At 39.0% G+C, this 288,358-nt stretch overlaps 1 protein-coding gene and 1 long non-coding RNA gene across 8 annotated transcripts; one reads left to right on the top strand and one right to left on the bottom strand.

Moving 5' to 3' along the window:
* Positions 1-123,853: 123,853 nt before the first annotated feature.
* Positions 123,854-250,462, bottom strand: pum2 (pumilio RNA-binding family member 2). Of its 5 annotated transcripts, none has more exons than XM_079898963.1 (23): positions 250,265-250,462; positions 248,581-248,947; positions 189,125-189,193; positions 188,827-188,932; positions 177,652-177,839; positions 173,189-173,361; positions 170,570-170,861; positions 170,081-170,174; positions 169,554-169,658; positions 169,312-169,448; positions 165,341-165,449; positions 154,356-154,496; positions 153,898-154,197; positions 150,511-150,741; positions 149,885-150,152; positions 149,382-149,511; positions 142,188-142,322; positions 137,666-137,803; positions 136,775-136,900; positions 135,604-135,675; positions 132,839-132,960; positions 124,823-125,015; positions 123,854-124,735 (listed from the first exon to the last, which is right to left on the bottom strand). In XM_079898963.1, the coding sequence occupies exons 2-23, from the start codon at positions 248,932-248,934 to the stop codon at positions 124,604-124,606; spliced, it is 3,615 nt and encodes a 1,204-aa protein (XP_079755089.1). In that variant the 5' UTR covers positions 248,935-248,947; positions 250,265-250,462; the 3' UTR covers positions 123,854-124,603. The 5 variants fall into 5 exon arrangements, with proteins under 5 accessions (XP_079755089.1, XP_079755091.1, XP_079755090.1 ...); XM_079898965.1 differs by having other exon boundaries at positions 142,194-142,322; XM_079898964.1 differs by lacking the exon at positions 250,265-250,462 and adding an exon at positions 250,014-250,128.
* Positions 250,463-252,978: 2,516 nt separating this feature from the next.
* Positions 252,979-254,707, top strand: LOC307154208. 3 transcript variants are annotated; one of them, XR_013820302.1, is made up of 6 exons: positions 252,979-253,024; positions 253,438-253,465; positions 253,562-253,731; positions 254,033-254,354; positions 254,454-254,601; positions 254,684-254,707. It is a non-coding gene; the product is annotated as an uncharacterized lncRNA (long non-coding RNA). The 3 variants fall into 3 exon arrangements; XR_013820303.1 differs by lacking the exon at positions 252,979-253,024 and having other exon boundaries at positions 253,367-253,731; positions 254,033-254,220; positions 254,292-254,354; XR_013820304.1 differs by lacking the exon at positions 252,979-253,024 and having other exon boundaries at positions 253,367-253,731.
* Positions 254,708-288,358: the final 33,651 nt, after the last annotated feature.

The following is a 288,358-nucleotide window of genomic DNA, read 5'->3' as shown; positions in this document are numbered from 1 at the left end:
ATACTAGAATGTGGTGTATCAAGGTAAATCATACTACAATCCTGGTACATCATTCTAGAACATGGTATATCATGGTACATCATGCTAGAACATGGTAAATCATGGTAAACTATGCTAGAACAGGGTAAATCATGGTAAGCCATGATAAATCATAATAAACTATGGTAAATCATGTTAGAATGTGGTATATCATGGTAAATCATGCTATAACATGTTAAATCATGGTAAACTATGCTAGAACAGGGTAAATCATGGTAAACTATGATGAATCATGGTAAACTATGATAAATCATGATAAACTATGGTAATCCATGCTAGAATCACAGTAAACAATGGTAAATCATACTAGAATGTAGTATATCATGGTAAATTATGCTAGAATATGGCAAATCATGCTAGAATCATAGTAAATAATACTAGAATATGCTAAATTGTTGTGGGAGGAGCCTATTTTACTAAAATGGCTATAACTCAAGAAGTAAATGAGATATCTTCACCAAACTCAGTACACATGTGTATGGGTTCAATTTGAGGTCACAGTAAACAATTCTATGGAGATCGGACCATAGGTGGCGCTTTAACTGTTAAAAAGCTTTAAAACCATATATATCACATGGTAAATTGCCTGTATTGGCTGTAAATGGTCTTTTCCATCTATTATGTCAGTGGTTACATGCTTATTAAATAAATCTTAATAACTTTTGATACTTTTGTGCTTAAATGCCTTAAAGGCCTTAACTGCTTGAACCCCGATAAATGCTGCTTGCAGCTTTAATTAGGGGTTCAAGCACGAAGTGCTGAAACCCTATTGTAATTGTGCTGATTTTTATTATTAGGGGTTCAAGCACGAAGTGCTGAAACCCTATTGTAATTGTGCTGATTTTTATTATTAGGGGTTCAAGCATGAAATGCTGAAACCCTATTGTAATTGTAAGGATTCGTAAAACGCATCGTGCAGGCCAAACCGTAAGGCCTAGAGACGTGAAACCTGGCCAGATGGTAGGCCTCAGTTTGGGGACAACCTATCAGAGTATGACCCCGAATGGCCCATAGGTGGCGCTACAGCAACCAAAAGTTCAAAATTGCCCATAACTCTTAGACCGTTTGTCCCGGGATCAAGTGTCTTATATCGTTGGAATCCTTGGCTCAGGGCGGACAAAATGGCTATCTCCGATTTTGAGTTAGGCAGGGAAAATGTTCTGCTATGTCGAATTTTGTCCAAAACCTACTTTTGCGAACTAGTCCCTGGTTTTTGGCCCGATCGGAACCAAACCAGTCTAGGACAATTCTCTGGACTCTCTAGATCAATAATTATCGAAAAAAAGTTGAACTTTTGCGTTTGGGTGGCTGTAACAGGGTCATTTAGAAAAGGGGCGTGGCAAAATACACTCAAAAGCCTATAAATCCCAAAGGAAAACTCAGAACTTCACCAAAATTGATGAGCATATGTGTCAGCACATGGTGAGGAAGCATGCAGAGTTTCATGGAGATCGGACCATAGGTGGCGCTATAACTGGCAAAAAGCCTTCATTCTTATTAGGGGTTCAAGCATGAAATGCTGAAACCCTATTGTAATTGTAAGGATTCGTAAAACGCATCGTGCAGGCCAAACCGTAAGGCCTAGAGACGTGAAACCTGGCCAGATGGTAGGCCTCAGTTTGGGGACAACCTATCAGAGTATGACCCCGAATGGCCCATAGGTGGCGCTACAGCAACCAAAAGTTCAAAATTGCCCATAACTCTTAGACCGTTTGTCCCGGGATCAAGTGTCTTATATCGTTGGAATCCTTGGCTCAGGGCGGACAAAATGGCTATCTCCGATTTTGAGTTAGGCAGGGAAAATGTTCTGCTATGTCGAATTTTGTCCAAAACCTACTTTTGCGAACTAGTCCCTGGTTTTTGGCCCGATCGGAACCAAACCAGTCTAGGACAATTCTCTGGACTCTCTAGATCAATAATTATCGAAAAAAAGTTGAACTTTTGCGTTTGGGTGGCTGTGACAGGGTCATTTAGAAAAGGGGCGTGGCAAAATACACTCAAAAGCCTATAAATCCCAAAGGAAAACTCAGAACTTCACCAAAATTGATGAGCATATGTGTCAGCACATGGTGAGGAAGCATGCAGAGTTTCATGGAGATCGGACCATAGGTGGCGCTATAACTGGCAAAAAGCCTTCATTCTTATTAGGGGTTCAAGCATGAAATGCTGAAACCCTATTGTAATTGTAAGGATTCGTAAAACGCATCGTGCAGGCCAAACCGTAAGGCCTAGAGACGTGAAACCTGGCCAGATGGTAGGCCTCAGTTTGGGGACAACCTATCAGAGTATGACCCCGAATGGCCCATAGGTGGCGCTACAGCAACCAAAAGTTCAAAATTGCCCATAACTCTTAGACCGTTTGTCCCGGGATCAAGTGTCTTATATCGTTGGAATCCTTGGCTCAGGGCGGACAAAATGGCTATCTCCGATTTTGAGTTAGGCAGGGAAAATGTTCTGCTATGTCGAATTTTGTCCAAAACCTACTTTTGCGAACTAGTCCCTGGTTTTTGGCCCGATCGGAACCAAACCAGTCTAGGACAATTCTCTGGACTCTCTAGATCAATAATTATCGAAAAAAAGTTGAACTTTTGCGTTTGGGTGGCTGTAACAGGGTCATTTAGAAAAGGGGCGTGGCAAAATACACTCAAAAGCCTATAAATCCCAAAGGAAAACTCAGAACTTCACCAAAATTGATGAGCATATGTGTCAGCACATGGTGAGGAAGCATGCAGAGTTTCATGGAGATCGGACCATAGGTGGCGCTATAACTGGCAAAAAGCCTTCATTCTTATTAGGGGTTCAAGCATGAAATGCTGAAACCCTATTGTAATTGTAAGGATTCGTAAAACGCATCGTGCAGGCCAAACCGTAAGGCCTAGAGACGTGAAACCTGGCCAGATGGTAGGCCTCAGTTTGGGGACAACCTATCAGAGTATGACCCCGAATGGCCCATAGGTGGCGCTACAGCAACCAAAAGTTCAAAATTGCCCATAACTCTTAGACCGTTTGTCCCGGGATCAAGTGTCTTATATCGTTGGAATCCTTGGCTCAGGGCGGACAAAATGGCTATCTCCGATTTTGAGTTAGGCAGGGAAAATGTTCTGCTATGTCGAATTTTGTCCAAAACCTACTTTTGCGAACTAGTCCCTGGTTTTTGGCCCGATCGGAACCAAACCAGTCTAGGACAATTCTCTGGACTCTCTAGATCAATAATTATCGAAAAAAAGTTGAACTTTTGCGTTTGGGTGGCTGTAACAGGGTCATTTAGAAAAGGGGCGTGGCAAAATACACTCAAAAGCCTATAAATCCCAAAGGAAAACTCAGAACTTCACCAAAATTGATGAGCATATGTGTCAGCACATGGTGAGGAAGCATGCAGAGTTTCATGGAGATCGGACCATAGGTGGCGCTATAACTGGCAAAAAGCCTTCATTCTTATTAGGGGTTCAAGCATGAAATGCTGAAACCCTATTGTAATTGTAAGGATTCGTAAAACGCATCGTGCAGGCCAAACCGTAAGGCCTAGAGACGTGAAACCTGGCCAGATGGTAGGCCTCAGTTTGGGGACAACCTATCAGAGTATGACCCCGAATGGCCCATAGGTGGCGCTACAGCAACCAAAAGTTCAAAATTGCCCATAACTCTTAGACCGTTTGTCCCGGGATCAAGTGTCTTATATCGTTGGAATCCTTGGCTCAGGGCGGACAAAATGGCTATCTCCGATTTTGAGTTAGGCAGGGAAAATGTTCTGCTATGTCGAATTTTGTCCAAAACCTACTTTTGCGAACTAGTCCCTGGTTTTTGGCCCGATCGGAACCAAACCAGTCTAGGACAATTCTCTGGACTCTCTAGATCAATAATTATCGAAAAAAAGTTGAACTTTTGCGTTTGGGTGGCTGTGACAGGGTCATTTAGAAAAGGGGCGTGGCAAAATACACTCAAAAGCCTATAAATCCCAAAGGAAAACTCAGAACTTCACCAAAATTGATGAGCATATGTGTCAGCACATGGTGAGGAAGCATGCAGAGTTTCATGGAGATCGGACCATAGGTGGCGCTATAACTGGCAAAAAGCCTTCATTCTTATTAGGGGTTCAAGCATGAAATGCTGAAACCCTATTGTAATTGTAAGGATTCGTAAAACGCATCGTGCAGGCCAAACCGTAAGGCCTAGAGACGTGAAACCTGGCCAGATGGTAGGCCTCAGTTTGGGGACAACCTATCAGAGTATGACCCCGAATGGCCCATAGGTGGCGCTACAGCAACCAAAAGTTCAAAATTGCCCATAACTCTTAGACCGTTTGTCCCGGGATCAAGTGTCTTATATCGTTGGAATCCTTGGCTCAGGGCGGACAAAATGGCTATCTCCGATTTTGAGTTAGGCAGGGAAAATGTTCTGCTATGTCGAATTTTGTCCAAAACCTACTTTTGCGAACTAGTCCCTGGTTTTTGGCCCGATCGGAACCAAACCAGTCTAGGACAATTCTCTGGACTCTCTAGATCAATAATTATCGAAAAAAAGTTGAACTTTTGCGTTTGGGTGGCTGTGACAGGGTCATTTAGAAAAGGGGCGTGGCAAAATACACTCAAAAGCCTATAAATCCCAAAGGAAAACTCAGAACTTCACCAAAATTGATGAGCATATGTGTCAGCACATGGTGAGGAAGCATGCAGAGTTTCATGGAGATCGGACCATAGGTGGCGCTATAACTGGCAAAAAGCCTTCATTCTTATTAGGGGTTCAAGCATGAAATGCTGAAACCCTATTGTAATTGTAAGGATTCGTAAAACGCATCGTGCAGGCCAAACCGTAAGGCCTAGAGACGTGAAACCTGGCCAGATGGTAGGCCTCAGTTTGGGGACAACCTATCAGAGTATGACCCCGAATGGCCCATAGGTGGCGCTACAGCAACCAAAAGTTCAAAATTGCCCATAACTCTTAGACCGTTTGTCCCGGGATCAAGTGTCTTATATCGTTGGAATCCTTGGCTCAGGGCGGACAAAATGGCTATCTCCGATTTTGAGTTAGGCAGGGAAAATGTTCTGCTATGTCGAATTTTGTCCAAAACCTACTTTTGCGAACTAGTCCCTGGTTTTTGGCCCGATCGGAACCAAACCAGTCTAGGACAATTCTCTGGACTCTCTAGATCAATAATTATCGAAAAAAAGTTGAACTTTTGCGTTTGGGTGGCTGTAACAGGGTCATTTAGAAAAGGGGCGTGGCAAAATACACTCAAAAGCCTATAAATCCCAAAGGAAAACTCAGAACTTCACCAAAATTGATGAGCATATGTGTCAGCACATGGTGAGGAAGCATGCAGAGTTTCATGGAGATCGGACCATAGGTGGCGCTATAACTGGCAAAAAGCCTTCATTCTTATTAGGGGTTCAAGCATGAAATGCTGAAACCCTATTGTAATTGTAAGGATTCGTAAAACGCATCGTGCAGGCCAAACCGTAAGGCCTAGAGACGTGAAACCTGGCCAGATGGTAGGCCTCAGTTTGGGGACAACCTATCAGAGTATGACCCCGAATGGCCCATAGGTGGCGCTACAGCAACCAAAAGTTCAAAATTGCCCATAACTCTTAGACCGTTTGTCCCGGGATCAAGTGTCTTATATCGTTGGAATCCTTGGCTCAGGGCGGACAAAATGGCTATCTCCGATTTTGAGTTAGGCAGGGAAAATGTTCTGCTATGTCGAATTTTGTCCAAAACCTACTTTTGCGAACTAGTCCCTGGTTTTTGGCCCGATCGGAACCAAACCAGTCTAGGACAATTCTCTGGACTCTCTAGATCAATAATTATCGAAAAAAAGTTGAACTTTTGCGTTTGGGTGGCTGTGACAGGGTCATTTAGAAAAGGGGCGTGGCAAAATACACTCAAAAGCCTATAAATCCCAAAGGAAAACTCAGAACTTCACCAAAATTGATGAGCATATGTGTCAGCACATGGTGAGGAAGCATGCAGAGTTTCATGGAGATCGGACCATAGGTGGCGCTATAACTGGCAAAAAGCCTTCATTCTTATTAGGGGTTCAAGCATGAAATGCTGAAACCCTATTGTAATTGTAAGGATTCGTAAAACGCATCGTGCAGGCCAAACCGTAAGGCCTAGAGACGTGAAACCTGGCCAGATGGTAGGCCTCAGTTTGGGGACAACCTATCAGAGTATGACCCCGAATGGCCCATAGGTGGCGCTACAGCAACCAAAAGTTCAAAATTGCCCATAACTCTTAGACCGTTTGTCCCGGGATCAAGTGTCTTATATCGTTGGAATCCTTGGCTCAGGGCGGACAAAATGGCTATCTCCGATTTTGAGTTAGGCAGGGAAAATGTTCTGCTATGTCGAATTTTGTCCAAAACCTACTTTTGCGAACTAGTCCCTGGTTTTTGGCCCGATCGGAACCAAACCAGTCTAGGACAATTCTCTGGACTCTCTAGATCAATAATTATCGAAAAAAAGTTGAACTTTTGCGTTTGGGTGGCTGTAACAGGGTCATTTAGAAAAGGGGCGTGGCAAAATACACTCAAAAGCCTATAAATCCCAAAGGAAAACTCAGAACTTCACCAAAATTGATGAGCATATGTGTCAGCACATGGTGAGGAAGCATGCAGAGTTTCATGGAGATCGGACCATAGGTGGCGCTATAACTGGCAAAAAGCCTTCATTCTTATTAGGGGTTCAAGCATGAAATGCTGAAACCCTATTGTAATTGTAAGGATTCGTAAAACGCATCGTGCAGGCCAAACCGTAAGGCCTAGAGACGTGAAACCTGGCCAGATGGTAGGCCTCAGTTTGGGGACAACCTATCAGAGTATGACCCCGAATGGCCCATAGGTGGCGCTACAGCAACCAAAAGTTCAAAATTGCCCATAACTCTTAGACCGTTTGTCCCGGGATCAAGTGTCTTATATCGTTGGAATCCTTGGCTCAGGGCGGACAAAATGGCTATCTCCGATTTTGAGTTAGGCAGGGAAAATGTTCTGCTATGTCGAATTTTGTCCAAAACCTACTTTTGCGAACTAGTCCCTGGTTTTTGGCCCGATCGGAACCAAACCAGTCTAGGACAATTCTCTGGACTCTCTAGATCAATAATTATCGAAAAAAAGTTGAACTTTTGCGTTTGGGTGGCTGTAACAGGGTCATTTAGAAAAGGGGCGTGGCAAAATACACTCAAAAGCCTATAAATCCCAAAGGAAAACTCAGAACTTCACCAAAATTGATGAGCATATGTGTCAGCACATGGTGAGGAAGCATGCAGAGTTTCATGGAGATCGGACCATAGGTGGCGCTATAACTGGCAAAAAGCCTTCATTCTTATTAGGGGTTCAAGCATGAAATGCTGAAACCCTATTGTAATTGTAAGGATTCGTAAAACGCATCGTGCAGGCCAAACCGTAAGGCCTAGAGACGTGAAACCTGGCCAGATGGTAGGCCTCAGTTTGGGGACAACCTATCAGAGTATGACCCCGAATGGCCCATAGGTGGCGCTACAGCAACCAAAAGTTCAAAATTGCCCATAACTCTTAGACCGTTTGTCCCGGGATCAAGTGTCTTATATCGTTGGAATCCTTGGCTCAGGGCGGACAAAATGGCTATCTCCGATTTTGAGTTAGGCAGGGAAAATGTTCTGCTATGTCGAATTTTGTCCAAAACCTACTTTTGCGAACTAGTCCCTGGTTTTTGGCCCGATCGGAACCAAACCAGTCTAGGACAATTCTCTGGACTCTCTAGATCAATAATTATCGAAAAAAAGTTGAACTTTTGCGTTTGGGTGGCTGTGACAGGGTCATTTAGAAAAGGGGCGTGGCAAAATACACTCAAAAGCCTATAAATCCCAAAGGAAAACTCAGAACTTCACCAAAATTGATGAGCATATGTGTCAGCACATGGTGAGGAAGCATGCAGAGTTTCATGGAGATCGGACCATAGGTGGCGCTATAACTGGCAAAAAGCCTTCATTCTTATTAGGGGTTCAAGCATGAAATGCTGAAACCCTATTGTAATTGTAAGGATTCGTAAAACGCATCGTGCAGGCCAAACCGTAAGGCCTAGAGACGTGAAACCTGGCCAGATGGTAGGCCTCAGTTTGGGGACAACCTATCAGAGTATGACCCCGAATGGCCCATAGGTGGCGCTACAGCAACCAAAAGTTCAAAATTGCCCATAACTCTTAGACCGTTTGTCCCGGGATCAAGTGTCTTATATCGTTGGAATCCTTGGCTCAAGGCGGACAAAATGGATATCTCCGATTTGCTCGGCCTTCGCGCCAATTTCGAGTAAATTGCATTTTTTTGAAAAACCTATTTTTGCGAATTTCTCATAGGCTTTTGGCCCGATCAGAACCAAACCACTGCAAGAATATTCTCTGGAGTCTGACAATCAATAATCATCCAAACAATTCAAAATTTCAATTAACCGTCGATAAGGGGAACCAAAATATTTGATGGCACCAGGGCCACTTATACTAAAACGGTTATAAATTGTGAACGGAAAGAGATTTTTTTGCTAAACTTGGGATACATCTTCCTGAGCTCAATCTGAGATCACTTGAAAAAAATCGCAACAATTGGCCACTAGGTGGCACTATAAAACGGTTATAACTTGTGAACGGAAAGAGATATTTTCGCAAAACTTGGGACACATGTTCATGAGCTCATTCTGAGGTCACATGAAAAAAAATCATGACAATTGGCCACTTGGTGGCGCTATAAAATGGTTATAACTTGTTAGCGGAAAGAGATATTTTCACTAAACTTGGGACACATGTTCATAAGCTCAATCTGAGTTGACATGAAAAAAATCGTGACAATTGGCCACTTGGTGGCGTTATAAGTCAAGTCAAGTCAAGTCAAGTCATGTCAACTTTATTTATATAGCGCTTTTCACAATACAGATTGTATCAAAGCAGCTTCACAGTATTAAATAAAATAGTACATCAGTGTTTGTTTCTAGTGTAAAACGTCCACGTTTGTTAATGCTGATCAATAGTATTGTTGATTGATTAATTAATTAAATATCCCCAACTGAGCAAGCCAAAGGCAACAGTGGCAAGGAACCGAAAAACTCCATCAGGTGACCTAATGGAGAAAAAAAAACCTTGGGAGAACCCAGGCTCAGTCGGGGGCCAGTTCTCCTCTGGCGTTTATGAACTAGAGACCGGATTTGACTGTAAGATTAAAAATATTATATAAATGCCTGGCTGAAGAGATGCGTTTTTAATCTAGTTTTAAACTGGGAGAGCGAGTCTGAGTAACGAACAGTATCAGGAAGGCTATTCCAGAGTTTTGGAGCTAAATGTGAAAATGCTCTCCCTCCTTTGGTTGATCTGTATATCCTAGGTATGACCAAAAGCCTTGAATTTATTGATCTTAAAGAGCGCGATGGATTATAGGGCTATAGAAGATCCGTTAAATAAACTGGAGCTAAGCCGTTTAGGGCTTTATAAGTCAGTAGCAATACCTTGTAATTAATACGGAACTTTATAGGTAACCAATGTAGTGATGACAAAATCGGTGTTATATGGTCAAATTTTCTTGATCTAGTAAGAACTCTAGCGGCGGCATTTTGGACTAACTGTAGCTTGTTTATTGAGGATGCAGGACAACCAGCTAATAAAGCATTACAGTAATCTAGTCTCGAGGTCATGAACGCATGAACTAACTTTTCTGCATCAGAGACAGATAGCATATTACGTAGCTTAGCAATGTTTCTAAGGTGGAAAAAGGCTGTTTTTGTAACATATGAAATATGATTTTCAAAAGACAGGTTACAGTCGAGTATAACACCCAGGTCTTTTACTGTAGAGGATAAAGTAACAGGACATCCTACTATGTTAAAGTTGTATTGTGAGAGGTTTTGTGGGCGGTTTTTTGAACCGATGATTAGTACCTCTGTCTTGTCTGGATTTAATAAAAGAAAATTGCGCGTCATCCAATCTTTTATATCTTTAACACACTCTGTCAATTTGGATAATTTAGCGTTTACATCCGGCCGTGATGAAATATATATTTGAGTGTCATCAGCATAACAATGGAAACTAATTCCATGTTTCCTTATAATATTTCCAAGTGGCATCATATATATTGAGAATAATAGAGGGCCTAACACAGATCCCTGCGGCACTCCATAGTTTACTGGAGTTATGATCGATTTTTCTCCATTTAAATAGACAAAATGGTAGCGGTCAGATAAGTATGATCTGAACCAGCTTAATGCTTGTCCTTGAACACCAGTATAATTTTGTAGTCGATCTAAGCGTATTGTGTTATCTATAGTATCGAACGCAGCACTAAGATCAAGTAAAACTAGTATTGAGATACAGCCTTGTTCAGAAGCTAAGAGTAAATCAATTGTGATTTTAACGAGTGCAGTTTCAGTGCTATGGTGCGGCCTGAAACCAGACTGAATCTTTTCATAGATGTCATTTTCTTGTAAGAAAGAGCCTAGTTGGGCAGACACAACTTTTTCTAGTATTTTAGACATAAAAGGAAGATTTGAAATGGGTCTATAATTTGCTAGGTTATTTGGGTCTAATTGTGGTTTCTTAATGAGTGGTTTTATAACTGCCAGTTTAAATGTTCTTGGAACATGACCTAAAGATAAAGATGAGTTAATAATATTGAGGAGAGGCTCTTCACTATAGGTAACACTTCTTTCAGTAGTTTAGTTGGTATGGGATCTAATAAACATGTTGTTGTTTTAGAGGAAGTGATAAGTTTATTTAACTCTTTTTGTTCTATAGTTGTAAAGCACTGTAATTGTTCTTGCAGGGTGATAATCGAGGCTGAGTTATAAGGCGCGATTGAGTATTGAACGTTTACAATTGTGGTTCTGATGTTTTCTATTTTCTCAGTGAAAAAATTCATGAAATCATTACTACTAAACTGTAACGGAATATTTTGTTCAGGTGACGCTTGTTTATTTTTTAGTCTAGCCACGGTGTTAAATAAAAACCTAGAATTGTTTTGGTTATTTTCTATTAGTTTGCGGAGGAGCTCAGCCCTGGCTACTTTTAGGGCCTTTTTATAACGTGACGTACTGTCTTTCCAAGCGATTCTAAAAACCTCTAAATTAGTTTGTTTCCATTTACGCTCTAAATTACGGGTTTCTCTCTTTAGAACATGCGTAGTATTGTTGTACCATGGTGCTTTAATTTTCTCTCTGACCTTTTTTAGTCTAATAGGTGCAACAATATCCAATTTTCCAGAGAGAATGGTGCTAATAGTGCTAGTTAATTCCTCTAGTTCATCTGTTTGTTTTGGTTCACTGAGCAGCTGAGACAGATCAGATAAGCAATTTGAAAAATGATCTATGGTGGATGGAAGGATTGTTCTGCCTAATCGATAACGCGGTGCCGCATGACATATTACAGGGGTACGTAATATGCAAGTTACCATGTAATGGTCAGTTACATCATCACTTTGTGGAATGATATCTATATCGGTTGGATCGGTTCCATGTGATATAATTAAATCGAGTGTATGATTAAAACGATGAGTTGGTCTGGTAACGTTTTGCTTAACCCCAAAGGAGTTTAATAAATCTATAAACGCAGCCCCTAACGCATCATTTTGATTATCTACGTGTATGTTAAAATCTCCAACAATTAATGCTTTATCGACATTGACCAATAGGTCTGAGAGAAAATCTGCAAATTCTTTTAGGAAGTCAGCGTAAGGCCCTGGCGGTCTATATACGGTAGCTAAGGCTAAAGATAATAGGGATGTTTTTCTAGCATCTAAGAGCGTAACATTTAGTACAAGTACTTCAAACGAAATAAACTTATAACCCGTTTTCTGAGTAACACTTAGAAAATCTCTATAGATTGTTGCAATACCGCCACCACGACCAATCAGACGGGGCTCATGCTTATAGGAGTATCCAGATGGAGTAGACTCAATTAGACCGAAATAATCATTTGGTTTAAGCCAGGTTTCAGTAAGGCAAAGTACATCGATGCTATTATCTGTGACTATTTCATTTACAATAACTGCCTTAGGTGTGAGTGATCTAATGTTTAAAAGACCTAGCTTTAGAATTTTTTTTTTGTTTACTAATAGCAACATTTTCTGTTTTAATAACAATTAGATTTTTCCTAGATCCTGCAGTAGATTTATTATTTGATCGCACTAAACGAGGAATAGACACAATTTCTATGCGATGTTCTACACTAGTATTTATATCAGTTAATTTGGTGCAGCAGAGACTATGATTTGGACTTTTGGTTACTAGTCAAAAGGTATTTAACATTTTGGAGATGTTATCCGACAGAAGATCCGCTCCGAATCTGCTTGGGTGTAAGCCATCAGCACGGAAAAGCCTAGGACGCTCCCAAAACAGATTCCAATTATTTACAAAGAGCAGTTTCTGCTCATTGCACCATGACGTTAACCATTCATTTAGCGCGAATAATCTACTAAACTTGTCATGTCCTAGACGGTACGTGGGAAGCGGTCCTGACACAATGATCGTTATATCAGGCGATGTGCTGCGTACCGTATCGATCAGATTCCTGAAGTCTTTCTTCAGAACTTCCGTCTGGCGCAGCCTGATGTCGTTCACTCCCGCGTGCAGGACCACAGTTCCGACGCACACGTCACCGTTCAGAATTTTGGGTACGTGAGCAGCGATTTCAGAAACACGAGCACCAGGAAAGCAGTGACTGTGCACCTTACTTTTACCTAATGTAGCGTGGACGTGCTGAACGATGGAATCGCCGATGATCACAGCATCGCGTTCTGTTTCGCGAAGAGGGGAGAAGCGGTTTTGTGTGGATAACTCGAAAACCGGGAGGGTCGGAGAGGGTCTTGGTCTAGACCTGACTCGCGTCTTCCGCTGCGGAAATATCCAGGCTTCGTGGTGGCGTGTTGGAGCCAGAGTGAACGAGACCATGGCTGATCGTGACCTCGGCGCTCGGGACCGATGCTGAGTAACGCACGGAGTAGACGAGGTCGGAATCAGCGGGTTAGTAACGTTAATCTCTGATTTGTGTGCATCGGCGCGTGATGTTTCAAGAGCTAACCGCCATTCTATCAGTTCGGCTTGTCTCACTAAAAGGTCGTGGATCTGTTTCTCAACAGCTTCCAGTTCAGACTGCACCGCGTGCAGCTCAAATGTGTCCTCACCTGCACCAAAAGGTAGACTACTTACATCTGATATATTCGCCATTTTAACAGATGGACAGAAAGTTAGCAACGACGCTACCAGTGATGCTATCAATATTAATACTAATTTATGACTGAAGTCTTAGATATAATCCGTCTTTTTAGTGGTACGGGTGTAGAGTAGACGCACGATAGGCGAAAAATGTTTGTAAGTGAGTGTTGAGAAGACGCGTTCAGCCGTGATCCACGGACGTAACCTATAGGAGTATCCAGCGTTGGATCACTAATAGGCTTGAGACTGCTCAACAGTCCGGATAACAGTGAAAAAAATCATGAAAATAGCTATAAGCGCACCCAACCGTTAGTCTACTGAAAATTGGCACGCAGTGTCTTTGTCCAGGGTGCCATGATAGTCTATGAGAACATTGGTGTATCTCAAAAAACTCAGTATACATCACTGGCACAATACCTTGAAGGAGCCTTAGAAGTTTCAAGCCCGTGTTTTTTTCACAGGAGTGACCTCCTAAGAATCCTTGCCAAGTTAAACAATACCAAACATGCCAGGTTTCGCCTTATGGTTTTTGTAAGTGTCATTTAGAGCTTTAAAAAATTCTGGTTATCTTCAAAGCCGTTAGTCCGATCGAGACAACAACAAAAAAACAAAGGAAATTTGAAAACATAGGTAAATAGCTAAACAATAACGCCAAAATGTTAAAATTATGATAGGAACTGACAAAAAAATTAATTAAATCCAATCAATTTCACCCATGGATCATTTTGATGCTCTCACATGTTTGAAACGAACAATGATGGATTGTGATAAAATTTGTTTTGAATTGGGACTGGCGAATCCCCGTCCATACTGTCAATGACCATTCGCAAAGACCCGCCCACTTTAGTTACTGTCGAGACTGAGACAGTTGTTGGCCCAGAGAGGCCAGATCCAGTTCCGAGTCCAGTTCCGAGTCCAGTTCCGAGTCTTGTTCCGAGTCGGGGGGTCGGCTGCCCTGTCGAGCAGGAGCCAGAGCCAGTCTTCGAGCAAGAGCCAGAGCCAGGCCACCCAAAGGGTCTTCACCGCCATGGACGCCCAAGGGTCTGACAGCTCCGCCGTGGCCACGCCCACAGCCTGCTCTACCCTGGTTCCCCGAGCAGCTAGCTCCGCCCTGGAGGCTTCTTGTCCTGGGCAACCATGCCTTCATCTGCCTCCGGGGCGCCCACCCTCCCACCCCTTTGGAGGTTGTTACGGCGCGAGGACGCGCCTTCAGGGAGGGGGGGGAGTACTGTCACGTTTCCGTTCATGTTTGGACTGTGTTGTTATTGTCTTCAATTCACCTGTCTCACCTGTGCCCTGTTAATCACCTCATTTAGTTATCTCGTTTGTTTTGCCCCAGCTGTGTCTTATTTCCCTAAACTGTTTCCTTGTGTATTTAAGTCCTGTGTGTTCCTTCAGTCTTGGTCAGTTGTTGTATTGTCAAGGTAGTGTTGAGTGTTCGTGTAATCTGCGTTTGTGAATAAACCAGATGTATTGAAATCCTGTCTCCTCGTCTTCAACCTGCAAAACCCTGACAATATGCTGTGTATGATCATATCCTGTCCTATTCATGGTAGCCTACTCGCGGACATTGCGTCATCAATGTCATCAATTGCGTCATCAAGGGGCCCGCCTTGATAATCCTACTTAAGGGCCCGGTGTTGGCTCGTTACGCCACTGAATATAACTGTCTAAATTCCTTATCAAAATTACATATTTACAACAAATCTGACACATATATATGGGCTCACTTTGAGTACTACTAATAAAAGTGGTGGAGATCAGGCAAGACTATAAGAAGACTCAGGCAAAAGGTGCTATAACTTTAAAAAACGCTTTAAAACCATATATTTCCTATGGTAAACTGCCTGTATTGGCTGTAAATTGACTTTTTCATCTATGATGGCAGTTGTTAAATGCTTGCTAAATAAAACTTAATGTCTTTTGATGCTTGTGTGCTTAAAGGCCTTAACTGCTTGAACCCCGATAAATGCTGCTTGCAGCTTTAATTAGGGGTTCAAGCACGAAGTGCTGAAACCCTATTGTAATTGTACTGATTTTTATTATTAGGGGTTCAAGCATGAAATGCTGAAACCCTATTGTAATTGTAAGGATTTGTAAAACGCATCGTGCAGGACAAACCGTAAGGCCTAGAGACTTGAAACCTGGCCAGATGGTAGGCCTCAATTTGGGGACAACCTATCAGAGTATGACCCCGATTGGCCCATAGGTGGCGCTACAGCAACCAAAAGTTCAAAATCGCTCATAACTCTTAGACCGTTTGTCCCAGGATCAAGTGTCTTATATCGTTGGAATCCTTGGCTCAAGGCGGACAAAATGGCTATCTCCGATTTGGATGTAGGCAGGGGAAATTTTCTGCTATGTCGAATTTTGTCCAAAACCTACTTTTGCGAACTAGTCCCTGGTTTTTGGCCCGATCGGAACCAAACCAGTCTAGGACAATTCTCTGGACTCTCTAGATCAATAATTATCAAAAAAAAGTTGAACTTTGGCATGTGGGTGGCTGTAACAGGGTCATTTAGAAAAGGGGCGTGGCAAAATACACTCAAAAGCCTATAGATCCCAAAGGAAAACTCAGAACTTCACAAAAATTGATGAGCACATGTGTCAGAACATGGTGAGGAAGCATGCAGAGTTTCATGGAGATCGGACCATAGGTGGCGCTATAACTGTCAAAAAGCCTTCATTCTTATTAGGGGTTCAAGCATGAAATGCTGAAACCCTATTGTAATTGTAAGGATTTGTAAAACGCATCGTGCAGGACAAACCGTAAGGCCTAGAGACTTGAAACCTGGCCAGATGGTAGGCCTCAATTTGGGGACAACCTATCAGAGTATGACCCCGATTGGCCCATAGGTGGCGCTACAGCAACCAAAAGTTCAAAATCGCTCATAACTCTTAGACCGTTTGTCCCAGGATCAAGTGTCTTATATCGTTGGAATCCTTGGCTCAAGGCGGACAAAATGGCTATCTCCGATTTGGATGTAGGCAGGGGAAATTTTCTGCTATGTCGAATTTTGTCCAAAACCTACTTTTGCGAACTAGTCCCTGGTTTTTCGCCCGATCGGAACCAAACCAGTCTAGGACAATTCTCTGGACTCTCTAGATCAATAATTATCGAAAAAAAGTTGAACTTTGGCATGTGGGTGGCTGTAACAGGGTCATTTAGAAAAGGGGCGTGGCAAAATACACTCAAAAGCCTATAGATCCCAAAGGAAAACTCAGAACTTCACAAAAATTGATGAGCACATGTGTCAGAACATGGTGAGGAAGCATGCAGAGTTTCATGGAGATCGGACCATAGGTGGCGCTATAACTGTCAAAAAGCCTTCATTCTTATTAGGGGTTCAAGCATGAAATGCTGAAACCCTATTGTAATTGTAAGGATTTGTAAAACGCATCGTGCAGGACAAACCGTAAGGCCTAGAGACTTGAAACCTGGCCAGATGGTAGGCCTCAATTTGGGGACAACCTATCAGAGTATGACCCCGATTGGCCCATAGGTGGCGCTACAGCAACCAAAAGTTCAAAATCGCTCATAACTCTTAGACCGTTTGTCCCAGGATCAAGTGTCTTATATCGTTGGAATCCTTGGCTCAAGGCGGACAAAATGGCTATCTCCGATTTGGATGTAGGCAGGGAAAATTTTCTGCTATGTCGAATTTTGTCTAAAACCTACTTTTGCGAACTAGTCCCTGGTTTTTCGCCCGATCGGAACCAAACCAGTCTAGGACAATTCTCTGGACTCTCTAGATCAATAATTATCGAAAAAAAGTTGAACTTTGGCATGTGGGTGGCTGTAACAGGGTCATTTAGAAAAGGGGCGTGGCAAAATACACTCAAAAGCCTATAGATCCCAAAGGAAAACTCAGAACTTCACAAAAATTGATGAGCACATGTGTCAGAACATGGTGAGGAAGCATGCAGAGTTTCATGGAGATCGGACCATAGGTGGCGCTATAACTGTCAAAAAGCCTTCATTCTTATTAGGGGTTCAAGCATGAAATGCTGAAACCCTATTGTAATTGTAAGGATTTGTAAAACGCATCGTGCAGGACAAACCGTAAGGCCTAGAGACTTGAAACCTGGCCAGATGGTAGGCCTCAATTTGGGGACAACCTATCAGAGTATGACCCCGATTGGCCCATAGGTGGCGCTACAGCAACCAAAAGTTCAAAATCGCTCATAACTCTTAGACCGTTTGTCCCAGGATCAAGTGTCTTATATCGTTGGAATCCTTGGCTCAAGGCGGACAAAATGGCTATCTCCGATTTGGATGTAGGCAGGGAAAATTTTCTGCTATGTCGAATTTTGTCCAAAACCTACTTTTGCGAACTAGTCCCTGGTTTTTCGCCCGATCGGAACCAAACCAGTCTAGGACAATTCTCTGGACTCTCTAGATCAATAATTATCGAAAAAAAGTTGAACTTTGGCATGTGGGTGGCTGTAACAGGGTCATTTAGAAAAGGGGCGTGGCAAAATACACTCAAAAGCCTATAGATCCCAAAGGAAAACTCAGAACTTCACAAAAATTGATGAGCACATGTGTCAGAACATGGTGAGGAAGCATGCAGAGTTTCATGGAGATCGGACCATAGGTGGCGCTATAACTGTCAAAAAGCCTTCATTCTTATTAGGGGTTCAAGCATGAAATGCTGAAACCCTATTGTAATTGTAAGGATTTGTAAAACGCATCGTGCAGGACAAACCGTAAGGCCTAGAGACTTGAAACCTGGCCAGATGGTAGGCCTCAATTTGGGGACAACCTATCAGAGTATGACCCCGATTGGCCCATAGGTGGCGCTACAGCAACCAAAAGTTCAAAATCGCTCATAACTCTTAGACCGTTTGTCCCAGGATCAAGTGTCTTATATCGTTGGAATCCTTGGCTCAAGGCGGACAAAATGGCTATCTCCGATTTGGATGTAGGCAGGGAAAATTTTCTGCTATGTCGAATTTTGTCCAAAACCTACTTTTGCGAACTAGTCCCTGGTTTTTCGCCCGATCGGAACCAAACCAGTCTAGGACAATTCTCTGGACTCTCTAGATCAATAATTATCGAAAAAAAGTTGAACTTTGGCATGTGGGTGGCTGTAACAGGGTCATTTAGAAAAGGGGCGTGGCAAAATACACTCAAAAGCCTATAGATCCCAAAGGAAAACTCAGAACTTCACAAAAATTGATGAGCACATGTGTCAGAACATGGTGAGGAAGCATGCAGAGTTTCATGGAGATCGGACCATAGGTGGCGCTATAACTGTCAAAAAGCCTTCATTCTTATTAGGGGTTCAAGCATGAAATGCTGAAACCCTATTGTAATTGTAAGGATTTGTAAAACGCATCGTGCAGGACAAACCGTAAGGCCTAGAGACTTGAAACCTGGCCAGATGGTAGGCCTCAATTTGGGGACAACCTATCAGAGTATGACCCCGATTGGCCCATAGGTGGCGCTACAGCAACCAAAAGTTCAAAATCGCTCATAACTCTTAGACCGTTTGTCCCAGGATCAAGTGTCTTATATCGTTGGAATCCTTGGCTCAAGGCGGACAAAATGGCTATCTCCGATTTGGATGTAGGCAGGGAAAATTTTCTGCTATGTCGAATTTTGTCCAAAACCTACTTTTGCGAACTAGTCCCTGGTTTTTCGCCCGATCGGAACCAAACCAGTCTAGGACAATTCTCTGGACTCTCTAGATCAATAATTATCGAAAAAAAGTTGAACTTTGGCATGTGGGTGGCTGTAACAGGGTCATTTAGAAAAGGGGCGTGGCAAAATACACTCAAAAGCCTATAGATCCCAAAGGAAAACTCAGAACTTCACAAAAATTGATGAGCATATGTGTCAGAACATGGTGAGGAAGCATGCAGAGTTTCATGGAGATCGGACCATAGGTGGCGCTATAACTGTCAAAAAGCCTTCATTCTTATTAGGGGTTCAAGCATGAAATGCTGAAACCCTATTGTAATTGTAAGGATTTGTAAAACGCATCGTGCAGGACAAACCGTAAGGCCTAGAGACTTGAAACCTGGCCAGATGGTAGGCCTCAATTTGGGGACAACCTATCAGAGTATGACCCCGATTGGCCCATAGGTGGCGCTACAGCAACCAAAAGTTCAAAATCGCTCATAACTCTTAGACCGTTTGTCCCAGGATCAAGTGTCTTATATCGTTGGAATCCTTGGCTCGAGGCGGACAAAATGGCTATCTCCGATTTGGATGTAGGCAGGGAAAATTTTCTGCTATGTCGGATTTTGTCCAAAACCTACTTTTGCGAACTAGTCCCTGGTTTTTCGCCCGATCGGAACAGCAACCAAAAGTGAAAAAGTGTTTGTTATTGAAAAAACAACAACAACAACAACAACATTTGTCTTTGTGTGTGTGTGTGTGTGTGTGTGTGTGTGTGTGTGTGTGTGTGTGTGTGTGTGTGTGTGAGAGAGAGAGAGCATGCATTATTGAGTTAACATGGAAACACTGGATTGCTTTAGTGCAGAAAACTGGTGAAAATAATGAAATTTAAAGTGAAAGTGAGCCAATAAGTGGTCTTCTACTGCCCTCTGCTGGCCATTCTACGGATTAATGAAGTCTTTTCACATGTGCTCACATTAATACTTGGACACTAAAAAATCACTTATATAACAATAACTATTATAACAAAATCATATTTTGTCAGTGTTTATCACTTCATTTGCACGGACACTTCACATAATGGCTAGTAATGTGGTAAATCATGGTAAATCACGCCAGAAACATGGTAAATTATAGTAAATAATACTAAAATGTGGTGTATCAAGGTAAATCATGCTAGAATCCTGGTAAATCATTCTAGAACGTGGTATATAATAGTAAATCATGCTAGAACAGGGTAAATCATGATAAACCATGGTAAATCATGATAAACTATGGTTAATGCATGATAAACTATGGTAAATCATGCTAGAATGTGGTATATCATGGTAAATCATGCTAGAACATGGTAAATCAAGGTAAACTAAGATAAATTCATGGTAAACTATGCTAGAACAGGGCAAATCATGGTAAACCATGGTAAATCATGATAAACTATGGTAAATCATGCTAGAATGTGGTATATCATGGTAAATCATGCTAGAACATGGTAAATCAAGGTAAACTAAGATAAATTCATGGTAAACTATGCTAGAACAGGGTAAATCATGGTAAACCATGGTAAATCATGATAAACTATGGTAAATCATGCTAGAATGTGGTATATCATGGTAAATCATGCTAGAACATGGTAAATCAAGGTAAACTAAGATAAATTCATGGTAAACTATGCTAGAACAGGGTAAATCATGGTAAACCATGGTAAATCATGCTAGAATGTGTTATAACATGATAAATCATGCTAAAACATGGTATTTTCCATCTATGATGTCAGTGGTTACATGCTTGCTAAATAAAACTTAATAACTTTTGATGCTTTTGTGCTTAAAAACCTTAAACGCCTTAATAGCTTGAACCCCGATAAATGCTGCTTGCAGCTTTAATTATTATTATTATTATTATTATTATTCCGCCGTAAAACGCATCGTGCAGCCCAAACCGTAAGAGCTGGAACTTTGAAACTTTGACAGATGGTAGTACAAAAATCGAGGAAAGGTTCAGAGATTATGACCCCGATTGGCCCATAGGTGGCGCTATAACAACCAAAAGCGCGAAACTGCTCATAACTCCTAGACCGTATGTCGTAGACTCAAGTGTCTTATATCATTGGAAAGCTGGACGCCTGACGAACAAAACGTATATCTCCGATTTCATTTCCGCCATGATAGATTTTCCGCCATTTTGAATTTTGTCAAAAATCTACTTTTGCGAACTAGTCCCTGGTTTTTTGCCCGATTGGAACCAAACTAGTGCAGAAATGTTCTCTGGAGACTGAATATCAATAATTATCGAAAAAAAGTGGAAATTTCGATTCACGGTCGCTAAGGGGCGCCAAAACGTACGTTGTGGGAGGGGCCTATTTTACTAAAATGGCTATAACTCCCGATGTAAATGAGGTATCTTCACCAAACTTGGTACACATGTGTATGAGCTTACTCTGGGGTCACAGTAAAAAAATCGCGACGATTGGCCTCATGGTGGCGCTATAAAATGAAAAAAACATAAAACAGGCTATAACCACCTGACCGTTAGTCCGATTGACTTGAAAATTGGTATGCAGTGTCTTGGTCCAAGGTGCCATGTATGTGTATGAGGACATTGGCGTATCTCAAAAAACATGGCCGCCATCGGCCAACGAAGTTTGAGCACCTATTAGACAAGGTTAACGGAGGCCGATCGGAACGAAACTCAATGGGCATGTTCGGCTCATGGCCCTAAAGGTCTGTAAGAATTTTGAAAGAAATCGGCCACTAGTTGGCGCTAACGAGTTTTACGGCTCTGTAATCACGTAGTGTTACAAATATCCACACAATATGCATATCATTTGATAGATCTCCTCATCCTGAACAACTTTGCCTCAAGAACCATTGCTGTCAATCAAACTGTTCATTAATTATTCATTAATATGTTAAAAACCTACTTTTGCGAACTAGTCCTAGGTTTTTTGCCCGATCGGAACCAGACCAGTCTAGGACAATTCTCTGGACTCTCTAGATCAATAATTATCAAAAAAAAGTTGAACTTTTGCATTTGGATGGCTGTAATAGGGTAATTTATAAAATGGGCGTGTCAAAATACATTAAAAAGCCTATAAATCCTAAATAAAAACTCAGAACTTCACAAAAATTGGTCAGCATATGTGACATAACATCATTAACAAGCATGAAAAATTCTATGGAGATCGGACGATAGGTGGCGCTATAACTGTTAAAAAGCTTTAAAATCATATATTTCCTATGGTAAACTGCCTGTATTGGCTGTAAATGGTCTTTTCCATCTCTGATCATATAATTTTCATATCATAATGTTCAAAACTAGTGCAATACAATTCTCTGGACTCACTAGATCAATAATTGTCAGAAAAAGTTGAACTACTTCATTTGGATAGCTATAATAGGTTCACTTCAAAATCTGGCCTTTACCAAGTGTCCCCGAAAGCCTATATCTCTTTAATCAATGCTCAGACCTTCTTAAAAACAAGTCAGAACGTGTGAAATATCACCCTGAACAAGCATGAACATTTTCAGACAGATCGGACAAAATTTGCCTCTATAACAGTTAAAAAGGTGAAAATGATATGATTTAATGGCATGTTAAGCCAATAAGTGGTATTTTACTGCCCCCTGCTGTTTAAAATAGTCATTTTCTCATATTGGTATTGGTATCAGCCATGGTAAATCATGATAAATGATGGTGTGTGTGTGTGTGTGTGTGTGTGTGTGTGTGTGTGTGTGTGGTACAAATATAACAAAGGTTTTATTTTCCAACATGAAAACAAACATAACAGAGTGCTAGTGCACAAACAATAACCGACAATGATAATGGATGAGAGGGGAACTTAAATACACAGATCAAGACAAGGACAACAGGTGACGGTTATGATGATGAGGAGCAGGTGATGATGAGGAGGGTGATGAGGAGCAGGTGCAGGTGATGACGACAGATGGTGAATGTGATGAAGACAGAAGGTGAATGTGATGAAGGTGAATGTGACACCAATATCACTGAAACATTTGTGTGTGTGTGTGTGTGTGTGTGTGTGTGTGTGTGTGTGTGTGTGTGTGTGTGTGTAGCATTATTGTGTGTAGCATATGTAGCAAGTATGCATTATTGAGTTAACATGGAAACACTGGTTTGCTTTAGTGCAGAAAACTGGTCAAAATCATGAGGTTTAAAGTGAAAGTGAGCCAATAAGTGGTCTTCTACTGCCCTCTGCTGGCCCTTCTACTTATTAATTAAATTTTTCCACATGTGCTTGCATTTATACTTGAATACACACTAAAAATCACTTATATAGCAATAACTATTATAACACAATCATATTTTGTCAGTGTTAATCACTTTATTTGCACTGACACTTCAAATAATTGCTAGTAATGTGATAAATCAGGCTAGAAACATGGTAAATCAAAGTAAATAATACTAGATTGTCGTTTATCTCCTGGTAAATAATACTAGAACGTGGTATATCATGGTAAATCATGGTTAACTATGCTGTGTGTGTATGTGTGTGTGTGTGTGTGTGTGTGTGTGTGTGTGTGTGTGTGTAAGCATGCATTGAGTTAACATGGAAAAACTGGTTTGCTTTAGTGCAGAAAACTGGTTTAAAGTGAAAGTGAGCCAATAAGTGGTCTTCTAGTGCCCTCTGCTGGCCATTCTACTTAATAATGAAATATTTTACATGTGCTTTTGCATTCATACTTGGACACACACTAAAAATCACGTATATAACTAACTATTATAACACAATAATATTTTGTCAGTGTTCATCACCTCATTTGCACTGACACTTCACATAATTGCTAGTAATGTGGTTAATCATGCTAGAAACATTGTAAATCATAGTAAATAATACTGAAATGAGGTGTATCAAGGTAAATCATGCTAGAATCCTAATAAATCATTCTGGAACATGGTATATGATAGTAAATCATGCTAGAATCATATTAAATAATTCTAGAATGTGGCAAATCGTCGTGGGAGGAGCCTATTTTACTCAAATGGCTATAACTCAAGAAGTAAATGAGATATCTTCACCAAACTCAGTACACATGTGTATGGGTTCAATTTGAGGTCACAGTAAACAATTTTATGGAGATCGGACCATAGGTGGCGCTATAACTGTTAAAAAGCTTTAAAACCATATATATCCCATGGCAAATTGCCTGTATTGGCTGTAAATGGTCTTTTCCATCTATTATGTCAGTGGTTACATGCTTGCTAAATAAATCTTAATAACTTTTGATGCTTTTGTGCTTAAATGCCTTAAAGGCCTTAACTGCTTGAACCCCGATAAATGCTGCTTGCAGCTTTAATTATTATTATTATTATTATTATTATTCCGCCGTAAAACGCATCGTGCAGCCCAAACCGTAAGAGCTGGAACTTTGAAACTTTGACAGATGGTAGTACAAAAATCGAGGAAAGGTTCAGAGATTATGACCCCGATTGGCCCATAGGTGGCGCTATAACAACCAAAAGCGCGAAACTGCTCATAACTCCTAGACCGTATGTCGTAGACTCAAGTGTCTTATATCATTGGAAAGCTGGACGCCTGACGAACAAAACGTATATCTCCGATTTCATTTCCGCCATGATAGATTTTCCGCCATTTTGAATTTTGTCAAAAATCTACTTTTGCGAACTAGTCCCTGGTTTTTTGCCCGATTGGAACCAAACTAGTGCAGAAATGTTCTCTGGAGACTGAATATCAATAATTATCGAAAAAAAGTGGAAATTTCGATTCACGGTCGCTAAGGGGCGCCAAAACGTACGTTGTGGGAGGGGCCTATTTTACTAAAATGGCTATAACTCCCGATGTAAATGAGGTATCTTCACCAAACTTGGTACACATGTGTATGAGCTTACTCTGGGGTCACAGTAAAAAAATCGCGACGATTGGCCTCATGGTGGCGCTATAAAATGAAAAAAACATAAAACAGGCTATAACCACCTGACCGTTAGTCCGATTGACTTGAAAATTGGTATGCAGTGTCTTGGTCCAAGGTGCCATGTATGTGTATGAGGACATTGGCGTATCTCAAAAAACATGGCCGCCATCGGCCAACGAAGTTTGAGCACCTATTAGACAAGGTTAACGGAGGCCGATCGGAACGAAACTCAATGGGCATGTTCGGCTCATGGCCCTAAAGGTCTGTAAGAATTTTGAAAGAAATCGGCCACTAGTTGGCGCTAACGAGTTTTACGGCTCTGTAATCACGTAGTGTTACAAATATCCACACAATATGCATATCATTTGATAGATCTCCTCATCCTGAACAACTTTGCCTCAAGAACCATTGCTGTCAATCAAACTGTTCATTAATTATTCATTAATATGTTAAAAACCTACTTTTGCGAACTAGTCCTAGGTTTTTTGCCCGATCGGAACCAGACCAGTCTAGGACAATTCTCTGGACTCTCTAGATCAATAATTATCAAAAAAAAGTTGAACTTTTGCATTTGGATGGCTGTAATAGGGTAATTTATAAAATGGGCGTGTCAAAATACATTAAAAAGCCTATAAATCCTAAATAAAAACTCAGAACTTCACAAAAATTGGTCAGCATATGTGACATAACATCATTAACAAGCATGAAAAATTCTATGGAGATCGGACGATAGGTGGCGCTATAACTGTTAAAAAGCTTTAAAATCATATATTTCCTATGGTAAACTGCCTGTATTGGCTGTAAATGGTCTTTTCCATCTCTGATCATATAATTTTCATATCATAATGTTCAAAACTAGTGCAATACAATTCTCTGGACTCACTAGATCAATAATTGTCAGAAAAAGTTGAACTACTTCATTTGGATAGCTATAATAGGTTCACTTCAAAATCTGGCCTTTACCAAGTGTCCCCGAAAGCCTATATCTCTTTAATCAATGCTCAGACCTTCTTAAAAACAAGTCAGAACATGTGAAATATCACCCTGAACAAGCATGAAAATTTTCAGACAGATCGGACAAAATTTGCCTCTATAACAGTTAAAAAGGTGAAAATGATATGAATTAATGGCATGTTAAGCCAATAAGTGGTATTTTACTGCCCCCTGCTGTTTAAAATAGTCATTTTCTCATATTGGTATTGGTATCAGCCATGGTAAATCATGATAAATGATGGTGTGTGTGTGTGTGTGTGTGTGTGTGTGTGTGTGGTACAAATATAACAAAGGTTTTATTTTCCAACATGAAAACAAACATAACAGAGTGCTAGTGCACAAACAATAACCGACAATGATAATGGATGAGAGGGGAACTTAAATACACAGATCAAGACAAGGACAACAGGTGACGGTTATGATGATGAGGAGCAGGTGATGATGAGGAGGGTGATGAGGAGCAGGTGCAGGTGATGACGACAGATGGTGAATGTGATGAAGACAGAAGGTGAATGTGATGAAGGTGAATGTGACACCAATATCACTGAAACATTTGTGTGTGTGTGTGTGTGTGTGTGTGTGTGTGTGTGTGTGTGTGTGTGTGTAAGCATGCATTGAGTTAACATGGATAAACTGGTTTGCTTTAGTGCAGAAAACTGGTTTAAAGTGAAAGTGAGCCAATAAGTGGTCTTCTACTGCCCTCTGCTGGCCATTCTACTTATTAATGAAATATTTCAACATGTGCTTGCATTCATACTTGAATACACACTAAAAAAATCACTTATATAGCAATAACTATTATAACACAATCATATTTTGTCAGTGTTAATCACTTTATTTGCACTGACACTTCAAATAATTGCTAGTAATGTGATAAATCAGGCTAGAAACATGGTAAATCAAAGTAAATAATACTAGATTGTCGTTTATCTCCTGGTAAATAATACTAGAACGTGGTATATCATGGTAAACCATGGTTAACTATGCTGTGTGTGTATGTGTGTGTGTGTGTGTGTGTGTGTGTGTGTGTGTAAGCATGCATTGAGTTAACATGGAAAAACTGGTTTGCTTTAGTGCAGAAAACTGGTTTAAAGTGAAAGTGAGCCAATAAGTGGTCTTCTAGTGCCCTCTGCTGGCCATTCTACTTAATAATGAAATATTTTACATGTGCTTTTGCATTCATACTTGGACACACACTAAAAATCACGTATATAACTAACTATTATAACACAATAATATTTTGTCAGTGTTCATCACCTCATTTGCACTGACACTTCACATAATTGCTAGTAATGTGGTTAATCATGCTAGAAACATTGTAAATCATAGTAAATAATACTGAAATGAGGTGTATCAAGGTAAATCATGCTAGAATCCTAATAAATCATTCTGGAACATGGTATATGATAGTAAATCATGCTAGAATCATATTAAATAATTCTAGAATGTGGCAAATCGTTGTGGGAGGAGCCTATTTTACTCAAATGGCTATAACTCAAGAAGTAAATGAGATATCTTCACCAAACTCAGTACACATGTGTATGGGTTCAATTTGAGGTCACAGTAAACAATTTTATGGAGATCGGACCATAGGTGGCGCTATAACTGTTAAAAAGCTTTAAAACCATATACACTCACCTAAAGGATTATTAGGAACACCATACTAATACTGTGTTTGACCCCCTTTCACCTTCAGAACTGCCTTAATTCTACGTGGCATTGATTCAACAAGGTGCTGAAAGCATTCTTTAGAAATGTTGGCCCATATTGATAGGATAGCATCTTGCAGTTGATGGAGATTTGTGGGATGCACATCCAGGGCACGAAGCTCCCGTTCCACCACATCCCAAAGATGCTCTATTGGGTTGAGATCTGGTGACTGTGGGGGCCATTTTAGTACAGTGAACTCATTGTCATGTTCAAGAAACCAATTTGAAATGATTCGAGCTTTGTGACATGGTGCATTATCCTGCTGGAAGTAGCCATCAGAGGATGGGTACATGGTGGTCATAAAGGGATGGACATGGTCAGAAACAATGCTCAGGTAGGCCGTGGCATTTAAACGATGCCCAATTGGCACTAAGGGGCCTAAAGTGTGCCAAGAAAACATCCCCCACACCATTACACCACCATCACCAGCCTGCACAGTGGTAACAAGGCATGATGGATCCATGTTCTCATTCTGTTTACGCCAAATTCTGACTCTACCATCTGAATAGCCCCTTTCACACAAAGATTCCGGAAAATACACGGATAAAGTGACCCGGGATTTGACCCGGGTTCGTTTGATTTTGGTTCATTCACACTGCCAGTGATTTTCCGGAATCAGAGAGCGCGTTCACACACAACCCGTGTATGTCCCGGAAAGACACGTGACATCGATGTGACTTGTAATGTCTCAGCAGCGTCTTCAGTTTGCTTATGAGCTGTGATTTCTCTCTCTCGCTTGTGCATTTTTTTCTCTGATTCGATCATAAACTTGCGCATTACGTACCGTTTCACAGCTGGCGAACGATCCCGGCTTCAACGTCATCACTACGACACGGCATTATTACGGCTTTTGTTCACACAGCGCGCGTTCCGGGACTGAACACGGCAATGCTTCTAGGTCCCCAACCCGGCATCGATGCCGGCATCAATCCCGGGTCGTGTTTGCGTTCACACAGAAGGCGTTCCGGCAATTTGCCGGCAATTTGCCGGGTTCAATGCGCTGTGTGAAAGGGGCTAATGTCTCAACAGAAATCGAGACTCATCAGACCAGGCAACATTTTTCCAGTCTTCAACTGTCCAATTTTGGTGAGCTCGTGCAAATTGTAGCCTCTTTTTCCTATTTGTAGTGGAGATGAGTGGTACCCGGTGGGGTCTTCTGCTGTTGTAGCCCATCCGCCTCAAGGTTGTGCGTGTTGTGGCTTCACAAATGCTTTGCTGCATACCTCGGTTGTAACGAGTGGTTATTTCAGTCAAAGTTGCTCTTCTATCAGCTTGAATCAGTCGGCCCATTCTCCTCTGACCTCTAGCATCAACAAGGCATTTTCGCCCACAGGACTGCCGCATACTGGATGTTTTTCCCTTTTCACACCATTCTTTGTAAACCCTAGAAATGGTTGTGCGTGAAAATCCCAGTAACTGAGCAGATTGTGAAATACTCAGACCGGCCCGTCTGGCACCAACAACCATGCCACGCTCAAAATTGCTTAAATCACCTTTCTTTCCCATTCTGACATTCAGTTTGGAGTTCAGGAGATTGTCTTGACCAGGACCACACCCCTAAATGCATTGAAGCAACTGCCATGTGATTGGTTGATTAGATAATTGCATTAATGAGAAATTGAACAGGTGTTCCTAATAATCCTTTAGGTGAGTGTATATCCCATGGCAAATTGCCTGTATTGGCTGTAAATGGTCTTTTCCATCTATTATGTCAGTGGTTACATGCTTGCTAAATAAATCTTAATAACTTTTGATGCTTTTGTGCTTAAAAACCTTAAACGCCTTAACTGCTTGAACCCCGATAAATGCTGCTTGCAGCTTTAATTATTATTATTCTTCTGCCGTAAAACGCATCGTGCAGCCCAAACCGTAAGGGCTAGAGCATTGAAACTTTGCCAGATGGTAGTACAAAAATCGAGGAGAGGTTCAGAGATTATGACCCCGATTGGCCCATAGGTGGCGCTATAGCGACCAAAAGCGCGAAACTGCTGATAACTCCTAGACCGTATGTCGCAGACTCAAGTGTCTTATATCATTGGAAAGCTGGACGCCTGACGAACAAAACGTATATCTCCGATTTTATTTCCGTCATGATAGATTTTCCGCCATTTTGAATTTTGTCAAAAATCTACTTTTGCGAACTAGTCCGTGGTTTTTCGTCCGATCGGAACCAAACCAGTGCAGAAATGTTCTCTGGAGTCTGAAGATCAATAATTATCGAAAAAAAGTTGAAATTTCGATTCATGGTCGCTAGGGGGCGCAAAATAAACGTTGTGGGAGGAGCCTATTTAACTAAAATGGTTATAACTCAAGAAGTAATTCAGTAAACTTCACCAAACTTGGTACACATGTGTAGGAGGTCAATCTGAGGTCACAGTAAAAAAATCGCGGCGATCGGCCACATGGTGGCGCTATAACATGAAAAAAACATAAAACAGGCTATAACCACCTGACCGTTAGTCCGATTGACTTGAAAATTGGTATGCAGTGTCTTGGTCCAAGGTGCCATGTATGTCTATGAGGACATTGGTGTATCTCAAAAAACATGGCCGCCATTGGCCAATAAAGTTGAGCACCTATTAGACAAGGTTAACGGAGGCCGATTGGAACGAAACTCGATGGGCATGTTCGACTCATGGCCCTGGAGGTCTGTAAGAATTTTTAAAGAAATCGGCCACTAGTTGGCGCTAACGAGTTTTATGGCTCTGTAATCACGTGGTGTTACACATATCATCACAAAATGCATATCATTTGATAGATCTGCTCATGCTGAACAACTTTGCCTCTAGAACCACTAATGTCAATCAAACCATTCAGTAAATATTCGTAATTATGTTAAAAACCTACTTTTGCGAACTAGTCCTAGGTTTTTCGCCCGATCGGAACCAGACCATTCTAGGACAATTCTCTGGACTCTCTTGATCAATAATTATCAAAAAAAGTTGAACTTTTGCATTTGGATGGCTGTAATAGGATCATTTATAAAATGGGCGTGGCAAAATACATTAAAAAGCCTATAAATCCTAAATAAAAACCCAGAACTTCACAAAAATTGGTGAACTTATGTGACATAACATCATTAACAAGCATGCAAAATTTCATGGAGATCGGACCATAGTTGGCGCTATAACTGTTAAAAGGCTTTAAAACTATATATTTCCTATGGTAAACTGCCTGTATTGGCTGTAAATGGTCTTTTCCATCTCTGATCATATAATTTTCATATCATAATGTTAAAAACTAGTGCAATACAATTCTCTGGACTCACTAGAACAATAATTGTCAGAAAAAGTTGAACTACTTCATTTGGATTGCTATAATAGGTTCACTTCAAAATGTGGCCTTTACCAATTGTCCCTGAAAGCCTATATCTCTTTAAATAATGTTCAAACCTTCTTAAAAACAAGTCAGAACATGTGAAATATCACTCTGAACATGCATGAAAATTTTCAGACAGATCTGACAAAATTTGCCTCTATAACAGTTAAAAAGGTGAAAATGATATGAATATAATGGCATATTAAGCCAATAAGTGGTTTTTTACTGCCCCCTGCTGTTTAAAATAGTCATGTTGTCATATTGTTCTATAATTCATATTTAGACTTTATAAAATCACTATTTTAACATTTACAATTACATTTAGTCAAAATCCATCTGTTAAAGTATTAGTATTGACAGTTTGATCACATTATATATTTCAAATGTCTGTGTCTACAACATAATGTGTGTGTGTAGTCTTAGGTTTCTGAATAAATTCTGAATCATCTGATTAATAGCTTACAAAGACTTTGTGAAATGTTTATAGACCATTGAAATATATTTTCATAATGACATATCCCAATAGCATTGAAAAAACAACAACATTTGTCTTTGTGTGTGTGTGTGTGTGTGTGTGTGTGTGTGTGTGTGTGTGTGTAAACATGCATTATGGAGTTAAAATGGAAAAACTGGTTTGCTTTAGTACAGAAAAATTGTGAAAATCATGAAGTTTAAAGTGAAAGTGAGCCAATAAGTGGTCTTCTACTGCCCTCTGCTGGCCATTCTACGTATTAATGAAGTCTACTCACATATGCTTTGGCATTCATTATACACTAAAAATCACTTATATAACAATAAGACACTAAAAAATAACTTATATAACAATTACTATTTTAGCACAATCATATTTTGTCAGAGTTTATCACTCATAAATCATATTTTGTCAGAGTATACAATCACAGTAAACAATGGTAAATCCTACTAGAATGTAGTATATCATGGTAAATCATGCTAGAATATGGCAAATCAGGCTAGAATCATAGTAAATAATACTAGAATGTGGTAAATTGTTGTGGGAGGAGCCTATTTTACTAAAATGGCTATAACTCAAGAAGTAAATGAGATATTTTCACCAAACTCAGTACACATGTGTATGGTTTCAATTTGAGGTCACAGTAAACATTTTTATGGAGATCGGACCATAGGTGGCGCTATAACTGTTAAAAAGCTTTAAAACCATATATATCCCATGGTAAACTGCCTGTATTGGCTGTAAATGGTCTTCTCCATCTATTATGTCCGTGCTTACATGCTTGCTAAATAAATCTTAATAACTTTTGATGCTTTTGTGCTTAAATGCCTAAAAGGTTTTAACTGCTTGAACCCCGATAAATGCTGCTTGCAGCTTTAATTATTAGGGGTTCAAGCACGAAGTGCTGAAACCCTATTGTAATTGTACTGATTTTTATTAGGGGTTCAAGCACGAAGTGCTGAAACCCTATTGTAATTGTCCTGATTTTTATTATTATTCTTCTGCCGTAAAACGCATCGTGCAGCCCAAACCGTAAGAGCTGGAGCTTTGAAACTTTGGCATATGGTAGTACAAAAATCGAGGAGAGGTTATCAAATTATGACGCCGATTGGCCCATAGGTGGCGCTATAGCGACCAAAAGCGCAAAAGTGGTCATAACTCCTAGACCGTATGTCGTAGACACAAGTGTCTTATATCATTGGAAAGCTGGACGTCTGACGAACAAAACGTATATCTCCGATTTCATTTCCGTCATGATAGATTTTCCGCCATTTTGAATTTTGTCGAAAACCTACTTTTGCGAACTAGTCCCTGGTTTTTTGACCGATCGGAACCAAACCAGTGCAGAATTGTTCACTGGAGTCTGAAGATTAATAATTATCGAAAAAAAGTTGAAATTTCGATTCATGGTCGCTAGGGGGTGCAAAATTAACGTTGTGGGAGGAGCCTATTTTACTAAAACGGCTATAACTCAAGAAGTAATTAAGTAAATTTCACCAAACTTGGTAGACATGTGTAAGAGGTGAATATAGAGGTGACTATAAAACAAAAAAAACGTATAGACACCTGACCGTTTTTCCGAATGACTTGAAATTTGGTATGCAGTGTCTTGGCCCAAAGGGCCATGTGTGTCTAAAAGGATATTGGCGTATGTCAAAAAACATGGCCGCCATTGGCCAATGAGGTTTGAGCACCTATTAAACAAGGTTAACGAAGCCCGATCGGAACGAAACTCGGTGGGCATGTTCGGCTCAAGCCCCTGGAGGTCTGTAAGAATTTTGAAAGAAATCGCCACTAGTTGGCGCTAACGAGTTTTAAGGCTCTGTAATCCCGTGGTGTAACAAATTTTGTCAGAAAATGCATATCATTTGATAGGTCTCCTCATGGTGAACAACTTTGCCTCAAGAACCACTGCTGTCAATCAAACCGTTCATTAATTATTCGTGAATATGTTAAAAACCTACTTTTGCGAACTAGTCCTAGGTTTTTCGCCCGATCGGAACCAAACCAGTCTAGGACAATTCTCTGGACTCTCTAGATCAATAATTATCAAAAAAAAGTTGAACTTTTGCATTTTATGCATGGGTATAATTGGGTCAAATAGAAAATGGGCGGGGCAAAATGCACTCAAAAGCCTATAAATCCTAAACGAAAACTCGGAACTTCACATAAATTGGTGAGCATATGTGACATAACATCATTAACAAGCAAGCCAAATTTCATGGAGATCGGACAATGGGTGGCGCTATAACTGTCAAAAAGCTTTGAAAAACATATTTCCTATGGTAAATTGCCTGTATTGGCTGTACATGGACTTTTCCATCTATTATTTCAGTGGTTAAAAGCTTTCTAAATAAATCTTAATGTCTTAAATGCTTAAATGCCTTAAAGGCCTTAACTGCTTGAACCCCGATAAATGCTGCTTGCAGCTTTAATTTACTACCATTTCTAGTTGTTTATACTACTACATTTTACCCAACATCTCAGATTAAACTGACATCGCTAGCTTCTGTTATTAGTACTACTAGCACAAAACGCTAGTAATTCGCTAGCCTGTTAACGCGCCACCCGTGCGCTCAGCTATTTTTATTTATTTATTTTTCTCTCGCGCGTCCGCGCCTTTGAGTTCATAAAAGCTCAGGTGAGTAAGAATCAGTCAACAAACACGGTGAGTAATGTCTTGTCCTGTTATTGTCACCTGCACTTCATGTCACATGTTTAGCATAGCTTTCTCTGTCGACAATATAGGATTTATATGTGATAAATGTAAGGAGACAGTTAGGTTGACAGAGAAGATTTCAGAATTAGAAACACGCATCCAAACTTTAATTGAGGATAGTAAGAGTGCTAGAGCTTCAGATACTATTTTGGATGCGCCTAGCGTGAACACTTTACATGAGTCGGTTCTGGCTGAAGTAGTGCCTGAGCAGCCGGGCAAATGGGTGACAGTGAGGGATCGCTCTAGTCGCGGATCTAAAAACCACTCTTCCGTTCCGATTACCATAACAAATCGATTTGCCCCGCTCAGTGAAACACCCACTGAGAATGATTGTGCCCTAGTTATTGGCGATTCTATTACACGGAACGTGAAAATAGAGACACCAACCACCATAGTCACATGTTTGCCGGGAGCCAGAGCGCCTGACATCAAAGCAAATTTAAAAGTGCTGGCTAATGCTAATCGTAAATTCTCTAAGATCATTATTCATGTCGGCACTAATGATGTTCGACTCCGCCAGTCGGAGATCACCAAAATTAATATTAAAGAGGTGTGTGAACTTGCAAGTACGATGTCAAGGACTGTAATTTGCTCTGGCCCCCTTCCTGTTCGCAGGAGTGATGAGATAGTTAGTAGATTGTGTTCGCTTAACGGTTGGCTGTCTCGGTGGTGTCCGCAACATAATATAGAATTCATAGACAATTGGAAAAGTTTTTGGGGCAAACCTGACCTGTTGAAAAGAGGTATTCATCCCTCCTGGGATGGTGCTGCTCTTCTCTCTAGTAATATGGCTCATAGTCTTAGAGCTCAAACATGACAATCTGGGGCTCAGGTCAGGAAGCAGACAGACTGGCTTAACCGACCGTCTGCTAGCGGCCTCGCGTCACCAAGGTCAGATAAATCCCATCACATAGAGCCTCTTTCACCTAGCTATCATCATATAGAGACTGTGTCTGTTCCCCGAATTTGGAAATCCAAAAAACGTTTTAACCCATCTAAGGTTAAAAATTTAATTGATGTTCAACAAATAAAAAACAGCTATAATACAGATGACAGATGGCTAAAGCCAGATTAAAGACACATCTCTTTGACCTAGCATTCACATAATACATTATAGACTTCTATAATTTAATGTTAGGCTGCATAGATTAGGTCAGCCGGAACCGGGAACACTTCCCATAAATCCTGATGTACTCGTTACATCATGAGAAGAATGGCATCTACGCTAATTTTAGTGTCTGTGTTTATCCCGAGGTTTTCCTGCAGCCTGCCGGATCCGGGCCGTATCCAGATCTGACGAAGGACCTTCGCCTGGACCTGATGACAACGCAGTGCTGAAGTGCCAACTAGTCTCTCCCTATGGAGGATCCCTCTACCACTCTACAGATAAGGCGTTGTCGGGAAATTCGTTTCGCGTTCCTACCCCAAAGCAACAAAATAAAATAAAATTCTTTATCAAAATTTATAAGGAAAGACAAGTACTTTGTTTAGGCTTGGCTTGTAGGGAATTCCAAACCTGCGTATTTTCAAACGCACATAACTATAGAACCCACTCTAAATGCGCATGTGAACGCCATCAGCGTTTCTCACAGGTTCGCGTTTAAAGTCTGTGTAGAGGGAATGGTGTCGTCTTAGCGGCCCCTAATTTAATAACAAATGATCGTTGCGACGGAAGCAAATCAATCAAAACTAACTTTAGATGGAAAATAACTTAACTCTGCTATAAAGCCAAAACAATCTCTGTTACCTTAAATTATACGCTTATTTCTGTGAAGCTGCTTTGAAACAATCTACGTTGTTAAAAGCGCTATATAAATGAAGATGACTTGACTTGACATGAGCAAATGCTAAAGCTTGGGTTGCTGAATATTCGATCGCTTACTTCAAAAGCACTCATTGTTAATGATATGATTTCAGATAATAACCTAGATGTGCTGTGTTTGACAGAAACCTGGCTAAAACCAAACGATTACATTACTTTAAATGAATCAACCCCGCAAGATTACTGTTATAAACATGAACCTCGTCTGAAACGCAAAGGGGGTGGTGTTGCTGTAATTTATAGTAATAGTTTCAAAACCACTAAGAAATCAAGTTTCAAATATAATTCTTTTGAAGCATTGGTGCTTAATGTAAAAATATATAGTGTAAACGATAAATCACGTTTGAGATTTGTGCTGGGTACTGTATACAGGCCACCAGGGCACCATACAGACTTTATCAAAGAATTTGCGGACTTTCTATCAGAATTAATATTGACTGCAGATAAAGTACTAATTGTTGGTGATTTTAATATACACATCGATAATGAAAAAGATGCATTGGGATTGGCATTTAAAGACATTGTAAATTCAATTGGAGTTAGACAACACGTGTCAGGACCTACTCATCGTCGTAATCATACTCTAGATCTAATATTATCACATGGAATAGATGTTGATGCCGTTGAAATTCTGCAGCAGAGCGATGACATCTCAGATCATTATCTAGTCTCGTGTAATTTGCACTTAGCCAAGGCTGCAAAGCCGACTCCGTGTTTCAAATATGTTAGATCTATCACTTCTGCTACTAAAGATTGCTTTATTAATAATCTTCCTGATCAGTTTCATCATCTCAGCATCCCAGATAGCTTAGAAGAACTCGATATTGCAACATAAACTTTTAACTCTCTCTTTTCCAGCACTTTAGACACAGTTGCTCCGTTGCGCTTAAAGAAGATTAAAGAAAATAGTCCAACGCCGTGGTACAACGAGCACACTCAGGCCCTTAAGAGAGCAGCCAGAAAAATGGAGCGCAACTGGAAGAAAACAAAACTAGAGGTATTTCGCATTTCATGGAAGGAGAGCTCAATTACTTACAGAGAGGCTTTAAAAGCGGCTAGATCTGCTTATTTTTCAACCCTATTAGAAGAAAATAAACATAATCCTAGGTATTTATTTGAAACGGTGGCTAAACTAACGAAAAATAAAGCTTCAAGCCCAGAAGTTTCCAAGCAACACAGCAGTAATGATTTTATGAACTTCTTCACTTATAAGATTGATAATATCAGGGACAAAATTATAACTATGCAACCGTCTACTACAGTATCGCATCAGGCAGTGCATTGTAGCCTCCCTGAGGAAAAATTTGATTCATTCGTTGCTATAGGAGAGGAAGAATTTACTAAACTCATTAAATCATCTAAATCGACAACATGTATGTTAGACCCTATACCAACTAAGCTACTGAAAGAGATGCTTCCAGAGGTCCTAGATCCTCTTCTTAATATCATTAATTCATCTTTGTCTCTAGGATACGTACCAAAAAACTTTAAGCTGGCTATGATTAAACCGCTTGTTAAAAAAACGCAACTTGATCCTACAGAATTAGTCAATTACAGGCCGATCTCGAATCTACCTTTTCTGTCAAAGATATTAGAAAAGGCAGTATCCTCACAACTGTGTTCCTTTCTTGAAAGAAATGATATCTGCGAGGATTTCCAGTCAGGATTTAGACCGTACCATAGTACCGAGACAGCTCTCGTTAGAGTCACAAATGATTTGCTCTTATCATCCGATCGTGGTTGTATCTCGCTATTAGTGTTACTCGATCTTAGTGCTGCGTTTGACACCATTGACCACAACGTTCTTTTAAATAGATTAGAACATTATGTTGGCATTACGGGAAATGCACTAGCATGGTTTAAATCATACTTATCTGACCGTTATCAGTTTGTAGCAGTAAATGATGAGATGTCTCTCATCTATCACAAGTTCAGTATGGCGTACCACAAGGCTCAGTACTAGGACCGCTGCTGTTCACTCTGTACATGCTACCATTAGGAGATATCATTAGGAAACATGGAATTAGCTTTCACTGTTATGCTGACGATACTCAGCTGTATATTTCTTCAAAACCTAACGAAACTTATCAATTCATAAAATTAACGGAATGCATAGCAGATATAAAAAATTGGATGACTCGTAATTTCCTACTTCTAAATTCTGAAAAAACTGAGTTTCTAATTATTGGACAAAAAACTTCCTCACGTAATAACCTAGAATACTGTCTAACACTTGATGGCTGCTCTGTTAAGTCTTCGTCGTCGGTTAGGAACCTGGGTGTGCTCTTTGATACCAATCTTTCATTTGAAAGTCACGTGTCTAGTATCTGTAAAACTGCATTTTTCCATCTTAAAAATATATCTAAATTACGCCATATGCTCTCATTGACAAATGCGGGACAATTAGTTCATGCGTTCATGACCTCAAGGCTAGATTATTGCAATGCTCTACTGGGTGGTTGCCCTGCACGTTTAATAAACAAACTACAGCTGGTTCAAAACGCAGCAGCTCGAGTTCTTACCAGAACCAGGAAGTATGACCATATTAGCCCGGTTCTGTCAAAACTGCATTGGCTCCCTATTAAACATTGCATAAATTTTAAAATATTGCTGATTACTTACAAAGCACTAAATGGTTTAGCTCCGCAGTACTTGAGCGAGCTCTTAACGCATTATAGTCCTTCACGTCTATTGCGATCTCAAAATTCCGGCCAGTTGATAATACCTAGAATATCAAAATCGACTGCTGGCGGTAGATCCTTCTCCTATTTAGCACCAAAACTCTGGAACAGTCTTCCTACCATTGTCCGGGAAGCAGACACACTCTGTCAGTTCAAAGCCAGATTAAAGACACATCTCTTTGACCTAGCATTCACATAATACATTATAGACTTCTATAATTTAATGTTAGGCTGCATAGATTAGGTCAGCCGGAACCGGGAACACTTCCCATAAATCCTGATGTACTCGTTACATCATGAGTTGAATGGCATCTACGCTAATTTTAGTGTCTGTGTTTATCCCGAGGTTTTCCTGCAGCCTGCCGGATCCGGGCCGTATCCAGATCTGACGAAGGACCTTCGCCTGGACCTGATGACAACGCAGTGCTGAAGTGCCAACTAGTCTCTCCCTATGGAGGATCCCTCTACCACTCTACAGATAAGGCGTTGTCGGGAAATTCGTTTCGCGTTCCTACCCCAAAGCAACAAAATAAAATAAAATTCTTTATCAAAATTTATAAGGAAAGACAAGTACTTTGTTTAGGCTTGGCTTGTAGGGAATTCCAAACCTGCGTATTTTCAAACGCACATAACTATAGAACCCACTCTAAATGCGCATGTGAACGCCATCAGCGTTTCTCACAGGTTCGCGTTTAAAGTCTGTGTAGAGGGAATGGTGTCGTCTTAGCGGCCCCTAATTTAATAACAAATGATCGTTGCGACGGAAGCAAATCAATCAAAACTAACTTTAGATGGAAAATAACTTAACTCTGCTATAAAGCCAAAACAATCTCTGTTACCTTAAATTATACGCTTATCTCTGTGAAGCTGCTTTGAAACAATCTACGTTGTTAAAAGCGCTATATAAATGAAGATGACTTGACTTGACTTGACATCCATCTGATCGGCCTCTTACCACGAACACACTGCTGAAGTTTCATCAAGATCAGTTAATGTATGCATAAGTTATTCCACTTCGTGTTTCTCTTTTCTCGCCATAAATTTGTTTCCTCGCCACGGCCAAACCGTTCGAGATATCAAAAATCCGTCCGCAATTTAGAATCCTCAATGTCTTGACTTCATGCACACCGAGTTTGGTGGGGATTGGATGAATTCTCTAGGAGGAGTACTTCGCATTCCACAGCAAGCGTTTTCCAAACAACCCATAATAGCCGACTTCCTGTTGGGCTGGCGTAAAACTTGACCGGGGGAAAGTTGTTCGGCCCGATGAGATCTATATGTGTACCGAGTTTCATATTAATTCATTCAAGCGTGTTTGATCTATGGACCAAGTTTTGGGACCCCGTTCAAGGGGGCGCTGTTGAGCCCCCCTGCCACGCCCGGGTACCAGCTTCAGCCCGTCCCTGATGGCAGGGGGTTCTGACTTGTGTGCAAAGTTTCAAGAGTTTTTGAGCACGTTAAGGACCCCAAAAGCCCCTGAAACCTTGATTAACAATATAAAAGCAATAGTCAAATCCCCCCCCTCCCCTCACACACACAGAGACACAGAGAGAGGAAGAGAAAATTCTTCAGAAAATCCACATTCAAACCAAAATATCTCTCTTCCTGTTGGTCGGAGATCGTTAATGTAAATTAGAAAGTTGTCCGTCTTGATGAGAACAATACACATACCAAGTTTTGTTGCTGTTGATAAAACTAACCCCCCCACTTATGACTAAAGGTGGCGCTACTGAGCCCCTCACCACGCCCGTTTCTGAAACTTTGCACAAGTCTACGGGCTAATAAGTGTGATGTGTCTGTCGAGTTTCATCCAATTTCAAGTATGTTAAGAGTCTCAAAAGCATCAAAAAAGAATATTAAAGTTTGAAGCGTTGCCATGGCAACAGTATTAAAGATATCAAAAATCCTTTCACAGGTCTACATCTGCCGTGTGTTTACATTATACACATAAAGTTTGAAGCAAATCGGGTAAAAATAAGAGGGTGATTTCAAAGCATTTTGAAAGTGACACACTTCCTGCTGCCAGTTGGTGGCGCTATAACTTTGACTCACAATAGTCACATCCATGTGATCGGCCTCTTACAACGAACACACTGCTGAAGTTTCATCAAGATCAGTAAATGTATGCAGAAGTTATAACACACTTCCTGTGTCTATTTTCTCGCCATAAATTTGTTTCCTCGCCACGGCCAAACCGTTCGAGATATCAAAAATCCGTCCGCAATTTATCATCCTCAATGTCTTGACTTCATGCACACCGAGTTTGGAGGCGAATGGATGAATTTCCTAGGAGGAGTACATCAAATTCCACAGCTTTGGTTTTCCAAACAACCCATAATAGCCGACTTCCTGTTGGGCTGCAATAAAACTTAGAGCACGAAAGTTGTTCGGCCCGATAAGATCTATATGTGTACCGAGTTTCATATTAATTCATGCAAGCGTGTTTGGTATATGGACCAAGTTTTCAGACCGTACTCGGACCCCATTCAAGGGGGCGCTGTCGAGCCCCCCTGCCACGCCCGGGTACCATCTTCAGCCCGGCCCTAATGGCCGCAGCTTCTGACCCGTGTGCAAAGTTTCATGAGTTTTCGAGCACGTTAAAGGCCCCAAAAGCCCCCGAACCCTTGAAGAACAATAATAATAATAATAATAATAAATATAGCTGCGAGCAGCGATTACGGGCCCAAGCCGGTGGCACCGCAACCCCGGTGCCTTTAGTTACCTAAAGGCACCGGGGTGGCAGTACCGCCAGCTTTGGCCCTTCATCGCTGCTCGCAGCTATATTTATATATATATATATATATATATATATATATATATATAAAAAAGACCAAAAATATTGCTTGACTTACCTTATTCTGATTTTATGATACACTCAAAATATTCCACAACAAATCCTTTAAATTTAATGTAAAAATAAAAATGAAAGAAAGCAGTGTTGGGCTCACGTAACCCTCATTAGAATCAAAATGTTTCAACATTTGCGATGTATTTGGATGCTAAACTATTCTTTATTATAGGCTTTGTTCTTCACTCGTGTTCCAATATCGACGGAAAAAATCATCCTCTTCACAAGCGCAAAAATGTGCTTGGAAACACCACAGTGGAGCGGTGCTTACTGTGAATGTATGAATTGTACTACTGACTATTTAGAGCAGTGTAATTGTTATATGTTAGGTTGACTATTTTATTATTATATTTTATGAAGGCCATAATGAACAGGCTGCGATGTCAAGATTACAATGCTGGAATGTAAGTGTGTGTGTGTGTGTGTGTTCATGTTTTTCTATCCCGGTGGGGACTTCAACCTGAATGCATACAGACTCATGGGGACTCGTGTCACAGTGGGGACCTAAATAGAGGTCCCCATGGGTAAACAAGCTTATAAATCATACAGAATGAGTTTTTTTGGAAATGTAAAAATGCAGAAAGTTTTCTGTGATAGGTAGGTTTAGGGGTAGGGTTAGTGTGAGGAGATAGCATATACAGTTTATACAGTATAAAAAAAATTAAGGCTATGGAGAGTCCCCACAAAGATAGTAAACCGTGTGTGTGTGTGTGTGTGTGTGTGTGTGTGTGTGTGTGTGTGTGGCGTGGGCGCGTTTGAACAGTGGACACATAAAAACATACTCCGTCATTATACAGGACGACATTCAAACTGCAAAGTGTTAACTTATATTTGTGTACAGTCGCAATAAAACACAACATTGTGCTTTTGTAAAATAATTTCAAGCAATCCACCCCCCGAAAGGCGCTAATTTTAAAATTAAACTAAAATGCTCACGGCTGCACGGGCATTCATAACGGTGCGCGTCCACAGCGAGGAACGAGCGAGGAATGTTTTTCAGTTAATTCCTACTTCCATAGGAATTCATTTGAAATGCTTGCTCAACCATTATCAATGTCAGTGCAGACGAACATATTTTACTTTCGTTTTTAAGTTGGCGATTCAAAAGCCCCCAGTGGTGTCACACGTCGATTAACCGGTGGTAAAATATTCTCAAAGTCACATATTACCTAGTATATTTTTATATAGATACAATAGGCCTACCTGATTTTGAACACAAGAGGGCAGTATAGCCCTATGTATAAGGAGGAGTAACTAAAAACTCAGAGTCTGAAATATCCAAAAAAATCCACATTCAGACAAAAATTTTTGACTTCCAGATGGCCGGAGCTAATGAATGTAAATTAGAAAGTTGTCCGGCTTGATGAGTACAATATACAAACGTTTTTTTTTTTTTACTGTAGTTAAAACTAACCCGCCCACTTTTGTCAAAAGCATGTTGAAAGTGACACACTTCCTGCTGCCAGTTGGTGGCGCTATAACTTTGACTCACAATAGTTACATCCATCTGATCGGCCTCTTACCACGAACACACTGCTGAAGTTTCATCAAGATCAGTTAATGTATGCATAAGTTATTCTACTTCGTGTTTCTCTTTTCTCGCCATAAATTCGTTTCCTCGCCACGGCCAAACCGTTCGAGATATCAAAAATCCGTCCGCAATTTAGAATCCTCAATGTCTTGACTTCATGCACACCGAGTTTGGTGGGGATTGGATGAATTCTCTAGGAGGAGTACTTAGCATTCCACAGCAAGCGTTTTCCAAACAACCCATAATAGCCGACTTCCTGTTGGGCTGGTGTAAAAGTTGACCGGGGGAAAGTTGTTTGGCCCGATGAGATCTATATGTGTACCGAGTTTCATATTAATTCATGCAAGCGTGTTTGATCTATGGACCAAGTTTTGGGACACCATTCAAGGGGGCGCTGTTGAGCCCCCCTGCCACGCCCGGGTACCAGCTTCAGCCCGTCCCTGATGGCAGTTCTGACTTGTGTGCAAAGTTTCAAGAGTTTTTGAGCACGTTAAGGACCCCAAAAGCCCCTGAAACCTTGATTAACAATATAAAAGCAATAGTCAAATCCCCCCCTCCCCTCACACACACAGAGACACAGAGAGAGGGAGAGAAAATTATTCAGAAAATCCACATTCAAACCAAAATATCTCTCTTCCTGGTGGTCTGAGGTTATGACTGTAAATTAGAAAGTTGTCCGGCTTGATGAGAACAATACACCTACCAAGTTTTGTGATTCTAGGAAAAACTAAGCCCCCATTTTTGACTAAAGGTGGCGCTACTGAGCCATTTCACCACGCCCGTTTCTGAAACTTTGCACATGTCTACTGGATAATAAATGTGATGTGTCTGTCGAGTTTCATGCATTTTCAAGCATGTGAAGAGTCTCAAAAGCATCCGAAAAGAATATTTTTTTAATATTTAAAAGAATATTAAAGTTTAATGCGTTGCCACGGCAACAGTATCTAAGATATCAATAATCCTTTCACAGGTCTACATCTGCCGTGTGTCTACATTATACACATAAAGTTTTAAGCAAATCGGGTAAAAATAAGAGGGTGATTTCAAAGCATTTTGAAAGTGACACACTTCCTGTTGCCAGTTGGTGGCGCTATAACTTTGACTCACAACTGTCACATCCATGTGATCGGCCTCTTACAACTAACACACTGCTGAAGTTTCATCAAGATCAGTTAATGTATGCAGAAGTTATAACACACTTCCTGTTTGAATTATTCGCCATAAATTCGTTTCCTTGCCACGGCCAAACCGTTCGAGATATCAAAAATCCGTCCGCAATTTAGCATCCTCAATGTCTTGACTTCATGCCGACCGAGTTTGGAGGCGAATGGATGAATTTCCTAGGAGGAGTACATCAAATTCCACAGCATGCGTTTCCAAACAACCCATAATAGCTGACTTCCTGTTGGTCTGGCGTAAAACTTAGAGCACGAAAGTTGTTCGGCCCGATGAGGTCTATATGTGTACCGAGTTTCATATTATTACATGCAAGCGTGTCTGATTTATGGACAAGTGTTCGGATCCCGTTCCAGGGGGCGCTGTCGAGGCCCCCTGCCACGCCCGGGTACCAGCTTCAGCCCGGCCCTGATGGCCGCGGGTTCTGACCTGTGTGCAAAATTTCAAGAGTTTTCGAGCATGTTAAGGGCCCCAAAAGTGCCCGAAAGGTTGACAAAATAATAATAATAATAATAAATATAGCTGCGAGCAGCGATTACGGGCCCAAGCCGGTGGCACCGCAACCCCGGTGCCTTTAGTTCCCTAAAGGCACCGGGGTGGCGGTGCCGCCGGCTTTGGCCCTTCATCGCTGCTCGCAGCTATATTTATATATATATATATATATATATATATATATATATATATATATATATATATATATATATATATATATACCGTATTTTCCGGACTATAAGTCGCACTTTTTTTCATAGTTTGGCTGGTCCTGCGACTTATATTCAGGTGCGACTTATATATCAAAATTAATTCAGACTGAGATGAACCAAGAGAAAACATTACCGTCTACAGCCGTGAGAGGGCGCTCTAGTTGGCGGAGTTGTTCAAAAGCGACACCAAGGATGATGAAAATGATGTGGAATGAGATTGCGGGAGCTTGGTGAACTTGTTTATTGGTAACTTGCTTGTTGGGCTCGCTGGCTTATGTTAATTTAGCCTATTCAGCCTCCCAGGTATATGTTCTTAATGTTATCGTGTAGCTGAATAACTGTTAATGTGTTGCGTTAACATACCGGACACCTAACGTTATTCAGCCTGTTGTTCTGTGTAGTTGAATAACTTGCCTTTCCAGATTAAATGTCTGTTCTTGGTCTTGGATTTTGTGAAATAAATTTCTAAATAAATGCGACTTATAGTCCAGTGCGACTTATATATGTTTTTTTCCTCTTCATGACGCATTTTTTGACTGATGCGACTTATACTCCGGAGCGACTTATAGTCCGGAAAATACGGTATATATATATATATACATACATACATACATACATACATACATATATATATATATATATATATATATATATATATATATATATATATATATATATATGTATATATATATATGTATATATATATATATAGAAGACAGAAAATATTATTTGTCTTACTTTATTCTGATTTTATACACTCAAAATATTCCACAACATTGATTAGCGTTGATTAACCCGTTGATTAACCGGTGGTAAAATATTCTCACCGTCACATACCTAGTATATTTTTATATAGATACAATAGGCCTACCTGATTTTGAACACAAGAGGGCAGTATAGCCCTATGTATGACTTGACTTTTATGTGACTAAAGAGTACAATTGCTATTTTTAAACGTATAAGTAATTCTTAAATTGAAAAAAAAAAGAATAAAATGGGTTTAGTTGTGATATTTGTATACTTTTATATAGAAATAAATGGTGTATAATTACATTTTTAGAAGATGAGGCTTTTAGCGTTTCCTTTTTGTACATTACTTTAATCCCTCACTATATCAAAACTGTTTGAAATATTTAATATCCGTTCACAATTTAGCATATTTAATGTATTTTCATCGTGTTGAAAAAGTTTGGTGTGAAAAAAATAAACCAGTTAGGAGGAGTAGCTAAAAACTCAGAGTCTGAAATATCCCAAAAATCCACATTCAGACCTAAATATCTGACTTCCTGTTGGTCGGAGCAAATTACTTTAAATTAGAAAGTTGTCCGGCTCGATGAGACCAATGTACGTACTGATTTTTGTTACTGTATATACAACTAACCCCCCCCACTTTTGTCAAAGGCATTTTGAAAGTGACACACTTCCTGCTGCCAGTTGGTGGTGCTATAACTTTGACTCACAATAGTTACATCCATCTGATCGGCCTCTTACCACGAACACACTGGTGAAGTTTCATCAAGATCAGTTAATGTATGCAGAAGTTATACCGCTTCGTGTTTCTCTTTTCTCGCCATAAATTTGTTTCCTCGCCACGGCCAAACCGTTCGAGATATCAAAAATCCTTCCGCAATTTAGCATCCTCAATGACTTGACTTCATGCACACCGAGTTTGGTGGGGATTGGATGAATTCTCTAGGAGGAGTACTTCGCATTCCACAGCAAGCGTTTTCCAAACAACCCATAATAGCCAACTTCCTGTTGGGCTGGCGTAAAACTTGACGGGGGAAAAGTTGTTTGGCCCGATGAGATCTATATGTGTGCCGAGTTTCATATTAATTCATGCAAGCGTGTTTGATCTATGGACCAAGTTTTCAGACCCAGTTCAAGGGGGCGCTGTTGAGCCCCCCTGCCACGCCCGGGTACCAGCTTCAGCCCGGCCCTGATGCCAGGGGGTTCTGACTTGTGTGCAAAGTTTCAAGAGTTTTTGAGCACGTTAAGGACCCCAAAAGCCCCTGAAACCTTGATTAACAATATAAAAGCAATAGTCAAATCCCCCCCTCCCCTCACACACACAGAGACACAGAGAGAGGGAGAGAAAATTCTCCAGAAAATCCACATTCAAACCAAAATATCTCTCTTCCTCTTGGTCCGAGCTAGTTACTGTAAATTAGAAAGTTGTCCGTCTTGATGAGAACAATACTCATACCAAGTTTTGTTGCTGTTGATAAAACTAACCCCCCCACTTTTGACTAAAGGTGGCGCTACTGAGCCATTTCACCACGCCCGTTTCTGAAACTTTGCACATGTCTACTGGATAATAAATGTGATGTGTCTGTCGAGTTTCATGCATTTTCAAGCATGTGAAGAGTCTCAAAAGCATCCGAAAAGAATATTAAAGTTTTATGCGTTGCCACGGCAACAGTATCTAAGATATCAATAATCCTTTCACAGGTCTACATCTGCCGTGTGTTTACATTATACACATAAAGTTTGAAGCAAATCGGGTAAAAATAAGAGGGTGATTTCAAAGCATTTTGAAAGTGACACACTTCCTGTTGCCAGTTGGTGGCGCTATAACTTTGACTCACAAATGTCACATCCATGTGATCGGCCTCTTACAACTAACACACTGCTGAAGTTTCATCAAGATCAGTTAATGTATGCAGAAGTTATAACACACTTCCTGTTTGAATTATTCGCCATAAATTCGTTTCCTTGCCACGGCCAAACCGTTCGAGATATCAAAAATCCGTCCGCAATTTAGCATCCTCAATGTCTTGACTTCATGCCGACCGAGTTTGGAGGCGAATGGATGAATTTCCTAGGAGGAGTACATCAAATTCCACAGCATGCGTTTCCAAACAACCTATAATAGCCGACTTCCTGTTGGTCTGGCGTAAAACTTAGAGCACGAAAGTTGTTCGGCCCTATGAGGTCTATATGTGTACCGAGTTTCATATTATTACATGCAAGCGTGTCTGATTTATGGACAAGTGTTCGGATCCTGTTCCAGGGGGCGCTGTCGAGGCCCCCTGCCACGCCCGGGTACCAGCTTCAGCCCGGCCCTGATGGCCGCGGGTTCTGACCTGTGTGCAAAATTTCAAGAGTTTTCGAGCATGTTAAGGGCCCCAAAAGTGCCCGAAAGGTTGACAAAATAATAATAATAATAATAATAATAATAATTAAAGCTGCAAGCAGCGATGAAAGGGCCCTCGCACCCGTGCCATCAACACTCGGTGGCTTTAGGAAGACAGAGCATGGTTGGGAAATGTACATTTAAGGAGGTATATATAGTAAGAGTATGTCAAAGTCAGTTACAAAATGTTTTGTATAATGGTGATAATAGCATGCTTCATGACTCAGCTAAGTGTTGCTAGCATGTTTAGTCTGTTTCTAGCATGCTTAGTACACAATAATTATGTGGTTAGTACTGCATTACTGTGTTAACCATGTCAGTTTCTGTTGCCAGTAGGTGGCGTTATGACTATAACTGAATATGAGCATGGATGTGTGTTCAGGACAGAACTCTTATCAAACGTGTGAAGTTTGGTGCAAATTGGACATTGCCTTCTTGAGTAACAACAAAGTCATGTTTCATTGAATTAGCATTCTTTAGCACTTAGCTAAACATTGTTAGCATGTTTTAACATGTTTCTAGCATGTTTAGAAATCAATGGCATTTTTAACATGTTGCTAGAACGGCATCAACATGTTAAACATGTCACTTCCTGTTGCCAGTAGGTGGCGCTATTACTATAACTGAACATTCTCATGTAGATGTGTTCAGGCCATGACTCTTATCAAAAGTGTGAAGTTTGGGGCAGATTGGACATTCCATGCCTGAGTTACAGCAAATTCCTATTTAATTGCAATAATAGCATGCTTTAGCACTTAGCTAAGAGTTTGCTAGCATGTTTCTAGTATGTTGTTAGCATGTTTAACACTTGCTGGCACTTTTTTATATGTTATTAGGAGTCCATAACAGTGTTAAACATGTCACTTCCTGTTGCCAGCAGGTGGCGCTATGACTGTAACTGAATATAAGCATGGTCATGTGTTCAGGACAGAACGCTTATCAAAAGTGTGAAGTTTGGGGCAGATTGGACATTTGAGTTACAGCAAATTCATATTTAATTGCAGTAATATCATTCTTTAGCACTTAGCTAAGTGTTTGCTAGTATGTTTTAGCATGTCTATAGTATGTTGGTAGGATGTTTAGCACCTACTGGCATTTTTTTATATGTTATTAGGAGTCAAGAACAGTGTTAAACGTCACTTCCTGTTGCCAGCAGGTGGCGCTATGACTATAACTAAATATGAGCATGGACATGTGTTCAAGAGATAACTCTTATCAAACGTGTGAAGTTTGGGGTAGATTGTACATTGCCTTCTTGAGTAACAACAAAGTCCTGTTTCATTGAATTAGCATGCTTTAGCACTTAGCTAAGTATTGCTAGCATGTTTTAATATGTTTCTAGCATGTTTAGAACTCAATGGCATTTTTAACATGTTGCTAGAACGGCATCAACGTGTTAAACATGTCACTTCCTGTTGCCAGTAGGTGGCGCTATTACTATAACTGAATTTGAGCATAGACATGTGTTCAGGCCATGATTCTTATCAAACGTGTGAAGTTTAGGGCAGATTGGACATTCCATGCCTGAGTTACAGCAAATTCCTATTTAATTGCAGTAATAGCATGCTTTAGCACTTAACTAAGTGTTTGCTAGCATGTTTCTAGTATGTTGCTAACCTGTTTAGCACTTGCTGGCTCTTTTTTATATGTTATTAGGAGACCACAACAGTGTTAAACATGTCACTTCCTGTTGACAGCAGGTGGCGCTATTACTATAACTGAATATTCTCATGTAGATGTGTTCAGGCCATGACTCTTATCAAACGTGTGAAATTTGGGGCAGATTGGACATTCCATGCCTGTGTTACAGCAAATTCCTATTTAATTGCAGCATTTGCATGCTTTAGCACTTAGCTAAGTGTTTGCTAGCATGTTTTAGCATGTTTCTAGTAGAGCCCGACCGATATGGATTTTTGGGCGCCGATGCCGATACCGATAAAAAAAAGCCAGATACCGATATATCGGCCGATATTATTTATGTGTATATTATAATACAGTAGCAATATTATTTATGTGTATTATAGTACAGTAAGTTTGGACACACTTTACAATTGGTGTGTACAAACTTTTGATGGGTACTAGAGCCCGACCGATAAAGGATTTTGAAGGCCGATACCGGTACAAATATTTGTTGGTTTTAAAATCCGATATTCCGATATATCGGACGATATTTTTTATTTTTTTTTCAGAAACGCGCAACAAAACATTAACAAATTTCCCTAACATTAGTTATTTGTAGTTATTTATGAGTTTTAACTAAAATAATATGATAATGCATTTTAAAAAGAAACTTGTTTCTTTTATTGTCACAACAGAACAGAAGAACATCAAAATATATTAAAGTTCTGATAAATAAAATGTATAAAAATACAAACTTAAGATTTTTTTTTAAGACTAAACGTTTAGTCCTTTGAACAAAAACAACAATTTCACATTAAAATTGACAACAAATTCAAATAGTCATAATTTACTCTCTCAAGTTGTTTTTTTCTTCTGTTGAAAATAAGTTATTTGGATGAATGTGGGTAACCAAACAGTTGATGTACCCCAGTGACTTCCATAGTATATTTTTCTCCTTTGGAAGTCAATGGGGACCAGCTACTGTTTGGTTACTGTTTGGTTATCATACCCACATTCTTCAAACTATTAATATTAGAAAAATATTAGAAGGAAATTAATACAGTTGGAACAACATTAGAGTGCCTGTAAATAATGAGATCATTTTTATTATTGGGTGAACTATCCCTTTAAGGACAAGAGGCAATGTGTTTACAATTGCTACTGTCTCTTTAAAAGCTGAGCACGACACGTCTAATGTACACGCATTTGACAAACAGATTTTCTCTCAATTTTGCCTTCACTTTAGACAACCGACTTTGTTTATGTAAATATTGTGTGTATTTAACAGTATTAGCACAATAATACTCGAAAGATAACTTAGTCCAGTATCCAGGCGCTGGTAGAAAGGCTTTTAGTGCATGTGAGCTTCACATGTACGCGCTGAGAAACGCACACGTTAGAACAGCGCATCAGCATTTAAAATTAAATGTTTAACCGACAAAGCATTAAAGCACATGCACATTATGAACTTTTGTGAACTGCAGTGTTAACATTTTATGTGAATATAGCCTACGTCGCGTTGTTCCGCTTCACTCTCGGCTTATTTAACCGCAGCAAAACTGGACATGAGTCACGAATTTTGTCATCCTTATTTGAGTTAAGAGAACTGATAGGGATGTTCTTTTAATTGTTATTCAAGCAACGTATGTCTAGTGAGTCGTTAACAACTCACCATGAACACACTTCACCGATGATCTCACTCGCGGTTCTCTCTGCCCGACTCTGGCTGGATCAGCAGGTTGCAGAATGTGTGGCGCGTTATACACGAGTGTTGCCAACAGGGACGGTGTAGAGTACCCTCTGGTGGACTAACTATACAACGCCAACACTCATAACATGGTTGAAGGGTGTTTCGTCCGTTTTTATTTTATTTTTGAAATATTTATTTATCGGCCGTTATAAATGCCGATACCGATAGTTTTGAAAATGCCTAATATCGGCCGATAATATCGGCCTGCCGATATATCGGTCGGGCTCTAGTTTCTAGTATGTTGTTAGCATGTTTAGCACTTGCTGGCACTTTTTTATATGTTTTTATATGTCCACAACAGTGTTTAACATGTCACTTCCTGTTGCCAGCAGGTGGCACTATGACTGTAACTGAATATGAGCATGGTCATGTGTTCAGGATAGAACGCTTATTAAAAGTGTGAAGTTTGGCGCAGATTGGACATTGCCTTCTTGAGTAACAACAACATCCTGTTTCATTGAATTAGCATGCTTTAGCATTTAGCTAAGTATTGCTAGCATGTTTTAACATGTTTCTAGCATGTTTAGAAGTCAATGGCATTTTTAACATGTTGCTAGAATGGCATCAACGTGTTAAACATGACACTTCCTGTTACCAGTAGGTGGCGCTATTACTATAACTGAATATTCTCATGTAGATGTGTTCAGTACAGAACGCTTATCAAAAGTGTGAAGTTTGGGGCAGATTGGACATTCCATGCCTGAGTTACAGCAAATTCCTATTTAATTGCAATAATAGCATGCTTTAGCACTTAGCTAAGAGTTTGCTAGCATGTTTTAGCATGCTTCTAGTATGTTGTTAGCATGTTTAGCACTTGCTGGCACTTTTTTATATGTTATTAGGAGTCCATAACAGTGTTAAACATGTCACTTCCTGTTGCCAGCAGGTGGCGCTATGACTATAACTGAATATGAGCATGGTCATGTGTTCAGAACAGAACTCTTATCAAACGTGTGAAGTTTGGGGCAGATTGGACATTCCATGCCTGAGTTACAACAACTTCCTGTTTCATGGCGAAACATCGAAATTTATCAGGCCGCCGAGGACCCGCCCTTTGACGAAAACTCAAGATCTTCGCAATTTAACGTCGCAAAGGCCTTAAGATTACACTCACCAAATTTGAAGATGATCAGATGAAAACTGTAGGAGGAGTTCGTTAAAGTACGAGGCCTGAAAATGGCAAAAACTGCACAAAAATCTGAGAGGAAGTTCAAAATGGCTGACTTCCTGTTGTGTTTAGGGCTATGCTCCAAGAGACTTTTTTGTAGGTATTAGGTCATTACATGTATGTACCGAATTTCGTGCACGTACGTGGAACGTTGCGGGAGGCGCACTCCGTTGAACTTTTATAGGTGGCGCTATCGAGCCATTTTGCCCCGTCCAATTCTGAAACCTATATCAGATGTAAATTTTCGCCAGTTCTGACGCGTGTGCAAAGTTTTGTGAGTTTTCGAGCATGTTTAGGCCCTCAAAAATGCAATTAAATGCGGAGAAGAATAATAATAATAATAATAAACAGAGCAATTCCAAGAGGGTCCTCACACCATCGGTGCTCGGGCCCTAATAATAATAATTAAAGCTGCAAGCAGCGATGAAAGGGCCCTCGCACCCCTGCCACCACCACCCGGCGCCTTTAGGAAATGCCTTAAGATTACACTCACCAAATTTGAAGAGGATCAGATCAAAACTGTAGGAGGAGTTTGTTAAAGTACAACATCAGGAAATGGCAAAAACTGCCCAAAATCTGAGAGGAAGTTCAAAATAGCTGACTTCCTGTTGTGTTTAGGGCTACGCGCCAAGAGACTTTTTTGTAGGTATTGGGTCTTTACATGTATGTACCAAATTTCATACCTGTACGTGAAACCAGGAGACGGGGCAAAATATAGGGGCAATAAGTAAGCCATTTTGCCCCACCCAATTTTGAAAACCACATCACACGTAAATTTTCACCACATCTGAAGCATGTGCAAAGTTTCATGATTTTTCGAGCACGTTTTGTATTTGCCACACTTCCTGCTACCAGCAGGTGGCGCTATTGCTATAACCATAATGAGCATGGTCATGTGTTCAGGACAGGACTCTTATCAAACATGTGAAGTTTGGGGCAGATTGAAAAATGTATGGCTGAGTTACTGCAGGCTGTCTGTGGTTGCCTAGCAACATCGGAACTGCAAGCAACATTATTATTGAACTTATCTGATCATGCATATATCACCAAAAGGCCGAAATTGGGTGAACGTTTGTCAGGCCGCCGAGGGCACACTCTTCGACGAAAACTCAAGATCTTCGCAATTTAACGTCGCAAAGGCCTTCAGATTACACTCACCAAATTTGAAGAGGATCAGATCAAAACTGTAGGAGGAGTTCGTTAAAGTACAACATCAGGAAATTACGAAAAATGCCCAAAATCTAGGAGGAAGTTCAAAATAGCTCACTTCCTGTTGTGTTTAGGGCTATGCTCCAAGAGACTTTTTTGTAGGTATTGGGTCATTACATGTATGTACCAAATTTCATACCTGTAAGTGAAACCAGGAGCCGGGGCAAAATGTGGGGGCAATAATTTACCGAATTTGCCCCACCCAATTTTGAAAACCATATCACACGTAAATTTTCACCACTTCTGAAGCGTGTGCAAAGTTTCATGAGTTTTCGAGCATGTTCAGGCCCTCTAAAAAGCGATTCACTTTGGAGAAGAATAATAATAATAATAATAAACGGAGCAAAAACAATAGGGTCCTCTCACCATCGGTGCTCGGGCCCTAATAATCCTACCGAAAACAATAGGGCCTTCGCCCTTTCAGGGCTTGGGCCCTAATAATAATAATAATCCTACCGAAAACAATAGGGCCTTCGCCCTTTCAGGGCTTGGGCCCTAATAATAATAATCCTAACGAAAACAATAGGGCCTTCGCCCTTTCAGGGCTTGGGCCCTAATAAATAATCCTACCGAAAACAATAGGGCCTTCGCCCTTTCAGGGCTTGGGCCCTAATAATAATAAAGGCACCGGGGTGGCGGTGCCGCCGGCTTTGGCCTTCATCGCTGCTCGCAGCTATATTTATATATATATATATATATGTGTGTATCTTTAATGTTTTTTTATCATTTTGAAAAAGTTTGGTGTGAATAAAATAAACCAGTTAGGAAGAGTAGCTAAAAACTCAGAGTCTGAAATATCCAAAAAATCCACATTCAAACCAAAATATCTGACTTCCTTTTGCTCTGAGCTAATAACTGTAAATTAGAAAGTTGTCCGGCTCGGTGAGACCAATATATATTCTGATTTTTGTAACTGTTGGTAAAACTAACCCCCCCACTTTTTTCAAAAGCATGTTGAAAGTGACACACTTCCTTCTGCCAGTTGGTGGCGCTATAACTTTGACTCACAATAGTTACATCCATCTGATCAGCCTCTTACCACGAACACACTGCTGAAGTTTCATCAAGATCAGATAATGTATGCTGAAGTTATAATACACTTCCTGTGTCCCTTATTCGCCATAAATTTGTTTCCTCGCCACGGCCAAACCGTTTGAGATATCAAAAATCCGTCCGCAATTTAGCATCCTCAATGTCTTGACTTCATGCTGACCGAGTTTGGTTGCGATTGGACGAATTCTCTAGGAGGAGTACATCAAATTCCAGAGGATGCGTTTTTCAAACAATCCATAATAGCTGACTTCCTGTTGGGCGGAGCTAATAACATAGAGTGCGGAAGTTGTTCGGCCTGATGAGATCTATATGTGTACCGAGTTTCATACTAATACGTTCTTGTATGTGTCCAAGATTTCAGATTGTGTTCTAGGGGGCGCTATTGAGCCCCCCTGCCACGCCCCGGGTACCAGCTTCAGCCCGGCCCTGATGGCCGCGGGTTCTGACCTGTGTGCAAAGTTTCAAGAGTTTTCGAGCCCGTTAAGGGCCCCAAAAGTGCCAGAGAAGTAGAAAAAAATAATAATAAATATATATATATATATATATATATATATATATATATATATATATATAAATATAGCTGCGAGCAGCGATTGCGGGCCCAAGCCGGTGGCACCGCCACCCTGGTGCCTTTAGTTACACTAAAGCCACCGGGGTGGCGGTGTCACCGGCTTGGGCCCTCCATCGCTGCTCGCAGCTATATTTATATATATATATATATATATATATATATATATATATATATATATATATATATATATATGCCAGTTGGTGGCGTTATAACTTTGACTCACAATAGTTACATCCATCTGATCGGCCTCTTACCACGAACACACTGCTGAAGTTTCATCAAGATCAGTTAACGTATGCATAAGTTATATTACTTTGTGTTTCTCTTTTCTCGCCATTGTTTCCACGCCACGGCCAAACCGTTCGAGATATCAAAAATCCGTCCGGAATTTAGCATCCTCAATGTCTTGACTTCATGCTGACCGAGTTTGGAGGTGATTGGATGAATTCTCTAGGATGAGTACATTAAATTCCACAGCATGCGTTTTTCAAACAACCCATAATAGCCGACTTCCTGTTGGGCGGAGCTAATAACTTAGAGTGCAGAAGTTGTTCGGCCCGATGAGATCTATATGTGTACCGAGTTTCATATTAATTCATGCAAGCGTGTTTGATATATGGACCAAGTTTTCAGACCGTGTCCAAGGGGGCGCTGTTGAGCCCCCCTGCCACGCCCGGGTACCAGCTTCAGCCCGGCTCTGATGACCCTGGGTTTCTGACCTGTGTGGAAAGTTTCAAGAGTTTTCGAGCATGTTAAGGGCCCCAAAAGCCCCTGAAACCTTGAAAAACAAAGATTAAATGGAATAGACAAATCCCAGCCCCCCCCCCCCCCCCTCCCTTTTTTCTGGGGGTGGATTTTCTGGAGAAAATTCTCCAGAAAATCCACATTCAAACCAAAATATCTGACTTCCTGTGGGTCTGAGGTTATGACTGTAAATTAGAAAGGTGTCCTGCTTGATGAGAACAATACACCTACCAAGTTTTGTGATTCTAGGAAAAACTAAGCCCCCATTTTTGACTAAAGGTGGCGCTACTGAGCCATTCCACCACGCCCGTTTCTGAAACTTTGCACATGTCTACTGTATAATAAATGTGATGTGTCTGTCGAGTTTCATGCATTTTCAAGCATGTGAAGAGTCTCAAAAGCATCCGAAAAGAATATTAAAGTTTGATGCGTTGCCACGGCAACAGTATCTAAGATATCAATAATCCTTTCACAGGTCTACATCTGCCGTGTGTCTACATTATACACATAAAGTTTTAAGCAAATCGGGTAAAAATAAGAAAGTGATTTCAAAGCATTTTGAAAGTGACACACTTCCTGTTGCCAGTTGGTGGCGCTATAACTTTGACTCACAAAGGTCACATCCATGTGATCGGCCTCTTACAACGAATACACTGCTGAAGTTTCAGCGAGATCAGATAATGTATGCAGAAGTTATAACACACTTCCTGTGTCCCATTATTCGCCATAAATTCGTTTCCTCGCCACGGCCAAACCGTTCGAGATATCAAAAATCTGTTCGCAAGAATTCATCCTCAATGTCTTGACTTCATTCACACCGAGTTTGGCGACGATCGGATGAATTCCCTAGGAGGAGTATTTCACATTCCATTGTATGCGTTTTCCAAACAACGTATAATAACCGACTTCCTGTTGGGCTTTTGTAAAACTTAGAGCACGAAAGTTGTGCGGCCCGATGAGATCTATATGTGTACTGAGTTTCATATTATTACATGCAAGCGTGTTTGATATATGGACCAAGATTTCGGACCCCATTCCAGGGGGCGCTGTCGAGCCCCCCTGCCACGCCCGGGTACCAGCTTCAGTCCGGCCCTGATGGCTGCGGGTTCTGACCTGTGTGCAAAGTTTCAAGAGTTTTTGAGCATGTTAAGGGCCCCAAAAGTGGCAAAAAGGCAAAAAAAAAAAATAATGAAGAAAAAAAAAAAAAAAAAAAAAAAAAAATCCTTACGAAAACAATAGGGCCTCCGCCCTTTCAGGGCTAGGGCCCTAAAAATAATCCTTACGAAAACAATAGGGCCTCCGCCCTTTCAGGGCTTGGGCCCTAATAATCCTAACGAAAACAATAGGGCTCTGCGCCCTTTCAGGGCTTGGGCCCTAATAATAATAATAATAATAATAAATAATCCTACCGAAAACAATAGGGCCTTCGCCCTTTCAGGGCTTGGACCCTAATAATCCTAACGAAAACAATAGGGCTCTGCGCCCTTTCAGGGCTTGGGCCCTAATAATCCTTACGAAAACAATAGGGCCTTCACCCTTTCAGGGCTTGGGCCCTAAAAATAATCCTACCGAAAACAATAGGGCCTTCGCCCTTTCAGGGCTTGGGCCCTAATAACAAATAATCCTACCGAAAACAATAGGGCTCTGCGCCCTTCCAGGGCTTGGGCCCTAATAATAAACAATAATCCTACCGAAAACAATAGGGCCTTCGCCCTTTCAGGGCTTGGGCCCTAATAATCCTACCGAAAACAATAGGGCTCTGCGCCCTTTCAGGGCTTGGGCCCTAAAAAGAAAAAGAAAAAAATTCCTACCGGAAACAATAGGGCCTTCGCCCTTTCAGGGCTTGGGCCCTAATAAATAATCCTACCGGAAACAATAGGGCCTTCGCCCTTTCAGGGCTTGGGCCCTAAAAAAATAAAAATAATCCTACCGGAAACAATAGGGCCTTCGCCCTTTCAGGGCTTGGGCCCTAATAATCCTTCCGGAAACAATAGGGCCTTCGCCCTATCAGGGCTTGGGCCCTAATAATCCTAACGAAAACAATAGGGCCTTCGCCCTTTCAGGGCTTGGGCCCTAAAAATCCTTCCGGAAACAATAGTGCCTTCGCCCTTTCAGGGCTTGGGCCCTAAATAATCCTACCGGAAACAATAGGGCCTTCGCCCTTTCAGGGCTTGGGCCCTAATAATAAATAATCCTACCGAAAACAATAGGGCCTTCGCCCTTTCAGGGCTTAGGCCCTAATAATAATAAATAATCCTAACGAAAACAATAGGGCCTTCGCCCTTTCAGGGCTTGGGCCCTAATAATAATAATAAGAAAACTTAAGAAGAACAATAAGTGTGCTGCTTTCAGCAAGCACACTTAACTAGAAAAATGCATTTCCGGGGTAACTGCAAAGTGTGCTTGCTCGGGTGCGGTTCACTAACGTTAGCAGGTAGTGGATGAGGGTGCGTTGAAGTTTGCTTGATCTGAGAATTTCAACAATAGTACTTTTTTCAAGATTGTGCAAAAAGGTGAAAAGTTATGTGCATTAAGAGACATGTCTACAATGTAGACTAGTGCCAATGGCATTGTTTATGTCGCTTGGTTGTTGGTTTTGAAATAATTGGTTATGAATATAGAGCAGAGAGTGGGAGTGTTTTGGGTGATGAAATAGTATTGAAAAGAAGTTGACAGTCTTAATTTACTGTATCCAACAAGCAAATACAAAACTCACCCAGCTGTTCTGTGGTTGAGTGTTCCCTTTTGATTAGGAACAAATTTACTATCTCAAATTAAGGTCTATCGTAATTAGCGATGCTTTGATTGCTGCTGTCAAGATGGTTGTCATCACATACACAGAAACGCTGATTTTTATAGCCTACCGTCAGTCCTCATATTGTAATTAAATGAAAAACGCTATCAGTTTCACTATTAGCTTATTCTAGCGATGCAATCGCAACAACATGGATAACGCTGTTTGGCCTTGCCTAACTTTATATGACATATGCGCCATATGCTAGAGTTACACATCCCACTGCCATTTCAGGGCTTGAGTTTCGGTGCGGGAATGTGGGGATTGTGCATAATTTAAACCATTCCCGCAAGGTTAGCTTTTATAGAGCGAGAAATTCCCACACAAATATATTCGCTTCATCTCAGAGCAAATGATTAAAAAATAAATTCACAGATGCGAGAAAAAAGATGTCAAACTGTCTTTTATTTTCGATTTTAATTCCTCAATCAGCGCTGGACCGGCATTTTCTGTCTTCCGCTGAGCCCTGGCCGTAGACAGATCATATGTTTCAAGCTGTCAATGCAGTGGTTGCGCTGATCTTATTCACACTATCGAGTGTAGGTGCAGCATTCTAACATTGAGTCATAATGAGCTGTTTGTGAAGAAATTATCCGCTTCCAAATTATGTCATTTTAATCACGAAATTGAAACATTAAAAAACAATTTGCTCTTTATGGTGTGCGAGTGATAGAGCGCGGCAGCAACGAACCATCAGCTTGCAGCGTAACAACATTGAATGCTCGGCCGAACAGCTGATCATAGCTGTACAGGGCGCCTTATTATTTTTCATCTCCATAAATATATCTAGTAGTAAAGCTAATGCAAGGGCTTGTAGCAACAATGACTTATGTTAGGGAATTAATTAGCTCAAATTAGCATTAATGTGAATATGCATATGTTGCTTACATGAATTAAAGAATTCCCAAATAGGGAATTGGTCAAAACCTCGGCTTATATCAGAGGTTACACAATTACTTGTAGTACTCACTGATATAGACGGGTAGAATATGTTCAGTTTGGGGAAATTTTAGGTATAAGTTGAAGAATGTTCATTTATTGTACGAACTGTACGTCCAGCACACAAAATGTACAATATCTGAACGGAAATCTCACGTCTTTAACACTGATGGACAATTCCTTTTCTGTGGCCACAAGAAAATAATTATCTTGGTGTTTTAGACCATTTGAGATTTCCTTCAATAGTAAAATTTATCGTAGAGCGTTAAGAGGTAAAAATCTGCACTACTCAGGGACTCAGTATTGAAACAAACAGGCAATCTCAATTCAAATGATTTAACAAAGTTTATTCAAACGAACTACTGGTTACATATACTAGTTTAAATCACACAGGAGTAAATATGCATAAACAAAAACAATATACGATCGCAATGAGGAATATAGCAAAAATAAACGTAAAAGAGAAGGAAAAGAGAGAGAGATGAGAAAGAAAGAATAAGAGGGGATTTTAAGAATGGCTTTGTGTGTGGGTCCAAGGACAGCGTAGTAAGAAGAGGTGTGTGTGTGTGTGTAGGAACACGCCTTTAGCAGCACGTGGTCGTGTGTTTCTGTCTAGGAACACGTGGATATGTGAGCGTGTATGTGGGTGTGTACGTGCAGATGTGTGTGAAAAAAAAAAGAGTGTGTCAGTGTGAGTGAGAGAATTTAGAGATAGGTAGAACAGTTCAGTCATTCACAACGAAACCCCAATAGACACAGTAATGTTAGACACTTTAAACAGCACTTCAGATTGTAAATTTAAAGTCTACGTTACTCTGGATGAAGCTCGGCCTTTGTGTGTCCGTGCGTCGAGTCGGAGTAGACAAAGCGTCTTGGTCACGTGGTCACCGAAACAGAGGTCACAGCGTCTAGTTGCTATGGCGACTGGAAACGAGCGAAAACTTAGCAAGATGATTTTAGCTTTAAGTTGATTTCGTTGGTTGGTTGAAGGAGACTATCAACTGAAGTAAAAGTAGTTTTAAGAAAATAAAAACTTGGAAGAAAAATGAAAATAAACGCGAACGAGGCTTCCAAGGATGGAAGAAGGCGTGTCGTCTTTCTCTCTCTCTGGCGAAGTGCACTTTAGAGGAGGAAAACATGATATTTTAAAGGGGCCCAACTCACGCCCTCTCACGTATGTGAGCCAATGGTCCTTAACGGCGGGTCGGGTCCACCTCCTGACGTTTCAAGGGTCGATACGCCCCTTCCAACTAAGTATTGGAAGATAAATTCGTTCCTAACATTAATAACACTGGGATTAATAAGAGAATGCATCCTCTGATATTTTGGGTTAAAGATTCCACACCGTTGGGATTTATGGAGCACAATGATACCACGAATGGTAACTTTATGACATAGTCACCCGCGGATACATGATTTTTCGCGATTATAGTCACATCAAATGGATTACAAATCAATAAAACTATATAGGCATAATATTTGGGATAAGGGATCATGCATACATCAAGAGAATACATTTTAAACATTTCACAAGATGATTTTGAGTCACACGTGTAGGATCTGTGTGTGTTTCTGTGTGTGTGTGTCACTGAAAGTTCACCACGCTGCTGAACTTTTGCTCTTGGAGCCACGGGGTGATGGTTTATGTGTGTGTGCTGGCTTGGGTTGATTAGATTAGCGGCCAACGCGTCCGGTCGGACACTGTTCTGTTGTCCTGAGCAGTTAATCAGTATCTCAAACGATCTCCAGGGGTTTTAAAGATTGTAGACATCACGGCGTTTCTGTTGCTCATGACTCCCCGGAGGGCAATAAAACCAAAAGGCGCTTGTTGGTTCGAGAACAAGAATTCTGTGTGTTTAGGTGGAAATCGATGAGTTTTTCTAATTGTCGGCGCCATTTGGGTCCGCACGTCCTGCACGTCCTGCGTGGCGGCATTTGTGAGACAATAGAGGTGTTTGTGGATTACGATGCCAGTGATTTGATTAGGTTTCAGACCACAAAGGGGGGTTTGATTACAGGGTGATTTCAATAGTTTAACATATAGAGAGAGAGACGGTGATCTGGCCATGTCCCTTGCGTTACAGGCTAGAAATCTATTAATCTTTTGCTGATACTTCCTTAGCTGTGTCTGAAACCGCTCACTCGTTCACTCATTCACTAATCCCTACATAGTGAATGGCAGTTGAGTGCACTACATCAGCAAAGAATTCGGACGCTGACATAATTATCACGCGCCAGAGAGCTCGGACAATTTGTCATAAACATTACCTACCCATCTTTATTATTTCCTTTTTTTGGCTGTATGAATTGTATGTAACAATTGTATGTATGTATTTTTCACGTTTATTGCGTTATTTGATTAAAAAAAAAGATAATAAAAACACTTGCTTGTCATATTTATTTACTTTTTACATTTATATGTGAAAATAAAAGAGAACAAAACACTACACAACACATTTGTTTATTCAAATATAGATATAACGGTATATATAAATAAATAACCAGGCGTCTAGTCTTATAAATGATTGTTTTCTAACTCGCGTGCACCGTTGCCATGGTGACATTTTTGTTGATTTTTCATTCGCGCTCTATCGCCTTATCGTGTTGGATTGTGGGAAATAGTGTCTCAGCAAGTGTACATCGTATGTACACTCGAATTCAGAGAGGATTGTGGGTAAAAGTAGTGAAGAATGTAGGGAATGATGTCGTTCACTCAGAATTCGGACACCACTACAAAATGGCCGACACCCTAAATAGTGCACTATATAGTGGATAGGGAGCGATTTCCGACACAGCTCTTGTCATCATGGAGAGCGCAGTTCATGGTTGCATAGAAACGACAGACGCCACAGGAGAACAAGCGCTTGTGGAAAGGAGAGAGTGGCGCGCTCGCGCTTTCCACTTGTTTTTACCTTACAGTTTATGGTTTTTACACATCTAATGTGCGTTCCATTCAACAGGGTCCATATGCAGTGTTCACTGCTCCCCTACTCCCTGAGCACGGTATATCAGTTGAAGTGGACTTCACTGACAATAACCGCTCATTTGAAACGGCCTGCAAATGTCATCAAAGAAAGTCAACGACGGAGTCACGCAGATTATGATATAACATAAACATATATAGGACTACATTCATATTTTAATTTTTATTATTATATTATATTTTTACAATTATATTGCACTATTTTACAACTACCTAAAATAAAATCACTTTACTTCACAAACTAGCTAAGCTGACTGCATTCACTGAGGTAAATTATAATCATCAAAAATAGTATATGTAATATTCACAACAATAACCGTTAAAAATACTGTCATTTGTATAACAATGGCGAAATGTATGAATACTTACACACATACGTAAACTCCTCCATCGTTAGTTATGACCGTTCTGACTGGTGATGACGTGGTGCGAGAAATGACAGTTGGGTGATCATCGCTCTCCACTTCCTGTGAAGTGATGTATCGATGTTCCCTTATTCCCTATGCCGTGCGCAGTGCCCTTCGAACTGAACATGTTCGCTCCCTTCGGATTAGAATCTAACTTAAGATGGCGGAAAACCCTGTGAAGTCCACTTCGCAGTCCACTTACGGTCAAATGGAACGCACCTCTAGAGCGATGTTGTTGATTGTTTGAGCATGTGACTGCGCGTTTCTCCTTGTTTTCTATTGTTATGCGCAGCATATTTCCCGTGCGCACAAACACAGCCACAGACAATGAATTGTTTGTTCGGTTAGCGAAGAAGAGCATGATGTATTTTGTATAAAGTTTTTTTTTGTTATGAACTGCTTTGAGAACTGGAAATGCACAATTCATGCATACAAATCTGTATATATTAATAAATGAAGATGATTAAATTAGACCAATGCAAAAAACAAAATTCATGCCTGCATTTATTAAGACAAACCTAGCAAAAACTAATGCAGTATATACACTGACTTGGCAGCTCTGTGAAATGTAATACAACAGTGCCACCTACTGTCTAAATGCATTAACATTAAAAGTGTGAGGTGAAACTCTTGCATAGACATAGGTAAATGGGTTTGTCTATTAGCCTGAAATAAAATAAATAAATAAATAAATAAATAAATAAATAAAAATTCAGATCTTGTGCTTCCTCACATTGGAGTCCCGAGTTCATGTACAAAGTTTGGTTTCGATACGTGACAGAGTTCCTGAGATATGGACGACTTCCTGTTTGGCGACTACGCCGCTGATTTCGTTTGGCTGTGACGGGCAAACGCTTCCGAAAATCAAAAATCCTTCTAGAAACTTTTGTGAGGCTTGGTCCAAGGATCATGTACGTCCAGTTTCGTGAAGTTCGGACCAAATTTGTGACCTGTGAAAATTTAGTTTCGCTTTCTGTTCAATCCAATATGGCGGACGAATGACATGGACTTGTGATGTCATCTTCGCGAGCAACTTACACCGGTACTGACCGTACGTTTTAAAGTTGGAACGGTGTCTCTGTCTCAAAGGGCCTAGGCGCAGGAGCTGGCCAAAATTTCTCTCCCGGGAATAATAATAATAACTAGAAAAATGCATTTCCGGAGGAACTGCAAAGTGTGCTTTCTCGGGTGCAGTGCACTAACGTTAGCAGGTAGTGGATAGATGCGAGATGCGAGAAAAAATGTGAGAATGCGAGAAAAAAGATGTCAAACTGTCTTTTATTTTTTAATTTAATTCCTCAATCAGCGCTGGACCGGCATTTTCTGTCTTCCGCTGAGCCCTGGCCGTAGACAGATCATATGTTTTATGCTGTCAATGCAGTGGTCTGCGTTGCGCTGATCTTATTCACACTATCGAGTGTAGGTGCAGCATTCTAACATTGAGTCATAATGAGCTGTTTGTGAAGAAATGATCCGCTTCCAAATTATGTCATTTTAATCACAAAATTGAAACATTAAAAAACAATTTGCTCTTTATGGTGTGCGCATGATAGAGCGCGGCAGCAACGAACCATCAGCTTGCAGCGTAACAACATTGAATGCTCGGCCCAACAGCTGATCATAGCTGTACAGGGCGCCTTATTATTTTCCATCTCCATAAATATATCTAGTAGTAAAGCTAATGCAAGGGCTAGAAATCTATTAATCTTTTGCTGATACTTCCTTAGCTGTGTCTGAAACCGTTCACTCGTTCACTAATCCCGTATAGTGAATGGCAGTTGAGTGCACTACATCAGCAAAGAATTCGGACGCTGACAATTAGCTCAGACAATTTGTCATAAACATTACCTACCCATCTTTAATATTTCCTTTTTTTGGCTGTATGAATTGTATGCAACAATTGTATGTATGTATTTTTCACGTTTATTGCGTTATTTGATTAAAAAAAAAGATAATAAAAACACTTGCTTGTCATATTTATTTACTTTTTACATTTATATGTGAAAATAAAAGAGAACAAAACACTACACAACACATTTGTTTATTCAAATATAGATATAACGGTATATATAAATAAATAACCAGGCGTCTGGTCTTATAAATGATTGTTTTCTAACTCACGTGCACCGTTGCCATGGTGACATTTTTGTTTATTTTTCATTCGCGCTCTATCGCCTTATTGTGTTGGATTGTGGGAAATAGTGTCTCAGCAAGTGTACATCGTATGTACACTCGAATTCAGAGAGGATTGGGTAAAAGTAGTGAAGAATGGAGGGAATGATGTCGTTCACTCAGAATTCGGACACCTCTACAAAATGGCCGACACCCTAAATAGTGCACTATATAGTGGATAGGGAGCGATTTCAGACACAGCTCTTGTCATCATGGAGAGCGCAGTTCATGGTTGCATAGCAACGACAGACGCCACAGGAGAACAAGCGCTTGTGGAAAGGAGACAGCGGCGCGCTCGCGCTTTCCACTTGTTTTTACACATCTAATGTGCGTTCCATTCGACAGGGTCCATATGCAGTGTTCACTGCTCCCCTACCAAAGTCCTTTTAGGCAAGTCGTGCCACTCGGCCGCCATCTTGGCAACGCCTCCGGGCAGCTATTTCGGACTAACAAGACCAGGCTCCTATCTAAATGAATGGGCAGAGAGTCAGAACTGCACTTTCACTGGTCACTGGGACATAAAAACTGCATGTATAAAAACAGCAGTAAAATATGATAAAACTCGCTGAAAAAGTTTGATGACTTTGCCCCAAAATAAGGTTTAAAACGCCTTTTCCCCCACAGGTTATACTTTTACTACGCATGCGCAAGGGTTCACGACACCAACTTCATTTACGTCTCTATCCAGAATGTCGGTGTTGTGCATATTCAATGTCAATATTGTTCTCCTTTATTTAAATATAAGCAGGTTTGCACTTTATCAGTAATAACAATGTATTGTATAGATCAGTTGTTTTAACTATTCATTAAAATGAATCGGTTCAAATGAATCATTAGTTCGCGAATTGGACGTGTCATACGGTTGTGTGATTATCCCAGCAGTTAGGACATGGACATCCCACAAGGTTAGTGTCAACACAGAAAACATTACATCACTGGATAGGTTTTTTCGTTTATTTAGAGAGTAATTTTATGTCAGCTGAATGTGCGGAATGCATTTCAGAGAAGATAAGGCAACGTATTTTAGCACAATTCACACCCAGCGGTAATTCAGGGGGAAAAAAATCTCCGAATGCTCCAACATGAAACTTTGGTCTTCCGACCTTTTACCATCATGTCATTTTATTTTGATTAATATGCGTGCGGGAGAGAGAGCAAGACAGCGTTTAATTTGGAGACGGTGAAGTCTTGTTTACACTTTCGCCTGGCTTTGGAAAGAGAGAGAGAGAGAGAGAGAGAGCGCGCGCGCGACCGGGGCTCTCCCTCTCTGCTTGTCCTTTCCATATGGTTCTTTCAGTTAAATATGCGCCCTGTCACTGATCTTGCACACACAACAACTCGCTGTCCCCAAATCGTTTCCGCTGTCGCAAAACATCAACTGTGCGCATGCGTCAGTGAAACCAGACGATAGGTTTAAATGTTTCACGGCTTGACTGTTAAAAGCAGATGATTGGCTTTCCAGCGGGAGGGGCGGGACATATTCATACAACCGCCATCTTTGCCGTTACGGGTTTTCCTTATATAGTTCTATTGAGGATTGAGGAAGTGGCATGTCTCTTATATAAATTGTCTCTGTCCCCTACTCCCTGAGCACGGTATATCAGTTGAAGTGGACTTCACTGACAATACCCGCTCATTTGAAACGCCCTGCAAATGTCATCAAAGAAAGTCAACGACGGAGTCGCGCAGATTATGATATAACATAAATATGTATAGGACTACATTCATATTTTATTTTTTATTATTATATTATATATTTACAATTATATTGCACTATTTTACAACTACCTAAAATAAAATCACTTTACTTCACAAACCCAGCTAACAATGACCTGGCGGTCCGCCAGCGTTTTTTGGGCGGCACAAAGTCAGCGGCTTGACACGGTCGGACCTCCGGCGGCACACCCTCGGCAAGCCGACCAATCTGAAAATGCGGTCGGTCTGCCAGTGTTTTTTGGGTGGCACGCCACCAGCGGTTTGCCGCGGTTGGTCCTCCGTCGGCACACCGCCGGTCTGCCGATTGTTGAGCATTTATTTAAAATAATATATATGAAAGAGTATGAAGGACTAAAAATGACAGAACGAAAAATAAATAAATAAATAAATAAATAAATAAATAAAAGTAGAAATAAATAAATAAATGCAGAAATAATAGTAAAAATAAATACATTTTGGTAATATAAATGGCTATTTCTGTATTTTTACATGTATTTGTTTATTTATGCATTTCTATATGTATTTATTTATGTATTTATACATTTATTTATATATTTATGTATTTATATGTTTATTTATTTATATATCTATATATGTATTTATTTATACATTTATTTATTCCTACATTTATTTATTTCTGTATTTCCACATTTCTACATTTATTTATTTCTGTATTTCCACATTTCTACATTTATTTATTTCTGTATTTCCACATTTCTACATTTATTTTTCCCTGCGCATGTATGCTAATTGATCAATGGCTAAGCCACGCCCCCAAACGCGATGAGCCAATCACAGTACGCATAGCTAACCCAATACACTTGGACATTCTCTGCTTCCTCGTCCATTGCAATGCATTGCGGTTATCAGTTTTCATTAGTTTTTATGTTTTTTCTTGTCATTTTGGCTTTTAAACAGCGTGTGTGTGTGATTTTGGTTGGGTGACAGTTGTAGGTTACAGTTTGACAAGAGTTTACAGTTTGACAAAAGCACAATGTTGTGTTTTACACAAATATAAGTAGGCTAAACACTTTGCAGTTTTAATTATGTCCTGTATGAACAAAATGGAGTATGTTTTTATGTTTCCACTGTTCGATCGCGCCCCGGCGCCCGCTCTCTGACACACACACACACACACACACATTCCAGCAATGCAATCTTGACATCGCAGCCTGTTTATTATTCTGCGCTCCCACCAAACGCGAATAGAGCGTCAAATTCGCGCGTATCCGCGTCTAGTTCGACGCTTGAACATTTTGAATCCAAAGCGAATAGGACGCGCGTATAAAGCGAGCGTTTGAAGCGAAATAGCACCAAACTATGACGTTTACACTGTGAACTGTAAATCTTTGTTCTGGAGCTGAAGCTTATCGACCTTCTCAACAATAAAATTATTAATATAACCCTCCAATGCATATTTAAGGCCCTTTTGGTGACATCGAGATGATATATAATCTTTCTGTCTCCAAAAAATCATCAATTGCCTCCTGTGAAATGTCTCCTACTGTGACAGCTGCCAAAGCGCCTGTTACCGAATGTTGACTGAGTGAGTGGAGGGGGCGTGGTTAGCCATTGGTCAATTAGCATACATGCGCAGGGAAAAATAAATGTAGAAATGTGGAAATACAGAAATAAATAAATGTAGGAATAAATAAATGTATAAATAAATACATATATAAATATATAAATAAATAAATATATAAATACATAAATATATAAATAAATGTATAAATACATAAATACATATAGAAATGCATAAATAAATAAATACATGTAATAAATACAGAAATAGCCATTTATATTACCAAAATGTATTTATTTTTACTATTATTTCTGCATTTATTTATTTATTTCTACTTTTATTTATTTATTTATTTTTCGTTCTGTCATTTTTAGTCCTTCATAAAAGAGTTCAGATGCAAAAGCCTCTAAGTGCCATCTGAAATTTTCTTCTAGATTGATAATTTTTATCAAGCTCGTATATTTAAGTTCAGTAATTTCACTTAAATGGCAATGAAAATTGCAAATTAATTGTCATTTAAGAGAAATAGGCTACTGAACTTAAATATACGAGCTTGCTAAAAATGACTAGAAGAAATTTTCAGATGGCACTTAGAGGCTTTTGCATCTGAACTCTTCATATATAACTATCCTAAATGTGTATGTATTTGTATAAATGTGAATAGAATGGAACCTTTTTTATTGATTTATAATGGATGTGTGAAGCGCTCAAGTTACTGCAGGCCCGGGGTGGGTAATCGGGAGATTTCCCGATGGGCCGCTTCACTTTTGGGCCGGTCGAGGATTTTTTTTCCACATTTGTCACGTTAGTTACATTAGGCTACACACGTTCCGCATTCTGACACCGCAGCGCGCAGCCTCTGCATGGGTTGTACCATGTGAGGGAGTTCTCCCCTCCCCTCCTATAGAGTTGGTTGGGTCCATAGCCCGTCTTTTTCAGAACGTTTTCTCAGGTAGGCTACCGCGGCACCGCCGGCGCCTACCGATAGCTGGGCCGGCCGTACCGTAACGGTACGCGTCAGGGAGGATGGATGGGAGGAAGAGGCCAGGAGGTATGGAAGCTTGTTTCCGCCACAGAATAAAATATTTTAAAAGATAATTGCGACTTTTTATCTCACAATTGCGAGATGTAAACTCGCAATTGTGAGATAAAAAGACGCAATTGCATGTTATAAAGTCAGAATTGCAAGATATAAAGTCAGAATTGTGTGAAATAAAGTTGCAATTGCTTATTATAAAGTCTAAGTGAATTATTATTTAACCTTTACATTATTTGTTGAACCATGGTACAAACTACACAATAGTAAGAGCTGAACTGTTGCTTCATTTATCCAGTTTGGAAAAAGTGTAGAGTAATTTGGAATTCCACCATGGAAAAAGTGGGCCGGTCTTGGGCCTGAAACTCCCAGGCTGAAAAGTGGACCCACTCCGGCCCCGAGTTACTGGAGTAAAACCTTTTTAAAAGGCTGAAGAAGCATCTTTTTCGGCAGCACTTGATCCAGTTATACTAACACTTTATCTTCTATTCAACAAAAAAAAAAAAAAAAAAAAAACGTACTGAGTTAGATTAAACTGAGAAGGGTCATAGCACTTGCATATTGTTGTCCTACTGTTTAACTGCTTCTATTGTTCTCATTTGTGAGTCGCTTTGGATAAAATGCTAAATGAATAAATGTAAATATAAAATGTAATGTAAAAGTATTTTTAAGGCAATCAGTTTGCATTGTCTTAAGATGTTTAACTAAATATGAAGATGTTTAACTAAAGGAAATGTTATATTATTTAGCTCAACTTACACTAAATAAGCATTTGTTACTACAACATACTATTCTCTCACTTTACTAAGTTTTTTAAGGCAATCACTTTGCATGCTTTTTTTAAGGGAGGTTAACGAATTAGAATTTACAGTGTAAAAGAGTCTGAAAGCACACAATAAAATAACAATTGTGAGATGGGCTTATGACAAACAAAAGTTAAGTTAAATATAAATACTAATCAGTTGAATGTAAAAACAATACTAAATCTAAAACTAAAAAAAAGGTTGTTCTGGTGGCATTTTGCATCTTAAATTAGTTTCAAGATAAACGAGATTTAAATTTATTTCCTCAATGTTTATTGTATAATTCTTTACATTGATAAAATATGTCATAATAAGTTATTAATAAATCTTTAATATAACAAATGATATAGACTCAGCAAAAAAGAAGCGTCCCTATTTTCAGGATGCTCACCCATGGCTCCCAGAATGCATTGCAATTAAGTAAACTCAATTTGCAGTACCTCATTGTAAACTTCTAAAGCAGTTGTAACTTGTTTAATAATATGGTTGTGCAATATAGCAGTAGGCAGTAAATTGTCTGCTGAGTGAAAAGTGAAACTGCTGCCAGTACTGAAATAGGCCCTTTAACACAAACATTTTAACAGAGGCCTGTATGGGACAGCAGAGCAAATCATTCCCAAGATTTGTCAATACAAGTAAAGAAATAGAGGTGAACAGTCAGAAGTAAGAAACATGTCAAAATTACAGTTTCTCCTTCAGCTCCTCTATTAACCCATGACAGCAGTTTTATTATATTATTGTTAATTTAATGCCAGGGTGATATAACAAGATTATATCAATAATATAATTTTTATATTATTATATTATTTAAAAGTAATAATATATTAATATTACATTAGTATAATATTATTATTAAAATAATATATTATTATTAATTAATATTATATATTAATTAATATAATATTAATATATTCATATTAATTAATATATAATATTCATTAATATTAATATATTCATAATTAATAATGATTAATTAATTAATACAAGATTAATTAATAATTAATCTTATTAATTAATCTTATTAATTACAAGATATGACACACATCTATATACACACATATATATACACACACACATATGAATATTAATAAATATAAAAATATATTAACTTTGCTGCCGGACTTAAATTATTACTCGCGTGCCAAGCCCGCGAAAAAACGTGGCAGCGGGTATAAAAGCTGAAGTCTGTGCCCAGCGCGTGCACACATCCCAACTGCCGACTCCCTGCTGAGAGGACTATACACCTACTTTGAGTTTTCTGGAGGTAAGTACTTTAATTATTCAATTTATTTAAATTACTTTACAAATTATAAATACAAATATAAATGACATTTTAAAAAATCAATAAAGTAAATACAAATATTACTAACAAGGACAAAAAACCTGTTAACGTCAAATACCGTTAAATCTGTGACGTCACTTACGCTAAAGGAGCAAATCAGACTGAAAGAAACGAGTTTTAGTGTCTGTCATGTTAACGTTTGGCCCTACTTAATATTGATAACAACCATAAAGTATAAAAAACTAGTAATATCCTCACAGATGCGAAAGGAAACTTGATTTGTTACACATAGCCTACTCCTGAAGCGCGCCCACTTCTGACAGCGCGTGAATGAGCGCTCACGAAAATGGCCGAACACTCACGGAAAAATACGAGTTATTCTCACTGATCTATATAGAATGACATTATATAGATCAGTGGTTATTCTCCATTCGTTTTAACCGGTGGATCTCACAGCGGGTCTCGTCGCGTGCGGGCAGAAACATAAATCTGTGCCCATGTTGTCCTCCTGAGACCCAGCAATTGAGTTTTCCTTTGTAGAGGACATTTTTTTGAGATTATATGTTTTGAGATTTTCAGAGATTGACTGAATAACTTTTATAGCTTTTTGTAAACGACTAATCTATATTTAATTTATACAGTGAAGAGTGTGCAGTTTAATTTATTTTACATTTATTTTACATTTGATTATTCAGTTTCAGAACCAGAATATTTATTGTGACCAGATCAAAATAATAACAAAGAATGCAAAAGTAACTTCAGGGCTAGGCCAGGCCAAAATAATAAACAAAAAGAAAACTACAGAAACTAAATATCCTACCAGGGACATAATAAAACAAAAGAAAATACAGGAACTTCTCCTTAATCAAGTAAAAACAGGAGAAAAGTATATAAAAAAATAAATGGCACCTAGCCCCAACAGCGTTCATGACTCAGGCAGTTTGTTCTTAGGTTAAACGTGGCCAACACTAAAAGAAAGAAAAATGAGGGAGAGAAAAACAACATTATCAATGACAAACTTCATAGAATTCACAAGCAAAAGCTATGAAAACACAATTTCAACAGCTTTCAACAAAGTGGGCAACACATGCTCTGTCTCTCTCGCGCGCTTCCTTTCCCGTTTCCTCCTCCACTGATGGCACGTCCAGGGCAGAACAACCTTTGAGAAACGGGACAGGAGGAGGGACAGAGGAAACAATGGAGGGAGAGAAACACACACACTGAAATACAGCTTCAGGCATAACAGACTTATGGCTCTTATATGTTAGTGGGTTGGGTGGTACATCAGATGTACTCAACATTCTTCTAACCATTGTGCATTTTGAGATGGCATTGTAATCAGAGCCTTAACTTTGGTTTTATACAATGAAAATAATTATCTTCTCTTTTTTTTCAGTGTCGATTCCCATCTGATTGTTGTAAGTATCACAGTCATCCTGTATGCCTGCTTGCCATGACATAGGCTACTGATTAATAAAATACATATTGCCATAATTAATTGATAATAAATCAATACATTTTAATTTGTACAGGGTTTTTTGATTTTGTGATTTTGTGGTATTTGGGTTTAAATCAATTAAAGCTACATCATGTTAGGGTCATCAGTAATGTTTTAATAAAGAAGTTTAAGGGATGGTTCTTTAAAAAAACTACCTACATCCTGCACCTCTGATTTGCCATGTTCAGAACATATCGATTAGTTACTAATCATTGATGAAAAATTAATTTTAATTTGTACAGACATATGCTGTTATGATTCCTGTCTTGTGTTTCCCTCGTCTTGTGTGGACTTTAGATATTTCCTGTTCTGTGTCATGTTTTGTAGTCCTTTGTAGTTTTTCTAGTTTATTAGTATCCCCAGGTGTTTCTAATTAGCCACACCCCCTTGTTATCTTGTTTAGCTTGTTGGTCCCTGTGTATTTATAGCCCTTGTGTTTCACTTGTTACTTTGTCAGTTGTTGTACATGTAATGGTTGCCTCTGTGATTCCTTGGTTTTGTTCCTTTCAGTTCCGTGTTCCATGTTTCTTGTTACTTTATTAAAATACCCTGCGTTTAGATCCTCGTCTTCACCTGTCTTCCTCAGCACATTACAGAACAACTGACCAAGCTATGGATCTAGCAGGTATTATCTGGAACCCATTGAGCAAAATTTGTTCAATTTATCAAGATGATCGCAGCATCGAAAATTATGTGGAGGAGTTCCTTTTTTATAGTCACCTCGTTCCTGGTAACGATGCTATGCTAAAGGACTGTTTTTGGAGTGGACTAGAACAGGACATTAGCCTAAATTTACCAGAGGAAGACCCCAGCTGGACCCTGGTACATTACATTGACTTTGTCCTGCAGTTTTGTGGTTCCCCCTTCACTGTAGGGGAGGTGGAGAAGAGTCAGGTCACGTCTGCCGAGCCTGTGTCTTCAGACAAGATGGCCGACGCCAAGCCTGTTCACGTCACGTCTGCCGAGCCTGTGTCTTCAGACAAGATGGCCGACGCCGAGCCTGTTCACATCACGTTTGCCGAGCCTGTGTCTTCGGACAAGATGGCCGCCACAGAGACTGTTCACGTCGCTTCTGCTGATCCAGAGACTGTTCACGTCGCTTCTGCTGATCCAGAGACTGTTCACGTCGCTTCTGCCGATCCAGAGACTGTTCACGTCACTTCTGCCGATACAGAGCCTTCACCGCTGGTCCCGTCCAGCACCGAGCCCTCTTCACCGCTGGTCCCGTCCAGCACAGAGCCTTCACTGCTGGTCCCGTCCAGCACAGAGCCCTCTTCATCGCTGGTTCCGTCCAGTTCAGAGCCCTCTTCACCGCTGGTCTCGTCCAGCACAGAGCCTTCTTCACCGCTGGTCCAGTCCAGCACAGAGCCCTCTTCATCGCTGGTTCCGTCCAGCTCAGGGCCCTCTTCGCCGCTGGTCTCGTCCAGCACAGAGCCTTCACCGCTGGTCCCGCCCAGCACAGAGTCTTCACTGCTGGTTCCGTCCAGTTCAGAGCTCTCATCGCTGCCCAGCTCCAAGCCCTCTTTGCCGCTGGTCCTGCCCAGCTCAAAGCCCTCTTCGCAGCTGGTCCTGCCCAGCTCAAGGCCCTCTTCATCACTGGTCCAGGACTCTTTACCGGGGAGCCTCCCCAAGAAAATTTTGGGGGGGGGGCAATACACCTCCGGACCAGTCTGATCCGCCAGGACCGCCAGAGGGGTGGTCTCCTGTTCCGCCGTGGCCGCCCGAAGGGTCGTCTCCGCCGTGGCCGCCCGAAGGGTCGTCTCCGCCGTTGCCGCCCGAAGGGTCGTCTCCGCCGTGGCCGCCCGAAGGTTCGTCTCCGCCCTGGCCGCCCGAAGGGTCGTCTCTGCCCTGGTTGCCTGCACAGCCTGCTCTGCCCTGGTTGCTTGCACAGCCTGCTCCGCCCTGGTCACCTGCACTGGCTGCTCAACCCTGGCCTCTCGTCCTGTCGCAGTCTCCAGGCCCTCTTCCGTTCCATGGGCCTGGCCCTCCATCCCGCCCCCGGATCCGCCTCCGACCCACCACCCTCCTGGACTATTGTTTTTCTGAGGAGTGTCTGGAATCCACTCCTTAAGTGGGGGGCTATGTTATGATTCCTGTCTTGTGTTTCCCTCGTCTTGTGTGGACTTTAGATATTTCCTGTTCTGTGTCATGTTTTGTAGTCCTTTGTAGTTTTTCTAGTTTATTAGTATCCCCAGGTGTTTCTAATTAGCCACACCCCCTTGTTATCTTGTTTAGCTTGTTGGTCCCTGTGTATTTATAGCCCTTGTGTTTCACTTGTTACTTTGTCAGTTGTTGTACATGTAATGGTTGCCTCTGTGATTCCTTGGTTTTGTTCCTTTCAGTTCCGTGTTCCATGTTTCTTGTTACTTTATTAAAATACCCTGCGTTTAGATCCTCGTCTTCACCTGTCTTCCTCAGCACATTACATATGCAATATTTGTTCAGTCATGTTTATTCTTTTTCTCCATTTTGCTTTTGTGTCAACAGCTGCTAAATAAACCCCAAAAGCTCTTTTAAGAGCTCTTTCAACCGTTAAGTGTCTTTATCCATGTAAGTATATTTGGGAGAGTATATTATATGTATTTAGTAATTTATTTCTTTAAAGCTAAATCATCAGCAATGACAGCTTGAGATGTTTCCCTTATTTGCACTTATGTTAGCTGTCCATGTTAATGTTCATTTACCTGCTTTTACCAGTTTAAAATTGTGACTGATTGAAAATGATCTGCAAAGATGAGAAACATGGACATAATTAATGCAGTTTCTCGTGTTACCATAATATTTTGCTGTCTAGTCAATAAATAACTACAAATCCATATGATCCTGTGCCACAATTTCCGATTTTACAATTGTCATCCTTTGCTGTAAGATGTTTTTTGTAAGATATATTTTGCACAATCTTAGTTTCACTTTAGATTTATTCTAGATATTCATATTAGATTAATTTGCAGCATACATGCATCATTCAACATTTGAATAACAGTAACAGTATTCAGCTTAACTGTAATACTGTATATTCTTTTTATTATTTCCTTTTCTTAGATTTTGCATCATCCTCCTCCACTGTGATTTTTTTTTCTTCTTCTATCCATCCTTTATTTCAACTAGGGTAAGTTATCTTTTTTTAGCATCACTTAAAGGTGTTTTCTAAATTGTTGCTAGGGTCTGGCTACTTCAAGGCTGCTGTCAGTAGTGGTTTATTCCGTTGTCTTCTGTAGCAATATTGTTGAATTCGGAGACCAAAAAGATGCAAAATGTGTCACATATTACTCTGTTTCTCACTGAAAACCAACCATCACATTTGCAGAACTTTTAACTAAACGAATAAGACTGATGACATGGTATACCCGAGTTGTAACACAAATAAAAGGTCTTTGGATTTTCCCCTTACTTTAAAACGAATGCTTAATTCGTGGTTCATTATTACTAATGAAAAAACATCAACAATAAAGATAGTACAAGGACAAATTATATTTAACATTAATGAAGTGAACTTTAAATTCAATATTAGGCCTAGAGCAGAACAAATTCATGCATTTAAAATACTACAATCACTCGACGCCATTGAACGGCTACTATCGTGCAAAAAAACTGCAACCAATCCATTATTCAGGATTAAAATTCGAACAGATTACACTGAAAAAAGTGAAACATCAGTGCAATTCATTCAAAATATATATTTACATTGGTCCAATGGAAAATTGTGATTTTCAGTTTATACCTTCTGTTTTCACTTTGCCTCAAAGTAAATGTTACGCCCTCTATCACTGAAAAAAAATGATACTTTGGATTAACTTAAAACAATTGATGTAATTTTGTTACAGCTAATTTTTTTTAGATTTTCTCAAATTGTATTTATGATTTAGTTAAAACCATAAATTTGGATTTTTTCCAACTCAACGTTTTACCTTAACCCAAAGTACACAGCAAAAACTCCAGTGTTAAATTAACACTCAAGAGTGTTAAAGTTAATGAGATAATTAAGTGATTAATTGAGTGATGATTGAGCATTATTGAAGACACCTGATGTTAACAAGCAGAATCACTGAAGGAGAAAATCACAAATTGTAAATTACCATTATGGTGATGGGTGTTTGCTTTAGTTGGGCTCTTAACCCTTATATATTTACTTTAGATTTTGTTTGGCTGTTGTATCTGACAGATGAACAAAGAAAAAAAGTGATCTGATGGTGTTGGTTATATTATGACAATCATCATTTGAACCTGATCACTGAACTCATTAAGACCTTTATTTATGACGTAGATTTATGTTGTTGATCACAGAATAACTGTGATTCTGCATAAATATCCAGAATTTTAGATAATATACAAAGGATTTCTTAAAAGTTGTTTTGAAAAAAACAAACAAAAAAAAAACTTTTTTTTAGGCACTCACAGCTCACAGACGTCAAGATTCAGTCTATGCATCTCAACAATGGTGACGAGCAAAATATTCAATTAGGAAAAGTAAATTACATAGACCAGGGGTGCCCAACCCTGCTCCTGCCGATCGACTGTCCTGCACAGTTCATCTCCAATCCTAATCAAACACACCTGCCTTCAATTTTCATGTGATCCTGAAGACCTTAATTGGTTGCTTCAGGTGTGTTTGATTAGGGTTGGAGATAAACTCTGCAGGACAGTCGATCGGCAGGAGCAGGGTTGGGCACCCCTGACTTATACCATGGTCTGGGTGAATACTCAATTCTGATTGGCTGCAGGGTGTCCGTTAAAAAGTGATAATGTACACCTAAATAAACCGTCAGGCATAACCAAGGAAACCAAGTTATTGTTTGTAACTTGTAACTTTAGATTTCGATTGTGAAACTAATTAAAATATAAACTAATGTTTTAAAAATGTGTTATTTGGCAAGTGACCATGGTATAAGCGGGTTAATGCCCTTCGAGGTGTCCATTGTCAGGTATTAATGGACTTCACGCCTCGCCGTCGTCCATTAATACCTGATAATGGACACCTCGTCGGGCATTAACCCTTACATAGACAATTCAGATCATAATTTATTCATACCGCAATGCATGATGGGAGCCAATAATGAGTTGTGATTGGAGGCAGCCACTGCAACATGCTTTATTATCGTCACCATTGTTGAGATTCACAGGCTGATTATTGATGTCTGTGTTTCTAAATAAATTCATTTGAAAGTCTTTTGATCAGAACAATGTTTATTAAATATTTTGGATTATATGAAAAATACTGAAAATCATGTGCTGTAGAATCACAGAGCTGCTGTAATTAACAAGTTTAACCAAACTATCTCAATAAGTTTTGTTTTTTGGATCACAACATGATTATGTCAAAACATAACCAACACCATCAGATCACATTGTCTCTTTGTTCATCTGACTGTTATAAATCAATAACAGCGGACAAGCAAAATCTAAAGTAAACATATAAGGGTCAAGAGCCCAACTAAAGCAAACACCCATCACCATAATGTTGGCTTACAATTTGTGATTTTCTCCTTCAGTGATTCTGTTTGTTAACATCAGGTGTCTTCAATAATAGTCAATCATCACTCAATTAATCACTTAATTATCTCATTAACTTTAACACTCTTGAGTTGAGTTGAGTTGGAAAAAATTTAAATTTTGGTTTGACATTAAATCAAAATTCATGGTTTTAACTAAATCATAAATACAATTTGAGAAAATCTAAAAAAATTAGCTGTAACAAATTACATAATTTTTTTAAGTTAATCCAAAGTATCATTTTTTTCAGTGTAGTTTAGTATCATAATTATTAAACCGTTATGAATTAAAATTGACTCACCTTATTCAGGCAGGAATCAAAAGAGATCCGATGCTTCCAGTCAGCACCTGCTGTCTATCACAAAAAATAAATAAAATAAAATAAAAGATTTAATAATAAAACACACTTTAAGATTCAAAGTGAATCCTAGCATAGCAAAATATATTAGATTTTAAAAAATACCAACAATAACCATTAAGGTAATAAAGACCCTATGTCTTGACGCCATTTTACTCAGCTTATGAATGCAGCTATGAAAAAATGCAAATTCATTATTTAGGATTAAAATTCAATAAGATTAGTTTAGTATTACAGCCATTAAATCATTATGAATTCAAATTTGATCACCTTATATGCAGAGAGGAAGAATAGCTGCTGAATCACCACGAGAGGATAACATCCCAGTGTTGTTGATGCTGAAATTTGATTTACTTTACAGATTTATTCAGAAGTGTTTATCTCCAGGTAACATGTCCAGTTACTGGAGTAAACGTAGAAAAATTCAAAGAGGAGTTGAGCAAGACTTGCAAAATCTGAAGTCAGCATCTATAGAGACAGATGAAAGCACTGAGGAGAGACTTGACTGTTGTAACAAGCAATTTTGAGCAAGTGGCTCTTACAATTCCAGAGTCTAACAATAGAGTGGAGTCAGTGGATGATTACACACTAAGCAGCAGTGAGGAAAGAGATAGTGAGAGCTTTGCTGGGAACACAGAGGAGAGCAATGATGAAAGCATAGACGAGGAGGAGGAGGATATCAGAGCATTAATTTCTGATTGGGCAGTCAGGAAACAAATTCCACATTCATCATTGACTGAACTACTCAAGATTTTGTGCACCAAGCTACCTGAATTAGGTCTTCCTAAAGATTCACGGACTTTGCTGAAAACAAAATCAGTGGTGGAAATGAAAGAAGTCTCTGGGGGGACTCATTTTCATGCTGGCATTGAACATGGTCTGTTGTCTCAACTCACAACATTAGTTCATCCAATGTGGTCTGAGTCCGTGTCCCTGCAAGTCAATATAGATGGCCTTCCTCTATACAAGAGCTCAAACTCTCAATTCTGGCCTATTTTAGGCCTAGTAGAAAACTACAAGGACGGGGTCCAGACAAACAAGTTACCATTTGTCATTGGGATGTTTTTTGGGGGAAAGAAACCAGCCAGTCTTGATTACTTACAAGACTTTGTTGAGGAAATGCAGCAACTTGAAAAAGGTGGTTTCTTCTTTAAAGACAGAAATATTAAAGTCCAGATTTCTGCCATTGTTTGCTTTATCAGAAATTCTAAAGGTCACAATGGTTACTATGGATGTGACAAATGCAGTCAAAAGGGAGTTTACTACAATAACCGTATGACCTTCCCAGAAACAACAGCCCGTCTGAGGTCCAACCATGACCATTTTGAGTCTTTTTCTGAGGACTCACACTACAGTGGGAAAACACCTTTAGAATCACTGTCCATTGGTTTGGTGACATCATTTCCTCTTGACTACATGCACCTTGTATGTTTGGGGGTGTTGTAAACTCAGAATCGAAGACCAGGAGACTTGGTTGTTTCTTCAGCAGGATTCTTTATTGAGAACGCGAGCTGTCGGTAGCTGCAGTCACCAAAGTCTGTCTGAGTTCTATACAGTATAGTTTTTATACATTTACAAGGAGGTGGGACTTTTGGAGGTGGAGACAAGTCAAACAAAGCAGAGGGATGATTCTTGATTCAATCAAGAATAAGCATAACACTATCATTCAAATGATCCAATCAGCCTGATAGCATCACCCATACCTTCACATGATAATAGTTTAACTTGGAGTCATGTCACTGTTCAGGAGGTGTATACAGTTACAAAGGTTAATGTCCGATGACTGGGTTGCTTGACTTAATCTTCTTTGAACTGTCAACTCACATGAACAAATTAAACTGTCATCATCTATGCCTCACATGAACATAAATTAAACATATTCCCACATTTCCCCCTTTGAGAGTTCTAATAACTCTCACAAAATACATATTTAGATACTTAAAAGTTAATTCTTGTAACTTGAAAAAGTTACAGGCACATAGCATATGTTCTGTGTTGATTTTCTGTAATTGCATGTTGACACAGAAACAAACATGTAATTAGGGTCCGTGAAGTTCTTACGGGTAATATTCTTTTATGGTTGGACCAGTCATTTTCTCGTGCGAGGCGCGAGTCATCTGTTGAATGAAACACTTGATACTGTGGACGCATACGTAGAATGCCAGTAGAAGAAATAACAGCAGAATTGCTATTTCTCTAATCCACAGCCAGGGTTTACCAATCAAGTTTCCGAACCATGAAGAATTGTCTTCAGTCATCTGGTGTAATTTTGTTGAAAGATCAATGATGTCTTGTTGGATTTTGTTCAAGTTCTCGGTTGGATCCATTAACCCGGTGCAGCACTCAGGGCCGATAATGGTGCAGGCTCCCCCTTGCGTTGCAAGAATGTAATCCAAGGCTACTCTGTTCTGTAAGATCATGATCTTGTGCGAAGCGAGAGTGTTTGTGATGTTGCCCAGGGCCAAAACAGTATCATTGGCCAATTTCTGTACAGAATCTGACAGGCTTCTGACTTGATCGAGAGCCTGCATGACCCCATACGATGGGATTAAGGCTCCAAGAGTTCTTGACCACCACGTTTGAACACAAGTGAGTCCTGGAATGCAGCCATCTGTGTTGGTAGAAGGAGCTGAATCATGTAACTGTGGAGAGCTTGGAGTGGAGTGTGTGTTTTCTCTGATAGCTGGCAGAATATACACCAGGGTGCACCTGCCGTTGAATTGGCTGGGTAGGATGCTGTAGACAGAAGCTCCACATAACCAAAAAATGCCAGTTGGTGGAGGAATCATACACAACTGATTTATTGCAAAAAGTTTTGGTAGGGATGGGTTCCTGGAGAGACACTCGTTTAAATCATTTTCCTGTTTCATTTCTGTAGTAGTGACGTACACATGGGAATCATCTGTTCCTCTTTCAATCACAAAACTGCAACGTTCACGAGGAATTTCACCCAGTGGAGTCGATGCTGGAGCATAATTTTCTATGCACCAGTGGAACATCATTGGCAGGAGTAGATCTGTCATGATGGGAGTAGCTGAAGTTAGGTTGCAGGATGGTAGTCCAGGAATGCAACACTGAGAAACTGGAGGAATGGTTACCTTGTGACATGTATCCTTGTTGAATAATCCACTGGTATGATGATCGAATAATGTACACGTGTCACATTTGGAGATAGGGTGTGCAACCCAAGGGATTCCGGCTCCTACTGAAGGTGCATGTGGCATGCAAACGTTCTTTCCAGCAAACAAGGCATTTCTTGACATATTCATCAGCTCTAAGAATATGTTGTTTCTGGGGTCTACACTTTGCGCTATGTCCATGATGGTTAGTATTAAGGCAATCTTGATCATGTTGCTGGATGACTGAAGTTCCCGTAGATTAATCTCTGCGTTGTGTATTTTTTTTCCTTCTGTGTTGGTTGTAGTCTCTGCAGTTGGTCTAGTTGTTTTCCGGAGGTTGGGTCTTCATGTGCAGGTGTGTAGGTCAGTGCATATGATTCTCAGGATAACCGTCAAGTGGTATCTGCACAGAGTTAAGAAAAAAAAAAAAAAAAAAAAAAAAAACACCTGCAACAGACCAGTATTCATTGTAAAAAACTGCAAACATTAGGGTTGTATCCTCTGTTCAATCTGAGTCTGCTACTTGTGGTTCCTTCTTTCCCTATTTCTTAATTCATAAGACACCTAAAAGGAACAGTGAGGTGAGGATGGACTATGGTTGGGAAGGGCCTATAAGGGAATCTTCACCGCAGGGTTGGCCCCGAAAGCCTGTTGCTTCCAGTTCTTCCTGGGCTCCTCACTGGTCCATGTGTCCTATCCTATCCCTGTAGGGGGAGGAACCACTTTGCAATGTGACACATGAGTCCATGTTTCATATAGAGGAACATCTTTGTACAAATCAATGATAGATTCAGGAGGCAGAATTGTCTTACATTTACATTTATTCATTTAGCTGACGCTTTTATCCAAAGCGACTTACAATTGCTATATATATGTCAGAGGTCGCACGCCTCTGGAGCAATTAGGGGTTAAGTGTCTTGCTCAGGGACACATTGGTGTCTCACAGTGGATTCGAACCCGGGTCTCTCACACCAAAGGCATGTGTCTTATCCACCACGCCACACCACCCCTTACCACCCCTTCTTCTGTGCTGTACTACCTGAACACACTTGTACAGTTACATAGGAACAAGCCTGTTTAGCTGCTACATCTGCAAGAGCATTACCTTTAGCTTCTGTAGTGTTAGTTGTGATATGTGCTTTCACTTTGATCACCGCTAATTTCTTTGGAAGTTTCATGGCAAACATAAGATCTTTCACTAATTCAGCATGCTTAATGGGGGATCCAGCAGAAGTTAGAAACTGTCTGGTTTGCCAAATGACACCAAAATCATGAATAACCCCAAAAGCATACCTGGAATCGGTGTAGATATTTGCAACTGATCCTGAAGCTAGTGTGCATGCTCTAGTTAAAGCTACCAGTTCTGCAGCCTGAGCTGAAAAATGATCTGGAAGACGACCTGAAGCTACCACCTCAGTGGTGGACGTTACTGCATAACCTGCTCGTCTGTTCCCTTCAATTACTTGAGCTGAACCATCAACAAACAACTCAAATTCTGCATTTTCTATGGGAGTTTCTGCTATTTCACTTGTCGCTGCGTATGTAAGCGTAACACAATCATGAGTCATTTCGCCTTCATCCTCTAACACAACTTCAGTCATTGCAGACATCATACATGATGAGGGGTTCGTGACTGGTGCACGCTGTAAAACAATGTTCGGGGCTGTGAGAGTAGTTAACCAATTTCCCCAACGAGAGGAAGTGACAGAAGTGATTTTTGCTTGATTCATTAGTGCGGACACTGCGTGAGGGCATTTTACATTTACCGTCTGACCTAACACCATTACTGATGAAGCCTGAAGCGCTAGATGAACTGCCTGTACTGCTCTGAGGCATGGTCCCATACCTTGAGCTACTATTAGAGATGCACCGATTACAATTTTCTGGGCCGATTCCGATTTCCGATTTTTCATTAAGTTTGACCTGCCGATACCGATTTTAGCCGATTCCGATTTCATTTTTTCTAACCACTTTACAGCACACACAAATATTTATTTTATATCTTTTCTGTAATAGAACATTTTACAATTTGCATAGTACATATTTTTTTGAACAGATAAACGCTATAAAATAGAACTATATAAATTACTCCAGGTGTGGGTAATTCACACACATCTAAAGTGCAGTGTTATGGAAGAACCATTTCCTTTTCGCATTCAATATCCAATAATTTTTTTATATATGCAAACTAACCATCTGTATGAAAACAGGGAATGGCAATAAAATAATATATAAATAAAATAAATATAGCCTTGCAGTATAAAGATATTTCTCAAAGCACACACACACAGGCCTATTGCAATCACTTGTACACACTGAATAATGAAACAAGTTTAAATGGGTACATTTTCTATAATTAGTCTTCGTTTTCTTTTCTGACATAGCCTACTCCAGTTCTTGTTAAAACACGCAAATTCTGTGCATTTTTGGGCACTTTTTTTGTGAAACCCTATTTAGGCTATTTTGTCCATCAAAAGTGTGCTTTCCCTTTAATTGAGCGTGAGCAGTTCAGCAAATAGACTCGGCGCCGAAACACGCGATTCACTGCTCGCGACGCTCCTGCTTGACGCTCACGCGCTGCTCCTGCTCCCGTTGTGAATGCACTCATTGATTAACATGCATGCCGAAAAAAAATACGCGCTTGCGGTCTGAACGGACGTAATTCACGAGGTTTTCTACATGTGTGTTCCCTGTGCATGTGTGATGCTGATGTTGCGCGATGTTAATCATGCGGCGCCTGAGTGCATTTGACCGGCATAAAATCGGCATATGTCAGACTGACCGGCCGGTCGCCGGTCACGGCCGATCACGTGAAAATCGGCCAATTCCGATCACGAGCCGATCAATCGGTGCATCTCTAGCTACTATGTCAAGTTTACCAGAATAGTAATGAATTGGACGTAAACTGCCCCCATGATCTTGCATTAGACATGCAGTCATAAAGCCCAAGTGTTCATGGACATAAAGCACAAAGGGTCTATCAGCTTGGGCAATTCCTAATGCTGGTGCTTGACATAGTGCTCTCTTCAAATCATTGAATGCTTTGAGGTGAAGTTCTTCCATACAAACAATATCTGAATCTTTACCATGGCCTTTCAACAAGTCATAGAGAGGCTGAGCAATCGAGGCATATTCTTCAATCCACGGTCTACAGTAACCTGCTGTTCCTAAAAATGAGCGTAGTGTTTTAATGGTAGTAGGCGGAGGTATGGCTTTGACTGAAGCCGTTCGATCCTGTGTAATAGATCTATTTCCTGCACCAATTGTTTGACCCAGAAATGTGACTTGCTTTTTAGCAATTTGAGCTTTGTGAAAGCTGCATTTGTGACCTTTTTTATGCAAATAGTCCAACAATGATGCCAATTCAGTTTGATGTACCTCGTGGTCTGTTGAGGCAATCAAAATATCATCGACATATTGGATCATAGTGGACTGTTTTACTGGACATTCTGGGTCACACAAATCACGTCTGACAGCCTGATGGTATATGGTCGGGGAGTTTTGAAATCCCTGGGCCAATCGGGTCCACTGATATTGTTCATGGTCAACTGTGAAAGCTAACCATGGCTGGCTGTCAGAGTGCAATGGTATGGAAAAGAATCCATTAGACATATCAATTACTGAAAAAATCTTACAATCTAATGGTAAGCCATTACAAATTGTAGATGGATCTGCCACTAGCGGGGTGATTTTATCAATGTTTTTATTGGCTACTCTGTAGTCTATGGTAAGTCTCCATGTCCCATTGGATTTCTTGATTGGCCATATGGGTGAGTTACAGGGACTGTTGGTTTTAACTAGCACTCCTTGCGTCAGCAACTTTTCTACAATAGGTTTGATTCCCTGTATGGCTTCCTTACTGATCGGATACTGTTTGGTAACCGGGGGTGGAGTCCCTGTCAGTTTGACTGGTTCTACACCTGTCAATAAACCACAATCATCCTTGTCATTTGCCCAAATTGGATGATTCAGTAAGAAAGCATACTCTGGAGGGATTGCATTATTGGTAGAAACGTGTGCTGAGGAAATTTTAATGCTAGCAGATTCTGAGGACATGGCTAAAGTTAGATGTACTTGTCTCAGGAGATCCATGCCTAAAATTGCACCTGTATTCAATGGAGCACATAGCAATTTTGTCGTCAGAGTTTTCGGGCCAAATTGTACCTCTATGGGCGGGGTTTCATACAAAACAGAATCTTCACCTATTACGCCAGTTAAAGAAAGTTTGGTTTTCTTGTACAGGATGTCTAAACCTTTAGCCAATTTTGTAGGAATTATTGTAATCTCTGCACCTGTATCAAGCAAAAAATCAATCTCTTTTTCTTTTATGCTACCTTTCACAAAAATTCTTTTGTCATTATGATGGATTACAGGGGAAAGGTAGCTACTCACAGCCCCAACAATTAGTTTTTTTCCTGTTCTTTTTGTGCTCTTAGAAGAGCCTGAGCGAGCTGCCCTAAAGTTTCAGTGGACATTGGCGGAACTACATCAGGATTGTAGGCAGGCTGAGAAGGAGCAGAATTATGCATTCTATTTCTTTTATTATCTTGCAACTTCTTCCTACATTCTTTCTCCCAATGCCCTGATTTTCCACAGTAGTGGCATTTGTCTTCTTTTTTAGACCACCGGTTTTCTTGTTTTGCTGTGTTAAATGTAGCTGCTGCTGCTACTCTCACTTTGGCTTTAACATCAGCATCTCTTTCCCATGTAGCCAATCTGTCTAAGTTACTTCTGAGAGTTCGGTTAGCCCAGGTTAGGTCCAGGAATGGCAATGCTCTTCTGTACTCGGCTACAAGGCCATCTGACCAGATTCGAACTAGGGGTCCTTTATCATCTAGTACACTTTCAGAGTCATCAACGATTCCACTATACGTTACAGCTGCCTGACAGAACCTCTCAGTATATTCACTAACAGTTTCTTCTTTCTTTTGTATACAGCTAGTAATTCTAGACCAATCTATTTTAGGTCCTAAGATATTCTTTAGGATTTTCAAAACACCTTCTCTCATATCGCTTCTACTGGCATGTTGTAGTTCAGAAGTAATAGCAGACTCAAAACTGTTGAATTCAGATTCAGTTCGAATTTCTGACATCAGCTGTGTAACTTCTGTCAACGTCATGTCATAGAGACGCATTTTACTGATCAATGCTCTTCTAAATTCAGAAAATTTTGTGCGTGCTGAGGGTAAACTCTGGGATAGTCTCTCGATATATTTGGGTCCTAGCGCTTTGGCAACAGCTTGTATTTGGACAACAGAAGAGTTGGGAGGAATACTTTCAGTTCCCTCAGTTCCCTGAGATCTTCTCCTTGCCCCACACACCTTCACTGAATCTACTGGCTTATCAGTTACTGATTGGATGGCTACATCTGTTTCAAAGAAAGCTTTTAAGTCAAGATAAATGTTATCTGGCTGACTAAATTCTCCCTCATCATTTTTTTCTGCATCTTTGTTGCGGTGTAATTTCTTAGTCAAAGAAGATATTCTAGCACGGAGCTCATTGTTCTGTTTCTCTAGCTCTGAGTTGCGTTTAGACTGTTCTGTAGCTATTGCTGAAACGAATTCTATGTGGCAACAAATAATGGCTTTAACCTTGTTCTTGCGAACACTTGCTCCTAGTACCTTTTTACAATCTTCTACTGACCAAGTTTTGTCTGGGTGAATTTCATATTTCTGAGTTAGTTCCTGTCTAACTTTTTCAGTGACTATTAGGTCCATTTGTTCTCCCAACAATGTTTTAAATTCGCTTTCTGACCACAATGGAGCCGCACGGCCACCTTTTTCAGTAGTGGGGATCAGTCTGGCATTTTTCCTAAACATTTTTGTGAGTTTTCTTTGTTACCACACAATCAAAAACACTAAAACTTCTCTCTAGTGTCTACACAGAGGGTACACTTGTTAACACATCAGCTATTGTTAACCTTCCTTGCCCAGAGCAAAGGATAACACAAATTACTAGCACTTCACGCTAAAATCTTCCCTGCCTACAAGAACAGAGGATCAACAGAAATAACTAGCACGTAAAGCTAATTCTTCTCTGCCTGAAGCAAAGGATAAACCAAAATATTAGCACCTTATGCTAACCGTCCCTGATAAAGCAGAGGATAAATCTTCACTAACTTTACAGAGGATAAACCTTCTCTAGCAATGTAGAGGATAATGCAATTTCATCTCTTAAAAAAAACTTTTTTTAGAGGATAAACTTAGTTAACCAAACCCTGCAGCTGTCTGTTAACTACTTCTCTGAACGGCGCAGAGGATATTAAACTTGTACTGGTATTTAAAGGTTCTTTTGAATAGAGTAGCACTCACCAACCCTTGGTTGTAAAGGAAAATTCAGTCTGGAAATCTTTGTTCAGCTGGAAGTTTCGCTCTGGATTCCAAAAGATGCAGTCTGGAAGGCAGATCTTTGTTTGAGCTTGAAGTTTTTCAATCTGGATTCAGGTGAAGAAGCTGGAACTCTATCCGGGTCACAGGCACCAAATTGTTGTAAACTCAGAATCGAAGACCAGGAGACTTGGTTGTTTCTTCAGCAGGATTCTTTATTGAGAACGCGAGCTGTCGGTAGCTGCAGTCACCAAAGTCTATCTGAGTTCTATACAGTATAGTTTTTATACATTTACAAGGAGGTGGGACTTTTGGAGGTGGAGACAAGTCAAACAAAGCAGAGGGATGATTCTTGATTCAATCAAGAATAAGCATAACACTATCATTCAAATGATCCAATCAGACTGATAGCATCACCCATACCTTCACATGATAATAGTTTAACTTGGAGTCATGTCACTGTTCAGGAGGTGTATACAGATACAAAGGTTAATGTCCGATGACTGGGTTGCTTGACTTAATCTTCTTTGAACTGTCAACTCACCTGAACATAAATTAAACTGTCATCATCTATGCCTCACATGAACATAAATTAAACATATTCCCACAGGGGTTACACGTAAACTAATATCTCTATGGCAGAAAGGGCCACTGAAGACTCGTTTAGGTCCAACGTTTGTCAGAAATGTTTCTGCACAACTGACAGAGCTACGGCCTCATTCTCCATCAGAAATGAACAGAAAACCGAGATCTCTATTTGAGTCAGACCGCTGGAAGGCTACTGAATTTCGTACATTTCTCTTGTACACTGCACCTGTCTGTTTAAAAGGAAACATTCCTAAGACAAAAGTATGAAAACTTCATGCTGCTTGCAGTTGCTATGACCATCTTTCTCAGTCCATCCTTGTGTGCAGACTATGCAGACTACGCTGGAAACCTCCTGGTTTTGTTTGTGAACCACTGCAGCTGCTTGTATGGGAAAGAAACCATCACTAACAACATGCATTGCTTAACGCATTTGATTCACGACGTACATGCATTTGGTGTACTTGACAACATTTCTTGCTTTCCATTTGAGAATTTCCTTGGCCAAATTAAAAGAATGATAAGAAACCCAAACAAGCCTTTAGAACAAGTCGTAAGAAGACTGTCAGAAAGAGAGGCTATGCGAACAATGCAGTCAGATCCAGAGAAAACTCTGCAAAAACCACATGACAACGGCCCAGTCCCAAATGGTCTAAATGTGAAAGCACAATATGCAAAAATGCAGTTCAGTCACTTCTCTGTGCAGACGTGCACTGGGAATAACTGTGTCCAGCTGAAAAATAAGGATGTTGTCGTAGTGCGAAACCTGGTGGTCGAGGAACATGGAGAAACTTTCATTGTGTACACCACATTCAGGAACAAGGCCGATCTTTTTGTCTATCCCCTGCCATCATCACAGCTAGACATTTTCCTTCTCTCTGGACTGAAGGATGAACTCCTTTTCACCCAAGCCACAAATGTGCAATGCAAGTTTGTGCTTCTTCCATGCAAAGAGGACTTTGCTGGTCTGCCATTACTCCATTTGTAGGATGTAAGGCACCTGTAAAAAAAGAAAGAAAGAAAAAAAGCTCTGTAAAAAGTTTAACTACTACAAATAAAGTATAACTCCTACAATTATCTGTAAAAAGGTGTGTATGTCATAAGATATGTTGAAATTGAGTTTGTGAAATATTTTGTGAAACTGATTGACCCATTTCACCTTTTTGTTTACAGTTCAATGTTTGCTGTGGTCAATTTCCCGAATGAAGAGGACAGTTTAGCTGTCATCCCAGAAAACTGGTGCACCAAGGAGGGATGTTATTGGCCTCCATACAAGAGCCAAGAGAGGTTAAAGAAGGCAGTGCTGTTTCGTGAAAAGCCAAACACTGACACATGGGAGATACACCCATTTGTTTTACTGAAAAAGAAAAGTGAGTGTTTTAAAGTAATATCAAATACTAAATGTATAATTTGCAAACGTAAAGCAATTAATTAAAAAACTTGTTTTCAGATACATATGACAAGGCCCATGAATGCCTGATTCGGGCTGAAAAGGGTTCTGGCATTGATACAGAGCCAGAGTCATATCAAAGAAAGAGAAAGTAAGATTTATTGTTTGAGATAAATGGAACCTCAACACTACAATTTAGCCTCTAATTACTTCATGCTTGCTGTCATTCCCAGGCGAAATCCTAAATTTGATGAAACAGATTCTGATGATGAGTCTGACGATGCTGACAATAGTCAGCTCCCACCACCACCAAAGCCCCCCACATTTGCCTCAAAAAAGGATTTTTGTAAAGCTAAAAGAAGTATGTGCAAAGTTTCATTGTAATTTTCATGAACACATTTACATTTTGTTAATTGTTATTTGCACAATTTGCAATAGCATCCCCAAGAGCATCCTCCCATCTCTCTTCATCACTCTCTGCTGGGGGTAAGTGCCCCTTGATTTAAGTTGAATAACAAAGTTTAGCGATCACAGCATTTTGCTAAATAATTAATTATGTAATATTGTATTTTTAAAAAACAGGAGCAGGATGTAAAGCAGCCTACAGCACCAATAAGGCAGCAATACAAGGTTAATAGCATCTATCTATCAATACAGTGAAGCACTGCACTGTGGCAGTCCTTTAAATGTTTGCAAGTATTGCTGGAAGTACTTTGGAAGTAAACTTATGTGTGAACTCTGATGTATAAGATAAATAACTGTGCTTAACTTTGATCTGAACAGAACCCCAGTCCTCTTCTTCATCACGGCTCACTGGTTACCGGCCTGAAGGTATGTAAACCTTGTCCATAATATCTTAGATGTAAAAAAAAAAAAAAAAAAAATGCTCTCATAAATTATTTGTTATCTATATTTCTGCAATTATTGCTTGCAATGGCTATTATTAGCACAAACAATTAGATTTAATTAACATTGTTTTTAACCAAGCAATGTGTTTCATGCAGAATCAGAATCATCAAGACCCTCTTCCCTGGATTTTCTGGCTGCAAATCAAGGTAATTTAAAGTTTTCCGTTGTATCACTGCACTTATATTTATTAAATATAACTTAAAACTTAAACACAAGTTTCATATTTATGTTTGAATAATATAATGTTATTTTTTTATTTAATCTATGTTGATTATATGAAAAGTGAACAGCATGAGTAAAGCCTGGTTCACACGGGACGATTTTAAAATTGTCGGACGATTTTCTAAACCTGAGAGACCCCACACACGGCAATAAAAAATCACGGGTCTAACAGTTTTGGTCGTACAGTGTGTGGTGCGCAGCCACACGGCAAAATCAACACATCACACACGAACCGATTTGACTCCCGAGCATTCCCAGGTCAGACGGGAAATCTCGCAAAATCCCTCGAGATCAAACGTAATTTAATACTGTGCTTACGAGGATACTCAACAAAGTGAACATTTTGGCATACTTTTGTGTGTTTTTGTCCGTTCAAGCGTGAAAGAGAACTCAATGCGGCTGTGCGCTGAGTCCTGTGTGTGTGTGTGTGTGTGTGTGTGTGTGTGTGTATCACACAGAGAGGAGATTTACAGACAGCGCGCCACCAGTACAGATTCAAGCTCTTATTTTTGCGTTTTATCACGCTTGTTTCTTAGCACTTGAATGAATGATAGCGTGATAAAATACTATAGAGCAGCCAATGGATGAAAGAAAAAATCTACATGCCACAGATCCGCAGGCTGCATGCTCGTTTGTCCCCGGGGGACACCACACAGGAGAAGAAATCGGGCCAAAACAATCCAACATGTTGGATATCCCCGATTTGAGATCGTAGCGGTCCCAACGTCCTTCCGAACAGACGAGAGCAGTCTTAACACACCACACACGGCAGGAATATCTGATCAGATTATTTTACGATAATCGGAGCATCCTTAAGATTGTCGGGAGGGGTGAATCGGGGCTAAAATCGGCCTAATTATCCTGCCGTGTGAACCAGGCTTAAGTTAGAAGTTAGGATCATAAGCGCACTATATCGGGAGACATTTGGAGTTGGTCAGACATGATTTTGACCACTCATGTTGTGTCAGTTTTAACACATGTAGTGAGTGTGCTCAGGGACAACACATGTTGTGTCAAATTTAACACAATAAATGTGTAAGTCATTTTAACACACTAATTGTGTCATTTTAAAAAATAAAGCGAAAAATAGAGCGGGACAACACATGTTGTGTAGATTTTAACAATGTAGTGTGTGTGCTCAGGGACAACACATGTTGTGTAGATTTTAACACACATCCTGTGTCGATTCTTAACACATCTCTGTGTTTATAAGGACTACACATTTTGTATTACCTTTAACACAACTAATGTGTTATTCCTCTTACAGAGAAGTGTGTTGAAACCTTTTTACACTTAAACAGAGGTTTAGATGTTGATGTTTCATTGAATGTTTTATTTAAAGTCACCAGAATCGTGATTAATGGCTCCTTTATTTGAGCTCTTGACCCTTTATTCTTCTTTTAGTTTTTCTCTGGCTGCTTTAACTGTATTTTAATAAAATACATTTGTTATGGCAAGTGAAAATATGATCAGATGTTTCTTGATGATGTCACTCAAGAATCAGCATATGAATCTCAACAATGGTGACAAACGAAAAGCTTCATGCCGCAATGCATGCTGGGAGTCATGGATGAGGTTTGTACTATGGTGGCATGAAGTTTTTTGTTTGTCACCATTGTTGAGATTCATACGCTGATTCTTGATGTCTGTTTGATACCATAGTCTGTAAGGTTCTGTACGATGCTAATCTTTTTAAAAATCATCTTTTATTACACTCATCTTTCAAATATTAAACTCTTGCTGAGCTTAACAATCTTACATGTCCATGATGATAATATTATCATCTAAGCATATTTTTCTCATGATTATTTCTGCTATTTCAAATGTGTTAAAATAAATATACATTTACAGCAATCAGAGAAAACTAATGTTGAAGAGTCAAGGGTCAAGAGCCCAAAAAAAGCTGACACTAATCACGATTCTGGTGACTTTAAATGAAACATTCAGTGGATCGTCAACACCAAAACCTATTAATTCTCAATAAGAGCTTCTGTAGAGTCTGACAGAAGTAAAGTTAATCTGGTTATTAATAACAAGTGAAAGCAGCATTTGAAAAGACATTGAAAAAGAGGCATGATGTGATTGGCTGCAAAAAAAACACCTGTTAATCTTTAAATTTTAATGAATTAAGATTTAATTTATTTATTTGAATGTATTGCTTTGTTTATTTTAGAGCATTTTATGGGATACCATATAAAATATACCTATAATGTTTTTCATAAACACAAACTCTCCTCCACCCAGTGCTATTCTATCCAGAGTTACATTTTAACACACATTGTGTGTTAAAAATAAACACAACATGTGTCACAATACCATCAACACGTGATGTGTGTTGTTTTTTAAACACATCTCTTTTTTAGCAGACAATATATTCAGGACTGCATTGCACGTGAACTGGAGCTGCCATTAATGAACCGAAACTCTGCATATAGGCTATATACTTTATAATAAAATCAACCAATCGAATATTCGAAAATCATGACTCATCCCTGCTGCACAATATGACCTAATAATTATATTGCATTATATTATTTTGTTATATTGCTATTGGAACCGCAATGTTATAATATAGCCTAAACATTCATATGAAAATTTCAAAATAAATGAATAGTTCACGCGAAAAAAAAAAAAAAAATGCTGTTAATTTACTCACCCACAGGCAATCAAAGATGTTGGTGTTTTTCTTTTTTCAGTAGAAAATTCAAGTCAACGGTTGGCGTCCGTTAGAAGTAAAAAAAAACCTGACGCAGAAACACAAAATAGTCCCAATGACTCCTGACCATATTGAGGTTTTATGAAGCAAATAATGTGTAGAAAACTGAAAACTGACTGTTTATCTGTGGTAACACAGTAAAATGACTAGTAAAATATTACGGGTAATAGGCCTGGTGAAAATGATCGTTTCTTACAAGTTGTTTCGCTTTCATGAGACCTCAGTATATAGTCAGCATTTTTTTGAAGGGCATAACTTTGAAGTTAATATACTGAGGTAAAAAATAAAAAAAAATGTTATATATATATTAAGATACAGTTAAACAACATCGATCAAGAATGCTGTCTTCCTGAATAGGCCTACCATCACGATTGAAAATGTGCCATTTATTTCATACAACAGTTCAATAAACAAGTAATTAATATTAAGTCACTTACATTTTAGAAGCAATATTGACTTTTTGTTCTGTTTCAGCAGCGAAAATCGTTCCAAGCAAAGATCACAGCAGATAACGCATCTCACAGGAACGCGTCTTTTCATAACTGAATGATTCAGCGATTTGAACGAATCGGTTGAGTTAAAGATAATCAAATGCCTCGTTCCTTTTTGAACAAATGACTCAATGACTCACTCATTAAGAGGCGGTTTACAAGCATCATTCTTTCCAACATTCATGTATATTCAAAAATTATTCAAATCATTCTCATAACATGGCAATATATGTCATAACATATAAATAATATATAACATAACAAAACATAGCATAATATAATGCAGGTGTAATTTTCAGTGTAAATGTTAATTTGATAGGTAACAGCCATATAGCCTTATGTGCCTTATTAATCTAATTGAATTTATTGATCAAATTTAAGAATTTAAAATGACAGATGAAGCATACATTTAATAAGATCAAGGGAAAAATGCCTAAATAAGGATAAGAAAAAATGCCCTTGTGCTGGGTAAATATCAAACACAAATACTTAGTTACAACACAAAACATCCTATTTTACTCTGGCAAGTGAATGATCGATTTTACTTGTTCGAATTAAGGATTCATGTCAAACCCTGGTCAGGAACTGCTGGGATTAATTTTGTATTTCCAGTAGCGTTTTTATTCATTTAATTTTTTATAATAAAAATAAAATAACATTTTATATACACTACCGGTCAAAAGTTTTTGTGTTTTTAAAAGAAGTCTCTTCTGCTCACCAAGGCTGCATTTATTTGATTAAAAATACAAACAAAAACAGTAATATTGTGAAATATTATTACAATTTAAAACAGCTGTTTTCTATGTGAATATATAGTAAAGTGTAATTTATTCCTGTGATCAAAGCTGAATTTTCAGCATCATTACTCCAGTCTTTAGTGTCACATGATCCTTCAGAAATAATTCTAATATGATGATTTGATGCTCAAGAAACATTCATTATTATTATCAATGTTGAAATACAGTTGTGTACAAACTTTTTTCAAAATTCTTTGATGAATATTTTCTAACATTATAAATGTCTTTACTGTAACTTTTGATCAGTTTAAATCATCCTTGATGAATAAAAGTATTGATTTATTTTATTTCTTTCCCCCAAGAATGAAATTAAAATTCTTACTGACACCAAACTTTTGAAGGGTTGTGTTTAATGTTACAAAAGCTTTCCATTTCAGATAAATGCTGTTCTTTTGAACTTTCTATTCATCATAGCATCATGAAATACAAATGTAAAAAACTGTTTTCAACATTGATAATAATCATAAATGTTTCTTGATCATCAAATCATCATATTAGAATGATATCTGAAGGATCATGTGACATTGAAGACTGGAGTAATGATGCTGAAAATTCAGCTTTGATCACAGGAATAATTTACACTTTACTGTATATTCACATAGAAAACAGCTGTTTTAAATTGTAATAATATTTCACAATATTACTGTTTTTGTTTGTATTTTTAATCAAATAAAGAGCAGGTGAGCAGAAGAGACTTCTTTTAAAAACATAAAAAATCTTACCGATCTAAAACTTTTGACCGGTAGTGTATATAAAATTTTATTTTATTTTTATTATAAAAAATTAAATGAATAAAAACGCTACTGGAAATACAAAATTAATCCCAGCAGTTCCTGACCAGGGTTTGACATGAATCCATAATTCGAACAAGTAGAATCGATCATTTTTAATCAAATACATGCAGCCTTGGTGAGCAGAAGAGACTTCTTTTAAAAACATTAAAAATCTTACCGATCTAAAACTTTTGACCGGTAGTGTATATATATATATATATAAAGCATTAGTGGCATAAATGCTTTTACACTGAAATTAAAATAGCGAGAATATATGCTTTGAATGTAATTTTAAAATTACAATTTTTACAAAATGTTCTTTATTTCATCCCAAACAGCTCAATCTTCCCCATCACTGGGCCCTGCTGGGCGTCAGTCTGAAGGTAACTGCGCTATAATTGCCCAGGGTATTGTTATACAATGATGATTTTAACAAATACATTGGTGGTTTAGCTCTTGAATTCAGTTCCCAGAGCTATTTTTGTGAAGGTTTTTATCTTCTTATTCATTCTAAAGTCCATTGTGATGTTTTAAGACTTTCATAGACTGATTCTTCAGCATTTGAGGAAACTGACTGAGGATGTCAGAGAGCTGCAGTACCAAAGCTCTGTGAACCACACCCTTCTTATGCAGCTGACCAGAGGCTCGCAAGAGGACATGGCTCTGCCAGAGGACACTGTGCTGCCTCTTAAGAACAGGCTGATGCTAGAGGAGCTTGAGCATCGGCTCACTAATAGTGTTGAGCTTCAGGAGAAATTGGTAATTTGGCAAGAACATACATTTTTTAACATGAATCTCATTACAGTTAACCTCGGGGGCTTCACGTATAAAACTTTGCAGAAAAGTCATAAACTTCACACAAGTACACAAACACATGGAACTTGTGTAAATTTTGTTTTTGGATGTTGTATACGCACAAAAGTTTTTTGGAAATATAAAATCACATATGTGCTGCAAATTTTGGTTTAACTGGCGTGAAAAATATCAGTCCTGCCTGTTGTTTATAAATGGCAGTGTTGTACATATTCATGACAGGAAATTTAGTCATCAGTAACCCAATGTGTTGAATTATACTGATTCAAGACCTTGAGAACTATGCTGCATTCATTAGTACGTTTTGTCTTTTGTGTACTTCTGTGCATATACAATGTTTATACATGAAACTCTAGAGATATTATATGACTTCATTAAAATATTTAAGCTCTGTCTATGGGATGAATCAAAATGGAGCTTGTGTATTGTACGTGTAGGCCCTATTATATTATATTGTATTATTAAGTCAAAGATCAATAACTATGGTCAGTTTATGTTACAGGTGAGGTTTTTGGCTGCAAAAGGGGGGAAAACAATAAAGGACTCCATTAGAAGGATGCTTGCCTGCCTGTTTTCCAATGACCTGTCCAGGCTCTGTAACTGGACATGCTTGGGACAGAAGATATTCTTTCAAACAGCTAGCACTGAAAGACATTGTTCACAGTAAGTTATTATTAACCATTAAGTTATTATAATTAAATACATTTCTGGAAATACATCTTGAGACAATTTTAACTTTGAAACAGTTATTTTCAGTTAATTAAATGCAGCCTTGGTGAGCAGAAGAGACTTCTTTTAAAAACATAAAAAAAAACAACAACTAATAACAAGTTTTCTGTGATTTCAGGAGCGATAAGAAAGAACCCCGCTACAAGAGAGACAACAGAAGGGAGCCTCCAAGAAGTGGTTTCGAAATTTTTGAAGGGATCTGCTGACAGAGAAGGGGGGAGGAAACAACGACAGGAAAAATGAAGGGGCTCAAATATATATTGTTTTTAAAAGCAAAAAAATATATATATATATATGTGTGTTTATTTAAACATATATTTTGCTGTATATATTTAAACATATATATATATATATATATATATATATATATATATATATGTGTGTGTGTGTGTGTGTGTATATATATATATATATATATATATATATATATATATATATATATATATATATATATATATATACATACATACATACATACATACATACATACACACACTACCGTTCAAAAGTTTGGGGTCAGTAAGATTTTTAATGTTTTTAAAAGAAGTATCTTCTGCTCATATATATATATATATATATATATATATATATAATATTATATTATATTTGTATATTATATATGTAATATATAAAGTGTTAAATATAAGACTTTATATTTTTTATACACTTTATAAAGTGTATAAAAATATTGAAAGTGTTATAATCAATATTATTTATAATATAATAATAATAAGAAGATCTTATATAAATGTAAATATATATATATATATTTACATTTATTATGATAAATATTCAAAATATGTACTTTTGTTAATATATCATATATTAACAAAAGTACATATTTTGAATATTTATCATAATGGTTATAGTTATAGATATTTTATGTTTATTTACATGTGTTTATTTTGAGTATGTTATCCATTTGTGTCTTCTATCTAATACAATTAATATATTTACAATGGTTATTAGTAGTTGTGTACTTTGTTTTAGATTAATTAATTTATAAAAGATTAATATTAGCCTACATTGGATCTAATTATAACTATTATAATTATCCATTAAAATAAAATAAAAATATCATAATATGACCCGTGGACCGACCATGGTCCGCCAGAGAACACTTATTATAAACCAGCGGCTCGGTAGCGGACCACCGTCGGGAAAGTGGCGGCTGCCGCTGGTGGTCCGCTAGAATAACGATGAGCAAAACGCCAGTGATCCACCGGCGGCGTCCGCCAGTGGGCCGCCAACTTTGCCACCGGTGGTCCGCCACTGGCCCGCTAGACTCATGTTAGCTGGGTAGCTAAGCTGGCTGCATTCACTGAGGTAAATTATAATCATCAAAAATAGTATATGTTACGGTGGCCGAGAGAGCTCAACGCGTTGCAACTGAAGAAAACACATGCAAATAGAAAAAACACCCGCAAATTAAGAAAATATCTTCATCAGTTTCACAACACATGTGTGCTCCAAATACTCAAAACACAACCAAATACAGAAACGCGCTGCAAAAGTTCACAACACAACCAAATACAGAAACGCGCTGCAAAAGTTCACAACACAAACAAATACAAAAACGCGCTGCAAATAGGACAGAACACAACGGAAATGTTTCCGGGGAACCCAATAAGTGACGGACCCGGCTGGGACGTGCTTATTGATCGTGAGCTTTACCTATGCCCTACTCTCTTAAAAGGGCAGACGGCAGAGCCCTTGAATTGGGCACTTTGGAGGGAGCGGGGCACTTGTGTGCCATTATGTTGATGAAGGGAGCAACGAAAGACAAAGTAATTTCCTCATTATTTTCACCTGGGATGTTCCCATGACAACGCAGCGCGTGTCCATCAGCTGAATAGCTGTTCTTACCAGAGATATAGTATTATTGCTGTTAACATAACTGTTGCAAATAAATATACATTTTATACAACAAAGTTTTTCAAATATGCGTTATATCTGTGTGTGAGTGTCTCAACTTTAAAACTTGCCGTCTCATATTTGGAGCCTAGCTGCATTCTAACATTTCTTATGAAACTTATTTTAACATAACATGACAAAATGTGTACAATGTAACTGATGTATAGATTAATGTCTTTCCCTCATGTTCTTTTTCTCTCTCTTTTTTTTATTTATTTATTTTAGTCTTCAGCTCATTGTTCTTTTTAGTATTCTTATGACATTGAACATATTGTAAATTGTATATTGTATACAAAGTTGTATGTCATAAACGTGTCATCTCTGTATGTTTTGCACAAAAAAAAAAAAAAAAAAAACTAATAAAAGTAGACAGCTGTAAGCAAGCACGTCCGGGAGCACGTCCCAGCCGGGTCCGTCACTTATTGGGTTCCCCGGAAACATTTCCGTTGTGTTCTGTTCTATTTGCAGCGCGTTTTTGTATTTGTTTGTGTTGTGAACTTTTGCAGCGCATTTCTGTATTTGGTTGTGTTGTGAACTTTTGCAGCGCGTTTCTGTATTTGGTTGTCTTGTGAGTATTTGGAGCACACATGTGTTGTGAAACTGATGAAGATGTTTTCTTAATTTGCAGGTGTTTTTCTATTTGCATGTGTTTTCTTCAGTTGCAGCGCGTTGAGCTCTCTCGGCCACCGTAATATGTAATATTCACAACAATAACCGTTAAAAATACTGTCATTTGTATAACAATGGCGAAATGTATGAATACTTACACACATACGTAAACTCCTCCATCGTTAGTTATGACCGTTCTGACTGGTGATGACGTGGTGCGCGAAATGACAGTTGGGTGATCATCGCTCTCCACTTCCTGTGAAGTGATGTATCGATGTTCCCTTATTCCCTATGCCGTGCGCAGTGCCCTTCGAACTGAACATGTTCGCTCCCTTCGGATTAGAACTTAAGATGGCGGAAAACCCTGTGATGTCCACTTCGCATTCCACTTATGGTCAAATGGAACGCACCTGTTGATTGTTTGAGCATGTGACTGCGCGTTTCTCCTTGTTTTCTATTGCTATGCGCAGCATATTTCCCGTGCGCACAAACACAGCCACAGACAATGAATTGTTTGTTCGGTTAGCGAAGAAGAGCATGATGTATTTTGTATAAAGTTTTTTTTGTTGTTGTTATTAACTGCTTTGAGAACTGGAAATGCACAATTCATGCATACAAATCAATAAATACAGATGATGATTAAATTAGACCAATGCAAAAAACGAAATTCATGCCTGCATTTATTAAGACAAACCTAGTAAAAATGAATGCAGTATATACACTGACTTGGCAGCTCTGTGAAATGTAATACAACAGTGCCACCTACTGTCTAAATGCATTAACATTAAAAGTGTGAGGTGAAACACTTTTGCATAAGTAAATGTTTTTGTCAATTAGCCTGAAACATCCTCACATTGGAGTCTCGAGTTAATGTACAAAGTTTGGTTTCGATACGTGACAGCGTTTCTGAAATATGAACTACTTCCTGTTTTGGCGACTACGCCGCCGATTTCGTTTGGCTGTGACGGGCAAACGCTTCCGAAAATCAAAAATCCTTCTAGTAACTTTTGTGAGGCTTGGTCCAAGGATCATGTACGTCCAGTTTCGTTAAGTTCGGACCAAATTTGTGACCTGTGAAACTTTAGTTTCGCTTTCTGTTCAATCCACTATGGCGGACGAACGACATGAACTCGTGATGTCATCTTCGCGAGCAACTTACACCGGTACTGACCGGACATTTTAAAGTTGGAACGGTGTCTCTGTCTCAAAGGGCCTAGGCGCAGGAGCTGGCCAAGATTTTTCTCCCGGGAATAATAATAATAATAATAATAACTAGAAAAATGCATTTCCAGAGGAACTGCAAAGTGTGCTTGCTCGGGTGCAGTGCACTAACGTTAGCAGGTAGTGGATAGATGTGAGATGCGAGAAAAAATGCGAGAATGCGAGAAAAAAGATGTCAAACTGTCTTTTATTTTTTAATTTAATTCCTCAATCAGCGCTGGACCGGCATTTTCTGTCTTCCGCTGAGCCCTGGCCGTAGACAGATCATATTTTTTACGCTGTCAATGCAGTGGTCTGCGTTGCGCTGATCTTATTCACACTATCGAGTGTAGGTGCAGCATTCTAACATTGAGTCATAATGAGCTGTTTGTGAAGAAATGATCCGCTTCCAAATTATGTCATTTTAATCACGAAATTGAAACATTAAAAAACAATTTGCTCTTTATGGTGTGCGCATGATAGAGCGCGGCAGCAACGAACCATCAGCTTGCAGCGTAACAACATTGAATGCTCGGCCCAACAGCTGATCATAGCTGTACAGGGCGCCTTATTATTTTCCATCTCCATAAATATATCTAGTAGTAAAGCTAATGCAAGGGCTAGAAATCTATTAATCTTTTGCTGATACTTCCTTAGCTGTGTCTGAAACCGCTCACTCGTTCACTAATCCCGTATAGTGAATGGCAGTTGAGTGCACTACATCAGCAAAGAATTCGGACGCTGACATAATTATCACGCGCCAGAGAGCTCAGACAATTTGTCATAAACATTACCTACCCATCTTTAATATTTCCTTTTTTTGGCTGTATGAATTGTATGCAACAATTGTATGTATGTATTTTTCACGTTTATTGCGTTATTTGATTAAAAAAAAAGATAATAAAAACACTTGCTTGTCATATTTATTTACTTTTTACATTTATATGTGAAAATAAAAGAGAACAAAACACTACACAACACATTTGTTTATTTGATTAAAAAAAAAGATAATAAAAACACTTGCTTGTCATATTTATTTACTTTTTACATTTATATGTGAAAATAAAAGAGAACAAAACACTACACAACACATTTGTTTATTCAAATATAGATATAACGGTATATATAAATAAATAACCAGGCGTCTGGTCTTATAAATGATTGTTTTCTAACTCGCGTGCACCGTTGCCATGGTGACATTTTTGTTTATTTTTCATTCGCGCTCTATCGCCTTATTGTGTTGGATTGTGGGAAATACCTCAGCAAGTGTACATCGTATGTACACTCGAATTCAGAGAGGATTGGGTAAAAGTAGTGAAGAATGGAGGGAATGATGTCGTTCACTCAGAATTCGGACACCTCTACAAAATGTCCGACACCCTAAATAGTGCACTATATAGTGGATAGGGAGCGATTTCAGACACAGCTCTTGTCATCATGGAGAGCGCAGTTCATGGTTGCATAGCAACGACAGACGCCACAGGAGAACAAGCGCTTGTGGAAAGGAGACAGCGGCGCGCTCGCGCTTTCCACTTGTTTTTACACATCTAATGTGCGTTCCATTCGACAGGGTCCATATGCAGTGTTCTATGGAGGTATTTTTGGTGCAAAACTACTGAACGCCCGTGACAGTGAAATTTGTAGTTGTAGAGAATAGCCACACATGTGTATCAGTAAATTTGAAGTCACAGAGAGAAATGTTTTAAGAGTTGCAAACTTGTAGACTTTTTTTTATCTTTCACAAACACAACACAACAGTTACACCTTCTCAAATTCTTCATTACAGGTGCACAAATCCTATTCTACAAATCACAAATTAAGAAACTCATACGCTCACATTTTTGCTACAGTTGCTGCAGTGAATATGGTGCAAAACGCATTTAAACACCTGCATCAAAAAATGTGAAGTCACGGAGAAATTTTGCTCATCTGCAAATCAGTATGTGAATTCATCCAATGAGAGTTGCACACTTGTAGAATATTTTCTCACAAATGTCCTGTATATTTTTCTAGCACAAACACAAGTACATAACTACAGCTGCTTGAATCTGCTGCGACGAATCTCAAACACTGTTTTTCGCTTTCAAGTGACAAGTTTCGCGCGCTCTCCCTTTTGCACCAAGTGCACCGTGAAATGTGGGGCAAAAGTGAGTTGTGCATCTGTAGAGGCAGTGGGCGGAGCCTACATGAATATTCGTGAGTTTCCCGGGCATGCGCGTGGAACTGCTCATTCTAGTTCACGCTCCTCGTTTCTCAGCAGGTTTAATGGATTATTTCAAAAAAGGTAAACATAGTTTCAGCGCGAACTTAAACTACAATTGTATATCGTTTTGTTAAACTCATAATGTTTTTATTAATTCGTCACTGACTGAATGATTGCTGGCATTCACTTCATGCAGGCAGGCCTAGCCTATATAAAGCACAGCAAACTTCAATAATCTCTGGGAAATAACTCCACAACCATATCCGTGTCCAAATAAACATTTAAGATTTGCATGACAAAAGTTTGGAATCACTATGATTTAAGAAATGTTATACTTTTAAACAGTATTCGAATTGTGTCAAAGCTCTTATTTTCATTTATTTATTTCGTATAATACTATAATTTTATTTACTTAACTTTTAGTGTTTCAGAACATGTTTTTGCTGCTGAGCATTAACTCAGGCGTATGTGCTAAAATCCCGATCATGTATTTTAATAAGATATGTGTATTTTTCGTAGACCATCATATAGCCTACTGTGTTTCCCACAGTATTTTTTGTGGGTTGAGCTCGGTACCTCTAGGGGGGTCCGGGGGCATGCCCCCCCAGAAGAAAATTTTGTACATTTTAAAGATAAATTCATTAATCTGGTGCACTTTGAGTCCCCCGAATCTGCTGTTAAAAATAAATAATCCACCCGCCAACCTCCCGAACCTATATGATATTCTCTGATTTAGATATCTGCATCTGATCATCACATTTCAATTATTCAAATTCTCAGTGTTAAGCATGATAATATGATAAAATATCACACTGAAGTAGGCTGATTTAAAATTAAGATTTATTTAAAATAAAAGTTCTTCTTTTGTCAAAATTACATTAATTACATTTCCAGCCTAAACAGAGACTTTACTCCCTTCAAACTTAAATTGTCAATGTTTCATTACATCACTGTTGGAAAACACTCTTATCAGAATATTTTTTTTTAGCTTTATAAAGGGCATTTCTTTCCCTAATTTTTACTCTCTACTCTTTCCCTACTCTCAGGGAACAGAGTACGTTATTTCTTATTTTATTTTTTTGATATTGAAAATTGTTTTAATCAGGGCATTTGTCCGGTTGGGCAAGTACAATTCTCTTTCACTTGTACCTTAAAGCTTACACTGTGTGATTTTTACCCCCATCTAGCGGTGAAATTGTATATGACTACCCAGTGAAAATTAGTTTCTGTTCCTCTCAATTCCGAGGGCGTTTTAACTCCTACGGTGGCCGTATTATTCCAAGATTAACATGGCTTCCAGTTATCGACTTCGTCCATGACAATAATAAACAATATGTCTAAAATGAATAAAACTACAGGACAGATGTCAGGAGGTAAACGTCACCCTTGGAATCGGCTATCCCAGCATAATCAGATTAGGCTAACGTTACAATGTGTACAAAGTAAAAGCAATTAAAAATAACTAAAATTTACAGTGTCCTTTTTTTATATAGCTTAAAAAATTGCGCCTTTAAAACTATTCATTACCTGTGATCCGTCGCAGCACAGATTTATGTTACAAGGTAAACAATACTTTTTCCCCATTGATGCGAGGATGAAGTTATACTAGAGGTCGTTCTGGCGTTATGCACAACCATGCTATGGTTAGACAAGCAACTATAAAACTTCGAATTTACACAAATTAATTACAACAGGCTGAATTACCTGTCGAGAAGAAAGCAGGCAACCTCGGCGTCCGTTTTAAAATCTTTTCTCCTCATGAGTTCTTTCCATCTGGGAAAAGTTACTCCAATATTGACTATGGTCTTGCTGATTTGTCTGTCGCGTTGACGTTTTAATTCTCTCTTTCAAATGTGAGTACGCACGCACGCACACACACACACACACACACACACACACACACACACACACTATCTTTTAAATCTGCCGGCACTCGCGAGCTCGCGAGTAATCTCCCCCTCGCATTCGTCACGGTGTCACTGAGTGAAAAACGCAAAAGGCGAAGCTTGAATTTACAGGCATGTCCCTCTTTGGCTAATGTAGTTTCAAGATGGAGGGGCAACATGGCGACCGGCATACGAACCCCTCACCCGTATGTACTTTCAATGGCAGATTATAAACTTAAGAGAATACTTTATTACTTGAAATAAGTAAATATATATTAATGAGCACATATATTTTTGAAAGAACTAAGTGTTTTTTGCTAAGAATCAACTAAAAAAGTTACACAGTGTAGCTTTAAAAAACACGCACGTGTCCCGGAAAAGCGTTAATGTGGAAATTCTATTCAGATCTGTAAATTACCAAACAATCATAAAAGAAAGAAATATTATCTTACCGTCATCGTGAGATGAAAATGAGGATCTTCCAGACTCTCGTGAAAGTGCTTATCTATAGCACGAAATTTATTTCTCGTACCATTTATTCGCCAAAAATAGTTTTTGAGATTCGTCGCAGCAGATTCAAGCAGCTGTAGTTATGTACTTGTGTTTGTGCTAGAAAAATATACAGGACATTTGTGAGAAAATATTCTACAAGTGTGCAACTCTCATTGGATGAATTCACATACTGATTTGCAGATGAGCAAAATTTCTCCGTGACTTCACATTTTTTGATGCAGGTGTTTAAATGCGTTTTGCACCATATTCACTGCAGCAACTGTAGCAAAAATGTGAGCGTATGAGTTTCTTAATTTGTGATTTGTAGAATAGGATTTGTGCACCTGTAATGAAGAATTTGAGAAGGTGTAACTGTTGTGTTGTGTTTGTGAAAGATAAAAAAAAGTCTACAAGTTTGCAACTCTTAAAACATTTCTCTCTGTGACTTCAAATTTACTGATACACATGTGTGGCTATTCTCTACAACTACAAATTTCACTGTCACGGGCGTTCAGTAGTTTTGCACCAAAAATACCTCCATAGTGTTCACTGCTCCTCTGCTCCCTGAGCACGGTATATCAGTTGAAGTGGACTTCACTGACAATAACCGCTCATTTGAAACGCCCTGCAAATGTCATCAAAGAAAGTCAACGACGGAGTCGCGCAGATTATGATATAACATAAATATATATAGGACTACATTCATATTTTAATTTTTATTATTATATTATATATTTACAATTATATTGCACTATTTTACAACTACCTAAAATAAAATCACTTTACTTCACAAACTAGCTAAGCTGGCTAAGAGGTAAATTATAATCATCAAAAATAGTATATGTAATATTCACAACAATAACCATTAAAAATACTGTCATTTGTATAACAATGGCGAAATGTATGAATACTTACACACATACGTAAACTCCTCCATCGTTAGTTATGACCGTTCTGACTGGTGATGACGTGGTGCGCGAAATGACAGTTGGGTGATCATGGCTCTCCACTTCCTGTGAAGTGATGTATCAGTGTTCCCTTATTCCCTATGCCGTGCGCAGTGCCCTTCGAACTGAACATGTTCGCTCCCTTCGGATTAGAATCTAACTTAAGATGGCGGAAAACCCTGTGAAGTCCACTTCGCAGTCCACTTACGGTCAAATGGAACGCACCTGTTGATTGTTTGAGCATGTGACTGCGCGTTTCTCCTTGTTTTCTATTGTTATGCGCAGCATATTTCCCGTGCGCACAAACACAGCCACAGACAATTAATTGTTTGTTCGGTTAGAGAAGAAGAGCATGATGTATTTTGTATAAAGTTTTTTGTTGTTGTTGTTGTTATTAACTGCTTTGAGAACTGGAAATGCACAATTCATGCATACAAATCTGTATATATTAATAAATACAGATGATTAAATTAGACCAATGCAAAAAACGAAATTCATGCCTGCATTTATTAAGACAAACCTAGTAAAAACGAATGCAGTATATACACTGACTTGGCAGCTCTGTGAAATATAATACAACAGTGCCACCTACTGTCTAAATGCATTAACATTAAAAGTGTGAGGTGAACTCTTGCATAGACATAGGTAAATGGGTTTGTCTATTAGCCTGAAATAAAACATTTTTTTTAAAAATTCAGATCTTGTGCTTCCTCACATTGGAGTCCCGAGTTCATGTATAAAGTTTGGTTTCGATACGTGACAGAGTTCCTGAGATATGGACGACTTCCTGTTTGGCGACTACGCCGCCGATTTCGTTTGGCTGTGACGGGCAAACGCTTCCGAAAATCAAAAATCCTTCTAGTAACTTTTGTGAGGCTTGGTCCAAGGATCATGTACGTGCAGTTTCGTGAAGTTCGGACCAAATTTGTGACCTGTGAAACTTAAGTTTAGCTTTCTGTTCAATCCAATATTGCGGACAAACGACATGGACTCGTGATGTCATCTTCGCGAGCAATTTACAGCGGTACTGACCGTACGTTTTAAAGTTGGAACGGTGTCTCTGTCTCAAAGGGCCTAGGCGCAGGAGCTGGCCAAAATTTTTCTCCCGGGAATAATAATAATAACTAGAAAAATGCATTTCCGGAGGAACTGCAAAGTGTGCTTGCTCGGGTGCAGTGCACTAACGTTAGCAGGTAGTGGATAGATGCGAGATGCGAGAAAAAATGCGAGAATGCGAGAAAAAAGATGTCAAACTGTCTTTTATTTTTTAATTTAATTCCTCAATCAGCGCTGGACCGGCATTTTCTGTCTTCCGCTGAGCCCTGGCCGTAGACAGATCATATGTTTTACGCTGTCAATGCAGTGGTCTGCGTTGCGCTGATCTTATTCACACTATCGAGTGTAGGTGCAGCATTCTAACATGGAGTCATAATGAGCTGTTTGTGAAGAAATTATCTGCTTCCAAATTATGTCATTTTAATCACGAAATTGAAACATTAAAAAACAATTTGCTCTTTATGGTGTGCGCATGATAGAGCGCGGCAGCAACGAACCATCAGCTTGCAGCGTAACAACATTGAATGCTTGGCCCAACAGCTGATCATAGCTGTACAGGGCGCCTTATTATTTTCCATCTCCATAAATATATCTAGTAGTAAAGCTAATGCAAGGGCTAGAAATCTATTAATCTTTTGCTGATACTTCCTTAGCTGTGTCTGAAACCGCTCACTCGTTCACTAATCCCGTATAGTGAATGGCAGTTGAGTGCACTACATCAGCAAAGAATTCGGATGCTGACATAATTATCACGCGCCAGAGAGCTCAGACAATTTGTCATAAACATTACCTACCCATCTTTAATATTTCCTTTTTTTGGCTGTATGAATTGTATGCAACAATTGTATGTATGTATTTTTCACGTTTATTGCGTTATTTGATTAAAAAAAAAGATAATAAAAACACTTGCTTTATTTACTTTTTACATTTATATGTGAAAATAAAAGAGAACAAAACACTACACAACACATTTGTTTATTCAAATATAGATATAACGGTATATATAAATAAATAACCAGGCGTCTGGTCTTATAAATGATTGTTTTCTAACTCACGTGCACCGTTGCCATGGTGACATTTTTGTTTATTTTTCATTCGCGCTCTATCACCTTATTGTGTTGGATTGTGGGAAATAGTGTCTCAGCAAGTGTACATCGTATGTACACTCGAATTCAGAGAGGATTGGGTAAAAGTAGTGAAGAATGGAGGGAATGATGTCGTTCACTCAGAATTCGGACACCTCTACAAAATGGCCGACACCCTAAATAGTGCACTATATAGTGGATAGGGAGCGATTTCAGACACAGCTCTTGTCATCATGGAGAGCGCAGTTCATGGTTGCATAGCAACGACAGACGCCACAGGAGAACAAGCGCTTGTGGAAAGGAGACAGTGGCGCGCTCGCGCTTTCCACTTGTTTTTACACATCTAATGTGCGTTCCATTCGACAGGGTCCATATGCAGTGTTCACTGCTCCTCTGCTCCCTGAGCACGGTATATCAGTTGAAGTGGACTTCACTGACAATAACCGCTCATTTGAAACGCCCTGCAAATGTCATCAAAGAAAGTCAACGACGGAGTCGCGCAGATTATGATATAACATAAATATATATAGGACTACATTCATATTTTAATTTTTATTATTATATTATATATTTACAATTATATTGCACTATTTTACAACTACCTAAAATAAAATCACTTTACTTCACAAACTAGCTAAGCTGGCTGCATTCACTGAGGTAAATTATAATCATCAAAAATAGTATATGTAATATTCACAACAATAACCGTTAAAAATACTGTCATTTGTATAACAATGGCGAAATGTATGAATACTTACACACATACGTAAACTCCTCCATCGTTAGTTATGACCGTTCTGACTGGTGATGACGTGGTGCGCGAAATGACAGTTGGGTGATCATGGCTCTCCACTTCCTGTGAAGTGATGTATCAATGTTCCCTTATTCCCTATGCCGCGCGCAGTGCCCTTCGAACTGAACATGTTCGCTCCCTTCGGATTAGAATCTAACTTAAGATGGCGGAAAACCCTGTGAAGTCCACTTCGCAGTCCACTTATGGTCAAATGGAACGCACCTGTTGATTGTTTGAGCATGTGACTGCGCGTTTCTCTTTGTTTTCTATTGTTATGCGCAGCATATTTCCCGTGCGCACAAACACAGCCACAGACAATGAATTGTTTGTTCGGTTAGAGAAGAAGAGCATGATGTATTTTGTATAAAGTTTTTTTGTTGTTGTTGTTATTAACTGCTTTGAGAACTGGAAATGCACAATTCATGCATACAAATCTGTATATATTAATAAATACAGATGATTAAATTAGACCAATGCAAAAAACGAAATTCATGCCTGCATTTATTAAGACAAACCTAGTAAAAACGAATGCAGTATATACACTGACTTGGCAGCTCTGTGAAATGTAATACAACAGTGCCACCTACTGTCTAAATGCATTAACATTAAAAGTGTGAGGTGAACTCTTGCATAGACATAGGTAAATGGGTTTGTCTATTAGCCTGAAATAAAACATTTTTTTTAAAAATTCAGATCTTGTGCTTCCTCACATTGGAGTCCCGAGTTCATGTATAAAGTTTGGTTTCGATAATCGGATTCGGATTTTGTATTTTTTTTTTATTTTTTTATCTTGTACATCCTCACATTGGAGTCTCGAGTTAATGTACAAAGTTTGGTTTCGATACGTGACAGCGTTCCTGAAATATGAACTACTTCCTGTTTTGGCGACTACGCCGCTGATTTCGTTTGGCTGTGACGGGCAAACCCTTCCGAAAATCAAAAATCCTTCTAGTAACTTTTGTGAGGCTTGGTCCAAGGATCATGTACGTCTAGTTTCGTGAAGTTCGGACCAAATTTGTGACCTGTGAAACTTTAGTTTCGCTTTCTGTTCAATCCACTATGGCGGACAAACGACATGGACTCGTGATGTCATCTTCGCGAGCAACTTACACCGGTACTGACCGTACGTTTTAAAGTTGGAACGGTGTCTCTGTCTCAAAGGGCCTAGGCGCAGGAGCTGGCCAAAATTTTTCTCCCGGGAATAATAATAAGAAGAAGAAGAAGAAGAAGAAAACTTAAGAAGAACAATAAGTGTGCTGCTTTCAGCAAGCACACTTAATAATAATAATAAGAAGAAGAAGAAGAAGAAAACTTAAGAAGAACAATAAGTGTGCTGCTTTCAGCAAGCACACTTAATAATAATAATAAGAAAACTTAAGAAGAACAGTAAGTGTGCTGCTTTCAGCAAGCACACTTAATAATAGGGGTGTAACGATACACAATACTGACGGTTCGGTACGCCCCACGGTTTTGACATCTCGGTTCGGTTCGGTTCGGTTCAGTGGGGTGGGGGGTTTAGAAAGCTAAAATTGCTGCTTCTTTTTTTTTACAGTGGTTTAATGAACAAATTCTGTCTTTGTCTTTAAATTAATTAAATTACAATTAAACTTTTTGTAACACATTACTATAATCTTAAAGGTTAACAACGGAGCCTAGACTTTTAGCCTAATTTCAGATACTATTTATTTTTAGATATAATAATCAACACTCAACACATTGTATGAAAACATGTAAACTGCACATAAGGCAGTTTTCTCATTAACTTATGTTTTCTACTCTAATTTGTTATTGGAATATAAATATTTACACAGTTGCTGTCATTTTCATGAAAGATATTTAAAACATAGGCTACATTAAATAATCAAGATATCAATCATTAACATGTTAAGTAAAATATATTATATAGGCTAATATAGTGCATTTATTTAGTGCAAGAGTTCATTTAGCAACCAACAAGCTCTGGGCACTGAATGACTTGCCTGAGGTAAATATAAGGCTATGTGACAAACTAAGACGTTTTATTGGCGTCTTTTCGCTGCTGAAACACTGATCGATTGATTACACAAGTTATGATGACTTTCAGTTAGTATACTGTATCTTTTAACATACCTTCAGGTGTCCATTCATGTTTATTCTGTAACTGAGGAAGAGAATCGCGTTTACTCGCGCTCCGCGCTGCCGCTTTAAATGAGGATAGTACAGTGATCCGTCACGCCACATCAAAGAGCGCCAAAACGGCATTTATTGTTTGAATTTCGTGATCAAATAGACAGAATTTAAAAGATTACACCTTGCTTATTATCGAAAGTAACAAAATACAGAGCTTGCTAATATAGGGTGTTAATGGTGGTTAGGCTATAACGCTGTATTCGCTGTGTACACATAAGACATGAGGTCCATTGAGCCGGGGCTGGGCCGGGGCAGCAGGGGGCGGGGCGTCCTCGGTACGCCATGAGAGTATCGCGATACGTATCGTGGGTGGTGTATCGCGGTTTTTCGGTTCGGTTTGAATATCGTTACACCCCTACTTAATAATAAGAAGAAGAAGAAAACTTAAGAAGAACAATAAGTGTGCTGCTTTCAGCAAGCACACTTAACTAGAAAAATGCATTTCCGGAGGAACTGCAAAGTGTGCTTGCTCGGGTGCAGTGCACTAACGTTAGGTAGTGGATAGATGCGAGATGCGAGAATGCGAGAAAAAAGATGTAAAACTGTCTTTTATTTCAATCAGCGCTGGACCGGCATTTTCTGTCTTCCGCTGAGCCCTGGCCGTAGACAGATCATATGTTTTACCCTGTCAATGCAGTGGTCTGCGTTGCGCTGATCTTATTCACACTATCGAGTGTAGGTGCAGCATTCTAACATTGAGTCATAATGAGCTGTTTGTGAAGAAATTATCTGCTTCCAAATTATGTCATTTTAATCACGAAATTGAAACATTAAAAAACAATTTGCTCTTTATGGTGTGCGAGTGATAGAGCGCGGCAGCAACGAACCATCAGCTTGCAGCGTAACAACATTGAATGCTCGGCCGAACAGCTGATCATAGCTGTACAGGGCGCCTTATTATTTTCCATCTCCATAAATATATCTAGTAGTAAAGCTAATGCAAGGGCTAGAAATCTATTAATCTTTTGCTGATACTTCCTTAGCTGTGTCTGAAACCGCTCACTCGTTCACTAATCCCTACATAGTGAATGGCAGTTGAGTGCACTACATCAGCAAAGAATTCGGACGCTGACATAATTATCACGCGCCAGAGAGCTCAGACAATTTGTCATAAACATTACCTACCCATCTTTAATATTTCCTTTTTTTGGCTGTATGAATTGTATGTAACAATTGTATGTATGTATTTTTCACGTTTATTGCGTTATTTGATTAAAAAAAAAGATAATAAAAACACTTGCTTGTCATATTTATTTACTTTTTACATTTATTTACTTTTACATTTATATGTGAAAATAAAAGAGAACAAAACACTACACATTGATGGGTATGCTTCCAAACTACATCACTAGTCTTCTATGTTTATGTAGAAAGAACTACAGTATAGCACCAGATCATCTAATGGGATTAAATTAGTAGTACCTAGGGTACATTCAGAGCATGGAAAATCATCTTTCGCTTACTATGCCCCATGGCTGTGGAATGAATTTCAAGCTATTGTTCCACTAGAAACAATTCCTCCTTTGAATATATTTAAACATTTACTGCAGTCTAAAATGAATGAATCATGTTGCTGTTTTACTTAATTTATTGATTTATGATGAATGTTGTACTTTGACTGTCTAGAATGTTTTATATGTGTCATATGTTTGTAAATGTGTGACTTGTAGTATGGCCATCTTGGCCAGGACTCCCTGGAGGAAGAGATTTCTTTAATCTCAATGGGACCTTCCTGGAAAAATAAAGGAAAAAAAAAAAAAAAAAAAAAAAATACATTTGTTTATTCAAATATAGATATAACGGTATATATAAATAAATAACCAGGCATCTGGTCTTATAAATGATTGTTTTCTAACTCGCGTGCACCGTTGCCATGGTGACATTTTTGTTTATTTTTCATTCGCGCTCTATTGCCTTATATTGTGTTGGATTGTGGAAAATAGTGTCTCAGCAAGTGTACATCGTATGTACACTCGAATTCAGAGAGGATTGTGGGTAAAAGTAGTGAAGAATGTAGGGAATGATGTCGTTCACTCAGAATTCGGACACCACTACAAAATGGCCGACACCCTAAATAGTGCACTATATAGTGGATAGGGAGCGATTTCAGACACAGCTCTTGTCATCATGGAGAGCGCAGTTCATGGTTGCATAGCAACGACAGACAGGAGAACAAGCGCTTGTGGAAAGGAGACAGCGGCGCGCTCGCGCTTTCCACTTGTTTTTACACATCTAATGTGCGTTCCATTCGGCAGGGTCCATACGCAGTGTTCACTGCTCCCCTACTCCCTGAGCACGGTATATCAGTTGAAGTGGACTTCACTGACAATACCCGCTCATTTGAAACGCCCTGCAAATGTCATCAAAGAAAGTCAACGCCGGAGTCCCGCAGATTATGATAACATAAATATATATAGGACTACATTCATATTTTAATTTTTATTATTATATTATATATTTACAATTATATTGCACTATTTTACAACTAACTAAAATAAAATCACTTTACTTCACAAACTAGCTAAGCTGGCTGCATTCACTGAGGTAAATTATAATCATCAAAAATAGTATATGTAATATTCACAACAATAACCGTTAAAAATACTGTCATTTGTATAACAATGGCGAAATGTATGAATACTTACACACATACGTAAACTCCTCCATCGTTGGTTATGACCGTTCTGACTGGTGATGACGTGGTGCGCGAAATGACAGTTGGGTGATTTTATTTATTTATTTATTTGCAAGGACAGTGCATATTAACATAACAGCTCAACTGTAAAATATGCCAGAGTTAGCCAAAAGGCTAGTTTTCATCTGTAGTCCTAGGCCAGATGTACAGTAGGCACCCTGGAAATAAGTAATAGGTAAAACAAGTTGATTATCACATGGCAAAATACAATAAACATTACATTTGCTGTAGCAGCGGGAATAAGACACCAAAACAAACATGCAACAAAGAGTTCATGTGCTACAGAGCTTAAGTGGGAAAGCAGCTGGAGGCGACAGGACATAAGAGCACAAGCAGCAGTTCATGAAACAACTAGAATCAGTATTAAAGGACACAGTCAATAACATTAGTCAGTTATAATACAAAGCTTAAAAGAGAGAGTAAACATTAAAATGAAACAGTATCGAAATTAAATAAGAAGAACATGCAAGATGACTCAAGAAAGCGGCGATGAAAGTTCAATGCTGGCATGTTTGATTGCTAAGGAGCCAACGTTTTAATGATGAGCGGAATACATTATAACTATTGATTTCTCTGATTGGTGTTGGAATGTTGTTCCATTCTTTTGAAGCTTTAATAGAGAAGGCTGACTGACTAAACGCAGTTTTCCTGAATGGAATGACACAGTCTCCTCTGGATGTTCCTCTAGTGAGGCGACTGGTGTTGGACCTTAAACTCAGAAACTCACTAAGAGGTGGAGGAGCCAGGCCATGAAGGATTTTATATGCTAAACAGATATTTGTGAACTTAATAAGATTTTCCCAACTTAATAAATTGTATTTCGACTGAATATTACAATGATGAAAATGACGTGGTTTCTTATCCAGAACTTTAAGTGTTTGTTTGTATAGAGACTGTATTGGTTTCAAAGTGGTGTGGTTGGCCTGGGACCAGCTGGTGAGGCAGTAAGTCATATGCGAAAAGATCAGTGAATGCATAAACATTTTGGCTGCTCGGGTGGACATTGAGTTTCTGATAAATCGAAAATTGGATAGATTACATTTTACTTTCTTGACAGTTTTGGTGATATGAGAATTAAAGTTGAGTTTGGAATCTATGAGAATACCGAGATACTTCAATTCTGTAACTATTTGAAGTTTTTCACCAGATATTACAACGTCCGGATTTACTGTAGAGTTGGTAGTTTTAGTAAAAAACATACCGACTGTCTTGGAGACATTTAACTGAAGGCTACACTGGTTTAGCCATTCACTGATCTTTACCATAGCGTTTGTAAGTTTAGTTGCCACTGCTGTTTTTGATGGCCCATGTATGTATAGAACTGTGTCATCTGCATACATTTGAATATTTACTTCTGGGCACACACGTGGTAGGTCATTAATATATATGCAGAACAGAAGAGGGCCCAGGATTGACCCTTGGGGCACTTCATCTCTCCACTTCCTGTGAAGTGATGTATCGATGTTTTATTCCCTATGCCGTGCGCAGTGCCCTTCGAACTAAACATGTTCGCTCCCTTCGGATTGGAATCTCACTTAAGATGGCGGAAAACCCTGTGAAGTCCACTTCGCAGTCCACAACGCACCTCTAGAGCGACGTTGTTGATTGTTTGAGCACGTGACTGCACATTTCTCCTTGTTTTCTATTGTTATGCGCAGCATATTTCCCGTGTGCACAAACACAGCCACAGACAATGAATTGTTTGTTCGGTTAGCGAAGAAGAGCATGATGTATTTTGTATAAAGTTTTGTTTTTGTTTTGTTATTAACTGTTTTGAGAACTGGAAATGCACAATTCATGTATACAAATCTGTATATATTAATAAATGAAGATGATTAAATTAGACCGTTGCAAAAAACGAAATTCAGGCACCTGCATTTATTAAGACAAACCTAGTAAAAACGAATGCAGTCACTGACTTGGCAGCTCTGTGAAATGTAATACAACAGTGCCACCTACTGTCTAAATGCATTAACATTAAAAGTGTGAGGTGAAACTTTTGCATAGACATGGGTAAATCAAATGGGTTTGTCAATTAGCCTGAAAAAAAAAAAAAAAAAAAAAAAAATTCAGATCTTGTGCTTCCTCACATTGGAGTCCCTCATGTACAAAGCCGATTTCGTTTGGCTGTGACGGGCAAACGCTTCCGAAAATCCAAAATCCTTCTAGTAACTTTTGTGAGGCTTGGTCCAAGGATCATGTACGTCCAGTTTCGTGAAGTTCGGACCAAATTTGTGACCTGTGAAAATTTAGTTTCGCTTTCTGTTCAATCCAATATGGCGGACGAACGATATGGACTCGTGATGTCATCTTCGCGAGCAACTTACACAGGTACTGACCGGACGTTTTAAAGTTGGAACGGTGTCTCTGTCTCAAAGGGCCTAGGCGCAGGAGCTGGCCAAAATTTCTCTCCCGGGAATAATAATAATAACTAGAAAAATGCATTTCCGGAGGAACTGCAAAGTGTGCTTGCTCGGGTGCAGTGCACTAACGTTAGCAGGTAGTGGATAGATGCGAGATGCGAGAAAAAATGCGAGAATGCGAGAAAAAAGATGTCAAACTGTCTTTTATTTTTTAATTTAATTCCTCAATCAGCGCTGGACCGGCATTTTCTGTCTTCCGCTGAGCCCTGGCCGTAGACAGATCATATGTTTTACGCTGTCAATGCAGTGGTCTGCGTTGCGCTGATCTTATTCACACTATCGAGTGTAGGTGCAGCATTCTAACATTGAGTCATAATGAGCTGTTTGTGAAGAAATGATCCGCTTCCAAATTATGTCATTTTAATCACGAAATTGAAACATTACAAAACAATTTGCTCTTTATGGTGTGCGCATGATAGAGCGCGGCAGCAACGAACCATCAGCTTGCAGCGTAACAACATTGAATGCTCGGCCCAACAGCTGATCATAGCTGTACAGGGCGCCTTATTATTTTCCATCTCCATAAATATATCTAGTAGTAAAGCTAATGCAAGGGCTAGAAATCTATTAATCTTTTGCTGATACTTCCTTAGCTGTGTCTGAAACCGCTCACTCGTTCACTAATCCCGTATAGTGAATGGCAGTTGAGTGCACTACATCAGCAAAGAATTCGGACGCTGACATAATTATCACGCGCCAGAGAGCTCAGACAATTTGTCATAAACATTACCTACCCATCTTTAATATTTCCTTTTTTTGGCTGTATGAATTGTATGCAACAATTGTATGTATGTATTTTTCACGTTTATTGCGTTATTTGATTAAAAAAAAAGATAATAAAAACACTTGTCATATTTATTTACTTTTTACATTTATATGTGAAAATAAAAGAGAACAAAACACTACACAACACATTTGTTTAGTCAAATATAGATATAACGGTATATATAAATAAATAAATAACCAGGCGTCTGGTCTTATAAATGATTGTTTTCTAACTCACGTGCACCGTTGCCATGGTGACATTTTTGTTTATTTTTCATTCGCGCTCTATCGCCTTATTGTGTTGGATTGTGGGAAATAGTGTCTCAGCAAGTGTACATCGTATGTACACTCGAATTCAGAGAGGATTGGGTAAAAGTAGTGAAGAATGGAGGGAATGATGTCGTTCACTCAAAATTCGGACACCTCTACAAAATGGCCGACACCCTAAATAGTGCACTATATAGTGGATAGGGAGCGATTTCAGACACAGCTCTTGTCATCATGGAGAGCGCAGTTCATGGTTGCATAGCAACGACAGACGCCACAGGAGAACAAGCGCTTGTGGAAAGGAGACAGCGGCGCGCTCGCGCTTTCCACTTGTTTTTACACATCTAATGCGTTCCATTCGACAGGGTCCATATGCAGTGTTCACTGCTCCTCTGCTCCCTGAGCACGGTATATCAGTTGAAGTGGACTTCACTGACAATAACCGCTCATTTGAAACGCCCTGCAAATGTCATCAAAGAAAGTCAACGACGGAGTCGCGCAGATTATGATATAACATAAATATATATAGGACTACGTTCATATTTTAATTTTTATTATTATATTATATATTTACAATTATATTGCACTATTTTACAACTACCTAAAATAAAATCACTTTACTTCACAAACTAGCTAAGCTGGCTGCATTCACTGAGGTAAATTATAATCATCAAAAATAGTATATGTAATATTCACAACAATAACCGTTAAAAATACTGTCATTTGTATAACAATGGCGAAATGTATGAATACTTACACACATACGTAAACTCCTCCATCGTTAGTTATGACCGTTCTGACTGGTGATGACGTGGTGCGCGAAATGACAGTTGGGTGATCATGGCTCTCCACTTCCTGTGAAGTGATGTATCAATGTTCCCTTATTCCCTATGCCGTGCGCAGTGCCCTTCGAACTGAACATGTTCGCTCCCTTCGGATTAGAATAAGATGGCGGAAAACCCTGTGAAGTCCACTTCGCAGTCCACTTATGGTCAAATGGAACGCACCTGTTGATTGTTTGAGCATGTGACTGCGCGTTTCTCCTTGTTTTCTATTGTTATGCGCAGCATATTTCCTGTGCGCACAAACACAGCCACAGACAATGAATTGTTTGTTCGGTTAGAGAAGAAGAGCATGATGTATTTTGTATAAAGTTTTTTTTGTTGTTGTTGTTATTAACTGCTTTGAGAACTGGAAATGCACAATTCATGCATACAAATCTGTATATATTAATAAATACAGATGATTAAATTAGACCAATGCAAAAAACGAAATTCATGCCTGCATTTATTAAGACAAACCTAGTAAAAACGAATGCAGTATATACACTGACTTGGCAGCTCTGTGAAATGTAATACAACAGTGCCACCTACTGTCTAAATGCATTAACATTAAAAGTGTGAGGTGAACTCTTGCATAGACATAGGTAAATGGGTTTGTCTATTAGCCTGAAATAAAACATTTTTTTTAAAAAATTCAGATCTTGTGCTTCCTCACATTGGAGTCCCGAGTTCATGTATAAAGTTTGGTTTCGATACGTGACAGAGTTCCTGAGATATGGACGACTTCCTGTTTGGCGACTACGCCGCCGATTTCGTTTGGCTGTGACGGGCAAACGCTTCCGAAAATCAAAAATCCTTCTAGTAACTTTTGTGAGGCTTGGTCCAAGGATCATGTACGTCCAGTTTCGTGAAGTTCGGACCAAATTTGTGACCTGTGAAACTTAAGTTTAGCTTTCTGTTCAATCCAATATTGCGGACAAACGACATGGACTCGTGATGTCATCTTCGCGAGCAACTTACAGCGGTACTGACCGAACATTTTAAAGTTGGAATGGTGTCTCTGTCTCAAAGGGCCTAGGCGCAGGAGCTGGCCAAATAGCTTGGGGGGGGTTGCCAAATAATGTAAAATTTTGTAATTTTTTTTATTTTTTTTATCTTGTACATCCTCACATTGGAGTCTCGAGTTAATGTACAAAGTTTGGTTTCGATACGTGACAGCGTTCCTGAAATATGAACTACTTCCTGTTTTGGCGACTACGCCGCTGATTTCGTTTGGCTGTGACGGGCAAACGCTTCCGAAAATCAAAAATCCTTCTAGTAACTTTTGTGAGGCTTGGTCCAAGGATCATGTACGTCTAGTTTCGTGAAGTTCGGACCAAATTTGTGACCTGTGAAACTTTAGTTTCGCTTTCTGTTCAATCCACTATGGCGGACAAACGACATGGACTCGTGATGTCATCTTCGCGAGCAACTTACACCGGTACTGACCGAACGTTTTAAAGTTGGAACGGTGTCTCTGTCTCAAAGGGCCTAGGCGCAGGAGCTGGCCAAAATTTTTCTCCCGGGAATAATAATAAGAAGAAGAAAACTTAAAGGGATACTCCACTTTTTTCGGAAATATGCTCATTTTACAACTCCCCCAGAGTTAAACAGTTGAGTTTTACCGTTTTAGAATCCATTCAGCCGAACTCCGGTTCTGACGGTACCACTTTTAGCATAGCTTAGCACAGATCATTGATTCTGATGAGTCCAGTAGCATTTCTTTCAAAATGACCAAAGAGTTTCAATATTTTTCCTATTTAAAACTGGACTCTTCTGTAGTTAAACCGTGTACTAAGATCGACGGAAAATGAAAAGTTGCGATTTTCTAAGCCTATATGGCTAGGAACTACTCTCATTCCGGCGTAATAATCAAAGAACTGTGCGGCCGTACCATGGGTGCAACAGGCGTAATGATATGACGCAGCGCCTGAAAATAGTCCCCAGCTCGGTAACTTCTTCCAACGTGACCGGGACTAAGTTTGTCTAACCTATTAGAACTATTTTCAGGCACTGCGTCATATCATTACGCCTGTTGCACCCATGGTACGGCCGCACAGTTCTTTGATTATTACGCCGGAATGAGAGTAGTTCCTAGCCATATAGGCTTAGAAAATCGCAACTTTTCATTTTCCGTCGATCTTAGTACACGGTTTAACTACAGAAGAGTCCAGTTTTAAATAGGAAAAATATTGAAACTCTTTGGTCATTTTGAAAGAAATGCTACTGGACTCATCAGAATCAATGATCTATGCTAAGCTATGCTAAAAGTGGTACCGTCAGAACCGGAGTTCGGCTGAATGGATTCTAAAACGGTAAAACTCAACTGTTTAACTCTGGGGGAGTTGTAAAATGAGCATATTTCCGAAAAAAGTGGAGTATCCCTTTAAGAAGAACAATAAGTGTGCTGCTTTCAGCAAGCACACTTAATAATAATAATAATAAGAAAACTTAAGAACAACAAGTGTGCTGCTTTCAGCAAGCACACTTAATAATAATAATAAGAAAACTTAAGAAGAACAATAAGTGTGCTGCTTTCAGCAAGCACACTTAATAATAAGAAAACTTAAGAACAATTGTGTGCTTAAGTGTGCTTGCTGAAAGCAGCACACTTAATAATAATAATAAAACTTAAGAACAATATGTGTGCTGCTTTCAGCAAGCACACTTAAAAGCAAAAGGGGGCGCAAAAGGTTAGTCTTCATTCAAACTCCATGGTATGAGTCAGATGTGGCATGTTAGAAACATGACGTTTAATGATTTAATTTCAAATGCAACATAAATGCATGTATTTTTGTCTTGTATACAATGTAAAAATATATATGATTAGTAGATTGACATGTTTTAACATTGATTTAACTAATCAAAATAAGTTAAGCAATTTTCAACTTTTTTACAAGTTATACAAGACAACGTATTTAAAGTCAGTTTAATGTATTTTAAGTTGAAATGACTTAAAGTACAATCAACTTGAATGTTTAAGGCAGCAACTTTTTTTTTAACAGTGATTGTGTGGTAACAGTTTATAAAAGCAATAAGGTACTTGAGGCTAAAGGGGTTGCAAAAATTTAGAAATCTGAATTCAAACATTAACATACTTTGTGTGATAATCGAAACATTTAAATAATGAATATTTATTTAATTCTTTTCAGCGGTCAATGAGTGTGCAGTGAATATAGTGTAATCAGAGTGAACAATAAAAGCTTCAGACAACAAAATCAAATGTTAGAAGAACAGTTTAATCATACATAGTCACAATTCTGCTTCGAAAAAAAGAAAGAAAATCTGTTTTCCTCATCTAACATCTGGAAATGTACATAAGGCCACCTGAAAATGTACATGACTTTGACAGTGTGACAAAACTCATATGTTCATATTTATATAATTGACAATATCTTACAATTATTTTGCTTACAAGTTAGTGGCTGCTCCAAAATACAGCACTCCTTTATACAAAAATAATTCTTGTTGTGTGAAATTTCCATGGTAGCAGGTAGGACCAAAGACAGCCCCATGTTTTTTTTTAATTCATTAATTTTTAATTATTTTATTCAACTGCCACAAGTCAAAATGACAATGTCAACAGAAGGTGTCACTGCTCCAGGTACATAAAGAGGCTGACCTTTTCCAAAAACTGATTAAAAACAAAACCCTCTTGATATTGTGATGCATAAAAAGAATTTTTTTTTTTTTTTTTTAAATAATGCTTGTTCAAAGAAAACTGTATACATTATATTCAAAGGGAAAGGAGTGATGAATATTCACACATCAAAATGCACATTTTGCTAATTTTTTCTTCCCCAAAAAGTGTAAAAGACATTCCATTTACAGCATTAACGTTTACAAATGTACAACTGTACAGACAAAATAAAAGCAAATCACTATGCAATTTAGCCTGTCCAACAACTAGATTTTTTTTTCTTCTATTCAACTAATAAACTTACACTTAACTCCACATATACTACATGTATTCTACATTTATTCATATGAAGCAAAAGAACGAAAGCCATTAATATATTAGCCATACAGAAAAATTGTGCAGAAGACGGCAGCCCCATGTCCATTCTCTGAAAAAGTACTCTCCTGCACTCAATTTACACAGTTGAACGCCGCACATTTGATCCGACCCCACAACATCTCACGTTCATATAATCAGTTCTGTTCTACACATTCTGAAGCCAAACATCCTGGGATGACACCAAGGACAGGGACGTCGCCCACCTACCTCTAGACTTTGCTCATCTAAAAACTTAGGCGCCGTCTCCCCCCACACCCGAAAAACAGCAACAATTTCATATTTTACATAAAGAAGCTATACATTTTGCCTAAGCTATTACAATGTAAAGAGATGATAATCAGTACACAACCATACTGTTTCTAGGGCAGTGTTCAAAAAAACTACTCGATCGACAATGTTCAACAAACATGACAAAGAAAAATCATTCCGTTAAAACATTAAATCCAGACACAGCATGCCAAATCTCCCCACCCCTTCATGTCTCACAATATCTCCCATGCACCCCAAAATAGAAAAATTATTCCAGGTTTCATCTGTCTACATGGTATCGGTCTCATAGCTGTATAAAATGGCAGGAGCTCTGGTGTCCTTAGACGTCATTCGAAACACAAAAACCGAGACAATAGCTATGTGTGGAACAGACTTGGTCAGTGGGATATTGAGTATATTGCATTGCCACACGCAAGCTCTTTAAAAAAAGAAAAGAAACACACACCAAAGATGGAGCAGTTAGTAAAATGAGGGAGGAAAAGAAAAGAGATGGCATGTGCAGCCACGTCAAAGCACGTCCGGATGATACCACTCCCATTTAAAGGCAGCAAACTGTAGGCAGCAAGGCTCTATGATTGGTTCTGGATTTCTTAATCCAACTAACTCAATGGCATGGCAGACTTGATGTCTACAAGCAAGTTACGTGAAGATCAAGCTGACTGGTTCATTATTTTTCATCAGCAGCTTTGACTTGTGTACCATAGTGCTAAAACATGGCTTAAATGTACCACACTTCTTAACTGTGCCATTAAGAGGTCTGGATATAAAAACAAAAATAGAATAGGAAAATCATTAAAAAGGATCACTCAGTTTGGCCTTATAAAGTCACTTGCTGGTGTAAATTGTAAGAACTGTAAATTTTCAGCAAACTTTTCTTTTTCTACACAGAATGTACAAGGTAAAAAAAATGTACAAGATATTTACTAGAAAACAAAAAGAAACAGTCAGTTACATCAATTACATCATAAACGAGGGTGTTGTGCTTTACCCAGGAAACAGCTTACAGACCATGCACGTAACAATGGAGACTGCATCAGGGACTGGTCAGATGTCTCAGCGTTCTTTTCCTTTCATTTTTTGGTAAAACCCCTAAAGGCTATGACAGAGAACTCCACGGTGGAGGAGATGCCCATAACAAATGTGGTTTTGAGGGAAAGGGGCGAGGGTTGGGTGTCAGGCCCCTACATTAGGCCATTGGTGGGGCCCCCAATGGGGCCTAGGTCTGATCCGCTCTTCATGTAGTACTTCTCCAGCTTAGCCAGGATGTGTTTTCCATATGTGTATTTACGGAGAGTGGCAATATGGGGCCGGATCTGGAATTGACAACATGAATTGTTTAAAAGGCATAAAACATTCTTTTAATTTTTATACTGATTTGACAAAGCATTCTCTGCTTATACCTTGTGCATTATGATCTTGCGCTGGGCGGGCTCAGCCATGTCAATCATCCGTTGCACCACATAATTTGCATACTGGTCCTTCATCATGGTGTAGAGGGCACTGTGAGGGCCGTCCTTCTGACAGCAGACTTCATCGATGAGCAGGGCCCTCTCTGCACGGGACGAATGAATCACACACTTCTCTACAACATTACTGTAAGAGACAGACATGTATACAAAAAAAAACAGGGAGGTCAATTAATTGATTCGGGAGACGTCTAAAACAACATCAGCACTGAATTCTATATAGACTTCAATGAACAGAGCTAGTGGCATTTGAAGATAAGATTGAGGCTTCACTCTTACATTCTATGTAACAAAGAATTACATCATGCCAAAGAGCAAAGAAATAAATCTGAACCTCAGAAAGAAGATGGCAGTTGCTCATCTTAAGGGGGATAGCTATACAGCAAATTCGAAGCGTTCCCACAGTGTCTAGAACAGCTTTACCTTCCATCATAGCAAAATACAAGGAGAGACATTGTTAAAAATAAACCTGTATGTGGTTGCAAGTGCAAGATTTAGTGCCCTAAATTTTGGACAGAAAATATAGTTGCTAAACTGCCCTCTTCTGGACTTGAAATGTCAAGGAAGACTGTTGTGTAGGATCTTCATCGTGGAGAACTTCAAATACAACGCACAAATAAAACTCCATTGCTCGCACAGTGATACAAAGCAAGACTGAAGTTTGCCCATTAATATTTAAAAGATGGGGATGAGTTTTGGAAGTCTGTCATGTGATCTGGTAAAACAAAACTGTTTAGCCACATGGATGTAGCTTTTGTTTGGCCAAAGAAAGGTGAGGCCCTCAACCCTAAAAAAGTGAAAGCCCATTCCAGGGCCCAGTTTTATGCCAGACAGCCATAAAAATTCATTAGGACCTTTTGGATGCAGCAGCAGCGGCGGCTGAAACAACGATGTGTCACAAGAATCCATCCAAATCCATTAACTATGCAAATGTGTTCCACATGGGGGAAAGAAGGGTGGGGCTCACTGCAAAAAAGTCTTCAGCCTGTTTCCTTCCAATTGGCCTTTTAAAATTTTAGAGTCCATAAAAAGATTAGTACAGTAAAATGTTCAGTCTTTGCATATAGCAACAACCTTTAACATAAGCTACCCTGGAACATGCAAGCTAGTCGTAGTTTGACGTGGCCGAGAACGCATATTCTCAGATCATTCAAAGCAAAAAAAAACTATTTGTTTCATAACATTAAAATCGATCAAAAACATCAAATAGCTGCTGATAGTTTTTGTCAGAGACGGATGCAGTTGTGACAAATCTTTTTGAATTTAACACTTTATTTTCCTCACTTGTTTGAGATAAAATGATATGAGATATTAATAAATGGTACTTATAAAAATCACAAACATGACACTTTGTAGATAAAATAGGGCTGCAACGAAACACCAAACCCACGATTTGGTTCGTATCACGATTTTTGACCCACGATTTGATACAAACCTTGAATCTTTTTAAGGGAGTATGGATATAAACAGACGTTTCAATATATTGGTATTAAATGCATTTTCTGAGAATTTATATTTCAAGTTTTTACTGCAAATGTCACGTCCATAGCCACGTGGAATAGCCCAATTTTAAAGAATTTATCCTCAACTAGTTTTGTGGTGTAGGTCTACGTATTTTATAATGTTAACTTCAAATAATACTAGTAGTAAGTATTAATAAATAGTAAATAATAGTAATTTAAAGATGTGGTAGCATTGGATCTGGACGGGAAGGATAACTCTGGGAGTTGGAAGGGGTGTGTTCTGTTTCTGTTTCATATCGCATATCGTTACAGTCCAAAGGTAAAATAATTTTATTTGTCATGTAGCCTAGGAAAGCTTCTGACCATGTAATCAAAAATTATTTATTCAGATCCAAAAGTAACACGTTATTTGTGTATTTTACCTTTCTGACAGCAATGGAAACTCCAACAGCCTTCCATCATTTGACACACACCTTATTTTTGACAAGCTGGTGATTCAAGATGCTATATTTTCCTAATCCTTTGTTCCCTAAAACTTTATTATAGTATTACATTGTAGGTAATACATAATTAATTATATATATATATATACATACATACATATGTATGTGTATATATATATATATATAAAATGCATTGCATTTTGTTCCAATTAACATAAAAATGACTTTTGCAAAGTTTTGAGGAATTCCATTGAGATTTAGGGGTGCCACCTAACATGACCTTTGGCGAAATTTCGAAAAATGTGCAATTTTTTGTCTAATTGCCAAAAGGTTGACCTGGAAATGTTGAGTACAGTGAACTTTTATACAGTAACATGTTATATAGGGTTATCAAAGGGTAATCAACTTGGGCATTTCTCAGAATTCAACTTTCAAGATTCTCCATTCATTTGTCCTATAGACAAAATGAATGGAGGCAATGGGACATGTTCACGTGGCCTTACCCTGTTAATTTACTGTAACAACTACAGTGCTACTCTCAATACACATGAGACATCTACAGTGGGGAGAACAAGTATTTGATACACTGCCGATTTTGCAGGTTTTCCCACTTACAAAGCATGTAGAAGTCTGTAATTTTGATCATAGTACTCTTCAACTGTGAGTGACAGAATCTAAAACAAAAATCCAGAAAATCACATTGTATGATTTTTAAGTAATTAATTTGCATATTGCACGACATAAGCATTTGATACATCAGAAAAGCAGAACTTAATTTTTGGTACAGAAACCTTTGTTTGCAATTACAGAGATCATACGTTTCCTGTAGTTCTGGACCAGGTTTGCACACACTGCAGGGATTTTGGCCCACTCCTCCATACAGACCTTCTCCAGATCCTTCAGGTTTCGGGGCTGTCGCTGGGCAATATGGACTTTCAGCTCCCTCCAAAGATTTCCTATTGGGTTCAGGTCTGGAGACTGGCTAGGCCACTCCAGGACCTTGAGATGCTTCTTACGGAGCCACTCCTTAGTTGCCCTGGCTGTGTGTTTCGGGTCGTTGTCATGCTGGAAGACCCAGCCACGACCCATCTTCAGTGCTCTTACTGAGGAAAGGAGGTTGTTGGCCAAGATCTCGCGATACATGGCCCCATCCATCCTCCCCTCAATACGGTGCAGTCGTCCTGTCCCCTTTGCAGAAAAGCATCCCCAAAGAATGTTGTTTCCACCTCCATGCTTCACGGTTGGGATGGTGTTCTTGGGGTTGTACTCATCCTTCTTCTTCCTCCAAACACGGCGAGTGGAGTTTAGACCAAAAAGCTCTATTTTTGTCTCATCAGACCACATGACCTTCTCCCATTCCTCCTCTAGATCATCCAGATGGTCATTGGCAAACTTCAGACGGGCCTGGACATGTGCTGGCTTGAGCAGGGGGACCTTGCGTGCGCTGCAGGATTTTAATCCATGACGGTGTAGTGTGTTACTAATGGTTTTCTTTGAGACTGTGGTCCCAGCTCTCTTCAGGTCATTGACCAGGTCCTGCCGTGTAGTTCTGGGCTGATCCCTCACCTTCCTCATGATCATTGATGCCCCACGAGGTGAGATCTTGCATGGTGCCCCAGACCGAGGGAGATTGACCGTCATCTTGAACTTCTTCCATTTTCTAATAATTGCGCCAACAGTTGTTGCCTTCTCACCAAGCTGCTTGCCTATTGTCCTGTAGCCCATCCCAGCCTTGTGCAGGTCTACAGTTTTATCCCTGATGTCCTTACACAGCTCTCTGGTCTTGGCCATTGTGGAGAGGTTGGAGTCTGTTTGATTGAGTGTGTGGACAGGTGTCTTTTATACAGGTAACGAGTTTAAACAGGTGCAGTTAATACAGGTAATGAGTGGAGAACAGGAGGGCCTCTTAAAGGGACACTATGCAAGTCTGAGTGTTTTTTCTCTACGAAGCTCCCCCTAGTGTCTGGTAGTATAATGCTTTCAAACACTCTGTCGTAAAAACGAACTGTTGTCCCTCCCCCCTCGCCACGAGCAACCCAGCTGATCAGCTGTCAACCCAGCTGAGCAGAGGAACCGGCTATTTCAAAACCAGTTATGTCTACCGAGGCAAGTAAAGCAATAATTTCTTTCCAACTGATGGCGATTTTTTTTATTTTTTTATTGTGTTGTCATGCATACTAGTATTTTTACCGGGAACGAACGATATGAACGAGGCGAACTACTGCTTTCGCGTTTGTTTGTTTTTGGGAGAATGGGCATGAGCATAAGAAATATATATATATCGGAGACTAATATTTTTCTAAAGTTATATTAGCAAGGTCTATAAGTTCATCTGGTAGAATGATGGTTTACCTTTGCTTGTCTAAGAAAACATCAGAACGTTTTTTCTAGCTCGATCATGATATGTGCAACATTTTGCGCGTCTGATATTGCCTATTATCAGACGCGTTGACATATACCCCTTTTCCACCAAGGCAGAGCTGGTGCTGGTTCGGAGCCAGAGCCTAGTTTCAAATCGGTTCTTTGTTTTTCCACCGCCAAAGCACCAGCTCCGAACCAGTAAAACTGGTTCTTAAGTAGCACCAAATCATTGCAGGGTCTAGAACGGAGCCAAGAAAGAACCGCTTGCGTCAGGGGCTGGGGGCGGGGTTACCGTGACCAACAAGATGAATAGAAACTTGTGACCGCCATTTTTAAATAGCAGCTAGTCGAGCTAATAGCAGCTCGATTATAATATCCGCCTATGTAAGTTACGGCGAGCTGCACGAACGCGTTGGATTCCGATGTATTTTTGCAAACCCATGAGCATCCATAGTATTGCAACGTCCGTTATTGTTGATGGCTTGTTCGAGATGCATCGGAGCGGCGAGGACCGATCGGAGCTGCGGGAGTGTTTGGAGAGCATACGACTCCTTGTGCGTTTAGATCGCTATCGCAGTGCTTTGATGTCATGCGGCGATCGATCTGCGAGAAGCCGATGCATCTCGAACAAGCCTGGCGTGTTTGTGTTTGGCGCTACCGCACTAGCGGTTGCTGGGCAACATGAGACGTATACAGTGACGTAAGATCTGGCTCTGTTGTGGCTCTCTAGCCGGTGGAAAGGCAAACCGGTTCTTAGTAAGCTCGTCAGTCGAACCAACTCTGAACCAGCTTTGGCTCTGGCTCTGAACCAGCACCCGGTTCTTGTTGGTGGAAAAGGGGTATTAGTGACATAAAATAAAAGTGTAAGTTACACAAATAAAACCGACAGAGGAACGGCCAAACAACTACAGAAATCAAACGTGTTTGCTAATGACAATGCTAACATCAAAGTTATAGTAAGTTATCTAGCGTACTAGTAAGCCCGTAACAGACAGCGATCATAATAAAAAACCTTTACAGACAATAGCAAACATCCTGAGGTCGCAATTACTTGAAATTTAAATATTAAACACAGTTTATTCCAAAGATACTTACAAGTGCAACAGCAAGAAGGCCAGGTCAGCATCCGTTTTGCAGGCTTCTGTTTCTCTCAGTTCTCACCATTCTGAAAAAGCCGGTCCGATATATTTACTCGAGTCTGACTTCTTGCTCGGTCAGTCTCGTTTCCTCTTTCGTTGGTCCTCCTACAAAGATTTCCTAGCTTTCTGCTTCTTTGTTTAACTCAATCTATCGTTGCCCTTTGCTTATACATAGCCGGTGCTTGAATGGGGACGTGTACGTGACGTGTGCAGTGCAGTCAAGCAATTCGTTACATCGCGAGACCTGATATCACGCGATACTTCCTGACGCCGACCCGCCAGCCCAAAGTTGCAAGTGAGTTTTTTCCGCTCACGGGCACCAGGGGGGTGCGAAACCACCACCATTCAACCCGAAATAAGTAATATAACCATTCCACTGACTCCGTTAAAAAGTTACCTAGTGTCCCTTTAAAGTAAAACTAACAGGTCTATGAGAGCCGGAATTCTTACTGGTTGGTAGGTGATCAAATACTAATGTCATGCAATAAAATGCAAATTAATTATTTAAAAATCATACAATGTGATTTTCTGGATTTTTGTTTTAGATTCCGTCACTCACAGTTGAAGTGTACCTATGAAAAATTACAGACCTCTACATGCTTTGTAAAATTGCCAGTGTATCAAATACTTGTTCTCCCCACTGTATACTCTGAATATGACATTGTCCACTCTAGAATACTGTAGATGTTAAGCTTAATAGCTTAGGTAACATTGATAGCTAACTGTGGTTAGCATACTGTTGCTAGCTAACGTTAGCTAGATGTAATGAGCACCAAATACCTATAAATATGACTTAAATGACTTATGATAAATAAGTATACAAAGACACAACTACAGATATGATAGTAATATGTAATAATACATACCGAACACAGAAAGATCACCTCAAACAGAAAGATCACCTCAGTTTTCTTGAGCTGTAGCATTGTTTACCTCACATCTCCATGGTGACCATTGAGCACTGTTAACCACTTTATTCAACAAAAACAGATGTGCGGTGGCACCCCTAAATCATCATGTACTGGAAAAATATTTTGCATGTGTTGCTTCTACATATATTGGAACACTTTTAGCACCCAGCCATATCAAAATTCAAGAATTGTGTTTTTTGATGCACCCTAATATATATATATATATATAATTTTATTATATATATATATATATATATATTTTTTTTTTTTTTTTTTTTTTTTTTAATATATATATATATATATATATATATATATATATATATATATATATATATATATATATATATATATAGTATTTAGCAAAATGCTCCTCTAAAGTTCCTTTTTCTAGCCAACTCAAGTTTAATTACATTGAATTGCTTCTTTTAAAGAAACATTACATGACATTGTTTACAAGTTGTGTTATTAAAGGAGAACTCCGGTCAGTTTTAACATTGAGCTAATTTTTTTGTAAATTTGGAGTGCTGTCAGTACAGAGAACAACGACAAAAATCGGTGTTGCCTACACCGTGTTATCCTCTTTTTAAAATTTGCACCCTGTTGACTTCAATGGGGCAAGTTTTAAACCTGCTTTTAGCCTCTTAACATCCTTGATGTGTCATTACAAGTGCCCAGCCATGTGAGTGATTCCTTTAGAGTGAGCGCGGGTGAATCTGACTGCAGTAGATGTGAAAGATATGAATAAAAATTATGTTTATTCAGCCAGCGCACATACCTGTATTTACATCCTGTTTTCGCTTGAAGTCCACAGTAGTCGATTGTCGAGTTCACGCGCATAGGTTTAGTACGTACGATCATGCGCCCGAACTCGACAATCGACTACTTTGGACTTCGACCGAAAACAGGATGTAAATACAGGTATGTGCGCTGGCTGAAATAACATCATTTTTATTCATATCTTGCACATCTACTGCAGTCAGATTCACCGCGTGTTGACCCTGAAGGAATCACTCACATGGCTGGGCACTTGTAATGACACATCAAGGATGTTAAGAGGCTAAAAGCAGGTTTAAAACTTGCCCCATTTAAGTCAACAGGGTGCAAATTTTAAAAAGAGGATAACAAGGTGTAGGCAACACCGATTTTTGTCGTTGTTCTCTGTACTGACAGCACTCCAAATTTACAAAAAAATGAGCTCAATGTTAAAATTGACCGGAGTTCTCCTTTAACATCTTTCTGCGCTAGAAACAATATGGAGCCCCTAAAGAGACATGGTGATGTAAAAAAAAAAAAAAAAAAATAGATGGGAGGAAAAATATCTCGTAAATAGCAAATGTTTTATGCGATATTCCAATTTAGCGCATAAGTTAAACTTGCAGCTTTGGATGGAAACAGAGTCTTTGAAAGATCTAAATATGGGATTTTTTTTACTATTAATTGTTCTTGATATTGTTAAAAAAAAAATAACAACTGTTTTTTACTGTAATACCATAAAACAATTACTTTGGAAAATTGTAAGAAGTGCTGTAAAACCCATTTTAAGGAAATATAAATTAAAAAATAAATTATTTAAATTGTATTAGTTATATTTTAAAATAATTTTTATAGAAAGAAAAACTTTGACCTGACTGACCTTGCAAATTTATGCTGACTCAGAGCCAGAACCTTCCCTCTGACCTCCGCCACTATCTTGCTCTTGTCCTCTGGACGCCCATGCTCCAAAACATGCTGGATCACATAGTTACCGTACTGATCCTGTAGGTGAAGACAGGCACAGGAGAGTGGAAAGGAGAAATAAAAAACATGTATAATATTACCATAACACTTCATAAATAAATAAACCTAAGACAGAACAAGAAATGAAAGACTAGTACAACAAGGTTGAGCAAGGCTTTAACCACATCCTCACAATAAAACAACTGAACTCATTTCAATAATAGGCCATTGATGAAATAATACTCCCACTTTATCCAAGCAATGATTTACCCTAATAATTGCCATTTGGCAAATAACCCTATAAGAAACCACACAGCACCCACTCAAATACACACACCAACATTTAACTGGAAGGTGGCATAAGTGCAATTCAATGTCAATAGCTCAATCAAGATGTAGCATTTGGTTTAAACCCACTGTCTTTCCTAACTCTAGAGTAATCCCTCAAATTGAAAGGAGTGGTCACTACTTTGTTTTGGGTTGGTTTATTTGCACAAGATTAGACTATTAAGGATGCACACTAGAAATCAAAGTTGTTGGTCTGAGGTGCTCTGAGTGGAGCAGAAAGAGAAAACCATTGAAAGTTCCAGAAACACTGAATTTCTGAGATTAACAAAGCAAAAAAAGTTTCATTGATATGTAGAGAGAAAAATAGACCTTACTAAAGGCAAACATGGCATACTAAGGGCGTACATGGTGCGATTTTTGCTGTTTTACGAGCTTGCAGATGATTTTTTTCACTCGGGAGAAATCGCATGGAAATCGGTGATGCTCGCATGGTCGCGGCTCGTAGCGTGTGAGAGGAATTACGAGCCGAGCACGTTACGAGCACCTTCTGATCTCCCGATAATTTTTAAATATGTTTAAAAAATTCAGGGAGTTGGCCCGATTTTCACCAGTGTATAGGCTGTCCCCTATTGCCAAATCATACACAACCATGTCACAGGCTAGATCGATGGGGCTATACCTCAGAGGCAGCAACCAGACAGTGTGCGCTGTATACACTCTCTCTCTCTCTCTCTCTCTCTGTTTCTGTTGAAAGGAATGGCTACTGTTCTCTGCTTTTCAACAAATCATTTGCACACACATTTCTGTCATTTTTCTATCTGAAGCTATAGTTGCCTGCAACATTGAAAGCTCCGGTCTCTGTGTTTAGCATGAAAGCTCACGTGATTGCCGACGGCTCGGGATAAAATTCGTGCAGGACAGTCGTGCCGTGTACCAGCTGCTTTGACGCGATTATCAGGTTAACTGACTCGTAACGTGTGCAATATCTCACGTCCTCCTGAGAGTCCGAACTCGCATCGTGTACGCCCCCCTTAAGAGAAATATCACTATTTAGTTTGATTAAAAACAAACAAGGCTGTGAGGGTACAAAGAAAATGTTAGGACTCAAGCATGGCTGGATGGCCCTGGGCCAACTGATAGGACTGCCACTGCCCCTACTAAGCTACTGCTATGTTGTCTCTTTCTTACATTCATGTGCCTTAAAACCTAAGAATTTGGTTTTAGTTGACTGAACAGCATGTTGACACATTCATTCATGATAACTAGTGAGATATTTTATCTGCCATTGGCCAAGACAAACAGCATCAATTGCTCAAGCAATGGCATGAGTTTTGGGTGGGATTGTATCAGGCTGCTCTCTGTCAATTACAGTGATAAACTGTAGCCAATCACAGGCATGTCTGTTCATCAAACTCTCTGAATCGTCTCATTAGAACCAACAAAAGGGCAGACATGATATAAATAAGAGCTTTTATATAGCGCTTATTTTTTATAGCTGTTATTTCTGCAAATGTGCAGAACTCAGTCAGTGAGCTTGTGCTGAACTTGTAATCGAAGTGAGTGACAGCTTCAATGATTAAAAAGGGAGCCACTTTTGCTCACTATAAGCACCAATAGTCATGTACACAGAGCAAAGTAGTGAATCCGCTAAATTATCGTTACATTAAAGTCCCCAAAGTGTGATGACTGACATAGTAATAACCATATACGATGAAAAAAAGAATCAGATGTGTGCATTATGTCTTGCAGTGTAAACAAAGACTGATAATAGACCTGCCACAGCAACTTTGACGAAAATCAGTGTTGAGTAAAGGGCTTTTCATACTGCATTTAACCCCGAGTTATCATCGTTCTAAACAGCGCTTTTAACCCCGGGTAAAGGAGCATTTCACACTTGTAATTTAGAAGGGAAAAGCTTATGTTTAGTAGCTTTAATAAGCCTCTATTAGCTGAATAAAATAATTAAATAGTAAAAAAAAAAAAATCATGTTCAAATTTTTTTAATGATTTTTTTTTATGATACCTATGGTATTGAAATTGTTATTGGTAACAAAGTATCATAAATTGTACTAGTACTGGTACAGACTATTAAAATGTTGGTCTCATGACACCACTATATACTTCTATATCTCACAGCCTTGTTATTGTCTAACAAATAGGTATTTGTATTGAATAAGGCCTAAATAGTATCAGGATTGAATTTTAGGCAGACAGGGCAGGTGGCAGCCAGGAAGGAAGAAAGTTGTGTAAGGAAAAGTGTGAGTGAATGGAACCCTGCAGAGCAAATAGCAACTGGAGAAGAAGCATCTAGGTGTTAGACACAGGCTGGTTAGGAAGTAGACGAGGATATGCCAGGAGGTTCTTGTGAGTGGGAGGAAGGCGCGTGACTCTGACCTTGAACAGTGCATCGCTGGACACTGTATAAAATGTTTTGGGGGTCATCTCCAATGAAACGCCTTGATACTTCTAGATAAAATAAGTGAGGGGAGCAAGGGGTGGGTAATGTTTTGCATCATCAAAATCCATCAGCACATCTAACTGGACATAAGAACATCCTTCATAGCAACTGAATGCTACATCAAAGTAGGCAAAAGGTATAAAATGAACAAACAGGTCATGCAGAAAAATGTCATGCAATCGTGTCCACCTTACCCCAAAAAGTACTACAACCCTGAGTGTTCTTCTCATTGCATGGCCTCCTTCACACACAAGGTATGATGAACAACAGTGCATTTGTCTATAAAGTGAGCAATCTCAAAACATAATTTTTGCAATGGGGTCATCTTCAAAAGGCCAACAATCCCACAACTTACTAGGTATTACACTTGGTTTGCTATGAGACAACATTTTTAGGCATCATAGGGACATACTGTTCCAAAGTCTAGGGCAAAAAGTTATGCTGGCTTTTTAGTTACCTGATTTTGACTACATGTAAGTATTGCATGCATTTAATAAGGCATACCACTTGCCACCAACTTTAGTAGTAAATGATATTTGATTAAACTAAAAGCTACTGGACATTTAAAAAGGTCTTTGAGTTGATGTCCCTCATCGATTTCTCAATAGGAAAATAGAACTGTAATTTTGCGGGAACTCTAAAAGCAGAGTTGTGTTATTAACAACATTCTGACATCATTAACATATTAACATGCATTGTGTCTTGCATATTAACAAAATGCAAGACACAAGGCATGAAATGAAGGTCTAAAGACAGATTTTTTTAAAAGTCTAACTTTTAACATGAGAGCCATGTTTTTAGAATGCTGGGTCTTGCACTAGATGCTGCCAAAGGTGCTATATGCAAGCGCAAGTCAAACAAGTCTGTCTAGCGTCTGTTTATAAAGAAAAGCTATGTAAAAGAAGCACAATGTAACAAAAACAAGTTCTGTGTAAACAGCCCTTTGGAAGACCGTTGCCAATGTAGGTTATTGACTTCAATTTTGGCATTTCCTACTAGAATTATTTTTTGAAACATGAAAAGAGGCCATACAATAAGAACCTAACTGCAGTAAGAGTGGTACACATCAGAGTTTCCTTTTTGGATGACAGGTTGGGGAAGTCATACCTGTCCCAGCTGCTCAGAGTGCTGGTGGAGTTCTTCCAGGATGGGTAGGGTCTGCTCCTGGGTACAGTGCTCCAGGATACGCTGGATCACCCGACAGCCATACGGATGAGTGGACAAAACAAACACCTACACACCAAAAAAGGACATAAAACACTGACACACATCCTGGTGCATCCCTAGGTCAATAAAAAAAGATTACAACATTGATCACATCTGCAACAAAATTAGTGATTTTCTTAGCTACCAACATCTAGGGTCGGTGAAAAATCTTTTGGCATAATATGAGAATTTCCTTTTTATTTAATTTTTTTGGGGGATTTTACATCAAACTAAAAATACATGTAAATCAACTAACTAGCTAGACCCTTATGTAGAGCTAAATTCATCCTAAGTTAATCCTCATCTTTACTTATTTAGGACACTCTGCATTTTTGCATTAGTCTGTGCCTTAAAAACTTGTCTGACCAACTAGCAGCAGTTAGATAAGGGATAATCAGTCTTATTCTTACATTCTCAAATTAGAGTAATCTATTTTTAAGTCAGTTACGCTTAAAACTTAGTTATGTCTTAAAAAATTAGATGACTAACCTAGTAGTACTAGTATTAATACTAGAAGTAGTAGTTTAAGCAACAGGCTCCAGGTGTAAATAACAGAGCAGTCCTGCCTAATGATATATTATAAAGCCAGAAAATGTATTTACAATGGTATAAACGTTACAGCAAAATCTCAGCTATTTTCCTTCATTTAATTAGCACATTCTTAAGAGACTACACTAGACTAGAAAGGTTCTTAAAGGAATTTAACAGACATGCAGTAATATTCATCTATATTTTGTCTACCACAACCATGTGTGGAAATCTCGTTTCAAGCATGAGTGTCTGTGGAGATACCTGGCCTTGGAAGGCATCAATGATGAACTGAAGAGCTTGGGGTTGGACACACTCAATACATTTCTGCACCACATGATTTCCGTTCTGATCTTTCACACACTTCAGGACGTGGCCATCCAACTCCCGTACGATGTCACTCTGACACAAGAAAAAGAAAAAAATCTGAGAACTACCACCATTTCTAATCATCAAGATCATTCTCAATATAAGATCTTGACCAAAAATTGATGCAGCTCTTGATTGAAATAACATCACATCATTTATTTCTATCAATAGGTGCATACAGAAGCATACAGATGCGCAGAGTGAGTTTGAAAAACATGTGATGTAAATTACGTTTTTTATATATATATATATATATTTATTTTTATTTATTTGATCTTAATTTTAGTTTTAAACATTTATATTACTATTTATCAGGTTCAAAAAGGCTCTTAAATTATTGGATGTAAATACCGTATAGTTCCGAACATAAGACAAACCTGAAAGTCAGAGGGCAAGTACTAATCCATTACGCCGTATCAAAGCCGTCGCTTCAAGGATATTGACAGTTAAGTGCGTCAGTACGTGGCCGAAATAAGAAATGATGGGCCTCGATGGTGGGTAAGTTCAGCTGTTTGGCGATTTCCAGTGCCTTCAGCTGGATGACGGCTCTGGTTATGAGCAGCGGCAGCCCCTCCTTTCTTTTTTCGGCTACGTACTGACACACTTGCCTGTCAGTTTCTTTGAAGTGGCTGCTTTTAGGACCATGGTAAGTAGTGGTCGACCGATATATCGCCGAGGCCGATATATCGGCCGATATTTTGAATTTTTTAGATATCGGCATCGGCCGATAAATCTTTCCGTTTGGCCGATATATTTCAAAACAGTTTGTGACTGTGCATTAGCGCTTTTTTCCACTGACGCGAACAGAGAGCGTGAATGAACTAAATACAATCGCTCTGCTCCGCCCAGCACCGTAAGACAAGCCACTCAGAAGTGAAGCAGACATCTGACAGACACAGTAAATGACCATTCGCATTCGCTTTCTAACCTGACGCTACATTGTGTTACACACAAAAACACTCCGGCGTGCAGCAGAGTCTATTTAAACAGTACCGTGGTATGTCAGATCCGCAGCCCAGCGGTAGCTCCAGTGGGGGTCACAGATGTGATATAAACGAATTCAAACAAAACGGAAAACATTTTACCTCACAAACAAACAAAAATCCTGTGACTGGCTGTTCCTCAGATACGCGCGTTGTTCTCAGGTTACATTTAAACTAGACGCTGTTTTCCAACGGACTCGCGTGCACGGAAAAGCTGGGTCGCGTCACTCGCGTGCATTACAGATCAGTGGTCGCGTGAGGTGGATGAGAGGAGGACACTATGCAATAATATTACGTTTAAAAATAAATCCTTGAAAATGTTATGCACTACAGTATCTACTGTATTTATTTATCCATGATTGGAGTAATATCGTGTGTAGTATACATTTTCATATGTTCATGTATGTCATGCAAATACATGTGACGGCTTGCAACGTTTTAAAAAAACAAACAAGCAAAACTAAACACATAAATCATTATTATTTAAATATACTTGAAGTAAAACAACCTGTTTAAAGTAAATAGTGTAAATAAACTATGTGAGATTTATATTTAACTATGTATTGTACATAAAATGTATGTAATTTCACATACTATTTTGTCATTTATTTATGAATATTGTTTAGATTGGTTCATTAATGATAAATGTTATTTGTAACCTGCAGTAAGCAGCAGTAATTATTTATGTGACTGAAAAAATGACTGTAAATATTAAAGCAGACAAGAAGCTGCACTAAAACTTTATTTATTGAAGTGTTACCTTACCTTTTTGTTTACATTTTAATTTCTTAGTAAATATTTTTTATTGCTAAAAGAATTTTGCATAAATAGTATGTACAATAAATGTTCATTTAGTTTCACCAATATTCTTTATGTCTCTCATTTACTGTATTCACATGTATTGTATCGGCCTCATATCGGCCAATCGGCCAGATTGCTTTCTCAATATCGGCATCGGCATCGGCCATTAAAAATCCCATATCGGTCGACCACTAATGGTAAGCTTTTCTTTGACTGTTAGCATTTTTAAGACGTCTCTCTTTTAAGATGACTCGGCTGCGTTTATCAGTCCTGGGGGGGGAACACTCGCTTTACACGTATTTGGCACTCCGTATTGTTGTGGGTGTATTATTGACATGTAAAAGTCTAGACCCCGAAAATAAGAAGAACCCATTTTTTCAGACGTATTTCCAAGACAAAACATTGTCTTATATTCGGAACAATAGCTGGCCCTGATCAATTAGAATGATTATTCTTAAAATTAGATGCAGATTTTATAGCTGCTCCTTTGACATATTTTTATTCTTTTACTTTGTTTAACCCTTGTGCATCAATTTAAAAAAGTTACTCATAGGTCCAAAGAGGACAAAAATGTCCATGTCAAAAAACGGTCATAAAAAGTTGAAGCTTGGGAGCACAGACTTAACTTTGGTATCATTTTAAAGAATACCCTTGGCAGATTATTGCTGAAGTTAAATTTTTTTTATAAGTAAATCCAAAAAAAAGTTATATAGGTTTAAGTTTATGAAAATTATTTATGAATATTATTTTATATAAAATATATATTTTATGAAACAAGTTGAACTCTAAAACGGCTAGAAAATCAAAGCCATAAATCTAAATAAGTTGTGTTCCAAATTTGAGGTTGATATCTCAAAAAATGAGCTTTCAGTAAGATTTTGTTTGGGCGCAGTACCAAACTTTCCCCATTGGATCCCAGCAAAACTCCTCTGGTCACACAGTGATTGGCTTTGTTATTTGCAGTTGAGTTTTTCTCTATCAATACTACAAACACACAAACACATTTTTTTTTATATAACACACATACCAACCACACTCTGACATCCATACCAACACACCCACACAATTATCATTGCATAATTTATCCAGTTGGCTCTATAATAGCTCAAAATTCATGCAGTTAACAGTAACAAAAAACAAAAACTTACTCATAGGTCCAAAAGGGACAAAAATGTCCATGTCAAAAAACTCTCATAAAAATGTTATGCTTGGGAGCAAAAACTTAAGTTTGGTCTCATTTTAAAGAAGACCCTTTGCAGATTGTTGTTGAAGTGAAAAAAGTGAAAAACGTGCAACCAAATTTTTTTTATAGAAGTTTAAGTTTATGAAAAATATTTATAAACATTAAAATTAATATTTTATATAAAATATATACAAGTATTTTGTATAACTAGTGCAACATTTTTTTTTCAAATGAAATGGGGGTGAAATAGTAAAATTACAATAAAAATAGACACCTGTGCCAAAATTTTATGCAGTAAACATTAAAAAAAACCAAAAACTTACACATAGGTCCAAAAGGGACAAAAATGTCCAAGTCAAAAAACTCTCATAAAAATGTTATGCTTGGGAGCAAATACTTAAGTTTGGTCTCATTTTAAAGATGACCCTTGGCAGATTGTTGTTGAAGTGAAAAAATGTAAAAAAGTGCAACCAAAAATTTTTTATAGAAGTTTAAGTTTATGAAAAATATTTATGAACATTATAATCAATATTTTATATAAAAAAATATATTTTATAAAACATTTGGAACTCTAAAACTGATATAAATTCAAAGCCATAAATCTAAACAGGTTGTGTTCCGAATTTGAGGATGATATCTCAAAAAATGAGCTTTCAGTAAGATTTTGTTTGGGCGCAGTACCAGACTTTCCCCATTGGATGCCAGCAAAACTCCACTGGTGAACACAGTGATTGGATTTTCGATTTGCAGTTGAGTTTTTCTCTCTCAAATATTACAAGCACACAAACACACTTTTTATTTTATTACACACATACAAACCACACTTAGACATCCATACCAACAAACCCACACAATTATCGTTGCATAATTTATCCAGTTGGCTCTATAATATGCCGAAGCAGAAAACAGGAATAAAGCGAGTATTTGCTTTATAGGCCTAACCTGAAAAAATGGCACCATCTGATAAAAAATGGTAAAAATGTCAATTTTGAAGCCTTGCCAACAGAATGAAAGCCTATTAAAAAAGATTGCATCATTTTATAGTTAAACGGCACAGGGATTAAAAAATGCAGTTTTAATGGGTTTCAATGTGGACATTTTTGTCCAAAAGGCGCTAAGAGGAAGTATTTTGTGTAACTAGTGCAAAATAGATTTTTTAAAGGAAATGGTGATGAAATAGTAAAATTCCAATAAAAATACACACCTGTGCCAAATTTTATGCAGTTAGCATTAACACAGGCAAAGTGATCCAAAAAACAAAACTGAAAAGGACAAAAATGTCCTCAAGGATGCACAAGGGTTAAACGAAATTCCAAAGATCTGGGCCATTGTTAAAAGGTGGACTTTGCATTCTGTCAAAGGTTTTTGAAACTCTTATTAATAAACAATTGTCGACTTTTTTTGAATGAACATAATGTGTAAAGTGTAAAGTAAACAAAAGTCAACTTACAATTACCTGCTGGTCGGAGGAGATGGATTCCAGAGCTTTCTGGATCACACGACAACCATACATCTGCAGAGCCAGCGGCAACACATGGCCACGGATACGAGTCGCCAGAGCCAGTTTCTGATCTGCACTGCCGAACTGCAGCAGAAAAAAAACAAAAGAAAGCCGTTACTTTCAAAGAAGGAAAATAACACGCGTTAAATTTAGATTTCATTCACAGTACTTAATTTACAGTTTCAGAAGCATAGTAACGATTGTTTGTTTTTTTGGGATTGAGATTATATATTAGGGCTGTCAACAGTAATTGGGGTTGACGTTTTTTAGACAAAGATAAAATAATTAAATAAATATTTTTATATTTACCCACTATGGCCTACATGGTCTGTTTTTATTTTTTTTTATTATATTTTGTTCCCTTGTAATGCTACGTTTTTAAAATATGGAAATTATTTTGGCTGCACTGCTCAGTCACTTGCAAAATAGAAAAAACATGATAAAATCATGAATAGTGATTTTCCTGAAAAAAAAATTCGTTAAAAATCGTTTAACACTATAACCCTAAAAGAGGCTATAACAGAACAGTGTTACAATGCCACGTAAAAGTAAAAAAAAAAAATATCTGTAATTTTTTTGACAGAAGTACATGTGCACCTGTGACAAAATGCGTGGAAGTGGGGAGTCCGCAGGAATTAGGGATTCCTGTCCCTTCTACGACAACCTGAATGAAATTTTGGGTGCAAGCACTTGTCTTGCAGATGTTGTCGAAGGTGGAAGTGTGGACATGCAAAATGCACAAATAGCTGGGATCGGAGTACTTTTGAGGTTGTAGTGTGAACAAGAAAGGGTCTGAGATCACTTCAATGCTGAAGAGGACCAAAAAAAAAAAAAAAAAAAAAACAGGTTCTCTTTTGAGTCCACTATATCTTTTAAAATGAACTATATATGAAAACACCCTATGCCTCGTAAAGCTTTTACAAAGAAGGTTTAAAGGCTTAGTTATCTTCTAAACAGAAAAATGAAACAACGTTCTTTTCGTCCAATTGCTCTTAACACAGATTTAAGTGTTTACTAAAATTTTGGCAGCTAGATAAAACAAATGTGTTTCAACTATTTTTCACCCCAACCAAGTCAACATTGTCCCCAAAAGATTTTTTTTTAATGCCGTTTTTCAACTGCAAAAATCTTACTCTGAATTAGCAATTATCTGGGTGAGCATGTTTCCATCCATGCGCTTCAGTTCAAATTAATCTCGATAGATTGCAGCAATTTGAGCTGCATACAGGGTAGCTGCACACTTTTTAAAGTCAAATTTAAGGCTTTTTAAGACCTGAAGAAATCAAAATTAATACCATACATTGGGGTGCGCAATATTGACAAAAATATATCTCGATATTTTCAAAGTTTTGTTGATAATAATTAGATAAGATTTTACTGATTGTGTTTTTGTACTGGTGCCATGGCTGGTTTAGGCCTGTTGTTGACAGCAGACTCACGAAGATATTCATATTTTTCATATTATATGCAGTGGTCAGTTCACAGCAGTGACAGAAATTAACATTTTTATTAAGGGGTTCTTTTTGCCTCCTTGAATTGATTTCCAGGTGCATTTTCACCTATATATGGACATTTTTTTCTAAACGTAGAGGTATGCATCACCTTTTATGTCAAATTCTAACATTCAAATTAAATTCTATTAGAATAACACAGTACCACTGTCAAATTGAATAATTAAATTAAAATCCATCCTTGCAGTGCAGAGTTGACAGAAGCGGCATCAGAACTGGCATTTACAATTGCATAAATAAAGCTATTCAATATTTAAATATGAAATGATTTATAATTTTAACGTTTTAAATAAAGGGTACTTGACAATTGACAATATTGTGTCTAAAAAGTAATTCACAATGTTAACTTTATTAACTTAACTGTTGTATAAAATAAATAGCACATTTGCAATTGTGCACAGGAAAACGGCACTCATGTGATATTCTAATATAACAACATAATATGATATAAATGTAAGACAAACTCATGGGGACATAGGCCTACCTATAACTGCACTGACACATCACGCAGTGAAAGCACGAGAGACAAATGCAATGACAGCAGTGCCTCGTACATAATTGAAACAATGTTCACAATATCATTATAGTTCATAGACAATATCGCACACTCCTAAGCAAATAAAGAATGAACTTACAATTGCCCTGACATTTACTCATTTTCTTCTCCTTCTCTCCTGCTTTCGCGTACAGGAGACAGGCGTAATATGCTGCAGCGAATGATGTGAATTGTCACGTAAACTAGGGCTGGGCGATATATCGATATAAAAAATATATCGATATATTTTTAAACGCGATATGGAATTATACCATATCGCATAAATCGATATAATTCAAATTTGCGCTGTGATCCTTGCTCAAGGCAACAGCTGACCCGGAGCTCTCTGCACTGCTCCCCGCGCCCCCGCCCCTCCTTTTCCACTTTGCGTGTGTGTTTAGAGCGTTATGTTATGAGAGGCGAATAATGACTACTTCAGAAAACCCAGCACAATAGGAACTACCAGGCAGTGACATAAGTGTACGCTGAAATAAAGTCTTTCACCTCAGAAAAACAGACTTTCTTGTCCTGTCAGCCGATATACTGTGCTCGTAGCGCACACTCATCAATTGCACGCGCCAATGCGGCGGCGCGCGCTTTTCGCTGTGTATCAACAATAAACAGATGTCTCCTGAACAAAATATTCCGTTACAGTTTATTAGTAATGATTTCATGAAGTTCTTCACTGAGAAAATAGAAAACATCAGAACCACAATTGTAAACGTTCAATCCTCAATCGCGCCTTATAATTCAGCCTCAATTATCACCCCGCAAGAACAATTACAGTGCTTTACAACTATAGAACAAAAAGAGTTAAATAAACTTATCACTTCATCTAAAACAACAACATGTTTACTAGATCCTATACCAACTAAACTATTGAAAGAAGTGTTACCTGTAGTGGAAGAGCCTCTCCTCAATATTATTAACTCATCTTTATCTTTAGGTCATGTTCCAAGAACATTTAAACTGGCAGTTATAAAACCTCTCATTAAGAAACCACAATTAGATCCACATAATCTAGCAAATTATAGACCCATTTCAAATCTACCTTTTATGTCTAAAATACTAGAAAAAGTTGTGTCCGCTCAACTGGGCTCTTTCTTGCAAGAAAATGACACCTATGAAAAGTTCCAGTCTGGATTCAGGCCGCACCATAGCACTGAAACTGCGCTCGTTAAAATCACAAATGATTTACTTTTAGCTTCTGACCAAGGCTGTATCTCAATATTAGTTTTACTTGATCTTAGTGCTGCGTTCAAAACTATAGATCATACAATACTCTTAGATCGACTACAAAATTATACTGGTGTTCAAGGACAAGCATTAAGCTGGTTTAGATCGTATTTATCTGACCGCTACCATTTTGTTTATTTAAATGGAGAAAAATCGATCATAACTCCAGTAAACTATGGAGTGCCGCAGGGATCTGTGTTAGGCCCTCTGTTATTTTCAATATATATGCTGCCACTTGGAAATATTATAAGGAAACATGGAATTAGTTTCCATTGTTATGCTGATGACACTCAAATCTATATTTCATCACGGCCAGATGAAAACGCTAAATTATCCAAATTGACAGTGTGTTAAAGATATAAAAGATTGGATGACGCGCAATTTTCTTTTATTAAATCCAGACAAGACAGAGGTACTAATCATCGGTTCAAAAAACCACCCACAAAACCTCTCACAATACAACTTTAACATAGTAGGATGTCCTGCTACTTTATCCTCTACAGTAAAAGACCTGGGTGTTATATTAGACTGCAACCTGTCTTTTGAAAAACATATTTCATATGTTACAAGAACAGCCTTTTTCCACCTTAGAAACATTGCTAAGCTACGTAACATGCTATCAGTTTCTGACGCAGAAAAGTTAGTTCATGCATTCATGACCTCGAGACTAGATTACTGTAATGCTTTATTAGCCGGTTGTCCTGCAACCTCAATAAACAAGATACAGTTAGTCCAAAATGCCGCCGCTAGAGTTCTAACTAGATCAAGAAAATATGATCATATAACACCAATTTTATCATCACTACATTGGTTACCTATAAAGTTCCGTATTAATTACAAGGTATTGCTACTGACTTATAAAGCCCTAAACGGCTTAGCTCCAGTCTATTTAACCGATCTTCTATCGCCCTATAATCCATCGCGCTCTTTAAGGTCACTAAATTCGAGGCTTTTGGTCATACCTAGGATATCCAGATCCACCAAAGGAGGGAGAGCATTTTCACATTTAGCTCCAAAACTCTGGAATAGTCTTCCTGATACTGTTCGTTGCTCAGACTCGCTCTCCCAGTTTAAAACTAGATTAAAGACGCATCTCTTCAGCCAGGCATTCATATAATACTTTTAATCTTACAGTTAAATCCGACCTCTAGTTCATAAACACCAGAGGAGAACTGGCCCCCGACTGAGCCTGGGTTCTTCCCAAGGTTTTTTTTTTTCTCCATTAGGTCACCTGATGGAGTTTTTCGGTTCCTTGCCACTGTTGCCTTTGGCTTGCTCAGTTGGGGATATTTGGGGATATTTAATTTAATTAATCAATCAACGATACTATTGATCAGCATTACCAAACGTGGACGTTCCACTAGAAACAAACATTGATGTATTGTTTTAATTTATTACTGTGAAGCTGCTTTGATACAACCTATGTTGTGAAAAGCGCTATATAAATAAACTTGACTTGACTTGACTTATCACCTCACTATCGCCAAACTACGAGCATGCAACGCCGTTACGTTGTAAATTACACGAAATAAAAGTAATGCAGGTATGATTTTCATTCTGTTCACCAAGAGCAGTTTCCATGTTTCATTAATAGTTCTTGTTAATATTGTGTATTCACCATGGTAACTGTCGTTTCCATATTAACCCCAAAATGCCACTTTATTTTTCTTTGTGTTAATTTTTTATATTTTTTAAATGACTGTAGTGGCTCATACCAACATTGTATTAACAAAAACTAGTTTGGGACTGCTATTTAATAGCTTTAGCATTGGCCTAATGTTTATTTATTAGTACTAGTCTTTACTATTAGTCATATTCTTACAATTTATGTGTATGTTAAGTAAAGGGGGACAGTACTTGTGTGTGTTAAAACGTGTTATAATTTGCATATATAAAAAATATAATTTGCATATATATATATATATATATATATATATATGCAAATTATAACGTTTACACAAAATTTGTTTATATATATTCAACGTAAATTTTGATAATCATAATTAATAGATTTCAATTACAATTCCAAGGGAATAATCGGCAATTATGATTTTTGTCATAATCGTGCAGCCCTAAGGTGAAGAAACCTGTTTATTATGATTCATTTGATTTAGCAACTGTTCACTGAAATAGCCTTTTTCAATAAAACTACTTGTGATGTCATATTTGGCTTTGACTTTGACTGAACATTTGCTCTCACTTTGCGGAAAAAATATCGGGATATATATCGTATATCGATATTCAGCCTAAATATATCGGGATATGACTTTTGGTCCATATCGCCCAGCCCTAACGTAAACAAGCAAATCCACAAAGATAGAATAATAAAAAAATAATACACGCTAATTTGATAGACGGATCTAAATGCTTTCCAAATTAAAACTAAGTCAAAGTGTAATCTAAAATTTAAGACCTAAAAATTTGACTTATGGCCTTAAATATTAAAAATCTAATTTAAGACTTTTTAAGGATTCGCAGGAACCCTGGCATAGGAGCATGCGATAAGGATGTCCACTTTCACCCCTGCTGTTTGCCATTGTCATAGAACCTTTGGCAATAGCCTTAAGACACCATCCGCAGATTCTGCCCTTAAGCATAGGTCAGGTAGATCATATATCTCTTTATGCTGATGACGTTCTTCTCTATCTCTCAGATCCTGAGCGCTCTTATCCCCCTTTGTTGGATTTAATAGACTCATTTAGTAGCCGTTCTGGTTATTCTGTTAATTAGCAAGGGGGGGGGGGGGGGGTAAATTGCAGAACATTAATATATTGTATATTGGTGAGATTCTTTTCCAGGTATCGTTCAAGCAGATACCCCTTCCTGGCTACCATTTTGAGAGCAAAATGCCAGTCACTCTTCTCTTTCTGCTCTGCTTTTTTTTTTTTAACCAGTGATAGCAATTCTTAGTTAGTCCGACTCACTTAAGTCTCTCAATCCAAAGGTACGGTTCAATATAGTATGATTGTAGCTAAGAATACATTGCAATGAAAGCATCCCTAATTCTGTCATTAAATACAGACTGAACAGAACGTCAAAACATCAACAGCTGGCCAGATTTTAAGCAAACTACGTTTCTCGGCTGGATAAAGCAAACCAGCTTCTTGCAAGTAAAGTTTTGATGGATGCGAATTGTAATCAAGGTAAAGACGATCGCAATGACGGACAGGAGTCGTACAGTAAGCAGTGAGCACACGAACCGGTTATTATAGATGTGCAAACAAACCATGTATGAGCGCTCTCGACGCACATTGTATTTAAGACACATTTCAGTACATTCATGTTTCCACACACATTCAGGATAATGTTTTTATCTGTCATGTGTATGTTGCTGTGTTTAGTAATTCTGAATGGATCTGTATAGGCAGATAATGCAGTCAGGTCAAGGCATCATATGTTCAGTATCGCAACTTGACATCTAATGTAAACAAGCTCTAAAAAACTCTTACAAACAAACTCTTTGCTGTTGCACTGTACACATACTGTTAACTACATTCTGAAAAATGTTATGTAATTTTTTCATGTGTGCTTTGGTGTGCATAAATCTATGGATTATAGGGATATTTTATTTCAGTTGGTTATTAGGTGTCCTTTTGGAGTTTCCAAGTGTCCTTTTTTGGAAAGACTTGCATAAAACACAGTTTTGTGAGAACCATCCTTTAATCTGATAGTTTACTTTTTTTAAATAGAAATAGATATAGCAAATGATGACGAAATAAACGCGTTAAAGATAAATGATGTATGCTTAATTTCAAGATAAGTATGCGATTAATCACAATTAAAATTTTTATTTATAGACAGCCCTTAAATATAAATATAACGAATTTTTTTTTCTGAGCAAAACATTTTACATTTAATTACCTCAAAGAATTTCTGTATAACGTAGTTCCCAAAGACATCAGTCATGAGTTGGTAAGCAGCCTGTAAGATCTCCCCAAACACCATTTGCCTCTCTGCAGGAGTTGCACGCTCCAACTTCTGCTGAATAAATCTGGACATTGAGAAAAATATTTTACATTAAGCACAGAGACGCGTGACAAAAAACAACGTAAAAAAAGGATGTATTATAGTAGCATGCAAGTGTTTTTTTTTTTTTTTGCATTGTTTAAAGACATGTATGATCAAAAAATATAGTGTCAAAAGCTGTGTCAGTGTAAAAAAATCATTTTTATCTGGTAGTATGAGAAATGCTGACAATACATTTAACAGAGTGGATATAGAAACAGATGTCAGACATGGTTATTTGTGCAAGACCAACATACACATGCACTACTTAGTAATAGCATTTACTAGCACTAATGCATTTACTAAAACATTACTGTAAAACATTTTTTTTTTTTTTTTAAAAGAGGAGGAGTGAGAACCTGGATCCGTGCTGGTCTTGTGAGAACTCCACCATGTGTCCAGGCAGGTCTCGTAGTTGCAGGTTGGGAAAGCGGTTATTCCGGAAGTCCTCGAGTAAGCGGCTGCGTCCTGAAGGCATGACATCTGAGCGGCTGTAGCGGGCTCGTGGCGGGGGAAAGAGCTGACTGCTAGAGCTGAAAAGACTGGAGGTACTGCCCGAGCTCCTGTATTTGGCTTCTGCTCCCGGAGCAGCAGAAATATAACGGCCACTGCCATTGGGCAGACCACCTGTGAAAAGCAGGAGAGAGAGGAAAACAGGATTGAGTTTTTTCTTCACTTGTATATGTGGAGTCATTGTGTAGGTCACTCAAGATGAAAAATTCACAATTAAAAAAAATTGAGAAATGAACATCAAATTACATATTTGTTTGTTCATACACCAAACTTAAAGAATGGGGTGTAATAAAGGGCAAAACAAACCATACTAAGCTCAGAGGCCTGTCAGAGGGCTGAGAGCATTTTTTCAAAGCTTTTGAAATGGTTTGAGTTTGGTTGGGTTACTTGGTGTGGAAAGTGTTTTGCAATCCAATCAAACCTGGAAACAAACCCTGATTTGGATCAATCGGTTAGAACCAAAAGATCATACCCAGATGGAGGCTGGATGAGGACCCATGGGAGGAGGGCAGAGAGGGTGGAGGTGTCAGAGGTGAGTGGCCAGGTGTTAGTCCAATGGGGCTGGGGGAGGAGGAGTATCCTAGGCTGTTGTAGAAAGACTGGCCAATGGGAGTCAGGCTGCTACCACCACCACGCTTATACAGGTCAGAGCTGGCCAAAAGGGAGTCCCGACGGGTTGCGCTGCTGCTAGTGGAACTTGACACTGCAGGAGTACAAGAGTGGGAAGGACAAAGAAGAGAACAAGACAAGCATGTGACATCACCATTGCAGCAAGCTAGCTTGGAATATGGAAGAGCATTCAGCAGATGTAAACACTGATATTACTCTGACTTTGTCAGGAGAAATGACGACAAGTACACTTTTGTCAAATGTAAGCATTACATTAATCTGGCATTACATTGCTTGCCCATCCACATCCCTTTTATCCCGAATCCGATATAAATTATACCCACCTATTATCGCACATCTTTCTAGAAAACAAAACACCACAAAACATTTTCTTAGTATGTACGGAACAGAACGCGGAAGTGAAGTGGAACTTCATCAAAAGCAGGGGTGGCAAACTTATTTTCAGCTCGGGCCACATCAGCTTATGTGTACCCTCAAATAGACCTTAACATCTTCTAGAGTTTACTGGGCCACATGCATCCAAAGAATTTCACTATATATATATATATATATATATATATTCACTATATCTATCTATCTATCTATCTATCTATAGATAGATCTATCTATCCATCTATATATTTTTTTTTGCAACAACAGCACCAAGGCATTTAATTCTGGTTATTTTGGGAGGATTTATTTATTTAACAAACATTAATTTTGTGCTGCAGATCATTTTATTAGTTATTTACTGCAGGCCTTGCTAAAATTGCAAATGTAAATTTTTTTTTTTCCTTAAAATAGTTTCAATTTCATATTTTTAACCAACTAGATTGTGAAATTTGATAATGCAATTTATATATGTTAATATATAATTAATATTATATACAGTGAGGAAAATAAGTATTTGAACACCCTGCTATTTTGCCAGTTCTCCCACTTAGAAATCATGGAGGGGTCTGAAATTGTCATCGTAGGTGCATGTCCACTGTGAGAGACATAATTAAAAAAAAAAAAAAATCCAGAAATCACAATGTATGATTTTTTAACTATTTATTTGTATGATACAGCTGCAAATAAGTATTTGAACACTTGAGAAAATCAATGTTAATATTTGGTACAGTAGCCTTTGTTTGCAATTACAGAGGTCAAACGTTTCCTGTAGTTTTTCACCAGGTTTGCACACACTGCAGGAGGGATTTTGGCCCACTCCTCCACACAGATCTTCTCTAGATCAGTCAGGTTTCTGGGCTGTCGCTGAGAAACACGGAGTTTGAGCTCCCTCCAAAGATTCTCTATTGGGTTTAGGTCTGGAGACTGGCTAGGCCACGCCAGAACCTTGATATGCTTCTTACAGAGCCACTCCTTGGTTAACCTGGTTGTGTGCTTCAGGTCATTGTCATGTTGGAAGACCCAGCCTCGACCCATCTTCAGTGCTCTAACTGAGGGAAGGAGGTTGTTCCCCAAAATCTCGCAATACATGGCCCCGGTCATCCTCTTCTTAATACAGTGCAGTCGCCCTGTTCCATGTGCAGAAAAACACCCCCAAAGCATGATGCTACCACCCCCATGCTTCACAGTAGGGATGGTGTTCTTGGGATGGTACTCATCATTCTTCTTCCTCCAAACACGTTTAGTGGAATTATGACCAAAAAGTTCTATTTTGGTCTCATCTGACCACATGACTTTCTCCCATGACTCCTCTGGATCATCCAATTGGTCATTGGCAAACTTAAGACGGGCCTTGACATGTGCTGGTTTAAGCAGGGGAACCTTCCGTGCCATGCATGATTTCAAACCATGACGTCTTAGTGTATTACCAACAGTAACCTTGGAAACGGTGGTCCCAGCTCTTTTCAGGTCATTGACCAGCTCCTCCCGTGTAGTTCTGGGCTGATTTCTCACCTTTCTTAGGATCATTGAGACCCCACGAGGTGAGATCTTGCATGGAGCCCCAGTCCGAGGGAGATTGACAGTCATGTTTAGCTGCTTCCATTTTCTAATGATTGCTCCAACAGAGGACCTTTTTTCACCAAGCTGCTTGGCAATTTCCCCGTAGCCCTTTCCAGCCTTGTGGAGGTGTACAATTTTGTCTCTAGTGTCTTTGGACAGCTCTTTGGTCTTGGCCATGTTAGTAGTTGGATTCTTACTGATTGTATGGGGTGGACAGGTGTCTTTATGCAGCTAACGACCTCAAACAGGTGCATCTAATTTAGGATAATAAATGGAGTGGAGGTGGACATTTTAAAGGCAGACTAACAGGTCTTTGAGGGTCAGAATTCTAGCTGATAGACAGGTGTTCAAATACTTATTTGCAGCTGTATCATACAAATAAATAGTTAAAAAATCATACATTGTGATTTCTGGATTTTTTTTTTTAGATTATGTCTCTCACAGTGGACATGCACCTACGATGACAATTTCAGACCCCTCCATGATTTCCAAGTGGGAGAACTTGCAAAATAGCAGGGTGTTCAAATACTTATTTTCCTCACTGTATGTGCAAGTAAATGTATTTTGTGATTTATTGATTTCAATGAACTTTTTTAATGATCATGCTAGTTGATAAGATATAGTAGGAATTTACAAAACATAAATTCATTTACTTCAGTGAGTGGCCAATCAATTAGGAAACTAGAGTAAACAGTTACCTACATGAGGTGTGTTTGACATGAGTAAAAACGCATTTTGATGCATATAATTAGTTGTTTTTTTTTTAATATTGTTACTTCAAAAGACATCAGTGTGTATTTTAACAAACTACAAATGTTTTACTAGTACTTGAATGTATTTAAATATCTGAAACCTAAAATAAACATTAAATTGAAAATACTGATACATGACAAGTGCTGAGAAGAGTCTGTCGCCAGCCAGAGCACGAAAGGAGATTTGAATTTAACCATTACAAACTGAATGTTCTTACTGCACCGATGTGATACGTGTGAAGGGTTAATGTTCACAAGCAGAGCACTACTAACTGATTGATTTGAAAAATTAACTTGCAGGCAACATGAAATAAGGTGGAAATATGAAGGAATCAGTATAATGAAACTCTCTCACAGGCCACATGAAATGAGATTTTGGATGGTGGGCCTCGAGTTTGAGACGTGGTCTAACGCCTATAGAGGCGGATGTCTATTTGAACAGCATTCCAAATCAAAATAGAACCTAATAAAGGGTTGATTTGAGACTTTTTTTTCACAGGCAGCAACTTAATCACTACTGCACACAACGAAATAGTGAAACAGACCTGAGGAGCCAAAGGCACCAAGGGCAGAGCCTAGCCCAACACCCAGAGATCCCCCAGTGCTGCCGAAACCCAGAGATGTGCTAGGTGGAGGTGCCGCGCTTGTATGGGAGAACAGCGAGCTGCTCTGGGAGCTGGGCGCCACTGAGCCAGACCCATAGAAGGAGCTGGACTGCAGACCGCTGGAGGGGGGAGGCGGCTGCTGCTGAGGCTGAGGCTGCTGGGGTTGCTGGCAGCCCATGGACCGGTACAGACCGTTAGCAGGACCAGACATGCTGTTACCAGAGCCTGACGCATTGGCAGCTAGACAGAGGACAGAAAGAACAACAAGAAGATTAAAAGAAAGTAATAAAATAAAAAAGAAGATCAGTCTGGTCAGTAGAAAAAAAAGACACTGAAAATCTTTTTCGTAATTATTTTAAATAGTCTGTTTAAAGAGTAGGTAAAAAAGGCATATTCACCAGCTTGTGCGGCTGCTGGGTTGATAAGGAGAGGGGTTTGGACCAGTCGGACAGGTCCACCCAGACCAGTGCGAGCTCCAGGACCCATTACCAGAGCTCCAGTCTGATCATAGTAAGCAGCCGGTGCTAGAACTTGGTAACCTGATGTTAAAACATAACAGACTGAAATTGGGTCTGAATCAATTATCGTTCATGAAATGCGCAGAAATATAATTTTGTCATCAGGACATGATATTTTATTATAATCGAATGCCTTGAAGTGAGAATGGGTTGGCTTTTGTGAATGGATGTTAATGAAAGTAAAGCTTCACTTTTTTTCGCTCAAGTTTTGGGAGGAAACAGCTGATCACTTTATGAATTGTTGTGCTTACAATTAAACTATTTTAGAGCGAGCTATACAGGGAAATTACAACAAAATAAATGCTATTTTATAAGAGAAGTCATGGAGAATTTTGTTTTGTATTTCCATTTTATTTCATTTTTATAGTATCCACAAACAGTGTTAAACAATTTTATCTTTTAAAGTCATTCAATGATTCAGAATCAGATTTAATACATATATTTAAAACCGTGATAATCTGGTTTATTTCTGATATTTTTGTTATGGTTAGCAGACGTTCTGAATGGCCAGTAACAGCTGGTGAGTAGGGCTGCACGATTAATCGCAATCAACATGAAATCGCGCTTAAACCGATTTGGCTTTTTGCGTTTATGAAATCGCAAAGGCTGCGTTTTTTTTTTTAAGCACAGCTTGTCAACTATGTTCAGTAGTAAATGCTGCTCCATCTGAAAGCACTGCGAGTTTGAGTCGTTTATAACGTGCATTTGAAAAAGCAACATGCGTCAAACATCTTTCCAAAGAGGAGAAGCATTTATGAACCTCTTGTCCAACTAAAGAAAACATTCAATAACATGCTTTTACTCCAAACTCACTTCATAATGACAATTGAGCATCCTTCTGTAAGATGATATGGCTTCTTACACAGAATAAGGCAGTCATATGTTTATTAGTCATGTTTTATCAAAGCATTTCAATCTTCTGTTTATTCGGCTACAGATAGTATGATACCTATAGGGCAGGGGTCATCAACTAAGTCCAAGGGTCAGAATTTTTCTCTGCAGACACTGTAAGGGCCAGATGCTCGTAATATAAAATAAAATTAGTATTGTATCCTAAATAATGTGTTATTATTTGATATACTTATTCTCATTCAGTGGCTCATTCTCATTCTCATTATTTAATATTATTATCTTCTATAATATTATAAAAGATTACGGCCAAGTGTTTAAAAAAGACAAAGGAAATTGTATATTTGGACTCTTCTCTCCAAAACTTAGCCAACTTTCTTCTTCATGTCTTTCGGGTCTGGTCCCACAGGACTGGTCCATGCCTCAGGTCGGGTCCCCCTAGTGGCCTGGCGCACTTCTGTTTTGAGGAGTGAATTTGCAGAATTTCTCTCTTGGAGTTGTCTTGTTTTGTGTGTTTTTTGTATTTGCAACATTTTTCTTTGGCATTTGTTTTGTGGGTTTGTAAGTTTTTGGTTTTGCACATTCCTAGCCTGGATGCCAGCCGAACTTAGCCGCGCCCACAAAATTTTTAGGTCGGGAGGTTCGGTCTGGACTTGATCCGTTGAGGAGCTATTATGCCCGAACAAAAACTGTTCGGACCAATCAAATTGTCAGGGCGGGCTTTATACGATGATGGACAGATGATCAACACGTAATCATCCACGTCACCAAAGAGCGCTTGGGTCGAATTAGTTTACAACAAAGATGATTGCCGCTGGAGAATTGAGATTTCACACTTACAAAACAAATGCATATTTGGCATTGGCTACTGTCCGAGGAGAGGGCTCCGGGCTCGGTATTCGACCCGAACCCAAAGAGCTCCCCGTTTTCCAGGCTGTGGAAGAACAAGCCGAGAGTGAGTGGAGGGATGCTGAAAACTGTCAATGAATGTTAGGTGAGTTGACAGTGAATAAATATATGCTTCCTCTCATGCTGATAGGGTAGACATGGTAATAGTTTGATGACAAGTTGATTGGATTGATTATTTGAACGTGCTTCTCCTGTACTTTGTTTATGAAACATCATGTGTTGATTCCGCCATCGCGTCTATTATAGAAGATATCGACGGCGCATTAATTTTAAAAAAGGAACAGAGAACCGCGATCAAGGCATTTGTCGATCGGAAACATGAATGAAAAACATACATTACTTACTCCGTTGCTCTGATTGGTTGTAGGTCTATCCAATTGAGTGCAGAGGCATTTTCTTTCCGCCCCATAATCACAGCCCAATGGAGCAGTATCAGACTCACATTCTGACTAGAATCTGAGTATGACGACGTCAGGCTAGCACATTCCCGTTTTTGCAGCGTTTTGCCGTTTGCCCTTGTCGGCCACCGTTCATATTACCTGTACTGCAGCAAGCCACCAGGGGTGATAGCGATATTTTAGGCTTCATATTTGTGAGGCTGTCAAGCTGTCCATCACTGTCACATGCAGGTCGTAGTTTGTGGAGAACACTAGAAGAAAGGCCTTCTGAATATATTTGAATGAAAAATGGCACTCTCAAAGAGCCTTAAGCGGAAAGTTGATTCAGAGAACCGTAGTTTTAATGAAGAATGGACTGATAAGTGCGTATTCATAGTGCCTACTTTTAGAAATGCTGTACCTGTGTGCCTCATTTGCAACAAAACTGTCGCTCTCGCTAAAGAGTACAATCTGAGGCATCATCACAGCCAAAGCATGCAAGCTTCAAGGAGTCTTATCCTGAACAGTCACAGAGAAAAGTTGCTGCTTTGAAATCTCAGTACTCCCATGCCAGCGGAATTATTAACTGAACTTCAACTGAGCAAGAGAGGGCAACAAGTGCGTCTCTGCAAGCTGCCTGGGTACTCTCCAGGCATAACAAGCCATTTACCGATGCTGAGGTTTTTAAGGAGTGCATGGTGGCTGTTCTGGAGGAACTTGCCACTGACAAATCTACGGACAGGATAATTGCATCTGTTAAGTAGATGCCTGTGTCTGCTAAAACTGCTGTTCGCCGTGTCCATGTTTTGGCAGAGGATGTCCAGCGACTTGTAATTGATGAGATCAAAGAAGCCAGATACCTAGCGCTGGCTATTGATGAGTCCACCGACAATACAGACATTTCCCAAATGTGCGTTTTCGTCAGATATTTTGATGGCAAAGATTTCAAAGAGGAGCTGCTGGCCTTGATTACACTGGAGGGCCTGACCATTGGCGCTATTATCTTTGGTAAGATGGAGGAATTATTTCAAAAGCATGGACTGTCATTTGAAAAAGTCAACCTGGTTGTCACAGATGGTGCTCCTGCCATGATTGGCAGAAACAGGGGACTAGTGAGCAGAATTAAGGCTGTCGCTCCCAGCATTAACGCACTTCACTGTCTCATTCACCAAAGTGTGCTGTGCGCAAAATTAAGTGGCGATCGTCAGCACTGTTTATTCCGAAAATTTGTGCAGGAATCTGAAGCCTCTCATGATGACCTCTTACTCCACAACGACGTGCGCTGGCTCAGTAAGGGCAAAGCACTGGAGCGTTTCGTTGAACTCAGGGATCGCATCATGCAAGACACAGAATACATGTGCAACGTTGCATTTTTAACGGACATATTTTCCCATTTGAACGCACTAAATCTACAACTACAGGGGAAAGAAAAACCCGTGGTGAATATGGTGGAAAAACTTGATGCCTTTGGAAACAAACTTGATCTTTTCCACGAAGATTTGTTGCCGGGGAGGCTGCTACACTTTAGCACACTTAAGACAGTGGGTCACAGCAAAGTCACAGAGAACATGAAGACATTTATCACACAGCTGAGGGAAAATTTCTCTGCCAGATTTGATGACTTTGCCATTTCCAGGGATGTCATTGGATTTGTGCGTGACCCATTCACTATCAGCCCAGGTGGAGAATTCTCCACTAACGTGAGGAAGGTGATGCCGCTGGACGAGGCGGCTATTCAAAGTGAACTGATTGACATCCAGGCCGCTGGTGACATGAAGGCTGCTCTCCATGGTGCTGAAAGCTTGAGCGCCTTTTGGGTGGCTTGTCCCCAAGAGTATGACACACTGAAGACATCGGCCATGTATGTGTTCACCATGTTCGGATCAACATACACCTGTTAAGCTGCGTTCTCAAAAATGAACACTAAAAACGCATGAGAGGAACCGACTGTCAAACCAGTCTTTGGAGGACTGCTTGCGCATAAGCCTGACAGCTGACAAGCCCGATGTCAAAAAGATAGTGTCGAAGGGGAAATGTAACTTCTCCCATTAAGCAAACTTGAGTATTTTAGTCTTGGGATTTTCTTGCTTTTACTTTATTTGTGTTTATTTGTTGGATCACAGGCTACTTTAATTTTATGTAAATAGTAACATTTCTAATAACTGATGCCTGTCGCTTTTATTTGTCATTAGAACTATTTGCTGATGTGCAAGGCTTGCAATTGCCATGTTCTTCTCTGTTATGTTGATGGTAGTTATTAAGACACCGCAATTGTGCGCAAATCCCAGGCGAGGAAAATTGTGACATTTGTGAAAAAATGAGCACGTGAAACAATAAAAAATGTTCAATGAGAGCAACGTGTTTATCGTCATTTTTGATTGAAGGCAGGCTATGGCACAAGCTACTTTTCAGAAGGCGTTTTTTTCAATTGATTTAAAATTAATAAATAAATATAGAAACATACCTTTTCCTCTGACTAGGCTATTCCTGAATTCAGTATTATTCTGGGGGCCGGATGGAAATCTCTGGCGGGGATTGCTATAGGGATTACCTGGAAAGACATGCTTTTTCGTACTTTTGCGGTAGGGCATATTTGGAGTTTCTGTGCCTTCTGGCTTTCAGATGGAGCAGCATTTACTACTGATCACAGAGCTGTGCTGCACTGACAAGCTGCACATAAAAATAATTTGCAGCCAAATTTCAATTTATCGTGCAGCCCTACTGGTGAGTGAAAAAATTAATTTCAAACCCTGATTGCAATGCCGATTTTTGTCAGTAAACCAAAGTGAAGCACAAGAGCATTGCGCAGACTAATTTGTAACAGATGGTAGAAGGTTTCCATGCACTTCTTCAGTGAGAAGATTATTTACAAATCAAACAAAGACAGTTTTGCCTCCATCTATGCTGTTAGGCTCTATGCCAACCCGAAATGTAGGGATAAAACCATAAAATATCCATGATGAAGAACACATACACAAAAGAATGAAAGGCTTAAACAATAAGGGTGGGTTGCACCAACAAGGATTAAATTAAGCACAGTTTAGAGCTAATCTAGGGTTTGTAGGTGCACATTATTTTAAACCTCATCACCTGCAAGTTTAAAGTTAATCCCTAATTGAGATTTAAATGTAAGTTTAAAGTTATGGTGCAACAGAATTATTAGATAAACCTTGATTTAATCTAGGTTTAATATTAATCCTTGTTGGTGCAACCCACCCTAAGACTTAATAAACACTTAGTATGCTTAGACACACATTTCGTTGTAGATATAGATATTTTAAATAAATGATAGCTAACAAAATGCTCACTGCAAATCTCCTCTGTATTAACACCATTTTCAGGTTTCACATTAAACATCGTGTGGCACAATAGTTAAAACGGAGAGCTCAGTACAAATGAAGTGACGAACTGACAAAATGTGATTTTAATTGTGTTATGATAGTGTTGTAATAGTGATTTTATAATGTCTAAATATGAATGCAAAAGCAAAACATGTGAAAGACTTTATTAGTAAGTAGAATGAAAGCAAAAGCTGTGAAAATACTTTAGTAAGAATAATGACAATTACAATTATAACCAGCAGATGGCAGCAGAGGACCACTAGTTAGTTTCCAACAGTAATCGTAATCGCCACTAAAGCAAGGCAATTTTTCCATGTTTACTCCATTAAGCATGCTTGCACACACACAAATATTTGTTTCAATGTTATTGGGATATGTCATTGTGAAAATATCTTTTAATTACTGGGCCAGAGCACGCTTGTCATTTACGATGCATCTTTTTGTTTTGAAAACAGGAAGAAAAGTGCTTTCGCTAATGGCTCGTTTTCACTGAGCGGTACGGTACGGTACGGTTCGGTAAACCATGAATCGGCTAGCGTTTCCACTGCCAACAGTACCCTTACTTATAGGCGTGGTGTAGCCTATGCCGGAAAGAAGCGATCGACGCCATTTTCGCGCGAAGAAGAAAGCAATATAAACAAACAATGGATGACATACAGCAGATCTTGTTCTTGCTTCTCGGCATGTTTGCCACAAGAAGCCAAGCACCGACATTAGGCGTTTCTCAATAGCAAGTACGCAAAGTTCGGACTTGCCAAGTTCAGCTCAGGAGAATGACTCCCGAGGACGCGAGTCCGGTAATTCTGCAAATGGAACAGCGCGTTCTTCAAAGCGTCACTCAGCTCGCTCTGCTACTCCGATTATCTCTGTATGTACATTTTAGGCAACAATAAAACGAAATATGCATAGGTGTGATTGGCAAAGAACAAAAAAGCAGGAAAATATATGGCACACCTACCATGATTTTTTTTTCGTTCCGGTTCAGGGCTTCCGTAGGCTATTCTGATCATGCTATGACATTTTCTCGTTGTGCAGCTGGCTCTAGAGGCAATATTTTCTAACCATGTCGGGGGAGTTTTATGTGTATGCGTTTTAGAATAATGTCACTTCTGCCAGGTCATGTAAGGGCTAGACTACAGAATTTATTATACTTGTCAAAACGAAAATAGGAACTCCACTATGTCTCTCTTTACATTTATTTTGTCCCGTTGTCGGCTTCAGCTAAGAAAATAGTTCGCCCCACACGTCCAAAATTCTTAGCACACTTAAGATAACCTTCCGCAACGAGTGCAGGCTCTTTGGTGGAGCTCTGGTTTGAATGAAGTTCCATTGTGACAAATGAATGGACTACTTGCGGAGTGACATGAATCAGAGGCACAAAAAACGTTGACAGCGGTGAACGGTCATGTTTACCAATACCCGAACCGTACTTTGCGCGCGACCCGCAAAAAAAAAAAAAAAAAAACGGATTTGCATGATTTACGAGAGCATCATTTTCAGGTCGGAAAAGCCGGATTTCCGGATTTATCCGGAAGAATCACACCCCTGAATATGTTATAAAACACCACACTGCCTCTTTACGTTTTCATTTAAAGAAATCTTAAACATTATAGCCACACAAATGTGGTTCAGGCAACACGTATTGACTATATTCACTGCATGTATAAGGTTAACCTATTTATAACAACAACAAAACATTTTTTAACACAAACCTGCCTATTTTCATTTAAATTTTACAAATATTAAACTTATTAATATGGTTCAGGCAATATGTGCATTTGTACTCTGATCATCTTCACTGTAATACAATAAAAAGTTACAAAACTAAACCCTGTCTCTTTTTGTTTAATTTCAGTTTTATCAATAATAGCCATTATAAAAGTATAAGTAAAAAGTACAAGAAGCTATACAATAAGAAATAAAGCAAACAATTCAGTCAAACATACAAAGTCAGCGCTCTAGTCTAACGTTACAACGGTAAATTTATATAGCCTAAATATAAAGTTATGAAATTTCACTTAGCCCTCAGTTTGGCCAGGGAACAAATTATAGATTCACAAGACCAAAGATCGCCCATTAGGTCTACACAAGACGAATTATATCTCATGTTTAACCACTACAGAGACTTCAGAGTCAGCGACAAACGTCAGAAGGACCAGCCGAGGAAAGGCTGTTCCAGGCGGGGTACATGAGCGCCGAGAGCCCGGTGATTGCCTTGATCTCACAACCTGGATCAAATTTTCACAGATTTGAGCTTTAAAAAACTACATTCTCACCTGAAAAACTCTTAAAATTACATTTCATGACACAGTAACAGTAGTATTATATTTAAACTGTATATTAAAAAAATGCCGCTTCTTATGATTTCATTCCCCTTGTAGCACGCGCAATGACGATTCTCTGTCAACCAATCAATGTCCTGCAGTGAGTCTAGCTCCACCCTTTAGTACCGTACCACTGTGCTAGGTACCCCAATGGAAGGGTACCCAAAAAGTGGTACGGTACGGTTCGGCATTTTGATACCATTCACAACTTTTGACAGTGGAAATGGAAATGAATGCGTACCGTACTGTAATGTACCGTACCGCTCAGTGGAAACAAGCTATAATAGACTGCCTAATAGATTTATCATTTATCATTACGCATCAGAAGATTATTACGGAGGCAGCTGACTGGAAAAAGGAATTTGCAGCTTTAGCCGCAAACTACAATTCTTGTTCGTTAAAAAGGTGAGAACCTGACTGCATGCTTCTTCTCTGAGATTATGGAATATTTACATACATATTTATAGCAGGTCTATTCACACTGGATTATAGTATTATCCGAGGTAATTTTTCCAGATCATTTTACAGAAGGTAAAAGTCGCCTTAATCTTTACTGACATTGTCCGTAATGATTACTGAGATGGCACATTCGGACAGGACAAAAATCACTGAGAAGCTCAGGTAATAATTACTTTACCCCACCTCTCCATGTTTAACTAATTCAGTCTGAATAGGGCTTTAGAAAAAAAAAATTACTGGTGTGCATCTTGAGACAAAACAATGGCACTAACATATTTTAAGATATATGTCAGTGCAGGTTGATTTCAGTTAACCCTCTGGGGACCAAGGTGTTTTTGGGGCCCTTGAGATGTTCTGACATGCCTTGACATTTGTGCTTTTTTCAGTTATTTATAAACATGTTAATGACAAAGGTGTAAATTCACTATATATAGCACAAACAGGGCTACCATAATATGCGAGCAACTTGTATGTAGATGTTTGTATTTTTAAGAGAATAATGTTTATGCGTGGTTATTGGAAAAAATAAAAATGAAAGTTGCTGAATTAAGACCACAAAACACATATTAAATATGTGTCCACAAGACTTTTGACCAATGGATGTGGTCCCTTTGAGTTCTAGCTTAAAAATTATATGAAAATAGTCTTGCTTTATTGTTCACCAAAAAAAAATACATTGATTTAAATGGTGTAAAACAGGTTTTGCTTGGAAAGCCAATATGCGAGGGGGAGGAGTAGTTTACACCCACTCTGCATAATGACTCTGCCTAATGAGCCATTCTTTCAGGTGTGACACTGACTGAGCCACAATGCAAGGACAAAGGATGTATTTAGAAGAAGACTTATATTGACCATTTAAGATTTTGCTTACATCTCTCTTGTAAATATGTTTTGCTATTTTATTAAAAATGTTACAATTACAACAATAATTACAATTTCAACAATATTTCAAGTGTACTCTTTCTTTGTAAAAAAGAAAAAGAAAAAAGATTATAGGCCTACATTTTATCATATGTATTCATTAGTTTGAATATAGCCAACATTGGAACATCTAACATCTTAGTCTATGACTTTATTTTTGACAAATATATATATATATATATATATATATATATATATATATATATATATATATATATATATATATATATATATATATATATATAATATAAAACGTTAGATATGAGCAGAAATTGCTAAACAAAAGCTTATTTTATGTGGCAGTATATTTTACAGTAGCCTAAAAACTGTACCCAAATCTAGTCAACAAGTGACTGACTGTAACGTTGTTTTTATGAAATATTAGGGCATATAAATGCTAATTTGCAGTTTAATACGTTGCTTATACAAATACATTTTATTTCAACATATTCCAGTCAATTTTTACTCATCTCAGTAGGCTATAGCAAAGCAGTTTATTCTTTCACACACAGACGCGCGATTTATATTTAGGCTAAACATTCTTTACAAATATGTACCCTTCATTCATCTCACAGAAAGGCGAGTCATATTATAGAAATGCGATTCATCTTTTTGCGGTTTGCATAGGCCTACACTAACGTTATTCCATAACGTTATTCCACACTTGAGAAAAGAAAACAGCCTACCTCACTCCTCAGCGGGATCTGCTCCTCATATCAGGATATATTGTTCCTCATATCAGCACTGTTCTGAGGAATCTTTTCTCCATAAGGTAGGCTATATTATGCCTCACTCGATCGCGACGCGCTTTGTTTACAGCTGATTTGGGCGTTTCACAGCTCTGAAATAGTTCTCAGAATTTGCGTTTGAATAGCACGCGCTCTCCGGGGAGTGGTCACATTACTGTGAATTAGCTCGTAATGAGCTCGACTGGAGTCGCTCTCTTTTTATACAGATTACAGAAGATGAGAATATTTGTTTTTTATATAAGTTACTTCATTTAACAGATGCGATCTCAAGCTTTATGCCCGTGGGTCTGTTTGCCTGTTTGACTGAATTTTCGCGGAGTTATAGATCATTTTCGAACGCGTTTCAAATGGGAGTTTACTGACAGTGAGAAGGCAGAAATCGCATCATGTTAATTTTTCTTTATTTGTCAAAAAGCAAAACACTTTATTTTTATTGTGAGTATACAGAAAAAAAATAGAAACTGAACAGGATCGTTTGATGTATTACACGAAAATGAAAGATCAAAATTAACAGAGCATTTAGTGTTTATTTTCATTGCTAAAAAAAAAAAACGAGCAAAACGCGCGGGCGCGTTTTTGGTCCCCAGAGGGTTAAAACATGCATTTTAGTCTGGGACTAGGCTTAAGCCTCATCTGTGAAACCAGGGGTTGGTCAACTAAAACTTGACTAAACAAAAACAGGACAAGGTAGACTAAATATGACAAAAACTAAAAAGTACATTTGAGACAGGACTAAGACTACATTTAAAAATATCTGACAAAATTAACACTAAGGGGAACTGAGTTGCTGGAACTGTTAACAGCTACATACACAGGATACCTTAGATTCCTAGACTATGTAAATTAACATCAATGAAGCATAGCAAAGATATAAAGTTTACCCAATCCAAGATACCTGCATGAGTAAAAGGAAGAGGAGGTCAGAGCATGACTCACCTGGCATGCCTGCAAAGGCCAGGGCTGGGTTTGCGGCAAGGGACTCCTGTTGACTCTGTTGGCTCTGGCCAGGGGTCAAAGGTCGCTGATTGTTCCCCGCACGCATCACCTGGATGGGGGGAGAGTTGCAAAATAGCCTAAAGTAAACCACTAGCCTCTAAAGCAAATTGGTTCTTTAAAGGGGGGGTGAAATGCTCATTTTCACTCAATCTCCTGTTAATCTTGAGTACCTATAGAGTAATATTGCATCCTTCATATCTCCAAAAAGTCTTTTGTTTTATTATATTTTTAATTGTGAGATTGGCTGTACCGAGTCTTTCCGGAAAAAAACGAGCGGCTGGGGGCGGGCCGTGTGGGCGGAGCTAAAGAATCACGAGCGCGTGTAGGCTTTTGCGTCGAGAGCGTCTGGAAGCTGTGACATTACCGCGAGGAAAAAAGTTAAACCATCATCCAAAACAAACCATGGCTACTAACTGTCTGATTCAGCCATACATTTACGATCCTGAATCAGATCCCGAGGCTGAAATTGAACAAGAGCAGCAGCAGCAGCAGCAACGACTACAGCAGGACGTCTCTATGTGGTATGTATTGAAACTGTATATTGCTTAGTGGTTTTGGAAAAAGACTAAGTTCCACTTTATGTCGTCGTATTTTTTTTTTTCTTTAAAGGTGTACATGTGGGAAGTGCAGTTTGATGCCAACTGAGGCGGAAAACGTCTGCTGTTTTTAGAACACCATGTCATGCGCTACTTTTACACCATTTGTGTGTGTTAACTCGTGGTTTATGAGGACATGAATTGGTTTATGGATTACTGTATGTGACTTATCAGTACACAAGCAGAACCGTTTTGCACATCAGACTAATATTTTCATAGAAAAACCATGGAATAGTAGCGCATTTCAATGAAGATGCGCGCTTTGCGATTTAAAATGAAATAATTTATTTTTCATTGACATTTCTTCACACGCATTGTGTATTGTTGTTTGGAGTGGTTTAACAATAAACAAACAGAAACCTAGAGTGGCCAGCTAAACAAATGTAGCAAATACACACACACACCATACATCGCATGTTGTTTATTTGCTGTGCTAACGCGGCGATAGCTAAGTTAACCACACAGAGATATTTTAAGCAGTTTCACTCACCGCCTGCGGTTCCAACACACGATCGTGGTGACCCTTTTTCGTTGGGACTGCATCATCCTTTAGAAATAAACGATCTGCAAACCCGGCGTCAAACTGGGCCTTGTTTGTAAAACAAGCCTCTTCAAAATGCAGTGCACAAACAAAAACACTTTCACAACTCCGTTGATGCTCTGTAGAAATAAACTCCATCCACTGGTCCCTTAATGCTGTTTTTTTTGGTAATTTGTGCAGGGTTGACTTCCCCTGGCAACCAAAAACACACTTCTTTGGTGACATTATGCTCTCTCACTCTGCTCAGTGAATGTCTCTGTCTGGTCTACGAGTGCGTGCGCGCGTGCGTCTTTCCGGGGGAAGTGCCCTTTGGACCCATATAAGGAAATTCCGCCCTCTCTTACGTGAGAGAGAGCCATACTCGAAAAAAACTTCCCGAAACTTGTGACAAACCGGAAGGACAATTTTTGGAACAAAAATACTCCTTCAAACGTACAACTTAACTTTTGAAACTTTGTCCATGTTTAGCATGGGAATCCAACTCTTTAACAGTGTAAAAAACTCAGTATGCATGAAACAGCAATTCACCCCCCCTTTAATCATTGACTATTCATGGTCAATAACATTAGTCTTAATTGAAATGCATTCTACTGATTTCTGATCCCCTGCACAGAACACAAGCTCTTTAAACTATTAATTGAGGTATGAGTTAAGCAAAGATACCTTATAGCAAGAAACTATAACATGTAAACAATGCTAAGGTCACAGCATTCAATATTTAAGGAGCTCTTTGGTCTAAATTGTGACTGAACTTTGAAAGCTTGCTAAATAAATGTTGCTGGCTCAATACTAGTTCAGCTTTGTCAACAGCATAGTGGCATAATGATGATTACCAAAGAAAATAACTGACTTATTCTTCATATTTTTTTAAAGAAACAATCATAGTTATAGTAACCATGGTATAAGGATTACGCTTTGGAAGGTTGAGGCAAAATAAAATAACTTTTGGTTTTCACTTTTCAGTATGAACCCGTTTGTTATTTGAACTGTAAACCTGTCTAAGGGAATTTTTAGACCTTTGTTTTGTTTTCTGAAACAGGGATTTTTTTTATTTATTTTTTTACAATGTTGCATTTTCTTCTTGTTTCAGTTCACTTTCACAAGGAACCACTTTCACATTTCAAATGTAACCAAAATGGCTATGCATGTCACATGAGAGTAAAACTGTCCTCTCACTGGTCAGAGTGCACCCGTTTATCCACAAACACCCACATACATACATACATACATACATACATACCATACATACATACCATACATACATACCATACATACATACCATACATACATACCATACATACATACTTCAAGTTAGACAAAACTTTTATTTTGGTGGTCTGTAATGAAGACATTTGAGTTTCTGTTTTAATAAACTGTATTATTACTTGAAGTATCCTCTACTGTGCAATAGTAATATATTTGTTATAATTTCTTCAAGTTATAGCAAACTTTTATTTTGACGGGTTGTAGTGAAGACCTTAGTTTATGTGTATATATATGTGCTCATGAAGTGACTCTGATAGTAGCTCTGTAGATGAAGTTTGTGTCCATACCCTGATAAAGTAAGTGAGATGGCAGACACTAAATCAAAACGAACACCACGCAAGCCTCAGTGTGTAGAAGAAACTGCGGCGCTCATTCACACAGAGAAAAATACATATCGTTCGCAAAATTGAAACCGGTATATCGGGTGAACCGGTTTTCCATCCAGCACTAATACATACACACACACACGACCACAACCAAAGACTATATTTGGCAGGAGGACGATGACAGCAAATAGACCACATAAATTTGGTCTTATTCTATTATTAACCATTTTAAACCGGGTTGAGTGAAGATCTAAGAGGCTGTTTACACCTGGCCGTTTTCGGCGATCGGATAGCTGTCCGATTGTGAAAAGACCAGGTGTAAATGCCCTCCGAAACGCTTTTGAGACGGATTTAAATCCGATCGCTGAAACCACTTCAGGAGGTGGTCTGGGCCGCATTCCAGACGAAACTGGACAAGTGTAAATGCATCTGGTTGAAACCACATCTGTAAATTTTACTCCTCCCAACAATGCCAATAAATAAACGTGAGAGAGTGTTATATGCTATATGTCATGTTATAGCTAGATATGACGGCGCTACTGCTGTACTGCTGCTACTGCCGCAGATGAGCAGCTGAGTATCTCTTCATCAAGCCAACGTGCAAACTATCGCAAATCAAAGTGAAAGTATGTTGCACACGCTTACACAATAATCTTCATTAAAAGTAAAGAAACTAAATGATCTTACCAGTGCTGTTGTCGCTCTCTTTTATTGCGGTCTCTGATTTTGAAATTAGCTGATGATCAATAAAATGCAGCTCATATCTGTTGCTTTCGGTGACGTGAACTCATTTAAATCTGCATATAGCGTGGGAATCGGATTTATATCCGTTTTGCAAAAAACACATTTATGTGACCAGGTGTAAATTGAATCATTTTGATAAAGCAGATAGCTATCTGATCAGTAAAAACACATGAAGTGACCAGGTGTAAACAGGCCCTAAGTGAAGTACAGATCCACTATGGTTTTTACCTTTGAAGACCTGTGAAATGTTATACAACAGTGCGCATTTTAATATTTAAAATAACCCTGTGTGCTCCCACTGCACGTCCCACTGCAATTCCCCCTATTTTTTTTTTTTTTACTGAATTAATCAACATTATGCCACAGGTGTTGTTGATAGCCTTGGTTCAGTACAAGTTAGCTTGATGAAAAAGGCTTATATGTTGATATTTCATTAACCTGTTGTCCTGGTCCCTGATTGGATGCCTGCTGGTTGGCAGAATGACTGGCGGCAGCTGCAGTTTGTTGTTGGAAGAGGTTGGCTGGATACACGCCCCACGGGACTCCATAGTACTGAGGAGGGACTACAGCCGGACCTGCAGGAATAAATAATGAGCTGCATTCTAAGGACTCTCCATATTTAAGATCCCAGGATTGTCTATGCTATGATTGATATTTATAAAGTGTGTACATGCGTATACCTGCAAGTGATGCAGCTGCTGCCAATCCTGCAGCAGTGTAAGGGTCTGTTCCAGGAGGACCAGCATTGATTATGTAAGGGTTTGGCACAAACGCAGGTGCAAGGCCTACGGGGGGAAAAAAAAGAAAAAAATAAATAAAAGAAAAGAGCATTAGATTCAAAACAACACAGGACAGATTAATTTGGAGACTGCCTGTTACACCACAAAATCCACATGTCAGCAGGATATTACAGATCAAAAGCACTTTGGTCAAGTTTTTGGCTGCTAAAGACTTGAGCTTTAGAGTTGAGCTTTTGGCAAGTTCACAAGCTTGCATCATAATTGAGTCTCGAGTGAGGTACCTAGCCCAGGCATAGCTACTCCAGCCACTTTATTTCCCCCAGCCAACTGAAATAAACATTATTTAGCTAAAAATACCATGTTTATGAATTCTATGTTCCAAAAACATGTATGATCAGCACCACGTAGCGGAAAAGGGATAAGGGAGTCTCTGTATGAAAGTAAATGTCAGTAAGAGGTTGTGTTACCGAGGTGTTGCTGTTGGGCTGCAGCAAGGGCGTACTGTTGCTGCTGTGCTGCAGTCAGCTGCTGAACTGTGAGATGACCAGATCTCTGGAACAACTAAAAAAACAAAACCAAGAACAAGTTATTACATCTTTTTATTAACACATTTTTTCTTCTGCATAAAGCAGCAACCAGAAATACTCCAAATTCACAATACTGTTCAGTTGAGCAAAAACCAGAATCTTTAATAAGAAATTTTAATTTAATTCATACAGTAAAGCGTTTTATTTTTAACATTTAATTCAATTTCTTTAGTATTTCATTACTACATGTTAAATACACCTTCAGTCCTTTGTTCAATTGTTTGTAATTTGCTTTGTTATTTTTACCAAAAAAATGTAATTACAAAAATAACTATCACGTGAAATAAATTGTTCTTGTAAAAATAAAAACTGCTCATACCTAAAATATGAATTTTAGCATATCGCCCAGCCCTAAATGAGTATCTGTACCTGCTGTTGGGAGTTGTAGTCAAACAGGTTGACTGGAGCACCAGATGAGTCCACCTGGATCTGATTTCCAGCATAGTCAAATTGGAGTGACTCCATGCCCACCTGCTGCTCCATGCCACCCATGCTCTGGGCTTCCTGGCTCTGGAAGTCCTCGGTGGGGGGTTTGTTTGTGACGTTGGGTGGCTGCAGAGCGTGCGGGTGATGCTGCACCATCATTTCCAGACCGGCCTGACTGGGGCCCAGTCGTTCAACTGCCTCTGTGGGGGATGCCTGGCGACTGCCTGGGGTGGGGCTGAAGGAAATCAGTTTTAAATGAAAGTAAACTTACTTCATTTATAAATAATGAAGCAAAGAAATTGTTGCAGGGTCACTAATCACTGCCCTATTGAAGGCCATTAAAGTTCTCAGTTTTTATTCGTTTACAGTTTTCAATATCAGTTTAAATTTGTTTTTATAAAACGGATAGTTCTGGTCCTTGATTCTGATTGGTTGAGCCGCGTTCAAAGCCGTTGTAAATTACTCAACAAACACCTGTGACCGCATTACATTAGTATTACTGTGCAACTGATTCTTTGTTGCTGCATGTGTTGCTTGGCAATCTCTTTGGAATTACAATGCTTGGCAGAGGAATAAATGTGTTATAACATTATATTTTTTGTTGCGGGTGTTTATTTTATGAATAAAATAAATAGTAAAATGAATATTTTTATGGAGTAACCGTTTTATAAAAGCAATAAGCCCCTTGAAGCCATGATTTACAGTGAATTTAGAACAGCTAAGGGGGTTTTCTAAATTCACTGTAAATCACGGCTTCAAGGGGCTTATTGCTTTATAATAAGGCGTACATAGTTTTGTTCTGGATTTCAAGGAGAAGCATCAATTTTAATGCCACTAACATTGGTCAGACAAATAATCCCATCCCCAACCTCACGTCATTAGTTAAGACAATCTTGCTGTTTCAGAGTGCTCATGCTTCCATACATCCAGTGTTAACACATTTTGGGATGATTAAACTATGAATGGCATATTAAGCAGAGATTAGAGTATTTTTACAAAAAATTACACATTTAAATTTCGGCCTGTTAAGCATTATATAACAAATTGTTCCATCATTGGCTATGATGCCGATCAGAAATTTAATTATACTCAACATTTGAAGCTTTAAGGGAGATTTTGCATTATCAGCCACACGCACAAAACCAGTCAGTTTATTACTACTTGGCAAAGAATGTGCTATAAATGTGCCACTCTTTTTATGCTTTATTTAGCACAAAGTTATAGCTACCACAACTCTGGGGACATTTATGATTCAGCAAAATTAAAGGGTTAGTTCACCCAAAAAAAAAAATTCTGTCATCATTTACTCACCCACATGTTGTTCCAAACCTGTATTAGTTTCTTTCTTCTGTTGAACTAAAAAAGAAGAAATTTTGAAGAATGTTGGTAACCAGACAGAATAAAACATTCTATGGATGTCAATGGTTACCGTCAAGTGTCTAGTTACCATCATTCTTCAAAATATCTTCTTGTGTGTTCAACAGAAGAAACAAACTCATATAGGTTTGGAACAACAAAGGATGAGTAAATTATGACAGATTTGATGGCAGATTTTTGGATGAACAACCCTTTAACTGGATCCACAATAGGCTAGTGTCAGCCTCAACAGCAAGTAAAAAAACCAGACTGGTCACTTTACATGTCTTTAAGGGCTAAGCATGTATTTAAAAAAAATTACTTTTTTTTTTTTTTTCATGTTAATACTATGGAAGCTTGTTTCCGCCACAAAAAATAAAAAAAACCAGATAATTGCGACTTATCTCACATTTGCGAGTTTACATCTCGCAATTCTGACTTTATTTCTCAGAATTGCGAGATATAAAGTCAGAATTGCGTGAAATAAAGTCAGAATTCTGAGATATAAAGTCAGAATTCTGAGATATAAAGTCAGAATTGCGTGTTATAAAGTCAGAATTCTGACTTTTTTTCTCGCAATTGCGACTTTATATCACGCAATTCTGACTTTATATCTCAGAATTCTGACTTTATATCACGCAATTGCGAGATATAAAGTCAGAATTGCATGATATAAAGTCGCAATTGCGTGTTATAAAGTCAGAATTGTGAGATATAAACTATTCTAAGGTAAAAAAAAAAAAAAAAAAAAAGTCCGTCTTTTTTTTCCCCCTTAGAATTGGACTTTATATCTCACAATTCTGAGAAAAGATGTCAGAATTGCGAGATATAAACTCGCAATTATGTGTTATAAAGTCAGAATTGCGTGATACAAAGTCAGAATTCTTAGATATAAAGTCAGAATTGCGTGATATAAAGTCGCAATTGCGAGAAAAAAAGTCAGAATTCTGACTTTATAACACGCAATTGCGACTTTATATCTCGCAATTCTGACTTTATATCTCCGAATTCTGTCTTTATTTCACGCAATTCTGACTTTATATCTCGCAATTCTGAGAAATAAAGTCAGAATTGCGAGATGTAAACTCGCAATTGTGAGATAAAAAGTCGCAATTATCTTTTAAAATGTTTTATTAAGTGGCGGAAACAAGCTTCCATATAATACAGTTGCCAAGTAAAACTCTGCTTGGAAAATAACTATCATACTTGAAGTCTTTACAGTCACGGTCCATCCCATTCAGCAATCCTCTGGCATTTGCTATTGAGGCATCCCCTTCATCTCCAACTTTCATCTCAGGACTTTTGTCTTCCTCAAATGGAGAAGCCTTTTCTTTTGAATCGCTCTTTTCCCTGCCATCTGGATCTGCATCTGCTCCACCCTGGAATCACCATCAATCAAAGTTAAACACAGGGATTCCTGAGAGAATGAGGCCAATTTACTTTAGGTTGTGTTTGAATCATTAAGTCATCTTAATCTAGTAAAATGAATTTGTCAACGCTTACAGGTTCATCAGAAAAAGAAGCTTATGGTGATGACTGAGCAACATTTCTAAAGTCTGAGAAGAAATCTGACATACAAAAAAATGCATGCGATATGCATATTCACTGCTTAAAGCTTTCATTAAATCAAAACCTATTTACTGAAAGGGACAGTTTACCCAAAAATGAAAATTCTGTCATCAGGTCATTCCAAACCTGCATTACTTTCTTCTGTAGAACATAAAAGATAATATTTTGAGGTTTTTCAATGGCCACCTAAACATATCTTTTGTATTCAACAAACTAAAGAAATGCATACAGGTTTAGAACCACATGAGAGTGAGAAAATTACAAAACTAAATTTCTGGGGGAACTAACCGTTTATTGCATGTTATTGTTTTTATTGTTAACAATGTATCAATGAATATATACACAATTTTTAGCCTTTAATCAAAATGTCATAATCTACTTTTAAATGTCATGTTGGCTTATGTCTTTACAAAGAGCCAGTACGTATCAGTGCAGGCAAGACTGGTACATAGGCCTAATGTCTCAAATCCTGATATTACATGCGTAATAATAATAATCAATCTACAAATTCTCCTTTTATTCTGAAGGGCATTTGTTTATAAACAGTAGTACTGGGAGGTAAACCGGTTCATCCGGTATACTGGTTTAAATTTCTCAAACGATATGTATTTTTCAAATACCGCCACATCAGTGTGTAACAAACAATTGCTGTATCTATTCAATGGCCACGATGAACGCTATGTAGAGTGAATTGAGACGGGACTTCTATTAACTGCATACCCTTCTTATTAATGGTTATAACGTATAATTTTAAAACACAACAATAAATAACCCACAAAACGAACTCTCTTTAATATTGCAAATACCACATAGCGAACAATGTTGCTCAACATCAAATGGCAAACAAAATGAAAGCATAACGAAACTGAGCTACTCAATTGTGCTTCACAGACTGTTTATCAGTCAGAATAATAGACAGCATAGTGCACCTTTACTACTTTACTATTACTCCCACAGTGCTGGAGATCCAGTGAAGAAATCCATTGAATTCACCACAGAATTAATAACATCACTGCAAGGTCTAGTGAGAGGCATTCAGATTCGGCGCCGAATTCTCTGTTATAAACCATGGATATCAGATCAAACAGCGCTGATGTGGAAACCAGGAGAAACATTGTGCCATGAATGAACAAGTTATAGAAGACTCTAAGTCCACAAATTAGCAACATTTGATTGAATGTAGAAACACTAACTGTTACAATGGTATTGTAGGCTGAAACAGTCAAACACTAACAAACACTATACATCTTTTTCCAGTACTTTAAACTCTAATATTATCATATATTTAAATGCTATTTTTAATGTGATGACCAAAACATTGTGTTCATCCCTCAAAGATTGTCCCCATTTATAAAACAAAGTTAAGATGTCAAAAGGCAGGCATAGTTTGATAGAACACTTCTCAAATTTTTTGAAAATATAAATTACATTAGGACATTACTCATGCCGAGAAACTGCTGATAAGAGACAAAAAACATTTTTGACATTTGACATAGTTTGACATGCAAGCGCTTACTGGCTCTAATATTATCATATATTTAAATGTTATTTTTAATGTGATGACCAAAACATTATGTGTTCATCCTTCAAAGATTGTCCCCATTTATAAAACTAAAAGTTAAGATGTAGGAAAACTGACACTTATTTAAAAATTAACCACTTAAAGCTAGGGTAGGTAATCCTGTTCAGAAAAAAAAAACATTCCAAATTTGTTTAAACTGTCTTTATATACCAATACATAATTAAAATGTAAGTACTCTGAAAAAGAAAGTATAAAAATCGAGTGTCTGTAGACCTCTCACGACTGTTGTAAACACAGGTCATTATTTCCATTCACTCCACCCCCTCCCTTCTGGGCTCCTTCCAAAGCCACGCCCCCAAAACACATGAACGCGCGACGCCAAACGCTCAGGCTCAGCTGAAGACGCATTTATTATTTACCTGAGACGAGCGGAGAGGAAGGAGCGCAGTGCATGCAGTGACATCATGTCAGAATCACATGTAATAAAATACCTAACTTTATCACTATGAATATAAACAAATATGATGGCTTTTAGTACTCACTATCAAGCTAGCATATCGATACTGGTAAAGTTTAAAATATATTTTGTTTGATTCGGTAACGAGCTATATTTAGGCTATAGGTAACGAGCTATATTTATAAGGCAAAGCTAGGTTGCATTGATACACGTTTTTCCATTACCATCAGTTAAACTGTGATGAAGGTGAATTTCGTGTACGAGTCATAACATATACAGTGTTTTGCATGTAAGAGTTTCCATGATGAAAACATTGTTGACTCTGATGAGGACTAACGTTACACTCCGGTGACAAGTACCGCATCGTCGGTTCGAGGACAGGTCCACTCCGGGGTCGGGGACGAAGCAGAGGAGGTCGTTCAAGAGTGCGGGCAGGGTCCGAGGAAGTAGTTTAGCAAAGTAGCAAAGCTGGCATTGGTACTTTTTGCTGCATTTTCTCAGCCATTGTGCCGCAAACTCCTGCTTACTCGGTGTAGTGAGCTGAATATTTCCGGGAACGGTGACATGTGATGATGAGTGCACGCAGGGCTGTGCACGCAGTGGTGCTCGGGCACGAGACATGAAGGCATCTGATTGGTTCTTTACATTCGCACCGAATGGCAGTGATTGGTCAGAGTTTTTACTGTCCTACAGCTGCTACAGAGGTCAGATTTTTTCCATTCCTTTTTCTGAACACATAATGTATTGACTACTATCAGAATGGAAGGACCATTTCACCCAGTATAAAAAAAAATGTTTCTGAACAGGATTACCTACCCTACCTTTAAGCCCTGAGGGCATTTTTAGAGTTGTTTTTTCTGAGTGACACAGACAAAACTAAAGACTCATAACTCCAAAACTATAGCAAGGAGAGTCAAAAGGTAGGCATAGTTTGATAGAACACTTCTCAAATTTTTAGAAAATATAAATTACATTAGGACATTACTCATGCCGAGAAACTGCTGATAAGAGACAAAAAACATTTTTGACATTTGACATAGTCTGACATGCAAGCGCTTATTGGCTTATTAGCTATTTCCACTCCCTAATTATCTATTTTTTTCACTCGTTTTGCTTTTGAATTCATATTAAGACATTATGAATGATAATAATTTAAGTTTAATTTTATTAACACCTCAACTCATGGTCAGCCCCGCAATGCTACCAAATACTTTCTGTAAAACTTAGTGGCTCCGATGTGGCTACCCTCAAATATTAGTCTGGAGCCCTGTGAACTTAAAATAAAAACTGCAAAATGTAATTTCTGTATGTTAAATCTATTTATTACTAAGGTATTTATCAGCAATAGAGTGAAAATGTGAATAAAACGGCATTGCAGGTTGAGTTAAGCTGTGCCCCTAAATTTTCTGCGTGGGCTCCTAAATATTTTCAGTAAGGGGCTACAGTGCTCCTAGTAAAAAAAAAGTTAGTCTGGAGCCCTGATAATAACAATAATAATAATAATAATAATAATAATAATAATAAAGTTTATTACAACACCTGCAAAAATAAAAGTTTGGTCTAACTTGAAGAAATTATAAAAGAAATTGCACAGTAAAATGTATTTCTTAAAGTAAATTTGTATTTGTCCTTAAAATGTTTTTTATATTCTCTGTACTCCTGACAGTAAAATAAGCCACAATAAAGGTCCAGTGAAAAAAAAAATTATAATAATTTGATATACCGTGAAACCGCCAGAATCTTAAATACAGCGATACAGATTTTGGGTCACACCGCCCAGCACTAGTAAACAGCTGTCAATTCAACAAGGACGTCCCGCCCACTCATGGTGGGGGGAGAAAAATAAAAAAAGATTGGAAATGTCCTTTTTCCCAACAGAAATGAATAAGTAACTGTTCACCCCAACAGTTACTTATTCATTTCTGTTGGGAAAAAGGACATTTCCAATCTTTTTTATTTTTAATAAAACAAAAATTAAAAACTGCATGTATTTACTGGTGTTTCTTTTAGATTTCCCTTTCAAAAAATCTTCTCTGATTTTAGATCACATATGCTAAAATAAAAGTCTAGAGTTATGTATTAAGATACCCAAAGAGAATAATAAAATAATCATTGACTCACATAGCCTCCGTTTCTGTAGCGACCATCCATCTTTTCACCAGGAGAAGAGCTGAGGACATACTCCACCATACTCACACCCAGACCACCCCCCTCTGAGCGTGGGGACAGCACTGAGCTCGCGTCTCCGTTCCCATTGTAGCCCTGGCCTGGTCGTCTTTGCACCATAATGGGCTGAGACACAGAATGATCTAGACACAGCAGAGGAAAAAGAACACCAATGATGAATATGACATAATGATGAAAATGACAACTAGAGCACAAATAAAACATTTAAGCATGCATTAAGAAAACCATGGTAATACTACCATAATTTTTAAGCAATATTAGAGGACATGTATACACACGGCAGAAACAGTAGCTCCCAGCCCTACTATTTCTGCAGTGTATATACACATCCTCTAATATGGCCACCAGCAGCGAATCAAATTTAAAAAAAAAAAAAAAAAAAAAAAAGATTCACCTGACTATCGATTCAACATTTAGCAAAGGCTGCAAAGCCGACTCCGTGTTACAAATATGTTAGACCTATCACTTCTGCCACAAAAGATTGCTTTATTAATAAACTTCCTGATCAGTTTCATCATCTCAGCATCCCAGATGGCTTAGAAGAACTCGATATTGCGACAGAAATCTCTCTTTTCCAGCATTTTAGACACAGTTGCTCCGTTACGCTTAAAGAAGATTAAAGAAAATAGTCAAACGCCGTGGTACAACAAGCACACTCAGGCCCTTAAGAGAGCAGCCAGAAAAATGGAGTGCAACTGGGAGAAAACAAAACTAGAGGTATTTCGCATTTCATGGAAAGAGAGCTCGATTGCATACAGAGGCCTTAAAAGCTGCTAGACCAGCTTATTTTTCAACCCTATTAGAAGAAAATAAACAAAACCCTAGGTATTTATTTGAAACAGTAGCTAAACTAACAAAAAATAAAGCTTCAAGCCCAGAAGTTTCCAAGCAGCACAGCAGTAATGTCTTCATGAACTTCACTTATAAGATTGATAACATCAGGGAGAAAATTATTACTATGCAACCGTCTACTACAGTATCGCATCAGGCAGTGCATTGTAGTCTCCCGGAGACTACAAGGAAAAGGAAAAATTTGATTCATTCATTGCTATAGAAGAGGAAGAATTCGTTAAACTCGTTAAATCATCTAAATCAACAAAATGTATGTTAGACCCTATATACTGACTAAGCTACTGAAAGAGATGCTTCCAGAGGTCATAGATCCTCTTCTTAATATCATTAATTCATCTTTGTCATTAGGATACGTACCAAAAACTTTTAAGCTGGCTATGATTAAACCGCTTGTTAAAAAAAAACGCAACTTGATCGTACAGAATTAGTCAATTACAGGCCGATCTCGAATCTACCTTTTCTGTCAAAGATACTAGAAAAGGCAGTATATCTTCACAACTATGTTCCTTTTTAGAAAGACATGGTATCTGCAAGGATTTTCAGTCAGGATTTAGACCGTACCATAGTACTGAGACTGCTCTCGTTAGAGTTACAAATGATTTGCTCTTATCCGATCGTGGTTGTATCTCTCTATTTAGTGTTACTCGATCTTAGTGCCGCATTTGATACTATTGACCACAACATTCTTTTAAATATATCGAAAATGATGTTGGTTTTAGTGGAATTGCATTAGCATGGTTTAAATCATACTTATCTGACCGTAATCAGTTTGTAGCAGTAAATGAAGAGATGTCTCATCGATCACAAGTTCAGTATGGCGTACCACAAGGCTCAGTACTTTTAAAGGCAAGTACCGTTGCTTTTCACTCTGTACATGCTACCCTTGGGAGATATCATTAGGAAGCATGGAATTAGTTTTCACTGTTATGCTGATGATACTCAGCTCTATATTTCTTCACGCCCTGACGAAACTTACCAATTCACAAAATTAATGGAATGCATAGGTGATATAAAAAATTGGATGACTAGTAATTTCCTACTACTTAATTCTGAAAAAACAGAGAATCTAATTATTGGACAAAAAACTTCCTCACGTAATAATCTAGAATACTGTTTAACACTTGATGACTGCTCTGTCAAATCTTCGTCGTCGGTTAGGAACCTGGGTGTGCTCTTTGATACCAATCTTTCATTTGAAAGTCACGTGTCTAGTTTCTGTAAAACCGCATTTTTCCATCTAAAAAATATATATAAATTATGTCATATGCTCTCATTGACAAATGCGGAACAATTAGTCCATGGGTTCATGACATCAAGGCTAGATTATTGTAATGCTATTTTGGGTGGTTGCCCTGCACGCTTAATAAACAAACTACAGCGGGTCCAAAATGCAGCAGCTTGAGTTTACCAGAACCAGGAAGTATGACCATATTAGCCCAGTTCTGTCAACACTGCATTGGCTCCCTATTAAACATCATATAAATTGTAAAATATTGCTGATTACTTACAAAGCACTAAATGGTTTAGCGCCGCAGTACTTGAGCGAGCTCTTAACGCATTATAGTCCTTCACGTCTATTCCAATCTCAATATTCCGTTGATAATACCTAGAATATCAAAATCGACTGCTGGTGGTCGATCCTTTTCCTATTTAGCACCAAAACTTTGGAACAGTCTTCCTAACATTGTCCGGGAAGCAGACACACTCTGTCAGTTCAAAGCTAGACTAAAAATACATCTCTTTGACCTAGCATACACATAACACATTATAGACTTTTAATTCAATGTTAGGCTGCATAGACTAGGTCAGCCAGAACCAGGAACACTTACCATAAATCCTGTTTTGGATTTAAAAATGTTCTCGTTACATCATAAGAAGAATGGCGTCTACGCTAACATTAGTCTCTCTGTTTATCCCGAGGTTTACTGCAGTCCGCCGGATCCAGGCTGTATCCAGATCTGATGAAGGACCTGCGCCTGGATGCGACGACAGCGCAGTCCTGAAATATCAACTAGTATCTCCCCTGTGAAGGCCTCCTTCCCTTCCCTTTACCTCTCTACAGATAAAGCGTTGTCGGGATAATTCCGGTTCGCGTGGCTACGCGGAAGCAATGAAAATTCTATATTATAAATTAAGGCCAGACTAGTTTGTTGAGGGTTGATTTGTAGGGAAGGACTACACGCCTGCGCACATATATTCAAACGCGCATACCTATAGACTGAACTCGTGATGTGCATGTGTAAGCCATCTGCGTTCTCACTGGTTCGCGTTTTTGAAGTTTGCACAGAAAGAACTTAAGAGTTTTCTGTTAAAACGATGTCGTGTTAGCGGCCCCTAAGTTAATAACCAATGATCATTGCGACGGAAGTGAATCAATCAAACTAACTTTAGCTGGACAATAACTTTATTCTAGAGCTGCTATAAAGCCAAAACAATCTCTGTTACTTTAATTTCCTATTATCAATGTAAAGCCGCTTTGGAACAACCCACATTGTTAAAAGCGCTATATAAATGAAGATGACTTGACTATTGCTATTTTTTTGTTTACAATTTTAAAATAGATTTTTTTTTTTTTTAAATCCAGAATCGATATTAATACAAATTAAATTGCTTTATTTTTTTCCTTGCTTATAGATGAGGTTGACAGAAGTTAGCCACTTTTGTTCCAACAGAGGATGAAATGTGTCGTTATCTATGAGAGTTTTAGTGACGTAATATCCTAAGTGGACACGTGAAAGCGATGTAAGACTGAAAGCACTGAAAAGCCTTCGTGCTATTCATCTTTAAAAGACTGTGATCTCGATTCAAACACCCACGTGATCTTTCAATTCGTCTTTCTATTAAACTTTGACAAAATCATATTGCAACATTCAAATCTGTGTTGCCGCCGACCCAGAGAGAGTTGTCATGAAACAGCTTCATAAACAGTATTTTCAACATTATTTCTGTGATAAAATAGTTCAGATCATCATTGAAGTACTGGGATGAAAGTTTAAAGTTCAAATATACACACTGATGTCTATGGTAGCGATCAAAATAGAGTAAAACAGCTTTTGATAGAAACTTGGCACTTAAAATAATGCATAAAAATTACATTGTTTAGCCACTAGGTGGCGACAAGTGACTTACAATTTTTTATTTGTTATTGAATCATTCATTCAAGAGAATGTAGTACTGTATGATGCTACTGAAATAAAACTCAGAAAGATGTGATGAATTGTTTTTGTAAATAAGATTCATCTTGTACATCACAGTACAGTGTGTATAAGTGCATGACTTAGCTTTCCCCCATGGTCTAGTGTTAAAAAATAAATTAGTGGCCTAAACATATTTTTCAAATCACTCTTTTGGCAAAATCTTAAACAAGTTCAGGTAGTTAAACACCATTTGCAATTCCCATGCACTTGTTTTGCAAAAAACACTCACTCACTAACACTAAAATACCGAACTTGTCCTTTAAAAAAAAAACATAAACAAGTGCATCACTCACTCACTAACACTTCGCACTGTGATGCACTTGTGTTAAAAAAAAAACGTAAACACAAGTGGTAAATTACAGCTGTGTTGTAGTTTACCACTTGTGTTTACGTTTTTTTTAACACAAGTGCATCACAGTGCGAAGTGTTAGTGAGTGAGTGATGCACTTGTTTATGTTTTTTTTTTAAAGGACAAGTTCGGTATTTTTCACTTAAAGCCCCGTTTACAGATCGTTTCTGATGAAATAGAACGGTTAAGATTAAATTTTGGACAAATGCTGCTGTCCCGAGAATTTTAGGTTTCTTTCGCTTTCCCCCCCACCAGTAGACTGGGTGTATAGGTGCACTCGAACACTCCTTCCTAAAACACATTAAACTTTCGTTTACAAAGACGTGAAACTCACTGAGTGGTCAGGAGTGTCCACTGATATGCTCACACAAAAATCGCTGCAAAATATGCTTTCCAACAGGTTTTATCGTAGTTTTTGTCTCCTCCATTGACTTGCATTGGATGTGCTGTGAGGTACGGTATTACTCCGCGCCGGAAACTGAAATGGGGTTCAGGGGTTGTTGTTTTCTTCTTCTTCATGTTTTTTTTTTTTTTTTTTTTTACGGCGGATCGCAAACAATGAAATGCCAGTGGTTTGCTTGCAAAGGTGCATTATCGCCTTAACTGGGCTGGAGTGTCTATTATTCAAGCTCTCAACGGAAGAATGTACGGGTGTGAGACGTTTGGAAAAATAGCTCCACAGTTTTACAACGAATGGTAAAACACCTGTTGGAATGGAAAGCATATTTTGCAGCGATTTTTGTGTGAGCATATCAGTGGACACCCCTGACCACTCGGTGAGTTTCACGTCTTTGTAAACGAAAGTTTAATGTGTTTTAGGAAGGAGTGTTCGAGTGCACCTATACACCCAGTCTACTGGTGGGGGGGAAAGCGAAAGAAACCTAAAATTCTCGGGACAGCAGCATTTGTCCAAAATTTAATCTTAACCGTTCTATTTCATCAGAAACGATCTGTAAACAGGGCTTTAAGTGTAAAATACCGAACTTGTCCTTTAACACAAGTGCATCACACTTCGCACTGTGATGCACTTGTGTTAAAAAAAAAACGTAAACACAAGTGGTAAACTACAACACAGCTGTAATTGTTCAGAGTCACAACTGATTTCTAATGATTAAACCACCTGTACAAAATATAAGCCAGTTCAGAGTGCACAGGTGCACTGAATGTTGATACAAACAATGAATGGAAACAAACAGAGGAAGAGGAGAAAGAGCATGTGTAAAATGTGGTGAACGAGGAGGATGAGAACAAGAAAGAGAAAGGTGTGGACAGTGTTGTCAAGGCTGGATCTGGCACACCATAGGGTTTTCCCTTTGCGTGGCAAGAGACATAATTGTGGACAAAGTCCTCAGTCCAGACCCAGACAATTTGTTTCGATATTTTTATTTTTTTGCACTGTAACATGCTATTCATTTAGTTTTCATTAACCTTTTGGGCTTTTGTAGAAGGACTACTATATTTTTATAGAATGCAAGGGCTGAATATACAAAAATACAATACAAGGGTTTTTCCTGCATAGAGAATTATGAGGCGGCCGCCTCCGTCAAATTTCGTGCCGCCTCCGGCTCTCGACAAAACTCGGACCGACAGTCATGGTCAGATACACTTTTTCCACCGTGACGGTTCTGTTGCGGTTACCGCTTGTGCCCATTGTCAACCCGTATAGTGCTGCTGCGCGCAGTAATAAAAACATTCCATTCCAATTAATCGAGGGTGGATGACAGATAAATAATTTTGTGTTGAGTTTAATAAAGACACGGAACTCTCATCACGGTAAAACGCAATGAACGTGCGTCACTCTACTTTCGTTTTCAACAACGTAATTCTCTTCATGGAAAACCAATCAAGGAAAACATATCAGGGCTCGACAATAACGCATGTCTGGGACCATATACTTTGTCCGGGACACGTGTGTTTTTTTCTTTCTTTCTTTTTTTAAGGGAAAAGTGAGAGAGAATTGTAGCCCATCCGGACAAATGCCCTGATTAAAAAAAAAATTAATATAAAAATATTCCGAATCACCGAAAACGTGAGGATCATTCTGTTTTATTTCATTTAATGTAAGTGGCGATTGATAGCCTATAGTTGATAATAATATAGGCCTACCTAATGTACTGACGGTAACAAAGTTGCGCTGTTGAGGCTCGTGCTGTTATTTATAACATATTATAGTTAAGAAACAATATATAGCCTAGGCTACACACGATCAGAGTGATGTTTTCCTGAATGCCATCAAGATTGAAACCGAGACTGATTGCATAACAGTTCAATAAACAAATAGTTAAAATTAAGTCACTTACATTTGAGAGGCAATGACTGTTTTTGTTCTGTTTCAGCAGGGAAAATAGTTCCAAACAAAGATCACCGCAGAACCACCGCACATCTCACAGCAACACTCAGCCGTGTTTCATTACTGAATGATTCAGCGTTTTGAACGAATCGATTGAGTCAAAGATTCAATTACCTTTTCATAAACTGCCTCATTCTGAATGAATCAGCCTTTTGAATGAATCGTTTGAATGAATGACTCAATGACTCGCTCATTAAGACGGTCGCCTGCCGCCTCCTACTGGCGGTTTAGTTTCATAAAGTATCATTCTTTTCAACATTCCTTATTTGTATATTCTAAAATATTTAAAATAATCTAATTTAATACAGTTATAATTTTTCTATGTAAATTATTTAATTTGATTGGAAACAGCCTAATGTCTTATTATTTTAATTGAATATATTGATCAAATTTAAGAATTTGAAATGAAAGATGGAGCAAACATTTAATAAAATAAAACCTTATAAAGGTACAAAAATTATTCTGAGTGTTTTCAAACAGTGATGTAATGAAACATTGACAATTTAAGTTTGAATGGAGTAAAGCCTCTGTTAAGGCTATTAAGGAAATGTAATTTTGCCAAAAGAAGAACTTTTATTTTAAATAAATGTTCATTTTTAATTAGCCAACTTCAGTGTGATATGTTACCATATTATCATGCTTAAAACTGAGAATTTGAATAATTGTAATGTGATGATCAGATGTAGATATCTAAATCAGAGAATATGGGTGGTTTGCGGGTGGATTTTTTTATTTTTAACAGTGGATTTGGGTGACTCAAAGTGCACCAGATTAATGAATTTATCTTTAAAATGTACAAAAATTTCTTACGGGGGGGCATGCCCCCGGACCCCCCTAGAACTACCAACCTCCACCCACAAAAAGAATGCCGAAAACACATTAGGGTATATGATGATCTATGAAATAACATTTAATTACCTTATTATTAAAATACATTATTAGGATTTTACCACCTCCGCCTCATTTTGAGCCAGGAAAAACCCTGCAATACAATATTCAATACATTGCTATACCTGCAATACATACAGTATGCAATTTATTAACCTTGCCAAGTTGCGATTACAATACTTTATGTAATTTCAAAATATGTTTACTGTATACAGTATATATTTTATTCTGTAACTATATGCTCTGGAGTGTTCTCCATTTTTTGATGTAGTGTAATGAATGCTGAGCTGGAAGATGACATCACTGTTTTCTGCAGGTCTGCTTTATAGCTGAATTTAATTCATTTATTCTTTGATGAACTTTACACAGTTATTATAAACAGAACTGAATCAACACTGAACTGACTTCAGATAAAGACACCATTTTCTTTTTAGAGCTGCTTTACAGCTTTAACAAAACAATCGGTATTGTATAAAGCGCTATATAAATAAAGGTGACTACTTGATTTTGCATAAAAATAATGGGTGCCGGTTTCAAGAAATGTGTCTTAGCAATTGTGAAAAACTGTAAAGCATGGATCTCATGAATTAAGGATGAAGCTTTCTTCTCTTAAATGTTTAGTTAACAAATTTTATTTGAAGTAAAATGTTAATTCCATAAAAGTTTCCTACATAAATTAGATGCTTTTTACAAATATTATTGTTGTTCACCCCAAAATTTAAATCCTATCATTTAATCTCCCTCATGTCATTCCAAAACCATATGACTTTCATCTTTTCATACATTATGAATAATGAAAATTAAAAGTATCTTTTTAAAACTGAAAACCATGTTCTGGAATGTTGTCAATGTTCACTTTGATGTGCACAATAGTTATGAATTAAATTGACTCTTTATATCGTTTGTATTTTCGGAGCCCTTTTGGAAAGACATTTAAATTTATGAAAAAAGCTTGAAGAAAATAGTTGTGTCAGAATCATCCTCAAACAGAATATTTATATTTGTTTCAAATATGTTTCAAGCCTCTCAAAAGCACAGATGCAAATTAGCTTGTAGCTCTGAGACAACAACTGTGTTGTGATGGTCCCCGTTAAACAAATGACCTAAACTTTAAAACAAAATCCTAGTATTTCTCTTGAAATTATATCTTTAAAAAAAGGTAGTCACTTTTAACTCTATTTGAGCTTCTCTTAAACAGTTCCTGTGCTACTATGAGCAATAATTTGACAAGTAAATATCAAGTGTCAACGAGACCAGGATTATGCCTGTAGCCCAAAGGGTTCAAGAGCTGCAGCCATTTCATTTTGTTTATATAATTTTCAGCTTAAGAGATTAAAGTTAATAATTTTATAATTATCATTATTACTTTGAGAGGCACATTCTACTGTACAATAGTATTATAGTTCTGTCACAACTTCATAAAGATAAACCAAACTTTTATTCCTGACAGGCTGTCACAAAAACTGAGTACTTCTGAGTTTCTGTGTGTATATATATATATATATATATGATAACAGCTTTTTCTCTAACTAAATAGTGAAATGCTTGTGAAGTGATCTCTCAGAGCAGCTCTAGAGACAAAGTTCATGTGCTCATGTCCTCATAAAGTGAGATGGCAAACGCTGGCACTCAAGCATTGCGTGCACTTCAGTGTGTAGTTGAAGAAAACGCACCATTCACTCATAGACACGCAGACTTCATATTTAAGTCTTTTTTGCTGTCTAGGCATGGGCATGAGCTGAGCCCACCCAATCGGAATTTAGGAACGGATAGTGTTGATCTATTATTACAATTTGTGCATTGATTAAAAGCAATCTGAGGTGGGTTCTGTGTTTAAAGGTTTGATGAAGGGCTGTAGAATGCTCCAAACAACCACAAAAATTGCATTAATATTTCATTTATTAGCTGAAAGTAATGGAGAGGCTACTCTCGCACTTCAGTCTGTAGCAGAAAAGCAGAGGCTGACAAACACACGAAAATGGGAAGAAATGTTTGCGTGCTATCAAGGTGTAAATTACAAGGAGTTGTATCTTTTTGAATATGCATCTTATTTACTTAAAAATAAAATCAGATGTACATTTTATATTTACGATACATATCAAGTTGAAATTAGCTAGAAAACCTCGCTCATTTAATGTGTTGAATGTGCATTTATTGCATTGGATGAAGCAAGAATATAATGTAAGTGTTTAATTGTTGTTAATGCTGTTAAACTGAATATACGATGCAAACTGCTTAGATAAGAGGGCTGAAATAAGAATGCGCTGTTCATCTTTCAATCAGTTAGGGGCCATTCACATAGAACGCCTGGATGCCAGCCGAACTTAGCCCCGCCCACAACATTTGAGGTAGGGAAGTTCGGTCTGGACTTGATCTGTTTTGGAGCAACTATGCTCGAACCAGAGCTGTTCGGACCAATCAAATTGTCAGGGCGGGCTTTATACGATGATGGACAGATTATCAACAGTAACGTAATTATCCATGTCACCAAAGAGCGCTTGGGTTGAATTAGTTTACAACAAAGATGACTGCCTCTGGAGAATTGAGATGTGTAGATTCCGCAATCTGTTATAGAAGATATCGACAGTGCATTCATTTTAAAAGAGGAACAGAGAACCGCGATCAAGGCATTTGTAGCTCAGAAAGATGAATGAAGAGCATACGTCACTTATTCCGTTGCTCTGATTGGTTATTGGTCTATCCAATTGAGTGCAGAGACATTTTCTTTCCTGGTTCGGGTTGAAACACGCCCCTTAATCACAGCCCAATGGAGCAGTATCAGACTCACATTCTGACTAGAATCTGAGTATGACGACGTCAGGCTAATAGAACGCAGTTTTGCGGTTAAAAACACGAGACACATGTCCAGAGACGCATTTTAAAAAGTTATTTTAACTTGAGTACTACATTTTAGAAAGCAGTGTCATAGACGATACTTCCAAAAGTATGGAAGCGAGATGCGAGTGCAACAGTCAAACCCTAGGGTCTAGGGTGATGTTTACAAATAATGCATTGGAATGAAAATTCATTCTGTGTGGCATTTAATTGCCCCTTCCATGCAATTAAAGTTGCATTTATTGCTATAACATTAGGCTTCTAATGAGTTTTCTTTCCAAAAAGAAAAAAAAAAGTGCATTTTATTTAAAGTGGAAATAAGATAAAAATGGTCTTGTCATGAGGTGTGTTATAAATAAATATAGTTATCTATCCCCTCCCCAGAATGGCTAGGTACACATTTTCAAAAAAAAAAATTTTCAATCAATAATTATTTGGGGAATCTAAATTATAGGCAAATAACATAGAAATATTTTACAATTTACAAGTTACAAATATTTAGTACACCATTGGCATTAACTATAGTAAGCCTTGCTTGAAACAATTTTCTCCAATTTCATTTTGGTATGAATGTTTAACTCAAGTATGATCTCATGATCAAACAATTATGTAGCATGTAGCATTTCAGAAGAACTTACGGGAAGAACCCCAGGCATTTTCTCTCCATTCTTCACCCAGCAACATCCCTTTACGTCCATCTTTTGCCAATTCATCCGATTCCCACAATTTTTTTGCAGGAAGTAGCTGCAAAAAGGGTCAATGTGGCAATCACTTTTTGCAAAGTATACAACAACAGGAAAAAATCTAACAAGTGGAGTTGAAATAAGTTAAAGGTTTACAAGGAAATCAACACTTTTGATACTGGTCAAAAAAAGATTCAAAAGGACTATTAGACTCAGAATTACAACTGGCTTTTTAAAAACTCTGATCACATACCTCACCCATTCCACGAGACTCCAGAGCCAAGGCTTGAAAGTCATAATTCATCTCATCCACAGCGCGAACCTAGATAAAGCACATTTTATTTTCACCAGGATAGAGCCAGAATGTCTAATCTAATACAAAAACTATACTCCCATAAGAGTGCAACTAAGAGTGAACCATGATTTGCTACTTGCAATTGCAAGTCAGAAGTAGGTATTAAGTATTACCGGGATGAAATATATATTAATGATTCTCAAAACTAAAGACAGACTTGAAAATCCACACAACTCCTTTAAGATGTGAAAAATTGTAGGAGAAGTGAAAAACACAGGTAAGGAAAAAAAAAAGCTTTTAACAAGAATAACATGCAAAGTGCCATTTTTGTTGACTCAAAAGTGTATAAATGGAAAGATTTGTGGTCAATATGCTAATACATTATGAGGGTGGCCAGCGGTTCACTTGACTTTCATTTTTATGTACACAAAGGTGGAGAAATTTGAGCTGAGGGCAAGATAAAATGTTGCAGAATTTGATTGTCCTGCTTCCTTTTAACAAAACTCTTACCAACAAAATAGTTATTCAGAGTTAAGAGAATTTTGTTAAGAGTTGCTTTGTAAACACCTATATTGACTGAAAATGCATGTCTAAGAATTAGGCTATGTTCAGACTTTCTCTTAAAGCAGCACTATGCAGTTTTTTTAGCTTAAAGGTCCCATGACATGCTACTTTTTGTAGGCTTTAATATAGGCCTTAGTGGTCCCTAGTACTGTATCTGAAATCTCTTTTCAAAAATTCAGCCTCGGTGCAGAATTATAGCCACTACAAGCCAGTCCCAGAATGAGCTTCCTTCAGACAGGCCGTTTCGGTGTCTGTAGCTTTAAATGCTAATGAGGAGGAGAAAGGCGGCGCAAGGTGGAGGGTGGGTGTGGCCTTGACCATCTTGCGCAACGGTACCGGTCCGTGCATGTTTACGTTGGATATAGCAATGGCATGAAGACACGCAGTCGTTCAAGCATTTCAGTTTGACCCAGAATCTGATCCGGATGGAGAAGCAACAACTCAGCGGTTCCAGCAGGATGTTTCCGAATGGTTAGTTTAAAATATTATGTCTGGATACGGTACTTTATTCGGATGGTTTACAGTTATTATCATGTAGCTAACGCTAACCTACTGTTGCCTTTTCATGAGAGATCTGTAACATCTGTAATTTATCTTATTACAATTACATCATCAAGCTCTGCGATCTTGAAATGCGGATATCGCGCGCGCCGTATAACCAACAGGAAAACGGTTATCCAAATAACAAAGAAGTGTACAACACTCGCGTTACAGTGTGTGTATTCACACACATAAACTGCATAGCTGCATAGCTAATGTGACAGCCACATTCTACGTGTAACAGTCTAGGCAACCATAAACAGTAAAGCAACACACTTATATATCATTAGTTGACTTACTTGTCCGAGGTGTGTAGCTGAGCCAAAGAGAGTGATCCAGACTTTAGTTTCAGACGTTCAGCAAGCCCAGCTCTGTATTAACCCTTCGGTATTCATTTGTACATCCAATTATTGAGCAATTGTTATGCTTCGCTCGCTCAAAAGCCATGATATCTCTCGTGGACTAACTAAAATCGCGCGCGCGCGTTCCTACTTCCTAGCTCATTTTCTCATGGGCGGAAAATATTCTCTGGGCGGGCAAAGCAGAGACAGGGGAGGTAACATTCCTCCTTGTAACGTCACAAGGAGGAGATTCAAGATCAGCGCGATTGAGCTTCCATTTTCTCAAAGGCAGAGAAAGATAGCAAAAGCTTGATTTACACCGATTGAAATTTCTAGAAACTTGGGGACCATATACAGGCTAGGGGAACTCATATTAATGTTAAAAAACCTCAGAAAGTGAAAATTTCATGTCATGGGACCTTTAATTTGAACAGCTTCGGAGTCATTGGAATGGTTATATGACATTTTTCGGGTTGAATGGTAGTCGTCTCGCACCCCCCGAGCGCCTGTGAGCCAAAAAACCACACTTGCAACTTTGGGCCGGCGGGCCTCAGCATCAGGAAGTATCGCGTGATATCAGGTCTCACGATGTAACGAATTGCTTTACGGCACTGCACACATACACTATCTAAACATTTATTTGCTAGCCTTCTGTGTATCATACATACCTCAGTGGACATGGCTCCGGTGCGTTCACTGGGTTCTTTGAAAACAAATGCACATGACCAGCGGGAGAAGATGGGAAGGGGGAGAGTCGCCAACGAGTTTTGACGACAGTGTTGTCAAATATCTATTCCGAAGCTGTAGGGGGAGCTCTATAGAGAAACCCGCGAGCAAAAAGCGAGAAAACAGCGAAGAAATCGGCAAAGCTGCATAGTGCTGCTTTAAAACAGATCTTTTCAGGCAGACTGCCCACATTATTAATCGCAAGGGATCAAATAAGATTTGTGTGCCCCAGAAATAACCAATCTGCATGGATTGCTTTGGAAACAACGTAGGCGTATCCACGGGCCACATGTGTGACGAGGCTTCCAGCGTTATAGGCGTGACATTTGCAGTCAAAACTTGAAATCTAAATTCTTAGAAAGTATTTGTTACAAATATATTGAACCATCTGTTTATATTTTTTCTAAATTCTTACCTTGACAAAAATAGTTCACACATCAGAAAAATATCAGTCTATAAACACATTTTACATGAGTGAAATACTAGGGCTGCCCCCTAAAAGTTAGTCAACAAGAACGGCGGGTCCTTGTGGTAATTACAGTATGTCGGGCAGGAAATCAAAACATTCGCCTTTCATCCATCGACCTTAAATATGGCTTATATGAAACATGTATTAGCAACTTTCCTTGGCCAATCACTCTAACGTTAATGTAGATAAGTGTGTGCTATTATTAGGCGCAAATCCAAGTGTATGTGCACAGTGTGGAGGCTTAAGTATTTGCGTTTACTGCATGACATGGAGGCGCTGGTGCAATAACTTGCATTTTTTTCTGATAACAGCAGAAACAACTTAAAATACTCCATTTCACAGATTAGAGTAATGGGTCAATGACGTGACGCCTAAATTTGCTGTCCGATTGCATTTTTTCAGGCAAAAATGGGTTTAAATGCATAAAAAGATACTGTATATTTATAGTACCTCTCCCATGTATGTACTCACTTTAACTTTTAAAAAACCTTTACTTATTTGTTATTTTTTTTGTTATTTAAAGTGTCAAAACATCATGTGGTGCGACCGTCCGGCCATAACTTCTGTTTTGAAAACGTCTTTGAAATTACTCTGAATTTATTCAAATTTATTTTCTGCACTATTTGGCATGATTTCCAAAATGTTTTGTAATCCTTTAAAAAAAATTCAAAGCATTTGTATTTATATTTCCATCATAATATACAAACAAACTTTGTCCGATGATGTCCATTTTATGAAATATCATGTGGTGCGACCATCAAGGAACTACCATTTTGGGACTTATATGTTGAAAACTATTCAAACACAGGAAGTTACATCATAAACCAATTTACCAAGGACCCATGGAAGCAGCAAGCAGGTTTGTAATTCTCTCAAATTGGAAAGAAAATAAACCTTTGTAATGGTTGGTATGTAGTTGCCACATCTGGATGTCATGTGGTATGACCTCCAAAAAAAAATTATATTAAAGGAGTCATAACCTGCAATTTTCACTTTTCCACGAGAATCAATTTATGTTATGATTGCATAATGATTATACACTGGCCGGGAAGCCGATATTTAAAAGTGAAGCGTTTGTTTACCTCAGGGTTTGTAAAATAGCCCACGTGCACGCGCACTAAAAAACGAGATTTTGATTTCTGCCCCGTCTTGATATATGGACACCGCAGCAGGAAGCCCGCCCTTCCCCTCTCCCCCTCATATTCAGTCGCGAAAGATGCAGAAACGTAGTGCACACGTGAGTTGCTCTGTGGTTGACAGCCAGAATCAACATGTAAATGTGTTTTCTCTACCAAGAACGGACCTAGCTATCAGGGACCAGTGGATTGAATTCATTTTTAATGACGCGGTTCCTTCAACCCTTCTCACTGGCTTATCGTTAGGTGTCTGTGCTGTGCTAAACATTGTATGCCGGAATCCTTCACAAATTTGGGGCAATATCAGGCGAAGTTGGCATCGAAGCTCGGGAAAAGCGCCATTCCAACAATTTGGAATGCTTATATGTTTATATTGCTCTACTGTGTGTAACAAACAGCAGCTAACTGCTATTGCGTCTGTCACTAGACAAATAAACGAAAGACTCGAGGTGAAGTAATTATTTATGTTCCCTGTAAACGATTTTTGACTGCATTATAATGATTTCTTAATTCAGAATATGATCAAGATTGCGTAGGTTGATGTGTTCAGGGAATTTGCCAGTTAATAGTAACATTTAAAGCCCCTTAAATGAACGAAATGACTCGAAAAAAGATTTGTTCATTTTGATGAACGAGATCGAACAAGAGAGTCAATGGACACTGGTGGCTGGTGTTGCCAGATTGGGTGTTTTTCCGCTACATATTAAGGCCGGTTTACGGTGTGTTTTAGGTGTGTTTTCGCCTGGAAGGCTTTATAGAAATCTGGCATCCTACTGAACGAAGTTAAACTGAGAGAGCGTGGCGTTCACAGACACCAGAATGAACGAGTTCACAGTAACGTTCATCAGGCAGTAATGCGGTACGTTCAGTTCACGTTCGCACAAAATATGAACGAGTTCATGAACTATCGTTCAATGAACGCGTTCAGGCACAACACTGGCGGGAGTATTAGCTTCGAGGTAAACATGGGGAATGGCTGCTAATGTACTTTGCAAAAAACAAATGACTGAGATCATCATGAACTCGGCTATTGTATATTGATTGCCTAACGCTTATACACTGGCCGGGAAGCCGGTCGCGGCCAGGTCGGGTTCATTCACAACTTGCGCCATGATGTCATTTTGGAATGATATGCTAAAGCATTACCTGCGGTGTCAACCCCCCTCCTTCCTGTAACCAATCAACGCGCCCCTCATTTGCATTATTAAAATGACCGTCCACGACAGCCAAAATATCACATCAGATCTCGCGAGACAATAATGCCTTCAGAAATAAGGGTCTGAGGAGCTCTGTGTTTATTTTTTTTCCACTTTTCTTTTTTAGAAGGGCCTGAAAGACTATAATACAGCAGTAGGTATCCAAGGTAATACTAGGTTATGACTCCTTTAAAGTTATTTCTACAAATATATAGTTTTATTATAAATTTCATAGTGACCTTTTTTGGCAAGCTAGCTTGTTTTGTTTAGGTGGCCAATTCTGTGCCTGTAAATTATGACTGAATTTGAAAATATCATGTGGTGCGACCAAATATCATGTGGTGCGACCACTGCAGACTGTTTTCCATGATAGATATATGTCCTAGATTGGCAGTTTTATGCTTTTATATTCAATTGACGGTTTATATATAAAAAAGTACTTTACTGTAGTATCATTTGGAATAGATTTTTATGCAATTTGGGATCTTTTTTATAGATTTCAGACAGTTTGTGTTTACTCTTTGTACAATATGAGAAAAATGCACAAAAAAAAAATTAGAGCATGTAATTTCAGTTTAGTAATAATGCATTTATTAGTAGTGTATTTATTATTGCCTATTTATTTATTTAAAACTATTTTAATCTATTTTACCAGATGCCACTGCCAAGCGAAAAAATTCTAACCCTGCAGCAAGAGCAGAGTACCTTGATAGGAGAAGAGTGAAATATTATTACACTTTAAAATATCTGTTTTCTATGTGAATATATAGTAAACTGTAATTTATTCCTATGATCAAAGCTGAATTTTCAGCATCGTTACTCCAGTTTTCAGTGTCACATGATCCTTCAGAAATAATTCTAATATGTAACCCTAGACCACAAAACCACTCAATGGGTCAATGTCACATGGGTAAATTTTTTGAAATTGAGATTTATACATCATATGAAAGCTGAATAAATAAGCTTTCCATTGATGTATGATTTGTTAAGATAGAACAATATTTGGCCGATACAACTGAAAATCTGGAATCTGAGGGTGCTACAAAATCGAAACATTGAGAAAATCGCCTTTAAAGTTGTCCATTTATGTTTGCAATATTGCTATATTCACTCACAAAAATAAATGTTTATATATTTATGGTAGGACATTTACAAAATATAAAACATGATCTTTATTTAATATCCTAATGATTTTTTGGAATAAAAGAAAAATCGATAATTTTGACCCATACAATGTATTGTTGGCTATTGCCACAAATACCCTGTGCGACTTGCGACTGGTTTTGTGATCCAGGGTCACTTAATGATTTGCTGCTCAAGAAACATTTCTGATTATTATCAATGTTCATATTTTTTTGGGAAACTGTGATACATTTTATATGTCAGGATTATTTGATGAATATAAAGTTCAAAAGAACAGCATTTATTTGAAATAGAATCTTTCGGAACATTATAGGGCAATTCCAGCGTTATGGACGTGACATTTGCAGTCAAAACTTGAAATATAAATTCTCAGAAAATGCATTTAATACCAATATATTGTAAACATCTGTTTATATATCTATACTCCCTTAATAAAGGAGTCCAGACATTAGAAAAATATCAGTCTACGCATGCGTTTTATATTTAATATGAGGGAAATACACATGCGTTATGGACGTGACAAAAAAAATCTCTAACTTTTTGTTGCCAAAATATTTTTTAGTAATTCTGTGAATTACACTGCGAAAACCAAAAGTAATAGTACCCACCGAATGAAGAAGGGTTGGCTCTCCACAGAACATAAAATATAAATTATATGTTATTTTTCGTTTTCGCATTTATGAGGAAAAAACAATGTTACGGACGTGACAGTTCTCCGTTACGGACGTGACCGCTCTGAAAGCGGCACTAAAATACTGCTTTAAAACGTTCACAGAGACCTCAAACAAGCATTTAAAACACCAAATATTAAGGATTGGCATTATAAGCAAAAATAATATTCGATGTTTGTTCGAAAATCGTACCTCTCCCCCAACATGCTCACAGGTAAGACGGCGTTCACTCAAATCCCGCTCCAACATTACAATTGAGTAGGCATTTAGTCTCATATTAATGTTTAAATAAAATAATTGTATTTTTTATTTCATATGTTGATTATATGAAAGGATAACAGCATGAGTAAGATCATAAGATGCAAATATATCGGATACGGTATATCAGTGGGCAGACATGATTTCGACCAATTCTTTAGTTTTTTTTTTTAGTTTTTTTGTAGAAAGCCTTTCTTTAATGTGAATTTCGTTTTGTATAAATTGTATCTTAATTTTAATCAATGTTTCATCAACCAATTGCCTGGATTTTTTTAAATAAGAAGCAAATAGGCTATAGCAGACAATATAATCAGGACACAGAGGCGCCATCGCGTGAAGTGGAGCGCGCCTCATAAATGAATCGAAACTCCGCGTATAATGTAGGCTACTTGCCTCACATACCTGAGAAATATATCTATAGGACGTCTGAAATGTCTACTTTTAAACTACTTTTAAAGTCGTGAGTCAAAATGATTGCAATATCACTGTTATTTTGTCAGCTTGATCGCGGGATTATGATGAATATTCATGTTTTAACCAAGAGGGAAAAACGCGACGTCCCGAAGGAAGTGTCCTATAAGACATATACTCTTCTTTAAGTTGTACTGTATCATATACTACCTTCTGATATTCATATTTCGTCCTGTAACTGGCAGAGGAAGAGAAGATCCGTTCATGTGCACTTTATCCGCCGCGCACTGAGGCGCTACAGAAATATACCACGACGCATTAAAGAGCGGTCTCTATTGTTTACATTTTGTTATAAAATAGACTGAATTTGAAAGTTGAGACATTTTTTCATATTAAAACTAACAAAGCACAAATATTATTGCGATTATTGGATATGCACTGAATATATGGTAAGCCTGAAACCGATCACAAGTGCATATGATTTGATGTGAAGCGTCCGTAACGGTCACGTCCGTAACGCATTATTATGGTTGTTCAGAGCAAAGTAGTGGAATGAAATGTCGATCCTAGTAAGCATAAACATAGTTTAGCTTTGCATATAAAGTTTCAAGTTATTTGCATTTATAATTGTTATATTATATAAACTTAATCTTTAAAACGTTACGGACGTGACAGAGCACTGAAGCGTCGATGCCTCTTTATTAAAGCCCTTATAAATTCAACAGGCAGTGCTGTTATGACCAAATTAGTATATTTATTTCTCAGGCATGCCTCCATCTTTCAGCAAAATGCTTTATAGACTAGACGGATTTCAGAAAAATGGCCTTCTATAAGAAGTGAGGAGCATTTATGGGTACAAGTTGGGAACCGGCCTACCTTACATATTTCAAGGGTGCTGAGTCCAAAAAAACTGGTTCCCAAGCGAAATTTTGCGAAATTAAGTTTCTAGATCAATAGTCAAGGGTCAGAGCAAAGATATAATGGAGGCTCACTGCCTTTTTTATGTATATATATATGCAAAATACCAACTTTTAAGGTGAAATTAAGCATTATTTGTGTAATTTTTTTAAGGCCGACATACATATTTAATCAATATCACTCTTAAATGTTCCCAGTGTATATATGATATGTGATGTATTCCATATTATATAATAACTAAGAAAAACACCATTGCAAGTTGTCTGAGATTTCATTTTTTTATGCAAATTAAAGCGAGACACTACAGGTGAATAGGGTAAAATTTTTAACTAGCAGATATCACCATGAAACCTTCACAGTTGATTACCTACATTAAGATGAGAAAAAAAATGTATTACAAGTTTTCTGTAATTTAAAGTTTAAATATGCAAATTAGGCAATATCTAATCAAATATGCACTAATTTGCATAGATTTTAAAAAACGAAATCTGAGTATTGGATAAAGCCAGGTTAAAAATTATTTTTTCATTGTGTTCACATATTAGATGGGAAAAAAATTACAGAGGGATTTATGGATATCTACTTTTGTTATCCTGTAAATCAGAAAATACTGTCAATAGCCTTAAAAAAAGCATTTTCGCCATGTTTTTTGGAATAAAATGTTATATAAATCAGGCTAGGAATAATATATTTACAAATCCCTCTGTAAATGTCTTCATAATATAACTAGGTACAAGACTGGAAAGTTTGGTGTATAGGTGCTACTGAAGTGGAGCGTCATGTGGTTTCCTTAGTCTGCTTCCGAAGCCTTCACCGGCCCCAAGCAGGAGGACGGCACCGCCCGTTCCTCGAGGGAGCTGTCTCCCTGCTCAAGGGAAAGCAGCTTGACAGCAGGGAAGTCCATGATGAACCAAAAAAAAATTAAACAAAAACACAAACAAGACGGAAAACAAAAACACCAAAGAATCGACGACGAAAGTTAGGCTTTAATGCTCCAACAGAGTAATCCAAAGAGGTACATCCAAACACAACTACACATAGACGAGACCCAACACGAAACACAAACTGATCTGAACTTAAGTAGTTAGAGGATAATGAGACATGAACATCTGAACACAACACACACCTGAACTGAGTAATGAATCAAATTAACAACCATGAAGACAAGCTAACCAAGGTGAAAACACAAACAGAGTCCATGTGGAGAAAACTAAAAATAAACAAAACCAGATAACCCTGAAAGGAATACAGCTTTCATGTATTATGTGCTCTATTTATTGCTTTTTATGGCAAATTTATAAGTAAAAATAATAAAATTATATCATTCTGTTAATTCTTTTTTGTAGTTTTTGTATTATTATTCTATTAAAATGAATGAACTATCTATTAAATATGACATGAATATGAGAACAAGTGAACAAGTTATTTATTTTCATTATACCATATAAAGTTATATAAAGTTATTATCGTCATTATTTTTTAAGGTGTAAAATAGTTATTTCTACTCTCTGGCACACACAAATTCCGTCATCTTAAGCCGCTCACTCAATTTCATTTCTCTTTTCTCCATAAAGTACATGTGCCATTCACTATAATGAACAAGTGAACTTGAGACCGATTTCAGATGCATCTCAGACGAAACTGCAAAGTAAATGACAAATTATGACCCACAGACAAAACTTCATAATAAAAGTCAGACAAAAACAATAGCTGAAAACCAAAAAGAGCAGAATTAGACTGTGGACCGACTAGACGTTAAAATGTAAGATATTTTTATGGGCTGGCCCCACTCTCATGGAACCAATGAATACTGCTATTTGATAGAAAACTATAGTGGGTCACACATGGTTGCTGCTACTACATCCAATGTGGGAGAAAGGGTTTGAGGTTAGAGAAAATATTTTTTGACACATTGTCCCAAATGTCCAAGGCTTCTGAGAGGGGGGCGTAAAACGTCTCGGTTACATATGTAACCCTCGTTCCCTGAGTAGGGAACGGAGACGTTACATCATGACGATGAATGGGGTTTCGCTTAGAAAGCCTCTCATCTTCGAGAAATAAAACGAGCCAATCGGAAGGCTTCGGAAGCAGACTAAGGAAACCACATGGATGACGCTCCACTTCAGTAGCACCTATACACCAAACTTTCCAGTCTTGTACCTAGTTAGCCTATATTATGAAGACATTTACAGAGGGATTTGTAAATATATTATTCCTAGCCTGATTTATATAACATTTTATTCCAAAAAACATGGCGAAAATGCTTTTTTTAAGGCTATTGACAGTATTTTCTGATTTACAGGATAACAAAAGTAGATATCCATAAATCCCTCTGTAATTTTTTTCCCATCTAATATGTGAACACAATGAAAAGATAATTTTTAACCTGGCTTTATCCAATACTCAGATTTTGTTTTTTTAAATATATGCAAATTAGTGCACATTTGATTAGATATTGTCTAATTTGCATGTTTAAACATTAAATTACAGAAAACTTGTAATACATTTTTTTTCTCATCTTAATGTAGGTAATCAACTGTGAAAGTTTCATGGTGATATCTGCTAGTTAAAATTTTTACCCTATTCACCTGTAGTGTCTCGCCTTAATTTGCATAAAAAATGAAATCTCTGACAACTTGCAATGGTGTTTTTCTTAGTTATTATGTAATATGGAATACATCACATATCATATATACACTGGGAACATTTAAGAGTGATATTGATTGAATATGTATGTCGGCCTTAAAAAATTACACAAATAATGCTTAATTTCACCTTAAAAGTTGGTATTTTGCATATATATATACATAAAAAAGGCAGTGAGCCTCCATTATATCTTTGCTCTGACCCTTGACTATTGATCTAGAAACTTAATTTCCTCATCTTGATTGCCTACTTACAAAAAAACTAGGGGAAAATGGTCCAACGACTGAGCAAGATGGGCAATTTGGCGGCCATTTTGATATGCAAATTAGAAGGTCAAAAACTCAAAATTTCGCTTGGGAACCAGTTGGATTCAGCACCCTTGAAATATGTAAAGTAGGCCGGTTCCCAACTTGTACCCATAAATGCTCCTCACTTTCACTTTTTGGGTACATCCCATCTAGACTATTATGTTCAAATTAAGTTTTTAAAAGGGGGGTCTTTGATACCTCTTTTGAAAGCATGAAATATGGCTGGTTGAAATTAAAATTTTAGCATTGTTGCTCACCTCATATGTGGTGGAAAAACAAGGCAATTTTCTTAAAATTTCTGATACAGCATATTAATATATTACAGACCTAAATGGACAACTTAAAAGGGGTTTTGATCTTTAGGTAAAAACTTTATTTTTTCATGGTAAGGATGACCTTTGCGTGGAATTGCCCTATAGCCTGCGCCTGAATGTGACACTGAATGTGTCCTTGATTAATAAAGTATTAATTACTCTAAAAACTATTGACCCCAAATGTTACCTGTATACAATACTTTTATGAAATAATTTATATCTATAACATTATTATTTGTTAGAAAGAAATTCTAAGTCAAGTTAAATTAAATGGTGCACTTGTGTTTGTGAAGTGGTTTTTTTTTAATAAAAGTGAGTTTATAAAATGTTTATGTTCAGGAAAATTCTGTGAAATTTGTATAAAATCTGGTTTAAATAAAAAAATTTGTATAAAATGTATTGTTCATTGATCTCTTTAAATAGATTTTTAACTATATAAGGTTTTCGTGTCATTTGGAGCGACCACTTATCATGTGGTGAGACCAATAAAAGCTATCACTGTATTAAATTTAAAATAAAATATCTTATTTCTGTGGCTGAAATATGAATCACTGATACAGTATGCTTTAGTAAATTATATTTTTAAAACATTTCTATCAGTTTTATGCGATTTACAGGAAAAATAAGTCTGTTAACTGCATTTTAGAAGGTGACTGAAATTGCAGAACAAAAATATGAGATCATTATATACAAAAACTCAAAAGAAATACTCTGTTTTTAAACACTTTAATTACTGAGAACATGTAAAAAAATGACATTTTTTAAGCCTATGGACAATTCATCTAGATGAAAAAACACTAAAATCACTTAATTTAAATGTTTTATTTGAATTTATATGTACACAACATTCTTAATGATTGAACAATTGCAATATATATTGTTAATTTTCGTATTTTAAAATTGGCCTGTTGAAAATCCTTATACGTCATTGACCCGTAATACATCATTCAAAACTGTAAAGGGCCTACTTTTATTTTAACTTTATTTTGTAAAATAAGCAAAACAAACAGGATGCGCTTTGTCGTCTCGGTCTCAGTGAACAAATCCAATTGAAAAATGAAAAAACAATTAGAATAGAAAAAAAACTCTAGGATTACATAATCCATATGAAAGGTGCATTTCTCTCTAATAGCATGCCCACTATACTGTGGAGATGGTGAGTCAGCATCGTCAGCTTCATCTTTGCAGCAGACACTGACTCAGAAAACACTAGTTTATAGATAAACAATTAAATTGTCTCCTTGCTATTTTTTCCCCAACACATTCATAATCATTACTTTTACCAGTGCTTTGTGGCAAGCTTTATGCATGCGCTTGAGCGTAGAATAGGCTATATGTTAATCTTATGTATATTAAAGGCTCATTAGGGCCCGAGCACCGATGGTGAGAGGACCCTATTGTTTTTGCTCCGTTTATTATTCTTCTTCTTCTTCTTCTTCTTCTCCAAAGTGAATCGCTTTTTAGAGGGCCTAAACATGCTCGAAAACTCATGAAACTTTGCACACGCTTCAGAAGTGGTGAAAATTTACGTGTGATATGGTTTTCAGAATTGGGGGGGGCAAATTCGGTAAATTATTGCCCCCACATTTTGCCCCGGCTCCTGGTTTCACGTACAGGTATGAAATTTGGTACATACATGTAATGACCCAATACCTACAGAAAAGTCTCTTGGAGCATAGCCCTAAACACAACAGGAAGTGAGCTATTTTGAACTTCCTCCTAGATTTTGGGCATTTTTCGTAATTTCCTGATGTTGTACTTTAACGAACTCCTCCTACAGATTTGATCTGATCCTCTTCAAATTTGGTGAGTGTAATCTTAAGGCCTTTGTGACGTTAAATTGCGAAGATCTAGAGTTTTCGTCGAAGGGTGTGCCCTCGGCGGCCTGACAAACGTTCACCCAATTTCGGCCTTCTGGTGATATATGCATGATCAGATAAGTTCAATATTAATGTTGAATGCAGTTCCGATGTTGCTAGGCAACCACAGACAGCCTGCAGTAACTCAGGCATACAATTTCCAATCTGTCCCAAACTTCACATGTTTGATAAGAGTCCTGTCCTGAACACATGACCATGCTCATATTTGGTTATAGCAATAGCGCCACCTGCTGGTAGCAGGAAGTGTGGCAAATACAAAACATGCTCGAAAAATCATGAAACTTTGCACACGCCTCAGAAGTGGTGAAAATTTACGTGTGATATGGTTTTCAGAATTGGGGGGGGCAAATTCGGTAAATTATTGCCCCCACATTTTGCCCCGGCTCCTGGTTTCACGTACAGGTATGAAATTTGGTACATGCATGTATTGACCCAATACCTACAGAAAAGTCTCTTGGAGCATAGCCCTAAACACAACAGGAAGTGATCTATTTTGAACTTCCTCCTAGATTTTGGACATTTTTCGTAATTTCCTGATGTTGTACTTTAACGTACTCCTCCTACAGTTTTGATCTGATCCTCTTCAAATTTGGTGAGTGTAATCTTAAGGCATTTCCTAAAGGCGCCGGGTGGCGGTGGCAGGGGTGCGAGGGCCCTTTTCATCGCTGCTTGCAGCTTTAATTATGGTTTAGTATTCCCCCCAGCATATATTTAAGTAATTCAATTAATATAAACATGCGGTTAGATGACTAATGGCTTGAATGAATGATTAGCTACAAGTTGACAAGAAAAATCTTTAGTCATGGGCATGCCTAGGAAATAGGTTATGGACGCACAAAAAAGTTTTTGGGAGACAACATATTTTGTAGACTTTTTTTGAATTACAATGCACAAACCAGAAGCAACAATACACATCGAATGGAGAAGGGTTGGCTCTCAATTTCAATTTTCACAGAGAAAAAAAACAGTAACAGATGTGACATCTCTCCGTTACGTTAGTGACCATTCTGAAAGTGGAATTAATCCGAATATGGAAAGGCGTATAATGCTTTAAAACCTTTAAAAGAGACCTCTAGTGGGTATTTAAAAAAACAAACTTTGAACTCTGTTAATCGAATTAAAACTGAAATTGTACTGCAAATGGTAATGGATTATTTATAGCATTTTCATGCCAACTCTCATGCTGTCAAGTGTAACCAGTGTGGGACTCGCATTAATATTACATTTACATTTACATTTATTCATTTAGCTGACGCTTTTATCCAAAGCGACTTACAATTGCTATATATGTCAGAGGTCGCACGCCTCTGGAGCAACTAGGGGTTAAGTGTCTTGCTCAGGGACACATTGGTGTCTCACAGTGGATTCGAACCCGGGTCTCTCACACCAAAGGCATGTGTCTTATCCATTGCGCCACACCACACCACCGTGTAATATAAATCTACACCAGTCTACATCAGAGACGGATGCGGTTATAACCTAAAAATTTAAATGATCTAACGGACCGATGCCGCTCCAATCAAGATAATTTAAAATGGGTGGCTGTCATAAAAACTTGTTTTAATGACCCATTTATTCAAACATACATTAAATAATAAAGATACTAACAGATAACAAGTAACAAGTATTACTGCCACATTAAAGAGCCTCAAAATAGAATTTATTGTTTATATTCACAAGTCCTTTTTGTCAAGTCAAGTCTGAAGTAATTTTTGGTCGAGTCTAAAGTCTATTAAAATGCGACTCAAGTGTGACTTGAGTCCGAATCATTTAAGTGCCTATCTCTGGTATCGGCCATCGATATTTATCGGCTGATTTTTTATCTATTTAAATCCATAGGCATATCGGCTATAGTATGAAAAAGGGCAATATAGCAAACCAATGGTTTATTAATTAACTGTGTGAAGGCACTGAGTTGTATAATGTCTGTTGCATAATCCAATGTTTTTCTCTAGGTAAACCAATTAAACACTTGCTAAAATAAAATGAAATCTGTACAAAGTACAGCAGTGCTTGACAATAAAGACTGCCTGGGGCCAGCGTGAACGACACTCGGGACAATTGACGGAATTGTCCAGTGTTACACATTCACGAAAGTTTATCCTTTGCACATGTTTTAAGCATTGCGAATTTAATTAAGTGCAAGAAGACACGAAAGAGAACTCAATTCTACTCACTGTGTGAGAAGTTGTGCATTTAAGGGATTGACTACATGAGGACTAAAGGTGATGATACACAGGGCAACTTTTTGAGCAATGCTGCTGGGCAATGTTGCCATCAACAGGCAACCAGATGAGACACAGGGACCACGACCAATCTAAATTATCCAGATAGAAATGTATTGCCCATGTTCAATGGGAAAGTGCCCAAGCAACAATCGCTTGGCAAGATTGCCCAGCAACATTGCTCAAAAAGTTGCCCTGTGTATCATCACCTTAAGAAAATGTACCGGCCATAAAACTGTATGAGTAAAAAAAAGGCAGTAAAGACAAACATTTAATTTTGGTTCTCTATTCCATTCTCTATTGCAATATCAATACCACAGCTAAAACTACTAGCCTAATACAAATGTAAAACATTATTAAAGAAGTAAACAGTCAGTAATATAATAACAACAAATTATCAAATTACAAGCAAAAGCGCAAATTAATACAACAAAGCTAAAAATGAAATAAACAGTGCTATTCAGGTTTTCAGGTTGGTCTGACAGTAGTTTTCAAGTACAGAAAATGAATAAAGCAAGCACATGTAAAATAATACTATTCACTGTGTAAATTAAACATCCTTATTAATTAATCCTTATTAAAGTTACAAAAGTTATTCAGTCAAGAGCAGTGAGTGATTTCGTACGTAAGTCGACTTGTGTACGGCCGTCTGCCGGAAGCTAGTTATTTTAGTCAATAAAGTTTTAATTATGGATATTTTTCTTACATGAACGCATCGCTTCACTTCAGAAGGCCTTTATTAACCCGCTAGAGGCGAGGCAAGCACGTTTATAATGGAAAAAAATATACCCATTGACTCCCATTATAAAGCTTGGAAGAGCCAGGATATTTTATATAACTCCGATTGTATTCGTCTGAAAGAAGAATGTCATATACACTTAGGATGGCTTCAGGGTGAGTAAATCATGGGCCAATTTTAATTTTTCGGTGAACTATCCCTTCAAAGGTGACATAATATGCCCCTTTTCACAAGATGTAATATAAATCCCCAGAATGTGTTTGAAATTTCAGCTCAAAATACCCCCCAGATCAGTTATTATAGCATGTCAAATTTACCCCTTTTTGGGTGTTAGCAAAAACGCTTTTGTGTGTGTCCCTTTAAATGCAAATGAGCTGCTGCTCCCCGCCTCCATTCAGAAGCGCAGCCTCACGGAGACACTCAGGAAGAGGTTGCAACTTTTAGATGCACCTGGACATTTCTGAATGGTTAGTGGATACATTTATGTCCAAAGACAGAACAGTTTGCATGCTTTGCTTGAACTTTTGCCTTTGCTTTAGAACTTTTGTCGCTTGCTAAAACCAAATGGTGGTGTCGTGGGTGGAAATGTGCAGATTAAGGGGCGGTAATATTATAATAAGATCCCCTTGCTACGTCAGAAGGGGAGCAAATTTTGATCGGCTTATTTTTTGACATGCTTGCAGAGAAATACTTTCCAAAACAAAGTTACTGGGTTGTCACTTTTCACATTTTCTGGGTTGGTAGATGCGCCGGGGACTCGATTATAGCACTTAAACTTATGTCCCCTTTAAAGTGACAGCAGCCTGATAGCTGTCTGTTTTAACGTTAATCAAACAACAAAAGTCCCAAAAACAAAACCATAATAATAAATCACTCATACTCCTGACTAAATAACTTTTGTAACTTTAATAAGGATTAATTAGGGCCCAAGCCCTGAAAGGGCGAAGGGCATTTTGCTATGGCGAGGGATTAAAGTAATGTCAAAAATGGAAACACTAAAAGCCTCATATCTTCTAAAAATGTAATTATACACCATTTATTTCTATATAAAATTATACAAATATCAGAACTAAACCCATTTTATTTTTTTCAATTTAATAATTGTTTAAGTTTAAAAGCAGCCAGAATATTTTTTTTAGTCCAAAAAATAAATAAATCATGTCACTCATAGTGCTATACTGCCCTCTTGTGTTCAAAATCAGGTAGGCCTATTGTATCTATATAAAAATATACTAGGTATGTGACGGTGAGAATATTTTACCACCGGTTAATCAACGGGGTTAATCAACATTAATCAATGTTGTGGAATATTTTGAGTGTATCATAAAATAAGAATAAGGTAAGACAAGTAATATTTTCTGTTTTTTATATATATATATATTAGGGGTGTAACGGTACGTGTATTCGTACCGAACCGTTTCGGTACAGGGCTTTCGGTTCGGTGCACGTGTGTACCGAATGACTGAATGCAATATTTTGTGTGCGGAACATAGGTACATTTTCGTGTTTCCACACGAACATATTAAGTGACGGAAGTCTCCGCGTTCAGCGCAAATCCCGCCCTGCAGCTGATTCTAATGTTTTTTCCTATTAGACATTCTCTGGTTTTACCCGTGTTTTACCCGTCGTCACTGTAACAATGAAATAGACTGCATGGCGAAAAAAAGCTTTTCCGCTTCGTGTGCGCCGCCGCACTCTCCGTTCCGTGGCGTGCGCGCGCACGCGCGCGCGTGTGTGTGTGTGTGTGTGTGTGTGTGTCGACGACCCGCTGCGCTCTCTGCTCAATGTTCGAGTCCGTGTTTGCGCTGCGCGTTCTGCTCTGTCGTTAACGGCCCAAACACTCCAATCATGTACCGATCACGCACTGGAAAAGCAAAGTCCGCTCAAATAAGGTGAAATTTCTCAGTAGTAACTTAGATTTCTGTTTGCTGAGCTGGTATAGTCATGCTGGCAACAATGGTAAAATGACCTGCTCTGATCACATGCTCTGGTAATAATAGCTTTGTACTACAGCTTTGGACTATATTTTATTTTGATAATTATTAAAAAAGTGGAAAAAAAAAATCTTAAATTGATTATGTTGATTGATTATTGAAAAATAATAATACATTAATATATTTGTTTAATATTATTTTAATATAGGGCTATTTTCTGTTCCTGCACTGTAATCATAGTTATTTATTTCTATTTTTCATTATATTTTATTATGTGATATTGGTTTGAGACTGAGAGTATTTTATTTAGTGGAGAACTTTGCAGCAGTATTTTATTTCTTATTCTTTTTTTATTTTATATCTATTTTATTATATTTTATTAAAAAGTGTTTAAAAAAAAGTGTAAACAAATTGTTAAAAAAAGTTTATAGTAATAAACAACCTGCAGTTTAATGTTTGCATTTCTTTCCCTTACTGTACCGAAAATGAACCGAACCGTGACTTTAAAACCGAGGTACGTACCGAACCGTGATTTTTGTGTACCGTTACACCCCTAATATTATATATATATATATATATATATATATATATATATATATATATATATATATATATATGAATATAGCTGCGAGCAGCGATGAAGGGCCAAAGCCGGCGGCACCGCCACCCCGGTGACTTTAGGTAACTAAAGGTACTGGGGTTGCAGTGCCACCGGCTTGGGCCCATAATCGCTGCTCGCAGCTATATTTAGGGCCCAAGCCCTGAAAGGGCAAAGGCCCTATTGTTTTCGGTAGGATTATTAGGGCCCAAGCTCTGAAAGGGCGAAGGCCCTATTGTTTTCGGTAGGATTATTATTATTATTAGGGCCCAAGCCCTGAAAGGGCGAAGGCCCTATTGTTTTCGTAAGGATTATTAGGGCCCAAGCCCTGAAAGGGCGAAGGCCCTATTGTTTTCGTTAGGATTATTATTAGGGCCCAAGCCCTGAAAGGGCGAAGGCCCTATTGTTTTCGGTAGGATTATTATTAGGGCCCAAGCCCTGAAAGGGTGAAGGCCCTATTGTTTTCCTAAGGATTATTATTAGAGCCCAAGACCTGAAAGGGCGAAGGCCCTATTGTTTTCGGTAGGATTATTTATTATTAGGACCCAAGCCCTGAAAGGGCGAAGGCCCTATTGTTTCCGGTAGGATTATTAGGGCCCAAGCCCTGAAAGGGCGAAGGCCCTATTGTTTTCGGTAGGATTATTGTTTATTAGGGCCCAAGCCCTGAAAGGGCGAAGGCCCTATTGTTTTCGTTAGGATTATTATTAGGGCCCAAGCCCTGAAAGGGCGGAGGCCCTATTGTTTTCGTAAGGATTATTAGGGCCCAAGCCCTGAAAGGGCGGAGGCCCTATTGTTTTCGTAAGGATTATTAGGGCCCAAGCCCTGAAAGGGCGAAGGCCCTATTGTTTCCGGTAGGATTATTAGGGCCCAAGCCCTGAAAGGGCGAAGGTCCCTATTGTTTCCGGTAGGATTATTATTAGGGCCCAAGCCCTGAAAGGGCGCAGAGCCCTATTGTTTTCGTTAGGATTATTATTAGGGCCCAAGCCCTGAAAGGGCGAAGGCCCTATTGTTTTCGGTAGGATTATTAGGGCCCAAGCCCTGAAAGGGCGAAGGCCCTATTGTTTTCGGTAGGATTATTATTATTATTATTATTATTATTATTATTATTTTGTCAACCTTTCGGGCACTTTTGGGGCCCTTAACATGCTCGAAAACTCTTGAAATTTTGCACACAGGTCAGAACCCGCGGCCATCAGGGCCGGGCTGAAGCTGGTACCCGGGCGTGGCCGGGGGCCTCGACAGCGCCCCCTTGAACGGGATCCGAACACTTGTCCATAAATCAGACACGCTTGCATGTAATAATATGAAACTTGGTACACATATAGACCTCATCGGGCCGAACAACTTTCGTGCTCTAAGTTTTACGCCAGACCAACAGGAAATCGACTATTATGGGTTGTTTGGAAACGCATGCTGTGGAATTTGATGTACTCCTCCTAGGAAATTCATCCATTCGCCTCCAAACTTGGTCGGCATGAAGTCAAGACATTGAGGATGCTAAATTGCGGACGGATTTTTGATATCTCGAACGGTTTGGCCGTGGCAAGGAAACGAATTTATGGCGAATAATTCAAACAGGAAGTGTGTTATAACTTCTGCATACATTAACTGATCTTGATGAAACTTCAGCAGTGTGTTAGTTGTAAGAGGCCGATCACATGGATGTGACATTTGTGAGTCAAAGTTATAGCGCCACCAACTGGCAACAGGAAGTGTGTCACTTTCAAAATGCTTTGAAATCACCCTCTTATTTTTACCCGATTTGCTTCAAACTTTATGTGTATAATGTAAACACACGGCAGATGTAGACCTGTGAAAGGATTATTGATATCTTAGATACTGTTGCCGTGGCAACGCATCAAACTTTACTATTCTTTTCGGATGCTTTTGAGACTCTTCACATGCTTGAAAATGCATGAAACTCGACAGACACATCACATTTATTATCCAGTAGACATGTGCAAAGTTTCAGAAACGGGCGTGGTGAGGGGCTCAGTAGCGCCACCTTTAGTCATAAGTGGGGGTGTTAGTTTTATCAACAGCAACAAAACTTGGTATGTGTATTGTTCTCATCAAGACGGACAACTTTCTAATTTACATGAACCATCTCTGACCAACAGGAAGAGAGATATTTTGGTTTGAATGTGGATTTTCTGAAGAATTTTCTCTCCCTCTCTGTGTCTGTGTGTGTGTGAGGGGAGGGGGGGATTTGACTATTGCTTTTATATTGTTAATCAAGGTTTCAGGGGCTTTTGGGGTCCTTAACGTGCTCAAAAACTCTTGAAACTTTGCACACAGGTCAGAACCCACGGCCATCAGGGCCGGGCTGAAGCTGGGACCCGGGCGTGGCTGGGGGGCTCAACAGCGCCCCCTTGAACGGGGTTCTAAAACTTGATCCATATATCAAACACGCTCGCATGAATTAATATGAAACTCGGTACACATATAGATCTCATCGGGCCGAACAACTTTACCCCGGTCAAGTTTTACGCCAGCCCAACAGGAAGTCGGCTATTATGGGTTGTTTGGAAAACGCTTGCTGTGGAATGTGAAATACTCCTCCTAGAAAATTCACCGTGCCCCCTTCAAACTCGGTGTGGATGTAGTCAAGACATTGAGGATGCTAAATTGCGGACGGATTTTTGATATCTCGAACGGTTTGGCTGTGGCGAGGAATCGAATTTATGGCGAGAAAAGAGAAACACGGAAGTGGAATAACTTCTGCATACATTAACTGATCTTGATGAAACTTCAGCAGTGTGTTCGTGGTAAGAGGCCGATCAGATGGATGTAGCTATTGTGAGTCAAAGTTATAGCGCCACCAACTGGCAGCAGGAAGTGTGTCACTTTCAACATGCTTTTGACAAAAGTGGGGGGGTTAGTTTTAACTACAGTAAAGAAAAAATAGTTTGTATATTGTTCTCATCAAGCCGGACAACTTTCTAATTTACATTCAATAGCTCTGGCCATCAGGAAGTCAGATATTTTGGTCTGAATGTGGATTTTTTTGCAAAATCAGCCTCTGAATTTTTAGCCACTCCTCTTAAACTATTTATTTTATTCGTACCAAACTTTTTCAACATGATGAAACTACATTAAATATGCTAAATTGTGAATAGATAATAAATATCTCAAACGGTTTTGCTATGGCGAGGGATTAAATAATGTCCAAAAAGGAAACACTAAAAATCTTCTAAAAATGTAATTATATACCATTTATTTCTATATAAAAGTATACAAATATCACAACTAAACCCATTTTATTCTGTTTTTGCAATTCAAGAAGAATGAAAAAAGTTAAAACAGGCTATTTAGTGCTATTTGGTTCAACAAAAAAGCAAACATAGGGCTATACTGCCCTCTTGTGTCCAAAAGGACATCAAAATAGTATATAAAACTTTTTACCAGGTAGGCCAATATTGTATTTAAATATACATGTATTAGGTATGTGTCTGAGGATATTTTCCCACCGGTTAATCGACGTGTGACACGAGTGGGTGCTTTTAAATCGCTAATATAATAGTGTAAGAAAAATAATGATAATGTTGCACACACAAATCACACACATGTGGGAAAGAATGATGCTTTTAAACAACACTAAACCGCCATTAGGTGTCGCCAGGCATCCATCTTAATAAGCGAGTCATTGATTCATTCGTTCAAACGATTCGTTCGAATGAGTCGATCATGATTAAGACAGATGTTTATGGATTGATCATTCAATCTTTGAGTCAACCGATTCGTTAAAAATGCTGAATCGTTCAGTTATGAGAAAACACGTGATGCGTGATGGTTCTGCCGTGATCTTTGTTTAACTATTTTCGCTGCTGAAACAGAACAAAAACAGTCAACATTGCATCTAAAATGTAAGTGACTTAATTGTAACTGTTTATTAACCTGTTGTATGAAATCTAGGGGTGGGAGAAAAAATGTATTCTTAGATGCATCGCGATGCGGACGTGGACGATTCTGAATCGATTCACAAATGTCAAAAAATCGATTCTCTAAAAAAATATTTTTCTAATAACGTAATATTGACGGAAGGCAAAAGGCGGAACTCTAAGCGGACGTGCGTGCAGTCTGTGGCGCGCACATAACAGAGAAGTTTCTTCTGCTCACCAAGGCTGCATTTATTTGATTAAAAATACAAACAAAAACAGTAATATTGTAAAATATTATTCCAATTTAAAACAGCTGCTTTCTATTTTAATATATTTTAAACTGTTATTTATTCCTGTGATCAAAGCTGAGTTTTCAGCATCATTACTCCAGTCGTCACTGTCACATGATCCTTCAGAAATTATTCTAATATGATGATTGATACTCAAGAAACATTCATTATTATTTTAAATGTCGAAAACAGTTGTGTACAGTCTTTGATGAATAGAAAGTTCAAAAGAACAGCATTTATCTGAAATCTAAAGCTTTTGTAACGTTAAACACTACCGCTCAAAAGTTTTGGGTTAGTAATAATTAAAATTTTATTTTTGGGGGAAATAAATAAAATAAATCAGTACTTTTATTTATGAAGGATGAGTTAAACTGATCAACAGTTACAGTAAAGACATTTATAATGTTAAAAATATATATATTTGAAATATATGCTGTTCTTTTGAACTTTACATTCATCAAAGCATTTTGAAAAAAAAAAAAATCTGTACACAACTGTTTTCAACATTGAAAATAATAATGAATATTTATTGAGCATCAATCATCATATTAGTATGATTTCTGAAGGATCATGTGACACTGAAGACTGGAGTAATGATGCTGAAAACTCAACTTTGATCACAGAAATGAATTACTATGTAAAATATTTAAAAATTGAAAACAGCTGTTTTAAATTGGAATAATATTTCACAATATTACTGTTTTTGTTTGTATTTTTAATCAATAAATGCAGCCTTGGTGAGCAGAAGAGACTTCTCCTAAAAACATTAAAAATCTTACTGACCCCAAACTTTTGAACAATAATATATATATATATATATATATATATATATATATATATATATATATATATATATATATATATATATAAATATAGCTGCGAGCAGCGATGGAGGGCCAAAGCCGGTGGTACCGCCACCCCGGTGCCTTTAGGTAACTAAAGGCACCGGGGTTGCGGTGCCACCGGCTTGGGCCCGTAATCGCTGCTCGCAGCTATATTTGTTTATTATTATTATTATTTTTTTCTACTTCTTGGGCACTTTTGGGGCCCTTAACATGCTCAAAAACTCTTGAAATTTTGCACACACGTCAGAACCTGCGGCCATCAGGGCCGGACTGAAGCTGGTACCCGGGCGTGGCACAGGGGCTCGACAGCGCCCCCTGGAATGGTGTCTGAAAAATTGGTCCATAAATCAAACACGCTTGCATGTAATAATATGAAACTCAGTCCACATATAGATCTCATCGGGCCGAACAACTTTCGTGCTCTAAGTTTACACCAGCCCAAAAGGAAGTCGGTTATTATACGTTGTTTGGAAAACGCATACAATGGAATGTGAAATACTCCTCCTAGGGAATTCATCCGATCGCCACCAAACTAGGTGTGAATGAAGTCAAGACATTGAGGATGCTAAATTGCGGACGGATTTTTGATATCTCGAACGGTTTGGCCGTGGCGAGGAAACGAATTTATGGCGAATAATGGGACACAGGAAGTGTGTTATAACTTCTGCATACATTGACTGATCTTGATGAAACTTCAGCAGTGTATTCGTTGTAAGAGGCCGATCACATGGATGTGACCTTTGTGAGTCAAAGTTATAGCGCCACCAACTGGCAGCAGGAAGTTTGTCATTTTCAAAATGCTTTGAAATCACCCTCTTATTTTTACCCGATTTGCTTCAAACTTTATGTGTATAATGTAAATACATGGCAGATGTAGACTTGTGAAAGGATTATTTATATCTTAGATACTGTTGCCGCGGCAACGCATCAAACTTTAATATTCTTTTCGGATGCTTTTCAGACTCTTCGCATGCTTGAAATTGGATGAAACTCGACAGACACATAACACTTATTAGCCAGTAGACATGTGAAAAGTTTCAGAAATGGGCGTGGCAGGGGGGTTCAACAGCGCCACCTTGAACAGGGTCTGAAAACTTGGTCCATATATCAAACACGCTTGCATGAATTAATATGAAACTCGGTACACATATAGATCTCATCAGGCCGAACAACTTTCCCTCTGTCAAGTTTCACGCCAGCCCAACAGGAAGTCGGCTATTATGGGATGTTTGGAAAACGCTTGCTGTGGAATGTGAAGTACTCCTCCTAGAGAATTCATCCCATCCCCACCAAACTCGGTGTGCATGAAGTCAAGACATTGAGGATGCTAAATTGCGGACGGATTTTTGATATTTCGAACGGTTTGGCCGTGGCGAGGAAACGAATTTATGGCGAGAAAAGAGAAACACGAAGTGGAATAACTTCTGCATACATTAACTGATCTTGATGAAACTTCAGCAGTGTGTTCGTGGTAAGAGGCCGATCAGATGGATGTAACTATTGTGAGTCAAAGTTATAGCGCCACCAACTGGCAGCAGGAAGTGTGTCACTTTCAAAATGTTTTTGACAAAAGTGGGGGGGTTAGTTTTACCAACAGTTAAAAAAAAATCACAATATATGTTGGTCTCACCGAGCCGGACAACTTTCTAATTTACAGTTATTAGCTCAGAGCAAAAGGAAGTCAGATATTTTGGTTTGAATGTGGATTTTTTGGATATTTCAGACTCTGAGTTTTTAGCTACTCTTCCTAACTGGTTTATTTTATTCACACCAAACTTTTTCAACATGATGAAAACACATTAAAGATGCTAAATTGTGAACGGATATTAAACATCTCAAACGGTTTTTCTATAGTGAGGGACTAAAGTAATGTACAAAAAGGAAACTAAAAGCCTCATCTTCTAAAAATGTAATTAAACACCATTTATTTCTATATAAAAGTATAAAAATATCACAACTAAACCCATTTTATTCTTTTTTTTCAATCTAATAAATATTTATAAGTTTAAAAATAGTAATTGTACTATTTAGTCCCATAAAAGTCAAGTCATACATAGGGCTATACTGCCCTCTTGTGTTCAAAATCAGGTAGGCCTATTGTATCTACATAAAAATATACTAGTGACGGTGAGAATATTTTACCACCGGTTAATCGACGTGTGACACCGCTGGGGGCTTTTGAATCGCCAACATAAAAACGAAAGTAAAATATGTTCGTCCGCACTGACATTGATAGTGGTTGAGCGAGCGTTTCAAATTAATTCCTATGGAAGTAGGAATTAACTGAAAAACGTTCACTCTGTTCTGCTCGTTCCTCGCCGTGGATGCGCACCGTTATGAATGCCCGTGCAGCCATGAGCATTTTAGTTTAATTTTAAAATTAGCGCCTTTCGGGGGTGGATTGCTTGAAATTATTTTACAAAAGCACAATGTTGTGTTTTATTGCGACTGTACACAAATATAAGTTAACACTTTGCAGTTTGAATGTCGTCCTGTATAATGACGGAGTATGTTTTTATGTGTCCACTGTTCCATCGCGCCCACGCCACAAACACACACGCACACACACACACACACACACACACACACACATTCCAGCATTGCAATCTTGACATCGCAGCCTGATCATTATAGCCTTAATAAAATATAATAATAAAATAGTCAACCTAACATATAAAAATTACACTGCTCTAAATAGTCAGTAGTACAATTCGTACATTCACAGTAAGCACCGCTCCACTGTGATGTTTCCAAGCACATTTTTGCGCATGTGAAGAGGATGATTTTTTCCATCAATATTGGAACAAGAGTGAAGAACAAAGCCTATAATAAAGAATAGTTTAGCATCCAAATACATGGCAAATGTTGAAACATTTTGATTCTAATGAGAGGGTTACGTGAACCCAACACTGCTTACTTTCATTTTTATTTTTACATTAAATTTAAAGGATTTGGTGTGGAATATTTTGAGTGTATCGTAAAATCAGAATAAGGTAAGTCAAGTAATATTTTCTGTCTTTTATATATTTATATATGTGTGTATATATATATATATATATATATATATATATATATATATATATATATATATATATATATAAATATAGCTGCGAGCAGCGATGAAGGGCCAAAGCCGGCGGTACCGCCACCCCGGTGCCTTTAGGTAAAGGCACCGGGGTTGCGGTGCCACCGGCTTGGGCCCGTAATCGCTGCTCGCAGCTATATTTATTATTATTATTATTGTTCTTCAAGGGTTCGGGGGCTTTGGGGGCCTTTAACATGCTCAAAAACTCATGAAACTTTGCACACAGGTCAGAACCCGCGGCCAGTAGGGCCGGGCTGAAACTGGTACCCGGGCGTGGCAGGGGTGCTCAACAGCGCCCCCTAGAATGCAATCTGAAATCTTGGACACATACAAGAACATATTTGTATGAAACTCGGTACACATATAGATCTCATCGGGCCGAACAACTTCCGCACTCTATGTTATTAGCTCCGCCCAACAGGAAGTCAGCTATTATGGGTTGTTTGAAAAACGTGTGCAATGGAATTTGAAACACTCCTCCTAGAGAATTCATCCGATCACCACCAAACTTGGTCAGCATGAAGTCAAGACATTGAGGATTCTAAATTGCCAGCGGATTTTTGATATCTCGAACGGTTTGGCTGTGGCGAGGAAACGAATTTATGGTGAGAAAAGAGAAACAGGAAGTGTGTTATAACTTCTGCATACATTAACTGATCTTGATGAAACTTCAGCAGTGTGTTCGTTGTAAGAGGCCGATCACATGGATGTGACTATTGTGAGTCAAAGTTATAGCGCCACCAACTGGCAGCAGGAAGTGTGTCACTTTCAAAATGCTTTGAAATCAGCCTCTTATTTTTACCCGATTTGCTTCAACCTTTATGTGTATAATGTAGACACACGGCAGATGTAGACCTGTGAAAGGATTTTTCATATCTTTAATACTGTTGCCGTGGCAACGCTTCAAACTTTAATATTCTTTTTTGATGCTTTTGAGACTCTTAACATACTTGAAATTGCATGAAACTCAACAGACACATTACATTTATTAGCCAGTAGACATGTGCAAAGTTTCAGAAACGGGCGTGGTGGAATGGCTCAGTAGCGCCACCTTTAGTCAAAAATGGGGGCTTAGTTTTTCCTAGAATCACAAAACTTGGTAAGTATATTGTTCTCATCAAGCCGGAAAACGTTCTAATTTACAGTCATATTCTCAGACCAAGAGGAAGCCAGATATTTTGGTTTGAATGTGATTTTTTGGGAGAATTTTCTCTCTCTCTCTCTCTGACTCTGTGTGTGTGAGGGGTGGGAGGGATTTGTCTGTTGGGTGAGATTTGCTTTTTTGTTTTTCAAGGTTTCAGGGGCTTTTGGGGCCCTTAACGTGCTCAAAAACTCTTGAAACTTTGCACACAGGTCAGAACCAACGCCCATCAGGGCCGGGCTGAAGCTGGTACCCGGACGTGGCAGGGGGGCTCGACAGCGCCCCCTGGAACGGGATCCGAACACGTGTCCATAAATCAAACACACTTGCATGTAATAATATGAAACTCGGTACACACATAGATCTCCTCAGGCCGAACAACTTTCGTGCTCTAAGTTTTACGCCAGCTCAACAGGAAGTCTGCTATTTAGCGTTGTTTGGAAACGCATGCTGTGGAATTTAATGTACTCCTCCTAGGAAATTCATCGATTCGCCTCCAAACTTGGTCAGCATGAAGTCAAGACATTGAGGATGCTAAATTGCGGACGGATTTTGAATATCTCGAACGGTTTGGCCGTGGCGAGGAAACGAATTTATGGCGAAAAAATGAAACAGGAAGTGTGTTATATAACTTCAGCATACATTAACTGATCTTGATGAAACTTCGCCAGTGTGTTCGTTGTAAGAGGCCGATCACATAAAGTGACTATTGTGAGTCAAAGTTATAGCGCCACCAACTGGCAGCAGGAAGTGTGTCACTTTCAACATGCTTTTGACAAAAGTGGGGGGGTTAGTTTTAACTAGAGTAAAAAAAAATAGTTTGTATATTGTTCTCATCAAGCCGGACAACTTTCTAATTTACATTCATTAGCTCCTCCCATCAGGAAGTGAGATATTTTCATGTGAATGTGGATTTTTTTGCAAAATCAGCCTCTGAATTTTTAGCCACTCCTCTTAAACTATTTATTTTATTCCCACCAAACTTTTTCAACATGATAAAATACATTAAAGATGCTAAATTGTGAACGGATATTGAATATCTCAAACGGTTTTGCTATGGCGAGGGATTAAATTAATGTCAAAAAGGAAGCAGGAAACATCTCATAACTTCTAAAAATGTAATTATACACCATTTATTTTTATATAAAATTATACAAATATTAGAACTAAACCTATTTTATTCTTTTTTTGCAATTCAAGAAGTATGAAAAAGTTAAAAACAGGCTATTTAGTGCTATTTGGTTCAACAAAAAAGCAAACATAGGGCTATACTGCCCTCTTGTGTCCAAAAGGATATCCAAATAGTATATAAAACGTTTTACTAGGTAGGCCTATTGTATTTAAATATAAATTTATCAGGTATATGACGGTGAGGATATTGTCCCATTGGTTAATCGATGTGTGACACGAGCGGGTGCTTTTAAATCGCTAATATAAAAGTGAAAGTAAAGACGTCCGCACAGACATTGATAATGGTGCACACACGTTGGAAAGAAAGATACTTTTAAACATAACACTAAACCGCCATTAGGTGTCGCCAGGCGACCGTCTTAATGAGCGAGTCATTAATTCATTCGTTCAAACGATTCGTTCGAATGACTGAGTCATTCATGATTGAGACAGATGTTTATGGATTGGTCATTGAATCTTTGAGTCAACCGATTCGTTCAAAATGCTGAATCATTCAGAAATGAGAAAACAAGTTGCTGTGAGATGTGCGATGGTTCTGCTGTGATCTTGGTTTAACTATTTTTGCTGCTGAAACAGAACAAAAACAGTCAATATTGCATCTTAAATGTAAGTGACTTAATTGTAACTGTTTATTAACCTGTTCATGAAATCAACGTCGCAGTTTCAAACGTGATTGTATTCAGGAAACACAGCCTACTCGTCAAGTGAGGTTGCTCTTATCATGTTATAAAATATATAAAAACTCCATATTTGTAATTTTTATAGTCAGTATGTTGTTAACTGGGTTTCTTTTTTGTGTGCTGCGCTGTTGTTTACGTTTCTCCTGGAGAAGCTGCACGAGCCTCAGCAGCGCAACCTTGTTACCATTGATCAGTAATACATTTATTATCAACTGTTGATTGCAACTTAAAATTAATGTAATATAATTAGAATAATCTCTCGTTTTAGTGATTCCCAAGTTATTTTTTTGTCATTGACGTTCTAATCAGGCTACTATGGTTGGGCAAGCTAAACTCTCTTTCAGGTAGGCGGCCTATACTAGGTATGTGACAGTGAGAATATAAGCACCGGTTAATCGACGTGTGACACCCATAGACTGTAAAAAAATAGGTGACACCGCTGGGGGCTTTTGAATCGCTAACTTAAAAACGAAAGTAAAATATGTTCGTCCGCACTGACATTGATTATGGTTGGGAGCAGAGCGAGCATTTTCAATTAATTCCTATGGAAGTAGGAATGAATGCCCGTGCAGCCGTGAGCATTTTATTTCAATTTTAAAGTTAGCACCATAAAGTATATTTTTATGCCTCCACTGTTCAATCACGCCCACGCCACACACACACACACACACACTCCAGCATTGCAATCTTGACATCGCAGCCTGTTCATTATAGCCCTAATAAAATATAATTATAAAATAGTCAACCTAACGTATTAAAATTACACTGCTCTGTTTAAGTAGTTAGTAGTACAATTTGTACCATTTTTTTTGTGAAGTGACAAGACAGAGAATATTACTTGTCTGATATATATATATAATGTATATATCTTTTGTTATATATATATATATATATATATATATATATATATGCGTATATATATATATATATATATATATATATATATATATATATATATATATATATATATATATATATATATATATATATAGCTGCGAGCAGCGATGGAGGGCCCAAGCCGGCAGCACCGCCACCCTGCGGTCTTTAGTGTAACTAAAGGCACCAGGGTGGCGGTGCCACCGGCTTGGGCCCGCAATCGCTGCTCGCAGCTATATTTTTAATTTTTTTTCTATTATTTTTCTTTTGCCTTTTTGCCACTTTTGGGGCCCTTAACATGCTCAAAAACTCTTGAATTTTTGCACACGGGTCAAAACCCGCGGCCATCAGGGCCGGACTGAAGCTGGTACCCGGGCGTGGCAGGGGGGCTCGACAGCGCCCCCTGGAATGGTGTCCGAAAACTTGGTCCATAAATCAAACACACTTGCATGTAATAATATGAAACGCAGTACACATATAGATCTCATCGGGCCGAACAACTTTCGTGCTCTAAGTTTTACAAAAGCCCAACAGGAAGTCAACTATTATGGGTTGTTTGAAAAACGCATCCTCTGGAATTTGAAATACTCCTCCTAGAAAATTCGTCCAATCGCCTCCAAACTCGGTCAGCATGAAGTCAAGACATTGAGGATGAAAAATTGCCAGGGGATTTTTGATATCTCGAACGGTTTGGCCGTGGCGAGGAAACGAATTTATGGCGAATAATGGGACACAGGAAGTGTGTTATAACTTCTGCATACATTGACTGATCTTGATGAAACTTCAGCAGTGTATTCGTTGTAAGAGGCCGATCACATGGATGTGACTATTGTGAGTCAAACTTATAGCGCCACCAACTGGCAGCAGGAAGTGTGTCACTTTCAAAATGCTTTGAAGTCACCCTCTTACTTTTACCCGATTTGCTTCAAACTTTATGTGTATAATGTAAACACACGGCAGATGTAGACCTGTGAAAGGATTATTGATATCTTAGATACTGTTGCCATGGCAACGCATCAAATTTTAATATTCTTTTCGGATGCGTTTGAGACTCTTAGCATGCTTGAAATTGGATGAAACTCGACAGACACATAACACTTATTAGCCAGTAGACATGTGAAAAGTTTCAAAAACGGGCGTGGCAGAGGGGCTCAACAGCGCCCTCTTGAACAGGGTCTGAAAACTTGGTCCATATATCAAACACGCTTGCATGAATTAATATGAAACTCGGTACACATATAGATTTCATCGGGCCGAACAACTTTCCCTCTGTCAAGTTTCACGCCAGCCCAACAGGAAGTCGGCTATTATGAGTTGTTTGGAAAACGCTTGCTGTGGAATGTGATGTACTCCTCCTAGATAATTCATTCAATCACCTCCAAACTCGGTCGGCATGAAGTCAAGACATTGAGGATGCTAAATTGCGGACGGATTTTTGATATCTCGAACGGTTTGGCCGTGGCGAGGAAACGAATTTATGGCGAGAAAAGAGAAACACGAAGTGGAATAACTTCTGCATACATTAACTGATCTTGATGAAACTTCAGCAGTGTGTTCGTGGTAAGAGGCCGATCAGATGGATGTAACTATTGTGAGTCAAAGTTATAGCGCCACCAACTGGCAGCAGGAAGTGTGTCACTTTCAACATGCTTTTGACAAAAGTGGGCGGGTTAGTTTTAACTACAGTAAAAAAAAATAGTTTGTATATTGTACTCATCAAGCCGGACAACTTTCTAATTTACATTCATTAGTTACGGCCATCTGGAAGTCAGATATTTTGGTCTGAATGTGGATTTTTTGGATATTTCAGACTCTGAGTTTTTAGTTACTCCTCCTTATACATAGGGCTATACTGCCCTCTTGTGTTCAAAATCAGGTAGGCCTATTGTATCTATATAAAAATATACTAGGTAATATGTGACTTTGAGAATATTTTACCACCGGTTAATCGACGTGTGACACCACTGGGGGCTTTTGAATCGCCAACTTAAAAACGAAAGTAAAATATGTTCGTCCGCACTGACATTGATAGTGGTTGAGCAAGCATTTCAAATGAATTCCTATGGAAGTAGGAATTAACTGAAAAACATTCCTCGCTCGTTCCTCGCCGTGGACGCGCACCGTTATGAATGCCCGTGCAGCCGTGAGCATTTTAGTTTAATTTTAAAATTAGCGCCTTTCGGGGGGTGGATTGCTTGAAATTATTTTACGAAAGCACAATGTTGTGTTTTATTGCGACTGTACACAAATATAAGTTAACACTTTGCAGTTTGAATGTCGTCCTGTATAATGACGGAGTATGTTTTTATGTGTCCACTGTTCAAACGCGCCTACGCCACGCCACACACACACACACACACGGTTTACTATCTTTGTGGGGACTCTCCATAGCCTTAATTTTTTTTATACTGTATAAACTGTATATGCTATCTCCTCACACTAACCCTAGCCCTAAACCTACCTATCACAGAAAACTTTCTGCATTTTTACATTTCCAAAAAAACTCATTCTGTATGATTTATAAGCTTGTTTACCCATGAGGACCTCTATTTAGGTCCCCACTGTGACACGAGTCCCCATGAGTCTGTATGCATTCAGGTTGAAGTCCCCACCGGGATAGAAAAACATGAACACACACACACACACACACACACACACACACACACATTACAGCATTGTAATCTTGACATCGCAGCCTGTTCATTATGGCCTTCATAAAATATAATAATAAAATAGTCAACCTAACATATAACAATCACACTGCTCTAAATAGTCAGTAGTACAATTCATACATTCACAGTAAGCACCGCTCCACTGTGGTGTTTCCAAGCACATTTTTGCGCTTGTGAAGAGGATGATTTTTTCCGTCGATATTGGAACACGAGTGCAGAACAAAGCCTATAATAAAGAATAGTTTAGCATCCAAATACATCGCAAATGTTGAAACATTTTGATTCTAATGAGAGGGTTACGTGAGCCCAACACTGCTTTCTTTCATTTTTATTTTTACATTAAATTTAAAGGATTTGTTGTGGAATATTTTGAGTGTATCATAAAATCAGAATAAGGTAAGTCAAGCAATATTTTTGGTCTTTTAATATATATATATATATATATATATATATATATATATATATATATATATATATATATATATATATATATATATATATATATAAATATAGCTGCGAGCAGCGATGAAGGGCCAAAGCCGGCGGTACCGCCACCCCAGTGCCTTTAGGTAACTAAAGGCACCGGGGTTGCGGTACCACCGGCTTGGGCCCGTAATCGCTGCTCGCAGCTATATTTAGGGCCCGAGCACCGATGGTGTGAGGACCCTCTTGGAATTGCTCTGTTTATTATTATTATTATTATTCTTCTCCGCATTGAATTGCATTTTTGAGGGCCTAAACATGCGCGAAAACTCACGAAACTTTGCACACGCGTCAGAACTGGCGAAAATTTACATCTGATATAGGTTTCAGAATTGGACGGGGCAAAATGGCTCGATAGCGCCACCTATAAAAGTTCAACGGAGTGCGCCTCCTGCAACGTTCCACGTACGTGCACGAAATTCGGTACATACGTGTAATGACCTAATACCTACAAAAAAGTCTCTTGGAGCATAGCCCTAAACACAACAGGAAGTCAGCCATTTTGAACTTCCTCTCAGATTTTTGTGCAGTTTTTGCCATTTTCAGGCCTCGTACTTTAACGAACTCCTCCTACAGTTTTAATCTGATCATCTTCAAATTTGGTGAGTGTAATCTTAAGGCCTTTGCGACGTTAAATTGCGAAGATCTTGAGTTTTCGTCGAAGGGCGGGTCCTCGGCGGCCTTACAAATTTCGATGTTTCGCCATGAAACAGGAAGTTGCTGTAACTCAGGCATGGAATGTCCAATCTCCCCCAAACTTCACACGTTTGATAAGAGTTCTGTCCTGAACACATGGCCATGCTCATATTCAGTTATAGTCATAGCGCCACCTGCTGGCAACAGGAAGTGACATGTTTAACACTGTTATGGACTCCTAATAACATATAAAAAAGTGCCAGCAAGTGCGAAACATGCTAACAACATACTAGAAGCATGCTAAAACATGCTAGCAAACTCTTAGCTAAGTGCTAAAGCATGCTATTATTGCAATTAAATAGGAATTTGCTGTAACTCAGGCATGGAATGTCCAATCTGCCCCAAACTTCACACTTTTGATAAGCGTTCTGTCCTGAACACATCTACATGATAATATTCAGTTATAGTAATAGCGCCACCTACTGGCAACAGGAAGTGTCATGTTTAACACGTTGATGCCATTCTAGCAACATGTTAAAAATGCCATTGAGGTCTAAACATGCTAGAAACATGTTAAAACATGCTAGCAATACTTAGCTAAGTGCTAAAGCATGCTAATTCAATGAAACAGGATGTTGTTGTTACTCAAGAAGGCAATGTCCAATATGCGCCAAACTTCACACTTTTAATAAACGTTCTGTCCTGAACACATGACCATGCTCATATTCAGTTACAGTCATAGTGCCACCTGCTGGCAACAGGAAGTGACATGTTAAACACTGTTGTGGACATATAAAAACATATAAAAAAAGTGCCAGCAAGTGCTAAACATGCTAACAACATACTAGAAACATGCTAAAACATGCTAGCAAACACTTAGCTAAGTGCTAAAGCATGCTATTGCTGCAATTAAATAGGAATTTGCTGTAACACAGGCATGGAATGTCCAATCTGCCCCAAACTTCACACGTTTGATAAGAGTCATGGCCTGAACACATCTACATGAGAATATTCAGTTATAGTAATAGCGCCACCTGCTGTCAACAGGAAGTGACATGTTTAACACTGTTGTGGTCTCCTAATAACATATATAAAAGAGCCAGCAAGTGCTAAACAGGTTAGCAACATACTAGAAACATGCTAGCAAACACTTAGCTAAGTGATAAAGCATGCTATTACTGCAATTAAATAGGAATTTGCTGTAACTCAGGCATGGAACGTCCAATCTGCCCCAAACTTCACATGTTTGATAAGAATCATGGCCTGAACGCATGCCTATGCTCAAATTCAGTTATAGTAATAGCGCCACCTACTGGCAACAGGAAGTGACATGTTTAACACGTTGATGCCGTTCTAGCAACATGTTAAAAATGCCATTGAGTTCTAAACATGCTAGAAACATATTAAAACATGCTAGCAATACTTAGCTAAGTGCTAAAGCATGCTAATTCAATGAAACAGGACTTTGTTGTTACTCAAGAAGGCAATGTACAATCTACCCCAAACGTCACACGTTTGATAAGAGTTATCTCTTGAACACATGTCCATGCTCATATTTAGTTATAGTCATAGCGCCACCTGCTGGCAACAGGAAGTGATGTTTAACACTGTTCTTGACTCCTAATAACATATAAAAAAATGCCAGTAGGTGCTAAACATCCTACCAACATACTAGAGACATGCTAAAACATAATAGCAAACACTTAGCTAAGTGCTAAAGAATGATATTACTGCAATTAAATATGAATTTGCTGTAACTCAGGCATGGAATGTCCAATCTGCCCCAAACTTCACACTTTTGATAAGCGTTCTGTCCTGAACACATGACCATGCTTATATTCAGTTACAGTCATAGCGCCACCTGCTGGCAACAGGAAGTGACATGTTTAACACTGTTGTGGACTCCTAATAACATATAAAAAAGTGCCAGCAAGTGTTAAACATGCTAACAACATACTAGAAACATGCTAAAACATGCTAGTAAACTCTTAGCCAAGTGCTAAAGCATGCTATTATTGCAATTAAATAGGAATTTGCTGTAACTCAGGCATGGAATGTCCAATCTGCCCCAAACTTCACACTTTTGATAAGAGTCATGGCCTGAACACATCTACATGAGAATGTTCAGTTATAGTAATAGCGCCACCAACTGGCAACAGGAAGTGACATGTTTAACACGTTGATGCCGTTCTAGCAACATGTTAAAACATGCTAACAATGCTTAGCTAAGTTCTAAAGAATGCTAATTCAATGAAACATGACTTTGTTGTTACTCAAGAAGGCAATGTCCAATTTGCACCAAACTTCACATGTTTGATAAGAGTTCTGTCCTGAACACACATCCATGCTCATATTCAGTTATAGTCATAACGCCACCTACTGGCAACAGAAACTGACATGGTTAACACAGTAATGCAGTACTAACCACATAATTATTGTGTACTAAGCATGCTAGAAACAGACTGAACATGCTAGCAACACTTAGCTGAGTCATGAAGCATGCTATTATCACCATTATACAAAACATTTTGTAACTGACTTTGACATACTCTTACTATACCTCCTTAAATGTACATTTCCCAACCATGCTCTGCCTTCCTAAAGCCACCAAGTGTTGATGGCACGGGTGCGAGGGCCCTTTCATCGCTGCTTGCAGCTTTAATTAGGGCCCAAGCCCTGAAAGGGCGAAGGCCCTATTGTTTTCGGTAGGATTATTGTTTATTATTATTATTATTATTATTATTATTATTTTTTTCTACTTCTCGGGCACTTTTGGGGCCCTTAACATGCTCAAAAACTCTTGAAATTTTGCACACACGTCAGAACCCGCGGCCATCAGGGCCGGACTGAAGCTGGTACCCGGGCGTGGCAAGGGGGCTCGACAGCGCCCCCTGCAATGGTGTCTGAAAACTTGGTCCATAAATCAAACACGCTTGCATGTAATAATATGAAACTCAGTACACATATAGATCTCATCGGGCCGAACAACTTTCGTGCTCTAAGTTTTACACCAGCCCAACAGGAAGTCGGATATTATACGTTGTTTGGAAAACGCATATAATGGAATGTGAAATACTCCTCCTAGGGAATTCATCCGATCACCACCAAACTCGGTGTGAATGAAGTCAAGACATTGAGGATGCTAAATTGCGAACGGATTTTTGATATCTCGAACGGTTTGGCCGTGGCGAGGAAACGAATTTATGGCGAATAATGGGACACAGGACGTGTGTTATAACTTCTGCATACATTAACTGATCTTGATGAAACTTCAGCAGTGTGTTCGTTGTAAGAGGCCGATCACATGGATGTGACTATTGTGAGTCAAAGTTATAGCGCCACCAACTGGCAACAGAAAATGTGTCACTTTCAAAATGCTTTGAAATCACCCTCTTATTTTTACCCGATTTGCTTAAAACTTTATGTGTATAATGTAGACACACGGCAGATGTAGACCTGTGAAAGGATTATTTATATCTTAGATACTGTTGCCGTGGCAACGCATCAAACTTTAATATTCTTTTCGGATGCTTTTGAGACTCTTAACATACTTGAAATTGGATGAAACTCGACAGACACATCACATTTATTATCCAGTAGACATGTGCAAAGTTTCAGAAACGGGCGTGGTGAGGGGCTCAGTAGCGCCACCTTTAGTCAAAAATGGGGGCTTAGTTTTAAGAAGAGTCACAAAAATCGTTATGTATATTGTTCTCATCAAGCCGGACAACTTTCTAATTTATAGTCATAAGCTGTGACCAACAGGAAGTGAGATATTTTGGTTTGAATGTGATTTTTTGGAGAATTCTCTCCCTCTCTCTCTCTGCCTCTGCGTCTCTGTGTGTGTGAGGGGTGGGGGGATTTGTCTTTTGAGTGAGATTTGTTTAAAATTCCTGTTTTTCAAGGTTTCAGGGGCTTTTGGGGCCTTTAACGTGCTCAAAAACTCTTGAAACTTTGCACACAGGTCAGAACCCGCGGCCATCAGGGCCGGGCTGAAGCTGGTACCCGGGCGTGGCAGGGGGGCTCAACAGCGCCCCCTGGAACGGGATCCGAACACTTGTCCATAAATCAAACACACTTGCATGTAATGATATGAAACTCGGTACACATATAGATCTCATCGGGCCGAACAACTTTCATGCTCTAAATTTTACGCCAGCCCAACAGGAAGTCGGCAATTATGGGTTGTTTGGAGAACGCTTGCTGTGGAATTTGAAACACTTCTCCTAGAGAATTAATTAAATCGCCACCAAACTCGGTGTGCATGAAGTCAAGACATTGAGGATGCTAAATTGCGGACGGATTTTTGATATCTCAAATGGTTTGGCCGTGGCGAGGACACGAATTTATGGCGAGAAAAGAGAAACACGAAGTGTTATAACTTCTGCACACATTAACTGATCTTGATGAAACTTCAGCAGTGTGTTCGTGGTAAGAGGCCGATCAGATGGATGTGACTATTGTGGGTCAAAGTTATAGCGCCACCAACTGGCAGCAGGAAGTGTGTCACTTTCAAAATGTTTTTGACAAAAGTGGGGGGGTTAGTTTTACCCACAATTACAAAAATCAGTACGTATATTGGTCTCATCGAGCCGGACAACTTTCTAATTTACAGGCATTAGCTGCAACCAACAGGAAGTCAGATATTTTGGTCTGAATATGGATTTTTTGTTAAATCAGCCTCTGAGTTTTTAGTTACTCCTCCTAAAAGGTTTATTTTATTCCCACCAAACTTTTTCAACATGATAAAAATATATTAATGATGCTAAATTGTAAACAGATATTGAATATCTCAAACGGTTTTGCTATGGCGAGGGATTAAATTAATGTCAAAAAGGAAGCAGGAAACATCTCATAACTTCTAAAAATGTAATTATACACCATTTATTTTTATATAAAATTATACAAATATTAGAACTAAACCTATTTTATTCTGTTTTTGCAATTCAAGAAGTATGAAAAAGTTAAAAACAGGCTATTAGTGCTATTTGGTTCAACAAAAAAGCAAACATAGGGCTATACTGCCCTCTTGTGTCCAAAAGGATATCAAAATAGTATATAAAACGTTTTACTAGGTAGGCCTATTGTATTTAAATATAAATTTATTAGGTATATGACTGTAAGGATATTTTCCCATCGGTTAATCGACGTGTGACACGAGCGGGTGCTTTTAAATCGCTAATATAAAAGTGAAAGTAAAAAACGGACGTCCGCACGGACATTGATAATGGTGCACGTTGGAAAAAATGATACTTTTAAACATAACACTAAACCGCTATTAGGTGTCGCCAGGCGACCATCTTAATGAGCGAGTCATTGATTCATTCGTTCAAACGATTCGTTCCAATGACTGAGTCATTCATGATTGAGACAGATGTTTATGGATTGACCATTGAATCTTTAAGTCAACCGATTCGTTTCAAAAAGCTGAATCATTCAGTAATGAGAAAACAAGTTGCTGTGAGATGCGCAGTGGTTCTGCTGTGATCTTTGTTTAACTATTTTTGCTGCTGAAACAGAAAAAAAACAGTCAATATTGCATCTAAAATGTAAGTGACTTAATTGTAACTGTTTATTAACCTGTTGTATGAAATCAATGTCACAGTTTCAATCGTGATTGTATTCAGGAAATAGTTGCCTACTCGTCAAGTGAGGTTGCTTAACTCTATCATATGTTATAAAATATATAAAAACTCCATATTTGTAATTTTTATAGTCAGTATGTTGTTAACTGGTTTGCTTTTTTGTGTGCTGCGCTCATTTGTTTACAATTCTCCTGGAGAAGCAGCATGAGCCTCAGCAGTGCAACCTTGTTACCATTGATCAGTAATACATTCATATTTAACTGCTGATTGCAACTTAAAATGAATGTAATGAAATTAGAATAATCTCTCGTTTTAGTGACTCCCAAGTTATTTTTTTGTTATTGACGTTCTAATCAGGCTATACTCTGGTCGGGCAAGTAAAATTTTCTTTCAGGTAGGCCTATTGTATTTATATATAAATATATTAGGGATGTGACTGTGATAAAATTTTCCCACCGGTTAATCGACGTGTGACACCGCTGAGGGCTTTTAAATCGCTAACTATAGTATACTATATACTAGTAAAATACAGACGTCCGCACAGACATTGATAATGGTGCGGAGTAGAGCGAGCATTTTCAATGTATTCCTATGGATGTAGGAATTAACTAAAACATTTTATTTATGTTTTTGTGTCCACTGTTCAACCGCAACCGCGTCACACACACACACACACATTCCAGAATTGCAATCTTGACATCGCAGCCTGTTCATTATAGCCCTAATACAATATAAAATTAAAAATAGTCAACCTAACATAAACGAATTACACTGCTCTGTTTAAATAGTCAGTAGTACAATTTGTACCATTCACAGAAAGCAAAGCTCCACTGTGATGTTTCCAAGCACATTTTTGCGCGTGTGAAGAGGATGATTTTTTCCATCGATATTGGAACACGAGTGAAGTACAAAGCCTATAATAAAGAATAGTTTAGCATCCAAATACATCGCAAATATTGAAACATTTTGATTCTAATGAGAGGGTTACGTGAGACCAACACTGCTTACTTTCGTTTTTATTTTGACATTAAATTTAAAGGATTTGTTGTGGAATATTTTGAGTGTATCATAAAATCAGAATAAGGTAAGACAAGTAATATTTTCTGTCTTATATATATATATATACACGTGTATATATATATATATATACGTGTGTATATATATATATATATATATGTATATGTGTGTGTGTGTGTGTGTGTGTATATATATATATATATATATATATATATAAATATAAATATAGCTGCGAGCAGCGATGGAGGGCCAAAGCCCGCGGCACCGCCATCCCCGGTGCCTTTAGGTAACTAAAGGCTCCGGGGTTGCGGTGCCACCGGCTTGGGCCCGTAATCGCTGCTCGCAGCTATATTTATTATTATTTTTTCCTACTTCTCGGGCACTTTTGGGGCCCTTAACATGCTCAAAAACTCTTGAAACTTTGCACACGGGTCAGAACCCGCGGCCATCAGGGCCGGGCTGAAGCTGGTACCCGGGCGTGGCAGGGGGGCTCGACAGCGCCCCCTGGAACGGGGTCCGAAAACTTGGTCCATATATCAAGCACGCTTATATGAAATAATATGAAACTCGGTACACATATAGATCTCATCGGGCTGAACAACTTCCACACTCTATGTTATTAGCTCCGCCCAACAGGAAGTCAGCTATTATGGGTTGTTTGAAAAACGCATCCTCTGGAATTTGAAATACTCCTCCTAGAGAATTCACCCGATAACCACCAAACTCGGTGTGCATGAAGTCAAGACATTGAGGATGAAAAATTGCCAGGGGATTTTTGATATCTCGAACGGTTTGGCCGTGGCGAGGAAACAAATTTATGGCGAGAAAAGAGAAACAGGAAGTGTGTTATAACTTCTGCATACATTGACTGATCTTGATGAAACTTCAGCAGTGTGTTCGATGTAAGAGGCCGATCACATGGATGTGACCTTTGTGAGTCAAAGTTATAGCGCCACCAACTGGCAACAGGAAATGTGTCACTTTCAAAATGCTTTGAAATCACCCTCTTATTTTTACCCGATTTGCTTCAAACTTTATGTGTTTAATGTAGACACGGCAGATGTAGACCTGTGAAAGGATTATTGATATCTTAGATACTGTTGCCGTGGCAACGCATCAAACTTTAATGTTCTTTTCGGATGCGTTTGAGACTCTTAGCATGCTTGAAATTGGATGAAACTCGACAGATACATCACATTTATTAGCCAGTAGACATGTGAAAAGCTTCAGAAACGGGCGTGGCAGGGGGGCTCAACAGCGCCCCCTTGAACGGGGTCTGAAAACTTGGTCCATATATCAAACACGCTTGCATGAATTAATATGAAACTCGGTACACATATAGATCTCATCGGGCCGAACAACTTTCCCTCTGTCAAGTTTCACGCCAGCCCAACAGGAAGTCGGCTATTATGGGTTGTTTGGAAAACGCTTGCTGTGGAATGTGAAATACTCCTCCTAGAAAATTCATCCCATCCCCACCAAACTCGGTGTGCATGAAGTCAAGACATTGAGGATGCTAAATTGCGGACGGATTTTTGATATCTCGAACGGTTTGGCCGTGGCGAGGAAACAAATTTATGGCGAGAAAAGAGAGACACGAAGTGTTATAACTTCTGCACACATTAACTGATCTTGATGAAACTTCAGCAGTGTGTTCGTGGTAAGAGGCCGGTCAGATGGATGCAACTATTGTGAGTCAAAGTTATAGCGCCACCAACTGGCAACAGGAAGTGTGTCACTTTCAACATGCTTTTGAAAAAAGTGGGGGGGTTACTTTTACCCACAGTTACAAAAATCAATACATATATTGGTCTCATCGAGCCGGACAACTTTCTAATTTACAGTTATTAGCTCAGAGCAAAAGGAAGTCAGATATTTTGGTTTGAATGTGGATTTTTTGGATATTTCAGACTCTGAGTTTTTAGCTACTCTTCCTAACTGGTTTATTTTATTCACACCAAACTTTTTCAAAATGATGAAAATACATTAAAGATGCTAAATTGTGAACGGATATTAAACATCTCAAACGGTTTTGCTATAGTGAGGGACTAAAGTAATGTACAAAAAGGAAACACTAAAAGCCTCATCTTCTAAAAATGTAATTAAAAAACATTTATTTCTATATAAAAGTATACAAATATCACAACTAAACCCATTTTATTCATTTTTTTTTTTTTTCAATTTAATAATTATTTATAAGTTTAAAAATAGTAATTGTACTATTTAGTCCCATAAAAGTCAAGTCATACATAGGGCTATACTGCCCTCTTGTGTTCAAAATCAGGTATGCCTATTGTATCTACATAAAAATATACTAGGTTTGTGACGGTGAGAATATTTTACCACCGGTTAATCGACGTGACACACCGCTGGGGGCTTTTGAATCGCTAACTTAAAAACGAAAGTAAAATATGTTCGTCCGCACTGACATTGATAGTGGTTGAGCGAGCGTTTCAAATGAATTCCTATGGAAGTAGGAATTAACTGAAAAACGTTCACTCTGTTCTGCTCGTTCCTCGCCGTGGATGCGCACCGTTATGAATGCCCGTGCAGCCATGAGCATTTTAGTTTCATTATATAATTAGCGCCTTTCGGGGGGTGGATTGCTTGAAATTATTTTACAAAAGCACAATGTTGTGATTTATTGCGACTGTACACAAATATAAGTTAACACTTTGCAGTTTGAATGTCGTCCTGTATAATGACGGAGTATGTTTTTATGTGTCCACTGTTCAATCGCGCCCACGCCCCACACACACACACACGGTTTACTATCTTTGTGGGGACTCTCCATAGACTTAATGGTTTTTATACTGTACAAACTGTATATTCTATCTCCTCACACTAACCCTACCCCTAAACCTACCTATCCCAGAAAACTTTCTGCATTTTTACATTTCCAAAAAAACTCATTCTGTATGATTTATAAGCTTGTTTACCCATGGGGACCTCTATTTAGGTCCCCACTGTGACACGAGTCCCCATGAGTCTGTGTGAATTCAGGTTGAAGTCCCCACCGGGATAGAAAAACATGAACACACACACACACACACACACACACACACACACACACACATATTCCAGCATTGCAATCTTGACATCACAGCCTGTTCATTATAGCCTTAATAAAATATAATAATAAAATAGTCAACCTAACATATAAAAATTACACTGCTCTAAATAGTCAGTAGTACAATTCGTACATTCACAGTAAGCACCGCTCCACTGTGATGTTTCCAAGCACATTTTTTCGCGTGTGAAGAGGATGATTTTTTTCGTCGATATTGGAACACGAGTGAAGAACAAAGCCTATAATAAAGAATAGTTTAGCATCCAAATACATCGCAAATGTTGAAACATTTTGATTCTGATGAGAGGGTTACGTGAGCCCAACACTGCTTACTTTCATTTTTATTTTTACATTAAATTTAAAGGATTTGTTGTGGAATATTTTGAGTGTATCATAAAATCAGAATAAGGTAAGTCAAGTAATATTTTCTGTCTTTTATATATTTATATATATAGCTGCGAGCAGCGATGAAGGACCAAAGCCGGCGGTACCGGCAGTTACCTAAAGGCACCGGGGTTGCGGTGCCACCGGCTTGGGCCCGTAATCGCTGCTCGCAGCTATATATTTATTTTTTTTTATTTTTTTTATTCATTATTTTTTTTTTTGCCTTTTTGCCACTTTTGGGGCCCTTAACATGCTCAAAAACTCTTGAAACTTTGCACACAGGTCAGAACCCGCGGCCATCAGGGCCGGACTGAAGCTGGTACCCGGGCGTGGCAGGGGGGCTCGACAGCGCCCCCTGGAATGGGGTCCGAAATCTTGGTCCATATATCAAACACGCTTGCATGTAATAGGAAACTCAGTACACATATAGATCTCATCGGGCCGCACAACTTTCGTGCTCTAAGTTTTACAAAAGCCCAACAGGAAGTCGGTTATTATACGTTGTTTGGAAAACGCATACAATGGAATGTGAAATACTCCTCCTAGGGAATTCATCCGATCGCCGCCAAACTCGGTGTGAATGAAGTCAAGACATTGAGGATGAATTCTTTCGAACAGATTTTTGATATCTCGAACGGTTTGGCCGTGGCGAGGAAACGAATTTATGGCGAATAATGGGACACAGGAAGTGTGTTATAACTTCTGCATACATTATCTGATCTCGCTGAAACTTCAGCAGTGTATTCGTTGTAAGAGGCCGATCACATGGATGTGACCTTTGTGAGTCAAAGTTATAGCGCCACCAACTGGCAACAGGAAGTGTGTCACTTTCAAAATGCTTTGAAATCACTTTCTTATTTTTACCCGATTTGCTTAAAACTTTATGTGTATAATGTAGACACACGGCAGATGTAGACCTGTGAAAGGATTATTGATATCTTAGATACTGTTGCCGTGGCAACGCATCAAACTTTAATATTCTTTTCGGATGCTTTTGAGACTCTTCACATGCTTGAAAATGCATGAAACTCGACAGACACATCACATTTATTATACAGTAGACATGTGCAAAGTTTCAGAAACGGGCGTGGTGGAATGGCTCAGTAGCGCCACCTTTAGTCAAAAATGGGGGCTTAGTTTTTCCTAGAATCACAAAACTTGGTAGGTGTATTGTTCTCATCAAGCAGGACACCTTTCTAATTTACAGTCATAACCTCAGACCCACAGGAAGTCAGATATTTTGGTTTGAATGTGGATTTTCTGGAGAATTTTCTCTCTCTCTCTTCAGCAGTGTGTTCGTGGTAAGAGGCCGATCAGATGGATGTAACTATTGTGAGTCAAAGTTATAGCGCCACCAACTGGCATATATATATATATATATATATATATACAGTATATATATATATATATATACAGTATATATATATATATATATATATATATATATATATATATATATATATATATATATATATTAGGGCTGTCAATCGATTAATTTTTTTAATCGCGATTAATCGCATATTGTCATGAGTTAACTCACGATTAATCGCATTTAATCGCACATTTTTTTTATTGTTCTAAATGTACCTTAAATTAATACTTTTCAAGTTTGTAATACTCTAATCAACGTGGGCATGGATAAATATAGATGCTTTATGCAAATGTATGTTTATTATTGAAACCATAGTCAATATAGAGCATAAGGATGAGATGTTTCAAAGGTCACAGATGTTTTTCAAAGAACTTGTTCATGTCTATTAGACACGTAGAAAGAACAAAAAAAAATGGCAGGTTACCATTACTTCTCTTTCTTTGCACTGAGCAATTTACTAACACAAACATGTTTAGATTTTTGCATGACAGGGCAGCTCTTCTGAAAATGCTAAATGTACATTTATTATTTATTAGCCTATTACATTGTAGTTTGTCTCTCTCTGTGCCCATTTTGATGAAGCTAAATTTTCAATAAAACTGTTTTCATTGGTATATTTTACTGTTTCTGTTGTCAAACAACGGAATGAATTTGAAATGGTGACTGAAACGTGACCCATTAAGACATAACCAGCTCTCCCTTCCAAGATGTTAAGTTAATCTGCACAAAAATTCTGATAATCGAGCCGTCGTCTGCATGGTGAAATCAAATTCACATAAGATAAAGACAATATCTGTGCTCTGATTTCGGCTATACTTGTAAAAATAGAGAAGCAACATAATATCTGTGCTTAACTGAGTTAAAGCGCTGCTCCTCCGCGCGAGACGCAGAGAGAGAGAGAGAGAGCGAGCGAGAGAGAGAGAGAGAGAGAGAGGTGCGCGCGCGCGCGTGCTGAGAGAGCAGTACCGGCGGTACCGGTAGATTCTCAGAAACTAAATAAGGTTTGGGCGCTTTGTTGAAGGGAAAAAAATCGCTAAAGGGGTCTGCAATGTCGCTAAATTAGCAACACTGTGTATCTCCATTTCTCCAACTAGGGGTTGGGCCACGGGTCAAACAGAAAATACGCGCTGCGTTAATCGCACGTTAAAAAAATTAGTGCCGTTAATATGATTTTGCGTTAACGCGTTATTAACGTGCTAACTTTGACAGCCCTAATATATATATATATATATATATATATATATATATATATATATATATATATATATATATATATATAATATATAGCTGCGAGCAGCGATGGAGGGCCCAAGCCGGTGACACCGCCACCCCGGTGGCTTTAGTGTAACTAAAGGCACCAGGGTGGCGGTGCCACCGGCTTGGGCCCGCAATCGCTGCTCGCAGCTATATTTAGGGCCCAAGCCCTGAAAGGGCGAAGGCCCTATTGTTTTCGTAAGGATTATTTATTTTTAATTTTTTTTGCCTTTCGGGCACTTTTGGGGCCCTTAACATGCTCAAAAACTCTTGAAACTTTGCACACGGGTCAGAACCCGCGGCCATCAGGGCCGGGCTGAAGCTGGTACCCGGGCGTGGCAGGGGGGCTCAACAGCGCCCCCTAGAATGCAATCTGAAATCTTGGACACATACAAGAACATATTTTTATGAAACTCGGTACACATATAGATCTCATCGGGCCGAACAACTTCCGCACTCTATGTTATTAGCTCCGCCCAACAGGAAGTCAGCTATTATGGGTTGTTTGAAAAATGTATGCAATGGAATTTGAAACACTCCTCCTAGAGAATTCATCCGATCCCCACCAAACTCGGTCAGCTTGAAGTCAAGATTTTGAGGATGCTAAATTGCGGACGGATTTTTGATATCTCAAACGGTTTGGCCGTGGCGAGGAAACGAATTTATGGCGAGAAAAGAGAAACAGGAAGTGTGTTATAACTTCAGCATACATTAACTGATCTTGATAAAACTTCCGCAGTGTGTTCGTTGTAAGAGGCCGATCACATGGATGTAACTATTGTGAGTCAAAGTTATAGCACCACCAACTGGCAGCAGGAAGTTTGTCATTTTCAAAATGCTTTGAAATCACCCTCTTATTTTTACTCGATTTGCTTCAAACTTTGTGTGTATAATATAGACACACGGCAGATGTAGACCTGTGAAAGGATTATTCATATCTTAGATACTGTTGCCGTGGCAACGCATCAAACTTTAATATTTTTTTGGATGCATTTGAGTCTTATATATATATATATATATGTGTGTGTGTGTGTGTGTGTGTGTGTATATATATATATATATATACATAAATATAGCTGCGGGCAGCGATGGAGGGCCAAAGCCGGCGGCACCGCCACCCCGGTGCCTTTAGGTAACTAAAGGCACCAGGGTTGCGGTGCCACCGGCTTGGGCCCGTAATCGCTGCTCGCAGCTATATTTATTATTATTTCTTTCTACTTCTACTATGCAACAGGCACGTTTAAACGACAAACAATAAAATCAGAACCAGTATTCTGTTACGTTCATGGTTCCAGTGGCAGTAATGCAGTCACGGCTTTTCAAAATGTCACAAAGCGTTTTGAGATTGTTTTGAATGAAATGTTGAAGTTTATAATTAAGTATTTGGGCACACCACGACGAGTGGCGCTATGCATTGTTCTAAAGTCGGGTTTTATTCTGGCATGTTGAATTAGTGTTCGACAAACGCGGCGGCGCGTTCATTTGGATTTATTTTTCTCTTAACAGCTAAAATAACTTAATAGGCTACTCTGTAGTTTTTTGGTCATACAGATAAGAGTAGAGTATAGCCTACATCGTTCAAAACTGTAAACTTTTATTCATATTAGGCTGACGACAAAAGTTTGTCTGTCTCTGTCTCCGGGAACTGCGCATCACAAAAATGAACCGAACGCCACTTGCCTCAGCTCAGTCACGATACTAAATTAATCGGCTATGTCAAAAGCCTGATTATGAAATCCATATGAAACCGAGAGGTACAGAGGATCTACTCAAAACATGTTTAGCTATCATGTGATGGCTTCCCAATGAGGAAAGGAAGGACAGGGTGAAAACATTGCTCAAATTAAATGTAGGCTAAATCGCCCTGAATTAAATTGTAAAAACAGATCAAATAAATGTAGGCCTATTTGTCAATGTTGCGATATTGTTAAGTTCATAATTATTCTATAAATGTTATTTAGTTTAACAGCAGCACGAAGCACTGTGGTTCGAGATTTATTTGAATACAAAAATAAAAAAACTTTATTCACAAATCGCACCCTGGTTTAAGGATTCAAAGATCCCTGTGGAATTTAATATTGAGTTGAACATTTTGTTCATGACAACAAATAAACATGCGTTTGAAGATTGTATTTAGTTTTGCTTGGAAAAAGCTGGCCCAAACTGAAGTAGCGTTTTAATTCTTCAATTATTGAAATATGCCTAATTAAATATTTAGTAATAAACATTTATGACAGAAATATTACTACATAGCCTAAATTATTTAATTCCTTCATTATAAACACTTGAATAGCCTATTGCTAATGTCTAGAATAGCGATTTAAGTGTGAATTGCAAACTCTTTGTTTTGTTTTGCAAACTCAGATAGCCTGTGGGGGGTTTGTAGAAGGCAGTTGCTTTATCGTGGGGGTGCAGGACAAGAGGTGTTAATGTTCCGTCTTTCATATGGAGAGTGTCGGATAGCCAGCCTGATGAGCAGGCAAAGGCAACATTCTTTTAAAGGGGCATTCCACCCATTTGAACATTGTTTTTTATTTAAAGTGGGTCATATATGTAGTCGAAATGTAAAATAAATTTTGAATTTGGTGCCTTCGTGACCGAGGAAAGACAAAAAATAACTTCAGGACGCATTTGTATGAAAGACAACAACTCCCACAATGCACAGCTCCGCAAGCCACTCCCACTAATCCAGAAAGCGCATATCTGCCTATTAGGGCTGTCAACGAATATTCTAAATTCGAATATATATTCGAATAGTTTTAAAAAACAGGAATTCGAATGTGAAAGGTAATATTCGAAAGTGAATTTGGAATATGGAAAAACACGCCCGCGGAAGCAGAGGCGCGGCTGTCTGCTTTGCGAGTGGGCGCGCGCGCTGCCTGAGGGACAGGTCACACGAGTCGCACTGTCTAGCACAGCGTCACTGCTGAAAGTTGACAGTGCACTAAAAAGACAATGGAATAAATTGCAGTCAGTTTTTCCTTTTTTTAATACAAGCACCAAGAATGTAAGTATCCTTTTTCTTTTTTAATAGCACTTTATTTTTTATGAACCTCAGGGTAAAATTTCAACCAGATGTTCGAATAGTTCGAATATTCGTGTTTTTTAGAGAGAATATTTGAACGTCATTTTTTAGCAATTTTGACAGCCCTATTGCCTATAAGAGAAATCACTCTTCCGTCTACAAGGCTAGATACCACCAGAGCTTGAAATTCATTTCACATTCACACAAAATCTCTAGTTAGTTGGCGAACTCAGTGCATTACTCCTCGTTTGTATTTCTTTCGAAAAGGTGAATTATTGCATGGTACCTGGATGTTCAGTCAGAACATGCGGTGCGAAACTAGGATAGTTCTCAACACAAACGTCCGTGTCCTCGTCTGATTCAGAGATTTCGTCCAGGAGAAATTATCATCGTTGAAATTCTTTGCCGCAGACGGACTCTATCTCTGTGTTCGTAGTTGCATCTTACAGTCTATGAGTTGCATAGTGAGATCACCGGCGCCACCAGTCCGCCCTAACTCGAGCCAGTCCGGGCTCCTCGTCCGCGACAGGCAGGTCTTCTGCCTCGGCTGCTCTTCGCTATAATGCGGCTTGTAAAGGTAGCCACAAACACCTAATTCAAGCATCAGACTTCCGAAATCCTCTTCTTCTATATCATATTGAGCACTCTCCTCCGCTATTGTCATTACTTTACATCTGTCTCCACAGCGCCTGTTAGCTTAGCTTCAAACAAGATGGAGGATATTGCTTTTAGTTTCAGAGAGTAAAGTCCCACCCACTGATCTGTAATAGGTCTGTAGCGTGAGCGGGTCCCGCCCCCTGGGAAAGATGAGGAACTAGTGCTTGTAGTCTCAACAGAAATCCCCCCCTCTTACACTTCCTCCTACAATGACGCAAAATGACGATTTTTGCGTCATTGTAGGAGGAAGTGTAAAAGGTAAATACTGGATTTCTCCCGTCTCAGGGGAAAATGAGAGAGTGTTGCACGACCATTCAATAGTATGACTGGGTTTCTAACAATGCAAAGCTTAATGCAAATGGGTGGAGTGTCCCTTTAAGGATAAATCTCAAAATCTCCAAAAGTCCATATGTAGGCCCTATATCTTATTAAATTATAAATATTGTGGTTTTATTGGTTGTATTTAAAGGTTTTCCACACACAATTTCAATGTAGCAGATACAGAGCTCTTTAATTCGCGATCAACCTCGTTTTATTGTAAGGTGAATTCAGCAAGGCATGCTGTATCTTTGAAGCAACAAAGGCTATTTGTTACAGTTTTTTCTTTCGTGATTTGTGTGGATGACACGCAGCAACATAGTATTATCAGCTGTATGGTGTGTTTTTACCCTGAAATGTTTAATTTCGAGAAAGACCCGGCGCGTGCAGTGGTAGACAAAAGAAACTTACTAAAAAAAGATCCAGCGCGAGAGAGAGGCAAAGAAAAACGCCTGTTCTTAATTTATGTTGCTTTGAACTATTTTCGTTTTGTACCATTTTAATTTTTTAACTTAGCTGCAATTTCTTTGACAATAGAAATTTAAAATGTTGCAAGAATAAGATTCTGTGTTTCTTATTTTGCAACGCAAAGGGAATAAACTCTATCGATGCAACACTGTTTTAAATAAATAAACTGTCCCGACACTTTATTTATACCTTGAAATGTGCGATGGGTTTTCAAACTTAATTAATTTTATTTTTATTTTACATTTTCATTGTTTATTTTTTTAATTGAAAGCAATAGGCCTACTGTATTGAAAGTATTTTTCTGATTTGTTCGATCTGTTTTGAAAAATGTCTTCCGTTGCTATGGCCGGGTATCACTGTCAGTCATCTCAATTTCGTGAATGATTCACAAAAAAAAAAAAAAAAAAAAAAAAAAAAGGCCAGATTAAAGACGAGCTTCATCATCTTAATTTTCTGGTGCGATCGGTTGACAGTCTTCCTTCATCAGTTGTGATCGTCTTTGCAGCAGCTCAACTGGAATGTAGCAAATTTATGTTGTAATGTACAATTGATAATTAAACAAGATGCTTGACTTTAATAAACAGATACATATTTAAAGGTGCATTGCGCAAGTCTCTGAGTTTTTGCAGAACTATGCCCCCTTCTGGCGACACGCAAAACTGCAACCAGAGTTGTGCACGCGGTTACGTGGAGTTTGCGTTGGGGTTTGGGATGAACTAGAAGCCGGTCTCTTTGAATCCATCTTCTACTTTTGCCAAAGTCGCTTGAGTTGTCTTCGCTGATGCGGATAATGGCGGCGAATACACAAACCTGCCAGACATAGCCAGGTGAGCGTGAACGCGCATGACGTCAGACCCAGTCGATTCCGTCCCGAATCCCTCTTATTTATTTTACTGTACAGGATTATAGAGGCAATCGCAGAGATCATAGAAGGGCTCATTCAGCCCATCAGGCAATTGTTTAAGCATGTATGGGTTAGAAAAACGGGTATTTTTAACATGAAAAGATGCTTAATGCACCTTTAAGCATCAAGAACGGAAAAACAAACACTGAAATCACCCTCTTATTTTTACCCGATTTGCTTCAAACTTTATCTGTATAATGTAAACACACGGCAGATGTAGACCTGTGAAAGGATTATTGATATCTTAGATACTGCTGCCGTGGCAACGCATCAAACTTTAATTTTCTTTTTGGATGCTTTTGAGACTCTTAAGATGCTTGGAATTGGATGAAACTCGACAGACACATCACATTTATTAGCCAGTAGACATGTGCAAAGTTTCAGAAACGGGCGTGGTGAGGGGCTCAGTAGCGCCACCTTTAGTCAAAAATGGGGGCTTAGTTTTACATAGAGTCTTAAAACTTGGTACGTATATTGTTCTCATCGAGCCGGACAACTTTCTAATTTACAGTCATTAGCTCCGACCAACAGGAAGTCAGATATTTTAGTTTGAATGTGGATTTTTTTGGATATTTCAGACTCTGAGTTTTTAGCTAATCTTTCTAAGTGGTTTATTTTATTCACACCAAACTTTTTCAACATGATGAAAATACATTAAAGATGCTAAATTGTGAACGGATATTAAACATCTCAAACGGTTTTGCTATAGTGAGGGATTAAAGTAATGTCTACAAAGGAAACACTAAAAGCCTCATATCTTCTAAAAATGTATTTATACACCATTTATTTCTATATAAAAGTATACAAATATCACAACTAAACCCATTTTATTCTTTTTTAAAAAATAATTTTATTCTAATTTTATTCTAAGTTTAAAAACACTAATAATAATAAAAAATCATTCATAGTGCTATACTGCCCTCTTGTGTTCAAAATCAGGTAGGCCTATAGTATATAAAAATATACTAGGTATGTGACGGTGAGAATATTTTACCACCGGTTAATCAACGTGTGACACTGCTGGGGGCTTTTGAATCGCTAACTTAAGAGGCTACATGCGATTTTCTGAAATTTAAACTCGCGACTGACACCTGTGGCCAAAAAACGGAACTGCTCTTCCTTTCTGCTCGCTCTCGTACGTGCACACTTCACAAGTCATCCGCTGCGAAGAAGTCAACATTATGTTTACAGAGGTGTAAGAATTGATAAATTAGGAAATTCCAAACAGTCTGTTTTGGGGGTGACCAGGCCCTGAGAGGACAAAAGGACCTCTCTGGAGATTAGCATTTGAACTGGCTCTCATGCACCATCGAGACGAAAGTCTCACCTCCGAGTCATCTAATCTACATCTCTTTCCCTCTCCCCTCACCCCTGTCTCTCATGCTCAAATGAACAGCTGAAATCACCCAAGAAAATGTATAGTTTAATGTGAATGATTATCACAGAGTATTTTCATGTTTGGTATCATTTAAAATGTCACAGTGCGACTGGTACAGATATCTCATATCCAGATAGATAAAACAAAAGGTAATAAGGTTTTTAAGAGCTTATGGATAACTGATTTACAAAGGAAGGTGGTCTCTAAGCAAATGGTCCCACACCCCCATGAAGATGTGACCACTGCATGCAAATTTCTATTGTTACGTGTTTCCAGGTAAAAGGTTTGTCTATTTAAGGAATTGCAGCAGGGAGATCGGGGCCTTTTTCTGTACTTCAGATGGCCCGTGAGGCTGAGAGACCGAGATCTCTCAGCCTCATGTATTTCTTAAAGTTGGGTTTGCATCTTTTCTTTATTCCGGAGAATTTGATGTTTTGTATCGATTATCTTTGAATTGATTATGAAATTGGCATGATACATTTACCTGACATAATAAATTGTTACGTGATTATTCCAACTGATTTTGACATTGTTCATTTAATGGTTAAAAGGAATAGTCAAACATTCACTCATGATTAATGATCCACAGATATCATTAAAACCCTTTCATTTATGGAGTCAGATGAATTAAACGAGAGAATACATAATTAAATGTATTGTAAATTTAACCAACCAATACGTTGCATGAGTGAGGACAGAGCACGTGATAACCTTCCCTGTGTTATTGGTGAACCGGCAATTGGACCAATATTCACGGGCCTTACAGAGGTAAGAACAGTCAAATACATATATTGTTTGAGAAACTAAGTTTGTTTGCTGACTAGCGGTGGTGGCAGAGTGATCTGAAACGTTTAACATGAACGCGCTTGACGTCACATCCGCAGACAGCGCGCGAAAAATCCGACCCGACAGAAAATAGGAAAAATAGGATACAGGCTTATAGGTGCACCCACTGTGAGCTGACAAGGTGTCAGTATGCTCATCAGGAGATGTTTGAGTCATAAATGGTCAAATAAAAAGGCTATTGTTACGTTTATTTTGGGGAAAAAGTTGCATATAGCCTCTTTAAAACCGAAAGTAAAATATGTTCGTCCGCACGGACATTGATAATGGTGCGGAGCAGAGCGAGCGTTTCAAATGAATTCCTATGGAAGTAGGAATGAACTAAAAAAACGTTCACTCTGTTCTTCCACAGTATCAGTCATCTGCAATAGGTATACATAGGTCATAGCTATGGCTAGGCATAGGATTTAATACAAAATGTCTGTAACGGTCACATCCGTAACACATTATTATGGTTGTTCAGAGCAAAGAAGGGAGATGAGTTGTTAATCATAATAAGAATGGACATAACTTTGCTTTGTGCAGAAAGATACTGGTTAATTGTATTAATTATTATTATATGATATAACTTCAAGTTAAAACGTTACGGACATGATGCAGCACTGAAGCATGATGACTCCATAGATATTGTCCTTATAAATCCAAAAATCATCGCTGTTAAAACAGAATATAATTTTGTCAGACAGGTCTCCATCTTTCTACAAAATGCTTACTATAGACAAATTTTTAAAAATAGGTGGCCTTTTATCTCTCTTTTGAAAAAAATTAAACAAATGTAATTTTACTATCAGTGCACACCTCATGTGGTGGATAAACATGGTGATTTTCTTCAAATTTCTATTGCAGCAGTAAAATACAGACCTAAATAGGTTTGTAGTAAAAACTAAAAAAATGTTATGGTAATGTTGACATTTGCATGGAATTGCTCAGGTACATCATCTCGTTCTCCAAATAAGCGCCCTGTCGAATCACGGAGAAGACCTCCTCAGTTGCAAAAGAAAAAGTCAGCAACGGCAGAGACGGGTATATATTGTAATGTTTGGACATACCGTTCGAATACTGTATGAATACTTTTGGCATTACGTTTTGACGTTATCATTGTATGTCACGTTAAGAGGGACGCAAAAGACTATTTGAAATCAGCTTTGAGCAGCCAGAGCATCCAGACTAAGACACATTTGTAAAAATCTAATTGGAATCACATTTTAAACCACCAATTTGAAAAAAGTGATGTTTTTTTGCTGTCCAGAATTTCAAAAATCCATCTGGATATGCAAAAGAAAAGAAAATCTGATTTCCACTGGCAGTCTGAACATAGCCTTAAATCAAAAGGAGTATTACTAGAAGATTTAAAATACAGTCAAGCGTTACCATCACAAAACAAACCCTGACGAAAGTGAGGTTTACTTACAAAAAAAAAATTTTTAACAGAGAGAACAAAGTCATGTGAAAAACAAAACTATCAAATTTAATTAGAAAATCAGCAGTTTAGTTAGCCTAGAAATCTAGACGCACCCTTAACGGCAGCAAAATGTATTTTGCAGCCAGGGCAGTCTAGCAACTCTCCATTGACTTTCGAGCTGCAAAAACCTAAATTGGGTCAGGCCAATCACGTCTAGGGCTGTGACGGTGGCAGTTTTTACCACCGCGGTAGTAATGGACCCAAATACCGGCGGTGTTGCGGTGTTTGTGGTGGGGTGGGGGTGGGGGGTGTGTTTTGAAAAAAAAAAAGAAAGAAACAACACACTAAAGCCTGTAAAGCATTTAAATAAATATCAGTAAATACTGGTAACTTACATCATATAATAAAGTTGAATCTATTTTTTTTTTTTTTTTTCGTTTAATATTTCCACACAAAGGCGCGTGATAAAGCCTACCGCTCTGCGCTTTGAGAGGAATGTGGGACACGAGCAGGAAAGATACCATCGATCTCTTTTCTGATATCTTCATGTTTTCTACTTGTAAAAGGTATGAAGAGCGAATTTATCTTCTACAAGGGCAAGGCATTTAGGCTGTTTGCGCGCTGCCAGAGAAAGCAAAACTAAAATTCCCCGCGCGTGTGAAACGCGCTTTACAAAATGAACTTGACGCGCCTTACCAATTACCGTCTAATAACAAGCACAAACTGTGTTAAAAAGAATTTGACGTACAAGTAAAAATGTAGGCTATCTGACCTACAGCGTTTTTCTAGGCTACCACAGAAAAGAATACGAAAATAATCGACCTAAAAGCGAAGGAAGAAACGTTTAACGCGTCTTTGGGTGAGACGCGAGTGAAAAAGAAAAAAGAGATTCCATGCAGGGATGAGTCGCGATTTTTGAATATTCGATTAGTTGATTTAATTATAGAATATCTAATGTTCTAATGTCTGTTGTGCGATCATTCTCTAAAATAAAATCTCCATGTTCTGGTGCTGATGCGGCGGTGACGCGTTCATGTAACCGGAGGGTGACGCTGCCAATAACGCACATAACAGCTGTCACAAAGAACCGGCAAAAGTAATGATTATGAACGTGTCAAATATAGCAAGGAGACATTTGAATTGTTTATTAATAAAGTGTTTGTGTGTGTGTGTGTGTGTGTGTGTGTGTGTGTGTGTGTGTGTGTGTGTGTGTGTGTGTGTGTGTGTGTGTGTGTGTGTGTGTGTGTGTGTGTGTGTGTGTGTCAGTGTCGGGCTGCAAAGATGAAGTTGACGATGCTCACTCTTCGCAGTGAACGCGAGAGAGAAATGCACACTTCAATACGGAATAGAAGCATATGCTAGTCGGTTTATTTTCCGTTTTGAATTGTTTTGTTTAAAAGTAGACAATTCAAGCTTTCTATAAGGAATAACTAATGGAATATTTTTAAATTCGCTGATAATCGGGTGACCAGATCGCAAACCAGAATTCAAAGCCGACAAAGCTTAAGTTTATGGGCTCACGTACAACTCTCTCATTCGTCATGAATTAAAACTTTTCCATGGCTGCGATATAACATTTAATTGCTAACCTATTATTTCTTTTGTAAACAAAGCTTTGTGTGTCATAATATTAATGTAAAACAGCATTCATATACAAACATTTTTTTAGGCGAACAACCGCCGGTACTACTCAGCCACCGCGGTGGCGCTTTACAACCGCGGTGTTGCGGTTGTCAAGTTTACCGGCACAGCCCTAATCACGTCGTGTATAGAGTAGGCGGGGCGGGCTTAACATAATGACGACAGAGTTGCGACGGTTACCTGCCACTTGAAAATAAAGAACTGCTGCTGCTGCTGGAGAACAGTCTTTCGAATCGGCTTTGTCCGCGACTCTGGAGGACTTGGAGTTAGGTTTTTCTTTGAGAAAAGAGCATAGAACGGCACTTAAAGGTAGGGTAGGTCAGAATTGTCTAAAAAAACTTTTATTCAAATTTGTTTAAACAGTCTTTATATACCAATACATAATTAAAATGCAAGTACTCTGAAATAGAGAGTATAAAAAATTGAGTGACTCTAGTGTATTTAATCTTCAATAAACACAGCTCATTAATTCCATTCACTCCCACCTAAAAACGGGTGCGCGACTGCGCGCACGTGGGCAGAGCCAGTAATAGCGGCGGTAGTCATGGCGACGGAGAGTGACAGTCGCGCAAGCCAATCACTTGTTTCGTTCCGGTAGGAATTAATGAGCTGTGTTTTTTGAAGATTAAATACACTATAGTCACTCAATTTGTATACTCTCTTTTTCAAAGTACTTACATTTTAATTATGTATTGGTATATAAAGACAGTTTAAGCCAATTTGAAAAAAAGTTCTTTAGACAATTCTTACCTACCCAACCTTTAAGTCATTCTTAAAAAAAGGAAGATGTGTTCATAGTTTTGCCGGCCAGATATGGCAAAAGTTGAATCTATCAACTAGCTCCGCTGTTGGGAAAACGCTCTGGTTGGTTGAAGCGTTGTCCTATTGCGTGCAGAGGGAATTTGAAAGACAGCCGTTTATCCCGCCCCTCGGATTGAGCCATGTCTATGGTGAGTTGCCAGACCCAACATCTTGATGGTCTGGCTTGCCAGGCTACAATTTAGTGGTTATTTTACAAAAATATCTGACCACAGAAATTGGTTGATAGACCAATCGCATCTGCACTGATTTTCTTTTTTTAATGTTATATTTATAAGTTTATGTTAACAAAATCCTTCAAACAGCCACCTGAGACCAGTTGATTATTTTTTAGTATGTTGGTGTTTAATTAGAAAGCCCTATGTCTTTGTGTCCATGTTCACATTCCCTCACGTTTGAGTAGCTGAGCTCTAGCCATCCTTAACTTAGAAAGTATCGAACAAGAGATTGTCACTCTGCAAATGTATGATTCATTCATACCTGGTCAACATGGTTTCCATCACCAGTGGGCCAGCGGTGTTTTCCTGCAGTGCAGCCACCCAACTGCTCCCCAGGCTGCCTTTGAAAGAAATAGCCCACAGTGGCATCATCTTGGGAACGACCGCTCAGAGGAGGCTGAGGGGTGCCGGGGTTGGGGTTGGCCACCCGGTCCATACCTGGCAGAGGGTGAGCTCCTCCAGGTCCCTGCCCAGCACCTCCTACTGTGGCCAGAGAACCCCCCGCATGGACTCGGACCACTCCGGTCTCTGGCGCACCATTTGTGTGCAGCATCCCACCTCGCGTCTCCTGCCAGGCCACGTCATTCATACCTAAGATGCTGCATGGAATGCTCATTCCACGGAAAAACCTTCGGAAAAAGGGGCAGGGAAGTTTAATGCCATTTAAAAAGTGATTTTACCTCCATGGCATTAGATTAGCCCAGATTAATGATAAATGTATTATTTTGAACTAGGCCTATTTGGAATACAGAAACACGGTGAAACAAAACTAATAAAAAATATTTTATTTTGAGGGGACTGAGTCCATGAAGGGGGGTGCGGAGTTCAAAATGTAGAAGACTTCCATCTTTTATCCACGTAAAAACCTCCAAATACTATCCAAATATCATAAATTACATATAAATTAAATATAGTGTGATTTTCTAAATCTATGGATATAAAATGTGTCCCCAACTAGGGTCCCCCAGTGAATCTTGGCCACTTCCACCACTGAGTGTAAACACACACATAATAACAAAGCTATACAATCAAATACAAACAAATAAAACAAAATTAAACTGTCAGGAGAACAAAGACGCACCATATTGTCCTTAAGTCTTAATAAATGTGGCCACTAACTGAACCTTGTTTACTCAGTTTTTTTTTTTTAAAGCAGCTTTTAAAACATATATTACATTAAATGCGTTTAAATAAAGACCTGAAATCAGGTGTTTCTATGTGAATGTTTAGAGTGAACGGGAATAGCAGGATGCTAACGGCTAACACACTAATAATGGACGGCGGTAAATTTTGCCATTGTGTTAACGTTAGATGTAAAAATTAAACACTGGTGCGGTTGCTTTTGCTTTTTAAGGATTTTGCTGTGAGATTCTGAGACTGAAACATTTAGTCTCAGCAATGTTTTTATTTGATCGAGGTTGTCTGTTGTTTGTTAGCATCACAGGGCCCATGACTTCGCCAGCTAGCACGTCGCTAACAGTCAGCACGAGAGGGCTTGTTTTAAGTCTAATGTATTTCTATTTAAACATGTCTATTTAAATAGCGTCTTTGAATTGATAAAAGGCTATGAAAGGGAATAGCGAATTCAACTGCACGATAAAATAACATGACAAGCCTGACTTCTATGTGCTTGTTTCTCTGCTAACGTTAGTGCGCGAGCCGCTTTGTTTATAAAACAACACACAGGCCTCTCACCTCTAAAAGTTAATTTTACAACCAATGAATCCAATAAACACCAGTAACAAACAATTATGGATCTCTAAACGTATTCGTCACGGTTATGAACCCAACAGCTAAGCAATTTCATGACAATTCATGAATAAACTCCCGTGTCTTCTCGCTGATAGACTCACAACACGGCCCCCTGCTTGAGCCCCTAAACAAAAGGGGCAACAATTGACATTCGCGGTCCGATATATCCATCACATCTGCTCAAAGATACTCACGCGCGGTGTATGTTGATGTTCAAGCCCGATGCTTCAAGGTTGTGATGGACGCGGTGTTGAGTGTAAGTTTAGTTTCCGTGGAGATGTGGCGCGTGTGTGTGTTTTAATGATTAGGTGTTGGAGGCGCTTGCATAGGAGTTTGGAAGGATTGGTGCCCTCCTCCCCTGTGCATTCTCTCTCTCTCTCTCTCTCTCTCTCTCTCTCTCTCTCTCTCTCTCTCTCTCTCTCTCTCTCTCTCACACACACACACACACACACACACACACACACACACACACACACACACACACTAGCCTATATCAGTGAGGACATTGCATATACTTCCATTGATTTTATAGGTTAATGATATTTTCTATAATCTAACCCAACACTACCCATCACAGAAATAGGCCTATGTGCAAAACACTAGATTTAAACAAAAACTTGTTTTGACAGATTTACAAGAATTTTAGGCCCAGAAAAATGTCCTCACTAGTTGGTTGTCATAGTATTTCATTATAAGTGAGTTTGGCCCTCACAAGTATAGCTAAACCTGTACACACACACAGTGCACATCCATCCTACCTGCGCACCAACATGCCAGCACATCCATCCTACCTGCGCACCAACATGTCAGTAGATCACAATTATATTCACTGGTCTTCACGCAAGACATTTTTATTTTAATTTGGTATATAATATTATATTTGGTATATAATATAATATTTAAAACAATATATATTTCAACAGACATTAAATTGACTTTCAGAAATTAATCTAAAAAATGCTTTGACGTAAGGGATAATTATTTCTAAAGTCAGCCTGTCATTTTCACAAAATAAATCCCTAATACATTACATAATTGTTGTACCATCACTAGAGGATGACTGTTTTTCCCCCCAAAGTCCCTCACCCTTCCATTTCTGTCATCTGAAGGAGTTTGGGTTCCTTGCCACTATTGCCTTTGGCTTATTTCGGGACAGTTAACATTTTTTAATATTGGTTGTGTTCAAATTGGCATTCTATCATACTATTATTATATTTCTGCAGTATCCAGTATGTATATTGTGCGTAGTATACAAATTTTATGTATGCATGGAATACCTGGATGACGATGAAGACATTTTTTCAGATCACGGACCACAATTCATCTCACGTGTTTGGAAGGGATTCTTCACTACTCTAGTTGTGACCGTGATCCTCTCCTCCAGATACTACACACAGACCTACGGTCAGACGGAGAGGAAGATACAGGAGATTGGACGCTTTCTCCAAATCTTTTGCCATTGTCACCAGAACTCCTGAAACCAATAGCAATCAATAGAACTCCTGGAACCAATAGGAACCAATAGAACTCCTGGAACTATATTTGCCACCATCTGCTAATTACAACTCAAGAACACTAAAATCGGTGTTCAGAATGGCATACTACCATACAACTCCTACTATATTGAAGTATGCAATGTATGTACTGTGAATAGTAATTTTCTGTATGCATGGAATTCTCGGGTTACCTACCACACTTACTGAAATCTGCTGCTGAGGACACTGCATGGGATACTGTTTCCCCAATTCATAGTAACGTAACTAAAACTAAGTTTCCTCCACTCCACATGGGACCAGGCTCTGTGGAGGAAGAAGAAACAGAAGGGTGGTGAGGTTTTAGAGGTGAGACATGGAAGGTGGAGTAAATTCTATAGTGAGAAGGGAGTTGCAGTTCGTATGTGACAGGGTTTACTTGACCAAGTATCTAGGGCCCATGTGTTTTTGGGACTTAATTTTCTGCAGGGTAGGTGCAGCTTGATGCCCCTCGTTGAGAGCCACACCTTCTGGTTGGTAGGATGGAGCTTCGGTTCGCCAGGCATCGGCGTGACTCTTCTGTTGGCCCACTGCCTGCTGAAGATGATGGTGTGCCCCAGACTCTCTCGCTCTCCCGGAATCAGAAATCCACATCTGGAATATGCTGGAGGCTGATAGCCGAGCACACACTGAAACGGGGTCAGGCGTTGCTTAAGGGAGTTTAGCGTATTTGGCCCAGGCAAGAAACTGGTTCCAGGAGTTCTGGTGACAATGGCAAAAGATTTGGAGAAAGCGTCCAATTTCCTGTATCTTCCTCTCCGTCTGACTGTAGGTCTGTGTGTAGTATCTGGAGGAGAGGATCACGGTCACAACTAGAGTAGTGAAGAATCCCTTCCAAACACGTGAGATGAATTGTGGTCCGCGATCTGAAAAAATGTCTTCAGGAAGGCTATAATAACGGAATAAATAATTAAATAACAGTTATGCTGACTCCGTGGCCGCGGAGAGACCCTTGAGGAGTATCAATCGGAAGGACGTTTTCTCTCAACATTACGAGAACATATATTAAAGGGGACCTATAATGTCCATTTTCACATGATGTAATATCTGTATCTGGTGTCCCTAGAATGTGTCTGTGAAATTTCAGCTAAAAAAATACCCCACACATCATTTTTTATAGCTTGTCCAATTTGCAAAAACACGCTGTTCTCATGTGTGTCTCTTTAAATGCAAATAAGCTGCTGCTCCCCACCCTTTCCAGAAGAGGGTGTGGCCTTTACCACTCATGCCAATCCTACCGTGGCAATAACAAATCGGGGGGGTATTCCAGAAAGCTTGGTTAACTTACCATTTGGTAAATCATAACCTCTGGGTTGATTTACCCCAAACCCGCATACCATGAGTATCTCGGTTCCAAAACACCTGAGAAATGTTAGTTTAATCAACCTCCTACTGGTTACCCAGAGTTAATGCGCGCGCACGGTGAGTACATAAAGACATTTTCAATGGATCGCCGATTTCAGGAGTCACCATGGAAACCCAGGGAGAAAAAAAGCGAGCTACATACTTAGGTGAAACCGAGTTGGAGGTTTTAATGCTTGCTTATGAAGACTATAAGCCCATTATAAAAAAAAATAAATAAATAAAAAAAAACAATACTGCTGCATCTGCAAAAGAAAGAGAGTTGGCTTGGCAAAAAATAACGGACAGAGTAAATGCACGAGTTTATAAAATTATAAATGGGCTATTTTCCCCTTTCATTGTGAAGCAAAAATTATGTGGGGCATGTAGTAAAAATAGACAAGAATTTACTTGTTGGCCTCCATACATTTCTTAATATTACAGTAGTAATGCACATAATTGGCTAGTAATATGTTGGCTTCTTGTTTTATCAGGTGTAATCCTTCTGGAGCCAGAAGAAGTGTGAGCCAAGTCAAAATGAAACACAAAAACATTCTCCAGCAAGGTAATATTTTCTAAACTTGTTACTGACGCCATGTAATTTAGTTTTCTATGTAGCCAATAGAAAGAAGGCTGAGGCCCGTAAAACAGGTGGGGGTCCACCTCCACCTTCCCTCACCCCAGCTGAGGAGCTGGCACTGTCCCTTAATAAAGGGCGACCTGTGGTCGATGGGATTCCAGGGGCAGTTCATCGGACTCAGCTACCAAGACAAGTGGCTTAGTAAAATGTAGGTGTACCATATTAATACTTATGATTTATTGATGTTTTCACTGTTTTTGTCAGTGTTTTAATAAAGAAAATCATCAACATTGTCACCATTTTAAATAGGCATTTTGAATGCATTTTACAGTCATTGATTCACTTGTGCAGTATGCATGCTGCTTTGACTGCATATGCTGTGTACTGTAATCTTATTACTAGTACTCTTAGATGTTCCTAATGTCCTTCTTTATTAGTTGTATTTGTTTAAGAATATACATTGAGTATTGAATATGCATGATTATCTTATTGGTTTAATTATCTTGCAGTTGCTGATGGCCACATTGTATTATTGGATCCTCCTGCAACACCACACTCTGTCACAGTTGTAAGTGATTATTGTCTTTAGGTTTCTGTTTGCTAGACCAAGCATCCTTCCTTATTTTCACTGTAGGCTGAAGATGAAGAGACCACTTCTGCTGTGACAGAAACAGAAAATGTGGGGAGGCCCATAGAGGTATGATGCATAGAATGAATTCCCCCTTTTTTGCATAAGAGAATAAATAAATTGTCATTGTCATTTTACAGAATATGGCAGGAGATTTTAATACAGATGAGGGTCCATCTACCTCCACACAGAATCTTAGCAGTGTAAGAAATGTTCTGCAGTTCTCCTTCCTCATTTAAATATTTGGTCTGTGTTTGTATTACAGACTTTATCAGTCATGTTTAATTATTCTGTCTTTCTAGTTGCCTGCCAAAGAGCTGTATAAGGTCCACCTTCAAAAGCAAATCAGAAAAAGTGACATGGAGATGGACCTTATACAGCTTCAAATGGAGGAGAAAAGGCTTAACCTAAAAAAAGGCCAGACTTGAATTGCTGGAGCACCAGCTTAAGGTGGGAAAAAGTATGTGAGCAGTAATCTGTCATTGGTTGATGAATGATCTAAAGCAATAAATACAAATGCCTTTTGTTACAGGAAATAAAGAAACAATGAACAACACTTGACTGTTAACTGGTTTTAATGAAAGTGATTTTGGCAAATCATGTCTCGTACCACCCTGCCATCTCTTTGGTCTACTGGGTTCACTGGGGGTTCCTCTTGGCCATCTTCAAGAGAAGGGGGGGGCCCTCTCACCTCTCAGTGTGGCAATGTTGTGAAGAACAACACAAGCAGCTGTGATGTCACATGACCTTTCTGGGTTGACCCTGAGCCCACGCAGGCAGTGAAACCTTGCCTTCAGGATGCCTATGGTCCATGTTCTGCTGTGGGCCAGGTTGAATTGTGCCTGTGGTTCAGGCTCAGGTTCAGGGTAGGGTGTCATCATATAGGGCAGACAGGGGTACCCTCTGTCCCCCAGCAAGTAACCATTGAAGTGTCATATAAAGGTAGTTAAAGTGTATAATTGCATTAAAAAAAAAAACATAAAAAAAAAAAAACATTGTGTAAGGCAAAACATACCCTGTTGAAATTTGTGGCACAATGATGACTCCCTAAACATTCTGGCATCATGTACAGACCCTGGCCATTTGGCTTCAACATTAGTGATGAGGTGGGTTGCATCACATATTACCTAGTTAGTGGGGACCAGTAATGAGGGTGATTTAATGGTTTAAACACCCAAACATTTAGCACCAAAAAAATCTATTGTCACCTGCACATTGATGCTATGGATTGACTTCCTATTAACATAGTCTCCTTCATTGACTGAAGGAGCTTTAATGGGAATGTGGGTTCCATAAATGCACCCAATCACATTTGGGAACCCTGAAATTGAAAGTTATATAATTAGAAACTTTTTTAAATTATTGTGACTGTCACTGTATACAGTATGAATAGATTAAGTATAGTGCTATGTAACTAAAATGGTCTTTCATAGAATATCATAGAATGGACAAACCCGCCACTCTGTGGAATTCCTCTTTAATGACCCTCAGGGGTTTATGGCCAGGGAACTGCACAAAAGTGTGTAGGAACCGTTTGTGTGCAATGCATACTGTACGAACAGCCCTACACACAGTTGCCTTTCCCACATGCTCTGCATCGCCTATTGTATACAAAAAAACTCACCGTCGCAAAAAAGTTAAATAAATGGAGTTAAATATTTAACTCCATTATCTTCGTTTAATAAATTAACGAATCTTTTGAAAAACGGCAACGCTCCCGCAAATATTCATTTGGATACGAAAACACATTGATACGTGGTCGTATCACCTTCTCACGGCGGAAAATAATTTGTATTATCTGTGCTTCCACATCCACTGGATCGTCTTTAAAACGGCATACCTTTTGGAAACATGGAAAATTCAGATACATTTTACAACGTGTGAAATCAAGCTAGTGTAGCTAGTATTTGTGTTCACACAGCTTTCTGGGCTGCAGTGTTGTCAAAGTCTGCAGTTTTTATTTGGGTTACTATTACTATTAAAAGTTTAACCCCTCACCCTTACCACAAGCCCACGCCCAATTTCTGCGCTTCAAACCGGCACTTCAAACCCATTTACATTATAAAGCCAACGGCCATGGAGCTTGGTATGCCATAGATCACCCTGATAAATGCAAGCAAGCAAGCAACTTTATTTATATAGCACATTTTCAGACGTTGCCCCAAAGTGCTTTACAACAATGATGACATTAAAACCAACAATGTTGCATACAACATAGCAAACACGAATTATTCAAAAGCTAAAGAACATAATTACGTTTTTAAATAAGACTTGAAGGTGGCAATTGATGGAGCTGACCTCACAGTTTGGGACCTACTACGGAAAAAGCACAGTCCCTTTCGATTTAAAATTACAGTGGGGGACCTTTAAAATTCGTTGAGAGCCTACAATCAAGACCTCAGTTTTCCTCTCATTTAATTGGAGAAAGTTGTAAGAAAGCCAAAGCTTAATGTCACTGTAACATTCATGTACTTTGTACAGAGAACATGTTTTATCTAAACTCTCAGGAAAATAAAACTGAAGATCATCGGCATAACAATGGTACACAATACTATACTTCTGACATACTAAAGGAGTATGGAGGAAAAGTCTCCTAGATTGCAGCACCTGTCCCGTCCTTTAAATACAAGGCAAACCACTGAAGAATCTCATGGTCAATCGTATCAAAGGTTAATAGAACAACATGTGAGCCGGAGTCCAGAGATAATGATGTATCATTAGTAACCTTAAGCAATGCAGATTTGGTGCAGTAACAGGTCCTAAAGCCAGACTGGAATGTGTCTAAAATATAAAAAATTATTCCAATGTGAGTAAAGCCGTGAGTAGACCACTTACTCTAAAATCTTGGAGATAAAATGCAGTTTAGAAATAGGTCTATAGTTATTATATGATCCAAATGAGGTTTTTTCAACAAGGGATGAAGAACTGCATGTTTATAAATTTGGTACTACTCCACTCATCAAGCCATTAATTATAGCTGTTAGGCTAGAACTCTGTAGGTAAAACATTTTTAAAAAGATGAGGAGAATTTCCAGTCTGCAGCTACCTCCATTCATTTTAGAGACAATATTTGCCACCTGTGCTGATGAGACTGGTTCAACGTAAATGAAAAGGTTAGACATTACAGGATTTGTTGATGAAAGGGAATGTAAAGGTACAATTGCATTTCTGATCTTCTCAATGTTTTGAGTGAAAAACAATAAAAGCTCTTCACAAGTCTATTGTTTAACATCTCTCATAACATTCCTTGAGGGGTTTAAAACAGATTCAATTGTGTCAAACATTGCTTTTGGCCGATTTGCGTTATCTAAAATTTCCTTTGAGATGAATTTCATTTTTGCCTCCTTTACTGCCTTCTGATAGTCAGCCAGGCTGGATCAAACCCAAGACATTAGACAAGGCAAGGCAAGTTTATTTATATAGCACATTTCATACACTATGGTAATTCAAAGTGCTTTACATAGAGACGAATAAAAATAATCACAAAATAAAAGCAAGGAAAATTCAAACAGTTATTCAAAAGCTTTACATAGAAAGGAATTATATTAATCACACAATAGCAATTTATAGAGCTTTGCATAGAAAATAGGCATAAAATAAAAGCAGGGGAAATTAAAACAGTTATAAAAGGAATTAAAAGAGATAAATTAGAGACTGATAGCCAGTGTGATGGATCCACCTCTGAGGGCGGTACGAGCGGCGATCAGGTCGAGTCCATTGATCTCAAGGCCGGTGGTCTCAGCGCTCTCAAGTCAAGTTAAGTCAAGTCACCTTCATTTATATACAGTAACGCTTTATACAATACAGATTGTTTCGAAGCAGCTTTAAGACCAGTGGACTCAGGAGGCAGAATATGAACCGTTTGTCTGCCCAATCATGATCACGGTTGATCATCTGTTGTCTGTCTCTTTTGCTCCACCATGCTGGTCTTCTGCTCCACCGTATGTATTTTTTGGACTCTTAGTTTGTAGTTCTTTCTGTTCCATTTTGCCTAGTTTCCACAAAGGGCCAATAACTTTAGAGTCACTTTCATATACTTTAACATAAAAGTCTGCTAGGGATGAGATAATATTTGTATCCTCACCCTTCTTTTCTCAAGAAAATTCAATATGTACTGTTCTTTTCCTCCCATCTCTAACAACTAAACAAACTAAGTTTGTTTTGGAGTTTATTTGGAGAGACCTGGTCCTCAGTAGTGAAAGAACCTTTTTCTAGTAAATGATTTATTAGGGCCCAAGCCCTGAAAGGGCGAAGGCCCTATTGTTTTCGGTAGGATTATTTATTATTATTAGGGCCCAAGCCCTGAAAGGGCGAAGGCCCTATTGTTTTCGTAAGGATTATTCTTTATTAGGGCCCAAGCCCTGAAAGGGCGAAGGCCCTATTGTTTCCGGTAGGATTATTTATTAGGGCCCAAGCCCTGAAAGGGCGAAGGCCCTATTGTTTTCGTTAGGATTATTGTTTATTAGGGCCCAAGCCCTGAAAGGGCGAAGGCCCTATTGTTTTCGTTAGGATTATTAGGGCCCAAGCCCTGAAAGGGCGAAGGCCCTATTGTTTTCGTAAGGATTATTTATTAGGGCCCAAGCCCTGAAAGGGCGAAGGCCCTATTGTTTTCGGTAGGATTATTATTATTATTATTATTATTAGGGCCCAAGCCCTGAAAGGGCGAAGGCCCTATTGTTTTCGTTAGGATTATTAGGGCCCAAGCCCTGAAAGGGCGGAGGCCCTATTGTTTTCGTAAGGATTATTTTTAGGGCCCAAGCCCTGAAAGGGCGAAGGCCCTATTGTTTTCGGTAGGATTATTTATTAGGGCCCAAGCCCTGAAAGGGCGAAGGCCCTATTGTTTTCGGTAGGATTATTATTATTATTATTATTATTAGGGCCCAAGCCCTGAAAGGGCGAAGGCCCTATTGTTTTCGTAAGGATTATTAGGGCCCAAGCCCTGAAAGGGCGGAGGCCCTATTGTTTTCGTAAGGATTATTTTTAGGGCCCAAGCCCTGAAAGGGCGAAGGCCCTATTGTTTTCGTTAGGATTATTAGGGCCCAAGCCCTGAAAGGGCGAAGGCCCTATTGTTTTTGTTAGGATTATTAGGGCCCAAGCCCTGAAAGGGCGGAGGCCCTATTGTTTTCGTAAGGATTATTTTTAGGGCCCAAGCCCTGAAAGGGCGAAGGCCCTATTGTTTTCGGTAGGATTATTATTATTATTATTATTATTAGGGCCCAAGCCCTGAAAGGGCGAAGGCCCTATTGTTTTCGTAAGGATTATTAGGGCCCAAGCCCTGAAAGGGCGGAGGCCCTATTGTTTTCGTAAGGATTATTTTTAGGGCCCAAGCCCTGAAAGGGCGAAGGCCCTATTGTTTTCGTTAGGATTATTAGGGCCCAAGCCCTGAAAGGGCGAAGGCCCTATTGTTTTTGTTAGGATTATTAGGGCCCAAGCCCTGAAAGGGCGGAGGCCCTATTGTTTTCGTAAGGATTATTTTTAGGGCCCAAGCCCTGAAAGGGCGAAGGCCCTATTGTTTTCGGTAGGATTATTATTATTATTATTATTATTAGGGCCCAAGCTCTGAAAGGGCGAAGGCCCTATTGTTTTCGTAAGGATTATTAGGGCCCAAGCCCTGAAAGGGCGGAGGCCCTATTGTTTTCGTAAGGATTATTTTTAGGGCCCAAGCCCTGAAAGGGCGAAGGCCCTATTGTTTTCGTTAGGATTATTAGGGCCCAAGCCCTGAAAGGGCGAAGGCCCTATTGTTTTTGTTAGGATTATTAGGGCCCAAGCCCTGAAAGGGCGGAGGCCCTATTGTTTTCGTAAGGATTATTTTTAGGGCCCAAGCCCTGAAAGGGCGAAGGCCCTATTGTTTTCGGTAGGATTATTTATTAGGGCCCAAGCCCTGAAAGGGCGAAGGCCCTATTGTTTTCGGTAGGATTATTAGGGCCCAAGCCCTGAAAGGGCGAAGGCCCTATTGTTTTCGGTAAGATTATTATTTTTAGGGCCCAAGCCCTGAAAGGGAGAAGGCCCTATTGTTTCCGTAAGGATTTTTTTTTTTAGGGCCCAAGCCCTGAAAGGGCGGAGGCCCTATTGTTTTCGTAAGGATTATTATTATTTTTAGGGCCCAAGCCCTGAAAGGGCGAAGGCCCTATTGTTTTCGTAAGGATTATTAGGGCCCAAGCCCTGAAAGGGCGAAGGCCCTATTGTTTTCGTTAGGATTATTAGGGCCCAAGCCCTGAAAGGGCGAAGGCCCTATTGTTTTCGTTAGGATTATTAGGGCCCAAGCCCTGAAAGGGCGAAGAGCCCTATTGTTTTCGGTAGGATTATTAGGGCCCAAGCCCTGAAAGGGCGAAGGCCCTATTGTTTTCGGTAGGATTATTTATTATTATTAGGGCCCAAGCCCTGAAAGGGCGAAGGCCCTATTGTTTTCGGTAGGATTATTAGGGCCCAAGCCCTGAAAGGGCGAAGGCCCTATTGTTTTCGTTAGGATTATTTTTATTATTAGGGCCCAAGCCCTGAAAGGGCGAAGGCCCTATTGTTTTCGGTAGGATTATTTATTATTATTATTATTAGGGCCCAAGCCCTGAAAGGGCGAAGGCCCTATTGTTTTCGGTAGGATTATTATTATTATTAGGGCCCAAGCCCTGAAAGGGCGAAGGCCCTATTGTTTTCGGTAGGATTATTAGGGCCCAAGCCCTGAAAGGGCGAAGGCCCTATTGTTTTCGGTAGGATTATTAGGGCCCAAGCCCTGAAAGGGCGAAGGCCCTATTGTTTTCGGTAGGATTATTGTTTATTATTATTATTATTAGGGCCCAAGCCCTGAAAGGGCGAAGGCCCTATTGTTTTCGGTAGGATTATTTATTATTAGGGCCCAAGCCCTGAAAGGGCGAAGGCCCTATTGTTTTCGGTAGGATTATTTATTATTATTATTATTATTATTATTATTTTTCTGTCAACCTTTCGGGCACTTTTGAGACCCTTAACGTGCTCGAAAACTCTTGAAACTTTGCACACGGGTCAGAACCTGCGGCCATCAGGGCCGGGCTGAAGCTGGTACCCGGGCGTGGCAGGGGGGCTCAACAGCGCCCCCTTGAACGGGGTCCGAAAACTTGGTCCATAAATCAGACACGCTTGCATGTAATAATATGAAACTCAATACACATATAGATCTCATCGGGCCAAACAACTTTCGTACTTTTACTTTTTACGCCAGCCCAACAGGAAGTCGGCTATTTTGGGTTGTTTGGAAACGCATGCTGTGGAATTTAATGTACTCCTCCTAGGGAATTCATCCATTCGCCTCCAAACTCAGTCAGCATGAAGTCAAGACATTGAGGATGCTAAATTGCGGACAGATTTTTGATATCTCGAACGGTTTGGCCGTGGCGAGGACACGAATTCATGGCGAATAATGGAAACAGGAAGTGTGTTATAACTTCTGCATACATTAACTGATCTTGATTAAACTTCAGCAGTGTGTTCGTTGTAAGAGGCCGATCACATGGATGTGACTATTGTGAGTCAAAGTTATAGCGCCACCAACTGGCAGCAGGAAGTGTGTCCCTTTCAAAATGCTTTAAAATCACCCTCTTATTTTTACCCGATTTGCTTAAAACTTTATGTGTATAATGTAAACACACGGCAGATGTAGACCTGTGAAAGGATTGTTGATATCTTTAATAATGTTGCCATGGCAACGCATCAAACTTTAATATTCTTTTTTGATGCTTTTGAGACTCTTATCATACTTGAAATTGGATGAAACTCGACAGACACATCACATTTATTAGCCCGTAGACATGTGCAAAGTTTCAGAAACGGGCGTGGTGAGGGGCTCAGTAGCGCCACCTTTAGTCATAAGTGGGGGGGTTAGTTTTATCAACAGCAACAAAACTTGGTATGTGTATTGTTCTCATCAAGACGGAAAACTTTCTAATTTACATTAACCATCTCCGACCAACAGGAAGAGAGATATTTTGGTTTGAATGTGGATTTTCTGAAGAATTTTCTCTCCCTCTCTCTGTGTCTCTGTGTGTGTGAGGGGAGGGGGGGATTTGACTATTGCTTTTATATTGTTAATCAAGGTTTCAGGGGCTTTTGGGGTCCTTAACCTGCTCAAAAACTCTTGAAACTTTGCACACAAGTCAGAACCCCCTGCCATCAGGGACGGGCTGAAGCTGGTACCCGGGCGTGGCAGGGGGGCTCAACAGCGCCCCCTTGAACGGGGTCCCAAAACTTGGACCATAGATCAAACACGCTTGCATGAATTAATATGAAACTCGGTACACATATAGATCTCATCGGGCCGAACAACTTTCCCCCAGTCAAGTTTTACGCCAGCCCAACAGGAAGTCGGCTATTATGGGTTGTTTGGAAAACGCTTGCTGTGGAATGCGAAGTACTTCTCCTAGAGAATTCATCCAATCCCCACCAAACTCGGTGTGCATGAAGTCAAGACATTGAGGTTTCTAAATTGCGGACGGATTTTTGATATCTCGAACGGTTTGGCCGTGGCGAGGAAACGAATTTATGGCGAGAAAAGAGAAACACGAAGTGGTATAACTTCTGCATACATTAACTGATCTTGATGAAACTTCACCAGTGTGTTCGTGGTAAGAGGCCGATCAGATGGATGTAACTATTGTGAGTCAAAGTTTTAGCGCCACCAACTGGCAGCAGGAAGTGTGTCAATTTCAACATGCTTTTGACAAAAGTGGGGGGGGGGGTTAGTTTTACCAACAGTTACAAAAATCAGAATATATATTGGTCTCATCGAGCCAGACAACTTTCTAATTTACAGTCATTAGCTCTGAGCCAAAGGAAGTCAGATATTTTGGTTTGAATGTGGATTTTTTGGATATTTCAGACTCTGAGTTTTTTGCTACTCTTCCTAACTGGTTTATTATATTCACACCAAACTTTTTCAAAATGATGAAAATACATTAAATATGCTAAATTGTGAACGGATATTAAACATCTCAAACGGTTTTGCTATAGTGAGGGACTAAAGTAATGTCCAAAAAGGAAACACTAAAAGCCTCATTTCTTCAAAAAATGTAATTAAACACCATTTATTTCTATAAAAAAATATACAAATATCACAACTAAACCCATTTAATTCTTTTTTTTTCATTTTAAGAATTATTTATAAGTTTAAAAATAGTTATTGTACTATTTAGTCCCATAAAAGTCAAGTCATACATAGGGCTATACTGCCCTCTTGTGTTCAAAATCAGGTAGGCCTATAGTATTTATATATAAATATATTAGGGATGTGACTCTGGAAATATTTCCCCACCGGTTAATCGATGTGTGACACCGCTGGGGGCTTTTGAATCGCTAACTTAAAAACGAAAGTAAAATATGTTCGTCCGCACTGACTTTGATAATGGTTGAGCGAGCGTTTTCAATGAATTCCTATGGATGACTCTGTTTTTCTCGTTCCTCGCCATGGACGCGCACCGGTATGAATGCCCGTGCAGCAGTGAGTATTTTAGTTTAATTTTAAAATTAGCGCCTTTCGGGAGGCGGATTGCTTGAATTTATTTGACAAAAGCACAATGTTGTATTTTATTGCGACTGTAAACAAGTATAAGTTAACACTTTGCAGTTTGAATGATGTCCTGTAAATGACGGAGTATGTTTTTATGTGTCCACTGTTCAATCGCACCCGCACCCGCGCCCGTGCCACACACACACACACACACACACACACACACACACACACACACACACACACACACATTCCAGCATTGCAATCTTGACATCGCAGCCTGTTCATTATAGCCTTAATAAAATATAATAATAAAATAGTCAACCTAGCATATAAAAATTACACTGCTCTGTTTAAATAGTCAGTAGTACAATTTGTACCATTCACGGTAAGCACCGCTCCACTGTGATGTTTCAAGCACATTTTTGCGCGTGTGAAGAGGATGATTTTTTCCGTTGATATTGGAACACGAGTGAAGAACAAAGCCTATAATAAAGAATAGTTTAGCATCCAAATACATCGCAAATGTTGAAACATTTTGATTCTAATGAGAGGGTTACGTGAGCCCAACACTGTTTACTTTCATTTTTATTTTTACATTAAATTTAAAGGATTTGTTGTGGAATATTTTGAGTGTATCATAAAATCAGAATAAGGTAAGTCAAGTAATATTTTCTGTCTTTTATATATTTATATATATATATATATAAATATAGCTGCGAGCAGCGATGAAGGGCCAAAGCCGGCGGTACCGCCACCCCGGTGCCTTTAGGTAACTAAAGGCACCGGGGTTGCGGTGCCACCGGCTTGGGCCCGTAATCGCTGCTCGCAGCTATATTTAGGGCCCGAGCACCGATGGTGTGAGGACCCTCTTGGAATTGCTCTGTTTATTAGGGCCCGAGCACCGATGGTGTGAGGACCCTCTTGGAATTGCTCTGTTTATTATTATTAGGGCCCGAGCACCGATGGTGTGAGGACCCTCTTGGAATTGCTCTGTTTATTAGGGCCCGAGCACCGATGGTGTGAGGACCCTCTTGGAATTGCTCTGTTTATTATTATTATTATTATTCTTCTCCGCATTTAATTGCATTTTTGAGGGCCTAAACATGCTCGAAAACTCACAAAACTTTGCACACGCGTCAGAACTGGCGAAAATTTACATCTGATATAGGTTTCAAAATTGGACGGGGCAAAATGGCTCGATAGCGCCACCTATAAAAGTTCAACGGAGTGCGCCTCCTGCAACGTTCCACGTACGTGCACGAAATTCGGTACATACATGTAATGACCTAATACCTACAAAAAAGTCTCTTGGAGCATAGCCCTAAACACAACAGGAAGTCAGCCATTTTGAACTTCCTCTCTGATTTTTGTGCAGTTTTTGCCATTTTCAGGCCTCGTACTTTAACGAACTCCTCCTAGAGTTTTAATCTGATCATCTTCAAATTTGGTGAGTGTAATCTTAAGGCCTTTGCGACGTTAAATTGCGAAGATCTTGAGTTTTCGTCGAAGGGCGGGTCCTCGGCGGCCTGACAAATTTCGATGTTTCGCCATGAAACAGGAAGTTGCTGTAACTCAGGCATGGAATGTCCAATCTGCCCCAAACTTCACACTTTTGATAAGCGTTCTGTCCTGAACACATGGCCATGCTCATATTCAGTTATAGTCATAGCGCCACCTGCTGGCAACAGGAAGTGACATGTTTAACACTGTTATGGACTCCTAATAACATATAAAAAAGTGCCAGCAAGTGCTAAACATGCTAACAACATACTAGAAGCATGCTAAAACATGCTAGCAAACTCTTAGCTAAGTGCTAAAGCATGCTATTATTGCAAATAAATAGGAATTTGCTGTAACTCAGGCATGGAATGTCCAATCTGCCCCAAACTTCACACGTTTGATAAGAGTCATGGCCTGAACACATCTACATGAGAATATTCAGTTATAGTAATAGCGCCACCTGCTGTCAACAGGAAGTGACATGTTTAACACTGTTGTGGTCTCCTAATAACATATAAAAAAGAGCCAGCAAGTGCTAAACAGGTTAGCAACATACTAGAAACATGCTAGCAAACACTTAGCTAAGTGCTAAAGCATGCTATTACTGCAATTAAATAGGAATTTGCTGTAACTCAGGCATGGAATGTCCAATCTGCCCCAAACTTCACACGTTTGTTAAGAATCATGGCCTGAACACATGTCTATGCTCAAATTCAGTTATAGTAATAGCGCCACCTACTGGCAACAGGAAGTGACATGTTTAACACGTTGATGCCGTTCTAGCAACATGTTAAAAATGCCATTGAGTTCTAAACATGCTAGAAACATATTAAAACATACTAGCAATACTAAGCTAAGTGCTAAAGCATGCTAATTCAATGAAACAGGACTTTGTTGTTACTCAAGAAGGCAATGTACAATCTACCCCAAACTTCACACGTTAGATAAGAGTTATCTCTTGAACACATGTCCATGCTCATATTTAGTTATAGTCATAGCGCCACCTGCTGGCAACAGGAAGTGACGTTTACACTGTTCTTGACTCCTAATAACATATAAAAAAATGCCAGTAGGTGCTAAACATCCTACCAACATACTAGAGACATGCTAAAACATACTAGCAAACACTTAGCTAAGTGCTAAAGAATGATATTACTGCAATTAAATATGAATTTGCTGTAACTCAGGCATGGAATGTCCAATCTGCCCCAAACTTCACACTTTTGATAAGCGTTCTGTCCTGAACACATGACCATGCTTATATTCAGTTACATTCATAGCGCCACCTGCTGGCAACAGGAAGTGACATGTTTAACACTGTTATGGACTCCTAATAACATATAAAAAAGTGCCAGCAAGTGTTAAACATGTTAACAACATACTAGAAACATGCTAAAACATGCTAGCAGACTCTTAGCTAAGTGCTAAAGCATGCTATTATTGCAATTAAATAGGAATTTGCTGTAACTCAGGCATGGAATGTCCAATCTGCCCCAAACTTCACACTTTTGATAAGAGTCATGGCCTGAACACATCTACATGAGAATGTTCAGTTATAGTAATAGCGCCACCTACTGGCAACAGGAAGTGACATGTTTAACACGTTGATGCCGTTCTAGCAACATGTTAAAAATGCCATTGAGTTCTAAACATGCTAGAAACATGTTAAAACATGCTAACAATGCTTAGCTAAGTGCTAAAGAATGCTAATTCAATGAAACATGACTTTGTTGTTACTCAAGAAGGCAATGTCCAATTTGCACCAAACTTGACACGTTTGATAAGAGTTCTGTCCTGAACACACATCCATGCTCATATTCAGTTATAGTCATAACGCCACCTACTGGCAACAGAAACTGACATGGTTAACACAGTAATGCAGTACTAACCACATAATTATTGTGTACTGAGCATGCTAGAAACATACTAAACATGCTAGCAACACTTAGCTGAGTCATGAAGCATGCTATTATCACCATTATACAAAACATTTTGTAACTGACTTTGACATACTCTTACTATATATACCTCCTTAAATGTACATTTCCCAACCATGCTCTGTCTTCCTAAAGCCACCAAGTGTTGATGGCACGGGTGCGAGGGCCCTTTCATCGCTGCTTGCAGCTTTAATTAGGGCCCGAGCACCGATGGTGAGAGGACCCTATTGTTTTTGCTCCGTTTATTATTATTCTTCTTCTTCTTCTCCAAAGTGAATCGCTTTTTAGAGGGCCTAAACATGCTCGAAAACTCATGAAACTTTGCACACGCTTCAGAAGTGGTGAAAATTTACGTGTGATATGGTTTTCAGAATTGGGGGGGGCAAATTCGGTAAATTATTGCCCCCACATTTTGCCCCGGCTCCTGGTTTCATGTACAGGTATGAAATTTGGTACATACATGTAATGACCCAATACCTACAGAAAAGTCTCTTGGAGCATAGCCCTAAACACAACAGGAAGTGAGCTATTTTGAACTTCCTCCTAGATTTTGGGCATTTTTCGGAATTTCCTGATGTTGTACTTTAACGAACTCCTCCTACAGATTTGATTTGATCCTCTTCAAATTTGGTGAGTGTAATCTTAAGGCCTTTGTGACGTTAAATTGCGAAGATCTAGAGTTTTCGTCGAAGGGTGTGCCCTCGGCGGCCTGACAAACGTTCACCCAATTTCGGCCTTCTGGTGATATACATGATCAGATAAGTTCAATATTAATGTTGAATGCAGTTCCGATGTTGCTAGGCAACCACAGACAGCCTGCAGTAGCTCAGCCATACAATTTCCAATCTGTCCCAAACTTCACATGTTTGATAAGAGTCCTGTCCTGAACACATGACCATGCTCATATTTGGTTATAGCAATAGAGCCATCTGCTGGTAGCAGGAAGTGTGGCAAATACAAAACATGCTCGAAAAATCATGAAACTTTGCACACGCCTCAGAAGTGGTGAAAATTTACGTGTGATATGGTTTTCAGAATTGGGGGGGGCAAATTCGGTAAATTATTGCCCCCACATTTTGCCCCGGCTCCTGGTTTCACGTACAGGTATGAAATTTGGTACATGCATGTATTGACCCAATACCTACAGAAAAGTCTCTTGGAGCATAGCCCTAAACACAACAGGAAGTGATCTATTTTGAACTTCCTCCAAGATTTTGGACATTTTTCGTAATTTCCTGATGTTGTACTTTAACGTACTCCTCCTACAGTTTTGATCTGATCCTCTTCAAATTTGGTGAGTGTAATCTTAAGGCATTTCCTAAAGGCGCCGGGTGGCGGTGGCAGGGGTGCGAGGGCCCTTTTCATCGCTGCTTGCAGCTTTAATTATTATTCTTCTTCTTCTTCTCCAAAGTGAATCGCTTTTTAGAGGGCCTAAACATGCTCGAAAACTCATGAAACTTTGCACACGCTTCAGAAGTGGTGAAAATTTACGTGTGATATGGTTTTCAGAATTGGGGGGGGCAAATTCGGTAAATTATTGCCCCCACATTTTGCCCCGGCTCCTGGTTTCACGTACAGGTATGAAATTTGGTACATACATGTAATGACCCAATACCTACAGAAAAGTCTCTTGGAGCATAGCCCTAAACACAACAGGAAGTGAGCTATTTTGAACTTCCTCCTAGATTTTGGGCATTTTTCGGAATTTCCTGATGTTGTACTTTAACGAACTCCTCCTACAGATTTGATCTGATCCTCTTCAAATTTGGTGAGTGTAATCTTAAGGCCTTTGTGTCAGGCTTCCGGGTGGATGAAGTAGGAGACGAACACGAAGATGATGAATTCCAAGGTTTTAATTCTCAAACATAACAGATACACAAAAACAGGGAGCGTGTGCTCAGAGCAGGAACCTAACATTAAACATTGACCGACACAGAAGACTGAAAGACAGGAACTTAAATACACAGATGACAACGAGTGAAGACAGGTGACGGTGATGAAGAACAATGGCTAATAACTAAACACAGGTGATGCAGATGATGATGATGATGAAGACCAGGTGCAGGTGATGATGACTGGGAATTCTGGGAAGTGTAGTGCAGACAGGACGATGACAGACGGTGAATGTGACATTACTCCCCCCTCCCGGTAGGCGCGTCCTCGCGCCGTAGAAAGACCAAAGGGGTGGGAGGGTGGGCGCCCTGGAGGCTGACGGGGAAGACAAGGCAAGGGAGACAAGGCAGGAAGCCTCCAGGGCGGAGCAGACTATGGGTGTGGTCACGGTGGAGCAGGCTGTGGGCGTGGCCAGGACGGAGACGACCCCTCGGGCGGCCACGGCGGTGAGGACCCCTCGGGCGGCCACGGCGGAGCGGACCCTTCGGGTGGCCAGGGCGGTGATGTCCCCTCAGGCAACCACGGCAGTGAGGACCCTTCGGGTGGCCATGGCGGTCCGGACCCTTCGGGTGGCCATGGCGGAGAAGACCCTTCAGGTGGCCACGGCGGAGAAGACCCTTCAGGTGGCCACGGCGGAGAAGACCCTTCAGGTGGCCACGGCGGAGACGACCCTTCAGGTGGCCATGGCGGAGAAGACCCTTCAGGTGGCCATGGCGGAGAAGACCCTTCAGGTGGCCACGGCGGAGAAGACCCTTCAGGTGGCCATGGCGGAGAAGACCCTTCAGGTGGCCATGGCGGAAAAGACCCTTCAGGTGGCCACGGCGGAGAAGACCCTTCAGGTGGCCATAATGGTGAGGACCCCTCAGGTGGCCATGGCCCCTCGAGTGGCCAGGACGGAGCCCTATGGCCCCCCCCAAAAAAATACTTGGGAAAAGTCCCGGGTACCAGAGAGGGCTCGGTGCTGGGCAGTGATGAGGGCTCGATGCTGGGCAGATCCAGCGACGAGGGCTCGGTGCTGGGCAGATCCAGCGACGAGGGCTCGGTGCTGGGCAGATCCAGCGACGAGGGCTCGGTGCTGGGCAGATCCAGCGACGAGGGCTCGGTGCTGGGCAGATCCAGCGACGAGGGCTCGGTGCTGGGCAGATCCAGCGACGAGGGCTCGGTGCTGGGCAGATCCAGCGACGAGGGCTCGGTGCTGGGCAGATCCAGCGACGAGGGCTCGGTGCTGGGCAGATCCAGCGACGAGGGCTCGGTGCTGGGCAGATCCAGCGACGAGGGCTCGGTGCTGGGCAGATCCAGCGGTGAAGAAGGCTCAGTGCTGGACGGGACCAGCGGTGAAGAGGGCTCTGGGCTGGACGGGACCAGCGGTGAAGGCTCTGGGCTGGACGGGACCAGCGGTGAAGAAGGCTCTGTGCTGGATGGGACCAGCGGCGAAAAGGGCTTTAAGCTGGACGGAACCAGCTGTGAAGTGGGCTTTGAACTGGACGGAACCAGCTGTGAAGAGGGCTTTGAGCTGGACGGAACCAGCGGTGAAGAGGGCTTTGTGCTGGACGGGACCAGCGGTGAAGATGGCTTTGTGCTGGACAGGACCAGCGGCGAAGAAGGCTCTGAGCTGGGCAGGATCAGTGGCGAAGAAGGCTCTGAGCTGGGCAGGACCAGCGGCGAAGAAGGCTCTGAGCTGGGCAGGACCAGCGGCGAAGAAGGCTCTGAGCTGGGCAGGACCAGCGGCGAAGAGGGCTCTGAGCTGGGCAGGACCAGCGGCGAAGAGGGCTCTGAGCTGGGCAGGACCAGCGGCGAAGAGTGCTCTGAGCTGGACAGGACCAGCGGCGAAGAGGGCTCTGAGCTGGGCAGGACCAGCGGCGAAGGAAGCTCTGAAAAAAGGTCAATTAAGTCCTTCTCGTCCGGACTCTGGCTGAGGACAGGAACAGGAGACACTGGGCGGACAGTCTCTGGCTTGGCGGGCACGGCGCATACTGCTTTGGACTCGGCAGATCTAGCGTGAAGTGCGGGCTCGGCTGGACTGGCGTGAAGTGCTGGGTTGGGTGGTGTTCTGGACCGGGTCGCAACACTCTCCAGACACCGGGTTACCATCTCCTTCCAACTCAGTCCGGTGGTGTCTGGGAGGTTGAGAGGACGATGGAAAGAGGCCCCGATCCAGAACAGGGTGCTGAGGGTTTCGTCCTTCAAAGAGCTTAAGAGGGCGAGCTGCCAAAACTCCTTGGCAAAGCTCAGGATGTCGTGGTTCTCCTGAGCCACGAGGATGAATTTGAGGTGTTCATCCATTACCTTGGTCGGTCAATCTGTCAGGCTTCCGGGTGGATGAAGTAGGAGACGAACACGAAGATGATGAATTCCAAGGTTTTAATTCTCAAACATAACAGATACACAAAAACAGGGAGCGTGTGCTCAGAGCAGGAACCTAACATTAAACATTGACCGACACAGAAGACTGAAAGACAGGAACTTAAATACACAGATGACAACGAGTGAAGACAGGTGACGGTGATGAAGAACAATGGCTAATAACTAAACACAGGTGATGCAGATGATGATGATGATGAAGACCAGGTGCAGGTGATGATGACTGGGAATTCTGGGAAGTGTAGTGCAGACAGGACGATGACAGACGGTGAATGTGACACTTTGTGACGTTAAATTGCGAAGATCTAGAGTTTTCGTCGAAGGGTGTGCCCTCGGCGGCCTGACAAACGTTCACCCAATTTCGGCCTTCTGGTGATATATGCATGATCAGATAAGTTCAATATTAATGTTGAATGCAGTTCCGATGTTGCTAGGCAACCACAGACAGCCTGCAGTAGCTCAGCCATACAATTTCCAATCTGTCCCAAACTTCACATGTTTGATAAGAGTCCTGTCCTGAACACATGACCATGCTCATATTTGGTTATAGCAATAGCGCCACCTGCTGGTAGCAGGAAGTGTGGCAAATACAAAACATGCTCGAAAAATCATGAAACTTTGCACACGCCTCAGAAGTGGTGAAAATTTACGTGTGATATGGTTTTCAGAATTGGGGGGGGCAAATTCGGTAAATTATTGCCCCCACATTTTGCCCCGGCTCCTGGTTTCACGTACAGGTATGAAATTTGGTACATGCATGTATTGACCCAATACCTACAGAAAAGTCTCTTGGAGCATAGCCCTAAACACAACAGGAAGTGATCTATTTTGAACTTCCTCCTAGATTTTGGACATTTTTCGTAATTTCCTGATGTTGTACTTTAACGTACTCCTCCTACAGTTTTGATCTGATCCTCTTCAAATTTGGTGAGTGTAATCTTAAGGCATTTCCTAAAGGCGCCGGGTGGCGGTGGCAGGGGTGCGAGGGCCCTTTTCATCGCTGCTTGCAGCTTTAATTAGGGCCCGAGCACCGATGGTGAGAGGACCCTATTGTTTTTGCTCCGTTTATTATTATTCTTCTTCTCCAAAGTGAATCGCTTTTTAGAGGGCCTAAACATGCTCGAAAACTCATGAAACTTTGCACACGCTTCAGAAGTGGTGAAAATTTACGTGTGATATGGTTTTCAGAATTGGGGGGGGCAAATTCGGTAAATTATTGCCCCCACATTTTGCCCCGGCTCCTGGTTTCACGTACAGGTATGAAATTTGGTACATACATGTAATGACCCAATACCTACAGAAAAGTCTCTTGGAGCATAGCCCTAAACACAACAGGAAGTGAGCTATTTTGAACTTCCTCCTGGATTTTGGGCATTTTTCGTAATTTCCTGATGTTGTACTTTAACGAACTCCTCCTACAGATTTGATCCGATACTCTTCAAATTTGGTGAGTGTAATCTTAAGGCCTTTGTGACGTTAAATTGCGAAGATCTAGAGTTTTCGTCGAAGGGTGTGCCCTCGGCGGCCTGACAAACATCTATCTATAAATTACAGGAACGTCTGTCTGTCTGTCTGTCTGTGTGTGTGTGTGTCTGTTCCTCGCATATCTCTCGAACCGTTAGTCCGATTGATTTCAAACTCGACAGGTGTCTCGCCACGGGCACGAGTAAGTGCAGTGCCAAGTTTGACATTGTTTGGATGAGAAATGCAAAAGATATCGTTAAATATATCATTTTTAGAAGGTTGTGGTTTAAAAATAAACATTCTGACATTAGAGAGTTGTATCGGTCAAAGAAGCCCCAAGAAGGCTGTGGTTTAAAAATAAACATTCTGACATAAACACTCAGTCAGCTACACTGTTTACTTCTGAATATTATAGTTTGGTTCCCGAACGTGATAAATCCATCTATCTATAAATTACAGAAACGTCCGTCTGTCTGTCTGTGTGTTATTCGCATATCTCTCGAATGTGAGATAACCACTAAATGTGTGAAAACCACTATTTTCTGTTTCAAACTTTCACATAGAATCTTTAGGTTATAACAACATTGAAAATCAAAATCTGGATTTGAATTTTTTAAGATTTATTATAAAAACGGATTATTTTTTCCCAAAAATGCAATAAATTCATGACTTTTTTTTTTTTTTTCAAAATGCTATTAATCCATTGAATCAATATAAAGTTATTTTTGATCATATTGCCATCGCAAGAAATATCTCCTGAACTTTTTTGACGGCGATCAGCTCACAAAAACTGATTTTGCACGGGCACTTTGCACTGCTCCCTGAATCGAGGTGCTTATTCATTTGTGGATGTAAACTGAATCTGTATGTCAGCTATGCTGTTAGTGTTTACTTCTGAATATTATATTTCATTCTGGTGCGCTTAACGTTGTCGCTACTGTGTAATAATAGCCTATGCTATTCACCAACTAAACATATCCTATTCAATGCGTTCACAGTCTCTTTCACGGGCATCATTTGTAGTTGCCTATTCACAAACTGTTTGCTCAAGCATAGCGTTTTCTCGGAGTTCACTGTGTGCTTTTTACCATGCACAAATAAAAATGTCACTGAACTTTTGCTGTGTAATTGTAACAATGAGCACACACCAAACCAACAATTACTAAAAACACACACAAAAACTGATTTTGCACGGGCATTTTTTGCACTAGTTCACCCAATTTCGGCCTTTTGGTGATATATGCATGATCAGATAAGTTCAATATTAATGTTGCTTGCAGTTCTGATGTTGCTAGGCAACCACAGACAGCCTGCAGTAACTCAGGCATACAATTTTCAATCTGCCACAAACTTCACATGTTTGATAAGACTCCTGTCCTGAACACATGCCAATGCTCATTATGATTATAGCAATAGCACCACCTGCTGGTAGCAGGAAGTGTGGCAAATACAAAACGTGCTCGAAAAATCATGAAACTTTGCACACGCTTCAGAAGTGGTGACAATTTACGTGTGATGTGGTTTTAAAAATTGGGTGGGGCAAAATGGCTTACTTATTGCCCCTACATTTTGCCCCGGCTCGACGTTTCACGTACAGGTATGAAATTTGGTACACACATGTAAAGACCCAATACCTACAAAAAAGTCTCTTGGAGCATAGCCCTAAACACAACAGGAAGTCAGTTATTTTGAACTTCCTGTCAGATTTTGGGCAGTTTTTGCCATTTCCTGATGTTGTACTTTAACAAACTCCTCCTACAGTTTTGATCTGATCCTCTTCAAATTTGGTGAGTGTAATCTTAAGGCCTTTCCTAAAGGTGCCGGGTGGCGGTGGCAGGGGTGCGAGGGCCCTTTTCATCGCTGCTTGCAGCTTTAATTATTATTATTATTCTTCTCCAAAGTGAATCGCTTTTTAGAGGGCCTAAACATGCTTGAAAACTCATGAAACTTTGCACACGCTTCAGAAGTGGTGAAAATTTACGTGTGATATGGTTTTCAAAATTGGGTGGGGCAAATTCGGTAAATTATTGCCCCCACATTTTGCCCCGGCTCCTGGTTTCACTTACAGGTATGAAATTTGGTACATACATGTAATGACCCAATACCTACAAAAAAGTATCTTGGAGCATAGCCCTAAACACAACAGGAAGTGAGCTATTTTGAACTTCCTCCTAGATTTTGGGCATTTTTCGTAATTTCCTGATGTTGTACTTTAACAAACTCCTCCTACAGTTTTGATCTGATCCTCTTCAAATTTGGTGAGTGTAATCTGAAGGCCTTTGCGACGTTAAATTGCGAAGATCTTGAGTTTTCGTCGAAGGGTGTGCCCTCGGCGGCCTGACAAACATTCACCCAATTTCGGCCTTTTGGTGATATATGCTTGATCAGATAAGTTCAATAATAATGTTGCTTGCAGTTCCGATGTTGCTAGGCAACCACAGACAGCCTGCAGTAACTCAGCCATACAATTTCCAATCTGCCCCAAACTTCACATGTTTGATAAGAGTCCTGTCCTGAACACATGACCATGCTCATTATGGTTATAGCAATAGCGCCACCTGCTGGTAGCAGGAAGTGTGGCAAATACAAAACGTGCTCGAAAAATCATGAAACTTTGCACATGCTTCAGAAGTGGTGAAAATTTACGTGTGATGTGGTTTTCAAAATTGGGTAGGGCAAAATGGCTTACTTATTGCCCCTATATTTTGCCCCGGCTCCTGGTTTCACGTACAGGTATGAAATTTGGTACATACATGTAAAGACCCAATACCTACAAAAAAGTCTCTTGGAGCGTAGCCCTAAACACAACAGGAAGTCAGCTATTTTGAACTTCCTCTCAGATTTTGGGCAGTTTTTGCCATTTCCTGATGTTGTACTTTAACAAACTCCTCCTACAGTTTTGATCTGATCCTCTTCAAATTTGGTGAGTGTAATCTTAAGGCATTTCCTAAAGGCGCCGGGTGGCGGTGGCAGGGGTGCAAGGGCCCTTTCCATCGCTGCTTGCAGCTTTAATTAGGGCCCGAGCACCGATGGTGTGAGGACCCTCTTGGAATTGCTCTGTTTATTATTATTATTATTATTAGGGCCCGAGCACCGATGGTGTGAGGACCCTCTTGGAATTGCTCTGTTTATTATTATTATTATTATTCTTCTCCGCATTGAATTGCATTTTTGAGGGCCTAAACATGCACGAAAACTCACGAAACTTTGCACACGCGTCAGAACTGGCGAAAATTTACATCTGATATAGGTTTCAGAATTGGACGGGGCAAAACGGCTCGATAGCGCCACCTATAAAAGTTCAACGGAGTGCGCCTCCCGCAACGTTCCACGTACGTGCACGAAATTCGGTACATACATGTAATGACCTAATACCTACAAAAAAGTCTCTTGGAGCATAGCCCTAAACCCAACAGGAAGTCAGCCATTTTGAACTTCCTCCCAGATTTTTGTGCAGTTTTTGACATTTTCAGGCCTCATACTTTAACAAACTCCTCCTACAGTTTTAATCTGATCATCTTCAAATTTGGTGAGTGTAATCTTAAGGCCTTTGCGACGTTAAATTGCGAAGATCTTGAGTTTTCGTCGAAGGGCGGGTCCTCGGCGGCCTGACAAATTTTGATGTTTCGCCATGAAACAGGAAGTTGCTGTAACTCAGGCATGGAATGTCCAATCTGCCCCAAACTTCATACGTTTGATAAGAGTTCTGTCCTGAACACATGACCATGCTCATATTCAGTTATAGTCATAGCGCCACCTGCTGGCAACAGGAAGTGACATGTTTAACACTGTTATGGACTCCTAATAACATATAAAAAAGTGCCAGCAAGTGCTAAACATGCTAACAACATACTAGAAGCATGCTAAAACATGCTAGCAAACTCTTAGCTAAGTGCTAAAGCATGCTATTATTGCAATTAAATAGGAATTTGCTGTAACTCAGGCATGGAATGTCCAATCTGCCCCAAACTTCACACTTTTGATAAGCGTTCTGTCCTGAACATATCTACATGAGAATATTCAGTTATAGTAATAGCGCCACCTACTGGTAACAGGAAGTGTCATGTTTAACACGTTGATGCCATTCTAGCAACATGTTAAAAATGCCATTGACTTCTAAACATGCTAGAAACATGTTAAAACATACTAGCAATACTTAGCTAAGTGCTAAAGCATGCTAATTCAATGAAACAGGATGTTGTTGTTACTCAAGAAGGCAATGTCCAATCTGCGCCAAACTTCACACTTTTAATAAACGTTCTGTCCTGAACACATGACCATGCTCATATTCAGTTATAGTCATAGCGCCACCTGCTGGCAACAGGAAGTGACATGTTTAACACTGTTATGGACTCCTAATAACATATAAAAAAGTGCCAGCAAGTGCTAAACATGCTAACAACATACTAGAAGCATGCTAAAACATGCTAGCAAACTCTTAGCTAAGTGCTAAAGCATGCTATTATTGCAATTAAATAGGAATTTGCTGTAACTCAGGCATGGAATGTCCAATCTGCCCCAAACTTCACACTTTTGATAAGCGTTCTGTCCTGAACATATCTACATGAGAATATTCAGTTATAGTAATAGCGCCACCTACTGGTAACAGGAAGTGTCATGTTTAACACGTTGATGCCATTCTAGCAACATGTTAAAAATGCCATTGACTTCTAAACATGCTAGAAACATGTTAAAACATACTAGCAATACTTAGCTAAGTGCTAAAGCATGCTAATTCAATGAAACAGGACTTTGTTGTTACTCAAGAAGGCAATGTACAATCTACCCCAAACGTCACACGTTTGATAAGAGTTATCTCTTGAACACATGTCCATGCTCATATTTAGTTATAGTCATAGCGCCACCTGCTGGCAACAGGAAGTGACGTTTAACACTGTTCTTGACTCCTAATAACATATAAAAAAATGCCAGTAGGTGCTAAACATCCTACCAACATACTATAGACATGCTAAAACATACTAGCAAACACTTAGCTAAGTGCTAAAGAATGATATTACTGCAATTAAATATGAATTTGCTGTAACTCAGGCATGGAATGTCCAATCTGCCCCAAACTTCACACTTTTGATAAGCGTTCTGTCCGGAACACATGACCATGCTTATATTCAGTTACAGTCATAGCGCCACCTGCTGGCAACAGGAAGTGACATGTTTAACACTGTTATGGACTCCTAATAACATATAAAAAAATGCCAGTAGGTGCTAAACATCCTACCAACATACTATAGACATGCTAAAACATACTAGCAAACACTTAGCTAAGTGCTAAAGCATGCTATTATTGCAATTAAATAGGAATTTGCTGTAACTCAGGCATGGAATGTCCAATCTGCCCCAAACTTCACACTTTTGATAAGAGTCATGGCCTGAACACATCTACATGAGAATGTTCAATTATAGTAATAGCGCCACCAACTGGCAACAGGAAGTGACATGTTTAACACGTTGATGCCGTTCTAGCAACATGTTAAAAATGCCATTGAGTTCTAAACATGCTAGAAACATGTTAAAACATGCTAACAATGCTTAGCTAAGTGCTAAAGCATGCTAATTCAATGAAACATGACTTTGTTGTTACTCAAGAAGGCAATGTCCAATTTGCACCAAACTTCACACGTTTGATAAGAGTTCTGTCCTGAACACACATCCAAGCTCATATTCAGTTATAGTCATAACGCCACCTACTGGCAACAGAAACTGACATGGTTAACACAGTAATGCAGTACTAACCACATAATTATTGTGTACTAAGCATGCTAGAAACACACTAAACATGCTAGCAACACTTAGCTGAGTCATGAAGCATGCTATTATCACCATTATACAAAACATTTTGTAACTGACTTTGACATACTCTTACTATATATACCTCCTTAAATGTACATTTCCCAACCATGCTCTGTCTTCCTAAAGCCACCGAGTGTTGATGGCACGGGTGCGAGGGCCCTTTCATCGCTGCTTGCAGCTTTAATTATTATTATTATTATTGTTGTTCAAGGGTTCGGGGGCTTTTGGGACCCTTAACAGACTCAAAAACTCATGAAACTTTGCACACAGGTCAGAACCCGCGGCCATTAGGGCCGGGCTGAAGCTGGTACTCGGGCGTGGCAGGGGGGCTCGACAGCGCCCCCTAGAACACAATCTTAAATCTTGGACACATACAAGAACGTATTAGTATGAAACTCGGTACACATATAGATCTCATCGGGCCGAACAACTTTCGCACTCTAAGTTATTAGCTCTGCCCAACAGGAAGTCAGCTATTATGGGTTGTTTGAAAAACGCATGCTGTGGAATTTAATGTACTCCTCCTAGGGAATTGATCCGATTCCCACCAAACTCGGTCAGCATGAAGTCAAGACATTGAGGATGCTAAATTGCGGACGGATTTTTGATATCTCGAACGGTTTGGCCGTGGCGATGAAACGAATTTATAGCGAGAAAAGATAAACAGGAAGTGTGTTATAACTTCTGCATACATTAACTGATCTTGATGAAACTTCCGCAGTGTGTTCGTTGTAAGAGGCCGATCACATGGATGTGACTGGCAGCAGGAAGTGTGTCACTTTCAAAATGCTTTGAAATCACCCTCTTATTTTTATCCGATTTGCTTCAAACTTTATGTGTATAATGTAGACACACGGCAGATGTAGACCTGTGAAAGGTTTATTGATATCTTAAATACTGTTGCCGTGACAACGCATCAAACTTTAATATTCTTTTCAGATGCTTTTGAGACTCTTAACATACTTGAAATTGGATGAAACTCGACAGACACATCACATTTATTATCCAGTAGACATGTGCAAAGTTTCAGAAACGGGCGTGGTGAGGGGCTCAGTAGCGCCACCTTTAGTCAAAAATGGGGGCTTAGTTTTAAGTAGAGTCACAAAAATTGTTATGTATATTGTTCTCATCAAGCCGGACAACTTTCTAATTTATAGTCATAAGCTGTGACCAACAGGAAGTGAGATATTTTGGTTTGAATGTGATTTTTTGGAGAATTCTCTCCCCCTCTCTCTCTGCCTCTGCGTCTCTGTGTGTGTGAGGGGTGGGGGGATTTGTCTTTTGAGTGAGATTTGTTTAAAATTCCTGTTTTTCAAGGTTTCAGGGGCTTTTGGGGCCTTTAACGTGCTCGAAAACTCTTGAAACTTTGCACACAGGTCAGAACCCGCGGCCATCAGGGCCGGGCTGAAGCTGGTACCCGGGCGTGGCAGGGGGGCTCAACAGCGCCCCCTGGAACTGGATCCGAACACTTGTCCATAAATCAAACACACTTGCATGTAATGATATGAAACTCGGTACACATATAGATCTCATCGGGCCGAACAACTTTCGTGCTCTAAATGTTACGCCAGCCCAACAGGAAGTCGGCAATTATGGGTTGTTTGGAGAACGCTTGCTGTGGAATTTGAAACACTTCTCCTAGAGAATTAATTAAATCGCCACCAAACTCGGTGTGCATGAAGTCAAGACATTGAGGATGCTAAATTGCGGACGGATTTTTGATATCTCAAACGGTTTGGCCGTGGCGAGGACACGAATTTATGGCGAGAAAAGAGAAACACAAAGTGTTATAACTTCTGCACACATTAACTGATCTTGATGAAACTTCAGCAGTGTGTTCGTGGTAAGAGGCCGATCAGATGGATGTGACTATTGTGAGTCAAAGTGATAGCGCCACCAACTGGCAGCAGGAAGCGTGTCACTTTCAAAATGTTTTTGACAAAAGTGGGGGGGTTAGTTTTACCCACAATTACAAAAATCAGTACGTATATTGGTCTCATCGAGCCGGACAACTTTCCAATTTACAGGCATTAGCTGCAACCAACAGGAAGTCAGATATTTTGGTCTGAATATAGATTTTTTGTTAAATCAGCCTCTGAGTTTTTAGTTACTCCTCCTAAAAGGTTTATTTTATTCCCACCAAACTTTTTCAACATGATAAAAATATATTAATGATGCTAAATTGTAAACGGATATTGAATATCTCAAACGGTTTTGCTATGGCGAGGGATTAAATTAATGTCAAAAAGGAAGCAGGAAACATCTCATAACTTCTAAAAATGTAATTATACACCATTTATTTTTATATAAAATTATACAAATATTAGAACTAAACCTATTTTATTCTGTTTTTGCAATTCAAGAAGTATGAAAAAGTTAAAAACAGGCTATTTAGTGCTATTTGGTTCAACAAAAAAGCAAACATAGGGCTATACTGCCCTCTTGTGTCCAAAAGTATATAAAAATAGTATATTAAACGTTTTACTAGGTAGGCCTATTGTATTTAAATATAAATTTATTAGGTATATGACTGTGAGGATATTTTCCCATCGGTTAATCGACGTGTGACACGAGCGGGTGCTTTTAAATCGCTAATATAAAAGTGAAAGTAAAAAACGGACGTCCGCACGGACATTGATAATGGTGCACGTTGGAAAAAATGATACTTTTAAACATAACACTAAACCGCCATTAGGTGTCGCCAGGCGACCATCTTAATGAGCGAGTCATTGATTCATTCGTTCAAACGATTCGTTCCAATGACTGAGTCATTCATGATTGAGACAGATGTTTATGGATTGACCATTGAATCTTTAAGTCAACTGATTCGTTTCAAAATGCTGAATCATTCAGTAATGAGAAAACAAGTTGCTGTGAGATGCGCAATGGTTCTGCTGTGATCTTTGTTTAACTATTTTTGCTGCTGAAACAGAACAAAAACAGTCAATATTGCATCTAAAATGTAAGTGACTTAATTGTAACTGTTTATTAACCTGTTGTATGAAATCAATGTCACAGTTTCAATCGTGATTGTATTCAGGAAATAGTTGCCTACTCGTCAAGTGAGGTTGCTTAACTCTATCATATGTTATCAAATATATAAAAACTCCATATTTGTAATTTTTATAGTCAGTATGTAGTTAACTGGTTTGCTTTTTTGTGTGCTGCGCTCATTTGTTTACAATTCTCCTGGAGAAGCAGCATGAGCCTCAGCAGTGCAACCTTGTTACCATTGATCAGTAATACATTTATTATTAACTGCTGATTGCAACTTAAAATGATTGTAATGAAATTAGAATAATCTCTCGTTTTAGTGACTCCCAAGTTATTTTTTTGTTATTGACGTTCTAATCAGGCTATCCTCTGGTCGGGCAAGTAAAATTCTCTTTCAGGTAGGCCTATTGTATTTATATATAAATATATTAGGGATGTGACTGTGATAAAATTTTCCCACCGGTTAATCGACGTGTGACACCGCTGAGGGCTTTTAAATCGCTAACTATAGTATACTATATACTAGTAAAATACAGACGTCCGCACAGACATTGATAATGGTGTGGAGTAGAGCGAGCATTTTCAATGTATTCCTATGGATGTAGGAATTAACTAAAACATTTTATTTATGTTTTTGTGTCCACTGTTCAACCGCAACCGCGTCACACACACACACACATTCCAGAATTGCAATCTTGACATCGCAGCCTGTTCATTATAGCCCTAATACAATATAATAATAAAAATAGTCAACCTAACATAAACGAATTACACTGCTCTGTTTAAATAGTCAGTAGTACAATTTGTACCATTCACAGAAAGCAGAGCTCCACTGTGATGTTTCCAAGCACATTTTTGCGCGTGTGAAGAGGATGATTTTTTCCATCGATATTGGAACACGAGTGAAGTACAAAGCCTATAATAAAGAATAGTTTAGCATCCAAATACATCGCAAATATTGAAATATTTTGATTCTAATGAGAGAGTTACGTGAGACCAACACTGCTTACTTTCGTTTTTATTTTTACATTAAATTTAAAGGATTTGTTGTGGAATATTTTGAGTGTATCATAAAATCAGAATAAGGTAAGACAGGTAATATTTTCTGTCTTATATATATATATATATACGTGTATATATATATATATATGTATATGTATATGTATATGTATGTGTGTGTGTGTGTGTATATATATATATATATATATATATATATATAAATATAGCTACGAGCAGCGATGGAGGGCCAAAGCCGGCGGCACCGCCATCCCCGGTGCCTTTAGGTAACTAAAGGCTCCGGGGTTGCGGTGCCACCGGCTTGGGCCCGTAATCGCTGCTCGCAGCTATATTTAGGGCCCAAGCCCTGAAAGGGCGAAGGCCCTATTGTTTCCGTAAGGATTATTTTTTTTTTTTTTCTTCATTATTTTTTTTTTTGCCTTTTTGACACTTTTGGGGCCCTTAACATGCTCAAAAACTCTTGAAATTTTGCACACACGTCAGAACCCGCGGCCATCAGGGCCGGGCTGAAGCTGGTACCGGGGCGTGGCAGGGGGGCTCGACGGCGCCCCCTGGAATGGGGTCCGAAAACTTGGTCCATAAATCAAACACGCTTGCGTGTAATAATATGAAACTCAGTACACATATAGATCTCATCGGGCCGAACAACTTTCGTGCTCTAAGTTTTACAAAAGCCCAACAGGAAGTCGGTTATTATACGTTGTTTGGAAAACGCATACAATGGAATGTGAAATACTCCTCCTAGGGATTTCATCCGATCGACACCAAACTCGGTGAGAATAAAGTCAAGACATTGAGGATGAATTCTTGCGAACAGATTTTTGATATCTCGAACGGTTTGGCCGTGGCGAGGAAACTAATTTATGGCGAATAATGGGACACAGGAAGTGTGTTATAACTTCTGCATACATTAACTGATCTTGATGAAACTTCAGCAGTGTATTCGTTGTAAGAGGCCGATCACATGGATGTGACTATTGTGAGTCAAAGTTATAGCGCCACCAACTGGCAGCAGGAAGTGTGTCACTTTCAAAATGCTTTGAAGTCACCCTCTTACTTTTACCCGATTTGCTTCAAACTTTATGTGTATAATGTAAACACACGGCAGATGTAGACCTGTGAAAGGATTATTGATATCTTAGATACTGTTGCCGTGGCAACGCATCAAATTTTAATGTTCTTTTCGGATGCGTTTGAGACTCTTAGCATGCTTGAAATTGGATGAAACTCGACAGACACATAACACTTATTAGCCAGTAGACATGTGAAAAGTTTCAGAAACGGGCGTGGCAGGGGGGCTCAACAGCGCCCTCTTGAACAGGGTCTGAAAACTTGGTCCATATATCAAACACGCTTGCATGAATTAATATGAAACTCGGTACACATATAGATTTCATCGGGCTGAACAACTTTCCCTCTGTCAAGTTTCACGCCAGCCCAACAGGAAGTCGGCTATTATGGGTTGTTTGGAAAACGCTTGCTGTGGAATGTGATGTACTCCTCCTAGAGAATTCATTCAATCACCTCCAAACTCAGTGAGCATGAAGTCAAGACATTGAGAATGCTAAATTGCGGACGGATTTTTGATATCTCGAACGGTTTGGCCGTGGCGAGGAAACAAATTTATGGCGAGAAAAGAGAGGAGACGAAGTGTTATAACTTCTGCATACATTAACTGATCTTTATGAAACTTTAGCAGTGTGTTCGTGGTAAGAGGCAGATCAGATGGATGTAACTATCGTGAGTCAAAGTTATAGCGCCACCAACTGGCAGCAGGAAGTGTGTCACTTTCAACATGCGTTTGACAAAAGTGGGTGGGTTAGTTTTACCAACAGTTACAAAAATCAGTATATATATTGGTCTCACCGAGCCGGACAACTTTCTAATTTACAGTTATTAGCTCAGAGCAAAAGGAAGTCAGATATTTTGGTTTGAATGTGGATTTTTTGGATATTTCAGACTCTGAGTTTTTAGCTACTCTTCCTAACTGGTTTATTTTATTCACACCAAACTTTTTCAAAATGATAAAGATACATTAAAGATGCTAAATTGTGAACGGATATTAAACATCTCAAACGGTTTTGCTATAGTGAGGGACTAAAGTAAAGTAACACTTAAAGCCTCATCTTCTAAAAATGTAATTAAACACCATTTATTTCTATATAAAAGTATAAAAATATCACAACTAAACCCATTTTATTCTTTTTTTTTTCAATTTAATAAATATTTATAAGTTTAAAAATAGTAATTGTACTATTTAGTCCCATAAAAGTCAAGTCATACATAGGGCTATACTGCCCTCTTATGTTCAAAATCAGGTAGGCCTATTGTATCTACTTAAAAATATACTAGGTATGTGACGGTGAGAATATTTTACCACCGGTTAATCGACGTGTGACACCGCTGGGGGCTTTTGAATCGCCAACTTAAAAACGAAAGTAAAATATGTTCGTCCACACTGACATTGATAGTGGTTGAGCGAGCGTTTCAAATTAATTCCTATGGAAGTAGGAATTAACTGAAAAACGTTCACTCTGTTCTGCTCGTTCCTCGCCGTGGATGCGCACCGTTATGAATGCCCGTGCAGCCATGAGCATTTTAGTTTCATTTTAAAATTAGCGCCTTTCGGGGGTTGATTGCTTGAAATTATTTTACAAAAGCACAATGTTGTGTTTTATTGCGACTGTACACAAATATAAGTTAACACTTTGCAGTTTGAATGTCGTCCTGTATAATGACGGAGTATGTTTTTATGTGTCCACTGTTCCATCGCGCCCACGCCACACACACACACGCACACACACACACACACACACACACACACGGTTTACTATCTTTGTGGGGACTCTCCATAGACTTAATGGTTTTTATACTTTACAAACTGTATATTTTATCTCCTCACACTAACCCTACCCCTAAACCTACCCATCACAGAAAACTTTCTGCATTTTTACATATCCCAAAAAACTCATTCTGTATGATTTATAAGCTTGTTTACCCATGGGGACCTCTATTTAGGTCCCCACTGTGACACGAGTCCCCATGAGTCTGTGTGAATTCAGGTTGAAGTCCCCACCGGGATAGAAAAACATGAACACACATATACACACACACACACACACATTCCAGCATTGCAATCTTGACATCGCAGCCTGATCATTATAGCCTTAATAAAATATAATAATAAAATAGTCAACCTAACATATAAAAATTACACTGCTCTAAATAGTCAGTAGAACAATTCGTACATTCACAGTAAGCACCGCTCCACTGTGATGTTTCCAAGCACATTTTTGCGCATGTGAAGAGGATGATTTTTTCCATCAATATTGGAACACGAGTGAAGAACAAAGCCTATAATAAAGAATAGTTTAGCATCCAAATACATGGCAAATGTTGAAACATTTTGATTCTAATGAGAGGGTTACGTGAACCCAACACTGCTTACTTTCATTTTTATTTTTACATTAAATTTAAAGGATTTGGTGTGGAATATTTTGAGTGTATCGTAAAATCAGAATAAGGTAAGTCAAGTAATATTTTCTGTCTTTTATATATTTATATATGTGTGTATATATATATATATATATATATATATACTGTATATATATATATATATATATATATATATATATATATATATATATATATATATATATATATATATAAATATAGCTGCGAGCAGCGATGAAGGGCCAAAGCCGGCGGTACCGCCACCCCGGTGCCTTTAGGTAAAGGCACCGGGGTTGCGGTGCCACCGGCTTGGGCCCGTAATCGCTGCTCGCAGCTATATTTTATTATTATTATTATTATTATTATTATTTTTCTGTCAACCTTTCGGGCACTTTTGAGACCCTTAACGTGCTCGAAAACTCTTGAAACTTTGCACACGGGTCAGAACCCTTGGCCATCAGGGCTGGGCTGAAGCTGGTACCCGGGCGTGGCAGGGTGGCTCGACAGCGCCCCCTTGAACGGGGTCCGAAAACTTGGTCCATAAATCAGACACGCTTGCATGTAATAATATGAAACTCGGTACACATATAGATCTCATCGGGCCGAACAACTTTCGTACTTTTACTTTTTACGCCAGCCCAACAGGAAGTCGGCTATTATGGGTTGTTTTGAAACGCATGCTGTGGAATTTAATGTACTCCTCCTAGAGAATTCATCCAATCGCCTCCAAACTCGGTCAGCATGAAGTCAAGACATTGAGGATGCTAAATTGCGGACGGATTTTTGATATCTCGAACGGTTTGGCCGTGGCAAGGAAACGAATTTATGGCGAATAAGGGACACAGGAAGTGTGTTATAACTTCAGCATACATTATCTGATCTTGATGAAACTTCAGCAGTGTGTTCGTTTTCAGAGGCCGAACACAAGGATGTGGTTATTGTGAGTCAAAGTTATAGCGCCACCAACTGGCAGCAGGAAGTGTGTCACTATCAAAATGCTTTGAAATCACTCTCTTATTTTTACCTGATTTGCTTCAAACTTTATGTGTATGATGTAGACACACGGTAGATGTAGACCTGTGAAAGGATTATTGATATCTTAGATACTGTTGCCATGGCAACGCATCAAACTTTAATATTCTTTTTTGATGCTTTTGAGACTCTTAACATACTTGAAATTGCATGAAACTCGACAGACACATCACACTTATTATCCAGTAGACATGGGCAAAGTTTCAGAAACGGGCGTGGTGAGGGGCTCAGTAGCGCCACCTTTAGTCAAAAATGGGGGCTTAGTTTTACCTAGAATCACAAAACTTGGTATGTATATTGTTCTTATCGAGCCGGACAACTTTCTAATTTACACTTATTAGCTCAAAGCAACAGAAAGTCAGATATTTTGGTTTGAATGTGATTTTTTGGAGAAATTTCTCTCTCTCTCTGTCTCTGAGTGTGTGAGGGTTGGGGGTGATTTGTCAGTTGAGTGAGATTTACTTTTTCATTTGTTTTTCAAGGTTTCTGGGGCTTTTGGGTCCCTAAACGTGCTCGAAAACTCTTGAAACTTTGCACACAGGTCAGAACCCGCGGCCATCAGGGCGGGGCTGAATCTGGTAGCCGGGCGTGGCAGGGGGGCTCAACAGCGCCCCCTTGAACGGGGTTCTAAAACTTGGTCCATATATCAAACACGCTTGCATGAATTAATTTGAAACTCGGTACACATATAGATCTCATCGGGCCGAACAACTTTCGTGCTCTAAGTTTTACGCCAGCCCAACAGGAAGTCGGCTATTTAGGGTTGTTTGGAAACGCTTGCTGTGGAATTTAATGTACTCCTCCTAGGAAATACATCGATTCGCCTCCAAACTCGGTCAGCGTGAAGTCAAGACATTGATGATGCTAAATTGCGGACGGATTTTTGATATCTCGAACGGTTTGGCTGTGGCGAGGAAACGAATTAATGGCGAGAAAAGAGAAAAACGAAGTGTTATAACTAATGCATATATTAACTGATCTTGATGAAACTTCAGCAGTTTGTTCATGGTAAGAGGCCGATCAGATGGATGTAACTATTGTGTGTCAAAGTTATAGCGCCACCAACTGGCAGCAGGAAATGTGTCACTTTCAAAATGCTTTTGACAAAATTGGGGGGGTTGTTTTACCTACAGTAGCACAACTCAGTACGTATGTTGATCTCATCGACCCGGACAACTTTCTAATTTAAAGTCATTTGCTCCGACCATCAGGAAGTCAGATATTTTGGTTTGAATGTGGATTTTTTGCAAAATCAGCCTCCAAAAGGCACTAA

Source organism: Squalius cephalus (assembly GCF_949319135.1).
Source record: "Squalius cephalus genome assembly, contig: scaffold_37, whole genome shotgun sequence".
Lineage (NCBI taxonomy): Eukaryota > Metazoa > Chordata > Actinopteri > Cypriniformes > Leuciscidae > Squalius > Squalius cephalus.
The sequence above is the reverse complement of the archived record's forward strand: the minus strand, read 5'-3'. Positions and strand labels throughout refer to the sequence as shown.

Coding starts and splice junctions, on each gene's coding strand:
- pum2 (XM_079898963.1), bottom strand. CDS start 248,934: ATGAGCATTCCATGCAGCATCTTAGGTATGAATGACGTGGCCTGGCAG. Junction 125,016..132,838: donor AGTCAGCATAAATTTGCAAG/GTCAGTCAGGTC, acceptor TGTCTCTTACAG/TAATGTTGTAGAGAAGTGTG. Junction 124,736..124,822: donor GCAAGATCATAATGCACAAG/GTATAAGCAGAG, acceptor TGTCAATTCCAG/ATCCGGCCCCATATTGCCAC.